Source organism: Cervus elaphus, chromosome X, assembly GCF_910594005.1.
Source record: "Cervus elaphus chromosome X, mCerEla1.1, whole genome shotgun sequence".
Taxonomy (NCBI): domain Eukaryota; kingdom Metazoa; phylum Chordata; class Mammalia; order Artiodactyla; family Cervidae; genus Cervus; species Cervus elaphus.
The window spans coordinates 124,511,134-124,744,835 of record NC_057848.1 but is presented as its reverse complement, the minus strand read 5'-3'; the positions used below and the strand labels follow the sequence as shown (position 1 = coordinate 124,744,835).

At 41.7% G+C, this 233,702-nt stretch overlaps 4 protein-coding genes, 2 non-coding genes and 1 pseudogene across 16 annotated transcripts; 2 read left to right on the top strand and 5 right to left on the bottom strand.

The window, feature by feature from the left end:
• The first annotated feature begins 966 nt into the window (after nt 1-966).
• PFKFB1 (6-phosphofructo-2-kinase/fructose-2,6-biphosphatase 1) lies at nt 967-102,802 on the top strand. 5 transcript variants are annotated; one of them, XM_043895028.1, is made up of 15 exons: nt 971-1,292; nt 5,180-5,693; nt 66,636-66,761; nt 70,127-70,220; nt 71,056-71,122; nt 71,951-72,025; nt 72,456-72,512; nt 78,310-78,431; nt 84,973-85,180; nt 88,386-88,532; nt 93,872-93,976; nt 98,091-98,220; nt 101,168-101,230; nt 102,074-102,138; nt 102,490-102,802. In XM_043895028.1, exons 2-15 carry the CDS (start codon nt 5,597-5,599, stop codon nt 102,547-102,549), a joined length of 1,416 nt encoding a protein of 471 aa, XP_043750963.1. In that variant the 5' UTR covers nt 971-1,292; nt 5,180-5,596; the 3' UTR covers nt 102,550-102,802. The 5 variants fall into 5 exon arrangements, with proteins under 5 accessions (XP_043750968.1, XP_043750965.1, XP_043750963.1 ...); XM_043895029.1 differs by lacking the exon at nt 971-1,292 and adding an exon at nt 4,361-4,449; XM_043895033.1 differs by lacking the exon at nt 102,074-102,138 and having other exon boundaries at nt 967-1,292.
• On the bottom strand, nt 27,632-28,977 carry LOC122688993 (annotated as a pseudogene). The gene has a single exon (XR_006339639.1). The product of XR_006339639.1 is annotated as a Y-box-binding protein 1-like (transcript).
• A 1,443-nt stretch (nt 102,803-104,245) lies between the features above and the next one.
• Nucleotides 104,246-113,897, bottom strand: TRO (trophinin). The gene is given in 13 exon segments (XM_043895035.1): nt 104,246-104,465; nt 106,307-106,414; nt 107,454-107,486; nt 107,995-108,094; nt 108,663-108,725; nt 109,132-109,174; nt 109,276-109,355; nt 110,060-110,114; nt 110,117-110,147; nt 110,662-110,741; nt 110,999-111,062; nt 111,177-111,281; nt 113,389-113,897. Coding segments are annotated over 13 exon segments (915 nt in total). The 5' UTR covers nt 113,434-113,897; the 3' UTR covers nt 104,246-104,357.
• On the bottom strand, nt 108,329-108,457 carry LOC122691124. The gene has a single exon (XR_006340360.1). It is a non-coding gene; the product is annotated as a small nucleolar RNA SNORA11 (small nucleolar RNA).
• A 34,511-nt stretch (nt 113,898-148,408) lies between the features above and the next one.
• On the bottom strand, nt 148,409-156,679 carry LOC122688988 (melanoma-associated antigen D2). 6 transcript variants are annotated; one of them, XM_043895021.1, is made up of 13 exons: nt 156,466-156,679; nt 154,899-154,972; nt 154,063-154,536; nt 153,166-153,474; nt 152,982-153,045; nt 152,642-152,721; nt 152,009-152,103; nt 151,244-151,323; nt 151,108-151,150; nt 150,712-150,774; nt 149,496-149,610; nt 148,727-149,133; nt 148,409-148,543 (listed from the first exon to the last, which is right to left on the bottom strand). In XM_043895021.1, exons 2-12 carry the CDS (start codon nt 154,941-154,943, stop codon nt 148,735-148,737), a joined length of 1,767 nt encoding a protein of 588 aa, XP_043750956.1. In that variant the 5' UTR covers nt 154,944-154,972; nt 156,466-156,679; the 3' UTR covers nt 148,409-148,543; nt 148,727-148,734. The 6 variants fall into 6 exon arrangements, with proteins under 6 accessions (XP_043750956.1, XP_043750958.1, XP_043750953.1 ...); XM_043895023.1 differs by lacking the exon at nt 156,466-156,679 and adding an exon at nt 156,399-156,417; XM_043895018.1 differs by lacking the exon at nt 156,466-156,679 and adding an exon at nt 155,837-155,925.
• On the bottom strand, nt 149,772-149,899 carry LOC122691121. The gene has a single exon (XR_006340357.1). It is a non-coding gene; the product is annotated as a small nucleolar RNA SNORA11 (small nucleolar RNA).
• Nucleotides 156,680-166,168: 9,489 nt separating the features above from the next.
• ITIH6 (inter-alpha-trypsin inhibitor heavy chain family member 6) lies at nt 166,169-200,711 on the top strand. The gene is given in 29 exon segments (XM_043897433.1): nt 166,169-166,237; nt 169,732-169,814; nt 169,816-169,899; nt 174,533-174,643; nt 174,745-174,787; nt 175,971-176,085; nt 178,239-178,435; nt 185,365-185,412; nt 185,414-185,482; nt 190,395-190,476; nt 190,479-190,562; nt 191,288-191,370; nt 191,372-191,590; nt 191,592-191,802; nt 191,805-192,113; nt 192,116-192,148; nt 192,151-192,217; nt 192,219-192,463; nt 192,466-192,837; nt 192,840-192,927; nt 192,929-193,109; nt 193,346-193,412; nt 196,496-196,588; nt 197,452-197,487; nt 197,673-197,779; nt 198,970-199,077; nt 199,080-199,220; nt 199,222-199,381; nt 200,500-200,711. Coding segments are annotated over 29 exon segments (3,717 nt in total).
• The last annotated feature ends 32,991 nt before the right edge of the window (nt 200,712-233,702 follow it).

Sequence of the window (233,702 nt, the reverse complement as noted above, 5' to 3'; positions counted from 1 at the left end):
GATTCAATTCCTATCTTAATCAGCTCAAGGAATACTGATTAAGTTTTTTTCTAATCACCCATGCACCACTCCAGTTAGATCTTTTTCTCTGGGCCCCCACACCACCCTATCGTCCATTCTGTCACACCACTTACAATGCACAGCTACCATTGATTTCTATTTCCATCACTAGACTGCCAGCAGTTTGACAGCAATGACCATGTCTGATTCATCTTGTTAGTCCCATCCCCTGGTGGCTCAGAGGGTAAAGCGTCTGCCTGAAATGCAGGAGACCTGAGTTCAATCCCTGGGTCAGGAAGATCCCCTGGATAAGGAAATGACAACCCACTCCAGTATTCTTGCCTGGAGAATCCCATGGATGGAGGAACCTGGTAAGCTACAGTCCATGGGGTCGCAAACAGTCGAACACGACTGAGAGACTTCACTTTCACTCACTAATATTAGCACACAACACATGTTAGGAGTTAATAAATGTTTGCTGAATGAATGAACAAGCAAAGGACATTAGCAAGAGCATCAGCAGATTAGCGACTTGTTTTCTGAGAACATAAGAATAGAGATAATAGAAGTGCCCAATATCCAGGGGAAAGTATAACTTTGCATCCTTAAGTTCCTCGCCCAGAATTGCAGTATAATTACTTTTCCCCCAGAATTCCAACCATCATTCTCAATGTCTGCAAATAAGACCTAAAGAGCTGCTTTCCCCCCTGGAGGACTTAAAAGTTTCCCCCTGATGGACTTACAGGCTGTTGCCATCAGAAAATAGCTCTGCAATTGAAATTAAAATGTTGGTGCTTTAAGCTTTTTCATGTTTTTGGTGGTTATAAGCTTAGGATTGAGTCCCAAGAGTGGAATAATTAGGACAAAGGAAATGAACATTTGTATTGCTCTTACTTCATATTGCCAAATCACTTTCCAGTAAGGGATCATTCCAATTTGCACTGAAGACCAATATGAAACAGCCCTAAGGAAATCCAGATCTTGCCTGTTTCCATTGCTGGTTTTCATTTCCCCATTCTGCAGTAGCTTGTTAATATTAGTTCTGACCTTCGGGGTTGGCCTGAAGAGAAAAGGCTCCGGATGACTCAGGAACTTCTTTGGCAACTACAACAGCTGATATTTCAACAGCGGGTACACTCCCCCTCTTACCAAGGGTACTTCCCGGCCTTCCCAGAGAACCAACGAGCACCTCCAGACTCCCTGTTTGATCACTGGACCTGCTTTGGAGGTCTAAATGCAAGAGTCGTGTGTCGGATAATTAGTGATGGAAGAAAAAACCTCTAGGAGAACAGGTAGGTGAGACAGAAGAAAAATAGATAGGAGTTAATACAAATATAAATCCATTCTTTAGGCTCTCTGGAAAATTTTCCTAGTGTAGGCAGTCACTTGAACTGTTCACTAAAGTGTATGGGAAGTTTGAGATTAATATAATTTCTATATCTCATTATCTATCATCCATTCTGACCTGTCTTTGTGGAACACTGGCCCAAAGGGCAGTTCCCTAGCACTTTTAGAAGTCTCTCTAACTTGGTCTAGTCCAGTTTCTTTTTTTTTAAAAGCTGGATGATAGATATTACATTTCTTAACTGCCAACTGGTATATAAAGTAGGACTGGTTTGCTGTGGCACTTTGAACAAGCTTTTTAGCTTCTTTGGGCTTCAGTAGCCTCCTCACTAAAATAGAAATTAAAGTCCCTATCCTATTTCCCTCAAAGGGCTGTAACAAGGTGAAGAAGAGCAGGATGAGAGGAACCAAAGCCCTTTGAAAATATTTCAGGATTTCTGTGCTCTGTGTTAGTGATCTTACCTTTTCTGTAGCCTCCACAGGTAATACCACCCACAACTCTCTTCTCCCTGAATGACTGTGGTTTGTGGAGTGCAAACCTCGGGCTCCAGGCATGGGGCTGAAAGTAGTGAGGGGATAGTAGGTCAGGGAAGTGGCTAAGAAGGAAATGGCTCCTAGGCTGCTTCCACAAAAGGCCTAATATGCACATATAGACACCTGACCTATAAGCATGCAATCTCCCCTCCTCACTCTAAAACAAATGCATTCACATCCATACACTCCAAGAATTACCAATACGGAGACTCCATTTGTGATTTTGATATCCATCAGTACTGTCTTGACATGGCTTTTAATGAAATTCTTCCATAAATTCCATACTTTGGGAGGATGATCAGAGTCTGTATGCCTCAGAAAGTCACACTTTATGCTTTCCTCCATACAATTAATCCCAAATTAGAATTTGTGGTTCAACTCTTCGTCTTGAGTTAGGGTTAGTAAGTCTCTGATACTGAGTGAACCTTTTTTTTTTTTTCTGTAACCAGTTAATTGGATCATTTTGGTGAGTGAGGGGACTTCATTCTTTAGTTCTTTTTGTTTTGCCCCATTCAGAGTTGAGAAACTCTAGATCCTCCTATCACCTTCTACCTTAAAACCAAGTTATTTCCCCCACTCCAGTTCCCTGAATAGCTCCCTTTTTATAAAATTTATCTTGTTGAATGAGGATTATTTGTACACATGTTCATCTCATCCAGGCAGAGAGATGTAGATTAAGCAAGTATCCTCTGTGCCAAGGCCTAAGCTGGACATCTGGAAACAGATCACAGATAACTGAAATCCAGTACCTATCCTTAAAGAGCTCACAATCTAGTAGGAAAGTAAACTGGTAAAACACAGGTTGATACTTGCTCAGATAAACAGAAGCATATAAGCAATGTGGGAACCAAAGCCAAGGCTTCTCAGAGGAGATGAGAATTGAGCCCAGCCTAGAAAATTGAGTCATATTTCACTGAGAATGGAAAGGAAGAGAAGGCATTCTGGGCTGAGCAAACACCCAGAGGCAAAAAAGTACACAGTAAGTTTGGGGACCCAGTGAGTTAGCTGGTACAATTTAGCCATGGGAGTCTAAAAAGAGACATGACTGGAGAAGTAGGTTTGATTGAGAAGAGCCAGGGCTGAGGCCTTTCCAAAAAGCTTGTTGAGTTTTCCTACTTCTGGGGATCACAATGATAACAGTGGTTAAACACACAGACACACAGACACACACACACACACACACAGAGAGCTAATTTCAGGCAATTTTAATTTGGGTTTTCAAGCCTGGACCCCAACTTTGCCTTTCAGACCTTGTCAAAAGTCAGCTAAGCTCCTATCTCAGATTTCCTGCTGCTAAAATTATCTTTCATGCAGGGTCATGAGGACAAAATTGTAAACATAGAAATGGGGTTCATATGACTAGATTGATTACGTCAGACAAGCCACTTCCCCTCCCGAGACCTCAGTTTCCCTGTGAGGCTACTGAGAATGTTTGGAAGAAGCAACTATGAAAAAGAATGTTTCATTGTAGGCCTTGGAAAACATACTTCTAAAGCATTATTATTAAGATTATTAGCATTAGCAGAGTGATACAGTTAGACTTATTAGGATTAAGAGAATTGTATCTCTTCCAAAGTCTAGATCTAGGACTCTAAATGTTATGAGCTAATCTGGAGGACCACATTCTTAAAACAAGCTATTTTTATCAGTTAAACCAAAAAAAACCCTGGACTGGAGAAATTAGATCCCCAGTGTTTCATTCCTGACTTGGTGATTTAATTTGCTATAGGACCTTAGGAAAATACTTCCCCTCTCAAGCCTCTATTTTCTTACCTGAGAGAGTTGGATAAAATTATTTCTAGGGGGTCTTCTGTATCGTAAAACCAAAAAATAAAAATGAATTCATCTTTCTAATTGATTGGCATGAGTTCTTTATTACAAATGTTAACCCTTTGTCATAATTTTTTTTATGTTTTACATTTTATTTTATTTTTTTATTTTTTTTATTAGTTGCAGCCTTTGTCATAATTTTGTAAGTTTCTTTTGCTGTTTCCTGAATTCTCACCATTACATTAGAAATTGTAGATTAGCCAAAGAAGTGATTGATCTTTTACTTCACAGAGGGAATCACAGTGTTACATAATATATATTAAACATTTCCCAGATTGCTAGATGAAAACACAAAGTGTTTCACCAGGGCACTGAAAAGTTGTGCTCTGCCCAGGGTCTCCTAGCAAGGGGGAAGAGGTGGGATTCCACTCAGGTAGTATGGCTCCAGAGCCCAATGCTTTTAACCACTGTGATCCACTGCCTCAAGAGATTCATTTAGAAGGGAAGGCTCTGAAATGTATTGAAATTTTGGTGTGACTTATACACAGAAACTGGAAGGAATCTAACTTTTAGGTAGACTGGGATGCTGAGAATGTATTTTAGGGAACTTCTTAAAAGGCAAAGTGGAGCTGAGAGCACTGGAGGTCAGGAATTGGAGATTTATATCCCCAAGAGACTGGCCCAGTGTTGCCCAGCTCAGAGGAAGAAACCGAGCTTCCATGTAGCCAATCACTGGAGGTTTATCAAGGGGTGGGAAGGTTGCAAAAGAATGAAGTAAGAGCACACTTGAACATCTTCCAGGTAAGTTATGCTGTTAGATGAGTTTTACACATAAAAATTTCAAAACAATCAGGGGGAGGGTAAAGAAGAGAATTCTGAGTAGGATGGCTCTGGCCTATGGACTTGTCCTACTTTGAGGCCATTGCTCCCTATTCCCCACAGTCTGCTTGCTGCAGCCTCCCCCCAGGCCTCCATCCTCATGGCTTGGCATGAAGAATTTTAGTCAAGTTCTGGGTTAGATCACAATTCCTTTCTCCCTAGAGGACCTGATGACAGTTGGCAATCATACTGTCACTCTCCCTAGCAATGGCTGCATGCACATCTCTTCCCAAGGTGTCAGGTTTACTCTGATTTATTTAGCCTAGGCTGGAGAGAGCATAAAGATGATCAAATAGTGCCCATCTCTCTGAAAGTGTCCCGGGCAGCACACTCTCACATTTTAGGAAAGCAGGACCCTCAATAGGAAAGGTAGTTGCATTCAGGGGAAGAAAAGGTTTGTAGTGCCTTTGCAAGGGCATTGAGGCAGTAAACCTTCCAATTCCAGTTCGGGACGATGATTGCTAGCTCAAAACATTTTTTTCAGTAGGGACATTGTGTTTGTGCTTTTGTATTTGGGAATCTTGCATTTCTGATGTGGATCTCTGTTTCTGGGTTGGAGCCTGACATTCTGCTTGGGCCTGTTTTTTTATTGCAAAGCTATGAAAGCTGCTGAGATCTGACTCCATCACCTTTGCCTCCCCACCCCACACAGGACATAAGCACATGATCTTCAGTCTTTTATTTGCATACTCTACTAGTCCTGTCTTCATTGGAGGGAAGTGACTGGCCAGACCTGGGCTCTCTTGCTGGCTGCCTTCCTTGCTGGGCTCCAACTTATCTCCTATGTACACAGCTCTTGGAGTTCAGAGGCCTCTGCTGACCTCTGCCCAACCTCTCCTCTGCACCCAAGCCCCCAGTGGTACATACAGGAGCAGAGGCAGGCAAGGACTAGGAGACAAGAGAGAGGCTGGAGACAGGCTGCAAAAGGGCTCAGAACCCCAGCACACCTCCCTGTCCCAACTCTGTCCACCACCTGCTGTGGCCACAGCAAAAGAAGAGAGAGCTAATAAGACAGAAAGTAAGGCCGGGTACCTTGTGGACAGTGGTGTCACTAGCTGCAACGCCTAAGATGTCTCAAGAGATGGGAGAGCTCACCCAAACCAGATTGCAGAAGATCTGGATTCCACACAACAACGGCAACATCAGGCTGCAACGGAGGAGGGGCTGTAAGTGGGGTTTGCTTCTGTGGGCTTCAATGTGGTGGTGGTAGAATGGGTGCAGAAGATTAAAGGACATGGTCCCTGTCCACCCCCACCCCAAGCTGAAAGTTGGAATAGATGAGCAGCTGGATGAAATAGCTGTAGGACAACAAGATGCTAATGTCAAAAACAGAGAAAGAAGGAGAGAAAGAAAGACAGGAAGAGAGAGGTGAATACAGAGAAAGAATGATGGTTACGTAAAGACCATCTTAATCAGAGGGATTATTGACTAGGAATTTTTTCTTTTATCCAGAGCTTATTTGGAATACTTCTTGTTTGAAATCTGACAGTTCTAGATCAGTGCTAGCCTAAATGTTTTATTTTCGTGACCTCAGTGAAATGTCTGGAAATTTGTACTGTCTGATAGCGCTTGGGTGAAATAAAGTTCTTGGCATTGTTTCTTAGAGGACAGGTGCTGGGTACACAACAGTTCCATATCATTAGTCGGTTTTGCTCCTCCCCTTTCTCAAGCCTCCTTGAGAAACTGGGTTTAACTGGGTTGGAAAAGGCTGGGTGTCCTGCCTAACTGGGTTGGAAAAGGCTGGTGTCCTGTCTCCTGCATTGCCTTCATGGCACATATGGACACATTTGCTGCTCTAGGAATTTGAGGGAGAAGACACCCAGGGAAAGTGTAATGTTCACTTTGAAAATTTAAGAAAGACTAGGGTCAAAGGGGGAAAGCAAACACAACCTGTAAATACATTTTTAAAGTAGATTATACCATTTCCCATAGATAACAGGGGACAGTTTGCAGATCAAGGTGTTTCCAGCCCAAGAATTTTGACCTGAGGAGCCATAAGGTGGGTGGAGATAAGACAGCTATGGACTGTGGGACCCAGACATTTTAAGGACCAGGTGACCGAGCTTCCACTATGCTAATGCTAGAAGAGGTCCAGGCTCACAGCTAGTGAGAGGAAGATCCAGGAAGATGTAAGATATTAAATATACTATGTAGAATGGAGGGTATGGATGGAGGAAGAGAGGGAAAAAACCTAGCCTTCTGTTCTTCCTTTTCCTCTCCATCAGCAGTTTCAGTCACTCATCTGGAGATCAAGGAGCCTAGATGAGACTGAAAATTACATCCTACCCTCACTCACCAAATCACTTTTATTCCTTCTAAGGGGCTATTGGGTTAAGCTGGCAAGCAAGCAAGCCACTTTTGCATACCTGGGTCCTCTATAGTTAGAGCCCTTATATTCCTGGGAACTCTTGTCTTTTAGTTGGAGAAATAATATACATAAATCACATAATATAGTCTCTGTCATATAGAAGATGCAAAATAAATATGCATTCACTTTATTTTAAGAGCTTATCTCTCCTCAGCTATAAGACATAACTAATACCTACTTCCCCATGTTGTTGGGGTGTTCAGTGATTCAGACTGCCTAGCTTTGAGTCCCAGCTCTGCCACCTCTTGCCTCTGTGACCCTGGATGTCTGGACCCTCTTAACTTACCTGTGCTTCCATTTCCTCATTGGTAAAAAGAAGTTAGTAATAATGTTGTGAGGATTAGAAAGCTAAAACATATAAAATGCTTAAAAGAATGTCAGGTGTATAGTAAGTACTCAGTGTTACTGTTATTATTTAAATAAGAAGGTGGGTGTATGGTCTTTTGCCCATCATATCCCCAGCATCAAACCTGAAGCCTGGCACATAGCAGATACCCAGTAAATGGTAACTCTGTGCTACGTCCACTCTACCCTCACCATAGCAAATCATGGGGATCTGTGTGTACAAGATAGTGACTCATAAGTGATTGACTGAATTATGTCAGACCACAAATATAATAAACTTAGTGACCTGGGGGTGGTAGAGGTACACAATTATTTAATGACTATTCTGAGGATTAAATGCATTAGTGTGCAAAGTTCTTAAACAACTGTGTATATTCATCTGTGACTTTTTTTTTCTCATTCAACATTATATTTTGTGCCATCTATAATATTGTTGCATGCAATTGTTTATTCTCTTTGCTGTATAATATTATATTTTGCAAATATCCCATGATTTATCCATTTTACTGTTGATGTATATTTATATAATTTCTAGTTTAGTGTTATGAACAATTACACAATGAAAATTTTTGTCCCCATAAATTTTGGAATCAGTTTTTCAAACTACACACACATACATACAACTTTTGGTGTTTTGATTGGAATTGGAATTACAGTCAATTTATATATCAGTTTAAGGAAAGTTAACATCTTTGTGATATTAAGTCTTCTGTAAATATGGTGTGTCTCTATTTAGAATTTTTTATGTTATTTGAGGGAAGTCTTATAATTTAAAAGGGCTTATGTGTCATTATAATTTTTGTTTATTTTGTTGCTATTGTGTACCTTTATAGAAAATTGCATTTTATACCAATTTATTGCTAATGTATACAACTATAATTGTGGGGGGTTTGTGTATTGCATTTGCAACCAGCAAACTTGATAAACTTAATTTTGATAATTTATATGTAAATGACAGCTCTCTTTTTTCCCTTCCAATCCTTACTTTTTAAAACCTCTTATTCTTATATTATGTCACTGCTAGGACCTACTAACTTCAAAACATGAACACCAATGTCGAACAGAAATGTTAATATTATTCATGTTTATATTGGACTTAATTTTAAAGGTAATGTTTTTAAAGTTTCACCATTGAGTAAGTTTGCTGTAATTTTTTTGTACATGCCACTTAACAGGTTAAGGAAGTTCCAGTTTGTTCTTTGTTTGAAACAAGATTTTTTAAAGATGAGTAGATATTGAATTTTATAAACATGTTATCTGTGTCCACTGAGATGACAGATTGGTTTTCTGTTTTAATCTGTTAATGTGAATTACACTAGAGATTTTTCTTGTTTTTTATCTGTCTTGCAGTCTTAGGATAAATAATACTGGATTTTGTTCATTAATATTTTATTTAGGGGTTTGGCATTTTGTTTATGAATGAGATTGACCTGTACTTTTTCCATTCTCATTGTTCCCTGTTTGACTTTTGAGTCATAAAATGAAGAGGGAACTATTCCCTTTCATTCTATTTTCTGACAGAGGTTATCCAAGGAACTATTTGTTCTTTAAATATTTGGCACAACTTCCAGGTAAAAACATCAGACCAGGTGTTTTTTTTGTAAGAAAAAAATTAATTGATACAATCTTTTGAATAGTTATAGAATCATTCAAGTTTGTTATTCCTTCTTGTCAGTTTTGTTAAATTATGTTTTTTTAGGAATTTTTCTATTTCACATCACTTTTCAAATTTATTTGCATAAACTTACATCCATATTTTTAAAATCCCTATTTCATTTGCAATTATATCCTCTTATCCTTGTTTATTTGTACCTTCTTTTTTTTATTCTTGATCAATATTGACAGAAGTTTGTCACTTTTGTAAATTTTTTTAAATAGCTGACTTTTGGCCTGCTGATTCTTTCTGTTATATCTCTGGCTTTTTATTTAGCCATTTTCCTCATCATTATTCTTTTTTTATACCTTCTTTGGACTTACTCTGTTTTTCTTTTTTAACTTCTGGGGTTGGATGCACAGCTTATTTATTTTCAGACTTTCTTCCTTTTGAATATAAGCATCTGATGCTATAATTGTCATATTAAACAGATTGGTATTCCATAGATGCACAGTTGTATGGACATATGAATTTTTAAAGTATTTCCAGACTATTTGGTAAATAGACACTGCTCAGGGCTTTCTTAGTTTCTCTATCACTCAGTTGCCCTGGCCACCTCAGTCCCTTTCTCAGAACTGCTAAGACCTATAAATTATCATCTAGCAACTGAAGAGTTAATGCCTGACACAGAAGGCGTCCTCTAGAAATTGGTGCCAAACCCTTGGGCCAGCTTCTGTTTTGCTAGATCAGTGCCCTTACCATTTCCAGTCTGATTCCATCCTTCTTCAAGAACAAACTGTATGATTTAAATTCTTTGATATCTATTGAGATTTGCTTTATGGACCAACATATGGTAATTTTTGGTAAAAATTCCATGAGCACTTGAAAAAAATATACATTTTACAATTCGATTAAGAATACTGTATACTTCAATTAAGTCATATTTGTTGATCTGGCTCAAATTCTCTATATTCTTCCAGGATTTTGTCTGCTTGTTGATATGAAAAATTTGTTAATGTCTCCTTGTAACTATGTCAATTTTGAAGCTTTGTAAATAGCTACAAATTTAGAATTGCTACATATTTCTGGTAAACTGAATATTTATCAATGTGTAAGGAAATTTATGCTAATTTAGTATAATTGACATTTTGTCCTACAATTTTTTTCTGATATTATTATATGTATATTTGCTTTATTTAGCTTTATATTTACCTGGTATATCATTCATACACTTTAAAATAATGTTTTTACCAGTTTAGTGAAGTGTAGTGAACTTATAATGTTGTGTTAGTTTCAACTGTGAGCAATTCAGAATATATATATAATATATCTTCTTTTGCAGGTTCTTTTTCATTAGAGGTTATTATAAGATATTGATTATAGTTCCTTGTGCTATACTGTAGACCCTTGTTGTTTATCTATTTTATATAGGGTTGCATATATTAATTCCAAACTCCTAATTTATCTCTCCCCTAACTCCCACTATCTTCTTTGGTAACCACATTTCTTTTCTGTGTGTAAGTCTATTTCTGTTTTGTAAATAAGTTCACTTATATCATTTTTTTAGATTCCACTTATAAGTGATATCATATGATACTTGTCTTTCTCTCTCTGGCTTACTTCACTTAACATGATAATTTCTAAGTCCATCATGTTGCTGCAAACGGTATTATTTCATTCTTTTTCATGACTAGCATTCCATGGTATATATGTATCACATCTTCTTTATTCATTCATCTGTTTTTTTTTTCATTCATCTGTTGATGGACGTTTGGGTTGCTTCTGTGTCTTGGCTATTGCAAATAGTGCTACTGTGAACATAGGGATGCATGTGTCTTTTCAAATTAGATTTTTCTCTGGGTTTATGCCCAGGAATGGGATTGTTGGATCATATGGCAACTCTATTTTCAGTTTTTTAAGGAACCTCCATGCTGTTCTCCATAGTGGCTGTACCAGGTTACATTACAATCAATAGCGTAGGAGGGTCCCTTTTCCTCCACATCCTCTTCATCATTTATAGACTTAAATGATGGCCTATAAGAAAAATGTTTCTGATAGAGATATAATTCACATACCATAAAACTCACTATTTTAAAGTGTACAACTTAGTAGTTTTCAGTATATTCACGTGGTTATGTACCATCATTACTAATTCCAGAACATTTTCATCACACCCTTCCAAAGAAATCCCATACCCATTAGTGTGATTCCAGATTTCTCCCTCCCTTCAGCCACTGGCAACCCCCTAAAATATTGTCACCATAGACTTGCCTATTCTGGACATTTCACTTTACTGGAATCATACAATATATGCTCTTTTGTATCTGGCTTCTTCCATTGGGCATAATATTTTTAGTTAATCCATGTTGTAGCATGTGTAGATATTTCATTCCTTTTTAAATCTGAATAATATCCCATTATATAGATATACAACATTCTGCTTAACCAATTCAAATTTGATTTGAGGGAAATCTGGTTTCTTTCCACTTTTGACTATTATGAACAATGTTGCCATAAATATTTGTGTACAAGTTTTTGGGTGGACACATTTTTCATTTCTCTTGAATACATACATAGAAGTAGAAATGTTAAGTCCTTTGGTAATTCTATCTATTAAAACAATGATTTAAAGAACTGCTAGGCTGGTTTTTCAAGTGGATTCATGTCTTATATTTCCAAAAGCAGCATATGAGGATTCTAATTTCTCTATATCTCAACTAACTGCTGGTTTTGTCCATTTTTAAAAGTATAGTCATCCTAGAGGATGTTCAATCTTCACTTGAGAAGAATCTCTAATACCTTGAATCTATTTCTCACTTTCACTGTGTAATTGTATGGTATTTGATTTAGGTCATACCAGAATGATCTGGTGGTTTTCCCTACTTTCTTCAATTTAAGTCTGAATTTGACATGGTCTGAGCCACAGTCAGCTCCTGGTCTTGATTTCCTGACTATATAGAGCTTCTCCATCTTTGGCTGCAAAGAATATAATCAATCTGATTTCAGTAGTGACCATCTGGTAATGTCCATGTGTAGAACCTTCTTATGTGTTGTTGGAAGAGGGTATTTGCTATGACCGGTGCATTCTTGTGGCAAAACTCTGTTAGACTTTGCCCTGTTTCATTCTGTATTCCAAGGCCAAATTTGCCTAATACTCCAGGTATCTCTTGACTTCCTACTTTCACATTCCAGTCCCCTATAATGAAAAGGCATATTGAGTGCAGCAGTTTCACAGCATCACCTTTCATGATTTGAAATAGCTCAACTGGAATTTCATCACCTCCACTAGCTTTGTTCATAGTGATGCTTTCTAAGGCCCACTTGACTTCACATTCCAGGATGTCTGGCTCTAGGTGAGTGATCACACCATCGTGATTATCTGGGTCGTGAAGATCTTTTTTGTACAGTTCTTCCGTGTATTCTTGCCACCTCTTCTTAAGATCTTTGCTTCTGTTGGGTCCATACCATTTCTCTCCTTTATCGAGCCCATCTTAGCATGAAATGTTCCCTTGATATCTCTAATTTTCTTGACGAGATCCCTAGTCTTTTCCATTCTGTTGTTTTCCTCTATTTCTTTGCACTGATCGCTGAGGAAGGCTTTCTTATCGCTGCTGGCTATTCTTTGGAACTCTGCATTCAAATGGGAATATCTTTCCTTTTCTCCTTTGCTTTTCACTTCTCTTCCTTTCACAGCTATTTGTAAGGCCTCCTCAGACAGCCATTTTGCTTTTTTGCATTTCTTTTCCATGGGGATGATCTTGATCCCTGTCTCCTGTACAATGTCACAAACCTCCATCCATAGTTCATCAGGCACTCTGTCTATCAGATCTAGTCCCTTAAATCTATTTCTCAATTCAGCTGTATAATCATAAGGGATTTGATTTTGGTCATACCTGAATGGTCTAGTGGTTTTCCCTACTTTCTTCCATTTAAGTCTGAATTTGGCAATAAGGAGTTCATGATCTGAGCCACAGTCAGCTCCTGGTCTTGTTTTTGCTTACTGTATAGAGCTTCTCCATCTTTGGCTGCAAAGAATATAATCAATGTGATTTTGGTGTTGACCATCTGGTGATGTCCATGTGTAGAGGCTTCTCTTGTGTTGTTGGAAGAGGGTGCTTGCTATGACTAGTGCTTTCTCTTGGCCTTTGCCCTGCTTCATTCCATACTTCAAGGTCAAATTTGCCTGTTACTCCAGGTGTTTCTTGACTTCCTACTTTTGTATTCCAGTCCCCTATAATGAAAAGGACATCTTTTTTGGGTGTTAGTTCTAAAAGGTCTTGTAGGTCTTCATACAACAGTTCAACTTCAGCTACTTCAGTGTTACTGGTTGGGCATAGGCTTGGATTACCGTGATATTGAATGGTTTGCCTTGGAAACGAACAGAGATCATTCTGTTGATCATTCAGTTGAGCTATTTCAAATCCTGAAAGATGGTGCTGTGAAAGTGCTACACTCAATATGCCAGCAAAATTGGAAAGCTCAGCAGTGGCCACAGGACTGGAAAAGGTCAGTTTTCATTCCAATCCCAAACAAAGGCAATCCCAAAGAATGCTCAAACTACTGCAAAATTGCGCTCATCTCACACGCTAGTAAAGTAATGCTCAAAATTCTCCAAGCCAGGCTTCAGCAATACGTGAACCGTGAACTTCCAGATGTTCAAGCTGGACTTAGAAAAGGCAGAGGAACCAGAGATCAAATTGCTAACATCCGCTGGATCATAGAAAAAGCAAGAGAGTTCCAGAAAAATATCTATTTCTGCTTTATTGACTATGCCAAAGCATTTGACTTTGTGGATCACAATAAACTGTGGAAAATTCTGAAAGAGATGGGAATACCAGACCACCTGACCTGCCTCTTGAGAAATTTGTATGCAAGTCAGGAAGCAACAGTTAGAACTGAACATGGAACAACAGACTGATTCCAAATAGGAAAAGGAGTACATCAAGGCTATATACTGTCACCCTGCTTATTTAACTTATATGCAGAGTATATCATGAGAAAGGCTGTGCTGGATGAAGCACAAGCTGGAATCAAGATTGCCAGGAGAAATATCAGTAACCTCAGACATGCAGATGACACCACCCTTATGGCAGAAAGTAAAGAAGAACTGATGAGCCTCTTGATGAAAGTGAAAGAGGAGAGTGAAAAAGTTGGCTTAAAGCTCAACATTCAGAAAACTAAGATCATGGCATCTGGTCGCATCACTTCATGGCAAATAGATGGGGAAACAATGGAAAGAGTGGCAGACTTTATTTTTTGGACTCCAAAATCACTTCAGATGGTGACTGCAGCCATGAAATTAAAAGACACTTACTCCTTGGAAGGAAAGATATGACCAACCTAAACAGCATATTAAGAAGCAGAGACATTTCTTTACTAACAGAGGTCCATCTAGTCAAGACTATGGTTTTTGCAGTAGTCATGTATGAATGTGAGATTTGGACCATAAAGAAAACTGAACACCAAAGAATTTATGCTTTTGAACTGTGGTGTTGGAGGAGACTCTTGAGAGTCCCTTGGACTGCAAGGAGATCAAACCAGTCCATCCTAAAGGAAATCAGTCCTGGGTATTCATTGGAAGGACTGATGTTGAAGCTGAAACCCCAATACTTTGGCCAACTGATGCGAAGTGTTGACTCATTTGAAAAGACCCTGATGCTGGGAAAGATTGAAGGCAGGAGGAGAAAGGGATGACAGAGGATGAGATGGTTGAATGGCATCACTGACTCAATGGACATGAGTTTGTGTAACCTCCAGGAATTGGTGATGGACAGGGAGGCCTGGCATGCTGCAGTCCATGGGGTCACAAAAAGTCGGACACACCTGAGCGACTGAACCTCACTGAACTGGTTCTCTCTGGTGAACTATCTGGCCTATGATTTAGATTGTTGCTCTTAATTAAATGGATCTATTGTTTTCAAGAGCACACTTAGGCTTTTATCTTGATTACTTCTCTCCACTGGCAACCTTTCTGATCCACTACTATGGGTATTAAGTGGACAGTGGCTTCTGGTGTTTTGTTTGCCTATTCTGGTATAGAACCTCTGGCCTCTGAGCAAGTTGGAGTGAGGGTGATCAGGAACACTGTATTCTAAGCCTGCTTTACCTGGGATATAGCCTTCATCCTATGAGTAGGGACTGGATGAAGGAAGGGTATCTCCAACCTCTTAGCTATATTTGCCAGAGCAGCTTCAAGCTGGAAAGAATGTGAGGTGCTGTCTGCCCCTCCCAGTGAGGTACCATATCATCTGATTGGGTGAACACTCTAAGGGGAAAGGGAATCCCATCTTCTTGGCCACACACACACACACCTGGAGTGAGGTTCCATTTAACTAAGCTTGAGGGGGACAGCAGTGAGGATCATGGCACAGATGCCACAGACTCTCATGTTCTTACTGAATTCTGGTAGTTTTTTTGAATAAACACTCCATATGCTGTATCCCAATAGGATAATTTTCAGAGACCTCAAAAGGTTATTTTTTAATAATACTTGCCAGTTTTGCTCCTCTCACTGGAGTTCATCACACATGCTTATGCTTATAAGCTCAGTCGAGTCTGACTCTTGTGACCCTATAGACTGTAGCCTGCCAGGCTCCTCTGTCCATGGGATTCTCCAGGAAAGAATACCAGAGTGGGTTGCCATTTCCTTCTCGAGGGGATCTTCCCAACCCAGGGATAGAACCCAGGTCTCCTGTATTGCATTCAGCCTCTTTACTGACTGAGATACTTGGGAAGCCCAGTTCTATGAACTGGGGTTCATAGAACTCCTATGGGGTTCATGACTCTCATGGAAAGATGTCTCACAACTGATTTTTATATATTGATCTTGTATCTGTCAACTTTGCTGAACTCACTTGTCAGTTCTAAGGATTTTTATAGTTTTGGGGATTTCTATGTAGATAGTCATGACATCCACAAACAGGAAATATTTTATTTATCCTTTTCTAAGCTGTGTGCATTTTATTTCCTTTTATTGCCTTATTGCAGTAGTTAGAACTTAAAAATATTCTATGTCAAAAAGTGGAGAGGGTGGACATCTTTACATTGGTTCTGATCTTAAGGGGAATGTATTCGGTCTTTCACTTTTAAGGCTAATAGTGACAGTATGCTTTTGTTGTAAAGGTTCCTTATCAAGTTCAAGTAATTAACATCTATTCCTAACTTAATAATTTTTATTACTAGTTTTTAAAGTATGAAGTGTTTTTCCTATGTGCATTGACATATTTTTCTTCGATAGCTTGTCAATATCATGGGTTACATTAATTGATATTTTTGAATGTTCACCTAACTTTGCAGACTTGTACTGTATCACACTTAACCATTCTCTATAATTCTTTATATGCAATATTGGATTTTTTGAGCTTGAAGCAAATAATTTATTTGAAAGCTGAGGATGGGCAACATTACTTTATAAGAACTAAAATATTTAATCTTTTGTTTTCTTCTTATTTAACTTCTATGATAATACATTCATTCTTTAAAAGTTTAGAAAATATATAAAAGTATGAAGAAAACAATGGTATGTATCTAACCGAAGCAGAAGATATTAAGAAGAGGTGGCAAAAATACACAGAAGAACTGTGCTAAAGAGATCTTCATGACCAGATAACTATGATGATGCGATCACTCACCTAGAGCCAGACATCCTGGAATGCAAAGTCAAGTGGCCCTTAGGAAGCATCGCTACGAACAAACAGTGGAAGTGATGGAATTCCAATTGATCTAATTCAGATCCTAAAACATGCTGCTGCCAACGTGCTGCACTCGATATGCCAGCAAATTTAGAAAACTCAGCAGTGGCCACAGGACTAGAAAAAGGTCAGTTTTCATTCCAATTCCTAAGAAAGGTAACACAAAAGAATGTTCAGAATACTGCACAATTGCACTCATTTCACACACTAGCAAAATAATGCTCAAAATTCTCCAAGCCAGGCTTCAACAGTACATGACCCATGAACTTCCAGATGTTCAAGCTGAATTTAGAAAAGGCAGAGGAACCAGAGATCAAATTGCCAACATCCACTGGATCATCAAAAAAGCAAGAGAATTCCAGAAAAGCATCTACTGCTGCTTTATTGACTCTCCCAAAGCCTTTGACTGTGTAGATCACAACAAACTGTGGAACATTCTTTAAGAGATGGGAATACCAGACAACCTGACCTGCCTCCTGAGAAATCTGTATGCAGGTCAAGAAGCAACAGTTAGAATTGTACATGGAAAAACTGACTAGTTCAAATTGGGAAAGGAGTATGTCAAGGCTATATATTGCTACCCTGCTTCTTTAATTTATATGCAGATTATATCATTAAAAATGCTGGGCTGGATGAAGCACAAGCTGGAATCAAGATTGCCAGGAGAAATATCAATAACCTCAGTATGCAGATGACACCACCCTTATGGCAGAAAGTGAAGAAGAACTGAAGAGCTCTTTGATGAATGTGAAAGAGAAGAGTGGAAAAGTTGGCTTAAAACTCAACATTCAGAAAACTAAGATCATAGCATCCAGTCCCATCACTTCATGGCAAATAGATGAGGAAACAACAGAAACCATGACAGACTTTATTTTCTTGGGCTCCAAACTCATTGCAGATGATGACTGCAGCCATGACATTAAAATACCCTTGCTCCTTTGAAGAAAAGTTATGCCCAACCTAGACAGCATATTAAGAAGCAGAGACATTATTTTGCCAACAAAGGTCCATCTAGTCAAAGCTATGGTTTTTCCAGTAGTCATGTATGGGTGTGAGAGTTGGACTATAAATAAAGCTGAGTGCTGAAGAATTGATGCTTTTGAACGGTGGTGTTGGAGGAGACTGTTGAGAGTCCCTTGGACTGCAAGGAGATCCAACCAGTCCATCCTAAAGGAAATCAGTCCTGAATATTCATTGGAAGGACTGATGTCAAAGCTGAAACTCCAATACTTTGGCCACCTGATGAGAAGAACTGACTCTTTGGAAAACACCCTGATTCTGGGAAACATTGAAGGTGGGAAGAGAAGGGGATGACAGAGGATGAGATGGTTGGATGGCATCACCCACTCAATGGGGATGAGTTTGAGTAAGCTCCTGGAGTTGGTGATGGACAGGGAGGCCTGGCGTGCTGCAGTCCGTGGAGTCACAGTCTAACAGGACTAAGTGACTGAACTGAATTGAACTGGTGGGCAGGGCCTTTCTTAGTAAAACTTTAATCCAATTATGTGCTGATGGGTGGAGTTGCATTCCCTCCCTGTTCTTTGGCCTAAGGTTACCCAGCCCTGGGATCTTTGGGCTGTATGGTAGGGATAATGGCAACCTCCAAGAGGGTTTATGACAAGGGGGACCTTCCCACCCTGCTGCTGCCAGTGCCCTCATCCCTGGGGTGTGCCCCTGCTGACCAACACCTCCACAGGAGACCCTCCAACACTCAGTCAGTAAGTCAGTTCAGTCGCTCAGTCGTGTCTGACTCTTTGCAACCCCATGAATCGTAGCACGCCAGGCCTCCCTGTCCATCACCAACTCTTGGAGATTACTTAAACTCATGTCCATCAAGTCGGTGATGCCAACCAGTCATCTCATCCCCTGTCATCCCCTTCTCCTCCTGCCCCCAATCCCTTCCAGCATCAGGGTCTTTTCCAGTGAGTCGACTCTTCGCATGAGGTGGCCAAAGTATTGGAGTTTCAGCTTCAGCATCAGTCCTTCCAATGAACACCCAGGACCTTTAGGATGGACTGATTGGATCTCCTTGCAGTCCAAGGGACTCTCAAGAGCCTTCTCCAACACCACAGTTCAAAAGCATCAATTCTTCGGCGCTCAGCTTTCTTCACAGTCCAACTCTCACATCCATACATGACCACTGGAAAAACCATAGCCTTGACTAGATGGACCTTTGTTGGCAAAGTAATGTCTCTGCTTTTTAATATGCTATCTAGGTTGGTCATAACTTTCCTTCCAAGGAGTAAGCATCTTTTAATTTCATGGCTGCAATCACCATCTGCAGTGATTTTGGACCCCAAGAAAATAAAGTCTGTCACTGTTTCCATTGTTTCCCCATCTATTTGCCATGAAGTGATGGGACCAGATGCCATGATCTTAGTTTTCTGAATGTTGAGCTTTAAGCCAACTTTTTCACTCTCCTCTTTCACTTTCATCAAGAGGCTCTTTAGTTCCTCTTCGCTTTCTGCCATAAGGGTGGTGTCATCTGCATATCTGAGGTTATTGATATTTCTCCCAACACTAGCAAGTAATTTTTGTTCAATCTTCCGTAGGGTCACTACTCCTTTCTCATATGCCTTGGTGCACACAAGATTTTGTTATGCTTTCCAAGACTGGAAACTCTGTTTCCCCCAGTCCTGTGGAAGTCCTATAATCAAACCTTGTTGGCCTTCAAGGCCAGATTTCCTGGGGACTCCCAGTCACTTTGTCAGATCCCCAAGTGGGAAGCCTGATGTGGGATTCAGAACTTTCACAACAGTGGGATAACTCCTTTCGTATTGTTTTTCTCCAGTTTGTGGGCCACCCACTTAGCAGGAATGGGATTTGATTTTATCATTATTATGCCCCTCCTACCATCTCACTGTAGCTTTTTTGTCTTTGGGTTTGTGGTATTTTTTTTTTTTTTTTTTTTTGGTGGGTTCCGGTGTCCTCCTGTCAATGTTTGTTCAACAGCTAGTTGCAATTTTGGTGCTCTCACAGGAAAGATGTGCACATGTCCTTCTACTCTGCCATCTTGAACCCAAAGCCCCTTATTAACTTTTAAATGACTGCAGAATATTAGTGACATCCCCTATATATTATATATTGGCCATTTTTATCTTCTCTCTTTTTATATGTGTCAGTCTTGCCAAAAGTCGTTCATTGATTTTTCACTGAATGGTTCATTTATTTATTTATTTAGGAATCAACTTTTTGTTTTATTCATTTTCTCTATTGTTTTTCTGGTTTCAATGTCATTAATTTCTGCTTTTATCTAGAATTTGTTTCCTTTTGCATGCTTTTGTTTATTTTGCTCTTTTTTCCTGTTCTTGTTTTAAGTGGCACTTAGATTATTGATTTGAGACTTTTTTTCAATGTACAACATTTTCAGTTTATAGCATTTTAGTGCTATGAATCCTTCTGTCACCATTGCTTTTGCTGCAACCCTCATATTTTGATAAGTTTTTTTTTTTTACTTTAAATCAGTTCTATGTGTATTTTCAAAATTTCTTTTGAGACTTCTTTTATCAGTCATGGATTATTTAGTATGTTCTTTAATTTTCAAGTGTTTAGAGACTTACCTGTCTTCCTCCTTTTGTTGATTTTACTTTGATACCTTTAGGATAAGAGAATACACTATGTTAATGTCAATCAGTTTTTATTTACTGAATGTTGTTTAATGGCCCAGAGCATGAAAATGTGCCATGGTCACTAGATCAAAATATTTATTCTGGTGTTTTCAAATGTATTACTTTTATATGTCAATTAGATACTGCTGATTTATTATGTTGCTTAATTCTTCTATATTGTTGCTGATTTTCTGTCTAATGATTCTATTAATTCCTGAGAGTGTATGTTGGAGTCCTCAAGAGTCTTTGTGCATTTGTCTCTTTTCTCCTTTTAGTTTTGCTTCATTCATTTTGAGACTCTGTTGACTGGTATGCATATGACTTGGATTATTATATATTCCTAAGGGATTGATCTTTTATCATTATATAATGCTCTTTTGTATGTAGTATTTTTCTGTGCACAGAAATATAATTAACTGGATATTAATAGGCACTCTTGATTTTTTTAAATTATTGATTGTATAGTACATACTTTTTCCTTTAAAATATGCTTTTATGAACCCACTTAAACATGAAAATAATAAACCAATTACATGTTAACATAAATAGCATATTTTTCACAAAAATAACCATTTCCCCAAAAAATGATGAAGAAAAATTATGTCATGTATTTGCAAATATCTTTTATGTGTGAATTAAGAGTAGATGTATTACATGTTCTGCATTCAATCTGTTGTAGTGTGTTATCTTGGTTGAAATACATGAAGAAAATTTGTCCTCCTCTACAACAGCTTGGGAAAACAACAATACCCTAATAGTGTTTCTTTTTAGATAATTGCATTTTTCTTTGATGCGATACCAAAATTCAACAATTGGTAGTTTTTTTTTTATATTGTGGCAAGAACACATAACATGAGATCTACCTTGTTAACAGTTTTTTAAGTGAATAATTATTATTATTAATTGTAGCACAATTACAATAAATCTCTAGAACTTACTCATCTTTCATAACTCAAACTCTATACCCATTGAACAACCATTCTACCCTCTGCTTCTATGACTTTGACTACTTTAGATACTTCATATAAGTATAATCATGCAGTATTTGTACTTCTGTAACTGGTTTATTCCACTCAGCATAATGTACTCCAGGTAAATCCACACTGTCACATATGACAGGATGTCCTTATTTTTAAGGGTGAATAGTATTCAATTACATGTGTGTACCATATTTTCTTAATTCATTCATCAGTTGATGGATATTTATGTTGTTTCTATATCTTGGCTATTGTGAATAATGCTTCAATGAACATGAAAGGGCAGATAATTTCTTGATGATACTGATTTCAAGGATAGCCTCTTAAACAAATGGTAGTAGGAAAGGTGGATATCCACATGCAAAAGAATATAATTGGACCCATATCTTACAATATACACAAAAATCAAGTCAACATTGATTAGCTATTTAAATAAAAGACCTGAAACAGTACAACTCCTAGAAGAAAACTTAAGGAGAAAGCTTCATGACATTAGTCTAGGCAGTGATTTCTTGGATATCACACACAAAAAAAGCAACAGAAGCAAAAATAAATAAGTGGTATTTCATCAAACTAAAAAGCTTCTGCATGGCAAAAGTCATTTAACTGTATTTGAATGGATTCATTTCTGGGGTCTCTAGTCCATTCCATTGATTTATATGCCTATCCTGTGCCCACACTACACTGTCTTGGGTACTATAGCTTTATAGCAAATCTTAAAATCAAGTAGAAATTTTCTTCCAAAGTTTTTCTTGTCTTGTAATTATTTTATTCAATCCAGTTCCTTTTACTTCCCATATTAATTTAATTTTATTTTTTCAATTTTTATTTTGTATTGGAGTGTATTTGATTAAGTGTTGTGTTACTTTCAGATGTACAGGAAAATAATTCAGCTATATATATGCACATATCTATTTTTTTAATTCTTTTCCCATTTAGGTTATCACACAGTATTGAGCAGAGTTCCCTGTGCTATACGGTAGGTTCTTGTAGGTTATCTGTTTTATATATAGCACTGGGTACATGTCAATCCCAACTCCCAATTTATCCTCCTCCCTCCTTTCCCCAGGTAATAATAAGTTCTCTAAGTCTCTGAGTCGGTCTGTACTGCAAAAATGTTCATTTGTATAATTTTTTAAGTTTCTGAATATACAGAATATCTTATGCTGTTTGTCTTTCTCTGACTTACTTCACTTATTATGGTAGTCTCCAGGTCAATCTATGTTGATGCAAATGGCATTGTTTCATTCTTTTTAATTTCTGAGTAATATTCCATCATATATATGTACCACATCTATTTCATCCATTCATGTGTCAATGGACAATTTAGGCTTGCTTTCATGTCTTGGCTGTTGTAATGAACATTGCTGAAAGGAACATCAGAATGCATGCATCCTTTTAAAACATGTTTTTTTTTCCTCTAGGTATATGTCCAAGAATGGGATTGCTGCATCATATGGTAGCTCTATTTTTATTTTCTTAAGGAACATCCATACTATTCTCCATAGTGGTTTTACCAATTTACATTTCCACCAACAGTGTAGGAGGGTTCTTCTTTCTCCCCACCCTCTCCAGCTTTTATTATTTGTAGACTTTTTGATGATGGCCATTCTGACTGGTGTAATGTGATATCTTGTTGTAGTTTAGACTTGCATTTCTCTAATAATTAGCAATGTTGAGCACCTTTTCATGTGACTCTTGGCCATCTGTATATCTTCTTTGGAAAAATGTCTATTTAGGCCTTTTGCCATTTTTCGATTGGATTATTTTTTAATATATTGAGCCTCATATTTGTAAATTTGGGGGATTAATTCCTTGTTGGATACATCATTTGCAAATATTTTCTCCCACTCTATAGGTGGTCTTTGTTTTGTTTGTGGGTTCCTTTTTTTGCAAATGCTTTTGAGTATAATTAGGTCTCATTTGTTTACTTTTTGTTTTTATTTCCATTACTCTATGAGATTGGTCCAAAAAAGATATTGTTCTAGTTTATGTCAAAGAGTATTGTGTCTACATCTTCGTTTAAGAATTTTATAGTTTCTAGGCTTACATTTAGGTCTCTAATCTGTTTTGAGTTTATTTTGGGGTTTGGTGTTAAAGAATATCCTATTTTCATTTCTTACCTGCAGCTGTCTAGTTTTCCCAGCACTCTTTATTAAGAGATTGTCTTTTCTCTATTGTATAGTTTTTGCTCCTTTGCCATAGATTAATTGACCATAGGTGCATAGGTTTATTTCTGGGATTGCTATCCTGTTTAATTGATCTGTATTTCTATTTCTATGCCAGTACCATACTGTCTTGAAAACAGTAGCTCTATCGTGTAGTCTTAAAACAGGGAGCCTGACTCTTCCAACTCCATTTTTCCTTTCTTAAGATTGTTTTGGCTGTTTGGGGTCTTTTCTGTATCCATACAAATTTGAAGATTTTTTGTTTTAGTTCTGTGAACATTGGTAATTTGATAAGGATTGCCTTGTTTGGAGTAGTATGATGATTTTGCCAATGTTAATTCTTCCAAAACTCCGGGAGTTGGTGATGGACAGGGAGGCCTGGTGTGCTGCAGTCCATGGGGTCACAAAGAGTCTGACATGACTGAGTGACTGAACTGAACTGAATTCTTCTAATCCAAGTATATGGTATATCTCTCCATCAGTTTGTGTCATCTTTGATTTCTTTCATCAGCCTCTTATAGTTTTTGGAGTATAGGACTTTTGTCACCTTAGATAGGCTGTTCCTAGGTATTCTTTTTTTTAATGAGATTATAAATGGGATTGTTTTCTGCACTTTATTTCCTAATCTTTCATTGTTAGTGTATAGAAATGAAACAGAAAGTAAAATGTAGCTGGAGGAATTAGGCTCCCTGACTTCAGACTACTACAAAGCTACAGTCATCAAAACAATATGGTACTGGCACAAAAATAGAAATATAGATCAATGGAACAGAATAGAAAACCCATAAATAAGCCCATGCTCCTATGGTCAACTAATCTATGACAAAGGAGACAAGACGATGTTGGCAAGATGGTCTCTTCAACACATGATGTTTGGAAAACTGGACAACCACATGTACAAAAATGAAATTAGATCATTTTTAAACTCCATACACAAAAATAAGCTCAAAATGGATAAAATACTTAAATGTGAGCCCAGACACTTCAAAACTCCTAGAGAAAAACATCGGCAAAACAGATTCTGACATAAATCACAACAATATCTTTTCCAATCCATCTCCCAGAATAATGGAAATAAAATCAAATAAATGGGGGTATTTAAACTCAGAAGCTTTTCCACAGTAAAGAGAACAATAACAAAATGAAAAAACAACCTACAGATAGGAAGAAAATATTTGCAAATGACATCACTGATAAGGGATTAGTCTTCAAAATTTACAAACAGCTTGTGACACATAACAACATCAAAACAAACAACCCACTCAGAAAATGGACAGAAGAGCTAAATAGACACGTCTCCAAAGAAGACATACAGATGGCCAATAGGCACATGAAAATGTGTTCAACATCACTAAGTATTAGACAAATGCAAATCAAAACTACAATGAGATATCACCTCATACCAGCCAGAATGGCTATCATCAAAAAGTCTACAAACAATAAACGATGGGGAGGGTGTGCAGAGAAGGGAACTCTCCTACACTGTTGGTGGGAATGTAAATTGGTACAGCCACTATGAAGAACAGTATGGAGGTTCCTTAAAAATCTAAAAATGTAGCTGTCTTATGACCCTACAATCCTATTCCTGGGCCCGTATCTGGAGAAAAACATGATCTGAAAGTATGCATGCACCCCAATGTCCACTGCGGCACTGTTTACAATAGCCAAGACATGGAAGCAACCTAAATGTTCATTGACAGAGGAATGGATAAGGAAGATGTGTTACATGTATACAATGGAATATTACTCATTCATTACAGAGAATAAAATAATGTCATTTGCAGCAATGTGGATGGACCTAGAGAGTGTCATAATGAGTGAAGTAAGGCAGACAGAGAAGGAGAAATATCATATGGCATCCCTTATATGTGGAATCTAAAAAGAATTACACAAATGAACTTACTTACAAAACAGAAAGAGACTCATAGACTTATAAGACATGGTTTGCAGGGGAAAGGGATAGTTAAGGAGTTGGAGATGGTCATGTACATACTGCTATATTTAAAATGGATAACCAACAAGGACCTATGGTATGGCACATGAGGCTCTGCTCAATGTAATGTGGCAGCCTGGATGGGAGGGGGTTGGGAGGAGAATGGATACATGTATATTCATGGCTGAGTCCCTTCGTTGTTCACCTGAAACTATCATAACATTGTTAATTGGCACAATTAACACAAGATAAAAAGTTGAAAAGAAAAAAAAATGAAATTCAACAGATTTCTGCATATTTATTTTGTATCTTGCAACTTTACCAAATTCATTGATGAGTTCTAGTAGTTTTAGTGTAACATCTTTAGGATTTTCTATGTATAGTATTATGTAATCTGCAAAAGGTGACAATTTTACTTATTTTTCCATTTCGGCTTCCTTTTAAATTTTTTCTTCTCTGATGGCCATAGGAGTTGAACTAGGACTTCCCAAATTGGCTAGGACTTCCCAAACTATGTTGAATAAAAGTGGCAAGAGTAGGCATCCTTGTCTTAGTTCTGATCTTAGAGGAAATGCTTTCAGCTATTCACCTTTGGGTATGACGTTAGCTGAAAATTTGTCATATGTGACCTTTACAATGTTGAAGTAGGTGCCCTCTCTCCCACTATGCTCACTTTCTGGAGGGCTTTTTTTAAATCATAAATGGCTGTTGCATTTTGTCAAAATATTTTTCTGCATCTATTGAGATGATCATATGATTTTTATTCTTCAATTTGTTGATATGGCACACTGATTGATTTGCAGATTTTAAAAAATCCTTGCATGCCTGGGATAATCCCACTTGATCATGGTGTATGATCCTTTTAATGGTACTGTTGGATTTGGCTTGCTAGTATTTTGTTGAGAATTTTTGCATCAGTGTTCAGCAGTGATATTAGCATGTAGTTTTCTTTGTGGTATTTTTATCTGGTTTTATCATCAGAGCGATGGTGGCCTCACAGAATGAGTATGGGAGTGTTCCTTCCTCTGCAAGATTTTGGAATAGTTTCAGAAAGATAGGTGTTAACTCTTCTCTAAATGTTTGATAGATGTTCCTGTGAAGCATCTGGTCCTGGAATTTCGTTCATTGGGAGTTTTTAGTCACAGTTTTAATTTCAGTACTTGTGATTGGTCTGTCTTTATTTTTTATTTCTTCCTGGTTCAGTCTTGGTAGATTGTACCTTTCTATGAATTTTCTCATTTCCTCTATTAATAAGATGTCAAATTTATTGCCATATAGTTGCTTATAGTAGTCTCATGATCATTTGTATTTCTGTGGTGTCACTTGTAACCTCTCCTTTTCCATCTCTAATTTTATTGATTTGAGCTCTCCCTTTTTCTTGATGAGTCTGGCTAAAGACTTATCATTTTAACTTTTCAAAGAACTAACTTTTAGTTTCATCGGTCTTTTCTATTTTTTTGTCCCTATGTCATTTATTTCTGTTCCAATCTATATGATTTCCTTGATTCTACTAATTATGGGTTTTGTTTGTTCTTCTTTATCTAGCTGATTTAAGTGTAAGGTTTGGTTGATTATTTGATATCTTTCATGTTTCCTGAGGTAAGATTTTATTGCTGTAAGCTTCCCTCTTAGACTGTTTTTGTTGCATCCCATAGGTTTTGAATCGTTTTGTTTTCCTTTTGATTTGTCTCTAGGTATTTATTGATTTCCTCTTTAATATATATTTTAATAATTTTATTTAATTTTTTTTGGCTGTGCTAGGTCTTCATTGCTGCGTGGGCTTTTCTATAGTTGTGGTGAGCAGGGACCTCTCTCTAGTTTTGGTGAGTGGATTTCTCATTGCATTGGTATCTGTTGTAGAGCATGGGCTCCAGGGAGCACAGGCTTCAGTAGTTGCGGCTCATGGTCTCATAGTTGTGGCTCTCAGGCTCCAGAGCAGAGGCTCAATAGTTTTGCTGCAGAGGCCCAATTGCTCTGCAGCATGTGTGATCTTCCCGAACTAGGGATCAAACCCATGTCTCCTGCATTGGCTGGCAGATTCTTGCATTGCAGGTGGATTCTTTGTCCCTGAGACACCAGGAAAGCCCAGCAGGTGGATTCTTTCCCACCGAACACCAGGGAAGCCCCATCCTCTTTGGTTTCTTCAGCTATCCATTGGTTGTTTAGTACCATATTGTTGAACCTCCGTGCGTTTTTATTTTTTTTTTTTTATTTTTATTTATTTTTTTTTGGACAATTATTTAAGACCTTTATTAACAGGTGCTTGCAGTTTGTTGACTTTTTTTTTTGAAAAAATCAAGCTGTAAACTTTCATTACAAATTAAAAATGAGGTTCTTAAAAATCTCAACTTGACCAGATATGAAACAATTTAAAAACCTTTAAAGGTGTATTGAGAAAAAACAGGCTTTTTTTTTTAAAAAAAAAACACGTTTGTCATTACCAAAAAGAGACGTCTTTAGGTAAAAATAATAAAAACCCCATGCTGCATAGATAATGCAGATAGTTCTAGTTATCTGGTCAGCAGGCAAAAAGCAAGCACTTAAGGTCTTCAGCTCCAATCTTTTGTTCATTTCTTATTGCTGTAATTTCATATTCATTTCTTCTTGTTGGATGACTAAACCGGATGATGGTAGAGATGGTAAGCCGGCATTTACTCAGCCCCGCCCTGCTCAGCCTCGGGAGCGGACAATTCTCAGCTGGTGGATCGGCTGCTTTTGTCTCTTTGCCATCTTGTGGTTTAGGGTTTTCTGGGCGTCTGCGTCGGTAATTGAAGTTGCGGCGGTACCGACGTTGAGGTGGTTGGTGACCTTGGGTCTCATCTCCTTGATTTTCCTTATCTTCTTCATTGCCATCCTCTCTGGGCTGTCTTTGGCGAGGAGGGCCCCTGCGGAATCGTGGTCTATAACCCCGATACATATTCTGTCTCACTGGTCTACCTTGTTCTCCTGCACCCTGGTTGTCAGCACCCTCCATCACTTCTCCCTGCACAGGAGGGTTGGAGTACTGTGGTCAACGCCCATAGGGTCTCCGCATGTAGTAAGGTGGGAACCTCCGCCTGCGGTAGGGCCGGCGCTGTTGGGCCTGGCCTTCGGGAGCGCTCTCCGATCCCTCATTCTTTTCCCCACTCTCACTATTCTGGTAATTCTGCTGGTAATTGCGTGGAGGACCCCTGCGACGTGGATAGCGCCTATACTGGTTACGGTCTGCTGCGTATTTACTGCCTTGCACTGGAACTCCACCAGGGCCTGTAACATTTGCTGCCTCCGCACCCTTTTCTCCTTCAACAACATCAAACTCCACAGTCTCTCCATCTCCTACACTGCGAAGGTACTTCCTGGGGTTATTCTTCTTTATGGCAGTCTGGTGTACAAATACATCTTCCTTGGTGTCATTCCTGTTGATGAAACCATATCCGTTCCTTACATTGAACCATTTTACTGTTCCCAAAACCTTCGTTGCGATGACCTTCTTGTCCCCGCCGGCAGGCGCCGCCGATGTGAGGCCGCCCGGGCCGCCGCTCCCTGCGCCGCTGCCCGTCGTGCCGGGCTTGGTGTCGGCAGCGCTGAGGGCGGGGGCGGCGGGCGGCTGCTGGGTCTCGGCCTCGCTGCTCATGGTTGCGGTGATGGTGACTGGGGCCGGCTGCGGCAGCTGCGGCTCCTCCCGGGGTGTGATGGTAACTAGGCCGGCGGCGGCGGTGGGGCTGCTCAGGGCTCTCTGGGGTCCGCTCTCCGCTCCCGCTACCGACCGAACTCGCGTTTTTATTTTTTTATAACGTGTTTCCTTGTAGTTGATTTCTCATTTCACATAGCTGTGTTTGGAAAAGTTGCTTGATATGATTTCAATTTTCTTAAATTTACTAAGTTTTGCTTTATGGTCCAGTATGTGGTTGATCCTGGAGAATGTCCATGTACACTTGAAAAGAATGTGTATTCTTCTGCTTTTGGATGCTCTATAAATATCAAAAAATTCAATCTAGTCTAACATGTCATCTAAGGCCTCTGTTTCCTTATTGATTCTCTGTCTGGGTGATCTGTCCATCGATGAAAGTGGGGTGTTAAAAGTTCCCCACTATTATTGTGTTACCTTTGTTTTCTCCTTTTATAGCTGTTAGCATTTGCTTTCTATATTGAGATGCTCCTATGTTGGGTGCACATATATTTTAAATTGTTATATCTTCTTATTGGATTGATATCTTGATCATTATGTAGCGTCTTTCTTTGTCTCTTGTAACAGTCTTTATATTAAAGTTTATTTTGTCTGATATGAGTATTGTTACTCCATCTTTCTTTTGCTTTCCATTTGCATTGAATATCTTTTTTCCATGCCCTCACTTTCAGTTTGTAGGTGTTCTGAAATTTGAAGTGGACCTCTTGTAGACAGCATATATAGTGGTCTCTTTTTTGGTATCTGTTCAGCCAATCTATGTCTTTTGATTGGAGCATTTAGTCCATTTACATTTAAGGTGATTGCTGATACATTCTTTTTTATTTTTTTAATTTATTTTTTATTGGAAGATAATTGCTTTACAATGTTGTTAGTTTCTGCTGTACAACAAGAATCAGCTATAAGTATACATATATCCCTTCCCTCCTGAACCTCCCTCTACCACCCATCCCATCTGTCATCACAGAGCACCAAGCTGAGCCCACTGCATTATAGAGCAGCTTCCTACTAATTATCTCTTTTATATATGGTAATATATATATGTCAATGCTACTCTCTCAATACCTCCTACCTCTCCACCCCCTGTTGCATCCCAAGTCCATTCTCTACATCTGCATGTCTATATCTGCCCTGCAAATAGACTCATCTGTACCATTTTTCTAAATTCCACATACGTGCATTAGTACATGATATTTGTTTTTCTAACTTATTTCACTCTGTATGACAGGCTCTAGGTTCATCCATATCACTACAACTGACTCAATTTTGTTCTTTTTTATGGCTAGGTAATATCCTATTTATACATGTACCACAAATACTTTATCTATCCATTCATGTGTCTATGGATATCTAGGTTGCTTCTATGTCCTGGCTATTGTAAACAGTGCTGGATATGTACATTCTTATCACCATTTTCATAATTGCTTTGGACTTTATTTAGATTATTTCTTCCTTTCTTCTTTTTTGTCTTCTATTGTGATTTGAGGACTGTTTCTGTGATGTGTTTGTATTTCTTTTTCTTTTTGTGTGTATATATATTGTAGATTATTGTTTTGTGGCTACCATAATGTCTTTTTTTTCTTTTTTCAAATTTATTTATTTTTAATTGAAGAACAATTGCTTTAAAATATCGTGTTGGTTTCTACCATACATCAACATGAATTAGCAATAGGTAAGTCCATGAATCAAGGCAAATTGGAAATGGTCAACCAGGAGACGACAAGAGTGAACATCAACATTCTAGGAATCAGTGAACTAAGATGGACTGGAATGGGTGAATTTAACTCAGATGTCTATTATATCTACTACTGTGGGCAGGAACCCCTTAGAAGAAACGGAGTACCATCATAGTCAATAAAAGAATCCGAAATGCAGTACTTGGATGCAATCTCAAAAAAGACAGAATGATCTCTGTTCATTTGCAAGGCAAACCATTCAATATCATAGTAATCCAAGTATATGCCCCAACCAGTAACGTTGAAGAAGCTGAAGTTGAACAGTTCTATGAAGACCTACAAGATCTTCTAGAGCTAATACCCACAAAAGATGTCCTTTTCATTATAGGGGACTGGAATGCAAAATGAGGAAGTCAAGAAACACCTGGAGTAACAGGCAAATTTGGATTTGGAGTACAGAATGAAACAGGGCAAAGGTTAATAGAGTTCTGCCAAGAGAACGCACTGGTCATATCAAACACCCTCTTCCAACAACACAAGAGAAGACTCTACACATGGACATCACCAGATAATCGACACTGAAATCAGATTGATTATATTCTTTGCAGCCAAAGATGGAGAAGCTCTATACAGTCAGCAAAAACAAGACCAGGAGCGGACTGTGGCTCAGATCATGAACTCCTTATTGCCAAATTCAGACTAAAATTGAAGTAAAGAAAGGCACTAGATCATTCAGGTATTACCTAAATCAAATCCTTTATGACTAAACAGTGGAAGTGAGAAATAGATTTAAGGGACTAGATCTGATAGACAGAGTGCCTGATGAACTATGAGGGAAGGTTCGTGACATTGTACAGGAGACAGGAATCAAGACCATCCCCAAGAAAAAGAAATGCAAAAAAGCAAAATGGCTGTCTGAGGAGGCCTTACAAATAGCTGTGAAAAGGAGGGAAGTGAAAAGCAAAGGAGAAAAAGAAAGATATACCCATTTGAATGCAGAGTTCCAAAGAACAGCAAGGAGAGATAAGAAAGCATTCCTCAGCGATCAATGCAAAGAAATAGAGGAAAACAATAGAATGGGAAAGACTAGGGATCTCGTCAAGAAAATTAGAGTTACCAAGGGAACATTTCATGCTAAGATGGGCACAATAAAGGACAGAAATGGTATGGACCTAACAGAAGCAGAAGATATTAAGAAGAGGTGGCAAGAATACACAGAACTGTACAAAAAAGATCTTCACGACCCAGATAATCACGATGGTGTGATCACTCACCTAGAGTCAGACATCCTGGAATGTGAAGTTAAGTGAGCTTTAGGAAACATCACTATGAACAAAACTAGTGGAGGTGATGGAATTCCAGTTGAGCTATTTCAAATCCTGAAAGATGACGCTGTGAAAGTGTTGAACTCTATACGTCAGCAAATTTGGAAAACTCAGCAGTGGCCACAGGACTGGAAAAGGTCAGTTTTCATTCCAATCCCAAAGAAAGGCAATCCCAAAGAATGCTCAAACTACTGCACAATTGCACTCATCACACATGCTAGTAAAATAATGCTTAAAATACTCCAAGCCAGGCTTCAGCAATACGTGAACCATGAACTTCCAGATATTCATGGATTTAGAAAAAGCAGAGGAACCAGAGATCAAATTGCCAACATCAGCTGGCATCGAAAAAGCAAGAGAGTTCCAGAAAAACATCTATTTCTGCTTTATTGACTATGCCAAAGCCTTTGACTGTGTGGATCACAATAAACTGTGGAAAATTCTGAAAGAGATGGGAATACCAGACCACACGACCTACCTCTGGAGAAACCTGTATGCAAGTCAGGAAGCAAGAGTTAGAACTGGACATGGAACAACAGACTGGTTCCAAATTGGAAAAGGAGTAGGTCAAGGCTGTATATTGTCACCCTGCTTATTTAACTTATATACAGAGTACATTATGAGAAATGCTGGGCTGGAAGAAGCACAAGCTGGAATCAAGATGGCCGGGAGAAATATCAATAACCTCAGATATGCAGAAGACACCACCCTTATGGCAGAAAGTGAAAAGGAACTAAAAAGCCTCTTGATGAAAGTGAAAGAGGAGAGTGAAAAAGTTGACTTAAATTTCAACATTCAGAAAACTAAGATCATGGCATTCTGTCCCATCACTTCATGGAAAATAGATGGGGAAACAGTGGAAACAGTGGCTGACTTTAGTTTTCTGGGCTCCAAAATCATTGCAGATGGTGATTGCTACTATGAAATTAAAAGACGCTTACTCCTTGGAGGGAAAGTTATGACCAACCTAGATAGCATATTAAAAAGCAGAGACATTACTTTGCCAACAAAGGTCCATCTAGTCAAGGCTATGGTTTTTCCAGTAGTCATATATGGATGTGAGAGTTGGACTATAAATAAAGCTCAGCGCCGAAGAATTGATGCTTTTGAACTGTGGTGTTGGAGAAGACTCTTGAGAGTCCTTGGACTGCAAGGAGATCCAATCAGTCCATCCTAAAGGAGATCAGTCCTGGGTGTTCATTGGAAGGACTGATGTTGAGGCTGAAACTCCAATACCTGATGCGAAGAGCTGACTCATTGGAAAAGACCCTGATGCTGGGAAAGATTGAGGGCAGGAGCAGAAGGGGATGATAGAGGACGAGTTTGTTGGATGGCATCACCGACTCTATGGACATGCGGTTGTGTGGAGTCCGGGAGTTGGTGATGGACAAGGAAGCCTGGCATCCTGCGGTTCATGGGGTCGCAAAGTGTCAGACATGACTGAGCGACTGAACTGAACTGAACTGAACTGATACATGTATCCCCTCCCTCTTGAACCTCCCTCCCAACACCCACCTCATCCCATCCCTCTAGATTGTCACAGAGCCATGGTTTGAATTCCTTGACTCATAAAGCAAATTTCCACTGGCTATCTATTTTACATATGGTAGTATATATGTTTCCATGATACTTTCTCCACTTGTCCCACCCTCTCATTCCCTGCCAACAGCACGTCTGTAAGTCTATTTTCTATGTCTACATCTCCATTATATATGTGTGTGTGTGTGTGTATGTATATGTATGTGTGTATGTATGTATGTGTATGTATATGTATGTATATATATATATATATGCATTAATATATGATATTTGTTTTTCTCTCTCTGACTTACTCCACTATTTATAATAGGCTCCTGGTTCATCAAACTCATTAACACTAGCTCAATTCATTTGAGCCAGTCCCATCACTTCATGGCAAATAGATGGGGAAACAATGGAAACAGTGAGAGACTTTTATTTTCTTGTGCCCCAAAATCACTGCAGATGGTGTCTGCAGCCATGAAATTGAAAGATGCTTGCTCCGTGGAAAAAGCTATGACCAACCTGGACAACATATTAAACAGCAGAGGCACTGCATTGCCAACAAAGGTCCATATAGTCCAAGCTATGGTTTTTCCAGTAATCATGTATGGATGTGAGAGTTGGACTATAAAGAAAACTGAGTGCTGAAGAATGGATGCTTTTGAATTCTGGTGCAGGAGAAGACTCTTGAGAGTCCCTTGGACAGCAAGGAGATCAAACTACTCACCCCTAAAGGAAATCAGTCCTGAATATTCATTGGAAGGACTGATGCTGAAGCTGAAGCTCCAATATTTTGGCCACCTGATGCATATAATTGACTCAGTGGAAAAGACCCTGATGCTGGGAAACATTGAAGGCAGGAGGAAAAGGGGATGACAGAGGATGGGATGGTTGGATGGCATCACTGACTCAATGGACATGAGTTTGAGCAAGCTCCGGAAAGTGGTGATGGACAGGGAAGCCTGGCATGCTGCAGTCCATGGGTTCACAAAGAATCAGGCACGACTGAACGACTGAACTGACTGAAATGTATTGATTTTTATGGCTGAGTAATACTCCATTGTATATATATACCACAGCTTCTTTATCCACTCATCTGTCGATGAACATCTAGGTTGCTTCCATGTCTTAGATATCATGAATACTGCTGCGATGAACACTGGAGTACATGTGTTTTTTTCAATTATGATATTCTCAGGGTATATGCCCCATAGTGGGACTGTAGGGTCATATGGTAGTTTTATTCCTAGAGTTTTAAGCAATCTCCATACTGTCTTCCTTAATGGCTGTATCAATTTACATTTTGACCAACAGTGCAAGAAGATTCCCTTTTCTCCACAACCTCTCTAGAATTTATTGTTTGTAGTTTTTTTTTTTTTTATGATGACCATTCTGACTGATGTGAGGTCATCAGTAGTTTTGATTTGCATTTCACTAATAATGAGCAATGTTTGAGCATCTTTTCATGTGTTTATTAGCCATCTGTATATCTTCTTTAGAGAAATATCTGGTTAGGTCTTCTGCCCACTTTTTGATTGGGTTGCTTGTTTTCTGGTATTGAGTTGCATGAACTGCTTATGTATTTTGGAAATTAATTACTTTGTCAGTTGTTTCATCTGCTATTATTTTTTTCACATTCTGAAGACTGATTTTTCACCTTGTTTATAGTTTCCTTTGCAGTGCAAAAGCTTTTAAGTTTAACTAAGTCCCACTTGTTTATTTTTGTTTTTATTTCCATTACTCTAGGAAGTGGAATATAGAGGATCTTACTGAGATTTATGCTACATATGTTCTGCCTGTTTTCCTCTAAGAGTTTTATGGTTTCTGACCTTATATTTAGCTCTTTAAACCATTTTGAATTTATCTTTGTGTATGGTGTTAGGAAGTATTCTAATTTAATTCTATTTTAAAAAAGCTAGGAATAGACCTACCTAAGTAGACAAAGAGCTGTATACAGAAAACTATAAGGCACTGATGAAAGAAATCAAAGATGATATAAACAAAGGAGAAATATTCCACGTTCCTGAGTTGGAAAATCAATATTGTGAAAATGACTATATTACCAATTGCAATCTACAGATTCAATGCAATCCCCAGCAAATATCCAATGTTGCTTTTCACAGAACTAGAATAAAAAATTTCACATTTCGTATGGAAACACAAAAGACCCTGAATAGCCAAAGCAATTCTCAAGAAGAAAAATGGAGCTGGAGGAATCAACCTTCTTGACTTTCAACTATACTACAAAGCTGCAATCATCAATAGAGTATGGTTCTGGTAGAAAAAGAGAAATACAGGCCAATGGAACAAGATAGAAAGTTCAAAGATAAACCCATGCACCTATGGGCACCTTATCCTTGACAAAGGAGGCAAGAATGTAAAATGGGGCAAAGCTAGTCTCTTCAATAAGTGGTTCTTGGAAAACTGGACAACTACCATGAGGTTTTGATAGAGCAATCTCTCTATACACACTATACACGAGATTGTTTTAAGTTGCTAGTCTCTTAATTTCAAATGCATTTCGAATATCTTGCATCTATACTCTCCTTGCACAATTACTGGTTTTGATATCATATTTTTGTGCAGATTGTTTCCTGCCTTTATTATATGTTTGCCTTTGCTGTTGAGCTTTTCCATTTGTAAATTTCTTGTTTCTAGTTGTGGGCTTTCCTTTTCCACCTAGAGAAGTTCCTTTAGCATTTGTTTTAAATCTAAGTTTATGGTATTGAATTTTCTTTTTTAAAATTAATTAATTCAATTTAATTTGGGGCTAATTACTTTACAATATTGTAGTGGTTATTGCCACACATTGACATGAATCAGCCATAGGTGCACATGTGTTCCCCATCCAAACCACCCCCCACCTCCGTCCCATCCCATACCCCAGGGTCATCCCAGTACAGCAGCCATGAGCCCACTGTCTCATGCATCGAACCTGGACTGCTGCACATATGATAATATACACGTTTCAACGCTACCCTCTCAAATCATCCTACCCTCGCCTTCTCCCACAGAGTCCAAAAGACTGTTCTTTACATCTGTGTCTATTTTGCTGTGTCACATATGGGGTCATCATTGCCATCTTTGTAAATTCCATCTATATGTGTTAGTATACTGTATTGGTGTTTTTCTTCATCCCTTACTTCACTCTGTACAATGGGCTCCAGTTGCATACACCTCATTAGAACTGATTCAAAAGCATTCTTTTTTTTCTCATTTATTTTTATTAATTGGAGGCTAATTACTTTACAATATTGTAGTGGTTTTTGTCATACATTGACATGAATCAGCCATGGATTTACATGTGCTCCCCATGCTGATCCCCCCTCCCACCTCCCTCCCCATCCCATCCCTCTGGGTCTTCCCAGTGCACCAGCCCTGAGCACTTGTCTCATGCATCCAACCTGGGCTGGTGGTCTGTTTCACCCTTGATAGTATGCTTGTTTCAATGTTATTCTCGCTGAACATCCCACCCTCGCCTTCTCTCACTGAGTCCCAAAGTCTGTTCTGTACATTGTGTCTCTTTTTCTGTTTTGCATATTGGGTTATCGTTACCATCTTTTTAAATTCCATATATATGTGTTAGTATAGTGTATTGGTCTTTATCTTTCTGGCTTACTTCACTTTGTATAATGGGCTCCAGTTTCATCCATCTCATTAGAACTGATTCAAATGAATTCTTTTTAATGGCCAAGTAATATTCCATTGTGTGTATGTACCACAGCTTCCTTATCCATTCGTCTGCTGATGGGCATCTAGGTTGCTTCCATGTCCTGGCAATTATAAACAGTGCTGCGATGAATATTGGGGTGCATGTGTCTCTTTCAGATCTAGTTTCCTCATTGTGAATGCCCAGGAGTGGTATTGCTGGGTCATATGGCCGTTCTATGTCCAGTGTTTTAAGGAATCTCCACACTGTTCTCCATAGTGGCTGCACTAGTTTGCATTCCCACCAACAGTGCGAAAGGGTTCCTTTATCTCCACACCCTCTCCAGCATTTATTGCTTGTAGACTTTTGGATAGCAGCCATCCTGACTGGTGTGTAATGGTACCTCACTGTGGTTCTGATTTGCATTTCTCTGATAATGAGTGAAGTTGAGCATCTTTTCATGTGTTTGCTAGCCATCTGTATGTCTTCTTTGGAGAAATGTCTGTTTAGATCTTTGGCCCATTTTTTGATTGGGTCATTTATTTTTCTGGAATTGAGCTGGAGGAGTTGCTTGTATATTTTTGAGATTAATCCTTTGTCTGTTGCTTCGTTTGCTATTATTTTCTCCCAATCTGAGGGCTGTCTTTTCACCTTGCTTATACTTTCCTTTGTTGTGCAAAAGCTTTTAAGTTTCATTAGGTCCCATTTGTTTATTTTTGCTTTTATTTCCAATATTCTGAGAGGTCGGTCATAGAGGATCCTGCTGTGATTTATGTCGGAGAGTGTTTTGCCTATGGTCTCCTCTAGGAGTTTTCTAGTTTCTGGTCTTACATTTAGATCTTCAATCCATTTTGAGTTTATTTTTGTGTATGGCGTTAGAAGGTGTTCTAGTTTCATTCTTTTACAAGTGGTTGAACAGTTTTCCCAGCACCACTTGTTAAAGAGGTTGTCTTTTCTCCATTGTATATCCTTGCCTCCTTTGTCGAAGATAAGGTGTCCATAGGTACATGGATTTATCTCTGGGCTTTCAATTCTGTTCCATTGATTTATATTTCTGTCTTTGTGCCAGTACCATACTGTCTTGATGACTGTGGCAAAAGCATTCTTTTTAATAGCTGAGTAATATTCCATTGTGTATATGTACCACAGCTTTCTTATCCATTCGTCTGCTGATGGACACCTACACTGCTTTGAGATCCTGGCTATTATAAACAGTGCTGCGATGAACATTGGGGTACATGTGTCACTTTCAGTTCTGCTTTCTTCGTTATGCATGCCCAGCAGTGGGATTGCTGGGTGTATGGCAGTTCTTTGAAGTTTTTTAAGGAATCTCCACACTGTTCTGCATAGTGGCTGCACTAGTTTGCAACCCACCAACAGTGTAAGAGGGTTCCTTTATCTCCACACACTCTCCAGGATTTATTGTTTGTAGACTTTTTGATAGTAGCCATTCTGACCGGCGTGAGATAGTGCTTCACTGCGGTTTTGATTTGTATTTCTCTGATAATGAGGGATGTTGAATATATTTTCATGTGTTTGTTAGCCATCTGTATGTCTTCTTTGGAGAAATGTCTGTTTAGTTCTTTGGCCCATTTGTTAACTGGGTCATTTATTTTTCTGGAATTGAGCTGCAGGAGCTGTTTGTATATTTTTGAGATTAAGTGTTTGTCTGTTTCTTCATTTGCTATTATTTTCTCCCATTCTGAAGGCTGTCTTTTCACCTTGCTTATAGTTTCCTTCATTGTGTAAAAGCTTTTAAGTTTAATCAGGTCCCATTTGTTTATTTTTGCTTTTATCTCCATTACTCTGGGAGGTGGGTCATAGAGGATCCTTCTGTGATTTATGCCAGTTAGTGTTTTCCCTAGGTTTTCCCCTAGGAGTTTTATAGTTTCTGGTCTTACATTTAGATCTTTAATCCATTTTGAGTTTATTTTTTTGTATGGTGTTAGAAAGTGTTCTAGTTTCATTCTTTTACAAGTGGTTGACCAGTTTTCCCAGCACCACTTGTTAAAGAGATTGTCTTTTCTCCATTGTATATTCTTGCCTCCTTTGTCAAAGATAAGGTGTCCATAGGTGAATGGATTTATCTCTGGGCTTTCCATTTTGTTCCATTGATCTATATTTCTGTCTTTGTGCCAGTACCATACTGTCTTGATGACTGTAGCTTTGTAGTATAGCCTGAAGTCAGGCAGGTTGATTCCTCCAGTTCCATTCTTCTTTCTCAAGATTGCTTTGGCTATTCGAGGTTTTTTGTATTTCCATACAAATTGTGAAATTATTTGTTCTAGTTCTGTGAAAAATACCGTTGGTAGCTTGAAAGGGATTGCATTGAATCTATAGATTGCTTTGCATAGTATACTCATTTTCACTATATTGATTCTTCCGATCCATGAACATGGTATATTTCTCCATCTATTTGTGTCCTCTTTGATTTCTTTCACCAGTGTTTTACAGTTTTCTATATATAGGTCTTTTTCTTTTCTTTACGTAGATTTATTCCTACGTATTTTATTCTTTTCATTGCAATGGTGAATGGAATTGTTTCCTTAATTTCTCTTTCTGTGTTCACATTGTTAGTATATAGGAATGCAAGGGATTTCTGTGTGTTAATTTTATATCCTGCAACTTTACTATATTCATTGATTAGCTCTAGCAATTTTCTGGTAGAGTCCTTAGGGTTTTCTATGTAGAGGATCATGTCATCTGCAAACAGTGAGACTTTTACTTCTTCTTTTCCAGTCTGGATTCCTTTTATTCCTTTCTCTTCTCTGATTGCTGTGGCTAAAACATCCAAAACTGTGTTGAATAGTAGTGGTGAGTGTGGGCAACCTTGTCTTGTTCCTGACTTTAGGGGAAATGCTTTCAATTTTTCACCATTGATGATAATGTTTGCTGTGGGTCTATCATATATGGCTTTTATTATGTTGAGATATGTTCCTTCTATTCCTGCTTTCTGGAGGGTTTTTATCATAAATGGATGTTGAATTTTGTCAAAGGCTTTTTCTGCATCTATTGAGATAAACATATGGTTTGTATCTTTCAATATGTTAATGTGGTGTATCACATTGATAGATTCGTGGATACTGAAGAATCCTTGCATCCCTGGGATAAAGTCCACTTGGTCATGATGTATGATTTTTTTTAATATGTTGTTGGATTCTGTTTGCTAGAATTTTGTTAAGGATTTTTGCATCTATGTTCATCAGTGATATTGGCCTGTAGTCTTCTTTTTTGTGGCATCTTTGTCTGGTTTTGGTATTAGGGTGATGTTGGCCCCATAGAATGAGTTTGGCATTTTCTTTCCTCTGCAATATTGTGGAAGAGGTTGAGTAGTATAGGTGTTAGCTGTTCTCTAAATTTTTGGTAGAATTCAGCTGTGAAGCTATCTGGTCCTGCGGTTTCGTTTCCTGGAAGATTTCTGATTACAGATTCGATTTCCGTGCTTGTGATGGGTTTGTAAAGGGTTTGTATTTCTTCCTGGTTCAATTTCAGAAAATTTTACTTTTCTACAAAGTTGTCCATTTCTTCCAAGTTGTCCATTTTATTGGCATACAGTTACTGAGAGTAGTCTCTTATGATCTTTTGTATTTCTGTGTTGTCTGGTGTGATTTCTCCATTTTCATTTCTAATTTTGTTGATTTGATTCTTCTCCCATTTTTTCTTGATGAGTCTGGATAATGGTTTGTCCACTTTATTTATCTTCTCAAAGAACCAGCTTTTAGCTTTGTTGATTTTTGCTATGGTCTCTTTTGTATTTTTGCATTTATTTCTGCCCTAATTTTTATGACTTCTTTCCTTCTACTTACCCTGGGGTTCTTCATTTCTTCCTTTTCTAGTTGCTTTATGTGTAAAGTTAGGTTATTTATTTGACTTTTCTCTTGTTTCTTGAGGTAAGCTTGTATTGCTATGAACTTTCCCCTAGGCACCGCTTTTACTGACTCCCATAGGTTTTGGGTTGCTGTGTTTTCATTTTCATTCGTTTGTATGCATATTTTGATTTCTTCTGTGATTTGCTGGTCATTCAGAAGTGTGGTGTTTAGCCTCCATATGTTTGTATATTTAATAGTTTTTCCCTCTAGTTGACATCTAATCTTACTGCATTGTGATCAGAAAAGATGCTTGGGATGAATTCATTTTTTTTTTTAATTTACCAAGGCTTGATTTATGGCCCAGGATATGATCTATCCTGGAGAAGGTTCCATGTACACTTGAGAAAAAGGTGAAATTCCTTGTTTTGGGGTGAAATGTCCTATAGATATCAATTAGGTCTAACTGGTCCATTGTATCATTTAAAGTTTGTGTTTCCTTGTTAATTTTCTGTTTAATTGATCTATCCATAGGTGTGAGCGGGGTATTAAAGTCTCCCACTATTATTGTGTTACTGATAATTTCCCCTTTCATACTTGTTAGCATTTGCCTTACATATTGCAGTGCTCTTATATTGGGTGCATATATATTTATAATTGTGATATCTTTTTGGAGTGATCCTTTGATCATTATGTAGGGTCCTTCTTTGTCTTTTTTCACAGCCTTTATTTTAAAGTCTATTTTATCTGATATGAGTATTGCTACTCCTGCTTTCTTTTGGTCTCTATTTGCATGGAATATCTTTTTCCAGCCCTTCACTTCCAGTCTGTATGTGTCCCTTGTTTTGAGGTGGGTCTCTTGTAGACAGCATATATAGGGGTCTTGCTTTTGTATCCATTCAGCCAGTCTTTGTCTTTCATTAGGGCATTCAACTCATTTACAGTTAAGGTAATTATTGATAAGTATGATCCCGTTGCCATTTACTTTGTTGTTTTGGGTTCGAGTTTATACACCTTTTCTGCATTCCCTATCTAGAGAAGATCCTTTAGCATTTGTTGAAGAGGTGGTTTGGTGGTGCTGAATTCTCTCAGCTTTTGATTGTCTGTAAAACTTTTGATTTCTCCTTCATATTTGAATGAGATCCTTGCTGGATACAGTGATCTGGGTTGTAGGTTTTTCTCTTTCATCACTTTAAGTATGTCCTGCCATTCCCTTCTGGCCTGAAGAGTTTCCATTGAAAGATCACCTGTTATCCTTATGGGAATCCCCTTGTGTGTCATTTGTTTCTTTTCCCTTGCTGCTTTTAATATTTGTTCTTTGTATTTGATCTTTGTTAATTTGATTAATATGTGCCTTGGGGTGTTTTGCCTTGGGTTTATCCTGTTTTGGACTCTCTGGGTTTCTTGGACCTGTGTAACTATTTCCTTCCCCATTTTAGGGAAGTTTTCAGCTATTATCTCCTCGAGTATTTTCTCATGGCCTTTCTTTTTTTCATCTTCTTCTGGGACTTCTATGATTCGAATGTAGGGGCATTTCACATTGTCACAGAGGTCTTTGAGGTTGTCATTTCTTTTAATTCTTTTTTCTTTTTTCCTCTCTGCTTCATTTATTTCTACCATTCTATCTTCCACCTTACTTATCCTATCTTCTGCCTCCATTATTCTACCGTTGTTTCCCTCCAGAGTGTTCTTGATCTCAGTTATTGCATTATTCATTATTGATTGACTTTTTTATTTCTTCTAGGTCTTTGTTAAACATCTCTTGCATCATCTCAATCCTTGTCTCCAGGCTATTTATCTGTAATTACATGTTGTTTTCAAGATTTTGAATCATCTTTACTATCATTATTTTGAATTATTTTTCATGTAGTCTCCCTATCTCCTCCTCTTTTGTTTGGTTTGGTGGGCATTTATCATGTTCCTTTACCTGCTGAATATTTTTCTGCCTTTTCATCTTGTTTAGATTGCTGTGTTTGGGGTGGCCTTTCTGTATGTTGGAGGTTTGTGTTTCCTCTTTATTGTGGAGGTTCCTCCCTGTGGGTGGGGTTGGACGAGAGCTTGTCAAGGTTTCCTGGTTAGGGAAGCTTGCGTCAGTGTTCTGGTGGGTGGAGCAGGATTTCTTCTCTCTGGAGTGCAATGAAGTGTCCAGTAGTGAGTTTTGAGGTGTCTGTGGGTTTGGAGTGACTTTGGGCATCCTGTATATTAATGCTCAGGGCTATGTTCCTGCGTTGCTGGAGAATTTGCATGGTATGTGTTGCTCTGGAACTTGTTGACTCTTGGGTGGAGCTTGGTTTCAGTGTAGGTATGGAGACTTTTGGGTGAGCTCTTGTCGATTAATGTTCCCTGGAGTCAGTAGTTTTCTGGTGTTCTCAAGTTTTGGATTCAAGCCTCCTGCCTCTCGTTTTCAGTATTATTCTTACAGTAGCCTTCTCATTTCCATTCATACTGCACCGATGATAAAACATCTAGGTTAATGATGAAAAAATTCTCCACAGTGAAGGACACCCAGAGAGGTTCACAGAGTTACATGGAGAAGAGAAGAGGGAGGAGGGAGATAGAGGTGACCAGGAGGAGAAGAGTGGGAATCAAAAGGGGAGAGAGCAAGCTAGCCAGTAATCAATTCCCTATGTGCTCTCCACAGCCTGGAACACCCAGAGAGGTTCACAGCGTTGGGTAGAGAAGAGAAGGGAGGGAGATAGAGGTGACCTGGGGGAGAAAATGGAGAGTCAAAAGGGGGAGAGAGTAATCAAGACAGCAATCACACTCCTAAGTAAAAATGGGCACTGAAGATTGGATTCTTAAAGGTACAAAGTCAATAGCAAATACCAAAAAGCAAAGATTAAAAATCTAGAGTAGAAGTTAGACTTTCAAAAATACAATATTAAAAAAACAAAGCAAAACACATGAATTATTATATATATATATGAAATTTGCTTTAAAATAGGGCCTTTTTTGAAAGGTAATAATAGGTTATAAAAATGAAAATTAAAAGAATAATAAAGGACTGAAAAAAAATTTTTAATTAAATGATAATAGTAAAATATATCTAGGAATTTCTCTGGAGCTGTTGTGGGCAGTGTGGGGTCAGTTCAGTTTCATATAGTTCCTTGTTCCAGCTTATACTTCTTGAGGTCTATAGGCCCCTTCCCATGTAGTCGGTGCTAACTACAGGGTTTTAATCTGTTGCACCTGTTACCTCCAAAGCAGTTGCTTCTGTTTATTCTGGTTTCTTCTGTTTGCAAGTCTCTTCAGTGTCTAACTTCCATCCTGACACAAGGGGGCAGAGGTGGTCACTTATTTAGGCTCACTTGTTCAGTCTTGCTGTGGGGAGGGAGGAACACTGCAAACAAATATCACTGGCGTGTGTGGGGAGTGCTCGCAATGTCTCGGTCACAGTGGGTTTGCCCCCACTCACAGCGTGTGCGTTTTCCCAGTCTACACTGCTCAGGCTCCAGGTTGCTCTGAAGGGGAACTTTCTGAGGCGGGCCCTGGATTGCGTGCATTTCCCAGGTCTAAGCCACTCAGGTTCAGGTTCTCACGTACTCCACAAAGGCACAGACTCAGTTGGACCTGCATTTTGTACCCTTCCCAGGTCCGAACATCTCAGACAACCAGGTGCTTGGAGAGGGCACTCTCCCCAGGTGGGGCAGTGTGTCTTATCACCTCCCCGGTCCCAGCCGCTCAGTTTCCTGGGTGCTCAGCAGGAGCACTGTCTCTGTTGTGCCATGTGTCTCCTCTGGGGAGCTGATCTCTGGCTGCGACCTTCCTGGTGGATGTCAACCATCCAGGATCCCGGGAAGACTTGGTTAGCAACTGGGAGCCTGCTCGCAGTTTGGTAGAGGATGCCGTTGTTGGGGCTGAGCTTGCCCCTCGCAGGTTCTGACTGTCTCCTGCCTGCTTCTCTGCCTCCAGTGGGGGATGGGTCAGTCCACAGCCAGATAGGTCTCCTCTGGTAGTCACCCAGTCCTTTGTTCTGTGAGCGGACCTGGCATTGCCTTAGGTTAGCACTTTTTGTGAGAAAGTTCTCTTGCTTTCTTTTTTTTTTTCTCTCTCTCCGGTTATCACACAGTTTGGATTGCTATATCATGTTAGCTCCCTCAGATCATCCTCAGGGCATTCAGACCTGGTCCTTGCCCTAAGCAATGCAGCCCGCTCCTCCCTGTTCAGCCCCCACTTGCTGGTGGCAGATGCAAGCATCTGGGCTACTTCTCCGCTGGGAGTTGCTGTTAGGCGCATAATCTGTGGGTTTTATTTATTTTTTCCTCCTGGTTATGTTGCCCTCTGAGATTCCAAAAATCCCCACAGACCAGCTCATCAGAGGGTTTCCTGGTGTTTGGAAATTTCTCCTCCTTCACTACTTCCTCCCCAGGACGGGTCTCCTTCCCTAACTCTTTTGTCTCTCTTTTTATCTTTTATATTTTGTCCTACCTCCTTTCGAAAACAATGGGCTGCCTTTCTGGGTGCCTAGTGTCCTGTGCCAGCGTTCAGAAGTTGTTCTGTGGAAGTTGCTCAGTGTTCAAAAGATCATTCAATGAATTTTGGGTGGAGAAAGTGGTCTCCATGTCCTATTCTTCTGCCATCTTAGCCAGCTCCAGTATTGAATTTTCTTAGCTTTTGCTTATCTGCTATTGTTCCGTCTCTAAGTCCGACTCTTTGCAGCCCCATGAACTGCAGCACACCAGGCTTCCCTGTCCTTTACTATCTCCCAGAATTTGTTCAACCTCATGTCCCCTGAGTCAGTGATGCCATCCAACCATCTCATCTTCTGTTGCCCCCTCCTCTCTTGTCCTCAATCTTTTGCAGCATCAGAGTCTTTTCCAATGAGTAAGCTCTTGGCATTAGATGGCCAAAGTATTGAAGCTTCAGATTCTGCATCAGTCCTTGCAATGAATATTCAGGGTTGATTTCCTTCAAGATTGATTGGTTTGATCTCCTTGCTGTCCAAGGTAATCTCAAAAGTCTTCTCCAGTACCACAATTTGAAAGCATTAATTCTTCTGGGCTCAGACTTCTTTATGATCCAACTTTCACACCCATACATGACTAGTGAAAAAACCGTAGCTTTGACTGTATGCACCTTCATCAGCAAAGTGATGTCTCTGCTTTTTAATATGCTGTCTAGGTTTGTCATAGCTTTTGTTAGAGGAGCAAGCATCTTTTAGTTTTCTGGCTACAGTCATGGTCCACAGTGATTTTGGGAGCCCAAGAAAATGAAATCTGACACTGTATTCACTTCTTCCTCATCTATTTGCCATGAAGTGATGGGACAAGATGCCATGTTCTTAGTTTTTTGAATGCTGAGTTTTAAGACAGTTTTTTCACTCTCCTCATTCACCTTCATCAAAAGTCTCTTTAGTTCTTCTTCACATTCTTCCATTAAAATGGTATCATCTGCATGTCTGAGGTTGTTTCTATTTCTCCCGGCAATCTGGATTCTAGTTTCTGAGTCATCCAGCCCAGCATTTTATATGATGTACTGAACATGTAAGTTAAATAAGCAGTGTGCCTATATACAGCCTTGACATACTCTTTTCCCAATTTGGGACCAGTCAGTTTTTCCATGTCCAGTTCTAACTGTCACTTCTTGTCCTGCACACAGTTTTCTCAGGAGGCAGGTAAGGTGGTCTAGTATTCCCATCTCTTCAAGAATATCCCACAGTTTATTATGATCCACATAGTCAAACTTTAGAATAATTAATGAGGTAGAAGTAGACGTTTTTATGGAATACATTTGTTTTTGTTTTTGTTTTTTTTCTATGTCTAGTGGATGTTGGCAATTTGATCTCTGGTTCCTCTGCCTTTTCTAGATCCATATTGTACATTAGGAAATTCTTGGTTCACATATTGCTGAAGCCTAACTTGAAGGATTTTGAGCATAATCTTGCTAGTATGTGATATGAATGCAAGTAAATGGTAATTTGAACATTCTTTGCCATTGCCTTTCTTTGGAATTGAAACAAAAACTGACCTTTTCCTGTCCTGTAGCTGCTGCTGAGTTTTGCAAATTTGTTGACATACTGAGTGCAGAACTTTAACAGCATCATCCTTCAACCTTTAGGATTTGAAATAGCTCACCTGGAATTCCATCACCTCCACTAGCTTTGTTCATAGCAATTCTTCCTAAGGCCCACTTTACTTCACACACTAGGATGTCTGGCCTTAGGTGAGTGACCACACTGTCATGGTTATCTGGGTCAATGAAAGTTTTCTGTACAGATTTTCTGTATATTCTTGCCACCTCTTCTTAATCACTTCTGCTTCTGTTAGGTCCTTGCTGTTTTTGTCCTTTATTGTTCCTATATTTACATGAAATATTCCCTTGATATCTCCAGTTTTCTTAAAGAGATCTCTAGTCTTTCCCATTCTATTGTTTTCCTCGGTTTCTTTGTGTTGTTCACTCAAGAAAGCTCTCTTTTCTCTCCTTGCTCTTCTCTGGTACTCTGCATTCAGTTGGATGTATATTTCCCTTTCTCCTTTGCTTATCATTTCTCTTACATTCTCAGCTATTTGTAAGGCCTCCTCAGACAACTAATTTGCCTTCTTGCATTTTTTTCCCCTAGAAATAGTTTTGGTCACCACCTCCTGTACAATTTTATAAACCTCCATTCATAATTCTTCAGGCATTCTGTCTACCAGATCCAGTCCCTTGAATATATTCATCACCTCCACGTATAATGATAAAGGATTTTATTTAAGTCATACCTGAATGGCCCATCTGAGCCATGGAAACCCTTGCTTATCTGTAAAGCTTTTGATTTCTCTGTTGAATCTGAATGAGAGCCTTGCTGGCTAGAATAATCTTGGTTGTAGGTTTTTCCCTTTTAGCACTTTAAATATGCCATGCCATTCCCTTCTGGACTGCAGAATTTGTGCTGCAATATTAATAGATAAGTTTATACATGTATAGTAAGTCACTTTAGTTGTGTACAACTCTTCATGACCCCATGAATGCCTCTGTCCATGGGTTTCTCCAGGCAAGAATACTGGAGTGGGTTTCTATACCCTCCTCAAGGGGATCTTCCTGACCCATGAATCAAACTCGTGTCTCTTACATCTCCTGCACTGGCAGGCAGGTTCTTTACCACCTAGGAAGCCCAGATAACTTTATGGGGATTCTTTTGTCATTTGTTGCTTTTCCCTTGTTGCTTTTAATATTTTTCTTTGTCTTTAATTTTTGTCAATTTGATTAATATGTGTCTGTGTGCATTCTTCTTTGAATTTATCATATGTGGGACTCTGTGATTCCTGGACTTGGGTGACTGCTTCTTTTTCCATGTTAAGGAAATTTTCAGCTGTTATCTCTTCTTATATTTTCCCAGGCCTTTTCTCTCTTTTCCTTCTGGGACTCTTATAATGTAAATGTTGGTATGTTTGATGTTGTCCCAGAGGTCTCTGAGACCATATTCACTTCTTTTCATTCTTTTTTCTTCATTCTGTTCCACAGCATTGGTTTCCAACATCTGTCTTCCTGATGACCTATCTGTTCTTCTGCCTCATTTATTCTGGTATTGTTGTTTTTTTTTTCTATGTATTTTTTAAGTTTTCATTTATTGTATTCTTCAACTCTGTTTGTTTGTCCTTTATATCTTCTAGCTCTATGTCAAACATTTCTTCTACTTTTCTGTCTGTGCCTCCATTCTTTTTCCAAGATCCTGGGTTATCTTTACTATCATTACTCTGAATTATTTTCTGGGTAATTTGCCTATCTCCACTTCACCTAGTTGTTTTTCTGGGGTTTTATCTTGTTCCTTCATCTGGAAAATATTCTTCTTCTGTCTCATTTTGCCTAACTTTCTGTGTTTATGGTGTCTGTTCTGCAGGCTGCAGGATTATCATTCATTCTGCTTTTGCTATTTGTTCCCTGCCTGGTGAGGCTGGTCTAGAGGCTTGTGCAGGCTTCCTGGTTGGAGTACTGGTGCCTGCCCACTGGTGTTTGGAGCTGGATCCTATCCGTTTGGTAGACAGGACTATGTGAAGGAATGTGTTTAGAATGTGTTTAGGGGTGGCTGGGGACTCAGTAGGTAGCCTGTCTACTGATGGATAGGACTGTGCTCCTGCCCAGTTAGTTGTTTGGCCTAAGGCTCCTCAGCTCTGGAACCTACAGGCTGTTAGTTGGAGCCAGGTCTTGCTGCCAAAATGGCAGCCTCCAGGAGAGCTCACACCAATGAGTACTCCCTAGATTCTCTGCCCTCAGGGTCCTTGTCCCACCGTGAGCTACAGCTACCCTGTAACTCCCCAAGAGTTCTTCCAAAACCATCATGTAGGGCTGACCCATGTTCCTCTGAAGTCACTGTTTTTCCCCTGGTCCCAATGCACTTGAGATCTAATGTACACTCTCTAAAAGTGGACTTTCTCTTTGCCTCTGTATTTTGGAGTTCCTACAATCAAGCCCCACTGGCCTTCACAGCCAAATGCTCTGGGGGCTCTTCCTCTTGATGACAGACCCCTAGACTGGTGATCCTAATGTGGCACTCAGAACTCTCATTTCTATGGGAGAAACTCTGCTACATAAGTATTTTCCAGTTTTGGGGTCACCCACCTGATGGGTATGGGATCAGATTGTATTGCAAATGTGCCTCTCCTACCATCTTGTTGTTGCTTCTTGTTTGTTTTTGGATATAGAATATCTTTTTTGATAAGTTCCAATCTTTTTGTTGATGATTATATTCAGCAGTTAATTGTGATTTTAGTATTTTTGTGAGAGGAGGTGAGCCCAAGTCCTTCTACTCAGCTATCTTGCCTCCAGCACCCATAACAAATCTTCTTTTATGGAAGAACCCTAAAACATGAACAGGTGATTTCATCCAAGGTACAGCTTTCTGGAGGGACAGGAACAGACCAGCAGTTCACTGAATTGTCATCTCCAGTGTCAGGGACACCTCTTGTTCTTCACCATATCTTTTTGTCCTCCACAGCATACATTTTCTGGCCCATTTCATGAAAAGAAAAGGTATCATGGAAATGTTCTGGAGAATAGTTGAAGGCACTAGTGAATGCAAGCCAATAAATCCCTGTAGTTGAACTATCCAGTTTTGCCTGGCTTATACCTTTTTGGGTTCCAACTAGGCAGTGTTCCCTCTGTTGTCTCTGCACCCTGAGATAATGTGACAGGGTAGCTCCAAAACTGTTTGTGCAAGTTTCTCTGTTATGCCTGCTACAAACTGGTTGCTGCACTCTCCTCCAAGGCTCTGAAACTCCCCCTCTGTTCTGACTGATCTTCCTGACAGTGAAGAGACTTTGAGGGTGTGGGACCCTTCTATTTCAAATAAAAAAGACCTGTGCTCCCTCCCAGGGGCACAGGTCCCATTCCAATTTTTTCTCTCTTTTTTCTTTTGTCCTACCAGGTTATGTGGAGATTATATTTCTCTTTCAGAAGTCTGAGGTCTTCTGTCATCGTTCAGTAAATATTCTGTGAGAATTGTTACACATGTAAATGTATTTTTTATGTATTTGTCAAAGGAGGTGGCCTCCATGTCCTAGTACTCTGACATCTTGATCCACTCTCTCATTCAAGAATTTTTATAATAAATAATTTTAGACAATTCTATTATCCATGTCATCTCATCATTTATGTCTATTGATGGTCTTTTTAAATGCGGGTTGAAATTTCATAGTTATTTGTATGTTGATTGATTTTAGTTTATATAGTGGACATTGTAAACATCATTTGAGGGGAAAATTATTGCTTTTATCTTATGGAGATTAATATTTTTGTTTCACCTGTTTGTGTGTTGTGATTCAAACATAAATTCCATTTTCAAACCTGAATTTAGACCAGTACTATGTGTGCACCACCTAGTGGTCAGTGTGGGACTTGGGTGGAGGTATTTTCAGTTCATTTTTCAAATCCTTGGTAGGCTAATTAGGGTCACATCAAATCACTCATAGATCAAACATGAGCCCACGGGTTCAAAACCACTTCTTGCAATTTCTCTTCTAAACGGTTCCTTCTCCCATATTTTTTCCCTGGTGGCTCAGATGGTAAAGAATCTGCCTGCAATGCAGGAGTTCTGGGTTCAGTCCCTGGGTTTGGGTAGATCCTCCGGAGGAGGTCATGGCAACCCACTCCAGTATTCTTGCCTGGAGAATCCTAATGGACAGAGAAGCCTGGCGGGCTACAGTGCATAGGGTCACAAAGAATCGGACACGACTAAGCAATTAAACACAGCACAGTGCCAGTTCCCTACGCTCCCATTTTCTGTCCTCTGTTCAGAAACCACACACTCTCTTGGTTGTATCACTTCCAGAAACAAGTTGCAAGAGGATCAGTTCAGTTCATGTCCAACTCTTTGTGACCCCATGGACTGCAGCATACCAGGCTTTCCTGTCCATCACCAATTCCCAGAGCTTGCTCAAACTCGTGTCCATTGAGTCGATGATGCCGTCCAACCATCTCATCCTCTGTTGTCCCCTTCTCCTCCTGCCTTCAATCTTTCTCAGAATCAGGGTCTTTCCCAATGAGTCAGTTCTTCACATCAGGTGGCCAAAGTATTAGAGTTTCAGCCTCAATATCAGTCCTTCCAATGAATATTCAGGACTAATTTCCTTTAGGATTGACTGGTTTGATCTCCTTGCAGTCCAAGGGACTCTCAAGAGTCTTCTCCAACACCACAGTTCAAAAGCATCAATTTGGTGCTCAGCTTTCTTTATGGTCCAACTCTCACATCAGTACATGACTACTGGAAAAACCATAGCATTGACTAGATGGACCTTTGTCAGCAAAGTAATGTCTCTGCTTTTTAATATGCTGTCCAGGTTGGTCATAGCATTTCTCCCAAGGAGCAACTGTCTTTTAATTTCATGGCTGCAGTCACCATCGGCAGTGATTTTGGAGCCCCCAAAAATAAACTCTGTCACTGTTTCCACTGTTTCCCCATCTATTTGCCAAGAAGTGGTTGGACTAGATGCCATGATCTTCATTTTTTGAATGTTGAGTTTGAAGCCAGCCTTTGCACTCTCCTCTTTCACTTTCATCAAGAGGCTGTTTATTTCTTCTTTGCTTTCTGTCATAAGGGTGGTGTCATCTGCATATCTGAAATTATTGATATTTCTCCCTGCAATCTTGATTACAAGACTTCCCTGGTGGCTTAGAGGGTAAAGCACCTGCCCACAATGCAGGAGACCTAGGTTCGTTTCCTGGGTCGGAAATTTCCCCTGGAGAAGGAAATGGCAACCCACTCAAGTACCCTTGCCTGGAAAATCCCATGAATGGAGGAGCCTGGTAGGCTACAGTCAATGGGGTCACAAAGAGTCGGACACGACTGAGCGGCTGAACTGAACTGAACTGAATCTGTCACTTTCAAAGCGGTTCCCTCTGTTTATTTTAGCTTCTTCTGTTTGCTGATCTCTTCAGGGTCTAATTTCCGCCCTGACACACAGGGTCGAAGGTGCTCACTTATTTAGGCTCACTTGCTCAGTCGTGCTGTGGAGAGGGAGGAACACTGCAAACAAATATCACTGGCCTGTGTGGGGAGTGATCACAGTGTCTCGGCGCACTGGGTTTGCCCCCCGCTCATGACACATGCGCTGTCGCAGCCTACACTGCTTAGCCTCTGGGTTGGTCTACCGGGGAACTGTATGAGGTGGGCCCTGGGTTGCGTCCACTTCCCAGGTCTAAGCCACTCAGGTTCAGGTTCTCCGGTACTCCACAATGGCACAGAATCGGTTGGGCCTGCGTTTTGTGCCTTTCCCAGGTCCGAACAGCTCAGGCGACCAGGTGCTTGGCAAGCACAGTCTGCCCAGGTGGGGAGTGTGTCTTATCACCTCCCCTATCCCAGCCTCTCAGTTTCCTGGGTGGCAGCAGGTACGCCCATCTCAGGTGTGCCATGTGTCTCTTCTGGGGAGCTGATCTCTGGCTGTGACCCTCCCATTGGATGTCAGCCATCAAGAATCCCAAAAAGTCTTGGTTAGCAACTGGAAGTCTGCTTGCAGTTTGGTAGAGGATGCCTCTCTGGGACCGAGATTGCCCCTTTCCGGCACTGCCTGCCCCCTGCCTGCCTCCGTCTCCAGCGGGGGATGGGCCGGTCTGCAGCCGGCTAGCTCTCCTCTGCTATTCGCTCAGTCCTTTGCTCTGTGAGCGGGCCCAGCAGTGCCTTAGGTTAGGGGTTTCCAAGGGATAATTCTCTCTCTCTCTTTGTTTTTTTGTTTTTTTTTTCCTCTGTCTCTTTCTCTGGCTATCCCACAGTTTGGGTTGCTATCTCACATTAGTTCCCTCAGATAGCCTTCAGGGATTTCAGGCCCAGTCTATACCCTAAGCAATGTAGCCCATGCCTCTCTGTTCAGCCCCACTTGCTGGTGGCAGATGCAAGCACTGGGAGTTGCTGTTGGGCACATATTCTGTGAGTTTAATTTATTTGTTTTTCCTCCCAGTTAGGTTGCCCTCAGATTCCAAAACTCCCCCAAAGACCCGCTGATCAGAGGATTTCCTGGTGTTTGGAAACTTCTCCTCTTTTAAGTCTCCCTTCCTGGGATGGCTCTCCATCCCTACCTCTTTTGTCTCTCTTTTTATCTTTTATATTTTGTCTTACCTCCTTTCGAAGACAACGGGCTGCCTTTCTTGGGGCCTGACGTCCTCTGCCAGCATTCAGAAGTTGTTTTGTGTAATTTGCTCAACTTTCAAATGTTCTTTCAATGAATTTCTGGGGGAGAAAGTGGTCATCCCGTCCTATTCGTTTGCCATCTTAGGATGGCCATATGTTTTTGTTCTTCAGGGAAATATACAGAAGTGAAATTGCTCAATCAAGTAGTAATTCTATCTTTCTTAAAGGAAGCTCCATAATGTTTTCTATAATGGCTGCACCAGTTTACAATCCCACGAAGAGTGCACGGGGGTTCCCTTTTCTTCACATCAGTCAGATAGTTTTAGAACAATTAAGAATGTGAAAAATAAAAATATATTTTGCCTTCAATATTCCTTTTCAAGTGTTCTTACTTTAATTCACTTCAGTTCAGTTCTTCAGTCATGTCTGACTCTTTGCGACCCCATGAACTGTAGCACACCAGGCCTCCATGTCCTTCACTAACCCGCAGAGCTTACCCAAACTCATGTCCATTGAGTTGGTGATGCCATCCAGCCGTCTCATCCTCTGTCATCCCCTTCTCCTCCTGCCTTCAGTCTTTCCCAGCATTAGGGTCTTTTCCAATGAGTCTGTTCTATGAATCAGGTGGCCAAAGTATTGGAGCTTCAGATTCAGCATCAGTCCTTCCAAAGAATATTCAGGACTGATTTCCTTTAGGATGGACTGGTTGGATCTCCTTGCTGTCCAAGGGACTCTCAAGAGTCTTCTCCAACACCACAGTCCAAACGCATCAATTCTCCAGTGCTCAGCCTTCTTTATAATCCAACTCTCACACCCATACATGACCACTGGAAAAACCATAGCCTTGACCAGATGGATCTTTGTTGAAAAAGTAGTGTCTCTGCTTTTAAATATGCTGTCTAGGTTGGTCATAACCTTACGTCCAAGGAGTAAGCATCTTCTAATTTCATGGCTGCAATCACCATCTGCAATGATTTTGGAGCCCAGAAAAATAAAGTCAGCCACTGTTTCCACTGTTTTCTCATCTATCTGACATGGAGTGCTGGGACCAGTTGCCATGACCTTAGTTTTCTGTATGTTGAGCTTTAAGCCAACATTTTCACTGTCCTCTTTCACTTTCATCAAGAGGCTCTTTAGTTCTTCTTCACTTTCTGCCATAAGGGTGGTGTCATCTGCATACCTGAGGTCATTGATATTTCTCCCAGCAATCTTGATTCCAGCTTGTGCTTCCTCCAGCCCAGCATTTCTCATGATGTACTCTGCATATGTTAAATAAGCAGGGTGACAATATACAGCCTTGATGTATTCCTTTTCCTATTTGGAACCAGTCTGTCTTTCCATGTCCAGTTCTAACTGTTAATTCCTGAGCTGCATACAGAGTTCTCAAGAGGCAGGTCAGGTGGTCTGGTATTCCAATCTCTTTCAGAATTTTCCGCAGTTTATTGTGGCCCAGACAGTCAAAGGCTTTGGCATAGTCAATAAAGCAGAAATAGATGTTTTTCTGGAACTCTCTTGCTTTTTTGATGATCCAGCAGATGTTGGCGATTTGATCTCTGGTTCCTCTGCCTTTTCTACAACCAGCTTGAACATTTGGAAGTTCACAGTTCACATATTGCTGAAGCCTGGCTTGGAAAATATTAAGCAAGCATTACTTTACTAGCGTGTGAGATGAGTGCAATTGTGCGGTAGTTTGAGCATTCTTTAGCATTATCTTTCTTTGGAATTGGAAAGAAAACTGACCTTTTCCAGTCCTGTGGCCACTGCTGAATTTTCCAAATTTGCTGGCATGTTGAGTGCAGCACTTTCACAACATCCTCTTTCAGGATTTGAAATAGCTCAACTGGAATTCCGTCACCTCCACTAGCTTTGTTCATAGTGATGCTACCTAAGGCCCACTTGACTTCACATTCTAGGTGAGTGATCACACCATCGTGATTATCTGGATCGTGAAGATCTTTTTTGTACAGTTTTCTGTGTATTCTTCCCACTTCTTCTTAATATCTTCTGCTTGCTTCTGTTAGGTCCCTACCATTTCTGTCCTTTACTGAGCCCATCTTTGCATTTAATATTCCCTTGGTATCTCTAATTTTCTTAAAGAGATCTCTAGTCTTTCCCTTTCTATTGTTTTCCTCTATTTCTTTGCATTAATCGCTGAGGAAGACTTTCTTTTTTTTTTTTTTCATTGATTTTTATTAGTTGGAGGCTAATTACTTCACAATATTGTAGTGGTTTTTGTCATACATTGACATGAATCAGCCATGAATTTACATGTATTCCCCACCCCGATCCCCCCTCCCACCTCCCTCTCTACCCGATCCCTCTGGGTCTTCCCAGTGCACCAGGCCCAAGCACTTGTCTCATGCATCCAGCTTGGGCTGGTGATCTGTTTCACCATAGATAATATACATGTTTCGATGCTGTTCTCTCAAAACATCCCACCCTCGCCTTCTCCCACAGAGTCCAAAATTTGTTCTGTACATCTGTGTCTCTTTTTCTGTTTTGCATATAGGGTTATCGTTACCATCTTTCTAAATTCCATATATATGCGTTAGTATACTGTATTGGTCTTTATCTTTCTAGCTTACTTCACTCTGTATAATGGGCTCCAGTTTCATCCATCTCATTAGAACTGATTCAAATGAATTCTTTTTAATGGCTGAGTAATATTCCATGGTGTGTATGTACCACAGCTTTCTTATCTCACATTGCTATTCTTTGGAACTCTGCATTCACATGGGTATATCTTTCCTTTTCTCCTCTGCTTTTCACTTCCCTTCTTTTCACAGCTATTTGTAAGGCCTCCTCAGACAATCATTTTGCTTTTTTGCATTTCTTTTTCTTGGGGATGATCTTGATCCTTGTCTCCTGTACAATGTCACGAACCCCCATCCATAGTTCATCAGGCACTCTGTCTATCAGATCTAGTCCCTTAAATCTATTTCTCACTTCCACTGTTTAGTCATAAGGGATTTGATTTAGGTCATACCTGAATGATCTAGTGGTTTTCTCTACTTTCTTCAATTTTAATCTGAATTTGGCAATAAGGAGTTCATGATCTGAGCCACAGTCAGCTTGTAGTCTTGCTTTTGCTCACTGTATAGAGCTTCTCCATCTTCAGCTGTATTTTTTAATTTATCTATTTTTAATTGAAGGATAGTTGCTTTACAATGTTGTGTTGGTTTTTGCCATACATCAACACGAATTAACCATAGGTATACTTATGTCTCTTCCCACTTAAACCTCCCTTCCCCCTCCTATCTTATCCCACCCCTCTAGGTTGTTACAGAGCACCAGGTATAGCTCTCTAAGTCATACGGTAAATTCTCACTTGCTTTCTATTTTACACATGGTAAAGTATATATTTCAATGCTACTCTCTCAATTTGTCCCAGTCTCTTCTTCACCCACTGTGTCCACAAGTCTGCTCTCTACCTCTGCATCTCTATTTCTGCACTGTGAATAGGTTTATCAGTACACTTTCTTTAGAATTCATATATATAAGCATCAGTTTAGTTCAGTCGCTTAGTCATGTCCGACTCTTTGCGACCCCAGGAATTGCAGCACGCCAGGTCTCCCTGTCCATCACCAACTCCAGGAGGTTACTCAAACTCATGTCCATCGAGTCAGTGATGCCATCCAGCCATCTCATCCTCTGTCGTCCCCTTCTCCTCCTGCCCCCAATCCCTCCCAGCATCAGGGTCTTTTCCAATGAGTCAACTCTTTGCATGAGGTGGCCAAAGTATTGGAGTTTCAGCCACAGCATCAGTCCTTCCAGTGAACACCCAGGACTGATCTCCTTTGGGATGGACTGGTTGGGTCTCCTTGCAGTCCAAGGGACTCTCAAGAGTCTTCAACACCACAGTTCAAAAGCATCAATTTTTCGGCACTCAGCTTTCTTCGCAGTCCAACTCTCACATCCATACATGACCACTGGAAAAACCATAGTCTTTTCTAGACAAACGTTTGTTAAAATATATGATATTGTTTTTCACTTTCCCATTTACTTTACTTTGTTAAATAGGCTCTAGGTTCATCCATATCATTAGGACTAATTCAAATGTTTTCTTTTTCTATGGCTGAGTAATACTCCTTTGTATATAAATACAGCAATTTCTTTATTCATTCACCTGTCATTGGACACCTAGGTTGCTTCCATGTCTTGGCTATTGTAAACAGTGCTACAATGAACATTGAGGGTATATGTGACTTTCTCAATTATGGTTTCCTCATGATTTATGCCCATAGTGGAATTGTTAGGTCATCAGTTCAGTTCAGTCATTCAGTCATGTCCAACTCTTTGCATCCCCATGGACTGCAGCATGCCAGGCTTTCCTGTCCATCACCAACTCCCAGAGCTTACCCAAACTCATGTCCATCGAGTTGATGATGCCATCCAACCATCTCATCCTCTGCCATCCCCTTCTCATCCTGCCTTCAGTCTTTCCCAGCATCAGGGCCTTTTCAAATGACTCAGTTCTATGCATCAGGTGGCCAAAGTATTGGAGCTTCAGATTCAGCATCAGTCCTTCCAATGGATATTCAGGACTGATTTCCTTTAGGATGGACTTGTTGCATCTCCTTGCTGTTCAAGGGACTCTCAATAGTCTTTCCCAACACCACAGTTCAAAAGCATCAATTCTTCAGTGTTCAGCTATCTTTGTAGTCCAACTCTCACATCCATACATGACCACTGGAAAAACCATAGCTTTGTCAGTCTCTGTTTTTAAATATTCTGTCTAGGTTGGTCATAGCTTTTCTTCTAAGGAGTAAGCATCTTTTAATTTCATGGCTGTGGTCACCATCTGCAGTGATTTTGGAGCCCAAGAAAATAAAGTCTGTCACTGTTTCCATTTTTTCCCCATCTATTTGCCATGAAGTCATGGAACCGAATGCCATGATCTTTGTTTTTTGAATGTTGAGTTTGAAGCCAGCTTTTTCACTCTCCTCTTTCACTTTCATCAAGTGGCTCTTCAGTTCTTCTTCGCTTTTTGCCATAGGAGCGGTGTCATCTGCATATCTGAAGTTATTGATATTTCTCCTGGCAATCTTGATTCCAGCTTGTGCTTCTTCCAGCCCAGCATTTCTCATGATGTACTCTGCATGTAAGTTAAATAAGCGGGGTGACAATATACAGCCTTGAGCTACTCCTTTCCCGATTTGGAACCAGTCTGTTGTTCCATGTCCAATTCTAACTGTTGCTTCTTGACCTGCATACGGATTTACCAGGAGGCAGGTCAGGTGGTCTGGCATTCCCATTTGTTTAAGAATTTTCCAGAGTTTGTTGTCATCCACACAATAAAAGGCTTTCGCGTAATCAATAAAGCAGAAGTCCATGTTTTTCTGGTATTCTCTTGATTTTTCGATGACCCAATAGGTGTTGGCTATTTGATCTCTGGTCCCTCTGCCTCTTCTAAATCTGGCTTGGACATCTGGAAGTTCACCTTTCATGTTCTGTTGAAGCCTGGCTTGGAGAATTTTGAGCATTACTAGCGTGTGAGATGAGCACAACTGTGTGGTATTTTGAACATTCTTTGGGATTGCCTTTCTTTGGTATTGGAATGAAAACTGACCTTTTCCAGTCCTCTGGCCACTGCTGAGTTTTCCAAATTTTCTGGGTTAAGGTTAGGGTTGTCAGGTCATATGGTAGCTTTATTCCTAGTTTTTTGTTTTGTTTTGTTTTGTTTTGTTTTTAAGAAATCCCCATACTGTTCTCCATAGTGGCTGAATCAATTTATATTCCCGCCAACAGTGCAACACAGCTCCATTTTCTCCATATTCTCTCCAGAATTTATTATTTGTAGATTTTTTGATTACTATTCTGACCAGTTTCAGTTGACACGTCATTGAAGTTTTGATTTGCATTTCTCTAGTGATGATCAATTTTGAGCATTTTTCATGTGTTTATTAGTCATTTGAATGTCTTCTTTGGAGAAATGTCTCTTTAGGTCTCCAACCAATTTTTTTGATTGGGTCGTTTTTCTGATATTTGCTGCATGAGCTGCTTGTATATTTTGGAGATTAATCCTTTGTCAGTTGTTGCATTTGCAGTTATTTTTCCTACCATTCTGAGGGCTGTCTTTTCACATATTTATGCTTTCCTTCACTATGCAAAATATCCTAAGTTCAATCATGTCCCATTTGTTATTTTGTTTTTATTTCCCTTACTCTAGGAGGTGGATCATAGAGGATCTTGCTATGATTTATGTCAAAAGTGTTCTGCCCATGATTTCCTCTGAGAGTTTTATACTTTCTGGTCTTACATTTAGGTCTTTAGCCCGTTTTAGATTATCTTTGTGCATAGTGTTAGGAAGTGTTCTAATTTCATTCTTTGACATGTAGCTAGCTGTCCAGTTTTCCCAGCACCACTTATTGAGGATACTATTTTTTTCTCCATTATATATTCTTCTCATCTTTGTGAAAAAGAAGGTGCACATAAGTGTGTGGGCCTATCTCTGGGCTTTCTATCTTGTTCCATTGGTTTATATTTCTGTTTTTGTGCTAGTACCATACTGTCTTGATGGCTGTAGCTTTGAAGTATAGTCTAAAGTCATGAATGTTGAGTCCTCTAGCTCCATTCTTCTTTCTAAAGATTGCTTTGGCTGTTTGGAGTGTTTTGTGTTTCCATACAAATTGTGAAATTTTTTGTTGTCATTCTGTGAAAAATGTCATTGGTAATTTGACAGTAATTGCATTGATTCTGTAGATTGCTTTGGATAGTATAGTCATTTTCATAATATTGATTCTTCTATTCTAGGATCCTGGACTATCTCTTCATCTGTTTATGGTGTCGTTCATTTCTTTCATTAGTGTTTATAGTTTACTTTTTAAAATTATATTTATTTATTTTTAATTGGAGGATAATTGCTTCACAATATTGTGTTGCTTTCTGCCATACATCAAGATGAATCAGTCATAGGTATGTCCCTTCCCTCTTGAACTTCCCTCCCATCCCATCCCACTCCTCTAGGTTGCCACAGAACACTGGGTTTGAACTCCCTACCTCACACAGAAAATTTCCTATCTAGTTTTACATATGGTAATGTATATGTTTCAATGCTACTCTCTCAATTTGTCCTACACTCTCCTTCCCTTACTGTGTCCACAAGTCCTACACTCTCCTTCTCTTACTGTGTCCACAAGTTCTCTATGTCTGCATACTCATTACTGCCCTTCAGATAGGTTCATCAATACAATTTTTCTAGGCTCCATATACATACGTTAGTATATGATATTTTTTTCTTCTCTTTCTGACTTACTTCACTCTGTATGACCCTATTGGCTCTAGATTCATCCATCTTATTAGAAATGAGTCCAGTGTGTTCCATTTTATGGCTAAGTAATATTCCATTGTATACACGTAGCACAGCTTCTTTATCCATTCTTCTTTCAATGGACATCTAGGTTGCTTCCATGTTCTAGCTATTGTAAATAGTGTTGCAATGAACATTGGGGTACATTTGTCTTTTTCAATTATGGTTTATTCAGGGTATGTGCCCAGTAGTGGGATTGTTGTGTCATATGGTAGTTTTATTCCTAGTTATTTTTTAAGAAATCTCCACACTGTTCCCACAGTGGCTTTATCAATTTGCACCCCCAACAACATTTCAAGAGGGTTCCCTTTTCTCCACACCCTTTCCAGCATTTATTATTTATAGATTTTTTGATGATGGCCATTCTGACTGGTGTGAAGTGATACCTCATTGTAGTTTTGATTTGCATTTCTCTAACAGTGAGCAATATTGAGCATCTTTTCGTGCCTTCTTTAGAGAAATATCTGTTTAGGTCTTCTGCTAACTTTGGATTGTTTTTTTTTTTTTTCCTGGCATTGAGCTGAATGAGCTGCTTGTATATTTTGGAGATTAATCCTTTCTTGGTTGTTTCACTTGCTATTATTTTTGCCCATTCTGAGGGTGTCTTTTCATCTTGTTTATGGTTTCCTTTGTTGTGCAAAAGTTTTTAAGTTTAGCTATGTCCCATTTGTTTATTTTTGTTTTCATTTCCATTACTCTAGGAGGTGGGTCATTGAGGAACTTGCTGTGATTTATTTTAAAGAGTGTTCTGCCTATGATTTCCTATAAGAGTTTTATAGTTTCTGGTTTTACATTTAGGTCTTTAGCCCATTTTGAGTTTATCTTTGCATATAGTGTTACAAATTGGTATAACTTGATTCTTTTACATGTAGCTGTCCATCACCATTTATTGAAGAGACTATGTTTTCTCCATTGTATATTCTTGCCTCCTTTGTCAAAGATAAGGTGTCCATATGTGCATGGATTTATCTCTGGGATTTCTATCTTGTTCCATTGGTCTACATTTCTGCTTTTGTGCCAATTCCATGCTATTTTGATGACTATAGCTTTGTTGTATAGTCTTTAGTCAAGAAAGTTGATGTGTCCAGCTCCATTTTTCATTTTCAAGATTGCTTTGGCTAGTCATGGTCTATATGTTTCCATACAAATTGTGAGATTTTTTGTTCTAGTTCTTTAAAAATATACCATCAATAGTTTGATAGGGATTGCACTGATTCTGTAGATTGCTTTAGGCAATATAGTCATTTTCACAATATTGATTCTTCCAGTCCAGGAACATGGTATATCTCTCCATCTGTTTGTGTTATCTTTGATTTCTTATATCAGTGTCTTATAATTTTCTGCATGCAGGTCCTTCATATCCTCAGGTAGGTTTACTCCTAGGTATTTTGTTCTTTTTTTGCAATGGTGAATGCAACTGTTTCTTAACTTCTCTTTCTTATTTTTTACTGTTAGTGTAAAGAATGCTATGGATTTCTGTGTAACAATTTTATATCCTGCAACTTTCCTATACTCATTGATTAGCTCTAGTAATTTTCTGGTGTATCTTTTTTACCAGCCTTTTACTTCTAGCCTACCTTTATTTGGGGGGGGGGGGACTTCCCAGGTGGCACTAGTGGTAAAGAAACTGCCTACCAATGCAGGAGACATGAGAGATGCAGGTTTGATCTCTGGGTCTGGAAGATCCCTTAGAGGAGTGTATGACAATTCACTCTGGTATTTTTGCCTGGAGAATCCCATGGGCAGAGGAGCCTGATGAGCTACAGTCAGTAGGGTCACAAAGAGTCAGATATGACTGAAACAACTTAAAACATAATACACATGCCATGTCATCTGCAAGTGGTGACAGTTTTATTTCTTTTTTTCTAATCAACATTCCTTTTATTTCTTTTTCTTTGATTTCTGTGGCTAGGACTTCCAAAAATATGTTGAATATAGTGGCAAGAATGGGCACCCTTGTCTTGCTCCTGATCTTAGAGGAAATGCTTTCAGTTTTTCACCATTAGGAATAATGTCTGCTGTAGGTTTGTCACATATGGCCTTTATGATGTTGAGATATGTTCCTCCTATGTCTATTTTCTGGAGAGTGTTTTTAATCATAAATGGATGTTGAATTTTGCAAAAGCTTTCTCTGCATCTATTGAGATGATCATATGATTTTTATCTTTCAATTTGTTAATATGGTGTATCAGATTGATTAATTTGCATATACTGAAGAATCCTTGCATCCCTGGGATAAAGCCCACTTGATCATGATGTATGATCTTTTTAATGTGCTATTGGATTCTCTTTGCTAGAATTTTGTTGAAGATTTTTCCATCTATGTTTATCAGTGATATTGGCCTGTTATTTTCTCTTTTTGTAGCATCTTTGTCTGATTTTGGTATCAGGGTGATAGTGGCCTCATAGAATGAGTTCAAAAGTTTTCTTTCCTCTACAATTTTCTGGAAAAGTTTGAGCAAGATACATGTTAGCTCTTTTCTGAAACTTTGGTAGAATTAGCCGGTGAAGCCATCTGGCCCTGGGCTTTTGTTAGAAGATTTTTTATTGCAGTTTTTATTTCTGTGCTTGTGATTAGTCTGTTTATGTTTTCTATTTCTTCCTGGTTGAGTTTTGGAGGTCATACTTTTACAAGAATTTGTCCATTTCTTCAAGTTTGTTCATTTTATTGGCATATAGCTGCTCATAGTAGTCTCTTATGATCCTTTGTATTTCTACATTGTCTGTTGTAACTTCCTTTTCATTTCTGATTTTATTGATTTGAGTCTTCTCCCTTTTTTCTTGATGAGTCTGGCTAATGGTTTTCAATTTTGTTTATCATCTCAAAGAACCAGCTTTTAGTTTTATTGATCTTTGCTATTGTCTACATTTCTTTTTCATTTATTTTTGCTTTGATCTTTACAATTTCTTTACTTCTGCTAACTTTGGCTTTTTTGTTCTTTTTCAGGTTGCTTTAGGTGTAGGGTTAGGTTGTTTATTTAATGTTTCTCTTGTTTCTTGAACTAGGCTTGTATTGCTATAAACTTCCCTCTTAGCACTGCTTTTCCTTCATCCCATAGGTTTTGACTTGTGTTTTCATCGTCATTTGCTTCCAAACATTTTTCTATTTCTTCTTTAATTTTTTCAGTGACCTCTCATTTATTCAGAAGTGTATTGTTTGACCTCCTAGTGTTTGTGTTTTTAATAGTTTTTTCCTGTAGTTGATGTCTAATCTTATAACGTTGTGATCAAAAAAGATGCTTGAAATGATTTCAACTTTTAAAAATATATTGCAGCTTGATTTATGACCCAAGATGTGATATATCCTGAGGAATTTTCCATGTGTATGTTAAAAAAAAGTGAAATCTATTGTTTTGGGAAGAAATGCCCTGTACATATCAATTAGATCTAACTGGTCCAATATATCATTTAAAGTTTGTGTTTTCTTATTAATTTTCTGTCTGGATCATCTGTCCATTGGTGTGAGTGAAGTGTTAAAGTCCCCCATTATTATTGTGTTACTGTTGATTTCCCCTTTAATAGTTGCTGACATTTGCCTTATGTATTGAGGTGTTCCTATGTTTAGTGTGTGTGTGTATATACATATTAATTGTTTTATCTTCTTCTTGGACTAATCCCTTGATCATTATATAGTGTCCTTTCTTGTCTCTTATAACAGTCTTTATTTTAAAGTCTATTTTATTTGATATGAATATTGCTACTCCCACTTTCTTTTTATTTCCATTTGCATGGAATAAGTTTCTCCAGCCCCTCACTTTCAGTCTGTATGTGTCCCTAGGTCTGAGGTGGGTCTCTTGTAAATAGCATATACAAGAGTCTTGTTTTTGTATCCATTCAGCCAATCTATGTCTTTTGGTTGGAGCATTTAGTCCATTTACAAAAGGTAATTATTGATATGCATGATCCTATTACCATTTGCTTTGTTGTTTTTGGATTTGCTTTTACAGGTTTTTTTTCTCTTGTGTTTCCTGTCTAGGGAAATTCCTTTAGCATTTGCTGTAAAAGTGGTTTGGTGGTGCTGTATTCTCTTAACTTCTGCTTGTCTGGAAAATTTTTGATTTCTCCTTCACATCTGAATGAGATAGTTGCTGGATGGAGTAATCTTGATTGTAGGGTTTTTTTTCCCTTTCATCACTTTAAGTATACCCTGCCACTCTCCTCTGGCCTGCAGAATTTCTGTTGAAAGATGAGCTGTTAGCTTTATGGAAATCTCCTTGTATGTTATTTGTTGCTTTTCCCTTGCCACTTTTAATATTTGTTCTTCTTAATTTTCATTGGCTTGATTAATATGTGTATTGGTATGTTTCTCCTTGGGTTTACCCTTGTGGGACTCTCTGGGCTTCCTTGACTTGAGTGGCTATTTCTTTTCCCATGTTAGGGAAGTTTTTGACTATAATCTCCTCAAATATTTTCCCATACCCTTTCTTTCTCTCTTCTTATTCTGGGACCCCTATAATTCCAATGTTGGTTCACTTAATGTTGTCCCAGAGTTCTCTGAGACTGTTCTTGTTTCTTTTGATCCTTTTTTTCTTTATTCTGCTCTGCTTCACTTATTTCCACCACTCTATCTTCCAGCTCACTCACCCGTTCTTCTGCCTCAGTTATTCTGCTATTGTTTCCCTCTAATGCATTATTAACCTGTTATTGTGTTGTTCATTGCTTATTTTCTATTCTTTATTTCTTCTAAGTTCTTGTTAGACATTTCTTGTATCTTTTTGATCCATGCCTCCACTCTATTTATCCATGCCTCCATTTTATTTCCAAAGTTTTGGATCATCTCTACAATCATTACTCTGAATTCTTTTTCACATAGACTGCCTATTTCCTCTTCATTTGTTTTGCCTTGTGAGTTATTACCATATTCCTTCAACTGCTGCATGTTTCTCTGTCTTTTCATTTTTGTTTAATTTACTGTGCTTGGAGTCACCTTTCTACAGGCTGGAAGGTCTTAGTTGCTATTAATTGTCAAGCCTGCCCCCACCCTGGGTGGGTTTGGGCCAGTGCCTTGTGAAGGTTTCCTACTAGGGAGTTTGTGTCTGTGTTCTGGTGAATGGAGCTGGATCTTGACTTTCTGAAGGACAGTGCCATATCCAGTAAAGTGTTATGAGATGTCAGTGGACTTGGCATGACTTTGGGTAACCTGTCTGCTAATGGGCAGAGTTGAGTTCCTATTTTTCTGAAGGTTTGGCATGAAGTGTCTGGCACTGGAGCTTGCTGGCCTTTGGGTGTGTCTTGGTCTTAGTGTTGAGATGGAGGCTTTGGGGAAAGCTACCACTGATTAATGTTCCATGGGTTTGGGAGCTCTATGATGATCCAAAGCCCTGGACTTGGATCTCCCACTTCAAGGGTCTAGGCCCAACCCCTTACTGTAGCAGGAAGATTTCACAGGCCACACAGCATAGAAGACAAAACCCCAAGACTAATGCGAAACCAACACAAACAGCCCAGAGCACTCAAAGAAATTCACACATTCATTCTGAAGAGACTAACTTCCCTTTTTGGAAGTGTAGGTTCTTCTGTCAGTGTTCAGGAGGTATTCTGTAGGAGTTATCCCATATGCAGATGGATTTTTAATGCATTTATTGGGAGGAAGTTGATCTCCTTGTCTAATTCCTCCACCACCTTGAAAGTCCTCAGGAATCTAGCTGTAACTTCTTATATTTATATGTTATTCAGTAGTATCTGTAAAAGGTAAGCAAATACCTGGGCCCTGTTTCTCCCTGTAGATGCCTGCATTTACAGATTTGAGGTTAGCATTTTGCATTGCAATCTCAGTTTGCTCATGAATTCAAATGAAGAAAATTTCCAATTTTCTAGCTTTTTTCCTTGTTATATAAATGTTAGAGAGAGACTCTTTTAAATTTTACATCTCTGTGATGATAACTTAGTATCATGTAAATCTGAGGATAAGATTTGAAGCTCTGTTTGTCTTCCAGCATCCATACCACAGTTTACAAATTCCCCCACGATGGTGATCATGGTGGGTTTACCAGCTCGAGGAAAGACCTACATCTCAACAAAGCTCACGCGCTATCTCAACTGGATAGGAACACCAACTAAAGGTATGCCTCTGAAACCCTTTGTTCTACAGCCCTCTATAGAACACTGATGGAGTATAGAGTAAGGTAGCTAATCTCAAAAGAGCAAAACCACTAGTACAGGAATGTCTCAAACCACTATTAACAGTACTAAGACTATTACTAATATTATTACTGCTGCTGCTACTACTACTACTACTATAACTGCTACTACTATTTCTACTACTGCTACTACCACCTTCATAAATTTTACAATTTCTTCAGTACATATCCAGTGCCAAATCTTATGCTAGGGGCTAAGTATAGGAAAATTAATAAGATTAAATATCTGTTTCAAAGGAGGTCTATTTTGTAAGACCTCAAAATCACTCTATCAATAACATATTACTTTTATTACCATTTTTATTAATATTACATCAATAATACTATTTTATTAGCATTATCATTTCTTTACAACCTTAAGGTTCCCTTCAGAACATATGGATGTATAGAGTCAAGCACATCGAAACCCCAGCCTGGAGGCCCCCACAAGCTCTTCAGTATAGCAGGGCACTTTAGCTCACCTCTCCAGTCCAGAAAGTGTCCTGTCTCCAAGCCTCTCCTTAGGTCTGTGCCTTGCTTCTCCCCCTCTCCAGCAGGAAGTGACCCTGCCTCTTTCCGCCTCCAGAGGGATCTCCTTCACAGCCTGTCAGCCTCCTCCCACACTCCCTGCTTTCAGCTTTCTTTTCTCCCCATGTGATATCTTTTCTGCTTACTATCTCTTATTCAGCAATCACTCTCTTCTATTCTCCTTTTGATTTCTCTATCCCCATCCTGTATCCCCATTCCTATTTGACTCCTCTATTCTCCCTAGGACCATGCTTCTCTGGGCTCCCACACCAACACTTTTTACAGCCCCCTCTATGCCGACACTAATTACATAGTGTGTTGTGTGTCTGGGTCTCTCGCCCCAGGAGCTGCTCTGGGGTAAGCTCTTAGATCTTATTCATTTCTATTGTTCAAGTAGGACAAAATTAAGACATTTAGAGGTTCTAAATGCTAAAAGTTAGGGTGCCCCTGCATCATATGTAATTCAGAATAAAAACAGTAAATGTAAAAAAGTCTACCAATTTTTTAAATTTATCCCCTAATGACTATGTTAATACTTTTAATGCATATCCACTTGACTGAAAACTTTTACTGGTGCTGTGTCTTTACTGGTACACTAAGCAAGTGCTTAGCCTGTTTCTCTTGTGGAATGGAGCACTGCTCCCCAGTGCGGGAAAAAGTTCTTCTCAGGCATTCATTTGCTCAGTCATTATTTGTTGAGCACAGTTGTGTCAAGGCCCTTGTTGGATGTTGGGCAAACAAAAACAAGTAAGATAGGACCCTTGCCCTAAAATAACTCACATCTATCCTTAAGCTCTTAAACACCCTTGTGGGAGGAGCTAGTATTATCATCATCCCACAGTTGAAGAAACTAACACCCAAGAGTTGATGCATCTTGTCTGAAGGCACATGGTCACCATGTGATGGAACACATCACATGTATGTAACATCAACCAAGGTGATGGAACACAAGGTGATGGAACCTACATCTGGTTGATTCCAAAGCCTAACACTGTGTCTGACACTGACACCCACTGTCTGATACTTGGCACTACTGATGGGAAGAGGAGAGAACCCACATTGGCCCTGTACTCCCCTCCATGTTCTTCCTCTCATTTCTCTTGACCATCCCAACACCCTATCTATCTGCCCCCTTCCCTCCCTCTCTCCAGTCTTCTCCTCTCCTTCTCCCATTTCTTATTTCCCTTCATTTACTTTCTGTTTCTCTCATTCACTGGTGAGTTTCCCACTGGTCCTCCATGTGCCAAAACCCATACTGTGCACTGGACATGCAAAAGTAGATGAGATTCACACCCCGTCCTTAAAGATTTCTCCATTTGGCTGGAGTGCATAAGAATACATGTCACTGAAGAATCCCAGAGCAGGGTACTGAGGGTCTCACAGAGGAAATCACCACCTGGAAGGCAGTGAAATCTTCCATATGTGGTATATTTGAGCTGGGTGGGTCTTATGGGAGGAATAGGACATTGGCAGAAGAGAAGGGGAGAAGGAATAGTTCTTGTAGGACTGCAGGCTCTGAGGAGCCTCTGCTGAGTGTAGGGGCACATGTGATGGTGGCAGATGGGTCTCTGCTCCTATGCACCTGCTTCCCATCTGCTCCACTCACACAGAGACCCTCAGAGTCATATTTCAAACACATAGCTGCCCATATCTATAGCTACCAAGGGTTCCCTTGACTGGCAGGTTTAAATCCAAGCTCCTTAGCCTATCATTCATTCAAGGCTCTCCATGATTGGCCTCTGCCAGGCTCACAGGCCTCACTCACAATTGGATGACTCATGTTCTGCATTCTGCCAATGCCACACCTTTGCTCAAACTGTTCCTCTACCTGGAATGTCTTTGTTCCCCTCTCCCACACACCATGCCTGCCTATAAAAGGTCTGCCTTCCTATAAAGACTGGAACAAATGCTGCTTTCTCCAAAATAAGCTTCTGAGACTACTCTAAGTTTAGTTAGTCTTTCCTTCCCCCTTACTCTTTTGCATGACTCTGTCAGAGCACTTAATAACCTGGATGAGAGCTCTCTGTTTTCTGGTTTACTCTCTGTCCTGCCTTCTGGATGGTGAGCTTCTTGTGGATCCATCATGCAGATCAGATTCATCTCTGAGACCCCAGAACTCATGTCCTGATTTACAAAGTAGACATGAGAAAGTATTTGTTGGATGAATGAATAAAATAGTACATTATATCTTTGCCTATTATCCCCTTGTTCCCCCTTTCCCTCCTTCCTCTCTGGTTTTTACCACTACAAATGAGAAAGTGTGGCCTAAAAAGTTCAACAAATCTAGGTTCTCTATACTGATGCATAAAATATGATAGCATTGGACTAGGTATCAGAAGGCCAAGTCTAGTTATGTCCCCTGCTTGCTCAATGTTTGACCCTTGGTTTACTCCCTGGATCCCAGTTTCTTTATCTCTCCAATGGAGTGGGGCATTAAAAGCTTTGTAGTTTATGATAAAATGGAATAGTGGAAAGATCACCAGCTCTGAAACCAAACAGACCTGTGTTTGAATCCCAGCTCTCCACTTACTATGAGAGTTACTTTCTTTCTCTGAAATTTAATTTTTTCATTTTTAAAATGGAAATGGCGATTACTACTTTTTAAGGTTGTGAGGAGTAAGAGAGCTGGACGCCATAATTTGAGGCTTTGTATACATGTTATATAATTAGAAACTCTACCTTCTTTTACCTCTGAGATCCCTCCCAGAAAGGATTTTTTTTTTTTTTTTTTTTGCCACCGGGATCTTCCCAACCACTTCACCAGGGCTTCCTGCTTTCAGTGTTTAATTTAGGCCAATATCGACGAGAGGCAGTGAGCTACAAGAACTACGAATTCTTTCTTCCCGACAACATGGAGGCCCTACTTATCAGGAAGTGAGTACCTAACATTTTAAAGACCTTTGCTGCCCCCTGGCGGAGGAAGGCCTCTATTCAGATGAAAGGGGAGAAAAGCAGAGCAATTTGAGTTAGTAAGGAGACCATCTAGATTCTCAAAGTGGAGTTAAGACAACCCTTACACTATATTAATCAAAGTCTATCTCTGGTCATATCCATCCCTTGCTTAAGAACTTTAAACAGTTTCCTACTTCTGACAGGAAAGAGTAGAAATTTAGCCTATCATTTAAAATAAGAGTCTCAGTAGTTTGGCCCACTCCAATCTCATCCATTCAACTTCAAGGTGTTTGTCCTCTACAAGACTCTGAACACTTTCAGAACAGTGCCTGAGTCTCACTTATTGATCTACATCCTCATAATGAAAGCCAACAAAGAAACAATAATCACTAAACAGATTTTTGCCAAAAGCGTAAATACATTTCCATCATGTTACCTGTGTTTGCCCTGTTATATATGCCAGGAATGCCTTCTGCTTCACAGACTATGTATTCAGGCTCTTCTTGGGTTCAAGACCCAATTCAGTTTGAGCACTATTAGTCCAAGGTTTGGAGCCCTTAATAGTATGGCTCGGTCATTAGTCTACTTTTGCTGGGTATGTTATGCCCCTAAAATGTCTACACAGAGCCATTTTCAACTGTGTGACTTCTCTGTGCTTGTCATAGTTCTTAGAACATAGAACACCCTTTGTAGATATTCAACAGATGAATAATTTAACGTATGACATATGAGATATAGTGCAAAAGATAATGCAGAATAGAGAGGAACCCTTCTTGGACATAGTAGCTGTCTCTGTTTCTTTCTTCATCTTTTTCAGGCAGTGTGCCCTAGCAGCCCTGAAAGATGTTCATAGCTATCTCAGCCATGAGGAAGGTCGTGTTGCAGTAAGGAAATTTGCATTTTCTTTGGGGTTTCTGTTGGGATGGAGAAGAGCTAATATATTTTGAGTGTTTCTTATGTTCTATACATTATTCTAAGCACTTTGCATGTATTAATTTAATTCCACCCTCCCCCACAAGATAAGTATTTTTTACTATACTCCATTTTATACCCCAGGAAAATGTAGTGCAGAAAGACCAAATAGTTAAATATTTTCCCAAAGGGTAGGCCAGAACTGGAATACAGGTTCTATAGCTCCAGAATCTATACTCCTAACCAATATAGTCTACCACTCTACTCCCAAGAATTCAGCAGGACTACACTAGAATTTGACTGCAATACAAACATTTTTGAGTTCTAGAGATTTACCTAAACATGTAGTCAATTTAATCTCATAAACCTCTGATATAGAATTTGGAAATTCTAAAAGGGCTTCAAAGAACTCCAAAATGATAGGGAGGGAAGAAGCTTCACCTAGGAGCTGAGAAAATCAGTTTCAACTCTGCTTTGTCAATAAGTCTCAGTGGCCTTGGGTAAAAGAAACCCTTCTTCTAAGTCTCAGCTATTTAACCTGTAAAATGGCCCTAATAGAATTCCACAGTTTTCCTCTGGCCTTATTATGCTTACAGAGTCTGCTACATTTCTGGGCAGACAACAAAGGCTCAATGAATGCTTGAGAAATTGATATAAGCCATTTCAAATCCTTCAAAACCCTGGTCAAGTTTTATCTCCTCCTTGAAGCCGTTTGCTTAGCATAGGGATGGTCAAAGAGTAGGCATAGATTTAAAGCAGAACTAGATTTAAAGCAAACCAATCTCATCGTGTGCCTCTAGGTTTTTGATGCCACCAACACTACCAGAGAACGACGATCACTGATTCTGCAGTTTGCTAAAGAACATGGTTACAAGGTAGAGTAACTCTTAAACTCTTATCTAGATCCTACTCATCTATGAGCAAACCCCAAAGAAAGCCAAACCAGGGGACAGAGATGCAAAATCAGTTACCATAGGCTCAGCATTGTAATTGAGTTATAGGGCTTTTCAGATCACAGTTAGAAACATAAAAACAGAACAGAACAGGAAAGAAGGGATGCCACATAAGGCATTACTGAGAAGCTGACACTGTTGGGTGGGTATGAGGAAGGAGGAGATGGAATTACTACAATTTAGGGCCAATCTGCCTCATAAAACTCAGAATCCTTAAAGTACCACTGTATGAAATTACATTGTCAGAAATGCCTGTAAAGATGGCTCAGAGTCATTGAGAAGAGGTCAAATTATGTTTAGTTCATACCAAACATAATTCCTTGCTGAAATCTCTCTTTTGTTTCTTGTATAGGTCTTTTTCATTGAGTCCATTTGTAATGACCCTGACGTCATTGCAGAAAACATCAAGGTAAGGAGCACCAGTCACCTTTTCTTTCTTTCTTTCTTTCTTTTTTTTTAGTTGAAGCTTATTTTTTTTTCATTTATTTTTATTAGTTGGAGGCTAATTACTTTACAATATTGTAGTGGTTTTTGCCATACATTGACATGAATCAGCCATGGATTTACATGTGTTCCCCATCCCAATCCCCCCTCCCGCCTCCCTCCCCATCCCATCCCTCTGGGTCTTCCCAGCGCACCAGCCCTGAGCACTTGTCTCATGCATCCAACCTGGGCTGGTGATCTCTTTCACCCTTGATAGTACACTTGTTTCAGTGCTATTCTCTCAGAACATCCCATCCTCGCCTTCTCCCACAGAGTCCCAAAGTCTGTTCTGTACATCTGTGTCTCTTTTTCTGTTTTACATATAGGGTTATCGTTACCATCTTTTTAAATTCCATATATATGTGTTAGTATACTGTATTGGTTTTTATCTTTCTGGCTTTGTCTCAGATTTGGATCATGCCTAGAAATATCTCTGTAGTTAAAGGAGGTGTTTTTCCATGAGCTTCTCCTCCCACTTCCTATAGGAAGTATTCCTTCACCATCCTGGCATACAATGATTCTGTGAAATTCTTCTTAGTACTGGAGAGAGGAAATTAAGGTTCCAAGGGGAGAAGTAAGTTGTCAAGAGTTCATACAGCCGGGAAGAGACAGAACTGGGACTGAACCTCAGGTCTGTCTATGTGTCTTGAAAGCTCTTTTTTTCTGCCCCACAATTTGTATCAAATTTATCACTGCTCTTAGATTCCAGGCATGTGGTCTAGATTTAGAACACTCACCACATTTTATTGTTTCCTATTTCATCAAATTACTGTATCTTGGGGACAGAGGAGACCTTAAAGATCACCTCCTTCAGTGTTTCATCAGAAACCTGAAATCTTAGCTAAATGTTTGTCTAGATTTTCTTTTTGTACCTCCAATGATGAGGCTTACTGCCTTCATTAAATGCAGTCCAATCAAGCTGAAATCTGACTCCCTGTAATCTCCACTCATTGGTCCTATTTTTGCCTCTTGAGGCATAGAATATGTCCAAATCCTCTCTTTCGTTTTCATCCATCCACCTGTCCATCCATTTGTTGATTGAACATAAATTGAATCCAAACACCTGGACTGAACCATTATGGGTATTAGAGACAGAAATAGATAAAGGAGAGTCCAGCCTTGAACTCACAGTCTAATGAGGGAGACTGACAATGTAATAGATATAACTCTGTGAGATCAGTGCTGAGATAAGCGAACAAAGGGGGCTGTGGAAGGCTGTTGAAGAACTAACCTTGCGTAGGAAAGCTTCTTAATGAAGATAACAGCTGACCTGCATATTGAAGAATGAATAGGTATTTAGTAGGTAAAGAATGGAAAATAAGGGAATGGCATATACTAAGTACAGTGTCTTGGGGGAACTAGAAATAGCTTAGATTGGCTAAAGCAAAGTGTGTGGAGGACTAGAAGAGCAATGGGAGATGAGGATGAAGAAATCATTCAGGGCACAATCATAACAAGCCATGTGTCACCTACTAAAATATTTCATGCATGCATGCTAAATTACTTTAGTCATGTTCAATTTTTTGCAACCCTATGGACTGTAGCTCACCAGGCTCTTGTGTCTATGGGGATTCTCCAGGCAAGAATACTGGGGTGGGTTGCCATGTCCTTCTCCAGGGGATCTTCCTGATCCAGGGATCAAACCTGTGCCTCTTATGTCTCCGGCATGGGCAGGTGGGTTTTTACCACTAGTGCCACCTGGCAAACCCAAAATATCTCATACTTTGTCCTAAAAGAGATGAGGAAATAGTGAAGGGTTTCAAGTAGAGGAATTCCATATTCAGGTGTGCACATTGGAACTGTCCTTCTTGCTACTAGGAAGGGAAAGTAAACTCTAAACAGAGCAACTTGTCACAAGCTAGAGTGAGCATCCAGGAAGGAGAGAATGGAGGCCATTTGGGGAGCTATTTAGAAAATATAGTGAAGGTATATCTTCACTACATATACCTTCTATATAGTGAGGTACCTTATAAGAGGTGGGGGATGATAGAAAGAGACACATCTAGGATGACTCTCAGATTCATTTAAGACTCAGAAGTGAAAGGCAAATGAGAAAAGGAAAGATATACCCATTTGTATGCAGAGTTCCAAAGAATAGCAAGGAGAGATTTAAAAAAAAAAAAAAAAAGCCTTCCTCAGTGATCAATGCAAAGAAATAGAGGAAAACAATAGGATGGGAAAGACTGGAGATATCTTCAAGAAAATTAGAGATACCAAGGGAATATTTCATGCAAAGATGGGCTCAACAAAGGACAGAAATGGTATGGACCTAACAGAAGCAGAAGATATTAAAAAGAGGTGCCAAGAATACACAGAAAAACTATACAAAAAAGATCTTCATGACCCAGAAAATCACAATGGTGTGATCACTCACCTAGAGCCAGATATCCTGGAGTCTGAAGTCAAGTGGACCTTAGGAAGCATCACTATGAAGAAAGCTAGTGAAGGTGATGGAATTCCAGTTGAGCTATTTCAATACCTAAAAGATGATGCTGTGAAAGTGCTGCACTCAATATGCCAGCAAATTTGGAAAACTCAGCGGTGACCACAGGAGTGGAAAAGGTCAGTTTTAATTCCAATTTCAAAGAAAGGCAATGCCAAAGAGTGCTCAAACTACAGCAAAATTGCACTCATCTCACATGCTAGTAAAGTAATGCTCAAAATTCTCCAAGCCAGGTTTCAACAATACATGAACCGTGAACTTCCAGATGTTCAAGTTGGTTTTAGAAAAGGCAGAGGAACCACAGATCAAATTGCCAACATCTGTTGGATCATAGAAAAAGAAAGAGAGTTCCAGAAAAGCATCTACTTCTGCTTTATTGACTATGCCAAAGCCTTTGACGGTATGGATCACAACAAACTGTGGAAAATTCTTAAAGAGATAGGAATACAAGATCACCTGACCTGCCTCCTGAGAAGTCTGTATGCAGGTCAAGAAGCAACAGTTAGAACTGGACGTGGAACAACAGACTGGTTCCAAATCGGGAAAGGAGTAGGTCAAGGCTATATATTGTCACCCCGCTTATTTAACTTACATGCAGAGTACATCATGAGAAATGCTGGGCTGGATGAAATGCAAGCTGGAATCAAGATTGCCGAAAGAATTATCAATAACCCCAGATATGCAGATGACACCACCCTTATGAGAGAAAGCAAAGAAAAACTAAAGAACCTCTTGATGAAAGTAAAAGAGGAAAGTGAAAAACTTGGGTTAAAACTCAACATTCAGAAAACTAAGATCATGGCATCCACTGCCATCACTTCATGGGAAATAGATGGGGAAACAATGGAAACAGTGACAGACTTTATTTTCTTGGGCTCCAAAATCACTGCAGATTGTGATTGCAGCCATAACAATAAAAGACACTTTCTCCTTGGAAGAAAAACTATGCCCAACCTAGACAGCATATTAAAAAGCAGAGACATTACTTTGCCAACAAAAGTTCATCTAGTCAAAGCTATGGTTTTTCCAGTAGTCATGTGTGGATGTGAGAGTTGGACTATAAAGAATCCTGAGCACCAAAGAATTGATGCTTTTGAACTGTGGTGTTGAAGAAGACTGTTGAGATTCCCTTGGACAGCAAGGAGATCCAACCAGTCCATCCTAGAGGAAATCAGTCCTGAAAATTCATTGAAAGGACTGATGCTGAAGCTGAAACTCCAATGCTTATGTGAAGAACTGAGTCATTTGAAAAGACCCTTTTATTTCCAATATTCTAGGAGGTGGGTCATAGAGGATCTTGCTGTGATTTATGTCGGAGAGTGTTTTGCCTATGTTCTCCTCTAGGAGTTTTATAGTTTCTGGTCTTACATTTAAATCTTTAATCCATTTTGAGTTTATTTTTGTGTATGGTGTTAGAAAGTGTTCTAGTTTCATTCTTTTACAGGTGGTTGACCAGCTTTCCCAGCACCACTTGTTAAAGAGGTTGTCTTTTTTCCATTGTGTATCCTTGCCTCCTTTGTCAAAGATAAGGTGTCCATAAGTTCGTGGATTTATCTCTGGGCTTTCTATTCTGTTCCATTGATCTATATTTCTGTCTTTGTGCCAGTACCATACTGTCTTGATGACTGTGGCTTTGTAGTATAGTCTGAAGTCAGGCAGGTTGATTCCTCCAGTTCCATTCTTCTTTCTCAAGATTACTTTGGCTATTCGAGGCTTTTTGTATTTCCATACAAATTGTGAAATTATTTGTTCTAGTTCTGTGAAAAATACCGTTGGTAGCTTGATAGGGATTGCATTGAATCTATAGATTGCTTTGGGTAGAATACCCATTTTGACAATATTGATTCTTCCAATCCATGAACACGGTATGTTTCTCCATCTGTTTGTGTCCTCTTTGATTTCTTTCATCAGTGTTTTATAGTTTTCTATGTATAGGTCTTTTGTTTCTTTAGGTAGATATATTCCTAAGTATTTTATTCTTTTTGTTGCAATGGTGAATGGTATTATTTCCTTAATTTCTCTTTCTGTTTTTTCATTGTTAGTATATAGGAATGCAAGGGATTTCTGTGTGTTAATTTTATATCCTGCAACTTTACTATATTCATTGATTAGCTCTAGTAATTTTCTGGAAGAGTCTTTAGGGTTTTCTATGTAGAGGATCATGTCATCTGCAAACAGCGAGAGTTTCACTTCTTCTTTTCCTATCTGGATTCCTTTTACTTCTTTTTCTGCTCTGATTGCTGTGGCCAAAACTTCCAACACTATGTTGAATAGTAGTGGTGAAGTACAGAACAGACTTTTGAACTCTGTGGGAGAAGGTGAGGGTGGGATGTTGCGAAAGAACAGCATGTATATTATCTATAGTGAAACAGGTCACCAGCCCAGGTGGGATGCATGAGACAAGTGCTCAAGCCTGGTGCACTGGGAAGACCCAGAGGAATCGGGTGGAGAGGGAGGTGGGAGGGGGGATCGGGATGGGGAATACGTGTAAATCTATTGCTGATTCATGTCAATGTATGACGAAACCCACTGAAAAAATAAGTAAATAAATAACAATAAAAATTAAAAAAAAAAAAGAAAAAGAAAAGACCCTGATGCTGGGAAAGATTGAAGGCAGGAGGAGAAGGGAATGGCAGAGGATGAGATAGTTGGATGGCATCACTGACTCAATGGACATGAGTTTGAATAAACTCCGGAAGTTGGTGATGGACAGGGAGGCCTGGTGTACTGCAGTCCATGGGGTCACAAAGAGTCAAACATGACTGAGTGACTGAACTGAACTGAACTGAACTGACTTGAGTAGATGATAGTGCCATTCACTGAGATGGAGAATATGGGTAGAGAAGTTAGATCCTAAGGGATTAGAAGATGCCAGCCCTTCAGAAATCTAGAGCCAACATATGCTAAGTTACCCCAGTAAACACTTGATACATGTAAGCCATTATGACCCCTGGTCAAGATCTCCTGTTCCTCTTCTTCAACCACTTGTCACACCACAATTTCCAGTCCACTTATAAATGATTATCTTAAACTGTGTATTCTAGAACTGAATATAATGTAACAGACCTTGTTTGAGCACACAGAGATAAGGAATGAGGGGTTATACCATTCAGATTCTCTTCAACTGTCTGATTTTGTAAACTTGAGCAAGGCCCTCTCTCTAAGTCTCAATCTCCTCATCTTTATGATGAGGGATATTGTACTCAGTGAACTCTAAGAGCTCTTCCCAAGGGCACTGTCAGAATCTCTGTCTCCCATGGTTCTTTCTCCCTTCTTCCAGCAAGTGAAACTTGGCAGTCCTGATTATATAGACTGTGATCGTGAAAAGGTTCTGGAAGATTTTCTAAAGAGAATAGAGTGCTATGAGGTCAACTACCAACCTTTGGATGATGAACTGGATAGGTAAGAACCCAGCACCACAAAGTATAGGTCTGGATTCTTAGCCTGGTTTTGATGTCTTATAAGACCTGAAGAAATGCCTTCCCTCTCTGGGTCTCAAGTTTATTTGCAAAATCAGGGAGCTACACTTGATCTGTCTTCAAGGGCCCTCCCAGCTCTAATTATCCACGACATGGTGATTCTTTGATGTGTAAGGTGTTCACAAGAGAATTGAAGTAATGTTTTACTGAACAATATGGACTTATTAGGACCCTGGTCTCTGGGAGAAAATGCCTCTCCCCTATGGTTGTTACTATTATGTTCTCAAAAGTATTCTTCACATATGGATGACACTTCAGTTTCCAAACATGTTCACCTTTTTTTTTGTTTCATTGAATGCCCTTGGCACTCCAGTTAAGGAGGCTGAAATAGGTCTTATGATCACAAATTTTCAAGAAGAGGAAATTGCATCTTAAGGAGCTTGAGCTTGCTCAATCTTCTGCCACATGAAGCTAGGATTTTAATCACACATTCTGTCTCTTAATCATGTTTTTTTTCACAATGTACATATACCTTTTTTCAGTCAATGTGTATTTGACTTCTTTGGGCTGTGGTGTATATAGCGGGTGTAAATAAGGGCAAGAAAAGTAGATTCTATCCTCAGGTAGCTTCCATAGTGCTTTGATATATGAGAAGATGCATGAAAAATATGAAACTTTCATTCATAAAACCAACTAAAGATTGGAGAGGTGTTAGCTGGAAGTACATGGAAAATGTTAGCTTTAGACATAAGGTGTTCCCAGAAGCTCACTTTCTTTCAAAATAGATTGTGATGAGAAGAGACCCTGGTCACTCAGACCCTTTGGGCCTCAAGTAAGAAGTATAAGGAGGCTGCTAATAGTTATCACCACTCTAAGAAGTTTAAAGAGCATCCTTCCAGCTTTGTCCAACCAAAATCCCCAAGGTGAACATTGTAACTGCTTCACTTCTTAGACATAGAGAAGGGCAAGGGCTTACCTGAGGCCACACAATGAGTCAGTAGCAGAATATATACTCAAATTCCTATGTTCAAACTTCCATCATGGTTATCCCCTCCCACATATCTGTATCATAAAAAGTGTCATATGATACTCAGTGCAAGGAGCATGACCTTACGTATGATTGTGAATATTGTTCACTGTGCCAGGTCAAGGGTAAAATTGCTTTTCTCATCAAGGCATCTGTACTGGAGTGAGGGAAGCTTTTTCAAATTTCCACAAAGTCACTATATGAGAAGTTCAAAGGAGGAGCACTAGAGTGAAAGAACAGCATCAAGAAAGCTCTAGCCTTTGGCCTAGACTTCTGCAGATGCTCAGTGTTTCATGAATCAGTTCAGGTCCAAAGATAACTGATTCTGAAAGCTGACTTTATCTAATCATTTTTTCATCAACAGACATTTACAATCCATGCATCAAGGCCCAAACCTAGCTGTGCCCTAAGAATACAAAGAGGGATAGGCTATCTGCTCTGATAGAATGACCACTTGGTTGAAGAAGACAATGAATATGCAGCTGGCCAGAATTGGAGGATGGTAAAGCAAGTGGGTTGGGGGAACACAGAAGAGGGGATCCAGTCCAACTTGGAGGAAAATATCTGGAAGAGCATGTTTACCAAGTATTTAGGGCACCAGCAAGGTAGAGACTACCAAAAATAAGAAATAAAAAAAGACAGTCTTGAAAGCTTTTGGTAGCTTGTATTGGGTTGGCAGAAAGTTTGGGTTTTTCTGAACGAAATTTCTGGCCAACACAATATTTCAAAAACAGTATCAAGGTAGTGAAAACAGAAAAGATCTAACCAGAAATCAGTAGAACCTCCTCATATTATAAGATAGCTTATAATTTTTAGTATAAAGATGTCTCTCCCATCAGGAAGCTTCCATAAGCCTCTTATCCTTATTCATCAGAGGGCAGACAGAATGAAAACCACAAGCACAGAAAACTAAAAAAACTGATCACATGGACCACAGCCTTGTCTAACTCAATGAAACTATGAGCCACGCCATGTAGATAGACATGGTCTATCCACCTAAGATAGACAGGTCATGGCAAAGAATTCAGACAAAACGTGGTCCACAGGAGAAGGAAATGACAAAACACTTCAGTATTCTTGCTTTGAGAACCCCATGAACAGTATGAAAAGGCAAAAAGACGTGACATTGAAAGATGAACTCACCAGGTTGGTAGGTGCCCAATATGCTACTGGAAAAGAGTGGAGAAATAATTCCAGAAAGAATGAAGAGATGGAGCCAAAGCAAAAACAATGCCCAGATGTGGATGGGACTGGTGATGGAAGTAAAGGCTAATGCTATAAAGAACCATACTGCATAGGAATCTGGAATAGTAGGTCATGAATCAAGGTAAATTGGAAGCGGTGAAATAGGAGACAACAAGAGTGAACATCGACATTTTAGGAATCAGTGAATAGGAATAGATGGGAATGGGCCAATTTAATTCAGATGATCATTATTTCTACTACTAGGGGCAACAACACCTTAGAAGAAATGGAGTAGCCCTCATAGTCAAGAAAAGAGTCCAAAATGCAGTACTTGGGTGCAATCGCAAAAACGACAGAATGATCTCTGTTCTTTTTCAAGGCAAACCATTCAACATCACAGTAATCCAAGTCTATGCCCCAACCACTAATTCTGAAGAAGCTGAAGTTGAGTGGTTCTATGATGACCTACAGGACCTTCTAGAATTAACACCAAAAAGAGATGTCCTTTTCATCATAGGGGACTGGAATGCAAAATGAGGAAGTCAAGAAATACCTGGAGTAACAGGCAAGTTTGGCCTTGGAGTACAAAATGAAGCAGGGCAAAGGCTAACAGAATTTTGTCAAGAGAACACACTGGTCATAGCAAACACCCTCTTCCAACAAAACAATAGACAATGCTACACATGGACATCACCAGATGGTCAACACCGAAATCAGACTGATTATATTCTTTGCATCCAAAGATGGAGAAGCTCTACACAATCAGCAAAAACAAGACCAGGAGCTGACTGTGGCTCAGATCATGAACTCCTTATTGCCAAATTCAGACCTAAATTGAAGAAAGTAGGGAAACCTCTAGACCATTCAGGTATGACCTAAATCAAATCCATTACAATTATACAGTGGAAGTGACAAACAGATTCAAGGGGTTAGATTTGATAGACAGAGTGTCTGAAGAACTATGAATGGAGGTTCATGACATTGTACAGGAGGCAGTGATCAAGACCATACACAACAAAAAGAAATGCAAAAAGTCAAAATGGTTGTCTGAGGAGACCTTACAAATAGCTGAGAAAAGAAGAGAAGCTAAAGGCAAAGGAGAAAAGGAAAGGCATGCCCATCTGAATGCAGAGTTCCAAAGAATAGCAAGGAGAGATAAGAAAGCCTTCCTCAGTGATCAATGCAAAGAAATAGAGGAAAAAATAGAATGGGAAAGACTGGAGATCTCTTCAAGAAAATTAGAGATACCAAGATGAGCACAATAAAGGACAGAAATGGTATGGACCTAACAGAAGCAGAAGATATTAAGAAGAGGTGGCAAGACTACAAAGAAAAACCACACAAAAAAAGATCCTAATGACCCAGATAACAACGATGGTGTGATCACTCACCTAGAGCTAGACATCCTGGAGTCTGAAGCCAAGTGGACCTTAGGAAACATCACTATGAACAAAGCTAGTGAAGGTGGTGGAATTCCAGCTGAGCAATTTCAATTCCTAAAAGATGGTGTTGTTAAAGTGCTGCACTCAAAATGCCAGCAAATTTGCAAAAAGTCAGCAGTGACCACAGGAGTGGAAAAAGTCAGTTTTCATTCCAATTTCAAAGAAAGACAATGCCAAAGAGTGTTCAAACTACCACACAATTGCACTCATCTCACACAGTAGCAAAGTAATGCTCAAAATTATCCAAGCCAGGCTTCAATAGTACATGAACCATTAACTTCCAGATGTTCAAGCTGGATTTAGAAAAGGCAGCGGAACCAGAGATCAAATTGCCAACATTCCTGGATCATAGAAAAATCAAGAGAGTTCTGGAAAAGCATCTACTTCTGCTTTATTGACTACATCAAAGCCTTTGACTGTGTGGATTACAATAAACTCTGGAAAATTCTTAAAGAGATCGGAATACCAAGCCATCTTACCTGCCTCCTGAGAAATCTGTATGCAGGTCAAGAAGCAACAGTTAGAACCAGACATGGAACAATGGACTGGTTCCATATCGAGAAAGGAGTATATCAAGGCTGTAGATTGTCACCTTGCTTATTTAACTTATATGCAGAGTACATTATGCAAAATGCCAGGCTGGATGAAGTACAAGCTGGAATCAAGATTGCTGGGAGAAATATCAATAACCTCAGATATGCAGACGACACCACCCTTATGGCAGAAAGCAAAGAAGAACCAAAGAACCTCTTGATGAAAGTGAAAGAGGAGAGTGAAAAAGTTGGCTTAAAGCTCAGTATTCAGAGAACTAAGATCATGACATCCACTCCCATCACTTCATGGTAAATAGATGGAGAAACAATGGAAACAGTGACAGACTATTTTCTTGGGCTCCAAAATCACTGCAGATGGTGACTGTAGCCATGAAATTAAAAGACACTTGCTCCTTGGAAGAAAAGCTATGCCCAACCTAGACAGCATATTAAAAAGCAGAGACATTACTTTGCCGACAAAGGTCCATCTAGTCAAAGCTATGGTTTTTCCAGTAGTCATATATGGATGTGAGAGTTGGACTATAAAGAAAACTGTGTGCCAAAGAATTGATGCTTTCAAACTGTGGTGCTGAAGAAGACTCTTGAGAGTCCCTTGGACTGCAAGGAGATCCAAACAGTCAATCCTGAAGGAAATCAGTCCTGAATGTTCATTGATGCTGAAGCTGAAGCTCCAATACTTTGGTCACTTGATGTGAAGAACGCACTCATTGGAAAAGACCCTGTTCCTGGGAAAGATTGAAGGCAGGAGGAGAAGTGGATAACAGAGGATGAGATGGTTGGATGGCATCACCAACTCGATGAACATGAGTTTGGTAAGCTCCGGGAGTTGGTGATGGACAGAGAGGCCTGGAGTGCTGCAGTCCATGTTGTTGCAAAGAGTCCAGCAACACTTAGCAACTGAACTGAACTGATAATTTTTATTTTAAATTATAAATGATGGGGGTATGCCGAGAAGAAATAGAAAACATAGTACTTTTGATGTGAGGTACCTCTAAATGATTCACATGATCCTGGGCTTAAAAAAAACTTTGTAGAAAGAGTGAGTATACTGACTCTTGGAGGATAGATGCATAGGAGCTCAGCTTTGGAAACCAGGGAAAGAACATCTTTTCAAGGACAGAGAACAGTACCTTGTAAAGGCCTAGTTAAGTCCGAATAAAAAGTAGACGAGTACAGAGAATATTTCAGCAAAAGCATTAAGGCTGAAATGAAATAAAGTTATGAGCATGGACATGGAACACTGAGGTTAGGTCAAGCGCAGCCAAGGTATGAAGGCACCTAAAATGTCAGAATAAGCTAAGGAATTTGGAATTTATCCTGGTGCCACTCAGAACCTAGTGTCAGGAACAAGACAACAAGGTGACATCAGACATTTACCACCTAGGCTCTAAGAGTCATAGGTTGGAGATTTTGACATCAGGCAAATCACTTCCTCTCTCTGTGTTTCAGTTTCCTCACCTATAAAACAGAAATTATAGTCTCCACTTCCTAGGATGGCTATGAGGATTTATGCAGTTTGAAACCTCCCACCCCTGCCAGATGCACACACACACACACACACACACACACACACACACACACACACACAAAATGCTCAGCAAATGCAAATGGCCTATGAGATGTTGGAGGCAGTCAGGGACAGGCAGTCAGGCACAGTTGGCAGCTGTTTTTTTGGTTTGTTTGTTTTATGCAATAGATGTTTATATCAGAATATTAGGTGAATTCTATTTTAAAATGTATTAGAAGACCTGGATAATTTAAAGGGCCCACCCTTGCCAGAATTCTTTAGTGACATGAAAAGATCTCCAAGTATTTCAGATATTTTTAAAACATATTTGTAAACATGACAGCAGATGCTCTGACCCTCAGACCTGACAGAACAGTGACCATACCCTGTGCCTGACTGCCTGTCCCTGACTGCTTCCAGCATCTCATAGGCCACTTGCATTTTCTTCCTGTTTGACTGTTGAAGGATTACTGTTTCTCTCTCAGTATGTCAGCAATGTGAACCACAGAAGAGAGAATACTAGATGCATGGAGTGTAATGAATGAAAGTAAAAAAACAGTCTGGCTCAAGCTGAGACTGAGGAAAGGAGACAAAGGGAGATGGTAGCAGGCAGTGAGCTCCTCAGGGTGGCCAGGAACCAAGTTTCTAGAACAGGTATGCAGAACAAGGCAAGGCTAGAGGAAAGGTAAGTGAGAGCGGCATTGTGGAGTAGGCTTGAAGGCAGGGTGTGTGGTTGGGGCTTTCTCTTGGGATCAGCCTCTCCAACATCAGCTCCTGAGTTGCCCTTGCTCCTGCTTGGACCGGCCCAGCCACCTGTCCTACATCAAGATCTTCGACGTGGGCACACGCTACATGGTGAATCGTGTGCAGGACCATATCCAGAGCCGCACAGTCTACTATCTCATGAACATTCACGTCACACCCCGCTCCATCTACCTATGCCGGCATGGTGAGAGTGAACTCAACCTCAGAGGCCGTATTGGAGGTGACTCTGGCCTCTCAGCTCGGGGCAAGCAGGTAGGGAAGGCCCCATGCACTCTGATTGACTGGGCTGGTTCAAGTGGGCCACATGTTGGTGGGGTGGCTGCTGACTGGGTCCTGAGGGTGGAGGGGCTCAGTGACAAGGTAAAAGCAGGTTCTGGCCACTCCTGCTCTTCCACCCCATTAGTCATTCAGTCTTGACCCATCTTTGCATGGCTTCCATGTGCCACCAACAACTCTGATGCTTTGGTCCTGGCACACCAGGCCTTCCCAGACCACTTGCTCCTCCAACCCCATTAAAATGAGCACTGTCTCTCCTGCCTGACTGGTCCCCTCACTTTTCTCACAACTCTGTGTCTTCATTTGTGCAGTTTCCGCCATGGATGCTGCCCTCCTCTGTCCCTTCTGTCAGCTGGTGACCATCCTTTGCACAGACAGCTGCCCTGAAGTGCCCCACACTTGAATCCATCTTTTCTTGCATTACTAAGGGCTGATGCTATGCTCCCAAACCCCCACTGCAGGTCATCATAGAGTTGACTCTTGTCCCCCACCAGTTACCACTTCTTTCCTGCCCTCCCTTCTCCACCCTTTCCAGGACCCATCTCCTGCTCCATGGGCTGATCCAGGAAGCCCTCCCCTGTCCTCTCTTGCCCTCCCAGGCAGGTCACTTGGACTCCATATCCCCCAGTTCTGGTCCATCTCTGACCTTCATGGTGGGAGTCTCTTTTCTGAGTGAATGAGTGAAAGTAGCTCAGTGGTGTCCGACTCTTTGCGACCTCATGGACTATACAGTCCATGGAATTCTCCAGGCCAGAATACTGGAGTGGGTAGCCTATCCCTTCAACAGCGGATCTTCCTGGCCCAGGAATCGAACTGGGGTCTCCTGCATTGCAGGTGGATTCTTTACAAACTGAGCTATCAGGGAAGCCAATGGTGGGAATCTCTTCTTTCTAGTCAAGAATAATGACCTGCATGTTATACGTGCTGCCCAAATAAAGAAACACATTTTCCTGCATTTGGCCCTCTCCCTGGGCTTGTTAAAGGGGCTTCCCAGGTAGCTTGGATGACAAAGAATCTGTCTGCAGTGCAGGAGACTCAGGTTCAATCCCTGGATTGGGAAGATACCCTGGAGAAGGGAATAGCAACCCACTCCAGTATTCTTGCCTGGAGAATTCCATGGACGGAGGAGCCTGGCTGGCTACAGTCCATGGGGTCACAGAGTCAGACACGACTGAGTGACTAACATTTTCACTTTCACTGGGCTTGTTAATATAGGTATTGTTCTTGCTGGGAGGATGACGTGGGGTGGGATAAGAGGGAAATGAGGTGCAGGAGGGAAGGAGCTCCCTCTTTTATTGGACACCTCTGCACATTCATGGCACCATCTACTTCCACATGTGTGGCCTCATTTAATCTTCACAACTCTGTGGAGTGGGCATTACCATCACTGATTTATGGAAGAGGAGGCTGAGGCCCAGACAGGAACAGAAAGTGGCCTCTGGTCACACATTCAGTAAAGGACAGAGCCAGGACTGAAAACCAGGCCTTCCTGCTTGCCCCTCAGCCTCCCCCACTGCAGAGCTGGCAGTGTTGCAGGCAAGTCATCACACCAGAAGCCTCAGTCCTCTTGGCTCCTTTTCTGTTACTTTCAGACTGGCAGTATCCCCTCAAGTTGGACTCTGACTTCCATTACCTCTCTCACTCCTCAGAGCAGAGTCAGAGGCCATAGAGATGCCACCCAAGCCTATGGCACCACCTACAGCCAGGGGTCTCTTGGTTGGGGCTGCCCATGGCCTTGCCCACACAACTAAGCACCCAGTTTGGACACATGGCCATCTCCATACAACATGCCTCCTTAAATAGAAGTGTGTACATGTACATGCACATGCCTGACTCCAACTTTCATGCTAAAGAGCACAGTGCAGCATGCACAGTTTCCAAAGTATTTTCCCATCAACTGTCACCCACAATCGAGCACCGTAGCTCTCACTATGTGCCAGAGAGCACTCTGGTGGCTCCCCATCTACTATCTAATGTGACACTCACAGAGACCAGGCTGGGTGAGCTAATGATGTTTGCATGTTACAGTCAGGAGATACAAAGCCAGGGTGGGCCCATGATATGCCCCAGGGCACAAGGAGACCCTGTAAGGGAGCCGGGGTAGATTAAACCCCATCACTTATCTCCCAATCAGGACTTCCACCAGAGCACAATGACTGTTGACTCATAATCCGTAATTAGAAGGTGTGGACACAATGCCTATATCTGTACATAAAAATGTGTGCGCTGTATCTGTACATTTGTGCAGATGTTCCCCACACATCATCTGTGATTAAAAACTTGCCTATCTGCAGAAGAAGAGTGAATCAGTTGCTCATATGCACTTCCACAAACCTAAGTGGTTCCTTTTGGTGCTGTCACTGTTTCCCTCACTATGTCTTGAGATCTGGCCACCCCAGCACCCAACACATGGCTACACACACTCAGTAAATATTTGAATGCCCTTAGAATCTTAGTACCAGGTCCTCTGCTCAAGCAATGAGAATTCACAAAGTCAAAGAAAAATGTCCCCTACATCCCACTCGCATACACTTTCAGGCCATACTCAGAGTACCCAGAATCCTAGAATTTCCTGCCCAGAGTCTGCTTCCAGTACTTATATGGGGCCTGTCCCAGAGTCTGTTCACATGAGAACAGGACATGTCACAAAATTGTTCACCCCTAGGAAAAGGAATGGCCAAGGGGTCACTGTTTGTATGTCATGGGGATTGGTGAAGATATGGTATAGACAGAATTTGTTCCTGTGACTGGATTATCCATAAGCATGTACTTAAGGTGCCTAGGAGTACAGGATGGAGCAGAAATGGGAAAAGAAGGGAGGTGAACTATAAGTGGAGTGCTTCTATTTGTACTTTTGTCCCAGGCCCACAAATGTTAGAAGTGAACTGTTTGAATGAATGAATAGCCAAGTAGGAGGTTCTGTGAACAAGCATCAGTGAATACACACACACATATGCACATATACACACATAAATACATATATTATTTTCTATTCCCTTGGTCCTTAGTCATGTGGGCAAGAATATGACTTTTTGTAAATTGGAAACATTTAAACTCTACTCCTCCTTATTCATTATCACTCCATTATTTGTGGTAGATCTAAATTTATTCTCACGGCCACCTTGTCTTCTTTCATCTCTCTTTCTCCCATCCTCTCCTCCTTTGCACCCCCACTCCTCAGTATGCCTATGCCCTGGCCAATTTCATTCAGTCCCAGGGTATCAGCTCCCTGAAGGTGTGGACCAGCCACATGAAGAGGACCATCCAGACAGCTGAAGCCTTAGGCGTTCCCTATGAGCAATGGAAGGCCCTGAATGAGATTGATGCGGTGAGATGGAGGGGGATGGATTCCCTGGTGGGTAGTGACTCTAGATTTATCCCCTGGATTGCCTTTGCTGTGGCTCATATGCAAAACCTAATTAATTCAACAAACTTTTCTTGTGCTAAACACTGTTCTGTGCCTTGGGGATCCAGTGAAGTTCAGAACAGACAAGGTCTTTACTCTCATGGAGCCCGAAGGTTGACAGTGAATAAGACATTGCATTGTATGCAACAAAAGTTTGTGAGAGGGGAAATACAAGGGTCTATAGAGTCTCAGAAGGTGAGGATATTCTTGACAAGACAGTGGTGGAAGATTTAGAAGGAAAGTTTCCTAGAAGCATGCAAAATGGACTTGGGTAAGGGAAAAATTTTAGTTCAAGGAATAGGGAACAGTTCATGTGAAAGCCCAGAGGTGATAATAGAGCATAGCATGTTCAGGGAACTGAAGGGAAATAGCAGAGAGTCTGAGATAGTGATTGTAAGGTCTGGAGAGAAAGGAGATGAGGTTGGAAAAGAAGAGAGCTTATGGGGCTTTATAGTCCATACTGAGGGATTGGATGCTACCCTAAAAATGGGAAAACATTGGTGTGGTCTAAGTCAAGGAGTGGGCTACCATGTGCAAAATAGATAACCAGTGGGAAGCTGCTGTATAGTACAGGGAACTCAGATTGGTCCCCTGTGATAACCTAGAGGAGGTGGGTGGGGGATGGGAAGGAGGCTCAAGACGGGGGGGGGGGGGATATATGTATACTTAAAGATGATTCACTTTGTTGTATAGCAGAAACCAATGCAACATTGTAAAACAATTATCTTCCGATTAAAAATTATTTTTAAAAAATTACCTCCTTCCTTAAAAGGAGGAGTGGGCCAAATGTGATTCACATTTTCTTAAAGACCATGCTGTGAAGACTCCATCCATGACTCTGTCATGATCATGTCTGGAGACTAGGCGGGAAGAGGGCCAGAATGAGAATGCTTACCAGTATGGAGATGACTGCATTAGTCTAGGCAAGAAGTGAGGGTGTGATGGACCAGATGTGTATTGGAGATGAAATGAAGGAAAGTGAATATTTCATCTGACCCTCATGACACAGTCTCTGTTTAGAGTCAGGTTTTTCCATGAGTTCTTTAAGAAGATATTTCCTCTCCATTGTCTCACCTGCACTATAGGCACATTTACATCAGGTAGCAGCCCACAGGTTATGATTGTTAGATACTAAAGTAAAAGCTTCATCACAGATGTAGATAACTTTTGTGTAGGTAGGTTAACCTGATTGCCTGCTAGATAAACACAGGAAGTATGTGTGTACATGCATAATAACATATATACTTAACTATAGATGTATATAGACACACATATTTAGAAAAGGGAAATACAACATTGTTATACATATCACATATATTATTATAAAATACATGTGAGACAACTTTTCATCATAATAGTTCAGTTATTGTTTGTTTATGGCACACATGTGGTATAAGCACTTATTGGATCCCTACTCCATTTCAAACTCTAGAATAGTGCTAGAGACAGAGATTGGTTTCTGTCTTCATTGAATTTTCATTAAAAAAATAGGGTAGACAGAGGAATACAAAACAGCATGTGTGATGCAGACTCTGGTAGGCTAGAATGTGGGCACACAGATGCTGGGGCAAGGCATCTGACCCAGCCATGATCTGCCTGGAGGAAGTGATGCCTACTTAAAACCTGAGGGTTGAGTAACAGTGAGCCAAGTAGAGAGGGTAAGGAATCATGCAGAGAAAGCAGCATAAGCAAAGAGGGAATTGTGTATGTGTATAGGTCTACTAAGGTTATAGCAGTGGAGATGGAGAGAGAAGAAAGAGGAATAGATTTGAGAGAAATTTAAGGATTAGAATCTCAGAAATTAGCTATGAAAGATGGGTCAAGAAGGAGGAAGAATTTAGAATGTCTAACTTTCTGGTTTATTTCCATTACCAATACTCTATTAATAATTAGATATATTAACCTAATAACATTAGATTAAATTGATCTATTTAAATTACTATATAATCCAAGCAATATTAATTATAGAGTAATATATTCCATGGATTGTTTTTTAATTGTGCCTTGTACATTCTGTACTAGTCTCTTTTATATATATTATCTATAATATTCAAAATACTGTTGTGAGATAGTTATAATTATCCTTACTTTGCAGATGAGGAAAATAAAATTCAAAGAAGTTAGGCGATTTTCTTTAAGTCAATAAGGGGTCAGTGGTCACTTCCACAGGCAACAAATTCCCAGCATGCCTCAGAATAAAAAGTCAAAGCCAATCTGGAAGGACTTTGTGAATATACAGAGTGCATTTTCTCCCATGGGCAGTGTCAGATGCAGGTTTGACACTGCCTGTCTTCTTGTAGGTTGGGACAGGGGTGAACCTAACTCCTAAGGAAAGCCTGGTTGGTGGCTCAAAAGACAACCAGAGCCCATTGCTTCACTACAGGAAGGTCTAATTGGAATCTACCAAACCAGAAGGGAATCTTATAAACCTAACATCGACCCCACCTCTACCAACAGCCACCTCACTTCTGTGGATTTCTTAGTGAGAACTCATTCTTTGAGAGCCCTTAATTCCTTCTTTGGGTCAGGAGAATGTATATCCCCAAGGACCACTCTGAAACTGAGGAATTTGCTAATTCTTGCCTTCTGAGAGAAGTCTGTGGATACCTATTTCTTTATCTGCCAGAGGTCCTGGAGAAGAAGTGTAGGCAGGAGGGATGGGAAATGCTATAACATTGAAAAGCCCTGTTGTGGATATGTACATACACATGCACTTGCGTGCACAGTCACAGACATCCACCACAGGTATGTTTACACTCACAGATATGCATTTCACAGACACATATCACATTCACCATATACACACATGCAATCTTTGCATATATCTACATCACATAGACACATAGAGGCGCACCATGGACACACAAACAGTGCAGACATACAGCCTCAACCATATTACCACAGATTCACACAGACCTCAGACATAGGTACATAGATACTCACACATATATTTATGGAGATACACATTTCAGAGACACACACACCACAGACACACTGAGACCCACATGAAGAGACAGACCACAGAGACACCTATGCAGACACATTCTTAGATGACACGACATCCTTTATATACACATACTCATATCTATACTTACATATATATGCTGAGACAAATGCACAACCAATAGCATAGGACCTTAAACATACCAAAAATACACATCATGAGCAAGCTACACAAACACAATCACAAATTCTTAAACCCACAAATTTATAAAAATACACACATATGTACAATGTACATCTATAAACCTGTTAGGATAATCATAGAGAAGCACCACAGGTACCCACCATGCACTCAGCCTGAACACACCTATGCACATGCACTCATTCTCACATCCACACAGCTACATACCTTGTGCACACATATACACATACACCAGACAACAAAAAGAATGTATTTTCTCCTTCCATAGAGGCAGTAAAGTGAAGTAGTGAAAGGTTTAGTTGCTCAGTTGTGTCCAACTCTTTGCAACTCCATGGACTATAACCCACCAGGAAGAAGAGGTGGCAAGTATAGAAAGAAGAACTATAACAAAAAAGGTCTTAATGATGCAGATAACCACAATGGTGTGGTCACTCACCTAGAGTCAGACATCCTGGAGTGTGAAGTCAAGTGGGCCTTAGGAAGCATTACTACCAACAAAGCTAGTGGAGGGGATGGAATTCCAGTTGAGCTATTTCAAATCCTAAAAGATGATGCTGTTAAACTGTTGCACTCAGTATGTCAGCAAATTTGGAAAATTCAGCAGTAGCCACAGGATTGGAAAAGGTCAGTTTTCATTCCAAACTCAAAGAAGAGCAATACCAAAGGGACTACCGTGCAATTGTGCTTATGTCACATGTAAGCAGGGTAATGCTCAAGATCCTTCAAGCTAGGCTTCAACAGTATGTGAATCGAGAACTTCCAGATGTACAAGCTGGGTTTAGAATGGGCAGAGAAACCAGAGATCAAATTGCCAACATTTGTTGGATCATACAAAAAGCACGGGAATTCCAGGAAAACATCTATTTCTGCTTCACTGACTACTCAAAAGCCTTTGACTGTGGATCACAACAAACTGTGGAAAATTCTTCAAGAGACAGGAATATCAGACCACCTTACTTGTCTCTTGAGAAATCTGTTTGAATGCCAGGAAACAATAGTTAGAACTGGACATGGAGCAATGGACTGGTTCAAAATTGGGAAAGGAGTACGCCAAGGCTGTATATTGTCGTCCTGCTTATTTAACTTATATGCAGAGTACACCATGCAAAATGCTGGGCTGGATGAGGCACAAGCTGGAATCAAGATTGCTGGGAGAAATATCAACAACCTCAGATATGCAGATGATACCACTCTAATGGCAGAAAGCAAAGAGGAACTAAAGAGCTTCTTGAGGAGGGTTAAAGAGGAAAGTTAAAAAGCTGGCTTAAAACTCAACATTCAAAAACTAAGATCATGGCATCTGGTCCCATCACGTCATGGCAAATGGATGAGAAAAAAGTGGAAAGAGTGACAGACTTTATTTTCTTGGGCTTCAAAATCACTGCAGACAGTGACTGCAGCCACGAAATTAAAAGACGCTTGCTTCTTGGAAGAAAAGCTATGACAAACATAGATAGGGTATTAAAAACCAGACATCACTTTGCCGACAAAGTGCATATAGTCAAAGCTATGGTTTTTTCAGTAGTCATGTATGGATGTGAAAGTTGGATCATAATGAAGACTGAGTGCTGAAGAACTGATGCTTTCAAATTGTGGTGCTGGAGATGACTCTTGAGAATCCCTTGGAAAGCAAGGAGATCGAACCAGTCAATCCTAAAGGAAATCAGTCCTGAATATTCATTGGAAGGACTGATGCTGAAGCTGAAGCTCCAATACTTTTGGCCACCTGATTTGAAGAGCTGACTCATTGGAAAAGACTCTGATGTTGGGAAAGATTGAGGGCAGGAGGAGCAGTGGGTGACAGAGATGGTTGCTTGGTGGGGTGATAAGATGGTTAAATAGCATCATAAAGTCAATGGACATGAGTTTGAACAAACTCCAGAAGATAGTGAACAACAGGGAAGCCTGGTGTGCTGCAGTTCATGGAGCTGCAAATAGCTGGACTCGACTAGTGACTGAACAACAAAAGCAGACGCAGACCCAAACCTAGAGGTGTGTTAACAGAAACCCAGGTGCTTGTGTGCTAATATTCCATGATCATTGGCCTCAGACCTATGGTAAAGGTTGTGGAGATTTCAACTTGTATAAACTTTTGTCCCCAAATAATTTTTCTCAGGGTGTCTGTGAGGAGATGACCTATGAAGAAATCCAAGAACACTACCCTGAAGAATTTGCACTGCGAGACCAAGATAAATACCGCTACCGCTATCCTAAGGGAGAGGTAAGATTTGGAGGGGTGGCCGGACTCTTAGGACTCCTCCCCAGTATCTTTATTCCAACTACCAGGATTCCATATTCCCCCGGACAGCTTTAGAAATAGGGTAAAGCAAATTTTGCAGCATCTTCCATCCCACAAAGCACATGATTATCTGGCCCTTGGCTCTCTCATTCTTGGCTATACACAACATTTTCCTCTTTTTAAAGGCAGTACATTTGCCTGTTTATTTCCTTCTTTCAGGAAGGCTCACTTTATCCTAGACTTTGTCTTTAATGTTCTTTCACTAATGGCATCTGAAATATTTTAATGTACTTTAATTTTCTGACACTTTATTGCCAAGTTGCCTAAAGCTCCAGCCTTTCTGGATTGTGGGTTGGAGTCCCAAGTGACAATGGCTAATGGTTTAACCAACTCTTCTGCCACCATATGAACCAGATTATCAGTTCCCTATTTCCATGTGGTGGTGAATCCTCATTGCTTTCAACCCAGCCTCCATTTAGCCAGTTCCACATGTTAGAATATTTATTAGTCATACTCCATTTCTGATACAGGTTCCTGAGGAAAATTATCAGAAGGCAGAATATTAGAGAAGATGAAATGATAGATATCCTGTGTTACAAAGCACTTTAACATTTGTATTTTCACCCTCAGAAATGACATTATGAAGTCAGTGACTGTGTCCTCATTTTCCTTTTTATATTTTGAGGCTATATTATTAGAAGCATACAAATTTAAAGCAATTATATCTCCTTAGTAAACTGTATATTTTATTATATAGTGAGCAAGCCTCTTTCTCCCCTAATAATGCTTCTTTTATATGATATTAAAATTTTGTCTGCTCAGTATTTGGTTAGTTATTTACTTTCAACTTCTCTATGTAGTTTTGTTTTGTTTCCTATAGACAACATAGAGCTGGGTTTTGTTGGTTTTGATAAATACTGGAAATATATGACTTTTGAATGGCAAGTTTGGTATACTTTTATTTTAATTACCAATTTATGTGAACTTATTTCTACTCTCTTATTTTGAGCTCTTTAAGCTTGGTTATTTTTTGTCTTTTCCTCCCTTCTTTAGAATTGATAAAATTTTACATCTATGTTTGAGTTATGCAATCTCTTTCCATGCTTTTAGAGTTACTCTTAACATTTTAATATGTATGACTGACAAAATCTAAAAATCAATATCTCTACCTGCCTCCTGAATCAATATAAAAATTTTACAACTCTGGTCACTCCCGCTCTTATATTGCTTGTTAATTGTTGTTTTTTATTTTACTTACTTCAAACTTGTGTCTTATTCCCCAAATGAATTATTATTGTTAGTATTATATTTATTATTATAAGCACAGCTTACTCATTGAGTGTTAATTGAATGAATTCTTGCTGAAGCACTTCAGTTTATACCAATCTATCAGAATACGTCACTATTTGTCCCTATAATGCCAACATATTGTATTTCTGGGTTAAATTGACATTACCAAAGTAAAATTATTATGAATTCTAGATAAAATAGAATTACTTCCAAACAATAAACTTTGTACCCACATAGATGGATTTTTTCTTTTTAAAAAATTTTATTGGATTATAGTTGATTTACAATGTTGTGTCACATATACATATATTTATTCTTTTTCATATAGGTTCTCTCATATAGGTTATCACATAATATTGAAGAGTTCCTTGTTTTATTCAGTTGGCTCTTACTGATTATCTATATTATATATAATTGTGTGTGTGTATTAATCCCAAGCACCTGATTTATCCTCCCTCCCACATTTTTCCTTTGGTAACCATAAGTTTGTTTTTGATATCTGTAAGTCTGTTTCTATTTTCTAAATAAGATCATTTATATCATTTTTTTAAATTATATTCTACATATGTGTGATGTCATATGATATTTGTCTTTTTCTGTCTGACTTCAGATAATCTCTAGGTTCACCCATGTTGCTGCAAATGGCCTTATTTCATTCTTTTGATGGCTGAGTAATATTCCATTATATATGTTAATTAATATATACACAATGAAGTTTATATGTATACAATGGAATATATTAATATTCAGTTCATCTGTTTATAGATATTTAGGTTCTTCTTCTCTATCCATTCGTGTTGATACACATTTAGGTTGCTACCACGTCTTAGCTTTTGTAAATAGTGCTACAAAGAACATTGGAGTGCATGTATATTTTTGAATTATGGTTTTCTCCAGATAAATGCCCAGGAGTGGGATTGCTGGGTCACATGATAGTTTTATTTTTAGTTTTTTAAGGAACTCCCATTCTGTTCTCCTAGATGGATTTTATATAGCAGAAATGGGGGGAAATCACTTATCTAATTAAAATACAATTTTTACTAACTAAAAACTATTGTATATAGTCAGTGTTTATTTAGATTCAGCCACATATTTACCAATTCCTTTGATCATTCTTTCATGTTACATCTCAAGTTTTCCTTCTGAGTTAAATGTCTATCTTTTTTTTAGAATTTTCTTTAGAAGGATCTGTTGGTTGTAGACTCACCTTTCCTTTTGTCTAAAAATGTCTTTTGGAGGGGTGGTCCTCAAACCTAGATGGTACTTTGGCAAGGTATAAAACACTAGGATGACAATTTTCTCTCTGGAGTTATCATCGCCACTGTCTTCTGGTTTCTAACATGGCTAAGAAGTCTCCTATAAGTCTAATTGTTATTTCTTTTCTCTCTGGCTGCTTTTAGGGTCTTTGGGTCTCTATTGCTTTTAAGCTTCACTCTGATGTGTCTAAATATTAATTTCTTTTAATTCATCTTGCTTGGAATTAATTGGAATTCCTGAATCTGAGAACTGAGATTCTTCATCAGTTCTAGAAAATTCCGAGGCATTATATCTTTAACTATTCCTCTCTCATATTTTCTTTATTATCTCCTTCTAGAAATGCAACTAGATATGTGTTAGTTTTACCTCTATGCTTCATGTCTCCAAACTTCTTATTTTCGATCTCTTTGCTACATTCTGAGTAATTTCTTCAGCTCTGTCTTCCAAAACATTTTATTTAATGCTCTGCTTACTCTATCCATTGAGTTTTCCATTTTAATGAATATATTCTTCATTTATAAAAATTCTACTTAATTCTTTTTCAAATCTGGATCTTATATTCAATAGCATCTTATTTCTTCCTTGCATTTTTGAGTCAATCTTTTACTTCTTTAAAAATCTTGAGAATATTTATTTTATATTGTGGATCCTTTATCTTAAGTTGTTAGAGTTCTGCTTATTTTTACTTATTATAGCTTATTTTCTGTGTATGTTATATGAGCCTCAGTTTGACAAAAATTTATCTGTGGGAAATCCATGCAGCCTCATTTAAGAGAATCTAGAGAGAATTTACATTTGCTTCTTCCAGACACTCCTGGAAGCAAATGACTTGAAATCACTTTTTATTAAACTCTCAGCTTAGCATTTTCTAAACCACATGGGTAATATAATTCTGAACCACAAATCTATCTAACGAGATGTTTGGGGTTATACATTCTTAGTGGAGGCTTTTCCTAATTTTTTCCTCCAAGAGTCAGACAGAGACACATTTTTTTATTGTTTCCCATTGCCTGTGGATATATTTTTAGCCTATAATTTTATTGAGGATGTAGTCCTTTGAAGGTTTCAGTCCCAAATCCCTACCCTATACACACCTAAGGCTTTATCTCGTATCTCTATTATGTTTTAAAAGCTCAAGGCTCTTGGATACTGTGATTGGCAAATGCCCCCATGGGAATTATGGCTTCTATATCCATTCATCACTCTTTTTCCCAAGTTTTTCTTCATTTAGGAACCCTATATTCATAATGTTGTGTTTTCTTGAAAGATCAGCAGTGCAAACATTTATTTTATCCAGCTTTTCTAGGGATTTTTTAGAGGAAAGTTTTATTATTGTTATTGTTGTCTACTCCACTATATTGATTGCTCCATTTAATAGATGAAAAAGTAAGGCCCTAGGAAGGAAGTGAGTTGCCCAAGGTCATACTGCTGACCAACAACTGAACTGGCACCACAATCAAGTTTTCCTGATTCCTGGTCTAGAGTTCTTCTCCTCAGGGCAAATGTGCCTCATCTCCCCTTCTTACACAAATGTTTCTCTCCCTTTCAGTCTTATGAAGATCTGGTCCAGCGTCTGGAGCCAGTTATAATGGAGCTAGAACGGCAGGAAAATGTATTGGTGATCTGCCACCAGGCTGTCATGCGGTGCCTCCTGGCCTACTTTCTGGACAAGAGCTCAGGTACCACTTTTCTCTCTGTTCCTGGCATGGGAGCTACATGTAAGTTGAGACTCTGACACCAGAAACTTTTGGTTTATATCTTAATAGTTAAGAGCACAGTATTTAGAACAAGGGTGCATGAGTCCAAGTTCTTACTCTGTCTCGCGATACCTTTGGCAAATTACTTTAACCTCTCCCCTGTGGCTCAGTAGTAAAGAATCCGCCTACAGTGCAGGAGCCACAGGAGACGTGGGCTCAAGCCCTAGGTCAGGAAGATCCCCTGGAGGAGGGCACAGGCAACCCACTCCAGTATTCTTGCCTGGAGAATCCCATGGATGGAGGAGCCTGACAGGCTACAGTCCATGGGGTCGCAAACAGTTGGACACAACTGAAGCGACTTAGCAGGTTGCAGGCTCTGTTCTCAGTTTCCTCATCTGTAAAATGGAGAGAATGATGAAGTTTAAATAAATTAACATATGTATAGAGCTTAGAACAGTTCATGACACAAAGTATGGGCCATATAAGTGTTAGCTGCTATTATTAACATCAGTGTTATTATGAGTTAACATTTTCAAAGCCAACCTTAACAGTCTGTTTCAACCTGAGAAAGCTGAGCCAGTATTTCTCAGAGGCATGCTGTCATCAGTGGATTGGGACCTCTTGTGACTTTTTTTTTTAACTTTTTGGCCACACCGTGCATGTGCCATGGAGGATCTTATTTCCCCGACCAGGGATCCAACACGCCCCCTGCAATGGAAGCACGGAATCCTAACCACTGGACCACCAGGGAAGTCCCTAGCATCTTGATTTTGATTATAGGTTTCTGTCTTTGCTCTAGGGATGATTTCTCCAAGATAGTGGTGTTTTCATTTTTAAATGATAATTTATTTTTATTAAAAAATCTGGATATTTTCATTTACGGAGTATCTACACACTGATTACAAATTGCAAGCTAGGGCAGCTGTCCTGGCAAGGGACTATCATGTCACCTCCAGGTGTGAAAGTCTATTTCTGAAATGGAAACTGAAGTGTTGGCATCTCCAGGATACTGAAGTAAGGATGTGTGAGGACAGTGCAAAGTCATACTTAAAGTGTACAATGTCCTGCAGACTTGGATCTTTTCTATGATGCTAGCTTCCAAACAAAGGGCTCTTATAATATGGAGTCATCTAGAATTGGAACCTGGAGGACTTGAGAACTTGACATTGGACAAGTAATTTCCTTTGCTTGGTCCTCAGTCTCCTCAATGGAAAAAAGGTGACAGGGGATGGGGTGGTGCTGCTAGATTTCTGATACTGTTCACATCTCTACTGCTCAGTACTAGTTTTGAGACTGTGAGGCTGGTCCTGTAACCCTGACTGTGCAGAAGAGGAAATGGAGGCTCTGAGAGATGAAGTGACTTGCCCGAGATCATAGGGCTCAGTGGGGCAGAGAGAGGCACTAATCTTGGGTGCATTCCAGAGGCACCTTATCTCAGACACATGTGGGGTTCATGGGAAGCACATGCATCTCCCATTTGCCCACTGCTTTACCCACATACTACCCGCTTTCATGAACAGGCCATGCCAGCTTGTCACAGCTGTCCTAGGAGCTGGGCTAGGCACAACTGGGCACATGCTCTTACCGCTATTGCTGAAGTAAGGAAACTGAAACTCAGGAAGATGCTGTGACTGAGAACTCAGATCCACAGGACCTCAGAGCTGGGTCCAATCCTGTGCTATAAGAGATAAGATCTTCAAGGACCAGAAAAAGAAAAAGCATGGTTGAGATCACTGGTCTAGGCAGTGGCAGAACTGGGTCAGAGACCTCAGGCAAGTTGATTCCCTTCTCTGAATCTATTTTGTCAGGCATGCAGTGAGGAACAGTAACTCCCATAAAGTATCAGTGAGAATGGAGTGAGGTAATAGACCAAAAGCACTGGACCCAGCACCTGAAGATGATGATGACAAAGGCAAGGAGGAGGAGCAGATTGGTTGCCCAGGAAATTTTATGTGTCAGGAGGCTGGGTGGGCCATGGCAGGCCTGAAAAGCCTAGCATGACCCTCAGGGGCAGGGAGGCCATGATGGGTGGGTACTGGCTCAATGAAGGGAAGATAGAAAGCTGAATATGTTTCCTGGGTGATCAGGAGGATGGGTGTTTACAGAGAGGAATGAGAGGTGGGAGTGTCACCACACAGCACTGTGCATCCCTCAAAGGCAGTGGCAGAAGACTTCAGTGGTCAGAGCACACATTTGGGCTCAAAGCATCCTGGGTTCCAGTTCCAGCACTGCCACTTCCTGGCTGTGGGACTCAGGGCAAGTGTCTTCCTTCTCAAAGCTTCAGGGTCCTCATCCATGGAGTGTGCCTAGTCATCCACTCCCTTGAGGCTATCTGGTGACTGCCGTCAAGGCCATGCAAGTCATTGCATGCAAATCATCAGGAACTGAACACAAGTGAATCAGTGAATGCTTGTCCATCAACAAGTGTCCAAGGAGTCAGAAGGCACAGGCCTGGGCTGGGGAGAAAGCTGCAAGAGCTGCCAAGGTGCATGCACCTCAGCCAAGGCCCTGCGCATAGTAGGGCCTCAGAAAACACTGGCTGAGACCTGCTGTGACCTTTGAGGTGGGGGACCCCGTGGTAGGACTGAGTAGGGGTGGGAGGGAGGCTTGCCTTGCTCTCATGTCTGCCCTGCAGTTGAGGAGGTCAGCCACCTCCACAGTGCCAATCTTTGGTTTCTGGGGACCCAGGGTCTGTCCCAGATCCCCAGGACCCACCATCTTCCTTGCTCCTGAAGCCTCTCTGCTCTTTTCCTTCCTCCCCACTGGGCTCTCAGCACTGCCCCCTGAAGAGTGTGGGTGAGCAGGACCCAGGTAAAGATATCCATGGGGAAGGGGGTGGAAGGGAAGAGTGCATTAAGCCTGGAACCCCAGAGAGGTGGTGACACCCCTAGCATCCTGCCTCTGAAAGCTGCTCTCTCCTCCTTTCTAGATGAATTGCCTTATCTCAAGTGCCCTCTGCACACAGTGCTCAAACTTACACCTGTGGCTTATGGTGAGTGCCCTCACCTTCATCTCGGGAAAAGCATATAGACGCTATGAGCATGCCAGCAGTGCCTACCATTTGTCCAGCAAAGTCCTGAGAGAGATTCCCTGGGTGGGTAGTTAGGTGTCTTGGTAGAGGCAGGACTGGTGGTAGCAAGATAACAATGGGGGAAGGACTTAGGTAGCCTCTAAATCTGGGATGTGGCCCCAGCTTTCTCTGTCTCTACCAGAGCACCAATCATATAGCACAAAGCTGTAGAAGAGGGGGGTCCCAAAAAGGGACCAGAGAAAGAGGGGCTTCCACAGGCTTTGGGCTTCCTATGCCAGATCCAAACCCCAATGGTACCACCCTCCTCTTTCTTGAGGCTCCCCAGAAGTATCTTGTGGTCTTCCACACCTCTGATCTTGCAGTAACCACATAGTTCTCAAAATAAACTTTACCTGGGGTTGATTGCCCCAAGGTAGTGGCCCCAAGATTCTTTTAGCACTTTAGCACCTAACACAGCTGGGAGGCTCCACAAAGCTCCATCCTTATTACACAGATTAGGTTTCTGTCTCACAGAAAAAAGCTGGGGAGTGGGGCAGAGATCATCTCTTCTCAATTCTCATTCCCATTGACAAGGGAGGCTCAGAGAACAGCGAGACTATTAGGAGCAGAGCCTGCCTCTTAGGCCTGATGTCTTCCCCAGACATCACACAGCTGGTCTAAATTCCCCTCCCTAAAGGGCAGCTATAACCTGCACACAGCATGGAGCTGGGGGAGTGGGTGCTGACGGGGAGAGGGAATGACACCTCAGGGGAGACCTGTGCTCACCTGGGTGGCTTATGGATGGACTGGTTGTTCTTTTCTGAGGCTGCAAGGTGGAGTCCATCTACCTGAATGTGGAGGCTGTAAACACACATCGGGAGAAGCCTGAGGTAGGTGAGGGACTCTGTGGCTCAAGCTGGGATGTTGTGAAAGCACCCTCCCCGGCAGAAAGGCCGCCCCACTCCCACAGAGCTTGGGTGTTTCCACCAACAGGTAGAAAAACCAGCACCCAGAAATGTAGGAACTGCAGACCAGACTCAAGATACCATAGAGAAGCAGGACTAGAGCAACCCTGCCTAGAAGGACTCTGGCTGAGGTTCCCCCAGGCTTGCCTAAAGAAAGAGTAAGGATCCAGGTCTGGCTGAAAGAGGGGAGCCTGGCAGTGAGAACAAGAGGCAGGGAAAGGTGGGGGCTCCAGACTACTGGTTCCTTCCTACTAATACTAGGTTCTTTCCTCTCAGAATGTGGACATCAGCCGGGAACCTGAAGAAGCCCTGGACACTGTTCCTGCCCACTACTGAGCCCTTTCTAAGACATCAAACTGCCTCTGTCCTTTCTTGGGTTCACCTTTAGGAGCTATGATTGATCTTTTCTTACACTGAGAACACTCTGAACTTGGCCTCACTGGAAGAGACCCACTTCCAGTAAAGAAACCTTCATCAGCTCCAAAATAGGCCTTGATTTCTAGCTATAAACAAGGAGCTGTCTAGCTCAAGATGGAACTTGTTCCTTTTTAATTCCTATTCCCTGATCAATAAAGACTTCCCTTACTGCTTACAAAAGGATAAAGGAGGTCATTGTGAAGCTTCTCCTACAAGATTTTCTTAAGATCCTGACCCTATGAAATGGCTCTGGTGCTGTGGGGTATGGACTGGGTGAGAATTTCCTGGATAAAAGGGCTCTGGAGAAGCATCTCGAAATGTGAAGGTGGAGCGTCCATGTGAGTGCCTATAGCCTTGTTCTTTGGTGGGCAACATGACTGGGAACATGACACTTTCATCCCTATATTCAAAGAAGAATCTGTACTTAGACCACAGTTCTCCTTTCTTCTCCAACTCTTGTTGCCATCCTGACTGATTTCACTGTCCATATAAATGATCCAAACAATACCCTGGTCACCTAGTGCCCTGCCCCCTCAACTTCAGTGATCATCTTCCCTTCAGTCAGTCACTCCATGGACCTTGGTTGGCATCATCTAGACTTCTCCCCAGTTTGACTTCTTAAATACAAGCATCTCACTGTCTGACCACTGGCCCCCTAGTCCTTATAACTCTCTGTGTCATCCTCCCACACAGCAGGCATGTATGTAGCATTTCTTTAATGAACAATATTTACCCTTGCACTGCATCAAGTATAAGTCCTTTGATTCCTCAGTATCTCCCAATCACTCAGTCCTCTCCCTCTTCATTTTTCTTCCATCCCTGGCCATCTTGGATCCTACTTTCTATCTCTTCAGCCAATCTCCATGCAGCTACTATGGGAAGGTACCAGCAACCCAGTTGTGAAGATACAGACTCATACACCCCCTGCCTTTTTTTTTCTTCCTTTTTGTCCTCCCATCACAACCACCAGCAAGACTAAAAACCTTGTATAATCCACGTCATTTTTTTTTATTGGGATCTATTACAAGGTTGATGATCACTGCTTGAAGCAAATCTACATTTATCTCCTTCCACAGCCACCATTAAATTCTGTTCAAAGTCAGGACCACTCTCTATTCTCTGGTATTCTATCCATCCCACCTTCTCAAGGATAAGTTGATTCAGTCAGTTCCTGATTATTCCACATCTATATCCCGTCCTTCTCTATTGGCTTTTGCATCCATAGTCTATGCAACATGCTTGGGTCTCTCTCCCATGCCAAGAAAATCCTCCATTGTTGCTATGTCCACCTGTCTATTAGTTATTAGTCTATTAGTTATGTCCCTGTCTATCTCTCCATTCTTAGATATCTCAAAATGAAACTGTACTTAATCTCAAGAATCTGCTCCCTTTGCCTTCTGTTCCAGGCTTCCCCTTCTAGATCTTGACTTAGGCTATTTTCTGCTGGTCTGCTATGCTTTCCCCAAGACTCTATCCCACTGAAGTCATACTTTCTTTTTAGTGTAAAGCCAGAGCCCACCTTCCCCAAACAGCTGAGCTGATCTCTAGCTCTTCTATGAAACCAAAATATCACCCACATCAATCTAGGCACATTAAAAGACAGAACAAACTGAAATTCATTTTGCAAATTTAATGTAACTATGATACCAAATATGATAGAACACAAAAAGCAAAGAACAAAGCAGAATTGGCAAACAGATTATTTTCATAGTGTGTCACCCTCACCCTCAGCTGCTAAGACTGCTGCATGGACAAAGATTCCAAGGATGTACCTTGGCTCCATGGGAAGGACTGCTGCAATTCATTAGCAGTATCTGTAAACATGAGAAATAAACCTGAAAACAAAACACCAAATGAAAACACATTTTAGCACCAAATATACTATATCCTCATACTTCATTCATTGTGCTCATCTCCCCACACTGCCCTCTCACCTTGAGGGTTTCTTATAACATCTCCCAGCTCTTATACTCATCCCCATGGGCCTTGGCTATGGAAATGTTGCAATTACCTGAAACCTCACTAGACATAGGAGAAGCTACAGGCACCAAGGCTAGTGGCTCCACCACCAAAGCCAGCAGCATTGTTCAGTCCATTGCCATAGCCAGCACTACTGCTTGGTCCACCGTTGAAGCCAGCATCAGTGCTCAGTCCACTGCCAAAGCCAACAATAGAACTGGGTCCACCAATAAAGCTGGTGCTGGTGCTGAGATTGCCAGTAAAGCCAGTGTTGGTGCTGGAACCACTGCCAAAGCCAATGATGGTGCTCAATCCTCCATTGAAGCTGGTATTAGGTCCACCACCAAAGCTATCACTGGTGGTGATGCCACTACTAAAGTCAGCACTGGTGCCAAGTGTGCTGCCAAAACCAGCATTTCTGCCAAATCCACCACCAAAGACATTGCTGGAGATCAGTTCACCACTGAAGCCAGAGCTGGTGCTCAACCCACCATGAAATCCAGTGCTGGTGCTTAACCCATCGCCAAAGTTGAAACTGGTACTGGTGCTGAGTCCATCACCAAAACTGGCACTGGTAGGACCACTAAAGCAAGTTCTAGGACGGCTACCAAAGCACAGATTGGTGTTAGATATACTCCCAAAGCAGAAGCTGGTGCTGGGAGCTCCACCAAAGCCAATGCTGGTGCTGGGAGCACTGCCAAAGTCACTAGAGGTGTTAAGTGCCCCACTGAAGTCAGCAGACACATTGCCAAAGCCAGAGTTGGTGCTGAGTACACTGCTGAAGCCACTGCTAATACTGACAGCACTGCTAAAACCAGCACTGGTGCTGTGTGTGCCACCAAAGCTAAGATTGATGCTGAGTGTATCACCAAAGTCAGTGCAACTGCTGAAAGAGCTGCTAAAGGAGACACTGGTACTGAGTACACCATCAAAACCAGTGCTGGTGCTAGAGAGCCACCGAAGCAGATACTGGTACTAAGTGTGCCACCAAAGCTGGCACTAGAACTGGGAGAACCACCAAAGTAGACACTAGTGCTGAGTGTGCCACCTAGGTGAGTGCTGGTGCTAAGTGCACCACTAAAGACTGCACTGGTGCCAAGTGTACTGCCAAGGCTAGTGCATCACTGAAACCAGCAGTGGTACTGAGTGTGCCTCCATAACCAGAGCTGGCTCCACCACTGAAACTGGTATTGGTGTTGAGCAGGTCACTGAAACTATGGCTGACCCCACCACTGAAGTTGGCACTGGTGCAAGGTGTGCCACCAAAGCTAATACTGACTTCACTGCTGAAACTAGAGCTGGTGTTCGCTGTACCACTGAAGCTAATGCTGGCTCTACCACTGAAAGTGGAACAAGTGCTGGGTGTGCCATCAAAGCAAATGCTGGCTACACTGCTGAAGCTAGCACTGTTGCTGCATGTACCACCAAAGCTAATACCAGCTCTGCCACCAAAACCATTACCAGGGCTGGGTACACCACTGAAGCTAATACTAGAACCATCGCTATAGCTAGCCCTGGTGCTAGCTTCTCTGCTGAAGTCAATGCTGGCACTGGCATTTGCATTTTCTTGGGCTCTGGCCTCAATTTCAAGTGAAAATCTGTTCCAGGCCTGAGCATCATCGCCTAACTCTTTCTTTGTTAAGCAGTCGATATCCATGTCATCCCAATTCCAGGGCCCAGCCACAGCTTCCTCTCCAATCCCCATTTGGGCTCTTGCCTCAGCCCTGGCCTCAGCCTCAGCTGTGGCCACAGCTGTAGCTTGGACTTGCATCTGCACTGCTTCCTGGTACTGCACGGCCCAGTCCTTGGGGTCTTTTTTTTGTACCTGAAATGAGAATTACAATCATTATAATAAAAATAACATTTGTAATTATGTATTAAGTACATACCATGGGCTTTGTATAAAGCTAAGAGTAGCATTTTAAAAAAAACTCTTAGTTGTTAGGGCTCTATCATGGGTCAGTCCTGAGATCCAATTTCAGTTCTGATAATTTAGGTGCTATGTGACTTTGGACAAGCTACTTGATGTCACTGAGCCTAAATGTCTTCATCTCTGTCTTCATACGGACTTTGTTATCGCAAATGAACTGCAAGTTGCCCGTCACTGTATACTGCTTTCCCCAGCCAGGGACATCTTGTACCCTTAATATGTCAAGTCAGGGCAGTTCTCCTATTACCTTGCATGATAAGAGATAAGGAGAAATGATAAGAGAGTAAGTATGTTATGGACTGAATGCTTTTGTCCTGCCTAAATTAATATGTTGAAGCACCAACCTCGAATATGACTGTATCTGGAGGTAGGGCTTTTCTGGAAGTAAAGTTTAATGATGTCATAATGGTGGGTTCCTGATACAATAAGATTAGTGTCCTTTTAAGAAGAGGCTCTCCCATTATACAGAGTGAAGTAAGTCAGAGAAGAACAAATATCATATATTAATGCATATATATGGAATCTAGAAACACGGTACTGATGAACCTATTTGCAGGGCAGCAATGGAGACACAGACATAGAGAACAGGCTTATGGACATGGAGGGGGTGCAGGAAAGGAGAGGGTGGGACAAATGGAAAGAGTAGCATAGAAACATATACAGTACCATATGTAAAACAAATAGGCAGTGGGAATTTGCTGTATGATGCAGGGAGCTAGACCCGGTGCTCTGTGAAAATCTAGGGGGCTGGGGTCGGAGAGAGGTTCAAGAGTAAGGGAACATGTGTATACCTATGGCTGATGTATGTTAATAAATGCAGAAACCAACAAAATATTGTAAGGTAATTATCCTCCAATTAAAAATAAATATTTATTTTAAAAAGAAGAACTCTCTTTCCACCATGAGCACAGCAAGAGTTCATGAACACATGAACTCTGCAAGCCAGGAGGAGAAGTTTCATTAGAAACTAACGCTCCTGGACCTTGATCTAGGACTTCTAGCCTTCAGGACTATAATAAAATGTTTCTGCTGGTTTGGGTTTTTTTTTATTTTTTATATTTATTTATTTGGCTGCACCAGGCTTTAGTTGTGGCATGTGAGTGAATTCTTAGTTGGGGCATGTGGGACCTAGTTCCCTGACCACAGATTGAACCCCAGCCCCCTACATTGGGAGCATAGAGTCTTAGCCACTGGACCAACAGGGAAGTTCCTGTTTCTGTTGTTTAAGCTACTCAAGTTATGATATTTTGTTATAGCAGTTAAGGAGACTAATATAAAGTATGAATAATGAATGAAATGATGTAAACTTTATGTCAAGCAGCATTCTGGGACATAAATGAAGTTCCATATGTTTATATATGAACTTCAGGCTACCCTGTACCTGTCCATTCCTGTACACTGCCTGCCCCAGCCAGGGGCATCCTGTGCCCTTAATATGCCAAGTAAGGGAAGCTCTTCAATTACCTTCAATTAACTTGAGAACTTTCATCTTACTAGTCTCGGTAGGAGCGCAAGCCCCAGAAGAACTCATATTCAGGTGGTCTGCTGTTGGGGACCCTCTTGTATTCCAGGTACCTTGGAGAAAGGAAATAAAACTTGCTTCTAACCAAGCAAACCTGTTGTCTAACCACTTGGCTCCAGGTGGCAACCTCCTCCAATCAAGTACTAAACTCAGCTCCTGGAGAAGGATTTCCAAGGCCCTCCTTCCCCAGACTAACTCCAAAACATATTTCATGGTCTTAACCTCCAATATTGAGCCATTTCCCATTGGCTCTGTACAAAGCAGTCACTTAGTGTTACAGGGGAGGCATGTATAGCGTATGGTGTCACAGGGAGGCCAAAGTATTCTGCCACCTGTGAGGAGTAAACCCAAGTTTCTGTTGGGTGTGTTATAAACAGAGAAGCCATTCTCTGGGCATTCTGCTCTGAGCACACCCCATAGCAAGGGTTTTGTGTTTGGTCTGGCCCAGCCCTGGTATGGCCCACCATGGTAATTGTGGACAGGACTCACTTATTTCTAGGAAACATAATGCCCATACGTCTAAAGTTAGAGTAAGAAAAGGGCTGATCAAGCACTTTCTGGACCAGACTGGCACACCCAGAACACTTCAGGTTCTGACAAAGCCTGACAAACACCACTTACTTTTGCTTCACAAACTCATCTGTGATGAGCTTCCTCACTTCCCCAAAGAGTGAGTGCCTTACCCTGACAATGGGAAAAATAACCCATGAACCAAGATCAGATCTTCCCGCATGGGGGCAGAGGCATTTCCCAATGTGAAAGAGACCTCTCCAGCACATGGGGCCATCTCAATTAAGTCAGGAAATAATGAACACAGGGTCACTAGAAGCAGGCAGTTGAGGTCAGATGGTTCTTATCAGGGATGCCCTAAAGTCTATCTTATATATCAGATTAGAACAGAAAGAGGACATAGGAGAAAGAAGAAGCAGAGAGTTCAGGACCATTTCCCTATACACCCAGGTCAGAACTCTGGACCCAGTCCAGCACATCTGCCCACCCCACCAGACCACCAGGCTGATGCAATCCTGGGACCATTCTCTCTTGCCAAAGGACAACATGGACAGCAAGCACTGACAGAGCCCAATCATACCCAGGGCACAGCCCCAACTTACGCAGCACCTCCCAGATGACAGCTGCAAGGGGAGGCAAAAGGAAACAGGGATAGAAAATCAACGTGTGCAATTTTGACCATGACCCCTCCCCCCACCATGTAGCTGCCAACCCAGCCACTTACCCTCATTGGCCTTGTTGCCATTCATAAAAATGACACTCAGAATCACCATGAGAAGATCTAGTTTGGGTGTGTCCTTGGTCCTAGGGGAATAATGGGACAGAGAGAAGGTTTACATCCAGCAGCCATCTGCAAAACAAAACAAAACAAAAAACACACCAGCCAGATCACTAGGCTAGCTTCTCCCAGATTCTTCAGATATGGGAGAATTCTGCCCAGTCTATGCTTCAAGCTCTATATGATCCTGGGCAAGGCACTTAAGACTTTGAGCCTAGTCACCTATTCATAAAATGGGAAAATAACATTCTGCTCTTCCCAGGTTACTGAGAGGATAGAATGCTTGTCAGCCTGGTATGATCTGGGCACCCAGCCAATGTGAGTCCCTTCTTTCTCTTCAAGACACCTCAGTTCCAAGAGAATTCTAGGCACAGCCCCACTGATGCTCCTGCCCATCAACCATCATGATTCACCCACACCAGGAAGCCTTCCCTTGAGAACCATTCTACCAAGCCTGATAGGAAGAGACAGGGAAGCTTCTAGAGAAACAGAAAATCTGACAGTAGGAGTAACCCAGGCTTCTACACCCTCCAGACAATCATAAAGGGGCACCACTCCTGTGTGCAGGGCTTCAACTACATGTGGGTGATAGAAAAGGGGGTTTTAGGCTCTGTCTTTACTGACTTCCTAAGGGGATGTGGGGAAAAGACAAGGATGGAGTAGTATCATGAACAACAACAACAAAAAAAATCAGAAGCCTCCCTCCCACTGCAGCCCTTTCCCAGCTTACATTCTCAGTATGCCTGTAGAGGATTCCTGAATGCTGATGAGAATATACAAGCTATTTTATCAATTTCCTTCAGATTGACTCGAAACATCTGCCAAGTAAAAGAATAGCGTGTGAGATCACAAAATTTAGCCTAGGCATCAATGAGCTGGCTGAGCATCCCACAGTTCCCTGTTTACCTAGGATTTGTGAGTGTGTGTGAGAAATCAGTAAGATAATGCATAGAAAGCATTTAGCTAAGTGGCCAGCACACAGCAAACAGATAACAAACGTATTATTGTTACCAAATCATCTTTATGATTAATAGGACTCTAGGGAGACAGAGAATGGGAAATGGAAGGGAGAAGTGAATATCTGAAATATACTACAGGATGTGTCCAGCAGTGAACAGAAGCCAGGGTTGAGCTGGGTGGCTTGGGTCTTAGCTGTACCTGCTGTGTGACCCCAAGCTAGTCTATGCCTCTCCCTAGGCCACCATCTGCTCATCTGCATGGGGATGGGGCTGGATTAGTCAGTCTCTGTGGTTCCCTGCAAAGGGATGTGTACACCTTTGTTCCATTCAAGAGTTCCCCATTGTGCCCATCCCCCAGAGGATACCCCTTCACCTTCTCCAGAGCATAGCTTGCTCGCTCAATGATCTCTGGGAAGTATTCATCATATTCTTAGATGACATCCTTCAGCATGTCTGCAGGAAGGGAGAGAAGGGAACAGTTCGGATGAGAAGGGGCCACAGAGCTATAGCCCTTTTGCCAACCCTGTGGGGTCAGTATAGTCTGAGTCCTGAACTGTGTTAATGGGAGATGCCAGCCATGACAGAGTGTGAAAAGGGCAGGGGGAGCATGTGAGAGAATGAAGAGGCCATAAAACTAAATGGTTACTCCCATGGCTGGGAGGAGAGGGGAGTAGAAAGGACAGCTTAGGGAGGAGGGTTGATATGACTACCTGAGCAGTTGATGGGGATCTTTGTCTGGTCCTTAACCTACAGGTATTTCACCAATTTATTTGCCTGGGAGAAGAGGAATATACGGGAGATTTCAATATGTTTTCATAAAACTTAGAAGAATGACAGAGAAGAGGGCAGGTGAAGAAGAGAAGAGACTGAGCAGCATTGGATTCTTACCCTTTCTTGCAAAATGGTCACATCTCGGGATAGCAGAGGCCTCTGGCCCCATGGGACATGCCTATAATTGCCATCACCTCTCTCATCCTTGTTCAGATTCTTGAACTACATAATCAGAAAGAAGGAAGATCCAAAATCACCAGATGAAAGAGATGGCTTTGTCTCCTCACGCTGTCTGTTACTGAAAGTCCCCTAAACCCTCCCTGTAGTGGGTCCTGACTTTACCATTAACCACACTGAGTCCTAGATTTGTCTTTTACTGTCTTCCAAGCAGGAGTTTTATTTTCCTGCCAGACAGGAGCAACCCAAGGGCAGGGTCTGGTTATTTCTCTTTTTTTGGCCACCATTGGCTCTACAAGCTGTACCCCTTCAACAAGTCACTTCATCTCTCTGGGACTTGGTTTTCTTACCTGTAAAACTGGGACCTAGCTGGTACAAGTTACTTTAAAACATAAAAATATATCCTGTGTAACTATATCTAACACAAATCCTGGCACATTCTAACTACTATGTAAATACAAGTTGAATTATATCTGAGTTGTATCTAACGGTATCGATGTCTTATATCCACACCAATCTGTGAACTGCCAAGGAGCAGTAACTACATCCCAATCTTCTCAGTATCTCTCACAGCCTATGTGAATGCAGGGACTGGCTCAGAGTATAAAGACTCAGTAAACTTTTATAGAACAAGTGAACAAACCAGGAGGAAAGCAATGGAAAAGAAGTACAAAGTGAGGGTGGTGATGTCAGAGATCTCACCTTTTGGTTTCTCTTTCCCCGGGTCCTGGTTGTGGGCTCCAAACTAAACTGAGCCAGGTAGTCATCTGCCAGGGCCTGGACAGAAGCAGCAACCTGAGTCTCAAGGGCACTTATGTGGGTCTGAGAGGTATCCATCTTGGCCTGGATCCTTTGGTCAACTTGAGTCTGGCTTTTGGTTGTTTGGGTCTTAGTGTCAACTTTCCGAGCCCTGTACCCTCTCTTGACCCAGAGTGTGGCTGCTAGGGGTTGGTTTGCAACCATTTGACTGGCAGGGGGGCCTCAGAGATCTCATAAGCAGACTTTGGGCCCTCATAGACAACTTTCTTGCCCTTGGATTTTGGGGGCCAGATAGCTGCTGCTGAGGCCTCAGTCTGCATGGTAGCTATCTCAGTGGCATCTGGGGCCTCTGGGAACTCAGTATCAGTATTTGTGCTTTGGAGGCTTTCTTAGTTTGGATGGAGGTAATTTGGCTGTGGGTGGTAGCTGTGTAAATAGTGGATAGAGCCAGTGAGATATTAGTGGCACTAGCTATGACCTTATTGTCAGCCTTTTTAGCCTTGGAAATTTTCTTAGGCGTGGTGGGGCCTAACAAGGCTTGAGAATTGGCTGACTCATTGACAATTGGAGCCTGGATAGTCTGAAGAATGACTAGCAGATTTAGGATCTGCAAGGGTAACTTGATCTGTATAGTGACACTCTCACTGTCAATTGGAAATTGGGAGCCTTGGGTTGCCTTAGCAGTAACTTTCTTTGTCTTGTTGGATTTCTTAGGCTGAGCAGTGAATGAAGAAGCCTGAGTATTGGCTACCTCAGTGGTAGCTGAAGCCTGGTTGATTTGGGGAATGATTGGCAGATTTAAAGCTGGAAGAGTTACTTTAGACTTGATGGTGGTAATCATGCTGGCAGGTGGAACTGGAGGGTCAGTGGGTACAGTCTTAGTGATAGCCTTAATAGGGGCCTTCTTGGTCTTGCTTTTCTTTGGCTGGTTGGCAACTGGTGGGTCCATGGCCAGGGGGTCCTTGGTTGCTGCCAAGAGGGTATGTATCAGCAAGACACTGTCTTATGTTGTCTCAGCCTGTACATTTGGAGAGAAGTGAAGCCCTAGGCTCACAGTGGGAGGCAGAGGGCCCTACATACTTAAGACTATGATGCATTGAGCTATCTGGCCTCCCTAGAGCCCACCCTTTCTACAAACAAAGCCCACCTTTTCTACAAAGCCCACCTTTTCTACACCCTTTCTCCTTTGAACGACTGATTGAAAGGGAGGGTAAAGAAAGAGAAAGGGAGCAAGAAATAGGCAAGTTTTCCTCACCTCCTCCTCCACCATACAAGGGAGGACTGAAACAGGTTAGGTAGGGAGTTATGCAACTACAGAGTGGTAGGGGCTCAACTGCAGTAAATGAACTCCGAACAGGGTAGATGGCCTGCAGAGAATGCAGAGAGGCCTCACCTGGAACAGGGTCATCTTATAATTGGAGTCATTTCTCCTATCCATTTTTCTGGAGGGCCAATAAACAGCTGAGCCTGATGGGAAGGGGCCTGAGTTAGGAAAGAATGAAAGGGAGGTGGAGATTCATGTGGCCTCCTGCCAATCCTAAGGAAGGGGTTCTCATCAAACCTTAAGCCCCAAACCCTTCAACTACTGGGTTCTCATACCTAGAAACCCATATGGTCTGGCTTCCAAATCCTAGCTCCTTTTGCTTCCAAGAAAGAACATGTCAGTTCTCCTACCCCTTCCCCTTTACCCTACACACGCCCCGCAACTCTATAGTGCGCATGTGCACCAACGGGAGGTGTAGGGGCAACCGCTGGCGCTGAGCGCTCCTGTGCTTTGGTGGACTGAACTGTGACCACCTCAATCCCACATAAGGTCTCTGCTCTCAGAGCAGCAGAACAACTGGACTCCACCCGTGACAAACTCTAACTGCATCTCATCTCATTCCAACCCCTCTCCCAACACCTCCCTCTCCACCTCCGCTCTGCACTACCTCTTCTTACAGCCCCTTTCCGCCCGCAACACCATCCACCTCTCCTCTGCAGTACGGCGGTGCGCCGCACCGCCCCTTTTTCGAAACGCCCCCTCCCTCCACTCTACAGTACTTCCCCGTACCTCTTCTTCCCTTTACATGCTCCCTTCCTCCGCTCTGCCTGCATGCCTCCTCCCCAGCACTGCTTTCCTACTTCCACGTCTGCAAGTGACCATCCCGCCCTTATTACAAACAAGGTTGCCCCACCCATAAATCCAACGACATCAGGCTTTTGTGTGACCCTTGTTCCGCTACCAGGTTCTGTCCCTTTCCTTTTCAAACCGGTATCAACCGAGTCCTAGCCCCTCTTTTCTCCCCTCCAAGCCCATTCATTTCGATTATTCAATTAGGGATTCTGCCCCTTCTTTTTTCTACCTCCAAATCGCTACTTTCTGTGGCCCAAACCAGGTCCTGCGACTTTTCTCCATTTAACAAAGCCCCTCACTGCCTATCTCCCTGCTAAATTGGATTCTGTTCCTTTCTTTATGTGGCCTGAACGATTTCTCCATCTCTGTTTTCTGAGATCTCAACCGGATCTGCATCCCTCCTTTAGGCACCCCTAACACCCACTTCCCTGGTGGCTCAGACGGTAAAGCGGCTGCCTACAATGCGGGAGACCCGGGTTCGATCCCTGGGTAGGGAAGATCCCCTGGAGAAGGAAATGGCAACCCACTCCAGTATTATTGCCTGGAAAATCCCATGGATGGAGGATCCTGTTAGGCTACAGTCCATGGGGTCGCAAAGAGTCAGACACGACTGAGCGACTTCACTTCTTCTTCACAACATAGTCCAGACCTCTCCTTTCCATTGCCCAAAAGAAATTCTACATCTATCTCCCTTGCTATCTGAGTCAGTTCAGTTGCTCAGTCGTGTCCAACTCTTTGCGACCCCACGAATCGAGTCAAAGCGCCTCTAAATCCGACCACTTCCATGAGTTTAGCGAGTATACTCTTCAGCGGGTTTCCTTCAAAACTTAGGGGAATGTGGAGTCAAGCACGTTGAAATCCCAGCATGGAGGCCCCCACAAGCTCTTCAGTATAGCAGGGCACTTTAGCTCACCTCTCCAGTCCAGAAAGTGTCCTGTCTCCAAGCCTCTCCTTAGGTCTGTGCCTTGCTTCTCCCCCTCTCCAGCAGGAAGTGACCCTGCCTCTTTCCGCCTCCAGAGGGATCTCCTTCACAGCCTGTCAGCCTCCTCCCACACTCCCTGCTTTCAGCTTTCTTTTCTCCCCATGTGATATCTTTTCTGCTTACTATCTCTTATTCAGCAATCACTCTCTTCTATTCTCCTTTTGATTTCTCTATCCCCATCCTGTATCCCCATTCCTATTTGACTCCTCTATTCTCCCTAGGACCATGCTTCTCTGGGCTCCCACACCAACACTTTTTACAGCCCCCTCTATGCCGACACTAATTACATAGTGTGTTGTGTGTCTGGGTCTCTCGCCCCAGGAGCTGCTCTGGGGTAAGCTCTTAGATCTTATTCATTTCTATTGTTCAAGTAGGACAAAATTAAGACATTTAGAGGCTCTAAATGCTAAAAGTTAGGGTGCCCCTGCATCATATGTAATTCAGAATAAAAACAGTAAATGTAAAAAAGTCTACCAATTTTTTAAATTTATCCCCTAATGACTATGTTAATACTTTTAATGCATATCCACTTGGCTGAAAACTTTTACTGGTGCTGTGTCTTTACTGGTACACTAAGCAAGTGCTTAGCCTGTCTCTCTTGTGGAATGGAGCACTGCTCCCCAGTGCGGGGGAAAAAGTTCTTCTCAGGCATTCATTTGCTCAGTCATTAATTATTTGTTGAGCACAGTTGTGTCTGACTTGACTGGCAGGTTTAAATCCAAGCTCCTTAGCCTATCATTCATTCAAGGCTCTCCATGATTGGCCTCTGCCAGGCTCACAGGCCTCACTCACAATTGGATGACTCATGTTCTGCATTCTGCCAATGCCACACCTTTGCTCAAACTGTTCCTCTACCTGGAATGTCTTTGTTCCCCTCTCCCACACACCATGCCTGCCTATAAAAGGTCTGCCTTCCTATAAAGACTGGAACAAATGCTGCTTTCTCCAAAATAAGCTTCTGAGACTACTCTAAGTTTAGTTAGTCTTTCCTTCCCCCTTACTCTTTTGCATGACTCTGTCAGAGCACTTAACAAACTGGATGAGAGCTCTCTGTTTACTGGTTTACTCTCTGTCCTGCCTTCTGGATGGTGAGCTTCTTGTGGATCCATCATGCAGATCGGATTCACCTCTGAGACCCCAGAACTCATGTCCTAACTCACAGAATAGACATCAGAACAAAATATTACATTTCCTCTTCTGCTATTTCACTCTCTCCTCCTTTTATTTCATTTTTTTCATTGTCACTTTTTGTTTTTACATTAAGCCATACCTAAATCTGCTGCCATCCCCAAACTTTCCTAATATATATTACAACAACACCCCCCCCTTTTTAATTCAGTTTTGAGTTGAATTTTCTGTTTGCAGCCAAAAGCATACCTATACAGAAATTGGTACCAAGTTTTTATGGGTAGAACTTCTGCAGAGGGCACAGGTTAGAAAAGTATAGCGAATGAGGGTATGTTGACTACATCTAAGAATCCTCAGAAAAAGAATCTACTAAAAAGAAATGAGCAGAACTTGAGACTGGCCTGATTAAAAACCAATAAGCATTAATTAGGGAAATAAAATTACCATAAAATAAAATACCACTTTATCTATTAAATTAGTAAAAGCTAAAATAATCTTTTAAAAAGGAAGATTGATAGTATATACTGTTAGGGAGAGTATCAGAATATAGGTAATCCCATTCAGTATTTTTGGGAGTATACATTTGTCCAACTATGATATCTAGTAAAATTAAAGGTAAATAAATGTATAATCCCCAAATCCACTATTATGTAGTACCCAAGAGAAACATGTTCCTAATAATCTATGAAAATGAATGTTTATTGCAACATTGTTTTTAATAGAATTAGAACACTATCCTAAATTTAAAACAAAGAAATAGGCAATTTTGATAAGTAAATTGTAGCATAGTTATTCAATGAGATACTATACAACAGTTAAATATGTATCAAAATGGATATTTACCTACTATGTATTTGTGCTAAGTTGCTTCAGTCATGTCCAACTCTTTGCTCAGTATCATACAATTTATATACATGTGAAAGTATGCTATACATTTTTATAGATACATACATATACTGTAATAGTGTAAAATATGCACAGGGAGGGAAATAGTTATGGGATTTGGAAAGAGGTACAGAAGCATCTTTTAACTCTAAAATATTTTATGTAATTAAAAATACATAAATCTAGCAGGGCTTGGTAGGCATTGACATCATAGAAACTAGTAGGCAGGGATTTTTCTCATTAGTTGGTGCCTATGTCATACAGGTTGCTATATTTTGAATATCACCTCTGGAAACAACTTTATAAAATGTTAGGATTTGATAGGAAGCAAGTGTATATGTTATAGTCTGTACATCAATGTATAAAAAAATTCAGCTTGAATATTAGCTGTGCTATCAATCAATTTATATATAAATTTGGGAGACACTAAAGTTTTTATAGTGCTACATCATCCTATTCTTAAATATGGTATATCTATCCATGTATTCAGGTTACCTTTTATGTCTTTCACAATAAAACCTAAAATTTTATTAAAAGACACAACTGGTTAATTATCAACATAGTGTTGAACAAAAGTAAATATTGAATGAGATATAAATATAGGATGATATTTAAAATATAGTGCTCTTGGGAGACCCAATTCTGCAATGGAAGTGTAAGCCTCCCTAGAAACCGCATCCCCCATTAATTACACCTATAAACACTGGACAAAATTTTAAAAAGAAAAATCTCACTTTAGGACTCTGAGAAGTAACCAAAAAGGAGGCAAATGGTGAAAAAGAGTGAAAACATAAGAGGGTGAGCTATTCAGGTTTTTTTCTTTTGCAACCTTGCAAGGTAACTGTCTTATTGTGGATTAGAGAAGCACATGTAGCTAAAACTCTGATGGAAAACCTGCCATTTTTCTGGCCAGAAGAACCTCTCAAAGGAGCATGAGTATGATGCAGTGCAAAAGAGAAATCTCAGGAGGAAAAGAGACAGAGAAAGTATCCCATATCTTTGGATAAAACCACTCTTACTGGACAATGCATGTGCAGAAAGCAACCAAACAAGCAAATCAAAGGTTTTGAGAAATGAACTGAGATTTGAATCACAAAAATCTCAGCCTAAACCCTGAACCACACATGCACACACATATCCAAACCAGCAAATAAAAGGCTTTGAGAGCTAAACTGAGACTTTAACTATAGTATAGAAAAGATAATGCAGAACTGATGGCCAGAATCTAACCAAATAGATTGCCTACTAAAAGAAAAGTATCAACATTTTTCAGAGGATTATAAAAGAACAGAGTCTACAGAAAACATATTCGATGTCCAGGATAAACAGAAAATTACTTAGTATCCAAGAGTAAGAAAATATGTCCCCTTCTAAAGGGAAAACAAAATCATCTGATGCCAAACAGATATTAGAATTATGAGGAGTAACATTAAAGCAGCTATTACAATTACATTCCATACGGTACAGAAAGGGCAGTGGTAAAGAATCCTCCTGCCAAGGCAGGAGACATAAGAGACGCAGGTTAGATCCCTGGGTTGAGGAGATCCCCTGGAGTAGGAAATGGCAACCCACTCCAGTATCCTAACCTGGAGAATCCCATGGACAGAGGAGTCTGGCAGGCTACAGTCCATAGGGTTGCAAAGAGTTGGACATGACTGAAACAACTTAGCACACACAAAATGTACAGGAAAACACACTTGTGATGAATGAAGGGAAAACAAATCTCAGAAGAGAAACAGAAATTGTAAGAAAGAACCAAATGTAAATTTTAGAACTGAAAACATAGTATCATGTACACCCATGGCTGATTCATGTTGATGTATGGCAAAAACCAGCACAATATTGAAAAGTAATTAGCCTCCAATTAAAATAAATTAATTAATTTTTAAAAGTGTATTGGATGAGTTCACTAACAGAATGGAAATTTCAGAGGAAAAATGGTGAAATTGAAGATAGATTTATAAACAATATCTAATCAGAAATATATAAAGGGAAAATCTTTGAGGAAAAATAAACAGAGACTGAGGGAGCTATTGAGCATTACCAAAGATACTGATATATATGTAATTTGAACTCCAAAAATAGAGGAGAAATAAATTGGAGTAGAAAATATATTTGAAGAAATAATAACCAAAATTATGTGAATAAAATATTTTTGTACATATGAGAAGCTCAGGCTTCCCTGGTAACTCAGCTGGTAAAGAATCCATACAATGCAGGAGACCCCAGTTAGATTCCTGGGTCAGGAAGATCCCCCTGGAGAAGGGATAGGCTACCCACTCCAGCATTCTTGAGCTTCCCTGGTGGCTCAGATGGTAAAGAATCTGCCTGCAATGAGGGAGACCTGGGTTCAATCCCTGGGTTGGGAAGATCCACTGGAGGAGGGCATGATGGCCCACTCCAGTATTCTTGCCTGGAGAATCCCCACAGACAGAGGAGCCTGGCAGGCTATAGTCCATGAGGTCATAAAGAGTTGGATACGATTGAGCAACTAAGTACAGTACAGCATGAGAAGTTCAGTGAACACCGAACAGTAAAACTCCAAAGAAAGTCAAATCTTAAAACCAAAGATATGTTAAAAAACATATAAAACAGCCAGAGTAAAATGACATTCAGTTCAGTTTAGTTCAGTTCAGTCACTCAGTCGTGTCCGACTCTGCAAACCCATGAACCGCAGCACGCTGGGTCTCCCTGTCCATCACCAACTCCTGAGTTTACCCAGACTCATGTCCATTGAGTCAGTGATGCCATCTAACCATTTCATCCTCTGTCGTCCCCATCTCCTCCTACCTTCAATCTTTCCCAACATTAGGGTCTTTTCAAATGAGTCAGTTCTTCACATCAGGTGGCCAAAATATTGGAGTGTCAGCTTCAGCATCAGTCCTTCCAATGAACACCCAAGACTGATTTCCTTTAGGATGGACTGGTTGGATCTCCTTGCAGTCAAAGGGACTCTCAAGAGTCTTCTCCAACACCACAGTTCAAAAGCATCAATTCTTCTGCACTCAGCCCTCTTTATAGTCCAATCTCACATCCATACATGACTACTGGAAAAACCATAGCCTTGACTAGACGGACCTTTGTTGACAAAGTAATGTCTCTGCTTTTTAATATGCTGACATTACATTACACAATAAAAGAGTTCAGTGACATGGACTTTTTTAAAATAGAAATATAGTTGATTTAAAACATATTGCTAATTTCAGATGTAAAGCAAAATGATTCCATTTTTGGTGTTATGTTTCATTATAGGCTATTATAAGATATTGAATATAAATTCCTGTGCTATACAGTAAATCCTTGTTACTTCTCTATTTTAAGTATGGTCTTCTGTTAATCCCACACTCCTAATTTGTCTCTCCCTCCTCCTCCACTTTGCTAATGAAAATATTGTTTCTATGTCTGTGAGTCTGCTTCTCTTTTGTATATAGATTCATTTGTATTATTTTTAGATTTCTCTTATAAGTGGTATCATATAGTACTTGTCTTTCTCTGACTTATTTCACTAAGCATAATATTCTCTAGGTCCATCTATGTTGCTGCACATGGCACAATTTCATTCTTTTTATGGCTGAGTAATATTCTGATGTATATATCTACCACATCTTCTTAAATGAATAATCTGTTGATGGGCACTTGTGTTGTTTCCATGTCTTAGCTATTGCAAAAAGTGCTGCTGTGAACACAGGGGGTGTGTCTTTTTTAATTAGAGTTTTCATTCTTTACTAATATATATTCAGGAGTGAGCTTGCTTGTCCTTAAAGTTTAGTGTTTTTAAGAGTTTCCATACTGTTTTCCATAGTGGCTGCACCAGTTTGCATTCTTACCAACAGTGTAAGAGGGTTCCCTTTTCCCCACACCCTCTGCAACATTTATTACATTTGTAGTTTTTGATGATGGCCATTCTGACCAGTGTGAGGTGATACCTCATTGTAGTTTTGATTCATATTTCTCTAATAATTAGCAATGTTGAGCATCTTTTCATGTGTCTTTTGGCCATCTGTATGTCTTCTTTGCAGAAATGTCTGTTCAGGTCTTATGTCCATTTTTTTATTGTTCTTTTTCAAATATTGAGTTGTATGAGCCATCTGTATATTTTGGCTCTTAACCCCTTGGTTGCCTCTAAGTGACGTCCAATTACTGTTTTGTTTTCCACTGAGGAGACCTGGCAATGATGGCATTAAAGTGATGATATCATTCCCCTGATCTTGTTTCATGTTGTGAGGTGTGCTTTGTAACTGTAGAAACAGTTTTTCTCTATATAGTTCAACAGACATTACTGGCTATATAGACCATGCCTTTAATATTTTCCTTTGAAATCTATGAGAGTTGGTACTAGAGAATTCCAAAGCAGGTAGGGGAACACACTTCATGATGTGATAGTGCACTGAAGCCTGTGTAAGCAAAGAAAGAGATTATTCATACAGACAAGGGGAATGTAATTGTCATTCAGCCACTCTCACTTCTCTAAAATCCAGATTTTAAAAGCAGTGTATCCTTGTAGCAATATTTTTGGAGAGCTTTCAAAGATATTCTTTCCTAGACTTTCTCTGCAGCCTGTTCTGTTAAGCAAAGCAATAATGATCAGACCATAAATAAACAAAATTAAGAATTTAAAAAATAGAAAAGATCAATGAAATTAAGAACTGGTTCCTTGAAAAGATAAACAAGATTGATAAACTACTAGCCACACTCATAAAAAAGATATAGGGTCCCAAAAACATACAAAAATGGAAGAGAAGTTACAACCAATATCAAAGGATACAAAGGATCACAAGAGATTACTACTAACAATTATATACCAATAAAATGGACAACCTAGAAGAAATAGATAAGTTCCTAGAAAGGCACAATCTCTCAGGACCAAATCAGGAAGAAATAGAAAATATGAAGGCCAATTATTAGTAATGAAATTGAATCACTAACAAAACAACTCCCAACAAACAAAGTCTAGGACCAGTAGGCTTCACAGGGTACACTCCTATACATATATAGAAGAGATAAAAGAGGGAGGCAATCAAGATCGTGGAGTAGGAGAAAGGAAATCTCACCTCTCCTACGAAAACATCAAAAATACATGTAGAGGTCACTGAATAAATCAAAAAGGAAATAAAAATATGCATAGAAACAAATGATAATGAAAATACAGCAACCCAAAACCTACATGATTCAGTAGAAGCAGTGCTAAGAGGGAAGTTCATACCAAAACAAGACTACCTCAAGAAACAAGAGGAACATCAAATGAACAACTTAACCTTACACCTGAAGCAACTAGGAAAAGAAGAACAAACTCCCCAAAAAACTAGTACAAGGAAAGAAATCATAAAAATCAGAGTAGAAATAAATGAGAAAGAAATAAAGGAGACTATAGCAAAGATCAATAAAACTGAAAGCTGATTCTTTGAGAAGATAAACAAAATAGAAAAACTGTTAGCCAGGCTCATCAAGAAAAAAAGGGAGAAGGCTCAAATCAATAAAATTAGGCATGAAAATAGAGAAATTACAATGGACAACACAGAAATACAAACAATCATGAGACTACTATGAGCAGCTATGTGCCAATAAAATGGACAACTTGGAAGAAATGGAAAAATTCTGAGAAAAGTGTAACCTTCCAAAACTGAACCAGGAAGAAACAGAAAAACTGAACCAATCACAAGCATAGAAGTCAAAATTGTAATTTAAAAAATCTTCCAATAAACATAAGCCCAGGACCAGATGGCATCACAGATGAAGTCTACCAAAACTTTAGAGAAGAGCTAACACCTATCTTACTCAAACTCTTCCAGAAAATTGCAGAGGAAGGAAAAGTCCCAAACTCATTCTATGAGGCCACCATCACCCTGATACAAAAACCAGACAAAAATGCCACAGAAAAGAAAACTACAGGCTAATATAACTGAGGAACACAGTTGCAAAAATCCTCAACAAAATTCTAGCAACAAGAATCCAACAACACATTAAAAAGATCATACATCATGATCAAGTGGACTTTATTCCAGGGATGCATGGATTCTTCAATACTCACAAATCAATCTGATACACAATATTAACAAATTGAAAGATAAAAACCATATGATTGTTTCAATAAATGCAGTGAAAGCCTTTGACAAAATTCAACACACATTTATGATTAAAAACTCTCCATTAAGTAGGCATGGAAGGAACATACCTCAACATAATAAAAGTCATATATGACAAACCCATAGCAAACATTATCCTCAATGGTGAAAAATTGAGAACATTTCCTCCAAAATCAGGAAGAAGACAAAGGTGCCCGCTCTCACAACTACTATTCAACATAGTTTTGGAAGTCTTAGCCACAGCAATCAGAGAATAAAAGACATAAAAGGAATCCAGGTTGGAAAAGAAGAAGCACAACTCTCCCTGTTTGCAGATGGCATGATCCTCTACATAGAAAACCCTAAAGACTACACCAGAAAATTACTAGAGCTAATCAATGAATATAGTAAATGTGCAGAATACAAAATTAATACACAGAAATCTCTTGCATTCCTATACACTAACAATGAGAACACAGAAAGAGAAATTAATGAAACAATTCCATTCACCATTGCAACAAAAAGAATAAAATACTTAGGAATATATCTACCTAAAGAAACAAAAGATCTATATATAGAAAACTATAAAACACTGATGAAAGAAATCAAGAGGACACAAATAGATGGAGAAATATATCATGTTCATGGATCAGAAGAATCAATACAGTGAAAATGAGTATACTACCCAAATCAATCTATAGATTCAGTGCAATCCTTATCAAGCTACCAATGGTATTTTTCAGAGAACTAGAACAAATAATTTCACAATTTGTATGGAAGTACAAAAAACCTTGAATAGCCAAAGCAATCTTGAGAAAGAAGAATGGAACTGGAGGAATCAACCTGCCTGACTTCAGACTATACTACAAACCTTCAGTCATCAAGACAGTTATGGTACTGGCACAAAGACAGAAATACAGATCAATGGAACAAAATAGAAAGTCCAGGGATAAATCCACACACCTATGGACACCTCATCTTTGACAAAGGAGGCAAAAATATGCAAGGGAGAAAAGATAATCTCTTCAACAAGTGGTGCTGGGAAAACTAGTCAACTACATGTAAAAGAATGAAACTGGAATGCTTTCTAACATGATACACAAAAATAAACTCAAAATGGATTAAAGACCTAAATATAAGACCAGAAACTATAAAATTCTTAGGGGAAAAATAGGCGGAACACTCTCTGACGTAAATCACAGAAGATCCTCTATGACCCAACTCCCAGAGTAATGGAAATAAAATAAACATGCGGAACCTAATTAAACTTAAAAGCTTTTGCACAAGAAAGGAAACTATAAGCAAAGTGAAAAGACAGCCCTCAGAATGGGAGAAAAAAACAGCAAATGAAACAACCGACAAAGAATCAACTTCCAATATATAAAATCAGCTCATGCAGCTCAATACCAGGAAAACAAACAACCCAATAAAAAAGTGGACAGAAGACCTAAACAGACATTTTGCCAAAAAAGGCATGCAGAAGGCTGATAAACACATGAAAAGATGCTCAACATCAATCATCATTAGAGAAATGCAAATCAAAACCACAATGAAGTATCATCTTACATCAGTCCGAAAGTCCATCATCAAAAGACTGCTAACAAAACAAGCAAAAAATACATTTCCTCAGCTAGTGGAACTGAGTCTGTAAACAAGTCAGGACCAACCCTGGGGCCAGCTGATGCCTGGCCTGTGGATGACAAGAGGGAAGTGTACTCCTGTGACACATAGGCCATCCACAACAGAAAGGCCACTTCTCCAAGGTTGAGAAATAAATGCTGGAGGGGGTGTGAAAAAAAGGGAACCCTCTTACACTGTTGGTGGGAATGCCAACCGGTACAGCCACTATGGAGACCAGTGTGGAGATTCCTTAAAAAAAACTGGGAATAGAACTGACATACTACCCAGCAATCCCACTGCTGGGCATATACCCTGAGGAAACCAGAACTGAAAGAGACATACGCACCCCAATGTTCACTGCAGCACTATATACAACAGCTAGAACATGGAATCAACCTAGATGTCCATTGGCAGGTTAATGGATAAGGAAGTTTTGGTACATATACACAATGGAGTATTACTCAGCTATTAAAAGAAACACATTTGAGTCTGTCCTAATGAGGTGGATGAACCTAGAGCCTATTATACAGAGTGAAGTAAGTCAGAAAAAGAAAGACAAATACTGTATAATAATGCATATATGTGGAATTTAAAGGGCTTCCCTGATAGCTCAGTTGGTAAAGAATCTGCCTGCAATCGAGGAGACCCTGTTTTGATTCCTGGGTTGGGAAGATCCCCTGGAGACGGGAAAGGCTACCCACTCCAGTATTCTGGCCTGGAGAATTCTATGGACTTTATAGTCCATGGGGTCACAAAGAGTCAGACACGACTGGGCGACTTTCACTCACATGGAATTGAGAAAGATGGTACTGACGATCCTACATGCAGTACAGCAAAGGAGACACAGACGTAAAGAACAGACTTTTGGACTCAGTAGGAGAAGGCGAGGGTGGGATAATTTGAGAGAATAACTTCAAAACATATACTTTATCATATGTAAAATAGATGACCAATGCGAGTTCGATGCATGATGCAAGACACCCAAAGCCGGTGCTCTGGGACAATCTAGAGGGATAGAGTGGGGAGGGAGGTGGGCAGGAGTTTCAGGATGGAGGGGACACATGTATACCCATGGCAGATTCATGCTGATGTATGGCAAAAACAGTGTTTTTTGTCACAGTGTTATGAAGTGATTATCCTCCAATTAAAATAAAGTAATTAATTTGAAAAATAAAAAAGGTGCAGACACAAATAGTGAAGATAAATGCATGTGAACTTGGCCATGGCCCTCTAACTCCAATGGCCAGGACATGTGGGCCACATAGACCCCAGATCCTCTGGGTCTTACACTACAAATGATGGCCACAAAAGCAAGCTACTCTCCATACCTGCAGGATGAAGAATGTTTTTAACTACCACCAATGATTTAAGAATAGAATCCACTGGCTCTGCAGCTGCTTCTCAGTGACGATGCCAGTTTCCACACTCCTCCTCTCACCAGAGCACTCTCCCATCCCCCATCAAAGGTGCCCACAACTGATAGCACAGACTCTGCCAGGCCTCCAATGTGGACACCCATGAAGCAGCTCTGTTGACCTTTTAGCAGAAGCAGCTCTGTTGACCTTTTAGCAGAAGCAGATTTTGTAGAAAAGGAAAAAATGCAAAGGATTTGGGGGCAGTGAATCTACTCTGTAAGATGGATACATGTCACCTTATATTTGACAAACCTATAGAATGTACATCACAAAGAGTGAGCCTTAATGTAAACTATGAACTTTAGTTAGTAATGTTTTTATTTAAAAAAATACACGTGGAGCAATTCTCACTGAAAATGGGTAGAGAATGGCATAAAAACTCTTATACAACCAAGGCTGTATAAGACAGATCCACATGGAATTGGGTACAAAGGAAAGAGAAATGACCAGGCCAGGACCTGCACTCCTAGTAGGGGACACAGGAAAGGGAGTGGGATAACAAGGGCTCAGAGATCCTACTAGGAAATGAGTGGTCCAAATGACATATTGGACACCCTAGCCCCAGGGTTTAACACCAGGGGGATTAATCCCCTTAGCTGGTTTGAAAAGTAGTGTGCCTGACAGCAGGGCTGTAAGAAACCTAGACATCATTCATGAAGGGTGTGCACATGCATGCTTATTCCTGAAATGAGGCAAAGAAAGAAGATTTAAACTGCCTAAGACTCTGTCTCGTTTCCCATAATCACCCTAGCACACATCCCAGTCTGAGCCAGTGCTCACTGTGGCTATTCTTGCTCCACAACATAGCAATACATTGGGGTGAAGGTTGCTGCAGCTGAGGAGAGTGTTGTAAGGCACAGACTTGGCTCAGACCAGTCATGACATCTGAATGGGGCAAGGGCAGACATTACTGGCATTCACAGAGGCACTTAGCACCCACTCCAGCACCTCTCACTCCATAGCACAACTCTCCATTAGAGCAAGGAATGCAATGGGCAAGAAGAGTTCACAGTTGTGGGAGATGGAGTCAGCATGGACCTGAATCTCTGGGATTCTGCTTCAGCAGTGTAGAACCCACCCCTGCCCCTGATATGATAGTGTTGGCTATTAAGTGGAGGAGAAGCCCTGGCTCATACCTGGCTCTGACTCTACCCACTCCATCCCCACCATCACTTCCTACCAAAGTGATAGCAGCCAGTGCACCCTGGGGAAAGACATGACCCATGATTACTTCAGATATAGCTCTCCCACCAAAGCCACTGAGCACAAGCAGACTCAATAGAGATGCTCCCAAAGAATGACACCCCTTCAAGATCTGAATAGGTAACTGTTTCACCTAATTTCATAGAGACAGAGAAGGTTAAGCAAAAGGAGAAGACAGAGGAGTTGATTCGAAATGAAATAAGGCAAATGGATGAGAAAACAATGCAAACAGTCACAGACTATTTTCTTGGGCTCCAAAATCACTGCAGATGGTGACTGCAGCCATGGAATTAAAAGACACTGGAACCTTGGGAGAAAAGCTATGACAAACCTAGACAGCATATTAAAAACCATTTTACATTGCTGAGACATTACTTTGCTGACAAGGGTCTGTCTAGTCAAAGCTATGGTTTTCCAGTAGCCATGTATGGATGTGAGAGTTGAACCATAAAGAAGGCTGAGCACTGAAGAATTGATGCTTTTGAACTGTGGTATTGGAGAAGACTCTTGAGAGTCCCTTGGACTGCAAGGAGATCAAACCAGTTAATCCTAAAGCAAATCAGTCCTGAATATTCATTGAAAGGACTGATGCTGAAGCTGAAACTCCAATATTTTGGCCACCTGATGGGAAGAGCCAACTCATCAGAAAAGACCCTGATGCTGGGAAAGAGTGAAGGCAGGAGAAGGGGATGACAGAGGACGAGATGGTTGGATGGCATCACCAACTCAATGGACATGAGTTTGAGCAAGCTCCAGGAGATGGTGAAGGACAGGGAAGCCTGGTGTGCTGCAGTCCATGGGGTCACAAAGAGGTTGGACACGACTGAGCAACTGAACAACAACAAGGTGTAGGGGCTAATTACACAAGCAAGATGTCTGCCTCCAAGTGTTCTAGTAGATGAAAACCCCAATATTTCTCCTTTTTTAATAAATTTATTTATTTTAATTGGAGGCTAATTACTTTACAATATTGTAATGGTTTTGCCATACATTGACATGAATCAGCCACGGGTGTACATGTGTTCTCCATCCTGAAACCCCCTCCCACCTCCCTCCCCATCCCATCCCTCTGGGTCATCCAAGTGCAACAGCCCTGAGCACCCTGTCTCATGCATCAAACCTGGACTGGCAATCCATTACATATATGATAATATACATGATTCAATGCCATTCTCCCAAATCATCCCTCCCTTGCCCTCTCCCACAGAGTCCAAAAGACTGTTTTATACATCTGTGTCTCTTTTGCTGTCTAGCATACAGGGTTATTGTTACCATCTTTATAAATTCTATATTTATGCATTAATATACTGTATTGGTGTTTTCTTTTCTGGCTTACTTCACTCTGTATAATAGGCTCCAGTTTCATCCACCTCATTAGAATTGATTCAAATGTATTCTTTTAATGGCTGAGTAATATTCCATTGTGTACATGTACCACAGCTTTCTTATCCATTCGTCTGCTGATGAACATCTAGGTTGCTTCCATGACCTGACTATTATAAACAGTGCTGTGATGAACTTAGGGGTACACGTGTCTTTTTCAATTCTGGTTTCCCCGGTGTGTATGCCCAGCAGTGAGATTGCTGGATCATATGGCAGTTCTATTTCCAGTTTTTGTTGTTGTTGTTGTTTTTAAGGAATCTCCACACTGTTCTCCATAATGGCTGTACTACTTTGCATTCCCACCAACAGTGTAAGAAGGTTCCCTTTTCTCCACACCCTCTCCAGCATTTATTGCTTGTAGACTTTGGATAGCAGCCATCCTGACTGGTGTGAAATGGTACCTCACTGTGGTTTTGATTTGCATTTCCCTGATAATAAGTGATGTTGAGCATCTTTTCATGTGTTTGTTAGCCATCTGTATGTTTTCTTTGGATAAATGTCTGTTTAGTTCTTTGGCCCATTTTTTGATTGGGTCGTTTATTTTTCTGGAATTGAGCTGCAGGAGTTGCTTGTATATTTTTGAGATTAATCCTTTGTCTGTTGCTTCATTTGCTATTATTTTCTCCCATTCTGAAGGCTGTCTTTTCACCTTGCTTATAGTTTCCTTTGTTGTGTAAAAGCTTTTAAGTTTAATTAGGTCCCATTGGTTTATTTTTGCTTTTATTTCCATTACTCTTGGAGGTGAGTCATAGAGGATCCTGCTGTGATTTATGTCAGAGAGTGTTTTGCCTATGTTCTCCTCTAGGAGTTTTATAGTTTCTGGTCTTACATTTAGATCTTTAATCCATTTTGAGTTTATTTTTGTGTATGGTGTTAGAAAGTGTTCTAGTTTCATTTTGGCAGTTGATCAGTTTTCCCAGCACCACTTGTTAAAGAGATTGTCTTTTCTCCAATGTATATTCTTGCCTCATTTGTCAAAGATACCGTGTCCATAGGTGCATGGATTTATCTCTGGGCTTTCTATTTTGTTCCGTTGATCTATATTTCTGTCTTTGTGCCAGTACCAGTCTTGATGACTGTAGCTTTGTAGTATAGCCTGAAGTCAGGCAGCTTGATTCCTCCAATTCCATTCTTCTTTCTCAAGATTGCTTTGGCTATTCGAGGATTTTTGTACTTCCATACAAATTGTGAAATTATTTGTTCTAGTTCTCTGAAAAAATACTGTTGGTAGCTTGATAGGGATGCATTGAATCTATAGATTACTTTGGGTAGTATACTTATTTTCACTATATTGATTCCTTTGATCCAAGAACATGGTATATTTCTCCAACTATTTGTGTCATCTTTGATTTCTTTCATCAGTGTTTTATAGTTTTCTATGTATAGGTCTTTTGTTCCTTTGGGTAGCTATATTCCTAAGTATTTTATCCTTTTCATTGCAATGGTGAATGGAATTGTTTCCTTAATTTCCCTTTCTGTTTTCTCATTGTTAGTGTATAGGAATGCAAGGGGTTTTTGTGTGGTAATTTTATATCCTGCAACTTTACTATATTCATTGATTAGCTCTAGTAATTTTCTGGTGTAGTCTTTAGGGTTTTCTATGTAGAGGATCATGCCATCTGCAAACAGTGAGAGTTTTACTTCTTCTTTTCCTATCTGGATTCCTTTTATTTCTTTTTCTTCTCTGATTGCTGTGGCCAAAACTTCCAAAGCTATGTTGAATAGTAGTTGTGAGAGTGGGCACCCTTGTCTTGTTCCTGACTTTAGGGGAAATGCTTTCAATTTTTCACCATTGAAGATAATGTTTCCTATGGTGAAAACACCAATATTTCTGACACCAGCTTTTTGACCCCAGTGAGAACCACAGCCACCCCTACTTCCCCAGGAGACTCTCTAAGACCAACAGGTAGATATGGCCCAGGCTCTTATGAAGTCACTGATTTTGCCATGGGTCTTGTTGCACACAAGACCTTGAGTGTGCCCTGCAAGAGTGGAGTCTGTCTTTCCCAGTTTGGTGGAGCTCTGGCAATGAAGCCCCACTGATCCTCAAAGCCAAATACTCTGGGGGCTCCTCCTCCTGATACCAGACACCCAGGCTGCAGAAACTGACATGGGTCTTAGAACTCTAGCTTCTGCAGTATATCAATAACTATTTTCTAGTTTGTGGTTTGACCACTCAGGGGTATTGGATTTTATTATATCACAAGTGCATCCCTCCTACCAACTAGTCAGGTTTCTTCTTTATGTCTCTGGACATAGAATATCTTTCTTGGTAGGTTCTAGTCCTTTTTTAAATTGGTTTTTCAGCTGTTAGTTGTGATTTTGGTGTTCTTGTAAAAGGAGGTAAGGTCAAGGCCCTTCTACTCCACCATTTTTTCTCCTCCCATAAACCTAATATCTTAATACTACCTTTTGATTTGTCCGTCTGTTTTTTGTATCTTTAATTCTCCTTCTCTGACTTCTTTTGGATTTGTTATTAATAATATTTTACTGTTCCATTTTATATCCTTTATTAGATTTTTATATATTGTTGTATTGTTGCTTTTGTCTTTACCCTGAATGTTACAATATGCATTCTTGCCTTGTTATAGTCCACCTTAACTTAGAAGTTTAATCACTTCTCAAAGAATGAAAGAATTAAACCATCTAACTTCATTTCCTTTATGCACTTAAATTTTTAAATATTTTAATTGTACCTACTATAAATTCTATAGCAAGCAATAATATTGTAAAAACAGTATTCTTTTATATTTACCCATGTGTATATTTTTTCCAAGAGAACTTCAACCATTCTAAAATTCTGTTTGTCCATTTAAGTTACTTTTACTTTAACTTAAAGAACATCCTCTAATTCTTCTTGTAGCTTGAGTTTGCTGATAAAAAATTCTGTCAGTACATATTAAAAAAGTCATAGTTTTACCTTCATTTTCTAAAAAGTAATTATGTTTATTTGGCTGCACTGAGTCTTAGTTGAGGTATGTGGGATCTGGTGTACAGCAGAGACTGGCACAATACTACAAGTCAACTATATTTCAATAAAAATAAACAAAAATATAATTTATTTCATCATTTGGCTTTCTGACACATGTTTCTAACTATTATTTTCATTCTTTGTGATGTCTTTGTCTCAATTAAGATACTTTCCAATGATCTCTTTAAACTCACTAATGCTGATTTCTAAAACTAAAAAATACCATATCTGAAGTGAAATAATCATTAAATACATTTAACTGTAGACTGGACATGTAGACCTCAGGTTTATTCAAAAGATACTATGGTTCAGGGGCTGAAAAACCACTCTGGCCTAGAATAACTAGTGTTAGACACCTAGAGTTTATAACACACAAAAAATCTTACCCTTAAAAAGTTTAATTTCCAAAGACTTTGTGAAATCATAGGCACCCAGGTACCCATGATGCTAAAATTCAGGGGATCTTGCATTCTATACCTTACTTCCAAAGTATGCTTCTTTCAGTAACAAAGGCAATTCTGCCCTAAGATCAGAACCTTATATTCTGGAACTCAAGTCTGATGGACTGAAAAGCTGTTTCCAAAAGTTTATAGATTCAGGCTTTAAAATCAAAATCTTTTTGGCCTATGGCTGCAAGGTTCTCTTTCAAGGGTGCTCTGATAGAAGGGGAACAAGATTGAAGCCTAGATGGACCCAGGACTCAATGGTTCCTAAGCATTATAAGTCCAGGGCATTATACTCCTTTGGCAATATAGTCAAAAAACAAAAAATAAAACAAAGCTGTGGCCCCTTGACAGTTCAGAGTTTAAAATGATCAAAGTTTTAATATTTTTCACTCAGCCTTTGTGATACCAGAGTACTCTACCTCAAAGGCTCTTTGACTCTGAGCCCTTATGAGACCTGGAGGCTTGTGGTGGAAGCTATTGATGGGTTCAGGCCCTGTGGTCCTATGTTTCAGTATTCCTAGGGTTCTGTGGCTCCATGTATATGGGGGTCCTAATTGATAAGGAACCAAGACACTAAGGTAGGCCTAGGCCTATAAGGCCGAAGGGTGATGGGATGGCAGGGAGTCTGGTCTCAGGGAACCACTGATCCAGCACTCTGCTTTCGAATTTTCTAAATCAAAAGCTACAAAAGACCCCCAGAGTCCCTGTTACCTGCTTCATCTTGGTATCACACATGGAGCCACTCACATCGAAAACAAACACCGCATTTTTACCAACAGGTGGAAGGCCTCTGGGTGCAAAGTCATGAATAAAATAGCCGTTGTAAATCTGAGGAAAACAGAACTGAAATCAACATAAACTGTGAAAGCGTCTAAATCAAGTCCTCTCTTATTTTGCTACATAAAACTCTACTCTTTTCCTTCCTAGGCCTTATCACTGCTGCCATTAAACAGGCATTTGTGGAATTGCTTGCTCAATGTCTGTCTCCTCCAGCAGAACTATGTATCTCTGCTGGTCAGACTGCCAGCCCAGGGCCTGCCCCTGAGTGCAGAGAGAATGACTGGCTTGAGGCCAAAGGCTCCAAGGATCAGGATCTCTATAATATGTGAGTTCCTGTCTGTGAGAGCTGGGCTTGTACAGTCTTGAGGGCCCCGAGGGACTATTTGCCTGGGCTCCAGGAACTGTAAATACTGTTTCAACCTCTCTCTATAGAGTGAGTCTGAGGCCCAGCTCCACTGCTGCCAGGGGCTGGGAGTTTGCAGGGCCTCCCTCTCCTCCTTCAGCCTCCTTTCTGCTGTTGCTGGGCAGAACAGGGAGGGGAGGAGGGAGCAGAGGCTGAGTGAGCAGTTTGTTCAGAAGGGATTGGTTAGACCAGGTGCAGATGCCTTGGGCTATCAGGTATGTGATTGGCTGCTGACCCCCTTCCCCCACTCCATCTCTCTTTCTGCAGAGCCTGGGGCCTGGGACAGTTGAGGGAAAGGGAGAGGGAAGTTGGGAGGGCCCCCAGGACCAGTGGCAGCTCAGCCTAAGGAAGTATAGGCTTGCAGAGGGTCTGTCCTGCCCAGAAGCCTGAAGCAGGCTCTGCCCCAGGATAACCAGCTCATTCTCCTCTCAGACATTCAGGCATTCTCTGATCACAAAGCTAGACACACTATCTCCTCCCCTCTTGGAGGGCAGGACTGGGAGTGGAGAGAAGGAAGGAAGATGGGAGGACACCCTGCTCTTCCCCTCCATGCCAGCCTTTTAATTAATTCACAAGCACAAGTTTAGGCTCTGTCTGCACTTTTCCCTTGCACACTACAGCAGTCCCCCAAGGCCTGAGTCAAACACCCTGAAACTGCCCAAGCAACAGGCAGAGTCTAGCTGTCTTTCCATGTTCTTCCCATACCTGTGTAGGTGAGAGCTTCTGGGAAAATCACATCCCATCTCTCCATGCACCCAGGTTCACTGGTGGTGCCACACCTCACATCTTATAAACCAGCAGCATTACCTCTCACACTCCCTTCAGCTATCATGCCACACTGTTCTCAGGAACCGTCTCCCTTCCCTCCACAGGAGAACACTAAGGGCACCAGGACATGTCCCTTGGACTGCACGCTCCACTCTTGCACAAGGTCCACATGCCTTTATGCCTCATCCCTCTACTGAAAGACAGAACAATCCTTCCCTGACCCCGTGCATGCGCAGCCTCCAGGACCTAACAGGAGCCTGACTCCTACTGTCCAACCCTACCCATGCACCCGACTGGGTCTTCTTTAGAATTTAAAAACGTTGCTGTCTTTTCCACCCACTAAGACAACCTCCATTCATCCCGATCCCACCCAAACTTCAAACCAGCTCCTTTCTTCCTGGTAGCATGCCGAGGTAACGAGCTCACAGCTGTAATGGTCTTCTCATCTCCAGTTTACTCCACTGCCTACTGGAGCCTAGGTCCCACCCTCACCACTGATCCTTCTCTCACCAAAGGCAGCAATGACTAGTTGGTTTGAAAACTCACTGGATGTACTTCAGAGTTTTCCTCAGACTGCACCTCCCTGATGTAGTTCACAATTGACAATCACTTCTGGTCCTTAGGAGAATCTTGTCCCCTGGGATTCAGAGATGACAAAAGCTCCTTATTCTCCTCCAGGCTCTCAGGCCCATGGGATTCAGTCTCTTTCTTCAGCTCCATGTTCTTCCTGTGTTCCATACGTAGTGTTGCCTAATATTTGTCAGTCGTGGCATGCAAAGAAAATTACATTTGTGTGGCACAGTGGGGGAAGTGGTGGGCATTTAGAACCCTGAACAGCCCGATGTCAGTTGGTGGGGCTGGATATCCCAAGGGTTGTGGAGATCAATAGCTGCTTGACTGGGAAGCTCTGCTTTAGCAACTGTCATCCTAGATCTGCTCTTATGGCTCTAGACATTCTGCCTGGGTCACCTCCCTAGCTCTTTTGGATTCAGCCCATGAATCTCCATTGCTGACCCCACAAGTCCTTCTCCAGTCCAATGCTCTTCACTCGTCCCCCTCCACAAATTCATACCCACTCACCACTGGACCCATTCCCTTGGATGGCTGAAGCCTTCAGTGTATGCTGCCCAAACAAATTCATTACCTTCCTCCCATCCTGTCCTTGTGTGTGTGTGTCACTTAGAGGCACCATCGTGCACATGTTCAGTCCACATACAAACCTGAGTGTCACCCTGAATCCTCCTGTGTCCCTCACTCTTCATATCTATTCAGCCACAAGTCCATGCTGGTTTGATCTGCTGGATATGTCTCAGGTCCACCCTTCCTCACTGTCCCAAACTAATAAAGCCCCAAGTTAGGACTTCTTTCCCTCTGGTTTCCCTGCTTCTATTGAGGTCCCTTCCCTCCACACATCTTTGCAGCAGCTGCATGGTCTGGTGTTTCTAAACACAAACCTCATAGCAACACTCCCTCCCATGGCTCACTCCCTGGGCATGTTCAACATAAATTTTGTATTCCTTATCAAGCCCCTGCACCAGTCATGGCCTTCAGGCTCACCTCTGAACATATCCTGAGCCTCAAATTAACACTGCAGGAGCTCCAATCCTCTTGTAGTTCCCTTCACATCCCTGGATTTTTCCAACCTCCATTCTTTGTATCATGCAGCCCTCAGTTTACTAGACTGCCTTTGCCTCTGAGAGCATCCTTCCCAACCTGGCACATGTCTTTGAATTCTTTAAGACCACAGTATGTCTTTACTTCCTCTAGGGAGCACTCTCTGACCTCCTCACCCCTCACAATGGATTCCATCATACTTAAGATTCATTGACAAAGCACTCCTCATCTTGTGTCATTCTTGCATGCCTCTGTTCCACCTGGAGACAGTAAATAAGATCAGTGTGATTCAATTCAGGTTTCCCAACCCAGGCAGTAGTGGGCATAATAGATTAGGTGTTCATGGAGTGAGGGTGTTGGGCTTTGAAAGGCAGGCATACTCAAATAAAATGGTAGGTAGGTGGATTGAAGGGTTCTTGTGTGGCGGATGCAGGAATCAGAGCACACACTGGATGGGAGTATCAGTTCAATTCAGTCGCTCAGTCGTGTCTGACACTTTGCGACCCCATGGACTGCGATATGCCAGGCTTACCTCTCCAACGCCAACTCCTAGAGCTTGCTCAAACTCATGTGCATCAAGCCAGTGGTGCCATTTGACCATCTCATCCTCTGTCATCCCCTTCTCCTCCTGTCTTCAATCTTTCCCAGCATCAGGGTATTTTCCAATGAGTCAGTTCTTCACATCAGGTGGCCAAAGTATTGGAACTTCAGCTTCAGCACCAATATTATTCAGGACTGATTTCCTGTATGATTGACTGATTTGACGTCCTGGCAGTCAAAGGGACTCTCAAGCATCTTCTCCAACAACACAGTTCAAAAGCATCAATTCTTCAGCGCTCAGCTTTCTTTATGGTCCAACTCTCACATCTATACATGACTACTGGAAAATCCATAGCTTTGACTAGACGGACCTTTGTTGGCAAAGTAATATCTCTGCTTTTTAATATGCCGTTTAGGTTGGTGATAGCTTTTCTTCCAAGGAGCAAGCATCTTTTAATTTCGTGGCTGCAGTCACCATCTGCCGTGATTTTGGAGCCCAAGAAAATAAAGTCTGTCACGGTTTCCATTGTTTCCCCATCTATTTGCTATTAAACGATGGGACTGGATTCCATGATCTTAGTTTTGTGAATTTTTTTTTTTTGAATGTTGAGTTTTAAGCCAGCTTTTTCACTCCTCCTTCACTTTCATCAAGAGGCTCTTTAGTTCCTCTTCGCTTTCTGCCATAAGGGTGGTGTCATCTGCGTATCTGAGGTTATTGATATTTCTCCCGGCAATCTTGATTCCAGCTTGTGCTTCATCCAGCCTGGCATTTCACATGATGTAATCTGTATATATGTTAAATAAACAGGGTGACAATGTACAGCCTTGGCATACTCCTTTCCCCATTTGGAACTAGTCCGTTGCTCCATGTCTGGTTCTAACTGTTGCTTCTTGAGCTGCGTACAGATTTCTCAGGAGGCAGCTAAGGCGGCCTGGTATTCCCATCTCTTTAAGGATTTTCCAGTTTGTTGTGATCCACACAGTCAAAGGTTTTGGAGTGGTCAATAAAGCAAAAGTAGATGTTTTTCTGGAGGTCTCTTGCTTTTTCTATCATCCAGGGGATGTTGGCAACTTGATCTCTGGTTCCTCTGCCTTTTCTAAAGGCAGCTTTACATCTGGAAGTTTGAACACCTTTTCCAGCTTGAACATCTGGAAGTTCTCCGTTCACATGCTGTTGAAGCCTCGCTTGCAGAATTTTGAGCATTACATTGCTAGCGTGTGAGATGAGTGCAATTGTGCAGTAGTTTGAGCATTCTTTGGCATTGCCTTTCTTTGGGAATGGAATGAAAACTGATCTTTGCCAGTCCTGAGGCCACTGTTGCATTTTCCAAGTTTGCTGGCATATTGAGTGCAGCACTTTCACAGCATCATCTTTTAGGATTTGAAATAGCTCAATTGCAATTCCATCACCTCCACTAGCTTTGTTCGTAGTGATGCTTCCTAAGGCCCACTTGACTTCACATTCCAGGATGTCTGGCTCTAGGTGAGTGATCATACCATCGTGATTATCTGGGTCGTGAAGATCTTTCTTTTATAGTTCTTCTGTGTATTCTTGCCACCTCTTCTTAATATCATCTCCTTCTGTTAGGTCCATACTGTTTCTGTCCTTTATTGAGCCCATCTTTGCATGAAATGTTCCCTTGGTTTCTCTAATTTCTGGAAGAGATCTCTAGCCTTTCCCATTCCATTGGTTCTGCTATTTCTTTGCATTGATCACTGAGGAAGGCTTTCTTATATCTCCTTGCTCATCTTTGGAACTTTGCATTCAGATGGGTATAGCTTTCCTTTTCTCCTTTGCCTTTAGCTTCTCTTCTTTTCTCAGCTATTTGCAAGGTTTCCTCAGACAACCATTTTGCCTTTTTGCATTTCATTTCCTTGGGGATGGCCTTGATCACTGCCTCTTGTAAAATGCCATGAACCTCTGTCCATAGTTCTTCAGGCACTGTGTCTATCAGATCTAATCCCTTGAATCTGTTTGTCACTTCCACTGTATAATCGTAAAGGATTTGATTTAGGCCATACATGAATGGTCTAGTGGTTCTTCCTACTTTTATCGATTTATGTCTGAATTGTGCAATAAGGAGTTCATGATCTGAGCCATAGTCAACCTGTGGTCCTCTCTTTGCTGACTCTATGAGGAGTATCAGTTGTACTCTAATGCCTGGTTGCATCTGTCCTATCCACAACTTTACTCGAGGCAATGCTGGGAGGACTAAAGAATGAAAAAGCAGACAAACACCTCAATTTACACACATATGCATGTACACACACACACACACACACACACACGCACACACACGCACACCCCAGAATACCATGTTACGGCTCTGGTGCTTTCTACTAGCATGACACCCTCAGTTCCTATTCTGAGAGGGCAAATTCTCTTTTTTTCCCCTACATAACAGGCTTCTGTCACACTTCTATGCCTCTGCACATGCTATTCCCCTCTCTCCGCATGTCATTCCCTTCACCCTGTCAGCCCAGGCCAAGGTAAACTCTGGTTAGTTTTCCTATGCTGACCTAAAGGCCAGCTTCAGCAGGAAGACTCCCGTGAAACCCTCCTCAGCAGTATCCATACATAACCCATTACAGGTTTATACACAGCACTTAGCACCTTTTATGATGGCTCCAACTCTATGTATCTGGCTACCTCAGGATGGGACATTCCAAAGAGAGACTAGGGGCTGCATCCAATTTACCCTGATTTCCCAGAGTCAGTGCAGGCAGGATGCGGCTAGAGGTGGTTTCCTGCTTGGTGGAGGTGAGTCCACATATGAATGAATGAATGAGGAAATGTATGAGGAGAGGTGTAACCAAAGCACTATATTAGCCCAGAATAGAGAGAGGAATTGTAAGTGAGGTGGGGTCACCATGGAAGTGGCCCTGAAGCACGATCTTCAAGGATGAGGAGGACACTCACCAGTGGAGAAGGGAAGGGGAAGACATTCCCAAGGTGGCAGATAGTTGGAGCACATCCTCAGGCACAGATGTTTGGCAGGTTCAGGTGCTTTGGGACAATGGTGTGTGGTGTGTCATGGTGTGGGGCAGCTGAAGGATGGTTTGTGTGCTGGAGGCAGTGAGAGGTGCTGTGGAACAAGCAGGCTGGGACCAGACATCTCAGGCTGCCACACAATTGTTGTCAAGACAAGGGTCCCGGATCAGCCTCTACTCCTCTGGAAGAGGATGGGACCTCGGCATTGTTTTTGTGAGTGCGTGAGCTCAGAATTTAAGGGCTCCCAGTTTAGGCAAATGGCTCAAGTGAGGCTAAAAGGCTTTTTAAAATGTAGAGACATCCAGAAAGCCCAAGAGAACACGAGAGTATCAGAGCTGTAGAAAGTATGAGAGACTAATCACTGGCCAATATTTCCCTTCCTAAAAGGACTGGTTAGGAGTGGACTATGGCTTGCTTCACTTAGGAGTGTGTTTACCTGGAGTTCAGTTCAGTTTCTTGAATTCAAGTTCCAGGTCTCTAAGCCTTTGGGGCACATGTGCCTCCCCGCTGCGAAGTCATGTGTTGCTACACACCATCTTGTCCGTGTGCACTAGTCCTCACTGATCCCCAGGGAGAAACAAACAAGTACCTCGTGGAGGCCAGCGCCTTGTTTCCCAGGACTGCCTGACTCCTGAGCCCACTTTCCATTCTGCTGGCCCTCTCACGTGCACGTCTCCTGTGATATCCTCCAATGCTACATCATACTGGACCACAACGTTGGCCATCATCCCTGAGCTGGAGAAGGCAGACTTGTCTTGCAGTGTTGGACAGAAGGTAATTCGGACACAGGTCTCTCCCCTCTCAATCCTGGTGGATGGGAGCGAGTCAGCCTCACCTGCATGGGTGGTGGTATGAAGAGTTCACCAGGCAGAAAGCCAAGTAAGGGGACATCAAAAGGGGCAATATCTAGGGAGGGTGAGAAGTGAGCTCTGCACCACCTGCTGCTCCTTTTGCCTGCAACGCCCCCACCCCACCTGCCCAAATACCACATGCTTCTCCCAAACCTATAATCAGCTCCCTCTACGCTGCCTCTTCCAAGCAAGCCCAGCCTGACAGACCCAGCCCCCACTCAGCTCCCAGGCTCTGGCAGTCTGGCTATCACTCACAACTTCATCCTGGCTCATTTGCCATCCATCCTGGAGCCCAGGCTCTGGAGGAGTGTCATGTCCTCATGAGCCTGGATCTCCTCCTGGAGAGACCCTGGGGTGTGCGTTGCAGAGAGAGACAGATACACAGACAGGGCCTCTGTCTCCCCCAACACCCCTTACTGCTGTGGGAACTTACAGTCTAGCAAAGTTCTCTTCTAGATAGAATTTCATGTGTTTTCTTCCCCCCTCTGCCTTTTGACTCTCACAGAATCACGTGTGTGAAGAAGCCTTTGAGCACCTCGTGAAATCACAGATGAATTTCTGGTCCCGGATGTTTGCTGAGCGGGCCACAAGATCAACTCCTCTGGAATTTCAGTGCAAGACAAATGTCCATTTAGATATGCCTCTGTGCCTCCTTTCCCGCCCCGCCCCTGCCCCCCCCCCCTCCCCGCGGAACATGGAAACTAGGGAATTCTGCTCCCCACCCCCTTTCCTGCTACAGCTGTCAGGAAGCTTAGGGGCAAACTGAGCCCCCATACTCTCTGAGGCGCCTGCTTACATACATTCCCTTGGCTTCCTTCCTTTCAGAGGTCTTTGTTCTGTTTGATCTCCACAGGATTGGCTCTCCCCTCTGTTTTAACCCTTAAGGAGAAGGGGTGGAGGAGGCAGCTGCCATTTATGGCTTAGGGTTTAAAAAGAGTGCAGGCTCCAAGGACTCAGTTGCTGCCTGTGGGCCCCTGGACAAGTTATTCACACTCTCTACACCTCAGACTCCTCATCTGTAGCCTGGGAAGGATAATAGCTCCTCTTTCATAAATAAAGTTGGTGCAAATTCAGTGAGATCATTTATGTAAAGCATTTGGAACCATACTTGGATCTTAGTAAGTGCTTGATAATGCTAAGGATTACAATTATCATCAGTTCTTCATTACTGGGTACCAGTGATTTGTGGGGAGGAATTTTCTCAAATTCTCACAGTGGTCCTGGGCCATAGATTGTGCATGCTCATTGTGCAGATGGGAAAAGTGAAGGAGAGCCAGTGAGTGATTTGCCTGCTGCCTCACCTTCACAGAAGGTCAAAGCTGGGATTTGAACCCCGGTCTGTGTCTGTGTCTCCCCGCTCCGCATTCCATGCTGTCTGTCTGGGTGAGCAGGGTCAAATTAGGTAGGACCTTCGAAGCGAAACAGTTTAGTGAGAGTGGCCACATAACATGGATGATTTCTCTGTGCCTGTCCACTCGTCCCTCAGAGGAGGCCTCTAGCCCAGATCACTGGTTCTCCAATATGATTGGACATCAAGCTCACTCACAAATGGGTGATAAAGATAGATTCCTGGGCCCCTCCCAACCTGCTCATGCAGACTCCAGGAGGGTGAGGCCCAGGAATCCATATTTGGACAGCTCATATAGCGATTCTGCTGTAGCCAGTGTGGCCTTCAAATGCCTCAAAATGAAGTTTGAAGCAAGGCTGGCAGCCTCAGTGTTTCTCTGGCCTATAGGACTTGAGATATCCTCTGGGGCAGCCTGTCCTTCACACTGTCATCCCATTGCCTCCCATTCTCAGTCGTAATTCCAGAGGAAAGTAAGTGTGGCCTCTGCATCTCTTAGCAGAATATATAGGAAAAGGTTACTGATCACTCATTCAGTGATTCATTCTTTCACACTTATTTACTGAATCATTCATGCAATTACTCACATTACAATCATCCACTCTTTACTCACACATTCACCCATTCCCCTCGTCTCTCACATTTACTCTGTTCATCAATCAGAATGCTATTAAAAAACAGATGGCTCACATCGTGGGTAAACTGAAGACAAATTAGTGAAGACATTAAGTCTCCTGGGGCACAAAGTACTCTGGGTGCTCCCTGTCCACTATCTAACGTGACACTCACAGAGACCAGGCTGGGTGACTTAATGCTGTTCTCATGTTACAGGCAGAAGATATGAAGCCAGGATGGGCCCAGGACATGCCCCAGGCCACATAGGGACCCTGTAAGAGAGCCGGGGTAGATTAAATCCCGTCACTTGTCTCCCAATCAGGACTCCTTCCACCAGAGCACACTGACTGCTGATTCATAATCCATAATTAGAATGTGTGGACACAATGCCTATATTTGTACATAAAAATGTGTGCCTGTATCTGTACATTTGTGCAGATGTTCCTCATGCTTCACTTGTGATTAAAATCATGCCTATCTGCAGAAGAGTGAATCAGTTGCTCATCTGCACTCCTACAAACCTAAGTGGTTCCTTTTGGTGCTGTCACTGTTTCCCTCACTGGACGGGCTGTGTCTTGAGAACACGCCACCCCAGTACCCAGCATAGGCCGTGAACACTGTAGTTAACAGTAGATGTTTGTTAAATAAACAAGTCAATGTCTGAGTGAGTTGAGTGTCTGTGACAGATTGGGATGCTGTATGAGACCTGTGACAAGCCCCAAGCAGAGAATTAAAGCACAAGTCTCTATAGTTTTGGAACATAAGCCATGCTTTTTGTCGAATAATTACCCTCCTTTTGAGAAACAGCTCCTGGCCCCTGATGATTGAGTTCATAAAGTTAAATCACAGGCCCTGGTAGAGGCTTATTTGAACGAATAACCATGGGACCCCAAGTGACCATGCAAACTGAGCTGCCTATCCTAGGCTTGGTGCCATCTGACCTATCAGCCCCTAACATTGGACAGATAGTAACAGCACTCCACCACCAAAGAGCAGTGTTATATTCAAAGTCACTCTGGAGCAGGTCCTGAAAGCAAAAGCGAGTTAGAGAGGGCACAACCTCACAGCTACTCCTGTCACATTGCTTCCTCTCCCTCAGCTCACTCCTAGGCCCTTGTGGTGAGTCTCAAAAACCAGTTTACTGAAGAAGAAAACACCCAGGAGCATGATTTGCAGATGATACTGTCTGATAAGTAGGAACTAACTGAAAGTTAACAGCCCTACTGAGATGTTACCCTGATGGGAGGTAAAGAAGGGAGGAGACATAACTTGGAGCTGTGCATCTGGTTGATCTCTTAATTCAGAAAGTGTCCTACCCAGGGCTCTGATCAATGCCAATTAACAGTCTTGTCAGATGTTCAGATGCTGGGAAGGAACAAGATCGGAGAACTGGTAGCAATAACAAGGAAGCAGCAAAATATGTGGAGAGTGCTTATTATAAGGCACAGTCAAATTGCTTTGCCTACATATATATGAGGAGTAAGTGAATGGATCTTTTGGAATGGGCTGAGTGTGAGAATATTTGTGTTGCATGAGAATGCTTATTACTGGGAGCATGATGACCCAGCCTGTGGAGATCCATCAACCTCTTTCTCTAGACATCCCAGTGCTTGTTAGATGAGCCAATGAACAAAACTACCATTGCAAAAGGGATGGATGTTATTCAGGGGTTTGACATGGATTTACCTTCACATAGGTTGACTTGGCTACTAACACTGTTGAGTGCCCAATTTCTCAACAGTAGAAACCCCAATATGTTACCATTTCCTATGAGACCAACAAGTCCTTGGATGACAGAGGGATTACAATGGACCTTTTCCATCAGGGACTGGGCATCAATTTGTCCTCATGGAAATAACCACATATTCTGGAATGGATTTGCCTCCCCTGGTGCTTTTACCAGAACCATCATCCTTGGATTTTCTAATTACTTTATACACCTTGTACATCTTTGAAACATCCTATAAAACATTTCTTCTGGTCAAGAAACACATTTCACAGTGAAAGAGGTAAGACAAATGGTCTAACCACAAGGGCTTTACCTGTTCTTATCACATACACCATCATCCATAAGCAACTGCCTTTGCAGAAGAGTGGGATGGCCTACGAAACATTTCAATCTAGTGACAGTTAGGAAACAACATTTTGTGAAGTTTGAAGGCCATTATGCAGAATTCAGCATATTCTGTGAATCAACAACCAATATATGATGCTGTTTCTCCCATAAACAGAATACATAGGTCTAGAAACTAAAGGATGGAAGAGGGAACGCCACTTCTCTTCACTTCACTTAGTTAAACAATTTCGATTCACAGGAAGTTGAGACTTCTACCTGGCCATTTGGAGTTCCTCATGACATTGAACCAATAGGCAAGAAAGGGGGGTCAGTTCACTATGTGACTGGGATGAGTGATCCCAACGACCAAGGGGAAATAGGGAGTCTATCTGCCTCACAGTGGGGTAGGGAAGAGCGTATCTAGAGCCTAGGAGATTCACTGCATGACCCTAGCACTACCATGTCCAGTGGCAAAAGGTCAGTGTAGATTATGGCAAGCCAATACAGGACTTCCGAGAGCTCAGATTTCACAGTCATTGTGGAAGCAACCTCTAGGGTCTCACACAAGTTAATTCTACAAAGCATGCTCAGGATTGCTGGACCCACTGGAGTGGGCTTAATGTTCCTTATATATGAGTCCCAGGAAATTCCTTTGGTACCTTCATCCACATCATACTCAGTGATGATCCAAAGATTATCCAAATGATACAACAGCCATACACACACAGGACATGGTGGTTCAATGTACAACCTAGTTCAAAGCCTGCAGCATATCTAGAATAGGTTGCAAGGTAGGTAGAAAAAAAGGGTACCACCCAAAATTCATGGACTTGAGGCTGGAGATAGTAGGTGAAAAGATTTGGGTTGATCTCCATTTGGGAAATGGGTGAATGGCAATTATACATGAATTAATAGCATTATGTTGGAGCAACGCATTTTTGTAAGTGTAAGTTTGGAGAAATAAAAGTGTTATCCCCTTCACTTTGTTTTCACAAATGGTTGGTCTCTGGTAGTTATTTCTTTTTCTTTTCCTCCCTCCTTTCCTTTCCCTCCCTCCCTCTCCTCACCACCCCCCCCCCCAGCACTCATTCTGTCTTGTTTATTCAATTCAGGTGAAATGTTACTGTAGGTCTTGTATTAATGCAGGGGGAAAGGGCAGATGGAGTTGTGGGTAATCAACCATAAGGGAGTGAAAATTGGTCCTTGTGGGGGACAAAAATTCCCAAAAAACTTTCACCATAGTTTGTGTTCCCCTAAAGCTCAACCTTACTTGAAGAATCTTACTCTTTAGTATATAATTTCTGTTATTGGGTTTTCTTGAGTTTCACAAGAGCAACAATGAGGAAGACACACAAAATGTATGCAAAATCAGTACTATAAAACCATGGCGAATAGATGGCTGTGATTGGAAGACTTCCTCAGTGTCTCGAAGTGTTGTCTGGGCTTTGAGAATTAAAAATAGCTTTTATTTAATTCTACAAAAGTTATTCAATTGATCTTTCAGTCAAGCACTGAAGAGAGCTTATTATATGACCTGAATGGATACCCAGCAGCTAGTTAAAATTTTTCTTATATCATGCAATATTTGAAAGTTAATTACACTAAAAATCATTTTTAAGAAATTAATTTAAAATTTCATGTTTTACTTTTGCTGAAAAATAAGTTTTGAATAGTGTTTTAAAATATTGTTTATACTGCTATTATCACATAGCTATATAAATTGCTGATTTACATATGTAATTTGATATATTACAATGTAAATGTTACATTTAAAGCTAATCAGCAAATAGTTATAAAGTTGTTCATAGTATCTTAAATTGTTAGACTTTTAAATATTTTAGTCATTATAAAACCTGTATTGAGTAAAAACCTTTTTCTGTATCAAGTACAAATATACATTATACATTAAATAGGTGCACAGTATATTTGTGGTATTCCAATTTTATGTGGGGTAGCAACTGGGACAAAAATGTCTAAAAAATCTTGGGGGTGATAATAAAAAAACAGATGGAGAAATTGCTTTTGGAGCTCTTCCCACTCCTAGCCAAATGGGAGATATTAATACATGATATATTCTAGAATTATTTGGAATTTAATGATAAGACTGTAGGAGTTCATTTATTACAGTAGTGGCCTCCTAGCTAATAAAGGAGATGAAAACATGAACCATAGTCTGTTCCCATTTCCCCTGGCACTCCTTCTTTTTAGTTCTGGCCACTCCCCATTTGCCTTGAACCAGATTTGATCTCTTCCTCCCCACCTCACATGCCTTCCATCCTTACACCTGAGGTAGTGAGAAAAAACCCATCTTTGTCCAGTCAACGTCTAAGCCTTGTAGGAAAGAGGTGAGGAGCCCTGCAAACCCAGTGGTCTGTGGAGGGAAGGTAAGTGGGAAGGTCAGAGTTCTTCATGACTATGATTCACCCTTATCTCTTATCAAGCACTTTAAACTCACTTTTTATTAGAATCACAGTTCCCAAGTTCCTTGCCACCCCTCACCATTACCCCCTCACATTACCCCCCATTTTCAGATGGACATCACCTGGGAGTCTGAGGGTGCCCTGGACATGGTACCCACCCACTATAGAATCCTCCCTAGGTCTAAGCTGCCTCTGACATTGTCTACCTCTCCCAGGTACTATCCAACCCCTGAGGTGACCACGGCCTATGGAATCAATGCTTCCAGTGAAGAACAGCTCAACACAGCAGCAAAAGCAGGTCTCGATTCATGACCACAGGCAAGGAACTTCCTTGCTCCTGGTGCAGCTTTTTCTTTTTTAGATCCTGTTCCCTAAGCAATAAACCTTGTTTCTTTACTGCTTATTGTCTTAAGAGGGGAAAGGCAGCTATTACGAGAGTCTCATTGTCTGTAAGACTCTGTCCCAGTTTACGGGTCTGGTAATGTGGGGATTAGATGCTGAGAGCTTCCTGGAAAGGAAGGTCCAGGGAAATACTCCCCAAAACAGGGCAACGGTGGATCTCTGCCTGAGGGCCCCATGACTTAGTGGGTAGTAGAGCTGGGAGGACACCTTCAACTACACAAGGGGACTCTGGCACTTGGCTCACAGTGCTCCTCTCTACCCCAACTTCTGCCTCCATTCTGGGTGATTTCACTGTCCAAATGGATGACCCAACCAGGCCACTGACCCTGCTTCATCTCTAGGAACCATCATCTTCTTCCCTTTTAACCAGCTATTCCATGGATCTTCCCACTGCCCAGAGCTCTTTCTGCTGTCTTCTTTATCATTCTACTGTTTGACCATCAAACTAGTACCTCAGTTCATCCTTCTGGTTCTCTCAACATTCCCTCCCAGACAGCTATAACACCACACATAGCAGGCACTTAGTATATTTACTTACCTTTCTGTCTTGTTCATAGACTTCAGAGACTCCTGTCCACAAACCCCTGCAATGTTTCCCAATCTGTCACTCAAACTCCATCTTCCTCAACAAGCCTGCCTGGGTTCCCTGGTCCATCTCTTTCTCCATTCTTTGAACCTACACTGTGGACATGGTAACAAAGATGCAGACTCATACACTCACTGCCCTTGGTTTTGTCCTTATTCCACCACCGAATAACAGAACCAAATCCTTGGAATAAACTAACACTCATCTTCATTCCTACAAGATTACTGAGCACTTTGCCATGGGGAAGGGGGTCTACCATAAATCATGGGCTCCCTGCTCTACTGGGGCCTCCCCACTGTCTGGAATCCTTCTACAGTCCCCTCTCCAAGTCCTTTCTGTACAGTCCCTTCCCACAGGCCCTCCCCTCCCACCTCCTCAGGGACTAGGCTGCATGAGTCAGCCTTCAACTTCTCCCAGTCTTTTGGCTCCTGCCTGCTCAAATCTCTCTCTTTTCCCAAGAAAATCATTATTCATGTATCTCTCTTTAGCTACCTACCTCTCTCTCCATCTTGTCTAACCCAAGTTTCTCAAAAGGAGAGTCAATACTTGATGTCCAATCTCCTCTATTTTTCTGGACCAGATCTGCCCACATCAGAGCTTCTTCTAAGTATGCCCTCTGTGCCTACAATCCCACTCTCACACCACTGCAACTCTGCCTGCTCTATAGGATAGAGATGGGGCCCAACCTATCCCAGGAAACATGCTAATCTTGCTCCACTGAATCAGCAATGTCACCTCCAGCTAAGCACAGATTGAGGTGGAAACTTTCCCAGTTAATTTTAAAATATGATACAAAAACATGACAGCCCACCAAAAAAAAGGCAATAAACTCAGAAATGGCAAATAGATTTAATGTAGAGTGTCAACTTCAATTGATTGATAGTGGCTGCCTAGAGAGCTGTGTTGAATAGGTTTCTGAGGATGCACCCTGGCTCGAAGAGAAAGACTGCTGGGATTAGGAATATCTGAAAATACAAGTAAAAGAAAATAAAAAAGTCAATTATATCCACCAACAGGAAGGAATAAAATGCCAAAAGTAGTGTTTTTCACACTCTCCATGTGATCCTCCAACCCTGGCCTTCCTATAACCACCCAGCTCTTTATCCCACCCCCATGAGCCCTGGCTTCCCCCAAATATAAGTAGATACCTGAAATCTCACTTGTAGGAGAAACCACAGGCACCAGAACCACCACTGGTGCTGGCACCAGCTCCACCAAGGCCTGAGAAGAGCCCAAACGTGAGAGTGGCTGTCAGGCTGGTGCTGGCACCAAAGTTGCCACCAGCACTGGCACCAGAGCTGGCACCACCACTCTCCTGGGCTTTGGCTTTAGCTTCAGCTCCCGTCTGGATACGGGCTTTGGCCCAGGGTCCAATATCAGCTTCATCCCAGTTGCAGGGCCCAGCAGCATTCTCAGAGCCGAGCCCAATGCCCATCTGAGCTCTAATCTCAGCCCTTGCCTTGGCTTCAGCTGCAGCCTCAGCTGCAGCCTTCATATCTGCTTCCATTGCCTCTCGGTACTGAGCTGCCCATTCCTTAGGGTCCTTCTTTTGTACCTACAACAGGAAGAACAACCATCTGAAGGATCCAAATCTGAGCACCAAGTGCCTACTCTATGCAAATTATAATACCATAAATACTACTAGTAGTTACGCACCTAATATTCCAGCTCTGCTTTGACACTTATATGTGACCTTGGACATGACACCTAACAACCTCTGAGCCTGAGTTTTCTCACTTGCAGTAAAGCAATGACATGTCAGTTGTAAGTATTAAATGATTCAAATAAAGTGTCTGCACATTAATACAGGCTTCAGAATGTTCATGCATGAGCCACAGGCTGCTCTGCACACAGCCTACCCCAAACAGTGGCACCCCATGCTCTTGGTATGCCAAGCTTGGGCAGTTCTCCAATTACCTTGCAGGCAAACTTGAGGACTTTCATTTTGCTGGTTTCATAATAAGAGCGCAGGCCCCAGAAGAACTCATATTCAGGGGGATTGCTATTAGGGACTCTGACATAGTCCAGGTACCTTGAAAAGAGAGGTTCAAAGCCTTTATGTCTATAAGACCACTAACAGCCCATTCATGCATTTAGGTGGCAAACTCCCCCACCGACTACTGCAGCTCTTCTTCCAATCTTCAGCCCTATCTCACTGACCCTACCCAGCAGCCATATGGAGGTACAAGGGGCCTGTATAGAGTATTTGTTCATAGGAAGGCCACAAGTTTTGTGCCCCTGTCACAACAACCCAGATTCCTGTTGGGTGTATTGCAAATAGAGAAGCCAATTCTTTAGGCCCCCTGCTCTGAGCACACCCCACCAACGGGCTCATCCATGGCCTGGCTAAACCCTGATACAGTCCATCCTAGGAAATGACTGTATGGGACAAAACAGTCAGCCAAGAGCAGCGGATTCAATGCATACTCTCAACCATTTGTGTGTGAGCATACAGGCATGTGTGCTGGTGCACCTGCATGAGTGCACACATGTTCTCCAAGTACCAAGAACAGGGTGGGCCCTGGCCATAAAAGTCAGGAGGACTGGGCTTCAGATCCAAATGGGATCCTTTACCAGCCAGGGCCATGTTCAGACTTCTACTCTCTGAGCCCCAGGCTCCTCAACTGATACAGGGGTTGGGATGATGGCAGCTATTCTGCAGGGTAGTTATGAAAATGAAATGAGATGTTCAAGTCAAGACTCCAGGACAGTACCTGGCTGCCTAAAGCTACCATTCTATGGCATTTCTTTATGGAAATTAATTTCTATGAAGCCCTAGCTAGCATAGTAAAAAGAACCAAGGTATTGAAGTCAGGATTTAAATACAACTCTTCTATCTGCTGCCTGTATAACCCTGAGCAAATTTTCACCTCTCTCAGTTTCAGTTTCCTCACACATACAATACTGGTGATGACAATCTTTCCCCTGAAGAACTGCTCCAAAGGCATATATGAGAGTACAAGTAGGTCAGTAAACGTGTACTCATGTTCTCTGCCACTACCTCAGGAATAAGCTACCACTTGCATATGCACTTATATAACATGCACAAGCACAGGCACATGCACCATAGTTTTATCACTCATTTCGAAGACAGGCAAAATGCACAGAACACAGCAACACCATACAGACTTACTTCTGCTTCACAAACTCATCAGTAATGAGCTTCTTCACATCTCCAAAAAGTGAATGATGTATCCTGACAGTACAGAATGATAAAATAAATATATACATATATAACGACATACATAGATAAATATAACTGGGGCTACAGCACTTCCCACATATGGACAGAGACATTTCCCACATGGAAAAGAAGCTTCCAGCATAAGATGGAAGCTCCATAGAAACCCAAGAGTCAGTGACATAGAGCAGAGTTCAGGACCATTTCCCCATCCACCTAGGTCAGAACCCTGGACCCAATCCAGCACCCCCCCACCCCACCAGACCACCAGGTTGATGCAATCCTGGGACCATCCTCTCTTGCCAAAGGACAACACGGACAGCAAGTGCCGACAGAGCCCAATCATACCCAGGGCGCAGCCCCAACTTGCGCAGCACCTCCCAGATGACAGCTGCAAGGGGAGGAAAAAGGAAACAGGGATAGAAAATGAACATGTGCAATTCTGACCATGACCGCCCATCCAGCTGCCAACCCAGCCACTCACCCTCACTGGACCGATTTCCATTCATGAAGATGATGCTTAGAAGTACCATGAGGAGACCGAGCTTTGGTGAGTCCTTGGTCCTAGGAGAATAATGGGACAGAGAGAAGGTTTACATCCAGCAGCCATCTGCAAAAAAAACCACATCAGCCAGCTCACTAGGCTAGCTTCTCCCAGATTCTTTAGATATGGGAGAATTCTGCCCAGTCTATGCTTCAAGCTCTATGTGATCCTGGGTAAGGCATTTAAAATATTGAACCTAGTCTCCTATTCATAAAACAGGAAAAACACATCCTCCTCTTCCTGTGTTGCTGAGAGAATAGAAGAATGGTATGATCTGGGCATCCAGTCAATTGTGAGTCCCTTCTTGCTCCCCCAGACCCATCAGTTCCAAGAAAATTCTAGGCATAGCCCCACTGATGCCCCTGCCCATCAAGCATCATGATCCACTCATACCAGGAAGCTCTCCTGTGAGAACTATTCTACCAAGGCCAATATGAAGAGACAAGGAATGACAAGTCTGCTTTCTTGGGAAGTTTCTGGAAAACCAGAAAATCTTACACTAAGAGTGCACTACCCGAAGCTTATACACCCTACAATCACAATCAGATATCACTCCTGTGTGCAGGGCTCCAACTACGTGTGAGTGATTGAAAAGGGCTCTGTCCTTCTTATTTCTTAAGGGGGTATAGGGAGAAGACAGGGATGAACTAGTACCATGAACGAAAGCAGATGCCTCCCTCCCATCCCAGCTCTATCCCAGCTTACGTTCCCAGTATGCCTGCATCAGTGGGCTCTAAGGTGCTGAGAAGAATGTACAAGTGGTCATTCTTATCAATCTCCTTTAATTGGATCCCAAAAACCTGTGGATGGGGAGAACAGTTTGTGAGACCACAGAATTCAGCTTCCTTGGCATCCCATAGCTCCCCATGTACTCAGGAGTCTGTCTCTCTCTGTGTGTATGTTTGTATTTGTGTGTGTGTGTATGCATGTGAAATCAGTGAGATAATGCACATAAAGCACTTAGCTGAGTGGCCAGCACACAGCAAACAGGCAACAAATGCATTATTGTTATTGTCATCTTTGTGATTAGTGGAATCCAGGGAGCCAGAGAGTGGGGAAAGAAATCGAGAAGTGAGTATCTGAAGTACATTACAGGACTGTCCAGCAGTGGACAGAAGCCCAGACTAAGCTGGGTAGCTTGGGTCCTAGCTGTGATTTTACCATGGACTTGCTGTGTGACCTCAAGCTAGTCTATGCCCCTTGCTAGGCCACTGTCTTCCCATCTGCACAGTGACGGGGCTGGATTAGTCTCTGTGGTGCCCCCCAGAAGAGACATGTACTCCTTTGTTTGATTCAAGGTTTCCCCATTGCACCCATCCCCCAGGTCTGCCCCTTCACCTTCTCCAAGGAATAGCCTGCTCGTTCAATGATTTCAGGGTACACATCAGTGTATTCTTTGATGATGTCCTTCAGCATGTCTGCAAGGGGAGAGTGTTGCGAGCACCTGGGCTGAAGTGAAGCCAAGTGGCCCCCATACCCAAACTATAGACCCTTTACCAACCCTGCTGTGGGTGGCACAAACAGGTTCTGAGCTAGTGAACAAAGATGCTACTACTGCCAAATTAGAACTTTGAGAGGGCATAAATGGAAGCAGGGGAGCAAGAAATGCCCTCAGCATGTGAGGGAGAGGGCAATGGAGGGCAGAGCTAGAGGAAGGAAGGGGTTAGTAGGACTCTACCTGAGCGTTTGATGGGAATCTTTGTCTGGTCTTTAACCAACAGGTACTTCACCAAATCGTTTGCCTGGGAGAAGTGGAAAAGATGGAAAGATCAAAATATGTTTGCAAAAAACTTGACACAATGGCAGAGAAGAAGGCAGGCAAAGCAGAGAATAATGCAGAGTGGAGAGGACAGGGTTCTTACCCTCCCTTGCAAAAGGGCCACATCCCGGGGTGGTGGTGCTTCAGGCTCTTGGGATGACTGGAGCTTGGCAGCTCTGCGGCGAGCCTTGCCCCTACGGGCCTTGGGTGATCTCAGAGAAAGCAAAGCTCTCCGGGCCCAAGCAGCCAACCGAGTCCTTGATGCCCTGCGGGCCCAAAATGCTATGGGGCCCCTTGAAGCCCTGCGGGCCATTGAAGCCATTAGGGCCTTTGAGATCCTTCGGCCACCTGTGGTTCCAGAAGCCTGACTCTGATCATTGCTGCCATCCTCTTCCCCATTCAGATGCTTCACCTGCATCAACAGAGAGCAAACACAATATTGCCAGATGAAGCAGATGGTCCTTTTTCCTTCATCTTCTCTTTTCCAGAAGTCCCCTCTAATCCCACCCTTGTAGTAACAGCCTGACTCACTAGATATTGGCCATGTTGAGTCTTGTATTCATCTTTCACTGGTTTCCAAGTGGGAGTTTCATCTTCCCACCAGGCCAGGAGCAACCCAAGTGTAAAGCCTGAGGCTTCTCCTCTTCCTCTGTCCACCACTGATTCTGTTTATATCACCCTGGACAAGTCACTCCACCTCTCTGGGACTCAACTTCCTTCTCTACAAAACTAGATCACTTTCAGGATTTAATGAGATAACCTGTGTCACTATGCCCTTGACATATGGTAAGCTACTACATAAACATAAACTGCATTTTGTTTAGATTTTGGCTATTCGTATTCCTATCTCATGTCCAGTCTATGAGCTTTCTGAAGACAGGAATTATAACAGATTCCTCTTTGTGTCCCCCTACAGCTATTATGAGGAGAGGAAACCAACCTTCTAAAGGTTTACAGAACCATGAACCAACTGAGAGAAGTAGAAAAGCAAAGATCTTACCTTTCGGGCTTTCTTGGCCTTGATCTTGGGCCGGGTATCCTGATTCTCCTGAGCCTGACCAGCTGCACCCTCAGGCTCAGGTTCATCTGCCAGAGCCTGAGAGGCAGTAGACTCAGTCTCCAGGGTCTTTGTATTGACCTTTGTATCAGCCACATAGCTGACCTTTTTGGTCTCAGTAGCAGGCACTGTCACAGCCTGAGGGTCAGTATGCTGCATTTTGGTGTCAGCTGCAGGACTCTTCTTTTTGGCTGCTAGAAACTGGGTATCGGTCAGCTTAGTGGTAGGTGAAGCCTGAGTGGCAGATACCTCCTGAGCCTCAGTGGCCTTTGAGACTCCTACAGCATTTGAGGTCTCTGTGGCCTTTGAGACCTCTGGTGTCTTTGAGGCCTTCGGTGTCTCTGAGGCCTCCAAGTTCTGGGTCACTGTCAGTACGGTCTGCATCTTCAAGCCAGGGTCCTCTTCTGAAGCTTCAGCCTGCAAGATGAAGCAGGGAAGCTCACAGACTTTCTCCCCACCCCCAGTTAAGCAAATGGCTCCAAAATTCCAGGGCTTCACTTCTCTGACCTATACTAACTCCTATTTGCAGTGTGCTCTGACCACCTCTGCCCAGCAAGGCCTCTCCTGAGCAGAAGAGGGGCGGGCCCAATCTCCCTCTAGACTTGCTTCCTCCCTCCTTCCTTCTCTCCTCCCTCCCTCTACTTGGGGGAGGGGGGCAGCACCCAAGCAAGGAGGTAGGTGGAGAATGATTAGGATGAGGGGAGGTGCCAAGGGATTGGGGGCAGCAACAAGAGTTGGAGAGCAAAAGCAGCTAGGGAGAGGGCAGAAGAAGGGCTTACCTGGAAGCGGGTTGGACCCGTACCACTCTCGCTTGTGTCAGACATGTCTCAAGTCGGCCTGGCAAGAGCTGAGCCTGAAGGGGAGAAAGCCTGGGTCAAGAGGCAAACCCACTGAACGTCTTCTCTCCCGCTCTGCCTGGAGGCTGATCCCCACCCAATCCCAAACCCTCCCAAAGCCCACCCCCCCCACCCAAAGACTTCGTTCTCAAATTCAGTATTCCAGAACGTCTAGGTCTCAATTCTCTGCAGCCGCACCCTCCCCTTCTCCAGGAAGATGTGCCAGCGCGGCAGCCCTGAGGACCCCGCCCCCTTTCCCAGCGCACCCCCCCTAGCCGCAAGTCGACAATGCGCATGCGCATCCGTTGCAGGGCCCATCTCAGCCCCACCCGCTTTCCCAGCAGAAGCCCTTTCTTTGATGTCCACCCTGCACATGCGCACTCAGCAGCTGGTGTCTCTCCAAGCTGGCCCTTCTCTACACGCCCCTTTCTAGCGATCTATAGTGCGCATGCGTAATAGTCGAGGACTCAGTCCAACACCTTTTTCCAACACGCCCCTCTCCAAGTTCATAGTATCATTCGGTCCCGCCCCCTCCCCAACAAACCTCACTCTCAAATTGTCGCAGTGTCCGGTAGTCCTGACCCCTCCCCTACTGAATAACTCCAAGTCCAGAACACTGCCTGGTCCCGCCCTTTTTCATAATACGCCCCCCCTCCAAACAGGGCCCAAGTGCATCTTGATTCTTCCCCGTCCCTAATACACCCCCTCCTCAAATCAGTACTGAGCTAGTGATTCCATCTTTAGGCCCAGCCAAACAAGGTCCAGTCCCCTCCCTTCCTGACTGGATAGATCCGGTACGATCCGGTCCTTTACAGCAGGATTTCTGCAGATCCCAGAGGGTGGGGCAGACCCCTCCCGGGCTCAGATCCAGGGCTGCTCACCTCGTCCTTCTACAATTCCTGAATGCGTCCACGCCCTCTGAGCCCCTCATAAACTCAGAGACTTCCCTCCCCGCTCCAGGCCGGAAGTGGCCCCGCCCCTTTCCGCCTCCCTAGGGGGGCCTCCGTCTGCCCTTCCCCCGCTCCCTACTCCTCATTCCTTATCCCCCACTTCGTACCAGTCCGTATTCCTTCTGCCTTGATCCCCGCTCCCTAGTTCTCCATTGACTTTCCTATTTACCCGACAGGACTCCTTATTTCCATTCCTCACATCATCCTCCTTCATGTTACTATTGCACTCCCTCCCCTAGTATTCCTTAACCATTCTCTACACTCCCCTATTTTCTTCTCTGAATTTCCAGTTCCCCTCAGTATTCCCCTTCCCCCTCATATTCCCCATTCACCATTCAACACGCCCAGTTCCCAGTTTTTCTCCCCTCCCTTCCTCAACTGCTCTGTGCTCTCCAGTCCGTAAACCTACTACTCTCTTGGTCGTCTTCGTTGCCTACATCTCGCTCCGAGTAACCTCTCCCCTAGCTGCAGTGGTGCAGTAAAAATTGCCCACCTGCCTGGCTCTATGTTCGAGAGGACTGGAACCACTGTCTGGAAACCTCAATCTCAACGTCCCTCACCTTGTCCTCCAGCGAGTCCGGAATTTGTCTGCCGACTCTCAGTCTCTCTGGAAGTCAGCGTCCTGGACTAGAGCTGCAGACAGCCCAGCCCAGCCCCTTTCCGCAGCCCCCTGCCACCCCCCTTCTCCTTCCTCGGGGGGTGGGGCAATGGGGCCCAGCTCAGGGCTGTCTGACGCCAAAGGCCGTGTTTATGCCACTGTACCAGGCTCGGTCTGAAGCCATTCCAAACCAAAACCACCGCCTCAAAGCGATTCATTCATTGAATATATTTATTTTTATATCTTTATTTTTGCTTATTGAAAAAGTAATGTGTTGTAGTTGTGAAATTTCAAATAATACAGAAATTTGTAACATACTTAGCTCATGCCCCAGAAATAGCCACTATTAATACTTTGATATACATTCTTCCAGATTTGTTTCTATTCATATACTGATTATTTGAGTTTTCTCCCCACAAATGGTACACTATATCTGTTATTCTGTGACCTGGGTTTTTTTTTTCCCAGTTGTATATTCTTTAGAATTAAGCTGTTTACAGCTTTCCATACTGTACATTTTTCTTAACTGCTCCATAATCTTTTCTGTATAAATGTCCCATGATGTATTTGACCATTCCAGGGGTACATAGATATTTCAATTGTTTCCATTTTTTATTTACTGTTACAAGCAGAGTTGACTCCATTTTGATACACAGACTTGTCAACTTACTCTAAAAAGATACACAGAATAACATTTCCACAAGCAATGTCTCTTGCACATTTGTGTGCTGCATATATTACAAATATCTTTCATGTTATTTATAATATTCTTTGTTGTACAAAAAGCTTCAATTATTATGTAGTGAAATGTATCAGGTTTTCCTTTATCATGACTGGATTCTGCTTCATGCTTACAGATGCTTTATAGACTTCTATTTTATAATAATCCGTTTTTTTTTTCAGTTTTATGGCTCTATTATTTACATTTAAAAGTTTGATCACTCAAACATTTGTATAAGGATTATTTTCCAAAAAAAATGTAGTCTCTTCCCTACACCATGTGCAAATTCATCCATCTTTTCCCCAACTGATTTGAAATGGTACTTTTATCACATAACAAATTCATATAAGTAATTGAGTCTATTCAGGAGAACAGAATAAGATGTATAAAAAATGGAAAGACAACATTATTATTAATTACAGAGTATGAATGCAGAGCTGGACAACCTGAGAGCATCAATTAAAACTATTAGGAACCATAATAAAATTCAACATAGTGGTCAGTTATAGGATTAATATTCAATACCTTTCCTACATCCAAAAATAATTAAAATGGTTATGCCTTCTGCTTTATGAAGTCACCCTTTCATCATTTAAGCAAATGAAATGTGAATCCCTATGTTCTGTGAACAATTCAACATATGTATACACATGCACACACACTTTATAGATATTCAAGGTGGGTTTCTAGTCTCCTGATTTTTTCTCTAAATTGTTGCTTGCTCCAAGTTTGTGACATCAGCTCACCACTTTCCTGTCTCCTAGGTTCTCTTCCCCAGCTACAGGGCTTTATTTCGCATTAGACACAGCCCTTCCTTTCTTCCAGTTCCAGTACTCTAAATTCCCATCCCTTTCAAATCACGGCAAGCCTTGAATGCCAAGGTAGGGACTTTGTTCTTGATCTTGAGAACACCAAGAGGTTATTGAAGGGTTCTAGGCTTGGATACAACATAGATTTGTTTTAAAGAAAGAATGCCATTCTAGTTGCCTAACCCATTAGGAGTATGAATTAGATGTCTTCCTGGAAAAATGGAGAGTAGTCATCCAGGTAAGCAGTGACTGTGGTTAGGCCTAGAATGGTAGCAGTGGAGGTGGTGAGAAATGGCTGAATTCAGAGATATTAAATTAAAAATGACAAGACCTTATGAATAATTGGATGTAGGAAAAGAAGTGAGGAGGAGGGAAGTGTCAAAGGGAACTCTTGGGAATCTAATTTGAGAGATCAAATGTGTAGAAGGTAACCCCTTTCACTAATACATGGAATATTAATGAAGGGGACCTGGGCATTGATTTTGAGGTTCTTGCACAACAGCCAAGTGGAAATGACCCACAGGCAGTTGAATATACATATCTGAAGCTCAGAGACGAGGTCTGGACTGAGGTTACAGATCTATAATATGAACAGTTCTTTATTTTTTTAAATTTTTTCCCAGTTATTTTTATTAGTTGGAGGCTAATTACTTTACAATATTGTAGTGGTTTTTGCCAAACATTGACATGAATCAGCCATGGATTTACATGTGTTCCCCATCCTGAACCCCCCTCCCACCTCCCTCCCCATCCCATCCCTCTGGGTCATCCCAGTGCACCATCCCCGAGCTATAATATGAACAGTTCTCTAATCCATGGGAAAGAGCAAGAGCACCTGGGAAGAATGAAAACCTTAAGAAGAGAAGGAGGCCAGGGAAGAGCCCTGGAGGCCAGCAGTGACCTCAGCATATGCAAAGGAAGAGGAGCCCAGGAGAGAGACAGATAAGTAATGACCAAGGAGATTGAAAAGCAGGAGAAAGTAATGTCACAAAAGCAAGGGAAGAGAATATTTCAAAGGGAGGGAGGGGTCAGTAGCGTTGAATGCTACCCAGAGGTCAAGAAAAGGCCTGAAAAAATGGTTAGGGATTGTAGCAGTCAGGTAGTGGTCTGGTTTCTGGTGACCTTGGAAGGGATAGTTTCAGTACAGACACTTGTGACATAGATTGCTAATTATTTACCTCAATATACATTCTCCTCTCCTTCCCTAGTGATAGAACATCTGATTTTTACCTGGACACAGCATGTCTTCTGGAATAAAGGCTGTGAGGACAAAGGTCATCACCCTAAGGATAGTGGAGGAGTAAACTAAAAAGAATCGGGACCTCTAACAATTTCATAGGGCCACCTCGCCAGCTTTGGACTGCTTAACTCTAGATTTCTTTTAGGTGAGATCAATATGTGTATGTCCTATTGAAGCCACTGTTTGGGAATCTATGCCATATGACAGGTTTCTTTTTTTAATTTTTAATGTTATATTTTTAATACAATTTTGAAAGGCTACTTTCCTTTTACACTTATTACAAAGTGTTAGCTATATTCCCTGTATTATACAATATACCCTTGTAGCTTATTTTTTCCCTAATAGCTTGCATGTCTTAATCCCCTTCCCTCTCCCCACTGGTAACCACTAGTTTGTTCTCTGTATCTGTGAGTCATACAGCAGTTCTATGATTGCAGTGAGTTGAAATGTGAATTGCAGGTGAAGTATTCCTGACAGTGTGTATAAACTACTCTTTAAAGAAATGTCTGACTTTGATTCTGAACCTCTCCCAAAATATAGCCCTGACTAGTTTTCCAGCCTTTTTCTTGCTATTTTTCTGAGTGCTTCCTATATTCCAAACACTTCACTATCACCAGACATATCCTGCCTTCTCTTACTTACAAGCCTTTGCTCATACAATTTCTTCCCCATTGAATGCCCTCTGTTACATCTACCTTCTGTTATACCTCCATCATTTTAAATTTCACAGCATTTTAAGTACTGGTTGCGGCCTTTAGGATTCTGGAGTAACTTTAAAAGAATATAAAGTTGGACTCTTAGCAGTTATTGGACTCAAGGAACTCAGCTGAAGTCTCAGTCCATGTCCATCGGAGAGGCATTCCCCAAAATTTTCAAAGTCAAACTTCCCCAGTTCCCTGTTAATATCACCACCCTCTTAGAATAATACCATAACTACATACCATAACCACCCTTATCTTATGATCTGGGGATCAAAGGACAGGATGAAACTTTATCAGGAGAGAACAAAACAAATTCACTTGCAACCTTCACCATTTGACTAGAGAGATTTCCCACCACCTTCTCTCCTTGTGAACACTTGGAATCTTTTGATCTTCAGCATCTGCTCAGAAACTCTGAACAAACCTAGGTCACTGGGTCCCAGATGGGTTTCCAGCATTCACAGATCAGCAGGCAAATACCTGCAATCACATAGATCCTACATGTTAACTTGGAACAAAGATGAAAAGCTGAGTTATCACCAGGTAGCTTTGTTCAGGAGATAAGGAAAGGTAAGCTAAAGACTGCTTAATACAGAATGTCAGGGAAGGAAACTGCCTAATACTGGAGCAGTCAAGATTTCAGATCCCTAAAGTATACATGGAAAGCCCGGAATATCCTCACCACCAGTCCTCTCCTAACACATTTCCCTTCCCCCAAACTATATAAAATCAGTACCTCTGAATGTTGGAAAATTCTCAAAGCTGGGAGCAAGTGGCAAAGATTTCCTTCCAAGGCTATTTATCACTTCTTTAGTCATCTAAGTTGTACAGCACAACATAGCAATCAAGTTAATAGTGGACATAAGACTTTCCTGCTCTTCACATTTTCTAAGTTGTTCACATCACTGGGACAGGCTTCCTAGCCAACTCTTCTCCTGGACCCCAATCCATATCTCTGTTGGGCTCTTTCTGTTCCAAACACGCAGAGAGAGCAGCTCCTGTCCTTTCCATTTCCAGGTTCATGTGCCCTCTCCCTTGAGCTGCTAGTGAACTCTCATTGTTTTCTCCCTTTTATGTACAGGGCAATTTAATTCAATTTGTATCACTTTAAGCCCTGAGAGCTATTGTTTCCACAACCAAAATGAATACATTTTGTTAAACCAAAGGCAAATTTCCCTTAGACAAGGAAACCAGCTACCCACTTTTGGACTAACACTCCTCTTCTCTTTGCACACACCTGTGAGGCAGGTTCAGGCCTCACATGCAAACACTGAACACCAACTATATATTAGGCACCTCTACAGAGGTGGCTTTTTCTCTTCAGGGGCTTACATTTCTACTGTATGAGCATTAGCCTCACTTTACAAAGGACAAATTGAGGTTAAGGGAGGTAACTTGCCCATGACAGATCAACTAGTGAATGACAGAAAGAGAACTTGAACCCAGGTCATTGTGATTCCAAATACCAGAGACTTTACCACTATATGGGGTATTACGTCCCATAATATCCTTTCCAATCCTCTTCATAAACATATCAAGACATATTACAGTATGATTTTCCTCTCCGGAGGGCAAGTCTAATTGGATATCCACATACCCTTTCTGATATTGTCATAAAGTATCATAGGATATATAATTATTTTGTTGTAAAATCATTATACATTTTAGGATCTTATTTTTATTAGAATAATGCACATACAAGGCAAAAATCAAACAGTACAGAAGGAGAATATGCTAAAAATGAATAGTCCCCTGCCTTGACCCTCCTCATCTCCATCCCATCCCTTCAAAGCAAACTTTTAACAGTTTTTGCACTTAGTTCTGCTGGTGGTTGCCTTACAACTCTAGAAAACAACTATATACTTTATCTCTTGGTTTATAAAGTTCAGACAATATCCTGTTGACTCCCAAGTATGACAATGAGGGTTTTGCTTATGTACACTGCCTCACTTTTCCCTTGACTCCCCTGCAGTGTTTAACATTTATATTCCTCTTTTGTTCCTAGTTGACTTTGTAACTTGAAAATACTATATACTTAAACTTCATTCCATTTATTTTTTACAGATAATTTTGACCACCTACTTTTTAAGACAAGGATATTAGAATCACCACCCTCCCTCTACCATTCAATGACCCACATTGTCAGTCTCATCTTTCCTTTACATTGTCTAGGTTATTAACATTTACATTCTGTTCTGCAGCCACATCCAGGTCTTCCCTGCTTTGTCCCCAGATTGACTATAAAACTTGAAAAACAATAAACAGCATCTACACTATCATGACTATTTTTCAAAACCAAGCTAAGTGGTGAGCCAGGAATACAGTTCCTTCTCTACAAGTCCAATGTCACAATATTTGGGCATCTTAAAAGAGAATGTTTCTACTATCAAGGCCAGAAGGAGTCCCTCTTATATCCCATCAGCTGCTTATAATCATGTTGCATTTCATTTAGCTTTGTAGTTAGCCCATGATTTTCTTGAACAGTTACACACACACACAAACACATACACATGAATTTTCTAATAGCCTTTCTTTTTTCTTTAAATTGTTTGCCTTTATTGTATTCATTCTTTCAACAAATATTTATTAAGAATCTACTGTGTGCCAGGCACTGTTCTAGAATCTGAGGATACAGCAGTGAAATAGACAGACATCCTTGTCCCCATGGAGTAATATTCTAGTGAGGAAGAAAGAAAATGATCAAATAAATAAGTAAAATATATAACAAGTTTAAGTTTTACTAGTGCCATGGGGGAAAAAATCAGGGAAAAAAGGACAGGGAATGCCAGTGAGAGTGGGAGGTTATCGCAATTTTAAATAGGTTGGTCAGGGAAAGATTACTGAAAAGTTAGCCCATGAACAAAAACTTGCATGAAGTGAGAGAGCTAGCCAAGTGGATACCTGGGGAAAGAACATTCCAAATAGAAAGAACAGTCAATGCAAAGGCCCTAGAGCAGGACTGTGCCTAGCATTGTCTCCTGCTTGTCTTTTTTTTTTTTCCATTTATTTTTATTAGTTGGAGGTTAATTACTTTACAATATTGTAGTGGTTTTTGCCATACATTGACATGAATCAGCCATGGATTTACATGTGTTCCCCATCCTGAACCCCCCTCCCACCTCCCTCCCCATCCCATCCCTCTGGGTCATCCCAGTGCACCAGCCCTGAGCACTTGTCTCATGCATCCAACCTGGACTGGCGATCTGTTTCACACTTGATAATGTACATGTTTCAATGCTATTCTCTCAGATCATCCCATCCTCGCCTTCTCCCACAGAGTCCAAAAGTCTGTTCTGTACATCTGTGTCTCTTTTTCTGTCTTGCATATAGGGTTATCGTTACCATCTTTCTAAATTTCATATATATGCATTAGTATACTGTATTGGTCTTTATCCTTCTGGCTTACTTCACTCTGTATAATAGGCTCCAGTTTCATCCATCTCATTAGAGCTGATTCAAATGTATTCTTTTTAATGGCTGAGTAATATTCCACAGTGTATAGGTACCACAGCTTTCTTATCCATTCGTCTGCTGATGGGCATCTAGGTTGCTTCCATGTCCTGGCTATTATAAACAGTGCTGCGATGAACATCGGGGTGCACGTGTCTCTTTCAGATCTGGTTTCCTCAGTGTGTATGCCCAGGAGTGGTATTGCTGGGTCATATGGCAGTTCTATTTCCAGTTTTTTAAGAAATCTCCACACTGTTCTCCATAGTGGCTGTACTAGTTTGCATTCCCACCAACAGTGTAAGAGGGTTCCCTTTTCTCCACACCCTCTCCAGCATTTATTGCTTGTAGACTTTTGGATAGCAGCCATTCTGACTGGCGAGTAATGGTACCTCATTGTGGTTTTGATTTGCATTTCTCTGATGATGAGTGATGTTGAGCATCTTTTCATGTGTTTGTTAGCCATCTGTATGTCTTTTTTGGAGAAATGTCTGTTTAGTTCTTTGGCCCATTTTTTGATTGGGTCATGCTTGTCATTTTTTGAAGAATATAAAAGTCAGTGTTGCTAGACAGGTGGAGGAAGGCAAAGAGGGAAGTAACAGAAAATGAGGCCAGATAGGTAATGAGGGTCTACTCTTATAGCACACCGCCCCCCGGCCCCCGCCCCCATGAAAGGCACAGTGGGATCCACAGGAGGGTTTTGAGCCGAGGTGGGAGAATATCTGACTTGAGATTTTAAAGGTTCCCTCTGGCTGTTGTGCAGATATACTGGTAAAGTGGGTGGGGCGAGGTGGGGGTGATGACAAAATAGGAAACTTGAAGACCTGTGAGGAGGCTGTAGCAGTAACTGCTTGGGTTGGATCCACTGTTTCCTGGGCTCATTTTTCTGGGGACCTATTCTGGAGATCCTTCTTCAGCTTTGGAAAATTAACTTCTAATATGTTTTTGACAAATTGTCCTTCATTTTTTCTGTTTCCTCTGGCTAAAATTCCTGTTATTCAGATGCTGAACCTGCTGGATTCATCTTCATCTCTTAAATTTTCTCTTGTACATTGTGTTTCTTTGTGTCTTTTTGCCCTAAATCCTGGGAAATTTCCTTAATTTTATTTCCCACTCCTTCTGTTGCTTTCCTTTTAATTTCAGCAACTTATTTCCACTCCTGAGTCTTTCTTTTGTCTGATTGTTCCTGTTCTGTGGCATTTCATTCTTATTTTATTCCTGTTTTACCCTCTTGAATTTTGCTGAAGATCATTTCTTTTATGAAATTCTCTTTTCTTTCCAAAATTTCCAAATTTCTCTGGGGTCAGTTGTTCTATTTGCTTACTTCAGTCTTTTGCTTTCATGCTGCAGGTTCCCTTAATTTGCCTGAGGACCCCTGGTTATCCATCCCAATTAAGGGAAAAGGACTGGTAGCTAGTTGTTATATAAGCAAGACTGTATTCTAGCTAGGGCTCTCTCCCATGAGGGAATTCTGACAGGAAACCTCTTGTGGACTTGGGAGAGGTGGCAATTATCAGGCCATGGATCACCCAAATACAAGAATGAGGAGGCTTTGTTCTGTGGTACCAAATACCATAGTAGAAGTCTGAATGTTCCCTATGCAGTTTATAAAATGTCATTAGAGATTTTGCCTGAAGGTAAGTGCTGGAGCTACATGTTCTCTATGTGGGTGGAAAGGGCAGAGATATAGGGGTTCTGACTGATGCTGATGTCATGTGTGCAAATCTTCGAGTAATTTTCTTTCTAGGCTCCACTTCTCACTCTTGTCCTCCACAGTTCCTACAGACACAGTCCAGAGCACCTCTGGGTTCCCACAGACAAACTGATGCCAATCAACTCAGCATCTCCACACCCCTCCCTAACCTAGGTCTCTGGAGGGAGTTTCCCATATTTTTGAGCTCAATCAGGTTTCATCCCTCTCTAGTCCTAGAAGCTAATGTTCACTGAACACTTACTGTGTGTCAAGCATTCTGAAAGTACAACCTTAGTTAATCTTCATAACAACTTTATGAAGTAGGTGCTATTATTCTTCTCATCGTATAGGTAAGGAAACTGAGGGTATGGAGCAATTAATTACATTTCTCAATATTACACTGTCAGTAAGTAGCAGAATCAAGACTCAAACCCAGATGGTCTGAGTCCAGCAGTTCTATTTTGAACCATTATCTTATTTTCTCAGCCCTGCTCTAGACTGTCTTGGCCTCTGACTATTCTGCACATTGTAAGTTTCATGTCTATGAGAGTCTTAATTATTATGGGACCATAAGTCCTTCCTGTCTCAAGGCTAAAATCTGTGTCAGAAAGGACCAGGATTGGGGCCTTGCCCCATCAACCCCTTTCTCATATCTGCTACCTTTTAAGATGATCTGTGCTAAGTGACCTTTCTGTGGCCTCAGTTACTGGGCTCCTGTGGATGTTTATAGGAAAGAAAAATCCCACCCTGAGTCAACCCAGCAAACAGACAACCCCAGAACTCTAGTATGTTTAGTTTCCATTCATTTTACAGCTAGATGACGGGGAAAAGGGAGACATGGAACTGGCCCCTCTCCAGGCAAGATGCCAACCCCAGCTCTTGGACAATCCTGGCTTATGTGTATTCAATGCCACATTCAGAGCCTTCCTCACCCTACAGGATAGTCCCTCCTTCTCAAGAGAAGGGATACCTGGAGATTTTAAAGAGCACAAGTTTGGAGATTGGGCTCAAACCTTCTGAACATGAACAACAACACCAGGCCAGAGATATCATCATGTCTAAGTGGAGATGCTTCATCCACATCAGCTTTTTGTTGACCGTTCTCCTGGAACTGATATACCAGGTCCTTCTGGGCCCTCCTCATCAAGCACAAAGGTTGGTTCTGGGGTGATGGAACAGAGCTCTTGGATTTTCAAGGAAATTAACTCTTTGAGGGCAAGAGGGGATGGTTATTTAGTCTGCTTTTTCAGTCCTAGGAATCTAGGGCCAGAGGGAAGAGTTAACTATTTTCTGAGCACATGTCAGTTGCTGTATCAGGGATTTTAGCGTTGTTATTTAATTGAGTCCTTACAGCTTCCTTGTGAGCTAATTTCTACTATTATCCCTGTCACATAGAGAGGAAACTGAGGCTCAGTTTCTGAGATTAAGTACAGGAAGTGGCAAAACCTGAATTTGATTCTAGGTCCATCTGGTCACAAATGCCCTCACTTCCCACTGCCCCACACTGAGAATGAACTAGATATGTGGGTAGACGGAGGGATCACAGCTTCAGAAAAGGTGAGGAATGAGATCGATATGTTACTTACTGTGTGACCTCAGGTGCTGGGTCCAGTTAACATATCCGTACAATATGAACAAAAATATTATGTAGCCCACAGAGCCAAGATGAGGCTTAAGTAAGATCATGGGTGCCAAATGCTTATCTTGCTTTTAGTGCCTGATTGCACTTATCAGGTGCAACTCTTTTTTTTCTCTCTCTCTTTTGGCCAAGCCTTGCTACAGACTTATTTGCAGATTGAACTTCTGTGCAGAGAACGTCATGCGAAATGCCAGGCTGGATGAAGCACAAGCTGGAATCAAGATTGCCAGAGAAATATCAGCAACCTCAGATATGTAGATGACATCCTAATGGCATAAAGTGAGGAGTAACAAAAGAACCACCTGATGAAGGTGTACGCGGAGAGTGAAAATGCTGGCTTAAAGTTCAACATTCAAAAAACTAAGATCATGCATCCAGCCCCATCACTTCATAGCAAATAGATGGGGAAAAAAATGGAACCAGTGACAGACTTTATTTTCATGGGCTCCAAAATCACTGTGGACAGAGACTGCAGCCATGATATTAAAAGATGCTTCCTCCTTGGAAGAAAAGCTATGACAAACCTAGACAGCATATTAAAAAGCAGAAACATCACTTTACCAATAAAAGTCCATCTAGTCAAAGCTATGGTTTTTCCAGTAATGTACAGATGTGAGAGTTGGACCATAAAGAAAACTAAGAACCAAAGAATTGATGCTTTCAAACTGTGGTGCTGAAGAAGACTCTTGAAATTCCCTTGGACAGCAAGGAGATGAAAGCAGTCAATCCTAAAGGAAATCAACCCTGAATGTTCATTAGAAGAACTGATGCTGAAGCTGAAGCTCCAATACTTTAGCCACCTGATGTGAAGAGCTGACTCATTTGGAAAAGCCCCTGATGTTGGGAAAGATTGAGGGTAGGAGGAGAAGGGGGTGACAGAGGTTGAGATGGTTGGATGACATCATCGACTCAATGGACATGAGTTTGAGCAAACTCTGGGAGATAGTGAAGGACATGGAAGCCTGGTGTGCTGCAGTCCATTGAGTAGCAAAAATTTGGACACGACTGAGTGACTGAACAACAACAATGCAACATGCAAGACATTAGTTTTCTAACCAGGAATAGAACCTGCACCCCTGCAGTGGAAGTGCAGAGTCTTAACTATTGGACAGCCAGGGAAGTACCCAGGTGCAATTCTTTACACCTGAGTTCCAAAAAAGGAAATTGAGAAAGGAAGTGTTAGTTGCTCAGTTGTGTCCGACTCTTTGCTACCCCATGAACAGTAGCTTGCCAGGCTCCTCTGTCCATGAGATTTCCCAGACAAGAATGCTGGAATAGGTTGCCATTTTCTTCTCCTGGGGATCTTCCCGAATCAGAGATTGAGGGTCTCCTGCATTGCAGGCAGATTCTTTACCATCTGAGCCACAAGGGAAAACTTTAAAAAAGGGAGAATAGATTTGGTGATACAGAGATAGACATGTATATCAGTGTCTTGTATAGAGTAGAGCTCAATGAATGACAGCCACTATGTTATATTCTAAAGCCTTGCTACTCAAAGTAAAATTCATGGAGAAGGAGCATCAACATCACCTGGGAGTTTGTTACAAAGTCAAAATCTCAGTCTTCACTCTAGACTGGCTAAATCAGAATCTGCATTTTAAAAAGATACAAGATTTTGCACAACAAAGGAAACTATAAGCAAGGTGAAAAGACAGCCCTCAGATTGGGAGAAAATAATAGCAAACGAAGCAACAAAGGACTAATCTCAAAAATATACAAGCAACTCCTGCAGCTCAATTCCAGAAAAATAAATGACCCAATCGAAAAATGGGCCAAAGAACTAAACAGACATTTCTCCAAAGAAGACATACAGATGGCTAACAAACACATGAAAAGATGCTCAACATCACTCATTATCAGAGAAATGCAAATCAAAACCACAATGAGGTACCATTACATGCCAGTCAGGATGGCTGCTATCCAAAAGTCTACAAGCAATAAATGCTGGAGAGGGTGTGGAGAAAAGGGAACCCTCTTACACTGTTGGTGGGAATGCAAACTAGTACAGCCACTATGGAGAACAGTATGGAGATTCCTTAAAAACCTGGAAATAGAATTGCCATATGACCCAGCAATCCCACTTCTGGGCATACACACCGAGGAAACCAGATCTGAAAGAGACACGTGCACCCCGATGTTCATCGCAGCACTGTTTATAATAACCAGGACATGGAAGCAACCTATATGTCCATCAGCAGACGAATGGATAAGGAAGCTGTGGTACATATACACCATGGAATATTACTCAGCCATTAAAAAGAATATATTTGAATCAGCTCTAATGAGATGGATGAAACTGGACCCCATTATACAGAGTGAAGTAAGCCAGAAAGATAAAGAACATTACAGCATACTAACACATATATATGGAATTTAGAAAGATGGTAATGATAACCCTATACGCAAAACAGAAAAAGAGACACAGATGTACAGAACAGACTTTTGGACTCTGTGGGAGAAGGCGAGGGTGGGATGTTTCAAGAGAACAGCATTGAAACATGTATATTATCTATAGTGAAATAGATCACCAGCCCAGGTTGGATGCATGAGACAAGTGCTCGGGCCTGGTGCACTGGGAAGACTCAGAGGAATCGGGTAGTGAGGGAGGTGGGAGGGGGGATCGGGATGGGGAATACATGTAAATCCATGGCTGATTCATGTCAATGTATGACAAAACCCACTGCAATGTTGTGAAGTAATTAGCCTCCAACTAATAAAAATAAATGAAAATAAAATAAAATAAAAAGATACAAGAAATTCATGTGCACATTACAGTTGGAGAAGAACTTGTCCCTTGATTTGTGATCTTCTGTGAGTCTTCGGTTCTGAGACTTCTTAAAGCTCACTCAAATATTAGGCAGGTCCACAAAATGAATGACAGAGTGTGTTTTCTCTCTTCTCTGGGCCTCAGTTTCTAAACCTGTACCTTCAGTCTTGTCCAGGAGCCCTGGGCCAAGGATAGAGTCTGTCTAACCCAGCTTCCTGTTTTCCCTCCGCTATTGATGAAAAGCTACTCCATGCATTCTACCATGGTTTCCCACTATGCCCACAGCTTGGTCACCTCTGTTCAGGCCCAGTGCCGAGGCCCGTGAAGCCATCTTTGACCTGGATCTGCCTCACTTTGCTTTTATCTCCAATTTTACCATGTAAATCTGCTTCCAAAATCACTGTTTTATTCATATGTGCAAACATTTATTCATTCTTTTGTTCATTCTTTCAGCAAACATAGTGATAAAGAGCATGCACTCTTGAGTTTGAATCCTGGTTCTGCCAGCTATGAAACTCAGGACAAGTGATGTCACTTATCAGCATCTAATTTTACATATCCATAAAATGGGGATAAGATTGAACCCACTTGCGAGGATTAAGTTAACTAATACACAAGAAAATATATGCTAAAATTAGTGGCAGGCAGATAATATGTCATTGATAATATTTGTTTGATTATTTTTTGAACCAAAAACTTCTTGAGGCTGACTATGTGACTTACACTGGGCTTGGTATTATGGAAAGAGGAAGATTAATTGCAGTGGTCCTACTTCCAAAGAGTTCACAATCTAATGGGGGAAATAAAAATGAAAATAGATAATTTTAATAAAGTATGCTGGGAAGAAAGAGAAGCAAGAATGTGGAATAGTAGGAATGGTGAGGCCAACCAGGAGACAATGGTCAGTTTCCCTGACCCATACCAATGACAAAAATGACACCTCAACTGAGTTTTGAAACATGAGCTGTCATCAGGAAAACAGGGTGAGGGCAGGGCTGGGGAATCCAGGCGAAAGGATCACGGGAACAAATGTTTCCTCATTAGGGGATCTGGAAGGCCTTCAGTGTCACTGGAGTGTAGGGCACAAGCAGTGGTAGAGCGTAGTCAAAAATGAGACTGGAGAGGTAAGGAAGAACTATGTGGTAGAGGGCAGCCGAGTCCCTGGCACTTACTTGATGGTCTCCAAACCATCTTATCTGTTTGCAGACCCATCAGAAAAAACTTGACCATGTACTTCCCAAGTATATATTATTTATTAATTTATATCATCTATAAATATACTACTCAGCAAATAGATTTATCTTGAAGCATACAAAAATATAAGGAGCTCGGAACAACATCCACATAAGAGCTGCTGAGGGCTAAAGCAGTGCAGTGAGGTGGGATTTGAGAAATCATAAAGAGGGAGAAACAACCTGGTGCATACATGTGGGGAGTGAGTAAGTAAACATAGAGGGTGCCCACCTGATTCCAGCTTGTCTGACCTGGTAGATGACAGTGCCTTCTTTGAGATGGTAAATGTGAGAGGAGGGGCAAATAAGAAGCTTACTGAGGCCTCACTGGCTTATAAAATACCTTAATATGAATTAGAAAATGGCTCCTGGCTTGTCTCAGATTTAGCAGATGAGTGAGTTCAGCACAGCCATAGATTTGGCCTTTGCTCAGACCCCCTCATGAGAGGTGGGCTTTGTGCATAAAGAATCTATAAGCCTCTATCAACAGCAGCCCTAGGGCTTGAGTTTTGTCATCAGGAACCTCCTGGCCTTGGTGGACAGATGGCACTCCCCTAAAGAGAGGAAAGGTTGGAGGAGGTAGGCAGTGTGCACCTGCCTAGGGAGTTTATGGGAAAAGAGCTGAGGTATTAAAGAGGGCTTCCTGGAAGCATGATTTCCAAATAGGTAAGATTGGAAGGAACCGGGATCACTGTACATGGATAATTCAGGAAAATCATAGGCAAAAAAGATGGCATGGGTTTGGCATATGAGGACTAACCAGGGAGGTTGCTGATCAAATGATGCAAGAGCCAAGAAGTCAGACATAATGTGCATTTTTGCTCTACTAGAAAAATAAAAACAAAAAAACTCCAAAATATTTTTGTTAATTAAGCAAAGCAGGCTGGAGGAAATGCTCTTGGGCAGACTGCATGGAAAGTATGCTTGCTGGAGGCAGCACACACACAGAGGTTCCAGTGTGCTGCTGCCTGACTAGCTCCACCCTACACCCCCACAATCCACCAGGAGGCCTTGGGGCAATGCCAGCTCAGCCCACCCCCGCATGAGCCTAGCCACAGCAATAGTCTGTTTCAGCTGTCTAGAAACACTTCCTGCCTGAGTGGTCTCTTCTGCAGGTTGCAAATGCTCCTCAAGTGTTCCTAGAAACTGCTGCTTTGGCCAAATAAGTTCATTCCACCCCAACCACTTCCTGGTATGTGTGCATTAGTTTCTCCATTTGTAAAATAGAGGCTGTTGTTCATGCCTCTTACAGAATTACAGTAATATTTTTTAAGACACTGAACTATCTATCACTCCTCAAAAACCAGGTCTGACCCATCCCCACTTCAAGATTTATCTAGGACTCCCATTCTCCATATCAAGTCATCACTGCCATATGAGCTCATTGATTCTGGTGTTCAAAGCTCTTTATTATCTAAGCCTACCCAACCACTCCAGACTTCTCTCCATAACTTCTTTTCCTACCTCTCTGCTCCATCCAAATCTAACAACTTTTTATTCCCTAAAACATGATCCCTGTATTTTCTTGCTGTCTGTGGGGAATGCCCATTCCAGAGATAATTGTTGAATGCCTTCTATATGCCAGGCAGCATTTCAGGCACTGGGGATACAGCAATTAAGACAGACAAAATCCTTGTCCTCAAGGAGCTTACAGTCCAGTAGAGAAAACAGATAAGGGAAAAATAAGCAAAAAAATATATGTCAGTTTGTGAATGAGAAGTGCTACAAAGAAATAGAAAGTAGAGCAAGGGAGATAAAGAGAGGAAAGATGCTGTTTTAGTGATCAAGGATGTCTCTCTGAGGAAATGACATTTGAACAAAGACATAAAACAAGAAAGAGTATAAGATTTGTGAATATCTAGAGGAAGAGTGTTCCAAGCAAAGGCTTTTAAACAGGAGTGTGCTGAAAAAAATTTCAAGAAACAGCAAGGAGGCCTTTGTGGCTAAAGAGGAATGAAAATGGGAAGAGTAGGAAGAGATAGAGATATGGAGGTGACAGTAAGCCAGAAAGCATAGGGCCATGGAGGTCCTGAGAGGACTTTGGCTTTTACTCTGAGTTGAGACAAGAGCCACAGAGAGTTTTGAACAAAGAAGGGACATGGCCTGACTTAAGATTTAATAGGATCTGTCTAATTGCTGTGAAGAGAACAGATAATAAGGCAGCAAGACTTTAAAGAGGGAGGCCAGTTAGTATAAATACTACATTTATCCAAGCAAGAAAGGGCTTCCCTGGTGGCTCAGAGGTAAAGAATCCACCTGCACTGCAGGAGATGTGGGTTCCATCTCTGGGTCTAGATGATCCCTGGAGGAGGAAATGGCAACCCACTCCAGTATTAGTGACTGAGCACACACGCAAGTATTCTTGCCTGGGAAATCTCATGGACAGAGGAGCCTGGCAAGCTACAGTCCATGGGGTCACAAAAGATTTGGATACGACTTAGCAACTAAACAACAACAACAAAACAAGAAATGTTGGTAGTTTAAACTAGAGTAGTAACTGTGAGAGTAGTGAGAAGTAGATTGTTGATGTATCTAAAGATAGGGCCAAAATTCCCTGATGGATTAGGAGTGGAGCATGAGAGGAAGAAGGGAGTCAAGCATGACTCTAAGATTTTCAGTGGAACAACTATTTCCTGAGATAAGGAAAACCAGGGGAGGAGTGGAATTGGGAGATAGGGGAGATACAAGGAACTCAGTTTGGGATATCTTAAGCTTTAGGTGCTTATTGGAAATGCTAGTGAAATGTAAAATAAACAGTATATAGGTCTGGATTTCAGAAGAAAGGTCCATACTAGAGATACAGATTTGGGAGTCATCTGTGTACAAATGATATTTAAAGCCATGGGACTAGATGACCTCACCTACAGAGTGACTGGAGAAAGAACAGAGGAGAGGAAGGGGAGGTCTACAACAGCACCTCAAAGTGTCCCAAAGACTTAGACTCAAGAAGAGAAGGAGCCAATAAAGGAGACTGAAAAGTTGCCATCTGTCCAAATCTTCCTTGATTTGACCTCCCAAACAACCAAGGCTGTCTCCTCTAGGACCTTTTCTGGAAGACTTGGGCTAAGGTACTCCTTCCCTTCTTTGAACTCCATTATATTTCACTACCTTCCTTAGAGCAACAGGAAAAATGTGGGTGAAACAAGTCTGAGTATCTTACCAGTCTCTGAGCCCCCTAAGGTCAAGGTCAAGCCCCCTAAAGTCAAGGTCAAACTTAGATGCCTTTGCAGTAATTTGCATTCCGTTTTCACAATTTTTACAGCCTGTGCTACCCACTGTATTATTTACTTAATACAGTTTCTTTAAATAGATACACTTCTTAATATTACTTGTTAGGCTTATTCTAAGCAACAATATCTATGATCTCATGTGTTCAACATGCTAGTTATATTTTTAATACACATTATAGTAAATATATGGCAACTAAAACAAAAATGTTCAGTTGTAGCCCACCTAAAATTATTTTATGTGCCAAAACAGCGAAATTCATTCAACACTTTGGAAAACATAAAGTCCTAAAACCAATTCCACCACATACCAACTGTGTGGTCTCTATTTCCCCACCTGACAAATGGAGATAAGGATAACTGCTTCACCTGGTTTTATCTCCCAGGCCTCTCCTCTCCTCTCCTACTCTGGCTTCATGGTTTTATTTTGCTCTTTTTCTCTCCCCACTCCCCATCTTCCTCCTCTGCCTTCTTTGTGTATCTCTCTTTATGTCTCTGACCATCTCTTTTTTCCTTTGTTTCTGTCTGTCCTTCCTCTTTTCTGCTCCATTGGGACCATCAACAATAAAGTCTACATTGCAGAAGTCGAAAAGAAGGACCAGGTAAAGAAAATCTATGAAGAAGCCCATCAGCAAGGAAAAATAGCTGCTCATGTAGGCATCAGGTAGGGCTCCATTCAGTCTGAAACATGACAAGTTCATCTTAGATGTGTGATCAGGGGCTTACACACGGTCTCACTTGGCCTCAATCTCTGCCTCTGTAAAGCGGGGACAAGGATCTCTACTTCATAGGATTACATGAAGATGATGTGAGTTAATGAATATCAAAACCTATGACAGTAAGTGTTCATTAAATGGGTGTTTTTTCCCCACTTCCACCTTCCTCCCGCCAGCAGGATATGGCTTATTTAAGAATTGGCATCTTCCAGTAAAGTTATGCTCAAGTGAGATTTCTCTAAGTCAAATCCTGTTTTCTAACTGAGTTCTATTCTGCTGGCAGAAATCTATTGTCTTCCTTCAGGGTTTCCTCTCAGCCTCCGAAAGAGCTTAACCAAGGACAGAATAGGTTTGGCTATTGAATACTGAGGAATCAATGCCATATAAATAAGTTTAATCTAAAGCATGGGGGAGGGATGAGTGTGAGGAGTTATTTGAAGAGCAAGAGGTATTGCATATGGAATATTACTCAGCCATTAAAAATAATACATTTGAATCAGTTCTAATGAGGTGGGTGAAACTGGAGCCTATTATACAGAGTGAAGTAAGCCAGAAAGAAAAACACCAATACAGTATACTAATGCATATATATGGAATTTTGAAAGATGGTAATGATAACCCTGTATGTGAGACAGCAAGAGAGACACAGATGTATTAAACAGTCTTTTGAACTCTGTGGGAGAGGGAGAGGGCGAGGGCAGGATGATATGGGAGAATGTCACTGAAACATGTAAATTATCATATGTGAAACAAATCACCAGTCCAGGTTCGACGCATGATACAGGATGCTCGGGGCTGGTGCATTGGGATGCCCTAGAGGGATAGGATGGGGAGGGAGTTGGGAGGGGGGTTCAGGATGGGGAACACATGTACACCCATGGCAGATTCAAGTCAATGTATGGCAAAACCAATACAATGTTGTAAAGTAAAATAAATAAATAATTTAATTTTTTAAAAAGAGGTATTGTGTATAAATTGAAACCTCATTTTGTAAAGCAAATCATTAGCCTTTTATTGTTTTATTGTACATTCAGATTGTCACTAACATAGTTTTGCTCTGGGTAAATTGCCTGTAATAAAATTTCTTAGGCAGAATATTTAAAGGGGTGAATGAGAGAGAAAGACAGTTTTAAAAGTAAGTAAATACTCACTGTGGGCGAGGGACTTAGTTGAACTAGAAGTCTGGTCAGTTCTGCTGGAGCCAGAGAGGGGGTCGGAAAATCTAGATCATCTAACAGCTCCACTCACGTTCATGAGATCCATTCTCTGGACCAGTACCAGCTGGTGTTGAGCTGGAGGTCTGGCCAATTGGTGAAAAGGCTGAGTGCAGAGGTTACAGTGCTGGAAAAGACAAGCATTGGATATGTTCATGTATCACCTCTGAGGACAACTTGCATGTGCACCAACACCACACAAGTGTGGGGGCAGCACTATGGGTCAACCATAATAGAGGCCTTTCCTGAAAAGGAACCTGCCCCTTTTCCATCTGCTTACCTCTGATACTACTTCTATCCTAGGTTCCTTTCCCATTAAAGGAGTAGAGGGCATGTTTGAAGTTGAAGACAGTTTGGTTACAAACTTGGTCTCATCTGAACCAACTGTGTGAAATCATTAAGTGCCATATATCCCACACTAGTGATTTCCCTCCAAAATTGTAAAAAGTAGGGAAGGAGTTGCTGGATTGGCTCCATGAAATGATATATTAACAATGCTAGGAGATTCAGAACGCACACTTACTTTCCTCCAGAATTACGACTGAGAATGGGAGGCAATGGGATGACAGTGTGAAGGACAGGCTGCCCCAAAGGATATCTCAAGTCCTATAGGCCGGAGAAACACTGAGACTGCCAGCCTTGCTTCAAACTTCATCTTGAGGCATTTGAAGGCCACACTGGCTACAGCAGAATCGCTATATGAGCTGTCCAAATATGGATTCCTGGGCCTCACCCTCCTGGAGTCTGCATGAGCAGGTTGGGAGGGGCCCAGGAATCTATCTTTATCACCCATTTGTGAGTGAGCTTGATGTCCAATCATATTGGAGAACCAGTGATCTGGGCTAGAGGCCTCCTCTGAGGGACGAGTGGACAGGCACAGAGAAATCATCCATGTTATGTGGCCACTCTCACTAAACTGTTTCGCTTCGAAGGTCCTACCTAATTTGACCCTGCTCACCCAGACAGACAGCATGGAATGCGGAGCGGGGAGACACAGACACAGACCGGGGTTCAAATCCCAGCTTTGACCTTCTGTGAAGGTGAGGCAGCAGGCAAATCACTCACTGGCTCTCCTTCACTTTTCCCATCTGCACAATGAGCATGCACAATCTATGGCCCAGGACCACTGTGAGAATTTGAGAAAATTCCTCCCCACAAGTCACTGGTACCCAGTAATGAAGAACTGATGATAATTGTAATCCTTAGCATTATCAAGCACTTACTAAGATCCAAGTATGGTTCCAAATGCTTTACATAAATGATCTCACTGAATTTGCACCAACTTTATTTATGAAAGAGGAGCTATTATCCTTCCCAGGCTACAGATGAGGAGTCTGAGGTGTAGAGAGTGTGAATAACTTGTCCAGGGGCCCACAGGCAGCAACTGAGTCCTTGGAGCCTGCACTCTTTTTAAACCCTAAGCCATAAATGGCAGCTGCCTCCTCCACCCCTTCTCCTTAAGGGTTAAAACAGAGGGGAGAGCCAATCCTGTGGAGATCAAACAGAACAAAGACCTCTGAAAGGAAGGAAGCCAAGGGAATGTATGTAAGCAGGCGCCTCAGAGAGTATGGGGGCTCAGTTTGCCCCTAAGCTTCCTGACAGCTGTAGCAGGAAAGGGGGTGGGGAGCAGAATTCCCTAGTTTCCATGTTCCGCGGGGAGGGGGGGGGGCAGGGGCGGGGCGGGAAAGGAGGCACAGAGGCATATCTAAATGGACATTTGTCTTGCACTGAAATTCCAGAGGAGTTGATCTTGTGGCCCGCTCAGCAAACATCCGGGACCAGAAATTCATCTGTGATTTCACGAGGTGCTCAAAGGCTTCTTCACACACGTGATTCTGTGAGAGTCAAAAGGCAGAGGGGGGAAGAAAACACATGAAATTCTATCTAGAAGAGAACTTTGCTAGACTGTAAGTTCCCACAGCAGTAAGGGGTGTTGGGGGAGACAGAGGCCCTGTCTGTGTATCTGTCTCTCTCTGCAACGCACACCCCAGGGTCTCTCCAGGAGGAGATCCAGGCTCATGAGGACATGACACTCCTCCAGAGCCTGGGCTCCAGGATGGATGGCAAATGAGCCAGGATGAAGTTGTGAGTGATAGCCAGACTGCCAGAGCCTGGGAGCTGAGTGGGGGCTGGGTCTGTCAGGCTGGGCTTGCTTGGAAGAGGCAGCGTAGAGGGAGCTGATTATAGGTTTGGGAGAAGCATGTGGTATTTGGGCAGGTGGGGTGGGGGCGTTGCAGGCAAAAGGAGCAGCAGGTGGTGCAGAGCTCACTTCTCACCCTCCCTAGATATTGCCCCTTTTGATGTCCCCTTACTTGGCTTTCTGCCTGGTGAACTCTTCATACCACCACCCATGCAGGTGAGGCTGACTCGCTCCCATCCACCAGGATTGAGAGGGGAGAGACCTGTGTCCGAATTACCTTCTGTCCAACACTGCAAGACAAGTCTGCCTTCTCCAGCTCAGGGATGATGGCCAACGTTGTGGTCCAGTATGATGTAGCATTGGAGGATATCACAGGAGACGTGCACGTGAGAGGGCCAGCAGAATGGAAAGTGGGCTCAGGAGTCAGGCAGTCCTGGGAAACAAGGCGCTGGCCTCCACGAGGTACTTGTTTGTTTCTCCCTGGGGATCAGTGAGGACTAGTGCACACGGACAAGATGGTGTGTAGCAACACATGACTTCGCAGCGGGGAGGCACATGTGCCCCAAAGGCTTAGAGACCTGGAACTTGAATTCAAGAAACTGAACTGAACTCCAGGTAAACACACTCCTAAGTGAAGCAAGCCATAGTCCACTCCTAACCAGTCCTTTTAGGAAGGGAAATATTGGCCAGTGATTAGTCTCTCATACTTTCTACAGCTCTGATACTCTCGTGTTCTCTTGGGCTTTCTGGATGTCTCTACATTTTAAAAAGCCTTTTAGCCTCACTTGAGCCATTTGCCTAAACTGGGAGCCCTTAAATTCTGAGCTCACGCACTCACAAAAACAATGCCGAGGTCCCATCCTCTTCCAGAGGAGTAGAGGCTGATCCGGGACCCTTGTCTTGACAACAATTGTGTGGCAGCCTGAGATGTCTGGTCCCAGCCTGCTTGTTCCACAGCACCTCTCACTGCCTCCAGCACACAAACCATCCTTCAGCTGCCCCACACCATGACACACCACACACCATTGTCCCAAAGCACCTGAACCTGCCAAACATCTGTGCCTGAGGATGTGCTCCAACTATCTGCCACCTTGGGAATGTCTTCCCCTTCCCTTCTCCACTGGTGAGTGTCCTCCTCATCCTTGAAGATCGTGCTTCAGGGCCACTTCCATGGTGACCCCACCTCACTTACAATTCCTCTCTCTATTCTGGGCTAATATAGTGCTTTGGTTACACCTCTCCTCATACATTTCCTCATTCATTCATTCATATGTGGACTCACCTCCACCAAGCAGGAAACCACCTCTAGCCGCATCCTGCCTGCACTGACTCTGGGAAATCAGGGTAAATTGGATGCAGCCCCTAGTCTCTCTTTGGAATGTCCCATCCTGAGGTAGCCAGATACATAGAGTTGGAGCCATCATAAAAGGTGCTAAGTGCTGTGTATAAACCTGTAATGGGTTATGTATGGATACTGCTGAGGAGGGTTTCACGGGAGTCTTCCTGCTGAAGCTGGCCTTTAGGTCAGCATAGGAAAACTAACCAGAGTTTACCTTGGCCTGGGCTGACAGGGTGAAGGGAATGACATGCGGAGAGAGGGGAATAGCATGTGCAGAGGCATAGAAGTGTGACAGAAGCCTGTTATGTAGGGGAAAAAAAGAGAATTTGCCCTCTCAGAATAGGAACTGAGGGTGTCATGCTAGTAGAAAGCACCAGAGCCGTAACATGGTATTCTGGGGTGTGCGTGTGTGTGCGTGTGTGTGTGTGTGTGTGTGTGTACATGCATATGTGTGTAAATTGAGGTGTTTGTCTGCTTTTTCATTCTTTAGTCCTCCCAGCATTGCCTCGAGTAAAGTTGTGGATAGGACAGATGCAACCAGGCATTAGAGTACAACTGATACTCCTCATAGAGTCAGCAAAGAGAGGACCACAGGTTGACTATGGCTCAGATCATGAACTCCTTATTGCACAATTCAGACATAAATCGATAAAAGTAGGAAGAACCACTAGACCATTCATGTATGGCCTAAATCAAATCCTTTACGATTATACAGTGGAAGTGACAAACAGATTCAAGGGATTAGATCTGATAGACACAGTGCCTGAAGAACTATGGACAGAGGTTCATGGCATTTTACAAGAGGCAGTGATCAAGGCCATCCCCAAGGAAATAAAATGCAAAAAGGCAAAATGGTTGTCTGAGGAAACCTTGCAAATAGCTGAGAAAAGAAGAGAAGCTAAAGGCAAAGGAGAAAAGGAAAGCTATACCCATCTGAATGCAAAGTTCCAAAGATGAGCAAGGAGATATAAGAAAGCCTTCCTCAGTGATCAATGCAAAGAAATAGCAGAACCAATGGAATGGGAAAGGCTAGAGATCTCTTCCAGAAATTAGAGAAACCAAGGGAACATTTCATGCAAAGATGGGCTCAATAAAGGACAGAAACAGTATGGACCTAACAGAAGGAGATGATATTAAGAAGAGGTGGCAAGAATACACAGAAGAACTATAAAAGAAAGATCTTCACGACCCAGATAATCACGATGGTATGATCACTCACCTAGAGCCAGACATCCTGGAATGTGAAGTCAAGTGGGCCTTAGGAAGCATCACTACGAACAAAGCTAGTGGAGGTGATGGAATTGCAATTGAGCTATTTCAAATCCTAAAAGATGATGCTGTGAAAGTGCTGCACTCAATATGCCAGCAAACTTGGAAAATGCAACAGTGGCCTCAGGACTGGCAAAGATCAGTTTTCATTCCATTCCCAAAGAAAGGCAATGCCAAAGAATGCTCAAACTACTGCACAATTGCACTCATCTCACACGCTAGCAATGTAATGCTCAAAATTCTGCAAGCGAGGCTTCAACAGCATGTGAACGGAGAACTTCCAGATGTTCAAGCTGGAAAAGGTGTTCAAACTTCCAGATGTAAAGCTGCCTTTAGAAAAGGCAGAGGAACCAGAGATCAAGTTGCCAACATCCCCTGGATGATAGAAAAAGCAAGAGACCTCCAGAAAAACATCTACTTTTGCTTTATTGACCACTCCAAAACCTTTGACTGTGTGGATCACAACAAACTGGAAAATCCTTAAAGAGATGGGAATACCAGGCCGCCTTAGCTGCCTCCTGAGAAATCTGTACGCAGCTCAAGAAGCAACAGTTAGAACCAGACATGGAGCAACGGACTAGTTCCAAATGGGGAAAGGAGTATGCCAAGGCTGTACATTGTCACCCTGTTTATTTAACATGTATACAGATTACATCATGTGAAATGCCAGGCTGGATGAAGCACAAGCTGGAATCAAGATTGCCGGGAGAAATATCAATAACCTCAGATACGCAGATGACACCACCCTTATGGCAGAAAGCGAAGAGGAACTAAAGAGCCTCTTGATGAAAGTGAAGGAGGAGTGAAAAAGCTGGCTTAAAACTCAACATTCAAAAAAAAAAATTCACAAAACTAAGATCATGGAATCCAGTCCCATCGTTTAATAGCAAATAGATGGGGAAACAATGGAAACCGTGACAGACTTTATTTTCTTGGGCTCCAAAATCACGGCAGATGGTGACTGCAGCCACGAAATTAAAAGATGCTTGCTCCTTGGAAGAAAAGCTATCACCAACCTAAACGGCATATTAAAAAGCAGAGATATTACTTTGCCAACAAAGGTCCGTCTAGTCAAAGCTATGGATTTTCCAGTAGTCATGTATAGATGTGAGAGTTGGACCATAAAGAAAGCTGAGCGCTGAAGAATTGATGCTTTTGAACTGTGTTGTTGGAGAAGATGCTTGAGAGTCCCTTTGACTGCCAGGACGTCAAATCAGTCAATCATACAGGAAATCAGTCCTGAATAATATTGGTGCTGAAGCTGAAGTTCCAATACTTTGGCCACCTGATGTGAAGAACTGACTCATTGGAAAATACCCTGATGCTGGGAAAGATTGAAGACAGGAGGAGAAGGGGATGACAGAGGATGAGATGGTCAAATGGCACCACTGGCTTGATGCACATGAGTTTGAGCAAGCTCTAGGAGTTGGCGTTGGAGAGGTAAGCCTGGCATATCGCAGTCCATGGGGTCGCAAAGTGTCAGACACGACTGAGCGACTGAATTGAACTGATACTCCCATCCAGTGTGTGCTCTGATTCCTGCATCCGCCACACAAGAACCCTTCAATCCACCTACCTACCATTTTATTTGAGTATGCCTGCCTTTCAAAGCCCAACACCCTCACTCCATGAACACCTAATCTATTATGCCCACTACTGCCTGGGTTGGGAAACCTGAATTGAATCACACTGATCTTATTTACTGTCTCCAGGTGGAACAGAGGCATGCAAGAATGACACAAGATGAGAAGTGCTTTGTCAATGAATCTTAAGTATGATGGAATCCATTGTGAGGGGTGAGGAGGTCAGAGAGTGCTCCCTAGAGGAAGTAAAGACATACTGTGGTCTTAAAGAATTCAAAGACATGTGCCAGGTTGGGAAGGATGCTCTCAGAGGCAAAGGCAGTCTAGTAAACTGAGGGCTGCATGATACAAAGAATGGAGGTTGGAAAAATCCAGGGATGTGAAGGGAACTACAAGAGGATTGGAGCTCCTGCAGTGTTAATTTGAGGCTCAGGATATGTTCAGAGGTGAGCCTGAAGGCCATGACTGGTGCAGGGGCTTGATAAGGAATACAAAATTTATGTTGAACATGCCCAGGGAGCGAGCCATGGGAGGGAGTGTTGCTATGAGGTTTGTGTTTAGAAACACCAGACCATGCAGCTGCTGCAAAGATGTGTGGAGGGAAGGGACCTCAATAGAAGCAGGGAAACCAGAGGGAAAGAAGTCCTAACTTGGGGCTTTATTAGTTTGGGACAGTGAGGAAGGGTGGACCTGAGACATATCCAGCAGATCAAACCAGCATGGACTTGTGGCTGAATAGATATGAAGAGTGAGGGACACAGGAGGATTCAGGGTGACACTCAGGTTTGTATGTGGACTGAACATGTGCACGATGGTGCCTCTAAGTGACACACACACACAAGGACAGGATGGGAGGAAGGTAATGAATTTGTTTGGGCAGCATACACTGAAGGCTTCAGCCATCCAAGGGAATGGGTCCAGTGGTGAGTGGGTATGAATTTGTGGAGGGGGACGAGTGAAGAGCATTGGACTGGAGAAGGACTTGTGGGGTCAGCAATGGAGATTCATGGGCTGAACCCAAAAGAGCTAGGGAGGTGACCCAGGCAGAATGTCTAGAGCCATAAGAGCAGATCTAGGATGACAGTTGCTAAAGCAGAGCTTCCCAGTCAAGCAGCTATTGATCTCCACAACCCTTGGGATATCCAGCCCCACCAACTGACATCGGGCTGTTCAGGGTTCTAAATGCCCACCACTTCCCCCACTGTGCCACACAAATGTAATTTTCTTTGCATGCCACGACTGACAAATATTAGGCAACACTACGTATGGAACACAGGAAGAACATGGAGCTGAAGAAAGAGACTGAATCCCATGGGCCTGAGAGCCTGGAGGAGAATAAGGAGCTTTTGTCATCTCTGAATCCCAGGGGACAAGATTCTCCTAAGGACCAGAAGTGATTGTCAATTGTGAACTACATCAGGGAGGTGCAGTCTGAGGAGAACTGAAGTACATCCAGTGAGTTTTCAAACCAACTAGTCATTGCTGCCTTTGGTGAGAGAAGGATCAGTGGTGAGGGTGGGACCTAGGCTCCAGTAGGCAGTGGAGTAAACTGGAGATGAGAAGACCATTACAGCTGTGAGCTCGTTACCTCGGCATGCTACCAGGAAGAAAGGAGCTGGTTTGAAGTTTGGGTGGGATCGGGATGAATGGAGGTTGTCTTAGTGGGTGGAAAAGACAGCAACATTTTTAAATTCTAAAGAAGACCCAGTCGGGTGCATGGGTAGGGTTGGACAGTAGGAGTCAGGCTCCTGTTAGGTCCTGGAGGCTGCGCATGCACGGGATTAGGGAAGGATTGTTTTGTCTTTCAGTAGAGGGATGAGGCATAAAGTCATGTGGACCTTGTGCAAGAGTGGAGCGTGCAGTCCAAGGGACATGGCCTGGCGCCCTTAGTGTTCTCCTGTGGAGGGAAGGGAGACGGTTCCTGAGAACAGTGTGGCATGATAGCTGAAGGGAGTGTGAGAGGTAATGCTGCTGGTTTATAAGATGTGAGGTGTGGCACCACCAGTGAACCTGGGTGCATGGAGAGATGGGATGTGATTTTCCCAGAAGCTCTCACCTACACAGGTATGGGAAGAACATGGAAAGACAGCTAGACTCTGCCTGTTGCTTGGGCAGTTTCAGGGTGTTTGACTCAGGCCTTGGAGGACTGCTGTAGTGTGCAAGGGAAAAGTGCAGACAGAGCCTAAACTTGTGCTTGTGAATTAATTAAAAGGCTGGCATGGAGGGGAAGAGCAGGATGTCCTCCCATCTTCCTTCCTTCTCTCCACTCCCAGTCCTGCCCTCCAAGAGGGGAGGAGATAGTGTGTCTAGCTTTGTGATCAGAGAATGCCTGAATGTCTGAGAGGAGAATGAGCTGGTTATCCTGGGGCAGAGCCTGCTTCAGGCTTCTGGGCAGGACAGACCCTCTGCAAGCCTATACTTCCTTAGGCTGAGCTGCCACTGGTCCTGGGGGCCCTCCCAACTTCCCTCTCCCTTTCCCTCAACTGTCCCAGGCCCCAGGCTCTGCAGAAAGAGAGATGGAGTGGGGGAAGGGGGTCAGCAGCCAATCACATACCTGATAGCCCAAGGCATCTGCACCTGGTCTAACCAATCCCTTCTGAACAAACTGCTCACTCAGCCTCTGCTCCCTCCTCCCCTCCCTGCTCTGCCCAGCAACAGCAGAAAGGAGGCTGAAGGAGGAGAGGGAGGCCCTGCAAACTCCCAGCCCCTGGCAGCAGTGGAGCTGGGCCTCAGACTCACTCTATAGAGAGAGGTTGAAACAGTATTTACAGTTCCTGGAGCCCAGGCAAATAGTCCCTCGGGGCCCTCAAGACTGTACAAGCCCAGCTCTCACAGACAGGAACTCACATATTATAGAGATCCTGATCCTTGGAGCCTTTGGCCTCAAGCCAGTCATTCTCTCTGCACTCAGGGGCAGGCCCTGGGCTGGCAGTCTGACCAGCAGAGATACATAGTTCTGCTGGAGGAGACAGACATTGAGCAAGCAATTCCACAAATGCCTGTTTAATGGCAGCAGTGATAAGGCCTAGGAAGGAAAAGAGTAGAGTTTTATGTAGCAAAATAAGAGAGGACTTGATTTAGACGCTTTCACAGTTTATGTTGATTTCAGTTCTGTTTTCCTCAGATTTACAACGGCTATTTTATTCATGACTTTGCACCCAGAGGCCTTCCAACCTGTTGGTAAAAATGTGGAGTTTGTTTTCGATGTGAGTGGCTCCATGTGTGATACCAAGATGAAGCAGGTAACAGGGACTCTGGGGGTCTTTTGTAGCTTTTGATTTAGAAAACTCAGAAAGCAGAGTGCTGGATCAGTGGTTCCCTGAGACCAGACTCCCTGCCATCCCATCACCCTTCGACCTTATAGGCCTAGGCCTACCTTAGTGTCTTGGTTCCTTATCAATTAGGACCTTCATAGACATGGAGCCCAGTATGACTAATATGCCAAGGATTCTAATGTGAAAAGTGGACAACATGCACGAACAGATGGGAAATTTAACCAGAGAGATTTACACTAAGAAAATTTATAAGAAGGCTTGAAATATAAAACACTGTAACAAGAATGAAAAATGCTTTTTATGGCTCATCAGGGAACTGAACATTGCCAAAGAAAGAATCAGTGAACTTGAAGATATGAGAATAGAAACTTCCCAAACTGAAAAACAAATAGAAAAGAGAATGAAAAAAATAAAAAAGAAAACCAACAGAATATCCAAAAGCTATGTACTTGTACAAAAGTATAACATGTTTAATGGGAATACCATAAGGAGAAGAAAGAATGTTGCAGAAGAAATATTTGAAGGATTAACAGGCACAGATTTTCCAAATAACAAATGACCTCCATCAAATCAGAGGTCCTTGAAGCTCAGAGCACACTAAGCAGGATAAATACTAAAAGATGTGCATGGAGGCATATGCAGAAAATCAAAGACAAAGAGAAATCCTGAAAAAGCCCACAGAAAATATTATCTTTCTTATAGAGGAACAAAGATAAGAATTACATTGAATTTCTCTTGAGAAACCATGCAAGGAAAAAGAGAGGGTAGTGAAATATTTAAAGTGTTGAAGGAGAAAACCACCCAATTTGACAACAAAATTGTCCTTCCAAAATGAAAAATAAAAACTTTATCAGCCAAACCAATATTGAGAGAATTCTCACCAGTAGACCTGTCTTGCACAGCTAAATGTTAAAAGAAATTCTTCAGAGAAGGAAAATGAGATAGCTCAGATACTTGGATCTACATAAAGAAAGGAAGATTGTTAGTGAAATAATAAATAAAGGTAAAGTAATATATTTTATTTTTAAACTAATTGATCTAACAGATAACAATTTACTCAATAATTAGAGCAACTGTGTATTCAGTGATTATAGCTTTTTGATAAGTGAAATTAATGACAGCAGTGCTATAAGGGACAAAAGAAAGGAATTGGACTACTCTGTCACAAGGTACTTGAACTATGCATGAAGTTGTAAAGTGTTATTTGAATGTGGACTTGGATTAACTGTAAAGGCATATTGTAAACTCTAGGGCAACCACTAAGAAATTTTCTTAACATAATGGATATGCTAAGAGACGAGAGAAAACAAGACCATATAAAACACTCAATTAAAATCAAAGAAGTCAGAAAAAAGAGTAAGAGACAAAGCAACAAAGGGAAATGAAGAGAAAGCAGTGTTAAAATATAGCAAATATTAATCTAGCTATATCAGTAATCATTTTAATGATGACTTGTCTAAATATACCAGTTAAAAGATAGAAGCTGTTAGCGTCAATTAAAAGAAAACAAAACAAAAGAACCAACTATATGTTTTCTACTAGAAACCCATTTTAAATATAAAGACACAGATAGATTAAAAGTAACAGGATGGAACCATATGCTATGCTAACACTAACCCAAAGAAAGCTGAACAGCTATATTAATTTCAGACCAAGTACACTTCAGAGCAAGATAATTGTCAAGATTAAGAAGTGCATTATATTATGGAAAAAGGTTGAGTCTCCAAGAAAACATAATAATCCTTACTGTGTATCCAATTGAAATTACAGTGTCAAAATATATGTGGCAAAAATGAATAGAACTGCAAGAAGAAATAGAAAAATCATTCATATAGTTGGAGACTTCAATTTCCTCATATTAGACATGGACATATCCAGCAGACAGAAAATCCGTAAGGACACTGTTGAACTGAATAGCACCATCAATTAATTGGATCTAACTGACATCTATACAATGCTTCATCCAACAATACACATTGGCCCCAAGCTCACATGGAACATTTGCCAAAACAGGCTACATTGTGGGTCATAAAACACACCTTAACAAATTTAAAATAATATAAATCATACAAACTATGCTCTCAGACTAAATGGAATAAAACTGGAAATCAGCAACAGAAAGACAGCTGGAAAATCTCCAAATAGTAGGAGATTAAGCAACACACTTCTAAAAACATAATCTGTCCCTGGATAACAGGAGATTCTTAGGAAAAGTCATCCTTTATGTGTCAGTCCTCTCAATGGAATTAAGAATATGGTGCTCAGCTTCTGATCCCAGAATGTGTGACCTATCCCATCTTATGGCAGGAAAACTTGTTACCTACTTAGGAGCATTCAAGGCATCTTCTATCAGTTTAAGATGTAGAGAGAAAGGCAAGGCACAAGTTCTACATGTGGTTTCTAGAATCCACACATATATAAAAGATTATGCCTTAAATCACTGGATTTAACACCTCCAAAATACACATTTGAGTCCCTGGTCCATCAGTGACTAGCCACTTCACTCTCTGAGCCTCAATGTCATCACTTGTAAGATGAGGATATTATTAGCATCTTGTTTGTTGTGTTGCTGTGAAGATAAAATGAGGTTATGCACCTAAACTACAGTGCCAGGAACATAGCAAGTATCCTATAAATGGTACCTAATACTAGAACCTACATACTATATTCCTTGAGTCTAGTCCTATACTAAATACATCATGGAGAAGGGAGCCAAGGGGAAGTAGCATTCTAAGCCCTGTTCTCAGAAGACACAGTATCTGTATGGAGGATGAAAATATTCCACGTAAGATAATCAGCAAATAGTCTGGGACAGAGAATGTCTGGGTGTGAAAGGCATTGATCAGAGTAGGCAGTCAAGGAAGGGCTGCCCAGAGAAAGAACAACTGAAGTAACTGTGAAGCTATAAATAAATAAAGAGCAAAGTTGTGGAGATGAAATGGAATCTAGGTTAGCTGGGGGCTGGTGAGAAGACCACCCTGGAAGAAACAGATGGTAATGTAGAAGAACAGATTAGAGAGAACAGAAACCAAAGCATGCAAAATTATTGATGTGTTAGTCGTCAGTCATGTCTGACTTTTTTGCAACCACTGTAGCCCACCATGCCCCTCTATCCATGGAATACTCCAGGCAAGAATAATGGAGTGGGTAGTCATTCCCTTCTCCAGGGGATCCAACACTATTAAACTTTAGGGCAGCCCTGGAATCATTGAATTCTGGGTCATGGGGTTCAGAAACCATAGGAACACATGAATCCTAGTGCTCTGAAAGCACAGAGCTTGAACCTTCTAGACCACTACAGTCCAGCAGAACTTTTTTGATGCTGGAAATGTTCTAAAAGTATGTACTTTTAGATGTACTAATTTACTCTCCAATACAGTAGCTGCTGTCCACATGTGGTTATTGAACCCTTGAAATGTGGCTACTGCAAGGGAAGAAACAGAATTTTGATTCTTTCTTCAATTTTAGCTAACATACATTTTGTTAGTTAAAAATACTGCAAAGGTAAACATTAGTTAAATGCTGACAAATATTAGTCTAGTCAAAGCTATGGTTTTTCCAGTAGTCATGTGTGGATGTGAGAGTTGGACCATAAAGAAGGCTGAGCACAGAAGAATTGATACTTTTGAACTGTGGTGTTGGAGAAGACTCTTGAGAGTCCCTTGGACTGCAAAGAGATCAAACCAGTCAATCCTAAAGAAAATTAACCCTGAATAGTCACTGGAAGATTGGTGCTGAAGCTCCAATACTTTGGCCACCTGATGTGAAGAGCCAACTCAGAAAAGACCCTGATGCTGGGAGAGATTGAGAGCAGGAGGAGAAGGGGATGACAGAGGACGAGATGGTTGGATAGCATCACTGACTCAATGGACATGAGTTTGAGCAATCTCAGGGAGACGGTGATGGACAGGGAAGCCTGGCATGCTGCAGCCCATGGGGTCGCAAAGAGTCGGACATTACTGAGTGACTGAACAACAACAATGTACATTTATATTTAAATAACTACATGTGGCTAGCAGTTACCATTGGACAGTGCAGTTCTAAGCTTTGAGCCATTAGAGCCTATAGAGCATTTTGACTTAGGTCTTAGGACTTCTAGATTTACCGAGTGCTAGAGTCAGAAATAGATGGGGAAACAGTGGAAACAGTGTCAGACTTTATTTTGGGGGGCTCCAAAATAACTGCAGATGGTGATTGCAGCCATGAAATTAAAAGACGCTTACTCCTTGGAAGGAAAGTTATGACCAACCTAGATAGCATATTAAAAAGCAGAGACATTACTTTGCCAACAAAGGTCCACCTAGTCAAGGCTATGGTTTTTCCAGTCGTCATGTATGGATGTGAGAGTTGGACTGTGAAGAAAGCTGAGCACCGAAGAATTGATGCTTTTGAACTGTGGTGTTGGAGAAGACCCTTGAGAGTCCCTTGGACTGCAAGGAGATCCAACCAGTCCATCCTGAAGGAGATCAGTCCTGGGTGTTCATTGGAAAGACTGATGCTGAAGCTGAAACTCCAATACTTTGGCCACCTCATGCGAAGAGTTGACTCATTGGAAAAGACCCTGATGCTGGGAGGGATTGGGGGCAGGACAGGGGACGACAGAGGATGAGATAGCTGGACGGCATCACTGACTCGATAGGCATGAGTTTGAGTAAACTCCGGGAGTTGGTGATGGACAGGGAGGCCTGGCATGCTGTGATTCATGGGGTCACAAAGAGTCGGACATGACTGAGCGACTGAACTGAACTGAACTGAGAGTCAGAAAATGTTAAAACCATACAACACTTAGACCTCAATACTTTGTATAGAAAGTGCCTTTCAGTCTTGAGCAAGACCTCAAGTCTTGGTCCATCTCCTTTACTTCATCTATATCCTACAGACTAAAAAGGCAATGAATGTTATCCTTGGTAACCTGTGGGCCAGTGACTACTTCAACATCACCTCCTTTTCTTACACAGTGTCTGCAAAGCTGGAGGCTCCATCCAAGCCACCATCCAGAATGTTCACAGTACTACGGACTACCTGGGCCATATGGAAGATGCTGGTTGTAAGTGTTAGACCTACCGACCCAAATTGGCAGACTCTGGTGACATGGGAAATTCTCCCATCATTCACCCATCCACTTTACCTCTCATAATGTCTGAAATATCACTTTTACATTTTACACAAATATCTTCCTTCATCTGTCTGTGCTTCTTTGCCTAACAGAAAGAGCACAGCTAATTCTCCATGTATTTTAGGGCATATTCCTCTTTGGGGCTGAGTTTCCTCCTCGTAAAGCATTTACTCAAAATAATTTGCTAAAACTTTCGTTTCATATTTTATCAATAATCTAGATATTTATTTCTAAGTATTTTGAGTAAGCTTCTGCCCTGATTTTGGCTTTTGATCAATCCTCTCTCAGACAGCTACTGAAGTATCCCCCTCCCACCACCTCCTGACCATGCAGCCCCTTCTTCCCCTGTAGCATAGAGGTGGGGATGCTATCCTTGAGGAGCTGCCAATCTGACTAGAGAATAAGACATCCCCCAGGAAACAGGCAAAGCAATCTGAGACAGGGAGTGATAAAAGCCAAGGACATGTGGGACCCACTGTCAGATCTCAGGAAGTTTGTGTGGGTGTGGGGAGTTGGGAAGGATAAACAGCGGAAACAGTCTGAGCAAAGATAAGGAGATGTGACTGAGCCTGGGAGGTTGACGAAGTGCTCAGTGTGTCTGGAATGGGGGTAGAAATTACTAGAAAAGGTGGTCTCACAGTCTGCTCTCCAATTAGAGACTGACATCAACACGGCTCTGCTGGCAGCTGCTTCAGTGCTGAAGCATAGCAACCAGGAGCTTGGGAGGAGGCCCAGTGTGGGGGAGGATCCCTCTCATCATCTTCCTGACAGATGGGAAGCCCACAGCTGGGGTGACAACTTCCAGTGTGATCCTCTCTAACATCCATCAGGCACCAAGCAACAAAGTGGCCCTTTTCAGCTTGGCCTTTGGGAATGATGCTGACTTCCCACTGCTGTGTTGTTTGTCCCTAGAGAACTGAGGAGCAGCCTGGCACATATACGAAGACACCAGTGCAGCCCCTACAGCCAGAAGGCCTCTATGAAGCAATCTCCATGTCTCTGCTGGCAGATATGCATCTGGACTACCTGGGTGGCTTGACTGGGGCCTCTCCTTGGGCCATTTTCCCCAACTACTTTGGTGGTTCAGGGCCTGTAGTGGCAGGCGAAGTGCAGCTAGGCAAGTAGGAACTAAACATCCACCTGAAAGCCCATGGCCCCAGGGATCAGCTTCTATGGCCTGCCACAGTGAAGTGGCTGCCAACAGCAGCCAGAAGGCCTTTGGTTGCCCAGAGGAGCCAGCCCCCAATGTAGCCCACTTCATACGTTGCCTTTGGGCCTACATCACCATTACAGAGCTACTGAAGGCATGCTTCCAGGCTTGTGATGCCAGCACTCACCACATGCTGGCTGCCAAAGTCCTCAATCTGTCCCCTTAACAAAATTTTGTCACACCTCTGACTTTACTGGTCATGGCACAACCCAAAGAAGCCAGTGGGAAAGCCAGGAAACAGACTACCACAGATGGACCAGGCACCATCATGCCCTTAGTCATAGCCTAGGGGCAGGCACAACCCAGCCAACCTAGTGCCCTTGGTTTCTCCCAAATAAAAGCTTGTGAAACCAAAGCTCTACTTATCCTCAACTACTCATCTCTACAAAGAAGATGCCCAGTTCCAAGGAATTAAGGCCACTGGGTCAGAGCCCTAGTACCCCATACACCCTTGCATACCCAAAGCCCCAAATTCCAGCATAACAGGATTCTGGAACCTCGGCTCAGCCAAAATTTAGGACAAAACCTCCTCTCATTGTGCTCTCAAATTTTGGTGCCCTATTGCTTCTGAAGTCCAGCACACCATTACATCAGAACCTTGGTACTATATTAGCTATGAATTCAAGACACAAGTCCCACCTCTGAATTCTAGCATTCTAGCCCATCCCCAAACTGGCCCTATGAAACATGCTACTCTGCTGTATTCCAAACCTGGTGCTCCATTACAACCTAAACGAGATGCCTCATCACTCCTGCAACCTGAGGTACTTATACCACAATCAACTAAAAGCCTGTCACAGCCCAGGCCTGAATTCTCCACACATCAGATCCTCAAATACCCACCACACACCGCAGCAAGGGCTCTTGCTCCTAAGACCCCAAACAACATGCCATATCCTAGACCTGGGATCCTCTTACCTAAGACCCCTAAAATTCCATTACCTCTTAAACCTAGTGCTCCCCCTCACCAACCTTCCCTCAGTTTATCACTTTCCAATCTAGGACACCAACTCCTAATAAACCCAAAATCCCATTACCTTCCAGGCCTGCCAAGCTCAGGCCCCCACCTCCAGAGGCTTTGCATACTCCCAAGCACAGTCTCAAGTCTCACAAGTCCCAGCAGTACCATGACCATTTCTGCCCTTGGAGAATTCATCATTACTCCCTTTCATCCCACCCTACCCTCTCTGCTGCCCCCTGAAAGGCTCTGGCATCAGCATGACCTGTTGCCAGAGCCCCAAAGCACCACCTGTGTCTATGAACAAGAGGTCCAGCCACACGGGAATAGAGAATAGAGAGCACTAAGAACCAGAAGCCCGTGCAGATTTTCATGATTTAAGCCACTTGCTTGCTTTGAGACTTTAAACGAGATACTTGACTTCTCTGGGCTTCAGCACATAGGCACAGAATTAGAGGCCATGGGAGAGAAGGGATGTTAAGACTGGGAAATGCACAGAAACAAAATGGCCAAGCTGTGGCTTTGACATTTGCTTTGTTGGACAAGAGACTTGCTTATGCTTCACAAGCAGAGAAGGGATGTGGGGTTATAAATGGGAGCACCCCTGGGCAAGGTAGGTCTGATTGGTTGTCTTGTGCTCCATAAACAGCCCTGCTTTTTTTTTTCCATTTATTTTTATTAGTTGGAGGCTAATTACTTCACAACATTGCAGTGGGTTTTGTCATACATTGACATGAATCAGCCATGGATTTACATGTATTCCCCATCCCGATCCCCCCTCCCACCTCCCTCTCCACCCGATTCCTCTGGGTCTTCCCAGTGTACCAGGCCCGAGCACTTGTCTCATGCATCCCACCTGGGCTGGTGACCTGTTTCACCATAGATAATATACATGCTGTTCTTTCGAAACATCCCACCCTCACCTTCTCCCACAGAGTTCAAAAGTCTGTTCTGTACATCTGTGTCTCTTTTTCTGTTTTGCATATAGGGTTGTCGTTACCATCTTTCTAAATTCCATATATATGTGTTAGTATGCTGTAATGTTCTTTATCTTTATGGCTTACTTCACTCTGTATAATGGGGTCCAGTTTCATCCATCTCATTAGAACTGGTTCAAATGAATTCTTTTCAATGGCTGAGTTATATTCCATGGTGTATATGTACCACAGCTTCCTTATCCATTCATCTGCTGATGGGCATCTAGGTTGCTTCCATGTCCTGGCTATTATAAACAGTGCTGCGATGAACATTGGGGTGCACGTGTCTCTTTCAGATCTGGTTTCCTCAGTGTGTATGCCCAGGAGTGGTATTGCTGGGTCATATGGCAGTTCTATTTCCAGTTTTTTAAGAAATCTCCACACTGTTCTCCATAGTGGCTGTACTAGTTTGCATTCCCACCAACAGTGTAAGAGGGTTCCCTTTTCTCCACACCCTCTCCAGCATTTATTGCTTGTAGACTTTTGGATAGCAGCCATCCAAACAGCCCTGCTTAATGAGAAGAATATAAAAAATGAGGAAGATGATGACAGTTGTCTAAATTTTCCAAAGGCTGTGAAATAATGTTTACATTTTTTTATTTTTAATTGAAGGATAATTGCTTTACAGAATTTTGTTGTTTTCTGTCAAATCTCAACATGAATCAGTCGTAGGTATACATATGTCCCCTCACTCCTGAACCTCCCTCCCATCTCCCTCCCCATCCCACCCCTCTAGGTTGATACAGAGCCCCTGTTTGAGTTCCCTGAGACATACAGCAAATTCCCATTGGCTATCTATTTTACATATGGTAGTGTAACTTTCCATGTTATTCTCTCCATACAGCTCACCGTCTCCTCCCCTCTCCCCATCTCCATAAGTCTGTTCTCTATGTCTGTTTCTCCATTGCTGCCCTGCAGATAAATTCTTCAGTACCATCTTTCTTGATTCCATATACGTACATTAGTATGTACGTATTAGTATATGTACATTAGTAATACGTACATTAGTATTAGTATTAGTATATGATATTTATCTTTCTCTTTCTGATTTACTTCACTCTGTAAAATAGGCTCTAGGTTCATCCACCTCGTTAGAACTGACTCAAATGCATTCCTTTTTATGGCTAAGTAATATTCTATTGTGTATATGTACCACAACTTCTTTATTCATTCATCTGTCAATGGACATTTAGGTTGCTTCCATGTTCTAGCTATTGTAAATAGTGCTGCAATGAACATTGGGGTACAAGTGTCTTTTTCAATTTTGGTTTCCTCAGGGTATATACCTAGGAGTGGGATTGCTGGGTCATATGGTGGTTTTATTTCTAGTTTTTTACATTTGTTAGCTCTTCCTATGTACAGGTACTGATCTACAGATTGTACTTGTAGTCTTCATTTAATTCTCACCAAAAAACTCTTATTATCTGGATTTTACTCATGGGGAAACTGAAGCACAGAGAAGTAACCTAACTTATTCCACATCACACCTCTAGTAAGAGATTTGAACCTACACACTTTGGTCCCATGATGAATGTGATTCACTACTTCACTATTCACCTTCCTGAGAGGAGTGACATTTCCCAGGTGACCTTATAGGGTAGGATTAGAACCAGTTGGGGGTGACAATAATTCACAGGGATAGAAATTTGGGCATGACATTCTTGACATACCCCTTTCCTTCACCATCCTCCCTCCCAGTATCCCATCTGTCTTTAATTCCTGACACAGTTATCTCTGTTTGTCAAATTCACCCACTTCTCACTACCCCAACTGTCACTATCTTAGGGCAGACTACCATTGTGCCTCACCTAGAAAACTGTTCCAGACTCATCACTTGTTTTCTTGCTTCCTTTTTTGAGACATTCTCTTGGACATTCTTCCTCAGCAAAGGGATCATTTAAAAACATATATCACTTCATGTCTCTTCCCTACTTAACTCCCCTCAAGGGTTTCCTATCATATTTATCATTTCTTATCATACTTTTTAGAATAAAGTTCAAAGTCCTTTTTATGAGCTGCAAGTCCCTGCATGACCTGCCCTCTATCCCATACCTCTCTGACCTCACCTTCTCTGACTCACACTCCTCCTGTTCCTCCAATAGGCCCTACCCTCTCCCCTGCCTTCACTCGGGGACTCTTCCAAGCTGTTCCCCCTGCTTGAAAATTGCTCTGACCTGCTTTGCCCTGCCCCTACCTACCACCCTCATTTCTTCCATTGTCACTTAAGCTCCAGATCATGCCTTAAATATCAACTCAAATGTCCTTCTTACCCCTTACTACTGCTCCACACTGTGTTGAGTACCTGCAACTCCCTCAGTCATTCTATTCTTTCTTTCTTATAGCATTTGTCACAATTGGTAATTATAATTTCATTCATGCCTGCCTTCCCAACTAAAATATGAGCTTCACCACGTCAGAAATCATGACTGACTTTTTCACCACCATGTTCCTGATGCTTAAACAGCACCTGAATGAATAAATAAATGATCAAGTGAATGCGTGCATAAATGCTATAAGGAAGAATTTTGAACATAACTGAGCTTGAAAAACTAAGACGCCATGGGGAGCATGAGGTCTCAGTCTTGGCAACACGCAAGGTCAGATTGGGAAGCCAATGAAGACTTTCCTAATCAGAAGGAAGGTATGCCTTTTGGTGGGCTGGAGACATCTTTGCCCTCAGAGTGTGAAGGATTTCTCCTATTTCTTTTACACTTGGCAGGGAATCCACATTGGGACAGCAATTCTGAAAAGATCTTTGGAGGAGATAGAGGCAGCATGAAATCTCAGGAAAGTTCTGCAGTACTAGCGAAAGGTGAACAAAGAGCTCCCCCGACAAAGACCCCCAAGCTTTCATTATGTTAATAATATATAACAAAGTTCTAGAAATCTACAGTAAGAAAAATGAAGACAATCCAATTGAAAATTGACTTAAAACCAGCACTTCAAAAAGAACAAATGTCCAACTTCTTAAGTCATAATGAAAATGCAAATTAAAATATTAACATGGGACTTCCCTGGTGACACAGAGGATAGGAATCTGCCTGACAATGCAGGAGACAGTGGTTCGATCCCCGGTTTGGGAAGATCCCACATGCTGTGGGGCAACTAAGCCTGTGCATCACAACTACTGAGCCAACACTCTAGAGCCCACATGCTGCAACTACTAAAGCTCACTCACCCTAGAGCCCATTCTCTGCAACAAGAAAAACCATCACTATGAGAAGCCCATGCAGCACAAGGAAGAGTAGCCCCCACATGCAGCAACTAGAAAAAGCCTACACACAGCAAGGAAGAGCCCCAGGTGCTTCAACAAAGACCCAGTGCAACCAAAAATAAAATAAATCAATAAAATTTTAAAATAACATTTGAGCTGACCTAGAAGAATGAGTAGAAATTGAATATTACTAGTTAAAAGAAGGAGAACATTCCAAGTAGCAGGAGAAACAGAAACAATGGGGTCACTAGCAAGATAAGGCAAGGTACCCATAAGAATATTCAGTTCAGTTAGGCTGGAGCATACAGAGAAGAGTGGAGAGCTAAGCAGGGACTAGATACCAGAAAAGACTTAAATACTGAGCTCAGGAATTTGGGGTGACTCAGAGGCCAGGGGGCCCCAGAGTTACTAGGAATGTAATAATCAGTCTCCTATCAACACAGTCCTCCTATCTTTTGCAGGCATGTTGCCAAGCATCTTCACTTTCTCATCCTTGAATAAGCCAGCCACCCTTACTGACTTATTTGAGTATAGGACAGCTTGTGCACTGGGAATGGGGCTGGACTGTCTCTCTGGGGAAATAAACATGGCCTACTATCTTCCCCTCCTCTCTCTTTCCCTCTCCTCACCTCCCATACCTTCTAAGGCTATAACTACAGAGTTGTGCCTCCTGCCTTGCAACAAATGGGACCCCACTTTGTGATACACATCCCACACTCAGAAGAGAGGAACTTCTTCACACTGGATGAGCATCCAGGGGATCTGCTACAACTCATAGATGACCCAAAGACAGGGGAGAGCACCAAAGACTATCTCATATAACTCCACAGCCAAATATACATGTCAACACCCCCAGACATTTGTGGACTAATACAAACACATAGCAGTGCACCTCACTAACATACAAGTGCATACTCAGACACATGAAAACACAAATACACTCTAACACCAAGACACTCATAGATACACATACACATACCAGGGCATACAGTAAACTCACAAAAACTCACATCCAGGGACATATATTTTGACACTTTCCACACCTACGCATAGTAACATACAAATATGCAACCAGATACATATTGCTGCATAATACATGCCCAGATATACACAATGACACATATATAAACATACATACACTGATAACCCCAGAGTCACCCCAATTCACAAGAATTCAACACACAGAGGCACACACACTCTGCTACTCTAGATACATAAAACACACCAATGTACACAAATTCCATGATAGACAGACAGATGCATACTCACTGACACCCCCAGATACATAATATGTACCAACACACAACCAGACACACATGACATAAACTATTGACCAAGATTTATAATGCTAAGATATCCAGCATGAGTCCTAAGTCTATTCAGTCTTGTCCAACTCTTTGCGACCCTATAAACTATAGCCCACCAGGCTCCTCTGTCCATGGGATTCCCAAAGCAAGAATGCTGGAGTGAGTTGCCATTTCCTCCTCCAGGGAATCTTCCCAGGGATCGAACCCCAGTCTACTATGTCTCCTGCATTGGCAGGTAAGTTCTTTACCACTAGCGCCACCTAGGAAGCCCAGAGACACATATCCAGAGACATATATAAACATACAACCAAAAAATATACACTCTACCATAACATTTTTCCCAAATATACAGATGCACTGATATGCCCAGAGATAGTCAGATGAATGGAACTAAACACACACATTTACACATTCAGAGGCAAGCACACACATGCAAACAGCCCCACTGGGGTAAGCATGCACACATATACATACATGCTCACACACTGCACAGGAACGAGCAGCTGGACAGGCTATGGTAGAAGCACTATCCTCAGGAGCTAGCACTCTAACCACAAATCTGCACCACTTCATCTGAATTTCAGGCACTGAGACTTCACCCCTCCTGTGCTATGAGTGACCATGTGAATGACAATGTGAAACTCTGTGCTCCCGGTAAGCATTCTTCTCCCCGCAGGGCTGCATGTGAGTAGACAGCTGCTTAGGGCACCATCAAGGCCAGGTCACAAGGACCAGATCTGTACCTACTTCCAGGTAGGTCTGTAGGCCTGTACCAATCCTGTGTTGGCCCTGTGGGCCCCTGTAAACCCTGGGCCTACACTGTTTCCATTACCCACAGTTCCATATCTGTGCAAGGTAAGGGTACCTTGCTTCTGTCCTGGGACCAGCCTGCACTACTGAAAAGGCCCTAGCTAGAGCTCCAGTGTGACTGCTGCAGCATGTTAAACCCTCTACCTTGGGCTTTATCTTGAGTTCCTAGGTCTCCAGCACCACTACCAGAACCCCAGCATCCTGTAACTACCACACCTGGGGTTCTATATGGTCAGTGGCTCAAGTCTCAGCCCCTTGGCCCATGGCCTACTGGGTAAGTGTTACTGAGGCTGATAGTGGTCAGGGAGCACCAGTCCCAAGAGAAACTCTGCCACAGTGAAAGGTCAGTTAGCCCCCAGCACCTCGACCCTCAAACCACAAAGAAGAATCAGAACCAAGCTCTGCCCTTGGAGAGCTCCTGGTCTAGGAAGAAGACAGACCCAGACATGGATAGTGATCCCAGTGAGTTATCAGTGCTAGACAGAAAGCAGTCCAGGGAGCTGGAGGAATCCAGGGTGAGGCACCTTGCCCAGCCTTGGAGCTCAAGAAAGATCTCCTGTAGGAGAGAGACCTGCACTGAGTATGGAAAGCTAAGCAAATGTGTAGAGGAAAAGAATGGAGATTGGAGGAGATGGAGCTGGAGTAGTCAGACCAGAGTGCCCACATGAAGAATTTGACTTTTCCTGAAGACAATGGGAGTCATGAAAAGGTATAGGCAGGAGAAAGTGAATGTGAAAGTTGCTCAGTTGTTTCGGACTCTGAGGCCACATGGACTGTTGCCCATCAGGCTCCTCTGTCCATGGAATTCTCCAGGCAGGAATACTGGAGTGGGTACCCATTCTCTTCTCCAGGTGATATTTCCGACCCAGGGATTGAGCCCTCATCTCTGCATTGCACACAGATTATTTACCATCTGAGCCATCAGGGAAGCAGGAGAAAGATACAGTCAGATCTGAGTATTACAAAGATCCCTCTGGATGTTGCTGTAAAGGGGGATTGCAGAAAGCCAAACTGTAGGTCAGGAGACACTATCAGAACCTGAGGCTGAGACCCCCACCAAAGAATTTGGGCAGTGATGGTGGATTGGACAGATATTTTTACTTCCTTTGAACCTCCTCACTTCTTTAATCTAACTTGTCGTCTCCTTCAAGCCAAACTGTACCCTGTCTGTTGCCATCTCATCCACTTTGGCTCTCTACTTTCATACTACATTCCTGTCCCATCTGACTCCTCCACAAATCACACAGTGCTCAGTCTCTTCCCTCCTCCAGGCCTTTGCCTCCTCTCCTCTCTCCTACTTTTCTTTCAAGGTTCCCTGCTTTAGGATCCTCTCAGAGTTATCAGTGGGACTCAGGACACTGACCTGACTGGTATTCCATCTCTCTCTGTCAGGACAGTTCCAGCATGCAGACATCAAGCTGGTGGCAGGGCCTATGGGGCCAAAACTGAGGAGGTACCAGGGCCCAGATGTGCCTGTGGTACTAGGCAAGAAGCTGCTGAAGGACTCACCAAGACTGTTGCCCCACTGAGCTTCCTGCTGACTGGTGAAATGCTCTCATGTACAGTGGTTTCTGGGCCAACCCTACATTGCCTATGTCCTGTGATGGTCCCTGAACCTCACAGCCAGGAGACCTGAGTTTAGGTGACTCAGAGGCCAGGGCACAGGGTTGACCAGGAACAAAGCCCTGAGGACATGAAAACACACAGGGACACACACACTAACATAGGCACTAAATGATACATTCACCAGAACACGTACACGAAGATATGCAGATCTATGGACCTAGAGGCTTCGAGACTCCTACCTCCTAACAGTCTTTACTGTCTCCAGTCTGTACCCTTTTTAATCCATACTTCAGAGCAACCTTAGAAGTGACTTCCTTAAAACAAAAACCTGAGGCACCAGTACTCCTCACAACCTTCTCTGGCTCCCATGGCTTATTTAAAGCTCTTACAGTTCCCCTAGGTTTTCCCAAGTGACTCAGTGGTAAAGAATCTGCCTGCCAAAGCAGAAGATGCAGAAGATGTGGGTTCAGTCGGGTCAGGAAGATCCCCTAGAAGAGGAAATGGCCCCCACTCCAGTATTCTTGCTGGGAGAATCCCATGGGCAGAGGAGCCTGGTGGGCTATAGTCCATAGAGTCACAAAGACTCAGACATGACTGCATGACTATGCATGCACATATACACAGTTCCTCTAACAAACCCACCAATCAGCCCTTGCATGTGCTTTTCCTTCTATGTGGGATTCCCTTCCTTGGCTTCATTCAGGTAAATGTTGCACATTCTTCAAGTCTTAGTTGTCACTTCCTCTAGGAAGCCTTCCCTGACCCCTCCCATAGATTGAGTTTGGACCCCTGTGTTCCCACAGCCCACCCCCATTCCATTCAAATTCACCTTTCATACTATGTACTTACTTGTACATACTGTGTGCATACTATTTACTTGTCTGGATCCCTTACTTAGACAGTGAGCTACTTGAGAGCAAGGACATTTTCTAAATCATCTATGTTGGCACCCCACTCCAGTACTCTTGCCTGGAAAATCCCATGGACAGAGGAGTCTGGTAGGCTGCTGTCCATGGGGTCGCTAAGAGTCGGACACGACTGAGCGACCTCACTTTCACTTTTCACTTTCATGCATTGGAGAAGGAAATGGCAAACCACTCCATTGTTCTTGCCTGGAGAATCCCAGGGACGGGGGAGCCTGGTGGGCTGCCGTCTATGGGGTTGCGCACAGTCAGACGTGACTGAAGCGACTTAGCAGCAGTAACAATGTATCCCCAGTTCTTAGCACTTAGTAGGTGCTTAGTAAATAATTGCTGAATGAATAAATGAATGAACAAAAAAGGATCCCATGACACAGCAGTAGACACACACATATACTACTCACAACCAAAGTCACAAGATCACACACAGAAATAGCTATGAGGACATAGATATGAATGGGTAGAGACAGAGACATATGGAAATACAAGGATTTCAAAATAAACAGAATAGACATAGGGGCATATAGACATACAAAGATGGGGGCAGGAAACCAGAGTGATAGCATCAGGGACATAAACCCAGAGAAACAGATGCTCTCTGGCTGAGCTTCTATATCCCCATTTTGAGGTGCTATCTCTGTCACAAAGATAGAGGCAGAGAGACAAAAATGAGGTCACCCAGGAACAGGCACACAGTGACTAATATGAAGACACTGAGACATAATAACATACAAAATGAAAAGATAGAGATTCAGACACAGAGACACAAGGACACAGAGGTAACCAGGGAGACATCGGTCAAGACCCTAGTCTTGGTCTTGACATTGATCAAGACCACAGTCTTGGTCTTGACGTTGACCAAGACCACAGTCTTGGTCTTTGGCCAAGATCACACCAAGGACAGAGAGGTAGAAACACACAGACATGATGGCATGCAGACATGGGATGTGGGATGAGAAGAGAACACAGAGACATAAGACCTGAAACCTATAAGGACATAGAAAAAGATTCAATGTTACACAGATACAGACTTGGTGATAAAGAGACAAGGACACACACACATGCAGAGGAACACACTAAGAATGAGACAGAAGCATAGATTTATACAGTTAGAGATCCAACGACAAAGACATGGGAACCAGACACCTCAGCCATGACAAACACCATTGAAGAGATAAGTTTCAGATCAGGTAACAGACATAAGGACAGGCAAGATAAGCCCAGGAGTAATGGGGATATTGTGACACAGTGACAGGGATATAGGAATTCAGAATGAGAAATCTTAGAACAAGTAGACATGGGGATGTGAACCCACAAACATAGTCATATAGATACAGGATAGACATAAGGACAGAAACATAGACACACTTCTGGAAGGATCAAAATAGGAATAAAGAAACCTAGACATAGAGAGACAAACACACAGAACATAAGCAAATGGGCAAAGACACTGAACCAAGATACACCTGGGGATGCCCAGAAATAGAGACACAAAAAAGGAACCAAGGCCACAAATGAAAGGATAGGGACAGTGACTCAGACCCAGGGACACAGAGATAGTGGATAAAAAATAAAAAGACATGGATCCAGACACCAGACACAAATAGAGAGACAGTGACACAGACATGGTGAGTCAGATCAAAACAAAAACAGGGACAGAGCAAGACAAAAAGAGGAACCAATACAAAGAAACACCCTGACAGACCCACAGAAACAAGAACACAGTCATGAGAATCTAAATAAAAAGATCTATGGACTAAGAAAGAATGGTATTGAGGCACAGAGCAACTTAAGACACAGCCATAGCAACATCAAGAAACTAATACAGAAACATTGGCAAAAGTTGGAGAAAATAAATGGAGAAGTAGGGTAAATGCTAAATCACAGACATGGAGAGCCAAGCTCCAGAGATGCACAGACTCAGGGATTCACCAACAAAGGGCACATGGAAGGAGGCATATGCAGATTCATGAGTACAGACACTAGAACACAGAGGCTCAGAGAGAGACACCCAGAACAGGAATACAGAGGTTCCAGGACACACTTACAGTGGATCATGAAAGTTCAGGGATATGCAAAACTTGGGGATGCAGAGAGATAGGAACACACAGATACTGGAACACACAGAGGCTCATGAATGCCCTGACACAGTGATGCACAAACACTAGATCCTAGATCACATGCAAAGACTCAGGGACACGCAGATTCAAGGAACAGCAAAGACACAAAGACATAAAAACTCTGGAAAGTGCAAAGATCCAGGAACATGTAAAGATTCAGGAACACAAAAATTCAATGGTGAACAGAAAAAGGTTTGCATCAACACTCAAACAGAAAGGCTCATTGGATGCCCAGACACTAATATGCAGAGATCCATGGGCACACAGAGATAGGGAGATATAGACCACTAGAGCACAGAGGTTCAAGATATGCAAAGACTCAAGTACACTGAAGGATAAGGATACACAGATACTAACATACAGAGATCAGGGACACACAGAGACAACAGACAGAAGCAGGAGAATACAGTCAGAGACTCCGAGAAACCCAGAGAAGTGAACACACAGACACTGAAATAAAAAGACCAATAGAGTGTATAAGACAGGAGCATAAAGAACGGGAAACAGAAACTCACAGAATTATAGGGAACCAAGGATATGCAGATAGTGAACTACAATATGCAAAGGAAACCACAGACACCAGACACAGAGACACTGAGACACAGAAACCTTGAGAAACTAAAATATGCAGACACTGAAACACAGCCAAACACTTGCTCATACAGATACTAAGAGGCGCATACCCCTTGGGAAATATAGCCAACCACTAAAACACAGAGAGACACTGGAATATACTAATACAACACACAATGATACTAGAACAGTCATCAGAACACACTGGGATGCTGGCACACAGAAACAATGGGACCAGACACTACCACACAGGTACTGGTATACACAGACACTGGGATATACAAACAGAAGGATACATAGAACCTGGGACACACACACACACATACACACACACACATAGGACACAAGGAAACTGAGGCATAGAGACTGAAATATGAAAAAACTGAAACTCGGGATCATACTGAGACTAGAATACACAAAAATAGAATATAGATATTGAAGCACAGAAACATAAGGACATATAAAAACACTAAGACATACAGACACTTTGCCTCACAAACAGTGGAACAAGCAAACACTGGAATATACATACACTGAGGTACTCTGACATCAGAACACACAGAAATTGGGACACATCCTGGGACATACAGTTATTGAGGCACATACAGACATGGAACCACCATAGAACCACCACAAAACAGGATCAAACAGATGTTGTGACACACAGACACTGGGCTACAGGTACTGAAGTATACAAACACTGAAATTAAGAGACATACACAACATGCAAACAGTCACTGGGGTTCACAAACCATGGGACATATAAAAATTCTGTGCATCTCTGTGTCAGGGCATTTGTGAGCCTCTGTGTATTCTAGTATCTGTGTTTTCCTATCTTTGTGCACAGAGATTGGAACATACACAGACATAAAGACACACAGATACTAGAACATACAGTCATTAGGACATCAACAAATATTGGGACACCCAGCCATTAGAGTACAGAGAGGCTGTGACCTATAGGTACTGGGAATTATATCTACACTGTGACACACAGTCATTTTGACAAACAAACTGTTGCACAGTCAGAAGTAGACAGAAACAGGGACTTATAGACATTAAAGTACATAGACACTGGGATACATAAACATTTAGACACAGCTACTTGAGTGTATAGACAATGGGACACAGCCCCTGACACACATAGACACTTGGATATACAGAAACACTGGGAGATACAGTCACTAGGGACACTAGTGAAACTTGACCTAGACACTGGGACCTAGACACTGGGAAACAAGGTACATAAACACTGAGAAAAAAAAAATCACTGGGACATACAGACACTGAGACACACAAACACTGATACATAGAGATGTGTGGTACACAATGGAATACATAAACATCAGGGTCCTCCCAAACTAGGATATACAGACAGCAGAAAACATACAGACACTGACATATACAGTAGCAAACACTTAAGCCTACAGATACTGGAACACACAAACACTAGGACATACAGTGTGATACAGTCATGAGGCACACAAACACTGAGACTCAGACAGACTACAACATGCTAACAAAGGGACACAGTCACTGAAATATGTAGACACTGGGATACACAGACTCAAACACACAGAAACTGGGATACAGTCACTAAGCACACGAAACACTGAAATACATAGACACACTGCAACATGCTTACTCTGGAACACACAATCACTTTGGAACATACAAACACTGGGACAAACAAACACTGACAGATAATAGAACATACAGTACATTGGGACTTGCACAGACACTAGGATACATAGACATTGGAACTTACAGACATGGGGATATACTGACACTGGGACAAACAGACGCTCTTTTCACAGATATTGAGACACACAGACACTAGTACAAAAACACTAGGGCACATAGAGTGGAATAGACACTGAGACTGAGGCACACAGAAACACTGAAACTAAGCTATACAACCAACATGCTGGCACACAGACACTGGGGGCACATGGACACTAATGCACTAATTTACAGAGAAAAAGAGAAACTGGTATACATAGACATCATGGTACACAGATACAGGCAGAACTTAAGACACATAGAAACTTTGATATACAGTGACTTGGGGATATATAATCATTGAGACAGACCCTGGGAACATAGATACTGGTGCATAGTCACTAAGAAACAGACACTGGGATATACAGGCACTGGACCACATGGATATCAGTGCATACACATGAGGTACACAGACATTGGGACACACTAAAACTAGGACAGTCACAGATTCTACAACACACAGACACCAGGAATCACAAGCATTGGGATATACAAACGCTGGGGCCTACAGATATGAGAACCACAGAAAGTAATGCTCTTAAACACTGGAATATACTGTCACTAGGAAATATACAACATTGGAACATACAGTAAATAGGATGTATAGACACCAGGAAATAGGAATTAGTATATACTGACAATAAGAGAGCATATTAAAAAGCAGAGACATTACTTTGCCAACAAAAGTCCATCTAGTCAAGGCTATGGTTTTTCCAGTAGTCATGTATGGATGTGAGAGTTGGACTATAAAGAAAGCTGAGCACCGAAGAATTGATGCTTTTGAACTGTGGTGTTGAAGAAGACTCTTGAGAGTCCCTTGGACAGCAAGGAGATCCAACCAGTCCATCCTAAAGGAAATCAGTCCTGAATATTCATTGGAAGGACTGATGTTGAAGCTGAAACTCCAATACTTTGGCCACCTGATGTGAAGAACTGACTCATTTGAAAAGACCCTGATGCTGGGAAAGATTGAAGGCAGGAGGAGAAGGGGACGACAGAGGATGAGATGGTTGGATGGCATCACAGGCTCAATAGACATGAGTCTGAGAAAATTCCGAGAGTTGGTGATGGACAGGGAGGCCTGACGTGCTGCAGTCCATGGGGTTGCAAAGAGTTGGACACGACTGAGTGACTGAACTGAACTGAACTGAACTGACAATAAGAGAGACAATAAGAACAATTGACTGGGACACAAACACAGGCACATTTGGCCCATGGGACACACAGAGACCCTGGGACACACACACTGGGACACACAGAGTAGGACAGTCATTGGAACATACCCAGACCTTGCAATTCACAGACCTAGGAAACATAGACATTGAGGTATACAGCCACTAGGAATTACTGAAACTGTAAAAGCAAAGATTCTGAGATATACGCAGATGCTAAGACAAAAACACTGTTCAATATAGTCATTGTGACATGTACAGACACTGGGGCACAGAGACACTGGCATTTACACATGAGGGTAAATACCAACAGCAGGAAAGACAGATGCTGAGATATCCAAACACTAACTCCAAGACACATAGATACTTGAGCATAGAGAAAAGCTAGGACATACAAACACTAGGATATACTAACACTGAAACAGAAAGACACTAAGGCATAAAGACATTAGGACACACAGAAGCTAAAACACATTGACACTTGGGCACATTTTCACTGGGATATACACAAACACTCTGATGCTCAAACATTGATACACAAAGACACTGGGATATACAAACAATGGGAGGCATAGACAGAAATGGGAAACAAAGAATCTGAGAAACACAAAGAATCTGAGGTGTTTTTGATGTCAGGGCTTGTAGGAATTTTACCATTGCTTTACCATTGACAAAGAGGAGGAAAGGAAAGACTAGGAGAGGGAGTGGTCTCATCCTGAGTCTTGGGATGGGGCTAAGCATGAGAGTGCTCTTATGATGAGGGTGATGACTGGAGAGGAAGGTGGATGGAAGGGTAGAACAAGAGAAGTGGAAAGAAGGAGTGTGGATGAGAAATGTGAGTTTTCTTCCAGGCCGGTGGAACTAGTACAGCTTGCAGCAAGGGATGAGGTGTTTGAAGCCATACTAAGGAGCTTGGTCTGATAGGATGGGAGGAGAGGAGTGGGGAGAAGAATGCCTTTCTGAGTGTTAGTGGATGAGAATGAACAAACACAAAGTTTCTATTCTTGACACATATTCACACTCCTTTTTTTAAAGCTTACGTATAGTTCATTTACAATATTATATTAGTTTCAGATGTACAACATACTGATTCAATATTTTTATAGATTATACTCCATTAAAAGTTATTATAAAAATGGCTGTAATTCCCTGTTCTGTACATTATACCTTGTTGCTTATCTATTTTATACATAGTAATTAGTATCTCTTAATCCTATATTCCTAACTTGCCCTTTCCCTCTTCCCTCTCCCTCCTGGTAACCACTAGTTTATTTTCTATATCTATGAGTCTGTTTCTATTTCATTATATACATTCATTTGTATTATTATTTTAGATTCCACATATGAGTGACATCATAATGTATTTGTCTTTCTCTCTCTTAAGCTTATTTCACTTAGCTTAGTATTCTGTAGGCTCATTCATCTACAATATTGCAAATGACAGAATTACATTCTTTTTTATGGTTGAGTTATGTATATTAATATATATATGTGCATATACTTATACATATATAAATTATAACTTTTTTAACAAACCAAGATATAGCTTATTTTTACTTTATTTTTTTACATATGAGAAAATTTTATTTTATCTTTTTTAATTTATTTATTTATTTATTTTACTTTACAACATTGTATTGGTTTTGCCATACATTGACTTGAATCCACCATGGGTGTACATGTGTTCCCCATTCTGAACCCCCCTCCCAACTCCCTCCCCATCCCATCCCTCTGGGTCATCCCAGTGCACCAGCCCCAAGCATCCTGTATCATGCATCTAACCTAGACTGGCGATTCATTTCACATATGTTAATTTACATGTTTCAGTGCCATTCTCCCATATCATCCCGCCCTCGCCCTCTCCCACAGAGTCCAAAAGACTGTTCAATACATCTGTGTCTCTTTTGCTGTCTCACATAAAGGGTTATATGCTAGAACTGCTAGCAAAATTTTTTTAAGAATCATATGGGAACTGTCATTAAAGAGCATAATAATAGTTATAAAGAATTCACTGGAGAAATTTAAAAGTAAGTTCAAACTGGAAGAAAGAATCTATGAACCTGAAGATAGACCAATAGATACACATTTTGAAGAGTAGAGAGAAAAATATATTGAAGAAAAATGAAGATATTCTCAGAAACCCATGGGCCAACATCAAGCATTCTAAGACATATATAATAGGAGTCCCAGAAGAAGAGGAGAGAAAGACAGGGGCAGAAAAATGTACTTGAAGATACAATCAAAATTTCCCAAATTCAATGAATATCATCAATCTATAGATCTAAGAAGCACAAAAAACTCTAAGTAGGATAAAAGCAGAGATCTTGGTCAAATTTTTGAAGGCTAAAGATAGAAAATCAAGAAAGCAGCAATTTAAAAAAGAAAGAAACATGTAGGGAGTTCCCTGGTGGCCTAGTGGTTAGGATTCCAGGCTTTCACTGCCTTGACCTGGGTTCAATACCTAGTCAGGGAACTGAGATCCTGCAAGCTACACAGTGCTGTCAACAACAGCAAAAAAAAAAAATTATGTGCAGGAATGACTCAATATTAATGACTGACTTATCAGAAAGAATGGAGGCCAGAATGTAGTAGAATGACACAACTCAAAGTACTAGAATAAAAACTAGAATTATTAAAAATGATAGCAAAGGAACTTCTCCAGTGGTCCAGTGGTTAAGAATCCTCGTTGCAATGTAGGGGACACAGGTTTGATCCCTGGTCAGGAAGTTAAGATGCTACATGCTGCAGAGCAACTAGACCTGCAGGCCACAACTACTGAGCCCACATGTTCCAGAACCCGCGTGCCACAACTAGAGAGTCTGTGTGCCTCAATGAAAGATCCTGAATGACACGACGATTGTGTGTCCCACAACTAAGACCTGACCCAGTCAAATAAAATAAATATTAAAAACAAAATGCTTACAGTTGATAAGTCTAGATTGAAAGGTACAGAGGTATTCATTATATTATTCTTTCAACTTTTTTTTAACTATTTTATTTTTTTTTGAAAGGATATTTAGTAATATCCTTAAAATGTCCTTTTTTTCCCATTTATTTTTATTAGTTGGAGGCTAATTATACAGAGTGAAGTAAGCCAGAAAGATAAAGACCAATACAGTATACTAATGCATATATATGGAATTTAGAAAGATGGTAACGATAACCCTATATGCAAAACAGAAAAAGAGACACAGATGTACAGAACAGACTTTTGGACTCTGTGGGAGAAGGTGAGGGTGGGATGTTTTGAGAGAACAGCATCGAAACATGTATATTATCAAGGATGAAACAGATCACCAGCCCAGGTTGGATGCATGAGACAAGTACTCGGGCCTGGTGCACTGGGAAGACCCAGAGGGATGGGGTGGGGAGGGAGGCAGGAGGGGGAATCGGGATGGGGAATACATGTAAATCCATGGCTGATTCATGTCAATGTATGGCAAAAAACACTACAATATTGTAAAGTAATTAGCCTCCAAGTAATATATTATTCTTTCAACTTTAAAAAGTGAAGACAAGATAAAAACACTCCCAGATAAAGACTGAGAAAATTTGTAAATATCTAGTGAGCTTTGCCAGAAATATTAAAGGAAGTACTTCAAGCTGAAAGGAATGACACCACATGATAAATCTATAAGAATGCATGAATAGATAGGTAAATACATAAAACTCTGTAATATTGGTTTTGCTCATTTCTTCTATTAACTTCTTTTAAAAAGTTTTGGACTCTGTGGGAGAGGGCGGGGGTGGGATGTTTCGGGAGAACGGCATCAAAACATGTGTATTATCTAGGGTGAGGCAGATCACCAGCCCAGGCTGGATGCATGGGACAGGTGCTCGGGCCTTGTGCACTGGGAAGACCCAGAGGGATCGGGTAGAGAGGGAGGTGGGAGGGGGGATCGGGATAGGGAATACTTGTGGATCCATGGCTGGTTCATGTCAATGTATGACATGGGCCACTGCAGTATTGTGAAGTGATTGGTCTCCAACTGATGAAGATAGATGAAAAAAAAAAAAAAGTTTAAGATGGACTGAAGTAAATACTGTGACACTGTATTATTGGGTTTATAATTTGTGTAAATGTGGTAGATATGGAAAAATAGCAAAAAGGAGAAGGTATATATATGTGTGTGTGTGTGTTTGGTGTAAATAGATGCATATACATATATATCTACTTATTTTTATCTATTGACATCTAGATACCTATCTATCCATCTATACAAAACATGTAAAAATTCACACTCTTTTCAAGTATATGTGAATATTCTTCAAGACAGAACATGTTCTAGGCCATAAAACAAATCTTGGTAAATTTAAAAGGATATGCACTCTGACCACAATTAAATTTACTTAGAAACAAATAATAGCAAGAAATACGAGAAATTGCCGAAATATTTGGAAAGTTTATAAAAACACATTTCAAAACAAACAGCCCAATTTTAAAATGGGCAAAGACTTGATTAGCTATACAAATAAACAATAACCATATGAAAAGATGCTCAACACAACTAATTATTAGGGAAATACAAATCCAAACCACAATGCCAGTTGCCAGTCCTACCTAATTTACCTTATTTAATTGCATTATTTAAATCCTACTTTATTTAATTACATCAATTGTTGTTGTTACTGTTGTTCAGTCACTCAGTCATGTCCAACTCTTTGCGACTCCATGAACTGCAGCACAGCAGGCCTCCCTGTCCTTCACTATGTCCTGGAGTTTGTTTAATCTCATGTCCATTGTATCAATGATGCCATCCAAACCACCTCATCCTCTGTCACCCCCTTCTCCTCCTGCCTTCAATCTTTCCCAGCATCAGGGTCTTTTCCAATGAGTCAGCTCTTCACATCAGGTAGCCAAAGTATTGGAGCTTTAACTTCAGCATCAGTCATTCCAATGAATATTCAGGGTTGATTTCCTTTAGGACAGACTGGTTTGATCTCCTTGCTGTCCAAGGGACTGTCAAGAGTCTTCTCCAATACCACAGTTTGAAGGCATCAATTCTTTGGTGCTCAGTCTTCTTTATCGTCCAAATTTCACATCCGTACATGATTACTGGAAAACCATAGCTTTTATTATATGGACCTTTGTGGGCAAAGTAACATCTCTGCTTTTTAATACGCCATCTAGATTTGTCAGGGCTTCCCTCATAGCTCAGTTGGTAAAGAATCCACCTGCAATGCAGGAAACAGTGGTTCAATTCCTGGGCTGGGAAGATCTGCTGGAGAAGGGATAGGCTACCCACTCCAGTGTTCTTGGGCTCCCCTTGTGGTTCAGTTAGTAAAGAATCTGCCTGCAATGCAGGATACCTGGGTTTGATCCCTGGGTTGGGAAGATCCACTGAAGAAGGGGAAGGCTACCCACTCCAGTATTCTGGCCTGGAGAATTCCATGGACTGTTTAGTTCATGGGGTCACAAAAGGTTGGACACGACTGAGCAACTTTCACTTTCACTAGGTTTGGAATAGCTTTTCTTCCATAGAGCAAGAGTCTTTGAATTTCATGGCTGCAGTCACCATCTGCAGTGATTTTGGAGCCCAAGAAAATTAAGTCTGTCACTGTTTCCAGTTTTTCCCCATCTATTTGCTGTGAAGTAATGGGACCGGATGCCAAGATTTTCATTTTTTAACATTGAGTTCTAAGCCAGCTTTTTCACTCTCCTCTTTCACCTTCATCAAGAGGTTCTTTAGTCCTCTTCACTTTCTGCCATTAGGGTGGTGTCATATGCATATCTGCAGATACTGCTATTTCTCCCAGCAATCTTGATTCCAGCTTGTGCTTCATCCAGCCTGGCGAATTTCACATGATGTACTCTGCATATAAGATAAATAAGCAGGGTGACAATATACAGCCTTGATGTACTCCTTTACCAATAATGAACCAGTCCATTTTTCCATGTCTGGTTCTAACTGTTGCTTCTTGACCTGCATGCAGGTTTCTCAGGAGGCAATTAAGGTTGTTTGGTATTCCTATCTCTTGAAGAATTTTCCAGTTTGTTGTGATCCCCACAGTCAAAGGCTTTGACATAGTCAATGAACCAGAAGTAGATGTTTTTCTGGAATTCCCTTGCTTTTTCTATGACCTAATGGATGTTAGCAATTTGATCTCTGGTTCCTCTGTCTCTTCTAAATCCAGTTTGTACATCTGGAAGTACTTGGTTCACGTACTGCTGGAACCTAGCTTGAAGGATTTTGAGTATTACCTTGCTATCACGTGAAATGAGTGCAGTTGTGCAGTAGTTTGAACATTCTTTGGCATTGCTCTTCATTGGGATTGCATCAAATGTAAAATCAATTAAAATTCCAATTAGAGGGCAGATATTGACAGAATGGGATTAAAGAGAGAGGGAAAAATAATCCAACAATTTGCTGTCTCTAAGAGACTTGCTTTAGATTGAAAGACAGATTAAAGCAGGGTGAAATCCTAACCCTTATCCGATCACACAAATTCATTTTATTACTTCACAATTTGTAGGTCAAGTCACACTGGTCTCACTGGGATAAAATGAAGGTATGGGCAGGGCTAGCTCAATCTATTTGGAGAAGTCAATGGCACTCCACTCCAGTATTCTTGCCTGGAAAATCCCATGGACGGAGGAGCCTGGTAGTCTGCAGTCCATGGAGTCGCACAGAGTTGGACATGACTGAAGCAATTTAGCAGCAGCAGCTCTATTACACTTTCCCAGAGACAGAAGATCCCCTACTCCTAGGTGTATACCCAATAAATGCATGTATGAACAAAAAGTGTAAAAATAAAACGAGGAAAGACACTCTCTTCAGCAAGTGCTTCTGGGAAAGTTGGACAGCTGCATGTAAATCAATGGAGTTATAACACACTTTCACACCAAGCACAAAAATAAACTCAAAATGGCTTAAAGACTTAAACATAAAACTCCCAGAAGACAGTATAGGCAAAATATTCTGTGACATAAATTGCACCAATATTTTCTTAGGTCAGTCTCCCAAGGTGATAGAAATAAAAACAAAAATAAACAAGTGGAATTTAATCAAACTTACAAGCTTTTAAAACCTACAAAACCATTTTTAAAAACCTACAAAATGGGAGAAAATATTTGCAAATGATCCAACCAACAAGGACTTAATCTCCAAAATATACAAACAGCTCATACAACTAAGCAACAACAACAAAAAGGCAAACAGCTCAATGAAAAAAACGGGCAGAAGACTTTAATTGACATTTCTCCAAAGGAGACATACAGATGGCCAATATGCACATGAAAAGATTATTATTAGACTTGCAGCAATGCAAATCAAAAATACAATGAAGTACCACCTCACACTGGTCAGAATGGCCATCATTTAAAATTTTACAAATAGCAAATGCTGGGGGCGATGTGGAGAAAAGTCTTATACTATTAGTGGGAATGTAAGTTGGTGCAGCCATTATGGAAAACAGTATGAAGTTCCTCAGGAAACTAAAAATAGAACTACCATATGATCTAGCAATCCCACTCCTGGGTATATAACCAGACAAAACTAAAATTTAAAAAGATACATGCACCCCTATATTCATAGCTGCACTATTCACAGTAGCCAAAACATGGAAACAATCTAAATGTTTATTGAAAGATGAATGAATAAAGAAGATGTAAATATACACAATGTAATACAACTCAGCCATAAACATGAACAAAATAATGCCATTTGCAGCAACATGGGTGCAACTAGAGATTATCACATTAAGTGAAGTAAGTCAGAAAGAGAAAGACAAATACCATATGATGTAACTTGTATGTGGAACCTAAAATATGACACAAATGAACCTATCTATGAAACAGAAATACTCACAGACATAGAGAACAGACTTGTAGTTGCCAAGAGGGATTCTTTGAGGGAGAGGGTAGTTTGGGGTTGGTAGATGAAAACTATTACATTTAGAATGGCTAAATAATAAAGTCCTACTGTATAACACATGAAACTATATCCAATCTCTTGGGATAAACCATAATGGAAAAGAATACTTTCACATTAGGAAATACTCTCCGGAGGGCTGCTGTAGAAGATGTTAGACTGGAAGCTCCTATATGTTCTGGACACTGTGTTAGCCTCTGGAGATAGAACACTGAACTAGGCAGACAGAATTTCTTGCTTTCATGGAGCTAATGAGGGAGGGGAACAGACAATAAACATGTAAGGAAAATAAAAATAATTAATTTCAGAGAGTAATAGACATTATGGGCTTCCCTGGTGGCTCAGATGGTAGAGAATCTTCCTGCAATGCAGGAGATCAAGGTTCAGTTCCTGGGTTGGGAAGATCCCTTGGAGAAGGGAATGGCAACCCACTCCAGTATTCTTGCCTGGAGAATTCCATGGACAGAGAAGCCTGGCAAGCTACAGTCCATGGGATCACAAAGAGCTGGACACAACTGAGCGACTAACACACACACACATACACATACTCAACAGACATTATGGAGAAAAGAACATAGAATAAAGAAGTGGGGCTTCTTTCGATAGGTATATCAGGAAAAGCCTTCATGAGGAAATGACATTTTAGTTGAGACCTGAATGAAATGATGGGTCCAATCATGGGAAGATCTAGGGACAAAATGTTCCAGGCAATAAGGAACAACCAAAGAAAAAGCTCTGAAGCTGAACTCAAATTGGAGTGTGATGAGTTTGGTCTGAGTCAGTGCTCTAGTGGTGATAACACATAATCTAAGATGGGGTTTAGAGGAGGAGATGAATACAAGAGATATTAAAGAGGTAACATTGCCAGGAGAAGCAGCACAAAATGATAGAATGGAATTTAAGCCAAATGTAATCAAATGATGAGCAGATCTAAGCCTGTTAGTAGGACACCTGGCAGAGTGAATGACTGACTGTGGCCATGATAGTAAGTCTTCCTAGCCTTGGAGTTCAGTGAGTTTTTTTTTTTTAAATGAAAACATCTCAAGCTTTCTAGAGGCAAATCAGATGAATTTCATGCAACAGTGAGTATTAGTTACTTGCTATGAGTCAAGTATTGTTCTATATATCAAGGAAACAGTAATGACAAAACAAAAGCCTCTGCCTTCATGGAGCTTATGTGTAGTGAAAAAAGACTGAAAATAGACAAATAAACAGAGCTGAAGTGAAAAATAAAGCAAAGTAAGGCAATAGAGATGGGAGGAAGGGACTATGCACTATTACAGACAGGATGGTTTGTCAGGGACAGTCTCACTGAGGTGACAATTGCATAACTAGAATGATCAACTATCTTGTTTTCTCAGCACTGTCTCACTTTTAACACTGAAAACCTCACATCCTGGGAAACCCTTCAGTTCGAGGCAAACCAAGGCAGTTAGTCACCCTAAGAATGGAAGGAAGGGAGGATCCATGCAATTATCTGAGAGAAAAGTGCTTCAGATAAAAGGAACAGCTTCACACCACCTAACATTTTCCCTCTTTCACTGCAGCAGGATAGGAAAATGTCTTTTATCTCATAGTCCACCTGCCAATGCAGGAGACTCGGGTTTGATCCTTGAGTCAAGAAGATCCCCTAGAGAAGGAAATGGCAACCCACTCCAGTATTCTTGCCTGGGAAATGCCATGGACAAGGGAGCCTGGTGGACTACAGTCCATGGAGTCGCAAAGGAATCAGACATGACTTAACGACTAAGCAACAACTTCCACCTACACACAGCTCAGCCAGAATGGAAGGAAACTGGAAGGAGTGGATGATGGATCAGGAAACATTTAGAAGGGAAAATGCTGCCTGAGCTCAATGTGTTTTGTGCCCTCTCTCCTTACACTGGTGCTGAAATAGCTCAGAACTGAATAGTACATGGCAAACTCAAGGTGTATTCACACATTTGAGGTTCAACAAATCTAAAGACAGTTTCTCAGTACAATGTTGAAATAAATTCTTGACTGGCGTCTTTGGATCATAAACTTGCATCCAGGGACATATGTCCTCCCTTTGCTATGCCTTACATGAATGTCAGGCTCAGAAATGTGGATTTTACTCTGTTGGCAATGAGTCACCACCATTCCTGTTCAGAATGGCTCTGAACAGGAGCAGATTATGATGGCAGAGAGGGGTTTTCAAGGGAACCCAGTAGTATTGAGGACGATAGAAAGGAGGAGGTTAAGACTCAAAGAAGACAGCTCAACCAGAAAGACCCTTGAGGAAGGAGCTCTTAGCTGGCAGCCTGCCTTACTAGAACTAAATAATGGCAAATATGGAAGCCAGTTCCATGTCATCCTGGAGTTCTAGCCCCTGGAATGATGGGTGTTGGAACAGAGGTTCCACAAACAGAAAAAACCTACCCAACATTAAGTTGAATAGGTACATCCAGTCCCCAGCCTGACCTACTGCCCTCCTATCCTCTCCTCCTGTAAAACAATTTCCGCCTTGGAAAGAGATTTAGGAAACTCATTTAAGAGGAAGCTATCACGTCTTATCGGAGTTTGTCTTCTTGGGGGATTGGCTGGAAGGGACCCCAAAAGGAAACTGAGTAGTCTTATGACCCTCCCTCAGGTATTTGAGGCCCAAAGAAATGATAGGATATACTCAAGGCCAAGTAAAGGAAAGGAAAGAAAGTTGTGGATGATGACTGTGGATGCTAAACTTTGAAAATTACTCTTAGCTACAAAAAGGAGGGTTAATATACATTAAAAAATAATTTCCTGGACCAACCAAAAATGTCATTGACTCCAATAAACTACATACATTTATTCACAAGAGCTATAGTTACTCAAGTGTCATGCCCACATATTTTACATATTCACACTCCTGATGTTACACACAGACACACACACACACACTTCCTTAGATGTTATCTAAGCTATAAGCTGCATATGTCTTGGGAAAGTTCTCTGTTGATTCACTTGTTCACAGCAATGTAAATAGTGAATACTGATTTTCAGTTTTAGAATCAACCTATATCTACAAAGTCTGGTAGACTTAGTGATGCTTCTGGAACAGAATAGAAATGTTATTGATGTTGAAAATGTAATAGTAAAAGAATGACTATCAGAAGGTAGGAGGTAGAAGAAAAAAATGAATATCTTCATTCTATGTAGATGGAGTTGAGACACTGATAATAGGTGATGAAACAAACTTGATTGAACTAGACTTTTAACTCAAGAAGACATGTGCTTTGACAAATGAAACTGAAGAGCAATTCTCCAAGTTGTTATATCAGTACATGTTCAATTATACTGGTTCTTAATGTTAATGTTTAACATGTTTTACCATTAAACAATGTTCAGTGAACAAAAGAACAAAATAAATTAGACATGATCAGTGTGGAAACTATGTTACTATGTAAATCGAACATAGACTGTAACTGCAAGGAATTTTATAAGCAAATTCTTCAAAACTAGGAAGTGTTAAAAGAGCCAAATCATCATAGAAATTAAAGGGCAAGTAATTTAAACACTTATCATTTATTTCAGGTAAACAATAAATAATTTTAGTATAATATGTCCCACACAATATTTTTCTTTTTTTCGTGTAGTTATTCATAGGCGATTAGAAATCAAATTTAATGCATTATCCTCTGTTTTCTTTTAATTTATTTTTTTGTTGAAGGATAATTGCTTTACAGAATTTTTCTGTTTTCTGTCAAACCTCAACATGAATCTAAATATGGAAACCCTAGTCATAAGGAGAATATGTCCCAGATACAGCAACTGAAACTCTAGAACACACACATATTTGGAAAAATTTGGTATAAATTTATCTCTAAGAATACCTTTCTATGACTATCTTAGAATTATGAAAGTGAATTAGGATCAAAATGGGTACACTGTACTAATGTAGAAGTCTTAGCTTGAAGGCAGTGAGGAGCCTACTTGAATCAGAAAGAATCATCCTGGTTGAAGCAGAGATATGCAGAGTAGCCTGAATTAAGTGATGAGAAAACTCTAGTGATGCCAAGGCTAAGAAGAAACCCTAATGTGGGGGTGGCTGAGGATATTGGCTTTATGCTTGGACAAGGGGGTATGAGGAACAGAGGTGAAGAGAAGGGAGGGTCTGATGACAAGTTGTTTTACTACTACTGAATAAATGATGTCTGGGGGACATTCAGGCAGAGATATGTAGCAGGCAGTCAAATATGTTCATTTAGAACTGGAGAAAAAAGGTTTGGCCTGAATATACATAGTATCATTCTTAGTGTATATATGATAATTTGGGGAACTGAAGAGCAGTATAATAGAAATACAGAGGAGGAACAGAAAAGTCAGAATGCAGAGAATTTAATAAAGTGCAAGAGATAGCAGAAAGTTTAAGTAAAATGAGGAATGACAAATATCCTTAGGGATTTACATGAAGTAGATCACTCACTTATGGTGTCCATAGTTGTTTTAGTGAGACAGTTGGATCAGAATCTTGAGTGGGATAAGGAATGATAGGTAGAAAGCCCACGTGGAAGCAAATCTGTTCTCTTAAGGTCAGCTATGATGAAGAAAACAAAATGGCAGCTACCTGGCAGGAGGAGTGCAAGAGGAGATAACTGCACTTAAATATAAGCTCTATTATTCAGCCATTAAAAAAAAAAGAATGAAAGCTTTCCATTTTCAACATGGATAGACTTCAAAAGCAGGGATTTTTTTTTTATTGCTAATTCCCTAACACCCAGAAGAGTGCATGACACATAGTGAGTACTCAGTATTTGTTGAGCACAAGAATGGATACCAAGAATATGGAAAAGTTTCCCTACCTGGGCTCCTGTACTATGAAGAGTCAAACAGAATGAGACAGATAGATCTGCACATACTGACAAGATTAAAACTCAAGTCTATTACTGAGTGAAGCTGATGACAGATATGTAAAGTGGGATTTCAGTAATGAGAAGGAACTGAACTGGGTGGAACATATAGAAAAGAGAATATTACACTTGAGGAAGGGACTGAGAAGAGGGCAACCTACAGAGAATACTAATAGAGTAAATGAGATAGAGAGACTCAGGTGTAGGTAGGACCTCTTATATCAGCCTACTGGGAGAAGGTCCCTGATGTGGGTGGGACTCAGTGGGGTACAGGCCTACAGAAAAGAAGGTGTCTAACAAAGATGGAACTGATTATAGGCCCGAGGACATCAAAGTAAGGGAGCCCTCTGTCTGACTTGAGGCTTACTTACAGAGAAAAGAAGGACCCAGTATTCAGAAGAACTAGTGAGAGAAGTTATCATAGAGGAGATCACTGATAAAGTTAATGCTGAACATGAAACTGTCTGTATAGATTAAAAGGACTCCCATTTATGGTGTTCCAAGTCTTACTACGTAACTGCCTATATGTTGGGAAGGACCATGACCTGGACACAGTGGATTCTGGTCTGGCTTCTAAAAATGGAAAAAATTCTGGTGTGGGTCAAGGTAACTAGATTTGTGTTTATTCTACCTATGGGGGAGAAAAGGATCTTGGTCAGAGCATACCTGAACAGAATCTTGAAAGTAATGAGAAAGACCTGGGTGATTGGTAGGAGTTTCTGATTTAAATAAGTTGAGAGTGGCAGGTGTTCCTAGTGTGGCCTGGGGTGGGTGTACCAAGCAGGGTCAGGCTGTGGGTTCTATTCACATATCCCAGGTAAAGTAAGGATCTTGGTGTGTGATAGGTCTGAACAAGGAGTGAGCGTCTCTGGATGTAACTAGGATAGGCATAGAAATGAGCAGAGCAAAAGCCAGGGGCTCTTGATAATGAGAAAAGGTCATCCTGAAGCATGTGTGTGGAGAGCACTATAGGGCCAGGTTTGTATCGGTGAGAACTTTCAGGGATCCGAAGGGTAGGGAGGAGGGTCCTTTCCTGGGCTGGGTGCTATTACAACTTATCCTCTCTGGAGTGGAAATTTTTTTTTTAATCTCTACGGATTAATCATATGATGTGAACCCCAGCAGTAAAGCCAAGAAATTCACCCCTATCAGATTTCATCTGCACTACCTATAAACTTGTGAATTTCTCTCTCCACAGAGTACCCTACTCTACTAAATTCCAGGCCTGATAGAGACTTTTCTTACTACCTATAGGACTGAACCCTTGTTAGCCAACACTTCTCAAACTCTCTGAGGTAAACCACTCTTTGTGATAGGATTTAGCAAATATTACATAATATTTTGCCAGGAATATAGGCATTTTTAATGCAAGGTATGTTTCTATAAATGATTGAATCCTCTTTATTATGAGCAATCATATTACTATGGTACTAAATTTCCTGTGTGTAAAACAATTTGGTGTCTGCCTCATCCAATCTGGTGGAGGGTGAAGAACAACATCTGTCATATCTCTAGTCACATGCTTCTCAAAGACACGTATTTAAAACATCATGACAATGATTACAATACACATGATCAGTTTCCATACAAATACAAGAAGTCACAGTTGCAAAGAATCACCATTCTTTGCAATTCAACTAAATTCTCTCAGTTTTCAGATGAAGTGACACACCTGGCACAGATTTACTTTGCAAACCTTTACTGACACTGTATTCTAGATGATGTTTAGGATGTATGAGGGACAGAGATGATACAGGCAGGGTCCCTGCCCTTGAGAAGTTCACAGTGTTGAGGGGAAGACACATGGACAGACAATTTTCATCATAGCCTGATCAAATCTGTAATTGGTGCTGGACCCTTTATATTTGCCACTCTACAAAGACCTCCAAAGGGTAGGTTAAACTTCTTTATACACATACAGACACAGCTGATGGTAGTTTGGTACCTTATAAGTGGTAGAGCTTGGAATACATACACAGGTCTGTCTCACTCCAAAGCAGGCCTCCCACTAATCATGGCAACACTTTACTTGCTTTATAGATGCTGAGCTGTAGATGTCATTCCTGATGATACAGCCACCCTCTCCCAACATGGTTAACAGCAAGGCAATTCATGTACCCAGCATGGCGGAGTATTCCTGTGAAGAGCTAGGTCAGAGCTCTGGGTCAAATCTCATAAAATCTGTGCTACAATCAATGTGACTGGGGGCCTGCTTTCTGACTGTTTATGAATCTGTATGGACAGGCAGTTTGAAAAGTTATAGATTCAGGGAAGGTGGTGTCTTTTAAAGCATGCAAGGTTAACCTTACCATCCTTGCCCTTTAAATTGTATCACTTCCCAAAACGGTGAAGCTCCCCAGAAACTGCTATTACCTGGTAAAGAGGAAGTGAAAGGCCTGACTCAGGGCATTATACCTCTCTCAGCTGGGCAGTTTCACCATAGCATTTGCCTGTGAGGAGGAAAATGCTAAAAGACTTCTCATAATCTTTCCTTAGAAGTTGTCTCCTGGTCCATTTTACAGTCTGTATTTCACAAATTTTAAGAATACAAGGGTGTGAATAGCCAAAGCAATCTTGAGAAAGAAAAATGGAGCTGAAGTAATCAGGCTCCCTGACTTTGGACTATACTACAGAGCTACAGTAATTAAGGCAGTATGATACTGGCACAAAAACAGAAATATAGACCTATGGTCACCTAATCTATGACAAATGGAGAAATGACAGCCTCTTCAATAAATGGTGCTGGGACAGCTACATGTAAAAGAATGAAATAAGAACACTCATTGAAAGTCCATACATAAAAATAAAGTCGAAATGGATTAAACACCTAAATGTAAGGTCAAATACTATAGAACTCTTAGAGGAAAACATATACAGAACACTCTTTGACATAAATCTTTTTTCCTGGCTGTTTGCTCATATGGTAGAGAGAGAACTCTAGTGTCTCTTCCTCTTTGTATATGGGCATCAGCTTTATCAGGTTAGGGTTGTACTGTTAGGATCTCATTTAACCTTAATCACTTTTTTAAAGGTCCCGCCAATGTAGTCACATGGGGGTTTAGGGTCTCAACATGAATTTGGGATAGGGGACACAATTTCATCCATAGAACAAGAATAATACATAAAAGTCAATAGCTTTCCTATATATCAGCAATGATCAAGTGGAATTTTAAATTAAAAACACAATACCATTTATATTAACACCCAAAGGAATGAAATAATCTGACATGACAATCTAGCAAAAGATATATACAAGATCTATACGAGGAAAACTATAAAATGCTGATGAAAGAAAACAAAGAACTAAATAATTGGGAAAATATCGTAATGGATAGGAAAACCTCAATACTGTTTTTCCAAATGTAATTATAATGTTAATACAGTATCAATCAAAATCTCAGCAAGTTATTTCATAGATGTTGACAGATTAATTCTAAAGATTACCTGGAGAGGTGTGATTAAGATGGAAGAGGAGGAAGACCCTGAGCTAACCTCCTCCTACAGTCACACCAAAATGTCAAAAATTTAAACAGCAACTATTGATGAGAAAACTGGAACACTAGTAGAAAAGGTCAAATCCTAAAAGATAATTCTGTTAAAGTGCTGCACTCAGTATGCCAGCAAATTTGGAAAACTCAGCCATGGCCACAGGACTGGAAAAGGTCAGTTTTCACTCCAATCCCAAAGAAGGCAAAGACAAAGAATGTTCAAACTACTGCACAACTGCACTCATCTCACATGCTAGCAAAGTAATGCTCAAAATTCTCCAAGCCAGGCTTCAACAGTACATGAACCATGAACTTCCAGATGTTCATGTTGGATTTAGAAAGGCAGAGGAACCAGAGATCAAATTGCCAACATCCGTTGGATCATTGAAAAAGCAAGAGACTTCCAGAAAAACATCTAATTCTGCTTTATTGATTACACCAAAGCCTTTGACTGTGTAGAGCACAACGAATTGTGGAAAATTCTGAAAGAGATGGGAATACCAGACTACCTGACCTGCCTCGTGAGAAATCTGTATGCAGGTCAAGAAGCAACAGTTAGAACTGGACATGGAACAACCAACTGGTTCCAAATTGGGAAAGGAGTATGTCAAGGCTGTATATTGTCACACTGCTTATTTAACTTATATGCAGAGTGCATCATGCAAAATGCCAGGCTGAATGAAGCACAAGCTGGAATCAGGATCACCAGGAGAAACATCAATAACCCCAGATATGCAGATGACACTACCCTTATGGCAGAAAGTGAAGAGGAACTAAAGAGCCTCCTGATGAAAGTGAAAGAGGACAGTGAAAAAGCTGGCTTAAAACTCAACATTCAAAAAACTAAGATCATGGTATCTGGTCCCATAACTTCATGGCAAATAGATGGAGAAACAATGGAAACAGTGACAGACTATTTTCTTAGGCTCCAAAATCACTGTGGATGGTAACTGCAGCCATGAAATTAAAAGATGCTTGCTTCTTGGAATAAAAGCTATGACCAACCTAGACAGCATAATAAAAAGCCGACATTATTTTGCCAACAAAGGTCCATCTAGTCAAAGCTACGGTTTTTCCAATAGTCATGTATGGATGTGACAGTTGGACTGTAAAGAAAGCTATAGTTGGACTATACAGAAACCAAAGAATAGATGCTTTTGAACTGTGGTGTTGGAGAAGACTCTTGAGAGTCCCTTGGGCTGCAAGGGAAATCAGTCCTGAATATTCATTGGAAGGACTGATGCTGAAGCTGAAGCTCCGATACTTTGGCCACCTGATGCGAAGAACTTGACTCATTGGAAAACACCCTGATGCTGGGAAAGATTGAAGGCAGGAGGATAAGGGGACAACAGAGGATGAGATGGTTGGATGGCATCATCAACTCAATGGACATGAGTTTGAGCAAGCTCCAGGAGTTGGTGATGGACAGGGAAGCCTGGTATGCTGCAGTCCATGGGGTCACAAAGAGTCAGACACAACTGAGCAACTGAGCTGAACTGACTGACAACTAAAGATAAAAAGAAGGAACCATGATAAGACAGTAGGAGGGGAGGAAATGTGGTACTATCAAAACCCATACCTTGGTATGGGTGACTCACAAGTGGGAAGATAATTACAATTGCAGAGCCCAGGGGGATTCCCCAGTCTGAAAGTCTTGCACCAGGAAGACAAACCCCCAGAATGTTTGGCTTTGAAGGCCAGTGGGGCTTACTTTCAGGAGAGTCAGAGAGCTGTGTGAAATAGACTCCATTATTAAAGGGCGCACACAAAGTCTCACATGCTCCAGGACCAAAGGTAGAAGCAATACTTTGAAGGGAACCTGTATCAGACACACTTGTTGATCTTGGAGAATCTCTCAAAGAAGGAGTTGACAAGTGGACTTCCATCCTGGGTACATAGACATTGACAACAGCCATTTTGGGGGACTCATGATACTATAAGAACACAAGCATCAGCAATTGCCATTTTGGAACCCTCTTTGTTGCTTAGTCAAGGAAGGAATTGGCCCTGCCCACCAGCCTGTTATCACCAGAACTGGGGTGCCTCGGGTCAACCAACTAGCCAAGCAGAGACACAGCTCTACCCACCATCAGTTCAGCTGCCTTAAGACCTCCTGAACTCACAGGTACCCTGAAACATGTCTCTGTCCACTAGAGGGACCAGGATCCAACCTCACAAACTAGAGTGCTAGAACTAGCAATGGGACCCCAAGGACTGTAGCCAGAGACCTTATGACCCAGTTCTATCCACAAGTAAGACAGTACAAGCCCCAGGACTAGCTTCATCCCATCAGTGAGCAGGTACCAGTTCCAGGACCCACTGGGCGCAAGCCTCACCTATCAGCAGGCTGACACATCACCTCTGAGACTCCAAAGGGCATTGCAAGTAGAAATTCTAGTCCCTGGTTGTTCCCACCAATGAGCTAGCACTAGCCCTGAGACCTCCTAGGCCTCAGACTCATCTATCAACAAGCTGACACCAGCTCTGGGAGCCCCAGGTCCTGCAGCCAGATATGCCAAGACCTGGCTGCATCCACCAGTAGACAGACACCAGCCCCAGAACCACCAAATCCCACCACTTATTTTGTCATGACCCAGCCCACCTGCCAACAAGCCAGTGCCAGATCCAGGACACCATTGTCCTTCAACAAGCCACCCCAGGAACTGGCTCCACCCTCCAGCAGAACAACACCAGCTTTGGGACACTTGACTCTGCAGACTGTTGTGTCAGGAATGAGCCACACCCACCAGTTGGCCAACAGTAGCTCTGGGAACACCAGGGGCCAGAAATCCTTGGACAGGACTCCACCCACTAGCAGGTCAACCACAGCACTGGGATACCCTGGGGCCCCACAAAGAGCCAACTTGCAATTTGGCCCCACTCATCAGGGGCTGGCAGCCTCCACAAAAGACAGGTCCAGGCAACCAGCCAGACTGGGGATCATCCACTCCTACCAGACCACTAACACTAGTCAGCTGGCCACAACAGAAGGACCCATGCAACCCACATAGAAAAATGTGAAAGTGTTAGTGACTCAGTCGTGTCTGACTCTTTGCAATCCCATGGGCTATAGTCCACTAGGCTCCTCTGTCCATGGGATTTCCCAGGCAAGAACACTAGACTGGGTAGCCATTCCCTTTTCCAGGGGATCTTCCCAACCCAGGGATCAAACCCAGGTTCCCTGCAAACTCTACAGCCAAAAATTCTCTACCCTGCATTGCAGGCAGATACTTTACTGTCTGAGCCACCAGGGAAGCATGCAGCTTGCATAGAGAGCACCCCTAAAGCATATAGCTCTGGTGACCAGAGGAGAATGCACTGCTGGAATGCATAGGATGTCACCTACAAAATGCCACTTCTCCAAGATCAGGAATTATAAACCAATAGATAAAAAATAAAAAGAACAAATTCGGCAAAATTAGGCAACAGAGGAATATGTTCCAACTGATGAAATAAGATAAAATCCCAGAAAAAGACCTAAGTGAAAGGGAGATCAACAATTTACTCAATAAAAAGCTCAAGGAGTTCAAACAATTAGGGAGAAGATTAGATGAATAGAGTAAGAAGATTTTAACAAAGAGAAAACATAAAGAGCCAAACTGTAATGAAGAATATAGTAACAGAAATTTAAAAACACACTAGCAGAAGTCATCCAATAGATTAGGTGGTAGAGATGAACACATCAGCAAGTTGGAAGACAAAGTGGTGGAAACCACTGATGCTGAATAGAAAAAAGAATAAAAAGAAATTAAGACAGTATAAGAGACCTCTGGAACTATATCAAGCATGCTGCTGCTGCTGCTAAGTCACTTCAGTCGTGTCTGACACTGTGCAACCCCATAGACGGCAGCCCACCAGGCTCCCCCGTCCCTGGGATTCTCCAGGCAAGAACACTGGAGTGGGTTGCAATTTCCTTCTCCAATGCATGAAAGTGAAAAGTGAAAGTGAAGTCGCTCAGTAGTGTCCGACTTTTCGCGACCCCATGGACTGCAGCCTACCAGGCTCCTCCGTCCATGAGATTTTCCAGCCAAGAGTACTGGAGTGGGGTGCCATTGCCTTCTCCGTATATCAAGCATATGAACATTCAAATTATGGGGATCCCAGAAGGAGAAAGAAAAGAGAAATTCTCAGAAGACATAGATGAAGACATAATAGCTGAAAATTTCTCTAAACCTGGGAAAGGAAACAGATATCCAGGACAAGGAAGCACAGAGAATTCCAAATGGGGTCAACCCTAAGAGGATCATATCAAGACACCTTGTAATTAAAATGACAAAAAATTAAAGATAAAAAGAAGACACTAAAAGGAGCATGGGAAAATAAATTAATTTAAAAAAAATAAAAGGAGCAAGGGAAAAGCAACAAGTTATATACAAAAGACACTCCCATGAGGCTATCAGCTGATTTTTTTTAACAGATCACAAGGGAGTGGCACAATATGGGAGGGGGGATCTACAAGCAAAAATTCTCTACCTAGCAAGACTTTCATTAAGATTTGATAGATCAAAAGTTTTACAGACAAGAAAAGTTAAGAGAGTTTAGCACCACTGGCTCAGACGGTAAAGCATCTGCCCTCAATGCAGGAGACCCAGGTTCGATCCCCGGGTCAGGAAGATCCCCTGGAGAAGGAAATGGCAACCCACTCCAGTACTCTTGCCTAGAAAATTCCATGGATGAAGGAGCCTGGTGGGCTACAGTCCATGGGGTCTCAAAGAGTTGAACACGACTGAGTGACTTTTCACTTCACTCACTTCATAAACCAACCTTACAAGAAATGTTAGACAGACTTCTTAAAAGTATAAAAGAAAAGTCCACAATTAGAAATGTGAGAGGAAAAAGCTCATTGGTAAAGGCAAATATGGTAAAAAAAAAAAAATTGGCAAAGGTTTATTTTGGTAAAATTAAAATTGGTAAAAAAAAAAAAAAAAGAAAGAAAAAAAGAAAGAAAGAAAAAAAGTGGTAAAGGCTTATTTGGGCTCCCCTGGTAGCTCAGCTGGTAAAGAATCTGCCTGCAATGCAGGAGACCCTGGTTCAATTCCTGGATTGGGAATATCCCCTGGAGAAAGGATAAGCTACCCACTACAGTATTCTTGGGCTTCCCTGGTGGCTCAGATGATAAAGACCCACTGTGCAATGTGGGAGACCTGGGTTAGATCCCTGGATTGGGGAGATCCCCTGGAGGAGAGCATGGCAACCCACTCCCGGTATTCTTGACTGGAGAATCGCCATGGACAGAGGAGCCTGGAGGGCTACAGTCCATAGGGTTGCAAAGAGTCAGACCCTACTGAGTGACTAAGTACAGCACAAAGGCTTATTTAAGTTATATGCAGAATACATCATGCAAAATGCTGGGCTGGATGAATCACAAGTTTGAATCAAGATTGCCAGGAGAAATATCAACAAACTTAGATGTGCAGATGATGCCACCCTAACGGTGTAAAGTGAAAAGGAACTAAAGAACCTCTTGATGAGGGTGAAAGAGGAGAGTGAAAAGGCTGGCCTAAAACTAAACATCAGGAAGAGACAAAATGGCGAAGAAATAGGTGGATTTCTTTCCATGGATACATCAGAAATACACCTTCAGATGCAGAAGATCTCATAGGACACCAGTTGAGGGCAGGCAGGAGTCCCTGACCACTGGAAAGGAATATATAGATCCACACAAAACTCAGTAGGACAAAGGAAGGAAGGGAAAAAAGAGGAGAGTGCCCAGGACTGGACTTGCACCCAGGGGTGGGGGAACTAAAGCTGGGGTCAGATCCCCACTAGGGCAATTGTTTGGGACAGAGGAAAAGCATTTGAGGCTGTTGGAAAGTGTAGTAGCTGACCTGTGACAGTCTGAATGGAGTGAGAACCACACAGACAATCCTTGCCACAGCCCTACTGTATCCTAGACAGGGATGCATGTCCCCTGGAATGCACAGCAGCTAGGAGCTGGAGTATAGGGACTGGAGAGCAATCCCAGGGTGAGGTCTGTTGTTGACTGCAGGGAAATAGCCTAAGGAGATGTGAGGGAGGAGAGCATGGTAGAAAATGCCTATGGAGGAAAACTAGGAAGCCATGGAGGCAAGGTAATATTGCTAAGTCACTTGCAAAGGGGTGGAGCCATCACTGTACCCTCTTTCTCCCCATACTCCAGGACCAGCAGCTGACCAATAGAGAAGGACCTCAGCCAGGGGGTCCTTTAAGTGCCCAATGCACTGAGAAATAGAGAAGGACCCCAGCCAGGAGGCCTTTGAGCACCTGCTGCGCCAAGCAACAGAGAAAGACCAGTTAGGGAGGCCCTTTGAAAGCCAGATGCTGCTGCTGCTGCTGCTAAGTCGCTTCAGTCGTGTCCGACTCTGTGTGACCACATAGATGGCAGTGCACCAAGCTCTGCCATCCCTGGGATTCTCCAGGCAAGAACACTGGAGTGGGCTGCCATTTCCTTCTCCAATGCATGAAAGTGAAAAGTGAAAATGAAGTCACTCAGTCGTGTCCCCATGGACTTCGCGACCCCATGGACTGCAGCACACCAGGCTCCTCTGCCCATGGGATTTTCCAGGCAAGAGTACTGGAGTGGGTTGCCATTGCCTTCTCCGATGCCAGATGCTAGAGGCTAGAAAAAGACTCTAATAGAGCCATAGCTCTAATAGGCCCATCTGCGTCCCTCCACTCTTGGTGCCACCAGGGTCCCCAATATCTAATCAGCTTTGCCACCTCCACACTCAATCCTCACTGAGACAGAAATGCCAGAGGCTAGAAAAACCCTAATAGCACCATGTGTCCTGTGCCAATGGCTGTCAACTCCCCTACATATCTGGCTCTTCCAGGGTTCCTGTGATCCAAGCAGCTGTGCCACCTCCACACCAGTTCCTCATTGGGGCAGACCCAAGTCCTCTAGGGCAGCCTCAGGAGCGAACTTCTGTGGATGACAACATGCAGAGGTGGGGATAAAATCATAATTGAACCCCAGGGGCAGTGTGGCTAAGGAAGAAGATCAGAAACCTTCCCACCAGCTATACAAGCTGTAGATCAAATCCACACAATCAACTAGGCAGACTGTGTGTCTATGGAATTCACAAAAGGACAGTGAGAGTTCCCACAAAAGAAAATGCACTAGCTCTGGCAGCTGTGGACACTGGTTGCAAGATTATGAAGTAGGGCCAGATTAGAGTCTGAGTGACCCCCACAACATGTCCAGAGACCAGTCCAGTGTTGGAGGGCTTCCTAGGGAGGTAGAAGTGGACTGTGACTCACAGCAAAGGAAATTATGCTGACAGTTGAGGTCTAAGAAAAATATTTATCATTATTACTATATTTTGATTTGTTCTGTAGTGGGTTCTGGATATTTTTTTCTTCTTTTTCCTCTCTTTCTATGGTTATTGATTTTATTATTACTGTTAACTGTAAGCTTTTGAAAACTTTTTTTAATCACACTATTTCCTTTATACACTCTACTTCTCTGTTGACTTTTTGTGGTTCTGTGGGGCTTTTTTTTTTCTTTTTTTAAATTATGTTTAATTTTTGTTTTTTTTTTTTGTTTGTTTGTATTTCTTATTGTTCTTTTCTTGCTTTCAGTTCAGTTCAGTTCAGTTCAGTCGCTCAGTCGTGTCTGACTCTTTGTGACCCCATGAATCGCAGCATGCCAGGCCTCCCTGTCCATCACCAACTCCCGGAGTTTGCTCAAACTCATGTCCATCGAGTCGGTGATGCCATCCAGCCATCTCATCCTCTGTCGTCCCCTTCTCCTCCTGCCCCCAATCCCTCCCAGCATCAGGGTCTTTTCCAATGAGTCAACTCTTCGCATGAGGTGGCCAAAGTATTGGAGTTTCAGCTTCAGCATCAGTCCTTCCAATGAACACCCAGGACTAATCTCCTTTAGGATGGACTGGTTGGATGTCCTTGCAGTCCAAGGGACTCTCAAGGGTCTTCTCCAACACCACAATTCAAAAGCATCAATTCTTCGGCGCTCAGCTTTCTTCACAGTCCAACTCTCACATCCATGTGTGACCACTGGAAAAACCATAGCCTTGACTAGAAGGACCTTTGTTGGCAAAGTAATGTCTCTGCTTTTTAATTTCTTGCTTTAGTTATTCATTAATAAATATTGATCTCTTTTATATACGTCTATTTAACTTTGCTTTTCCGTTTTTTCTTTTCTTCCTTTTCTTTCTTTTTTTCAATATATTTGTTACTTTGTTTTGTTTTCTTCACTGTATTCCTCTGTCAGCACTCTGCTTTGGTTTTGTTTTCCAATTTATGTTTTAGTTAGTTTTGTTTTTAACTGGTCGGTATCATTTGTGGTTTCCTTTGCTCACCAGGTAACAGTCTTGTACTTTCTTTCCTTTGGACCGTTTTGGTTTTGTTTGAGTGTGTGAAAGTGTGTGTGTATGTGTATGTGTTCCTTTGTTTTTCTTATTATTTGTCTGATTTTGTATTTACCATTTGTTGGGGGTGGTCTTTTGTTTCTTGTTTTGTTTTCTTCTTTGTTTTTGAGTGTTTGTTTTAATCCCCTGTAATGCCATAACAAACAGATTGTAAAATCTCAGTTCCTCAGCCAGAGATTGGGCCTGAGTCTTTGGAATGGGAGCTGAATCCAGGATCCTAGACTGCCAGAGAATTCCTAAGCCCAGGGAGTATTAGTTAGTGAGAACTCCCAGGAAGGCCTCCAACTGCATACAAGACCTGGCATTACCAAAAAGCTGGCAGCACCCAGTGTAAGATGGATCACCCAAACGACAAGCAAGACAAAAACACAAACCTAATCATCAGCAGACAGGCTTTCCACAGATACCAAAAAACATACCAGCTCACACAGACCTACACATCAAAGGGGGAAAAACTCAACTCCTCCCACCAGAATGCAGGTACAAGTTCCTCCCAACATGAAGCCTACACAAACCACTGGACCAACCTTACCCACTGAGGACAGAAACCAAAAGGAAGAAGGAATACTACCACAAAGACTGGGTAAAGGAGACTTCAAACACAATAAGTCAGAAAAAATGAAAAGACAGAAATATTATGTAAATGAAGGAATAAAGTAGAAACTCATAAGACCAAATAAACAAAGAGGAAATAGACAAACTACCTGAAAAAGAATTCAGAGTAATCTGATAGTAAAGATGATCCAAAACCTTGAAAATAGAATGAAGAAAATGCAAGAATCAATTAACACAGTTAACAAGGACCTAAAAGAAATAAAGAATAAATAAGCAGAGATGAGCAACACAATTAACTAAAATTAAAAATACTCTAGGAGGAATCAATAGCAGAATAACTGAGGCAGAAGAATGGATAAGTGAGCTGGAAGATACAATGGTGAAAATAACTGATGAAAAGCACAATAAAGGAAAAAAGAATTGAGGATAATCTCAGAGACCTCTGGGACAATATTAAATGCACCAACATTCAAACTATAGAGTTCACAGAAGAAGAGAAAAAGAAAAGGTCTGAGAAAATTTTTAAAGAGACTCTAGTCTAAAACTTCTCTAACATTGTAAAGAAAATAGTCAGTCAAGTCCAAGAAGCACAGAGAGTCCCATACAGGATGAACCCAAGGAGGAATGTGCTGAGACACATACTAATCAAACAAACAAAGATCAAACACAATTGAAGACTAAAGCAGCAAGAGAAAAGAAACAAATAACATACAAGGGAATCCCCATAAGCTTAACAGTTGACCTTTCAGCATAAACTCTGCAGACCAGAAGGGAATGGGAGGATATATTTAAAGTACTTAAAGGGAAAAATCTACAACCAAGATTACTCTACCTGGCAAGGATCTCATTCAAAATTAATGGACAAATCAAAACCTTACAGTCAAGCAAAAGTTAAGAGAATTTTGCACCACCAAACCAGCTTCACAACAAATTGACAGTAACACAATAATAGTAGGGAACTTTAACACCCCATTTACATGAATGGACAGATCATCAAAACAGAAAATTAATAAGGAAGCACAAGCCTTAAATGACACATTAGACCAGATGGACATAATTGATACCTTCAGCTAATAAAATTGCAATAAGTACATACTGATAAACAATTACTTTAAATGTAAGTAGAAAATATATTCCATTGCAAAAAAAACATGAAAAGAAAGCAGAGGTGGCAATACTTATATCAGACAAAATAAACTTTAAAACAAAGACTTTAACAAGAGACAGAGAAGCATATTATATAATAATCAAAGTATCAATCCAAGAAGATATAACAATTATAAATATAGTGCATCCAACATATCTGCACCTGAACACAAAAAACATATATTA

What these genes read in the sequence shown, in the direction of transcription:
- LOC122688988 (XM_043895021.1), bottom strand. Translation starts at nt 154,943, where the DNA reads ATGTCTGACACAAGCGAGAGTGGTACGGGTCCAACCCGCTTCCAG. An exon ending in CGGGTCCAACCCGCTTCCAG is followed by an intron (nt 154,537 to 154,898) that starts GTAAGCCCTTCT and finishes TTCATCTTGCAG; the next exon opens with GCTGAAGCTTCAGAAGAGGA. An exon ending in TCCTCAAGTTTGCCTGCAAG is followed by an intron (nt 149,134 to 149,495) that starts GTAATTGGAGAA and finishes TTCCTGTTGTAG; the next exon opens with GTACAAAAGAAGGACCCTAA.
- PFKFB1 (XM_043895028.1), top strand. Translation starts at nt 5,597, where the DNA reads ATGTCTCAAGAGATGGGAGAGCTCACCCAAACCAGATTGCAGAAGATC. An exon ending in CTAAAGAACATGGTTACAAG is followed by an intron (nt 72,026 to 72,455) that starts GTAGAGTAACTC and finishes TTTCTTGTATAG; the next exon opens with GTCTTTTTCATTGAGTCCAT. An exon ending in TCATTGCAGAAAACATCAAG is followed by an intron (nt 72,513 to 78,309) that starts GTAAGGAGCACC and finishes CCCTTCTTCCAG; the next exon opens with CAAGTGAAACTTGGCAGTCC.